Genomic DNA, 285037 nt, shown 5'->3' on the forward strand with positions numbered 1-285037 from the left:
CCAGAGTGTCTGCCTGCATGATCCGCCGCTTGCGGCAGCCAGAATGTATGGGAAAATGGCGGACCTTTTCCTCTAGAGTTAGTATGTATGATCTCTATGGTCGGCGAGGACGGCGAGTAGCAACTTGAAGCAACCTAATGGCTGCCGCGTCACGTGATTTCAAGATGGCAGCGCCCATGCTGCCATCTTGAAATCACGTGACGCGGCAGCCATTAGGTTGCTTCAAGTTGCTACTCCGCTCTCTCCTCTGCGCCTTGGAGGACGCGTTGTATTCGTGTTTTTCGTCGCGTTTCGCCGCTCTTTCTTGCCTTACCTCGGAAACTGTAGTCCGATACGTCTACTCGACGATTAAGACATCTCGAGGGCTCAGATGTCCTTGTGACAACTGATGTTTGTTTACTAATAGTGGCGGAACATTCTCAGTAAGAAGCGCGTATATTTATATCGCGCATTGAGGATCGTAAGGCGTCAAGAATAGTCAGCGCAAGGAGACTATCTGTATTTCCCGAAAGTATCCGCTTTGCAATCATAATATATTGAAAACACTTTTGTTTTATTATGTGAGGAAACTCGCGGAGAAGATGAACAACGAACGTTTAACTTGTATTTTATCTGAGGCTAGAAGTAATGGTACGTCAACATCAGGCGATTTATTTGTTCATAATATCGGACCTACATGTGTAGGAGGTTCTCAATAATTGTATACCGTGCTCGCTCCCATTTCAACTGTCATTTAAGTGATTTATTGATTATATTGAAATAACCAGTTCAGTCCACTTCATTTATATTAACACAAAGATTGGGACTTCCCGCGTAAGAAACTGACACAGGCACTTAACAGTAGCGAGTTTTAGAAAACAAGTGCACTAAGAAATAACGTCGTTTGTCTCTATTTGCAAATCCAAAACACGGTTTGTGTTCGACGCATAAACAAGAATGACGACGGTTTCTTTTTTTTTTTTTTTTTTGCGTACGTTGTTTTATTTTTTGCCAGTATCTGGAATCCGCAATGTTTGACGCCTAAAAAGAAAAAAAGAAGAAAAAAAAAAAACGTCTGCAAGACAATCACTTGAGTCCAGGATTGTCGATGGCGAATGGAGGTTTACTTTTGGTGGCTGGCGACGCCGAAATTTACAAAGCCAATCTGTTCACAAACAAATAAATATTTGTTCACACAGGCCCGTGAAGTGGTGCCTAGCGCTAGAATTCAGCAAAACGTTCCGAGGTATTTCTCCTCCTGCGCACTTTAATTTTATTTGGCCAGATTTTCGGAAGACAAATGCCAGATTTAATTTGACGGGCCTGTCACTTATATCTTGAGTAAGCAAATGTTCATATAACAATAATTTATTTCCTAGGGTCAATATCGCAAGATGCTGCTTATGAGTTTAAAAAGTTCCCTACTCGGCCTGTCAAAACATGCTCGAGTACTGAATTAAAAACAAAAAAGAGTTACAGACGATATTACTTGTTTATATTAATTATGCTTAGTAGAAGAGCGTGTTGGTTTAAGTCATGAATGAAGAAAGAATAAACAATTAAAACAGGGACAACACAACTACATCTTTCACAAGATGTAGTTGTATTGTCCCTGTTTTAATTGTTTATTCTTTCTTCATCCATGATATATTAATTATCTGCGTCATTACACAATACGTTTTTAGTCAGCGAAGTTCACTAAAGTTTGAGTGCCCTCGAAAACCAAACAGTGAGTAGTAAACTCGCGAGTCCATCTGTTCTGACCGATTCAGCACACTGCTAACCAAGCTGTCGATATGCTTATTTACACCCCGTGTTATTTTCGTCATCACTTTGTTTTTTTCTGAAAGCTGGTGCCATTGTATACGGCCGTAGACGATGGTAATCTTCCCTGTGCCTCAGTCAGGCGTTTTCCAACCGTCCATAATCAGGTACATCAAAGCAGTTGGTAAAAACAATTACGCAATTTAGGCTAAAATACACCTCGTAGTCCTCAAAGTGGCTCAATAACAAAGTTTTATTGGTTGTGTGGTACAAGAAAAATGAACGTATCACAAAAGTAAGTTAAAAACAACGTAAAACAGCAACATAGCCGCGTTCCCGTTGAAACCGAAACCAACCAAATTGAAGCAACCTAATGGCGCCGAGTGCGTCAGCGCCCTCTATCCGCCGGTGAGGCAACTACTAAAATGAAAAGGTCTGAGCAGAGGTGATGATGATGCGGCTATTTCCCTTTGAATCGGAAGGACTCAAACAAGGTTTGTGCCCAAGCCTGGGAGCGTAGGCGTAGGTGTCTTAATGCTCCCTGAGGTGGATCTTCTGCCACCAGTCCTCCAGTCTCCTTTTTGTGTCTGCAACGAGCCTTTTTGTGTCGTTGGAGGCTACCTTCAGCCCCGTAGCTGGGCAGACTTCTGTGAATTGTCCAATTTCTATGTCAGTGAAGCCCAACGCTTCAGCGAGCGCTAAAGCGCGATCCAAACCAACGCTTCTTTTTGCCTATGCTTTTTGCGCCTGTAGGTCGTGCGGCTGCGGATGTGACGTATTTTCGTGACGTCGCACCGCTTCTTCGCTCCTTCCGGGCGCGCACAAGAAAGTTGGTTGATTTCAACTTCTCAACGCGCATAAAAACGCGTGGTGACGTAGTAGGGCGCTCCTGTGTCCCGGCCAATCGGTGGAGGGCAAGCTAGTTCCGGCTCCGCGTTTCTCCCCGTCTGGCTGCCCTCTCCCCCCCCCCCCCCCCCCCCCTTTTTTTTTAATTCTCTTTCAACATGACAACGCGATCTCTCTCTCTCTCTCTTTCTCTCGCCGTCTGGCCGGTCAGTCTGTCGCAGTTGCACTTTGCTTGTGCGCTCGTGCCTGCGTGCGCACGTGCGCGCTCGCCCGAAGTTTCGCCCGTTCAAACCAAAGCGCACGGTTCTGACTCAGAAAGCGCGCCCGGAAACAGCAAAAACGCCACGAAATGCGTCACATCCGCAGCCGCACGACCTACAGGCGCAAAAAGGAGCGTTGGTTTGGATCGCGCTTTGCCTAGGGTGCCTTCTTGTGCGCTTTGCTTAGGGTGGAGACATCTGGCCATTTTGTCTCACACTTTTATTTTTATTTTTTGTTCAGAAGGGCGTGAAAGAACGTGTCCCTGCACGCGCTCGTGGCGCTGACTGTGCCACGGCGACATTTTGTTTTCGTCAATTTCTTTGTATTTTACCCGTGAGCGCGTGCTGTCGGCATCGGGTACTACAAAGGGTGGCATCACCCTTAACAGAAGGACATTGAGGCACCCTAGCTTTGCCTATAACACAGCGTCCGCAGTGCCACGGCACATGCCTCGAACAAGAAGCGGCTACCCAGGCTATTGTCATACAGCCGGACTTCCGAGGCGATGGTTATTTTGTTGGCGAGGTACACCTCCAGCGTCGATTTCGTTCGGGCTTCTTGGACCTTGGGCCATTGTCCTGTGACCGGGACGGCTTGAGTCTCGCGCAGTCTAGCACAATATGCTCCACCGTTTCGTCATTTACCCCACACACCCTACACATTGTTGACGTGACAGTGGTGTCGAAACGACGCCTATAACACAGCGTCCGCAGTGCCACGGCACGTGCCTCGAACAAGAAGCGGCTACCCAGGCTATTGTCATACAGCCGGACTTCCGAGGCGATGGTTATTTTGTTGGCGAGGTACACCTCCAGCGTCGATTTCGTTCGGGCTTCTTGGAGCCATTGTTGGGCCTCGCAGTCTCGGACTCTCTGCCTAACTTCCGACGTCCACTCAGTCTCTGTCGACGCATCAACAGGCTCCGAGAAGAAGCCGTACTTGTGTTGAAGCTGATAGAGGCGCTTCTGCCAGCGGGTCCGCAGCCCAGTCAAGTTGGTGTATATAAACAGTCTCTTCGCCCAACGGCATCTATCCATAAGTCGAAGGCGTCCGTCATACGCAATCTTGCTTGAAGCCTCCCGAGCCTCAAAGGAGGACCAGCCCAGGTCACCCTGCACTGCCTCGTTGGCGACCGCTCCACGGCAGCCCAGTGCCTGGCGTCCCACGTCTCTCTGCCTCCGCTCCATATTGGCGCGGACATCTCCTGGGACACATACCACTGCATTTGCAAATGTTAGTCCGGGTACCATTACTGCTTTCCACAATTCCCGCGAAACGATGAACCTGTTGCAACTCCAGAGGCTTCGCTTACGGAGAATGCTGGCTCCTCGTAGGGCTGCTTGGCGGAGATGGGTGTGATGGCCTTGAAGGTAGTCTGTGTCGTTCGACATTGTGATGCCCAAGTACTTGTAAGAATTAAGAATTGGTACATCGGACCCTCCGAGACGAAGGCTATCGAGAGTTGTCTCGAGGGAGCCGGAAAACACTACCGCCGCTGACTTGCTGGTATTAAAATTTAAACGAAGTTTCATAGCCTCCTTGGAGCATATGTCAAGAAGTAGCGCAATCTAGAACGCCGTCTCTCGGCGACTAGCGGCGAATGCCCGGAGGTTCCAACTGCGGTCAGAAATGCATGGAGAACGCGAGAAAATCGTTGTTCCTTCAGTTTTGTGGGGATGTACGGAATGGAAATCATTTTTGACATAATAATGAAACATTTTAGAATAATTTGCGATAAGTTTTGTGCCATGCAAGGACGTAACTTTTTTAAAAAAATGGCCTGAGCGGCATCACGCAGCAGACGACACGGCGACGTCACACCATTCACGTGACCCGCTCCGGCCAACCCGAAAAGCCCATCTCCGCTGTGAGCAAACATCGTCTGCTTCAAACGCCATTGCCCTGGAAATTGCCTTCTCAAAATTTGCACACGCATCCGATATTATTCAAACTTTGATAAAGTGTTCAGCGCTTTACTAACTTCCCGACAGGCTAGTTTTTAAAAGTGTGAACTCGCCGTTATTTTTTTAATCAGCCGTGTTATGTCGATCTCCATGTATTCTCCCATAGGGCGGGCCGCCTCTTGGAACCCTGAGTACCACGTGACTCGCGCCGAGCTGCTCTGTCGGCCATGTTGTCGGCAAAACACGGGGTTCAAAGGATTGCGCTACTCTGCTCCGTAGGAGCTATATAGTGCTCTAGAAGCGGCAAGGCTCTTTAAATAGACCGCAAAATTCGGTTTCTTAACCTATCGCGCTACAATTTTCTGCAGCATTACCCACAGGTGGTGCATTTTTTTCTATAAAATTTGCAAAGAGGGAACTTACCTGAGGAAAAAGTAAAAAAAGAAAAAGGCTAAGCTCGTACAGAAATGCAGCAAAATTACCGGTCTTCAAAACGTAGATATTTAAGCCTTTTTCTTATTTCTCAGGGAAGTTCGCTCTTTTCAAATTTTACAGAAAAAAGCTCAAAGTACCCCAAGCACTTCTTATGACTTGTGAATGCAAAAACATGCACGCAGCTTTTTTTTTTTTTTCGTCTGGCGGTCGAGAGCACGCGCGCTGAGCTTGGGTACAGCAGAGCCGTATATTGGGAGAGTTTGCCCAGTGGGTGTGGCGACGAAGGCGACGGATAGCAGAAAAGTAAATGAAAGGGAGGAGAGCGCCGAAGGAGCGAGGAAGAAAGGGAGCAGAGAGGAGACGACCGCCATTTTTTAGAAACGCTGTCGGAAACTGGTCGGAGAAGAGGACTGCTGAGGCTACGCGTCGTCTGCTACGGGCCGACTTCTTTTTCGCCTGAATAAAAGTTTGTGGCCATACGCCAAAAAAAATTCATTTATGAGCTTTTTAACCTACCGAGGAATAACAGAATGTCATTTTCTTGCCAGAGCCAGCGATATAAAAGGCAATAATCGAGATTTAGATGCCGATCCCACGCATTCCGCCGGGAGAATGATCGAAGATGGCGGCCCTCCCCACTCAGCTGGGGTAAAGTGAACTAGAGGGGGTAGTGAGGTCAGAGAGCGCTGACGGCGGCCGCACTTCGTGTCGACGGCACGAGAGGGCGTCGCGAATGCATGGGCTGGATGAAGCGGATGGCCAGGGCGGCTCACATTGCATTTGCTGCGCAACTAAACACTCTTTGTTGGAGCGTTTCGGCTCGAAACGTTTTCCGTTTTAGGTCCGAACCCCATAAAAGAAATACGCGACACAAAATTGACGCAATTCGTCCGGCCGTGTTCGCTTTAATGCGCGGGGTACGAAGCAGAAATGCGAGACGTGGAAGGGAACACCGCCAGTTTAATTTCCCGGGCGGCGTTTCGAAACCAAAATGTTCGTGCGATTTTTTTTTTCTTTTTTTTTTTTTTTTTAATGGCGGGTGGGTTTTTACGAGTCTCTCATTAGAAATACGGTGAAGCCATTTAATGGTCAAGAAGTTCTTCACTCGAGCGCATAAATGGCTAGTTGTAATATTTACGAGACAGGATCATATTGATGTTTCCTAGACATTTAAACAATCGCGGCTCAAGCCTCAAAAATGGCATGCAATCGTTAACAGGGCATTCCTTTTATACCTAGTATTGAAACCGTGCATAGCTAGCCCCAAGGTTTAATCTCCTTTATTGATTCACCATCATGTGTCTCGTTAAGCCAATTTCAAAGAAACCTGTTGCGTAAATACTACTGGACAAAAGGAACTCGTGTGACAGCAAATCCTGTTATTTATACATGAATACACTTTTTATTGGTTAAACTCAGCAAAAACATAATACTGTAAACGACGTATTATTGTATTTTCGGAGGTGGCCGATGTTGGTAGTGAGGTGGTTGTCCGAGAGGTGCTGTCGGGTACCGGCGCAGGTCTGCATAAATGGCCTTGAATGCCGTTGGTGGCGATGTCTTGCCTTGTCAATGTCGGGAAAGGAGCGGCAGCCGCTGCTGCAACCGTCGTCGTGGCCGGGGAGTAGACGTCGGGCTCATCCCTCAAAGGGTGACCCGGTAGCGGCGGGGGCCCGCGTCCTCGCGGGCCCCGCCGAGGGCGAGGAAGGACACCGGTGACTGTCGACTTATTTATTCCAAATCCGAGGGTCAACTGTTCCAAAGCGACACTAGCATGAGCTGAGCACGCGACGCTGCGTGTGGGGCACGCGCTTCTCTGGTTCAGAATTCAAGCCGTACGACCGCTCAACTCAGAATACTACATTCTCCCTTTCTTAATAATTTTTTTTACACAAACATAATGGGAGAATAAAAAGCCAAACAAAGAACACAAAGCACTATGAAGCAAGCCCCCATTCTCCCTTTCTTAATTTTCAAGCATTTGCTAGAGGGAAGGATACGTACTACAAAAACACACTCTCGAGTTTCGAAATGAAGACCCAAAAATAAAAAAAAGAAGAATCAAGTCCGGTGACAAGTCAGTATCATTTCGATAGGTTCAGTCAAATTCGGAGAAAACGCCGACTCATGCATGTGTGTGAAAAGTTCGTTGAAAATCGTCAGGCGTTATTGTTCTCAAAACTTCGGTACTTTGACAGTCGAAATCAGAACTCCTTTCAAAAATTAAGCCTATTCCTGGCACCACTCGTCTTGAACGCAAAAGGTGCTAATTCGTGCGCATACGGCAGTGCCAAGGAACGTAGCTGCTCACCAGCAAAAGCGAAGCACACCGCAAGGTGATTTGTCCGAAATCTCTTGGCGCGTGCGGGCGTTCTCTTTCTCTAAGTTGTGTCGTGAAAGTCATATGCAGCAGAATACCCAGGCTTTGCAGGGAAACCAGGCGCTGCAGGAACATGAGATGCAGCAGAAAACCGGGCCTCACGTGAAAACCAGGCGCTGCACTCTTTCATCTCGGCGAAGTGTCAATAAAGACGGGTGGCCATCTTTCAAACAGTCATGTCGGGAGGCAGGAGCTTGCGGCCATCTTGGGCTCTGACTTGGATCGGCGTCGGAGCATCACGACAATAAAAAAAAAACAGCTTGAGCGTAACTACGCTACACTTCTGAATCCTCCGGACCTCAGCCTGAACGTAAAACACAAAAACAAACTCAATTTGAAGAAAGACCACGTCATCGCAGGGCGGACGGGATAAAAAAAAATTGCTGCCTCTGAAGGCCAGCTGCTCGGCCAGGGCTTATTTCTCGCCTGGAACAATGTTCACGTCATCGCAGGGCGGACGGAACCGAACACAAAATGCTGTCTCGCAAGACCAGCTAACTCTCTCAGGGCTTATTTCTTGCCTGGAACATTGATTCTGGAACGCGCTGCGTCCAAAAAAAACAAAAAAACAAAAAAAAGAACAGTAAAGCTACAAAAAAAATTAACTCGGCGTTCGAAACGTTAGGCGTACAGGAGTTCCGAGACGCTCTGGTTCGGAGAAACGAGTACTACCTGGCTCGAAGTAGGCCGCACGAAAAGAAACAGACAAAAGTAGAAAAACCTAACGCTAGCTCGACTGGCCCGAAATAGTGATAACGAAACGCCGCAAGGCTGCGAAGAAAAAAACGTCCAAGATGCGCCGGTTCATGCCAACTATGCGACCGGGACGCAGGGCTTGCCTTGAAATTGTCGTTGCCCTTTTCGAATCCCATCCTCGTCGCCATATTGTATTTTCGGAGGTGGCCGATGTTGGTAGTGAGGTGGTTGTCCGAGAGGTGCTGTCGGGTACCGGCGCAGGTCTGCATAAATGGCCTTGAATGCCGTTGGTGGCGATGTCTTGCCTTGTCAATGTCGGGAAAGGAGCGGCAGCCGCTGCTGCAACCGTCGTCGTGGCCGGGGAGTAGACGTCGGGCTCATCCCTCAAAGGGTGACCCGGTAGCGGCGGGGGCCCGCGTCCTCGCGGGCCCCGCCGAGGGCGAGGAAGGACACCGGTGACTGTCGACTTATTTATTCCAAATCCGAGGGTCAACTGTTCCAAAGCGACACTAGCATGAGCTGAGCACGCGACGCTGCGTGTGGGGCACGCGCTTCTCTGGTTCAGAATTCAAGCCGTACGACCGCTCAACTCAGAATACTACACGTATTTTTCGCAGGCTCAATATTTCGCGATTTAGGTCGAAGCTGAAGTTTCAAAATAATTCGCGGGTTCTAATTTTCGCGACGCGGGGGGATCTCGCTATAGGTTCCAATGTGTTTATATTTTACCGGAATTGTTCGCGGGACCTATTTTTCGTCGGCACGGCACCACCACAGAGACGATAGGAGACGACGTCTCGGAGAAGAACCTCCGGTTCCTCGAAGCTGACGACGCGTCCTCCTTCAGCCACAAAGATGAACAGTGTATACAACACCAGGCATGCTGTCTCGTGAACAAGTCACTACTCTCTCGGATAAAACTTCATTGTCACACATTTTAAGTTTACAATACACGAAACCACTGAGGCTCGGAGCTCGTTGACGGCTCCAGTACTCGGAGGGGACACGCAGCGTGGAGTATTCCTCGGGCATACAGGCTTCATAAAACGCCCCGGTATTGGCTGCAGCCGGTGTGGTGCTGGCAGTGCCGCTGCAGGCAGTTGGAGAGGCAGTGTGTGGCCTTTTTTATTACCGTCAACTGAGGAAGCATCGGCGTTTTTTCGCTTTCTCGTGGGCCTTGGCTGCGACGCTTTCTTTGATCAGTAGCTCGGAGCATTCAGAACCTTTGTCGGTACAACGCCCGGCAAGAGCTGCGTCTTTCCACGCGGAATGCGCACCTCTTCATCGTTTATAATGTGAACGAAGTCTCGCGTAATAAACGATCGGTCGAAATGAAGCTCACACACCGAACACGTTTCGTCCAGGAGCTTATCCTGGAGATGCAAGTTCCGTTCCCAAACTTTCCCTTGCTCTTCCTCCTAAGGCACTGAGAACAGCTACGGCTGCTCACCTTTCCGCCAGCTGATAGCCCCTCTGGCACCCCGGAGCGAAGCAGTGGCGTTGTCGACGTCGATTCGGCATGGCACTTCAATGACCATAAACGACAGCAAACACGGGTAACACGGGATAAAAAGCGGTTCAGAATGGGGGCCACTTCGAGCTGCCAAAAATGCAAGCCAACTCTTCTCACCCAGGGCCTTCGGAACGCTCGGAAGCGGTCGGATCCTACAGCCACTACGTCCGCAGCGCCACCGCGTACATCCGGGACCTTTCCACACGCGCCGTTTCACAGCAATGCATGGCGCGCCTCGGCGCCTGATCTCACTACCCCTCCTCTAGTTCACTTTAGCTGGGGCGACTCCAACTCAATGTATAAGAAGTGGAGAACAGCTAAATGTCTTTCTGCCCCAGCACTCATGCAATATCACCCTCAACTTATTTAGCTGGGGGAGCAGCCGGGAGTTCACGCGCATGCGCTCATGCCTCTCGCTCTACGCCGCGTGCTGATTGGCTCACTTGGGAGGAGAGCGTTACGGCGGCGAGATCATAGACTGACCAAACTCTCCCCATATGGGGTACAGTAGCTTGGGCTTGCAGCGGCTCCACCGCTCCAAGCCCAAGCGCAACATACAAATACCAAAAAGAAATAGGCAGGCGCGCACAAAGGAATTTTTTCCCTTGTATTTTTATGATTACAACTTGCGTTGTTTTAGACAACAAAACAAAATACAACGCTTGGGGTGTCAGTGTTCCTATAAGGTCTAGCCACCATCCTTCAATCAGAGCCCGGCGTTCTGATTATGGTGCCTGGACGCGCTCCAGGCACCATAGTTCTGATGTCACCACAACCCCTGCAAAAAAGCAGACGAATTTGCCCTGTTGATTTTCCCCAATGCTGGCAAACTACTACCTATCACTATTTTCGTCGACTGTTGAAACTTGATTTTTTCATGCCCACTTATGAACTCTTTTCACGGTGGTACTTTGGACTCCTAACTTAGAAATATACGACAGATGCCTTCACTTAAACTTTGAAGAAATTTTAGAATTGGGCTTTACCGCAGCTTTTATCCTTTCCTAAGGAATAAGTAGGGTGTTAGATATGCCAAGGCTCGATCAAAAAATATGATGCGTCTGCATTTTGACATTACCAATGGCAGACAGAGGTAGAACTCAAATCATGAAAAGCACTGCCGTTGCCTCCTGCACAGCATGTGTCGTAGCATGCGACTTGTACACAACGTCGGTCCGCCTTTTTGTCGCGCGATGTCAATGTGGTGACTTATAAGCTCATATGCATCATGCACTTGAGGGCATCATGGGAAGCATTGGAATACTCGCCTTCGGCACATGCCAGACAGCTCATGACAAAATGATGGATGAAATTATGTCACGAATACTTGGTGTACACGTCATTATCAAAGTTACTGGCACAAGCACGTGGCTTCACCTTTTCTCCCCTTTGTGCAAGAGCATGTGCCAATGAACTGCGAGATTAAGCCACAGGCTAGCGCCAGCAGTTGTGATGACAAACTGAGAACCTATGTGTTGAGCAAGGTCACGTTTTACACAATTTACACTGCATTCTCCACCTCCCTAATCTCCGATGGTATCGGCAGCGGTATACCCAATGAACACAAAATAAACTCTATTTTAAAATGGATATGATGCATGTTTATTGTTACGCAATGTAACGGTACAATGGTGGGTGACATACATTTTTTTTTCATGCCGGTGATACACATCGCTAATGCTAAGAGCAGACGCGTCTGAATACAAAATCCTCTTCTTTTTGGCCATGACAATGAGCACGCAACGAATGGAGGCGGTGGGCCTCCACCCACCGCTTACCCCACCAACCCCTTTTTATTAAGAAACATGATCACTGATATTTACAGTGAAAACGCGGCGTCACATTTAAAAACTTGCCAAAAGGGGGATACGTCCTTTGACATGCATGGAGTGATGATTGCCGCCTTGAGCCGTCGCGCAACATAAACATAAGCTGAGATATCGTAAAGCACTAAAATTGCAATGTGAATTTGAGCGAGCAATTCCCAGACGTCGTCCGTCGAAGAGAGCGTCGGGATGCAGACCATTTCCTCTTGTAAGGATTCCTCTGGGGTCAACGAACAAAAGGGTGATACTTTGCATGGAGGCTTTATACACACATAAAAACGCAAGATGTGAAAGTAAATAAGACTTAGCTATGTTAATGTCTCATCGTAGGGATAAAAAATGAAAAGAAAGATGACAGTGAGAGAATAAAATCGCTAAACTGATAATACAAAGAAACCATTTTGTGCAATCGATGTCGGATGATGGGATTCAAAACATTTGCACCATCGCTTAAAACGATTTCAGGTTTAACACACAATTCCAGACACCCGGATTATTTCATTCGCCGACCGCGTACGAACGTGACCGCGGGCCGATGTGGCAGGACGCTCGTCACTTTACGACGCTGCCACACTCCGCAGCGTTGCCTCAAACTGGACCCCAGCAATACGTCCGCGCGTCGACCGAGCACCGTCCGCTCTACAGAACCGATCCTTTGCCACGTCGTAATCGATGCCGACGACCAGCACCGATCCCGTCGTGGTGTCGGACGGGTGTCGGGGGTGCTCAGAAGACGTAGGGCAGCAACCGGTACTTGACCCGCTGGGTGTAGCGCAGCCACAGGTCTCCGTAGCGTTGCCGGCACTTGCCCTCCACCTCGAACACGCGCACAACCAGGAACAGTGCTTGGAGCAGAACGGCAGTGTACGGGAGGGCGTGGCTCACACCTGCACAAACCGCGCAATGTTGTGGCGAGTCGGCGAGTGCTTATCCGCAGCCTCTGCGGTCTCATCGACCCTCGAGGCCTCGATAAACGCCAAGCAGCAGATTACCACCTGCCAGGTTGGTATTTAGCCTTGTTTAAATGCAGAATCGCGTCGCTATAGAAGCAAACTCAAATTTTGCAGTGCACGTCCGTGCCACGGAGGGAGTTGGCCATTTGCTAAGAGCGTTCTAAACAACAAATAAAAAAAGATAAGTGAACAGAACAGGCAGGATCAAGGATGGCGAGGCACTTTGAAAAGACTTCACCAGCTGCAAAATACTCCACAAATGACGACCAGAAAACAAAAGAAACGGTACAAAAAGAGGATGTGGCAACGCCAAAAACGCACAGCTCCGCGTGCCAGTAAAACTGGACATCGACATTTGCTGCGCTACTCATAAAACATAACTCTGCGCGACGGTTTGATCGATAGATTCAAATACCAACTGCAAATTATAGCTTTAGCTTTGTATTACAGGGGTGGAAGCAAGCTTCAGCCTTCTGTAGCAGGCCTGGGAGCAGCAAAGACGCTCATTCAGAGCAGCTTTGGAGCAGTGAAAGCTCTGCTTTCTAGCAGCTCGGGTTTTGTAGCAGCATCACTAAATCTTGGAGCTGGTCACCCAGGTCAAACTTAGGGCAATAGGTGCAAGGGTGTTTTGCTAAACACAAAAATATCACAACAAAAGAGCATCTCCATGTAACCTTCCAGAACCATTTCCAAACAGACCCTTTCCTAAAATATAACCCAGCCCATTGCATAAAAAAGCAAACAGCGCAATTGGAATCTATCTGAATGGCAGCTATTGAGAACTGTCCTCGTAGTGGGTTGGTCCCTCTTATGGATTGCCAATGGAAGGCATAGTCAACAAGAGAAGCACAACTTAAGCCTCATGAAAACAAAACTTTGTGCCTATTTAGCGACCCAAATCACAAATTCCGTAAGTTGAAAACAAGACCATTCCGAGATGCAATAAAGCCCAATACCTACGATTACAGTTTTCTTCATTAGGGAAATACAAATGTTCACAGCCTCCGTTTAGCAACACATAAATGTATTCCAATACTCGTGTTAACAAAGTACAAATCTACTCTATCTGATAAAAGTACAAAAGCAAAACATTAAAAACTTCATGATATCGTTCTTACTACAACAAGCATGACTGAATGGAATAAAAAAAAGCTTGTTTAGGAATTTGTTAAGAAGAAAAGTTACTGACAAAACTAGCAAGTAAGACCTTAAAATGGAAGGTTCTCCACAGACAAGTAAATTGCATGGATGTGTTCTAGCACGACAGTGTAGAGAGTTTGTGTCGTTTGTCCTCACGCCGGATTGCTGTTTGTGTGCCGGTGCGTGTATGAGCCACGGTATAAATGTTTGAAGGTGTTCACAGATTTGTTTAGGGAAAGTTTACAGATGAGGCACTCAATCGTCGCTTTTATTGTTACGTTTACGACACGAATGAGGAGCGCGGAAGCGGTTTCAGCAAAAGCAAACACCCTAAACAAGCAAACCACAACAGAAAAAAATTAAGCCAAATGGTTTTCTCTTTTTTTGTAAAGTAGTTATTGCTTTTCCCAGAGATTAGATGATAGGTGAGCACATGCCAGAAGGCCTCCTAGGTACGTTTATATACCGTTAAGTTTTAAAAGATTGAAAGGAAGAGATATGGGGTAATGTTTGGGGATGCCACAGCAAAATTCGATTTAAAAATTGTTGATGAGCACCGGTGCGGTAAGTAGGGGAATTCACTATGAGGTCCCCCGTCATGGATGTGGCAGCAGAATGTGCGCAGTACACGCAAGAACTCGCTACAAACTCGGGTATCATGGTAAGTAATATCGCACGCACGAATTGCCAAAAAAAACCAACAAGAATTGCGGGAACGAGTTAGGAATTTGCACGTCAGGGGAACGGATACCGCAGGTCGCAAACGCTGCAGATTCGCATGTCACGGTGCGATGAGCACGAGAGAACCCGCGGTGAACACGCTTATCATACAGATACTGCAAATCGTGCGGTTTTTGCGATTCCTGTCGGATATCGTGATCGATATCTGGCGGGAATCAAGGGGACATTGACACCCCCCCCCAGGTGTCAATGTTCCGGAATTTATATGTTATGGATTTTCAGCCCAAAAAACAAGACGGGTCTCGGGGACGGGCGTTCGTACGAGACTTCACGGTATACGCGATGTGATGTGCGCGGTATTTCGAATATACGCCGCCATGCTCAAAACCTCTGTGCCAAAAAAAAAACAAAAAAACAGCGAGTCGATGCTTTAGCAAACTTCTGACAAAGTCACCTACGTATATCCCATTTTCGGAGATCAAACACCTACACACCATTCTTGGCCGAGCTGTAGGGGCACAAAGCAACGCGCCCCAAAAAGTGCTCCGAAGGCACTGGTTTGGGGAACAGAAATAAACGCGCGACTTTTATTGCGCGTTGTTCATATTCGTCCAAATGTGATATGCTTTTCCTCGCATTCCAAACAAACAACCACAACTCGTGCGGTTCTCCCTCGTGCTGCTGGCACTCGACAGCTCATCGACACGAGACCATGAAACTAAACGGAACGCTGCGCCTATTTACCTGGTCAGGAATAAATCATGATCACTCTTATAAAATGACAATAAGCACTTGCCGTGTGTTTCTATCAAACGAAAATCAACTGCATTGATAACCTTAAAAAAAAAGAAAAAACTTTTTTGGTTTGTTTTGACACAACATTTGTGCATAGGAGCAGGATGGCAGAGCGTAAGCGGATTGGCGCACAATGGTGGAATAGGCGCAGCGCTTCCACCCCTGGTATTCGCAACAAAACACCAGCCTTGCACATAAAGAATATACTGGCTCTGTTCAGGCAAGATCATGCACGCAAGTGCAGATATATTCTTTGTTTTGTGCTACTCCTCAACATCTCGTCCGTGGCATTGGGCAAAAATGCCGGCATGGGAAGTGCACTTTACAGCGCTGTAACTTTGAAGGAAACAAAACGATGCAACATGTTTTCTTTGTGAATAAACACAAGAGTATGGTAGACAACTATCACTATAAATTTTAAAATCAGAATTTTTTTTCTTCTTTAATTGCCCCTTGAAATTTCTTAACTTTGTACTTTAAAACAAATTTGGAGCGACATAAAAATTTAATTTTTTAGATAAAGCAATGATTTTTACATCATTCGAAATAATGTTCTAATAAGAATATGACATATACAGTTAAACCTGGATGTAACGAACCTGTATACAACGAAATCCTCTATTTAAAAAACTTTTTCAATTCCCCGACGCAATCTTCATAGAAGCACTTGTATTTGTGAACTCCATGTAACGAAGCGCTCGCACTGAATAACCTTGATCTTTTCCTGTGTCAGCTTTCCTCTCCCACCAAGTGACTCGCCTTGTGCCTTCTTCTTCTCGACAACGTTGCGCAAGGCAGCTCCCATCCGCTTGTGGACGTGGTTCACGCAGTCCTTCTTCTCTATCTTGATGAAGCCGTAAACCTTCGCTTCAGACAAAGCATGGAATGTCCGGCTGTCCCCATCCGAAAGGACGGTGGTGTAGCGGAGACCATGCTTGGTCAGAGACCTCTGGAACATTGTGAGCGCAGCCTCCACCTCCATACGGCCAGCATTGCAGTCAATGTTCCTGTGGCAGTCGTGGGTTGCGTACCAGTCGCTGTAGCCATCGTCCTCGGGCTCCGGTCCCAAGGCACATCCAAGGCAGAAGTTGGAGTACACAACATGGTCGATGACGAGGCCAGAGTACAACTCCACAATGCAGCCTACACCAATGTGGGAGCTGCGTCCTCGGGTCATCCATGATCCGTCGAAGATGACATCGATGTTGCCAATGGGGTTCATAAAGCCTGTGTAGAGCCCCTTGACGACAGCAACACTGGCGGCTTCACTGTCGGTTGCTGCATTCTCACATGCCCGCACAAGCGTTTTCAGGTGTCCCTGGTACGTCTTGTGGTGCAGGCCCCGATGAGAAATGTTCATGGAGGCACAGAAGTCTGCCAAGGCTGTCACTCCTTTGCCAATGGATTGGATCCCCTTCATGGCCCTCATGTTCACTTCAAAGGGAGTGATCTTTGCTGTTCCAGCAACCCTGGGAGAGGAGAACTGCTTCTTCTGGAAGTCGCAAGTGCTGCAGACGAGCACAAGCTTGACGGCCAAGCCGTACTCCTTGTCCGCGGCCTTGCTGAGCGTGAGAGATCCCACACCGCAGCTTCCACACCTCGCGTGCGCGAAGAGGTCGTTGAGGACTTTCATGTCGACGATGACAAACTGGGTCCCGGCATCGCTTGTTTGGCATGATCCGTTGACTTCAAGCAGATCGAACTTCCGCTGGGTCGCCGACTTCTCCGATAAAACGCGCTTGCTGAGCTCCGATCGCTCGGCGCGCTGCGCTTGCTCGGCCGTAGAGTAGTAGGTAGAGTCGACGCGAGTGGTGCCGGCAAAACTTGAGCCATCCGGACCAGAGCTTGAGGCCGCAGCATCGTCAACGGGAAGGCTAGCCGATGGTCCCGGCAGATCCAATGCGTTCGGCAGTGGCGCAGATCGTAGCGGCGCACTTGCAGGTGATGTCTTCCGCTTGTTCCACGCACGTCGCGTCTTCCTCCCGAACGTCCGCCGCGTACTCTCTTTCAATCGAGAGTCCCCCGGCATCTCGATCGCTCGAAATAAAACTCCCGCAACTTCGTAGCGAGAAACCAACGATGTCCGACGCGAACGCGCGAACGTAAACGATTTCGAAACAACGTGCACTCAGCCGCGGAACGAACAAAGCGACAGGCCAAAACGAAGCAGACGACGCTTCTCCACGCTCTCCTTGCGCTGCTGGAGGCGCGCGCGCGCCAAGAGGAGGAAAGGAGCAAAAGTGGAAAGGGGCGCGTCTTGGCCTATGACAGGCGTGCGCGGCACGACGTACCCGTGACGTACGCGCGCGGGCCAATGAGCAATCGTTATTCCGGTCGTGAAAACCCGCGGAATGCGGACGCTCTCCAAGGTTGTCGCGATAGTGAGTGGGATGAGGACGTAGGGAAGAGAACCAGCTCCCCAACAAGACCAAGATGGCCGCGATCCGACGATCGGTCGTGAAGCGACGCGGGCGCGCAGTTTGACTATTTTTTTGCGTTGGATTCGCGATTTGAGCGTCGCGGAGGCATCGTATTTATCGTTTTTTTTATACTTAGACGTCGAATAGGACATTGAAACTTCGCAGGCAGGTACTTCAGACTATATTCTATCCAAACATGTGATTTTTGAAAAACCCCAAATTTCGCGATTCTTTTACCATTTTAAGACCCGCGTCTCGCCTTAAACGAATTCGTCCCGCCGCAATCTCCATCTTTTTTTTTTTTTTCGGACTCCAATAATTTGGACTTGTTTGATATTTCGGACCTAAAGGCGGAACCGTGACTTATCCCATAGAAATAGTGTATAATCACGACCAATGTTTCGGACAGCTTGAAGTCCGAAAGTTTGATTATTCGGACAAAATCCTCGCGAGCGATCAGCGGAAAACACCATCGAGGAGCGGCCATTTTGAATGGAATCATAGAATTCATTATAGAAAGAATTATAGAACATAGAATTCAAAATTCAAAAGAAGGACACAAAATGCTTTGTGTCCTTCGCTCGTGCGGAGGACACAAAGCAAGCTTGCAGACTTCTTTTCCACTAAATAAATGACGTGGTGAGTTTGCCCACGTGATTTTTTAATTTTCGCTTTCTTTCCACGTGTCCTTTTACGAGTTTTTCAGCAAAAACTGCATGTAACGAAATCCTCCATATAACGAATTATTGCAAACTTTTATCAATTTCGTTATATCCAGGTTTAACTGTATTTCACTGTTGTAGCTGTTCAATTTTTTTTTAGAAAACGGCTCCGAAACCTAGCGACAAATCATCAAAGCAGCCACGTTTGCACATTTTCGACACAAACAGTATAGCCTCCACAATGCTGTACAGAAAGAAATCTAGTTCCCATGATCCATTATAAGTGCAAAATATTTGAGATTTCTGCTATTCAGTTTGCATACTAGGCATCACCAAACATGACATAAACGAAAACTTAAAAGTCAAATATGCCATTCTGGTGCACTAAACATTTCCTTTTCTCTTCAAATGTTGTTTTTTCGCAAAATCACTTTTTTATTGTTTCCTACGCATGTTGAGAAGTAACAAAAAATATGTCTGGACTCATGTGCATGATCTTATTGAACAGAGCCTACAAACGTTGAGAGGCACTCAAACAACTTCATTGTGTCACGGCAAAACAAGCCACGACTATCGCCGCATTCTTTTCCACTCTTCCGTCAGTTTTTTTCCTCGGTACCACAAGTGTCGGCGCTTCATACTTGGCCCACTCCGCCCTTGCCTTTCTTTCCCCGACGTGGCGAAACGACACCAGCAGAACTAAAGAGGGCCCAAGACTTTCTGCAGCGACGTCGAAGGAAAACGAAGAAAGAAAAATGCACCCACCGCAGGGCAGGGCGAAGGCAAGCGTGCAGAGGAAGCTGCCCAGATAGTTTGGGTGGCGCACCAGGCCCCAAAGCCCAGAGACCAGCAGCCGGTTGCCGGACTTGTCCAGCAGGTAGTCCAGACCTGCACCCAAAAGACCGTCGTCGCAACGCGTCCAAAAAGGATGCCTGCCGTTAGCTCTCGCTACGGACATGCGATTGCTAATGCCAGCTAAAGGGAGTGGGACACCATCTGGGAGGGAGCACTGCTGCGGCGGCAACGCCACAGATCGTTCTCTCTGCCGTAACTTTTTGCGTCCCGCTTTCGCATCTCGTGTTTTACTCTCGCTGAAATTGTGTTCTACGTCACAAACTGCGCTAAAACTAAAGCTGCTCGTAACACTGCCGAGGAAAACGCATCTCCTACTCATATCGACGGCAGTTACGCAATACGTGCCGAGCCTCGTGCCCCCATCCGAGTTTTCCGTCTCAAACTAAACACGACTCGGGCACCATAAAGGCATTCATGACCAGAACCGTAAAGAAACGCGTTAGAAGTATGGTACAACTTCGTCAATATGTTCTCGGTTATGCCGCACTTCCTAACCTACCACGAAATTTCGGTGACTCCTACTTAAACTACATTTCTGCAGTAACTCGTAATGCATTTCAATCAGGATTAATTCTCAAAATTATTTTGATAAACGCACAACTTCGCGTCCATTTAGCACCATAACTTCGGCGCTTCGTATCGCCTTAGACCCTGCAGCAATTGCGGTGCTCAACCAAAACAAAACTACACAAAATCGGAACAAGGCCGTATACTTTCTTGGTTTAACCGAAAAACACCAATAAACATCCGCCGGTGCATAAAATAAAAAATCCGTTAAAACAGAAAAATACCGGGTTTTAAAATTGTTTTTGTACAAGTAGCAGTTGTTTTTTTTTTTTCTTCTTTTTTTTTTTTTAGAGGAAATGGGACCAACCAAGCAGCGCCAAAAATGCAAGTCACTGGCCTTTTCTGTTTGATTGGTTTAGCAATGAAAGAATACATACAAACGCGATGCACACCATGACGGTGCACTTTTCACGCAGTCAAATTGGTCTCATCAGATGAATTCTCAATTCCCCTCTTGATTGTTTGTTTCTATTCAATAAAAGCCATTTTGCCAAAATGCGCCAGTATTTTGGAAAAAAATAAACGCGAAAAAACATTCTCCATGTTTTTACATAAAGAGACGCCGGAAAGTACAAGGCCCAATCGTGAATCAACTTTGCTAGCATAAAAAAAGAAAAAAAAGTGCCTCGATTACTCTTCTCGAGTCGCAGTAACGTCCATTACTTTTCGAGGGCCACTTTTAGGGTGCCCATTTGCGACCCGCATCGAGGGGCCCACCGAGCACATGCAGACGGGTGGCCCCCACAAAGTTGTGGCAGGTTGCGGCAACGCACCTTGTCCCCTGGAGGACGGGTCGGGCCAGTTGCGACGAAACGAGTACTTGCGCTTGTGGGACAGGTGGAGCAACGTCTGGCCCAGCACTGCGGGGAAGGCCACGCGCACGAGCATCATGCACAGCGCAAAACCCGTGAGCACGCCGCATGACGCATTTCTTTATACCGTAAGCGAGCGCCGGAGAAAAAGGAAGCTCACGGTACAAGCGTGTTTTTCTGATGCGAAGCTCGCTTAATTGGAAACGTTTCCTCCTCTCCGTGAGCTTCGAGTCGTCGAGAGTCGACCGTTTTATAGACCTTGTTTGCTGGTATGTATTCTACGGGCTAGGCAATATGCGGTAAACATAGAATTCAAACGGCGCAAAAAAACAGGCTGGCAAGTATAAGAGGCACAGACACTGCACTGACTCGCAACTTACTCTCGTTATGTACATCAACACAAGAAGACAAAGAAAGCAAAGAGCAGAATCTCACATGTAAGACATCTTCACTGCCATGTGCCATCCGAAAAATTTCTAACAAAAAGTATCAATATAAAAAAAAAAAATTAAGGTGGGACACTACCCAGAAAAATAAAATTTCTGAAAAAAAAAAAAACAAAAAAAAACATTCATTTTGAAAAATGACACATTTACATCCACCAACATCTAGAGAGTATTCCCAGAAAGTTTAATTAGTTTACAATACATAGTTAATGTTTTCTAAATTATTTTCTGTCCATTCATGCTAAAGAAAAGGTAGGGTTTGGAGCACTTTGAACACATTTTTCTCCGTTCCACATTTTGGTATAAAATCCATTTTAGTCAATCTATCGTTTGATAATGGCAATACAGGGAAGGCTCGTTCTTCACTTTTCCTGACTGAAATTTAATAAGGACGCCACGCAGCAACACTTGTCGATAGCACGCCATGCACGGAAGCACCCATATATGCACCAAACAAGAAAGTTGACCAGGAGCTTGCGATTAACAAGGCAGCCGACTTGGCCCGACGCTGAGGTATTTGCAAATACGATTACCAACTTTCCCGCTCCCCCAGCATTGCTCTTCGTCAAACCTTTCGTCCGCTCGTTCGTTGCGCCTTTCACGGAACAATCAGTAGCACTGCATGCCGATCGGCGGTGTTCATCGCGCGTATGCAAGCAACGGACTTTGCGATAGTAAAACATTCTTTCGTGAGCATTTTTTGAATAAAACAATGAAACTAATTCGAGTTGAAAGTATCTCTCGTGAAGCCGTGCTACGTACGCACAGGGGGGTGGGCAATGATTCGGGATATTACGGTTCATGTTTACTATGCACCGCCAACTCTGACAATACATGATTTAGTTGCAAGTCAGAGCCGTGTTTGTTCTCCTTCCTTCCGCGTTCGTCCCTCCCTAAACTCCCCAATTTAGTAAAGACAGGGTTCAGTCTCACACCACCGGACCTGAAAAAATAACCCCCCAAGTTGGTTCGAGGAAGTAGCCGAAAAACCCCGAACATGTAGAGGAAATAAAATAAAGCCCCCGAGACATCTCCCAACTCAAAGAAACCCGAGCAGGTAGGAGGTAGCCCCTGGAAGGCGTGCTCACCGAAGATGGCCCCTATGGAGGCGAGGCAGTAGAGGGGCATGGTGGGGCGCCACTCGTGCAGGTAGCGGGCGGGCAGGCTGGACAGGAGGGGCAGCAGGGCCAGGTTGGCCACCAAGGACACGTAGCCCAGGGCGTCCTCGGTCACAAACACCGAGGCCAGGTAGTACTCCTGGAACGGGACCATGGCCACGTCACAACCCAGCCACCAAGGCCCATCTTAGGCATTAGAATACTGTCGAGACCGGTCGTAACGAAAACGGATGTAACGAAATAGCGGCTACAGCGAAGCGATCACAATTTCCCATTCCTTTTTTGCACTTTGTTAACCGAAGTCGCTTATAACGAAATAGCGGATATAGCGAAGGGATTTCCGATTCCCTTTGACTTCGTTAAACCGGTCTCGACAGTAAATCGAGACTTTCTCATTTCAACCATTAGACTTTTAAGGCCCATTCACACACTACCGTTTGCTTAGAATTGAGTTCTAGCAATCTCTTACAACAGGGCCCATCCTATACCACGGGAAGCGTTTGTATTTTAATGGAGAGCACGCCGGAAGGCAGAGACGTTTGCAAATGATACACGCTTTCTGCACCTCCTTGCAGCTCGTATTGCATAGCCCATAAACCACGTGACCCCTATTGAAGGGTTGGAAATTCACCGTAATATAGGCTCTCTAGAGAACGTTGGCACCACCTATTGAGGTCATCCTGAAACTGCATTTCACTCGAGCGAAGGATTTGAGGTATACGCGAGGTCAAATGCATCTATTATCTATGAGACATGGTGCTTTATAACATTGTGAAAAAGTTTTCCAAACCAAAAAAGAATAATGCGAGAAAATAAAAAAGGAAATACCATAAAATTCCAAGCAAGCGCACCCCCGCATGCAAGTCAAAATTACCTGCAAAGTGTGTGTGTGTGTGTGTGTGTGTGGGGGGGGGGGGGGGGGCGCTATCCCGGAACGGCACCAAAATTCAAGATGGCGACGACAAAACTTTTTAGCCAGAGAAAGAAAAAGAGCACATTGCACATGGATTTAATATTTTATTTATCTCTGAGAACATAGACTTTATTAGGCCAAAAATTTGTCACTGCTGTATTAATCACTTTCAAAATCACCAAATGACTCCTCACAGTCGGTGTCGCAAAAAAAAGTGTGGCATTCCGCGATGTTTCCCAACTGCATGCTGCTGGCTATTTTGACAGCCTCTTCAGAAAGAAGCCGGTTGCTAATGGCTCTTCTGCACTTCATTCGCGCTCCAGGTATTCAAAGAGAACATCGTCCACGTTTCCACTGAACACCGGCGCGCCGTTACTTAGCTTTCGTCGAAGTTTGGCTTTCCCGTAGTTTGGCGGTAGAAAATTGTCAAAATTCTTGTCCCACTTCCGTATCCGGTCCAGCTTGATGCGTCGAGACGTCTGGTGTACGTTTTTTCCGTTTTCACGGCCATTGTGTCAGAATGCATAGCCGAACTAACACCGCCAAAACAAAGCAACAATGGCGCGTGGCGACCGAGCTGATCGGGCAGCAAAGTAGGATTGGATTGGATTGTTGAACTGGATTTTGCAGGCCAGGGTTGCCTGGGCGCGGTCAGCACGGTGCATGATACAAGTGTGGAGCGGGGAGGGGGCGCTTTCCCGGAACGGCGCGGAAATGTGAAATTAGCAGTGAAATTGGGGGGGGGGGCTCTCGCACGGGTGGGGGCGCTTGCTCGGAATTTTTACAAGGTAGTCGGATCGAAAGCGATCCCAAGAGGCATTGCTCGGTCGTAAGCAAGACGACGACGGCGTACGGACACTCACCTCGGCGTAGAAGGCCATGCAGATGTAGATGAGCTGGCAGGTCGCACTCGTTGCAAAGTTGTAGCCCAGGCACTTGTTTGCTGCAAACTCCTGCCAGGCCGTGAAGCCCACCAGCACGGCCTGCCCGAGGAGAGGGAGCGTCAACACAAAGCTCAGACGGCTCTATTCTGCGTTCGGAGTGGACGCAGCGGAATGCTAAAGGGAGCGTTCGAGGCTGGTTCGCACGCTGGCCCTCGACAGCAATCGAGCCCGCTGCATTCCCTCGTTAGGACGGGAGAACACACTGGCGCCGTCTGTCGGGCAGCGACTTGCAATCTGCACACATCTTTCTGTCGCAAATCTTTACGCACCCTTCGTCGTAGAGAGTGCATAAATTTCGTCCTGTAAAAACCGCCATCTAGTCTATTTCCTACCGAGGCAAAACACGGGGACAAAAAGGGAGAGGCAACGCGGGGCAAGGCGTCCCTCGCACACGTGCAGTTTGAATTGTCTACGTGCGTCGTCTAATTAAATAACAGTCGGAAGTATGCCTCGTCCCGTGTTGCCCCTTGCTTTCTGTCCTCGTGCTTTTTGGCGTAAAACCTAAGAGCGAATTGGAACCAATTAGCCCAACTTTCAGTCTCGATCCTAGTTTACCTATTCGTGTATTTACGCTCGAGGTCGTACGACAATTTACGTTATCTGCAGATTGGCTTGCGTATAGACAGATGGTACCAGGGTGTCTTCTGTCGTCACGAGCGGTTACAATGAAACACGACGACCTCAAGAACAGTCAAACGCAAATACGGAGGGAAGAAAGGTCAAACGCGAGAAGCGGAAAGGTGCCGTGCACATGCATTCTTCGCTGTGGCTCTTGCATAACGTCTCGGTCAAGGAAAAATAATGCAACACATCCGTTGGCATACTTAATACAAGATTTCCTAAATAAACATCCAATCAAGTCACCAATTACGTGGCTTAAAGGGATGCTGAACCGAAAATCAAATTTCAGAAAACAATGCAGAATCGATAGGCAGGAATATACAAATCCCAAAACGTCGCTCGGAAAGCGGTATCTCCAACGGATCGTCGTATTTTCGGAAAAGAAGAGCACGCTCGCACAAGGCCGAAAAGACGCATGACCTCACGATCCTCATCTCCTCCTCTTTTTCGCTTTGACTCAGCAAAGGCACGGAGAGGAAAAAGAGCGAGGCCATTTCTCCTCCTTCTCAACACTTTTGCGATAAGATGACGTCAACATTCTCTCTCATTCGCTCCTTTATTTTCCAGAAATACGGCCACCCGCTGGAGATATGGCTCTATAAGTGATGTTTCGTGGTTTATGGCGCACTGTTGAACACTTCTGCAAGGATTGTTTTTGTGAAATCGGAATTTCGCTTCAGCGTCCCTTTAAGGCACAGCTCTAAAAACAACATAAAAGTGTGCCTTTTCTCGTGCACCGCGTAATAAATATTTTAAGGAGTCATTTACTCTGCCCTTTCGATTGCAGGGGTGTACCCCATGCTTCATTTGTTTTTGTATAGTTCCATTTGTTTTTAAGGACACGTGCAAAGAAAAAAAAAAACTTTTTTTTTTAAAAATCAGTTTGCATGGAAAAACAAAATCATAAAACAAATTTACAACGAAAAGAAAATCATTTTTAGAGCTATACTTACGGCGCAAAACGAATTTGTAGTTGGTGCCCGCGGGAACCGCCACTGCTCACACGTTAGACCTGTGAGCCGCTCCCGCACGCTGAGCGTAACGCGCCTCCGGTTCAACGCGTTTCTTCACGCTGCTGTCACCGAAAGGGAAACACTCGGGCGCGCCAACCCCGTCAGTTTCTGACCGGTGCACCGTTCTATCGCGTGATGCTTGCGCTCTTTCAGGAGCTTCCTTTGGGCTCTAACAGTTACTTATTAATGTTCATTTCTTTGTTACACTTCCAACGAACATTAATAAGCAACTTTTAGAGCCCATATGAAGCTCCCGAAAGAGTGTAAGCACCATGCAACCATAGCAGCCACTTTTCTGCAGGCTCCCACGGGCTCCAACTACAAATTTGTTTCGTGTCATAAATATGGCTCTAATTTTTTTTTTTTTTTCCTTTTAAGTTTGTTTTACGACTTTTTTTCCATCTAGGCTGCTTAAAAAAAACTTTTTTTTCCTTCGCACGTGTTCTTTAAACTGTTGTACGTACCGTATTTGCACAAATATAACACGACCACAAATATAATGAGAGGACAGGTTTTCATACCCTCAAAAAGAAAAGAAAAATATCATTACTATTATAACGCGAGCCTAGGCCGGGTAAAGTTATCGCAGGGGCATGGCAGAATTGAATAGGGAATGGAAATCAAAGAAATATCATTTTAGGTTTTTGACTGCACTCATCCTCGCTGCTCAGGTTCTTTTAACTGTCCAGTCTGCAACCCACTTGGCGACTTTGCAGATACCCAGCAGCAAGGCACCATTTGTCTACCATAAAACACAGATAAGTGCCCAGTCAAAATTTAGAGATAGTCACGAAAAAATGGGGGACGAGTGCTTGTCCGGTGATCAATTTTACATATAAATGTACCGTGCATACTTTCTCAGATCTTACAAATTTGGAAATGGGCGCTTAGTGTGGAATGGGCTGAAGCGCAGTATTCTACGGTAGTAGTTTCTTCACTCCTTCTTGCTTCCCGTGACAAACACCAGACCACTCTGGAGTAGAAACAAAAAAATGCACAGGCAGAAAGAAGATTTCTTTGCATTTTGGAATATGTAATTATGAAAAAGAACTCGCGTTATATTCGTGCAAATATGCTAATATGTTGCAGAGTTTGTGCTACAAATTGTTGTTTTCCTTTTATTTTCCTCTGGCCATTTCTCGTTGAGTTTTTCCTTCTCCAACATTGCTGTTGACCGCCGAGCAGCGAGAATGGGAAGCAGGGTCTCCGTTGGGCAGAGCAAGTCTGCCTTTCGCCTCGCTACCCTAGACAGAAAAAAGGCGGACAATGTGGTCTCCTCACCCAGCTGAGCAGACCACAGCGGAAGCAGAGGGCAGACAGGTCGTACACCTCGCCGATGCGCGGCGAAAGTTCCCTGCCCACCACGAAGTCGTTCAGGACGTTCCCTGAAAGAGGCACCGTCGTCCCGTCGGTCACACCTTTGACGGGCACCGCCGCAGGATGGAGCCACTTACCACCCCCTAAAGCCACAGTAACACTACTCGTACGTCATACAAAAGACACAGGTGTTCGCTGCAGAGATGACGGAATCATCTGCGGTTATGCCTCGAGCACCTCTGAAGTAACATACGTACACTTTAAATATGCACTCCGACAGTATCTTCACACGAGGAACACCTCTTGCAGTGCCTGTACTCTTTTCATTCTTCAGCTACTTCCCCGGCTTTTGCGATGCGCTAACCTGCCTCGAATGCACTCTGCATATGAGCTGCGCATGTGCAGCGCCTCCGCATGCGCAGGACATCCACATATCCACGACACCATTGTCGATGTCGTTCTTGAAGTCATCCTTAAGACCGTCCTAGAGGTCGTTCTAGACGTCGTCCTCTAGGATGTCATCCTAGACGTCGTCCTAGAGATCGCCCTAGAGGTCACTCTAGACGTCGTCCTAGAGGTCTCAATGCTAACGCAATTCATAGGCAACCAACAATAGTGGTTTCTGCAGCCAATTTTTGTACGATGTATTGGCAGTGTGAACGCAGCTTAATGCTACTCTTAATGGTGCGGAAGTATGTTGCGATTACCAACAAGCTCTTATTTTGTAGCACGGTGTGGATCACACGTGCACAGCGTGGCACAGTTAACACAAACGTAAAATTGACCCTTTTTTTAACTTCCTGTCATATTCCAATTATAATGCTGTGGTGGGAAGTGCTCACTTGTGGCACTAACCAGGCAAGATTATTCTATGCTCGCCAAAAACGTACCGCTCTTGCGGAGTGCTTTCGCTAAGCAAAATTGCGATGCTTACTTTGTGGTTGTCGCTTCACTGCAGTACACAAGATTACGGTGGAAGTGCACTCAACAAAGCAAACTTACCCGCCAGAGCAGACTATGACCATAAGAGATATTGCACAAATTCTGAATAATGTCAGTGTTTGACACTGACAGGGTGATCAAATAGGATAGTATGTTATTTGTAGCTATAACTGAAAGGTCTGAGAATTCCCACGAGCCTACCATAATGATCCGGACATGTAGCGGGGCCTGAGCCATTATATTTTCAGTATGAATAATGTGAAATAAAGTTTTGGCGCAATCTCGGCACAAATTCCCCACATTTGGGCTAACTTCAGCAGGATGTAGCGGGGCAAGTCCTATGGCGCAGTTAGGCGCAAACAGTGCAGCAATCGCATCACCGAGCGAGGATAAAAACACAGCTTCGTCCGCTAATCATAGATAAAAGCTGCCTTGCTTTTCCTTCATCATATAATTACAAAACAAATAAATTTATGTATCACACACAAATTATCATTACCATACTCTGTTATTTGCAATATTATTGAATGTTTTCAAACCCGCCGTGACTGACGCAGCTACCTATGGCAATGTTCTTCTCGAAGGCAACATTCACCTGCTTCTAAGAGGAATAGGTGTCGCAAGGGGCGTTAACGGAACTACAGGATAGACGCACTTCGGTCCTCATGATGAACTTTCAACAGGAGACACAGCATCTCACAAAAGGTGCCATTGTAGTTCACGTCAAGGAGCTTTGCAAAACCGCCGAGGTCACCGCGATTTCTGAAGAAACCTCACCATCTCGCCAGGACGCTACACCGCTACCGCAACTCGACATTACCCCGAGAATCCTCGTCTTGGACTGATGACGGTCGATAGACCTCCTAACCGAATTCAGCGACTGCTTTGCGACGTCGTCGAAGGTGCACCTAACAATGGTTGCGAAGCATCGCATCGTTATTAACGACGATGCACTCCCTGCGCATCGGTCGCCGTACCTCTTTAGAGGAAAGAGAGGCCATACAGGAGCAAGTTCAGGAAATGCTCAATAACGACATCCTCCATCCTTCAAGCAGCCCGTGGGCCTCCTCAGTAGTACCGGAGGATGGAAAATAACGCCTAGGTTCTGCGTGGACTAGAAGTAGCTCAATGCAATGACGAAGAAGGACGTCTACCCACTCCCCGGTATCAATGGCAAGCTCGACCACCTGCGCCACTCCCGATACTTTTCGTCGATGGACCCGAAGAGTGGCTACTGGCAGATCAAAGTCGGCGAACGGAACCAAGGAAAGACTGCCTTTGTCACGCCCGATGGACTGTACGAGTTCAAGGACTTTGTACAGCACCGACAACATCCTGGCGTGTCATGGATAACGTGTTGGCAGTCCTCAAATGGCACAACTGTCTCGTTTACATCGACGACGTCGTGGTACTCTTGAGACTTCGACGAGCACTTGAGACGCCTTTGAGCGTGCTTCGCGCAATCAGGACCACCGGGCTTGCCCCCCTCAAACCGAACAAGTGTCAGTTCACGCATGGAGAACTGAAGTTCCTAGGTCATGCTTTGAGCAACGAAGGTGTTCGTCCTGACCCTGAAAAGACTCGCAGTGTAGCGGCGCTCTGGTCAAGTAGTCGAAAGGAGTATAGTTCCCAGTATCTTCTCAAGAAAAGCGCTAACCTTCGCCATTCAACAGGGCGTCCTCTACGAAAAAGAATTTTGGGGATAACAACTCAGCGTGGCTCTTAGTGATCCCTTCGTCTGCAAGAGATCTTCCAAGCCTGCCACGACGACCCGACGTCCAGACACCCCAGTCACAGCAGGATTCTGGCCGATACCAAAGACAGTTCACCAGTGTTGCGCAAGACTGTTTCATCAGTTCCAATGCCGAAACTTCCAACTAAGCCAGCAGGACTCCTGCAACCGATTGCGCCGCCTACTGCTTAATTTTAGCATATCAGAATGAATCTACTAGGACCCTTCCTAGCGTCACCGTCGGGGAACCGCCAGATAATCGTTGCAATAGATTACTTAACCCGGTACACCGAGACAAAGGTGTTGCCGCAGAGGTCGCCAAGTTTTTCATAGAATCCCTCCTTCTCCGGCACGGCGCCCCCGAGGTCCTGATAACCGACGAAGGGTCAGCGTTCATGAATTAGCTAACTTGGGAGATTCTTCGGCTAAGCCACACTAGCCATTACCGAACAACCGCGTACCATCCGCGGACCAACGAACTGACAGAATGCTCAAAAAGACATAAACGTAGAACACAAGATGTGGGACGAGGTGTTACCCTACCTCACTTTTACCTACAACATGGCGGTTGAAGAGACCACCAGAGTGACACCATTTCGGCTGGTGCACGAAACAAAGGTGACGACGATGCTCGACTCAATGCTGCCCCATAAACCTGCCGACGACAAGAGCGAGGACGCCCAGATGGTCATTCAATGGGCAGAAGAGGTCCGTCAGCTCGCCCGACTTCGGATCAGAGACCAACAACGTGTCGACGCTTCGGAAGGCTACGACGCCGTGGGTTGGCCCACAAACTCGAACCACCGGAGGACACGTGATTACACCTGCCGGAAGGTGCACTGCACCAGTCAAGAACCATGGTACGATCTGCCCCGTGACATTCGTCGTACTGCAAAACTGTGCGAGACTTTGTTCTTGGAATTGACTTTCCGCGTAAATATGTGATGTACTTTCTTTTTTTTTCAGGGGGGAGTAATACCGCATGTGTGGCCGAGGACACGCCACGGCTCCCACGTAGGCGTTCGGGATTTGAATCCAGGCATTTGAGATGCGTTTATCGATTGACTCCACTCCATTTTTCTACAAGATTCATATTTACTCTTACCCCAGGTGTAACGGACAAGGCCAACATGACCTTGCCAAGTCAGTCTGCGGAGTGTTTGACGGTCAAACGTTCTAGACAGAATGTTCGAGATACTGAGGGTGATAGATAAGGGGCCGGAGGGCGATGGATAAGGGGCCGGAGGGTGATGGATAAGGGGCCGGAGGGTGATGGGTAAGGAGCCCCTGTGGTCTTGCTGACTCATCCTCGCACCCTCGCTCTAGCCAGCTCTCACGCCAACGCCTTCGACGCTCGCTGCTGTATTCTTGACGCTCATTCTTTCTTCTGTTTCTGGCACAAGTTTGCCCATTAAACCTTTATTTCCAGTTTTAAACTCGTCAATCCGTTTCCACCTGCAACAATATCCGTCATGTCTCGTCACAACGAACAATCTAGAAAAAACAAGCCCTCATATAGTCTGCATCTACACAGTGCGCAACTTAAAAAAAGATTATAGTGTCTTTTTAACGGTAAAAATAAACGATGCCTCGCCAAACGCGCAGTCTCTGTTCAAATGTAGCGCCAGCGGCCCGGACCACATGCCAAAGTTTCAGAGCTAACCGTTATAAGTTCTGAAACTTTCAATGGGAAACTGGGGCTTGTTCCCGGTAACTTGCGCCATTCATCATCGCGTATTCGTGGGCTTCGTCGGCTACCCTTTTCCCATTGAAAATTTCCGCAGATCGCTTATTTGGAAAGAGATTACGGTTAGGTTTGAAACTTCGGCATCTGGTCCGAAACCGCTACACTTGGGCGGAAACTGAGCATTCAGCGATGGTTTAGTTCCTTCTTGCAATTAAGAAAACACTCAACCTTTGTCAGGGACACCCTGCAGATGGACCGCACCGCATAAAATTTAAAAGAGTATAGTCCGCAGAATGCGTCCAGAAATTAATGGTATGCAGAAAACAAGTTGTCTGCTTTTTGCGCAGGAGTTGCGGTGAAGTCAGAACGACGCCAATCTCCGATTGGCTTTGATTGAAAGGAGAGTGGGTAGACCTCAATGCTAATGCCTTGACGTCTAACCACTAAATTTTTCTAATCGACCAATAAGAGCTCGACGCTCTTACATCGTCGCAACCCCTGCAATAAAAAAAAGCAGGCCCAAAAACAAAACAAGAGCCAGAAAGACGAACCAGTGTTGCCGGCGGGAAAGCGGTGGTTGCGGGACGCGAAGCGCCCCTTGATGTAGAGCAGGACGGAGAGCACGGTGGCCGTGACCAGCACCGTCACCAGCAGCTGCAGGCTGTGGAGGTGCAGTGCGGACGCTGATAACCCGTAGTACACCAGGCATCCGAAGGCCGCAGCCGTGGCCAGCAAGTTCACCCAGCCTGTTCGGAAGAGACACACACGGGCTTGCCTTCAAAGAGAAGTTGAAGAGGTCCTCGAGTAGTAAAAAACAGTGAAAGTTTTGATATAGGCAACTCAAACATCATGCGTTTAATGTTTTCTTTAAATCTTATTAGTAGGAATATAGTAACAGCCAACTAAAATTTCGCCGTAGCCCTGCCCGTTACGGTGCGCCGAGCGCAGGAAAGCGGAGAGAAACATTTGAGCAATCCTACGTTAATTCACGGTACAGCCGCAGGGATAGCTGCAACAAGTTACGACCAATTCTTTGGGCATCGGCGTTGCGTTTACATACCAAATGGGCATCTGACCATTTTATTCCGAAACGCAGGAGAGTGTGTCTCCCAGAAGGAGTTCTTGGCACTGACAGTGCTACAACAACATTTTATTATCGGCCACTTTTTTTTTTCCAGAGAGCGCGTGCGGTGGGCATCGGTTACTACAAAAACGCAAAGCATGGAGCAGGTTGTTAACGCTGCGGCAGAGCTCAGTGGCAACGCCTCCACTTCGCACGCGGCGGATCCAGGTTGATCTTTTTTAAGGATTTGGCAACACCGAAGACAGGCGCCCTACAATGCCAAGTGCAACATCAACAACTACTATAACTACAGCATTAGCTACTACAACTCCATCAACAATGCACACAATTCCCGGGGGTGAGGAGAGCCCACAACAGCTGTCGCTGTAAAACTAGCAAAAGTGGCGTGCATAGCTCGCCGCATGCTATGCAACAACCGTTGTACATATTTTACGAAGTGCGGTTTACATTTACTTTTGTGCAAGTTAAATGCGATAACTGAATTTAAGGAACAGAAATCTGTAGAAGTCCACTCCTTACTAAGATTATTTTTAAAAGCGCTTCAGCTCCCATTCACATACGGTTAAAACTCGATCCAACGAAGCTGAAGAGGGGCACGAATTACTTGGTTAGATCGGGAACATCGTTGTCTTGTGTACGCCCTTCTACTTTGTCTTTGTTTTTTGTGCACTGTGTCGATTTTACAAAACTTTGTTAAACCGAAAATGGCATTTTTCAGGCATTAAATTTGATTTTCTAAGCTCGGGCGGGTCGCTCATCTGAACGTGAACGGGCCGCTCATCTGATTGAGAACACTAATATTACTTCTTATCTTTCGGTTGCAGAAACAAGTTCCATTTTTCTTTCACCGATTGCTGAGGGGGAAATTATCACTTTATTACAAGCCTTAAACAATAATTTGTCGGCAGGTCATGATGACCTAAAACCGGCGCCGATTAAAGCTGTGTCTCGACTGATTAGTGCGCCTCTGACTCATATTTGCAACATTTCTTTATCTCGAGGAATCTTTCCTGATAAAATGAAGGTCGCTAGAGTGTGTGTTTTGCATAAAGGTGGGTCACTGCATGATATGAATAACTGTAGGCCCATATCGGTACTACCATTGTTTTCGAAAATCCTAGAACAAGACATCAATGACAAATTGGTATGTTATCTAGCTAAGAAGAACTTAATTCCGCAACAGCAATATGGGTTTCAGAAGAAAAGGTCTACAGAAATGGCGTTATTAAACATAAAAAATAAATTAATCGATAATTTTGAAAACCAGTTATATACAATCGGTATCTTTCTAGACTTTCGAAAAGCTTTCGACTCCATCAAACATGATGTGCTTCTTCAAAAACTACCATTCTACAGAATAAGAGGTATCCCATTAGACTTAATTCGAAACTACTCATCGCATCGCTTACAATACACTGTCATCAACGGCTTTCAATCTGACCTAAAGCAGATTAAGTATGGTGTTCCCCAGGGGTCAATTTTAGATCCGTTGCTTTTTCTTTTATACATAAATGACCTAGTTAACATAGCACAAACTCCAGATATTATATTATATGCCGACAACAATAATGTTTTTTTTACAGATAAAAATCCTAATAGGATTGAGAACATGGTAAACACTTGGCTCGAACGATTATCACACTGACTACAGCTAAATCAACTAGAATTGAACATCAGTAAAACAAAATACATTATCTTCAAGTCGAGAAATAAAGCATATGATCATGATATTTCAATAAAATTCCAAACCGATATAATTGAGCGAGTGCCCTCTTACAAATTTTTAGGTGTGTGGTTTGAGGAAACGCTAAACTGGTCATGTCACATAAACCATGTTTGTGGTAAAATATCTAGATCAGTTGGTATTCTGAATAGAATTAAGTATCTCCTCCCCAGCTGGCTCAAGCGTCAATTGTATTACAGTCTTGTTCACTCACATCTTCATTATTGTCTGTTAGTTTGGGGGTCCACTACAAAAAGCAATCTTAATAAACTCGTTATTCTTCAAAAGAAAGCAGTTCGCTGTATCGAAAACTTACCTTCTAGAGAGCATACCGCCCCTTATTTTTCAAAGTATTCCTTATTGCGTGTTGAACAACTTTTTAATGTTAGATTTGCAATAGAAATATATAAAAATATCAAAAATGACCAAGCCGCATTTCATGAGCAGTATCCTCGTAAAAAAAACAAATACAATTTCAGAGAAGAAAAATATGTCAAATCAAAGACGAGAATGAATTACGGAATACAAAGCTTGGAATATCAGGTACCTAAATTTTTAAAAAGATATCGGGAGATTGAAGCAATGATTATAAGTGCTTTGTCGTTTTATAGCTTTAAAAAGAGTGCAAAAAAGTACTTCTTATCAGACTCTCCTTAGTGATAATTTGTGCCTGTCATTTTAACTTTGTTGTGTATTTAGTATTGTATAAAGTGATCATTTCTGTATAGGCAGTTATAAATGTTTTGCATGGACAATTACGTGACCGCTTTTGATATGTCCGTCGTTGATTAGTTACTTTATGCATTTTCTTTATTATTTTTTTTCTTCTTCTGCTGAGTGATGTGTAGGGCTGGGGGAGCCTCGTCAGGCGGCGTTAGATTGCCTTTTGCTTCCTCAGCCCAGACGCAAAGTCTGAATAAAGATATTATTATAAATCTAGTTTTAATGTAACAACATCCAGAGATCTACCGTAAGATCCCGAGAGATGCTCGACCCTCAAAGATAGCCAACCCAAGCTTTTGACATAATTTGCTATTTTTTTTAAAAATCACAGAAAGGTAGCCTGTTTCTAGTAATTGCAGGGGCATGGCCAATGGTACCCTCGGCAGAAATGGTGTAAATTAGTCGCGGCAGGAGGCAATCGAACATTTCTCCCTAGGAACGACAGTCGAATCTGGTTCATTGCTCCTCCCTGCAATCACAAGTGTCGCAGTTCACAAAAACTAAAACTAGCACTTTTCAACTTTTCTTTTTTTATCGCACCCCAAAAGTTAGCTTACTCCTTATTTTGATTCAATCTGCTTTTGATTTTAGGCAAGCTATCAAGAATGTACAGTACCACAAAGGCGAATTTTTTAAATGCCCCTGCGGCGAAATTGTGCTTCATGCATGCATGAATTTTGTGCATAAAGATTACCCGCACAGCTATCACACGAAGAGAACCTTAGAACATTTAAGAGAACAAAAAATATAGTTGTCATACCCTCGACAATTTCGAGTCGATACTTTTCCTGGCACCGCCATCCGTGCCTTTTTGTCAGCAAACTGCGGGAGCCAGCCGGGCTCACGCCGAAGTTCACATATCCCACCAGGGATGCAACAACAGTGCCCTTTGTGATCCAAGCACTTATGATTTCCACGATTTCTCAGAAGGTGAACGTTTGCGTTTTCTTGGGGAACTTCATTTCCCGGCGACGCAGATGTCACTGGCAGGGCACGGTGTCGGCGTCTTTTTCCAATGCCCAGCATCCAGTGCACACTCATGATTTGTTGCGCGTTAGTTGTGCAGGCACGCTCCAAGATAACGAGAGGTGGAAGTAACAAGTACAAAGCACGTGCTGGAGATGGGACGGCTGAAACAGCCCCGTGCCGTTCTTTCCCTGGCCATGTCCTGCCGTTCCAGCGCACCCGTTATTCGCCCTAACCGGAGGGACAAGTGAATCACCACTGAACGCAGCCAAGCGGAACGACCGAACCCCTCGACCAGCTCAGTGTCAAACTCCATCGGTGCCGTCTGTCGCATATGACGGGAAATGCCATAAAACTAGTGCCATCCGTTACAACTGAGTAAAAGCTCAGATTGCTGCATTTGTTTTTCCGTAAGAGCAAAACCAGGGTCACACTGCGTTATTGCTAGCACTCCAGCAATGAACTTTGAGGCATTCTAAACAAAAAAACATTCAAAATTGCCTCTTTTTGAAACTTTTTTTTTTCTTCCAGGAATGATTCACTAAATCGGGTTGATGGCCATATTTATTTCATTATTTCGAGTTCACAAGAACATTGAGCTGTACGAGTTTGGCGGGGGTATCAGAATCTGTTAAAACAAGAATTTTGTAAAATAGAGTTTTAACTGTAGGCAGTTCTAGGGCCACCCGATTAATGGCACCAGTATACCAGTATGTTCCCCAGAGCCTAGATTGAGGGTTCAACTCAAGCCATGGGGAGTGTTTTCAGTTTAATGACGAGCAGGAAAGCGGGCGAAGGGCTGATGCCTGCAGACGAACAACACGTCCATCACCTCCTTGCAGCTCGCATTCTAAACTGTAGGAATTCGCGTACCGCAACCAAGTCGCCGTTTCCCACGTGGTCCGTCAACAACCCGAGTCCAGCCCGGTTCTTGCACGGGAGCGGGATTCCGCTCCCAGTTTATTGGTACAATAAGACACTTAATCGAAACCACAAATACCCGCGACATTACACAAATATTTACAAACGCCCGTCGAGTCCGAGTTAAACACAAAGAGGGCCCCCAGGCCTCGTGTCCCGTGATTACCCTAGATCCGGTCGCACACACTTGCCCGTTTTCGGTGCCTGCCAGAGTACTAAAAGGCCCTTCGCCCCCTTGTCCACCGAGTATATCTCCAATTCTCGATCGATGGGCGAGGAGGTTTCTCCTCGCCCGCCATGGGGCACCTGCAGCGCCATCCAGTGGCTAAGAGAGAAAGCGGCACGTCGGGAGCCGAACTCGAGATCCCGATCGACCCCGCTGCGACGCGACCATGTGATCATGTCTGAGGTGAGGCAACTACCTAGCTGCCTCGCAGCAACTATGCCAGAGTGATTTGATGGGCGCCCTCGTGAATGCACGGGGCACCATAAAACGCAGCCCAAGAACCACGCGACCTCAATCGAGCAGTTGGAAACTCTAGTCCACGAGTCGTCTACCTGTTTTTCTCTCGCGTTCGTATCTTTTCGTGTGCAACTTAAACCGGGTCGTCTGAAGTACTCTCAGGGAAAGGAATTACGAGACCTCGGCCCTCAGCAAACGCAAGTATGGGAACGGGCCTTCAGACACGAAATGGCAAGGTCCCAACTGAGGTGCACTCACCGTTAAGGCGGTACTTGAAGGCCACGTGATGCTTGAACACCTTGGAGGGGAAGCCGTACACGGTGCGTCCCACAGGCAGGGCCTGCAGCAGGGCCTGTGCCAGCAGGAAGCCGGCGTAGCCCGCGAACAGCTGCCAGCGCAGGTAGGCCTCAAGGGACTTGGGCACCGAAGGCAGCGGCAACAGGGCCCAGCTGCCAGAGAGCAGCTGCACGGCCAGGGCCAGCAGGGGCAGCGACAGCAGCCAGCACAGGGAGGCCAGGCTGGGCCCCCAGCCGAAGGACTTGAGGCTTTCCCACACGGCAAAGCGCTTCTCGCTCTTCCCCTTCTCCGGGAGCTTCCCAGAGTCCGGCCGGTCGTCCGCCTGGGATTGGACGGAGGAGCGATGCGGGCCATGTCGTAGGGCGGCTATTTCCTAACTTTGCGTCCCCTCCCCAATTATCTCGGAGCTGGTTCGCGGACCCCCAGTAAATGTGCTTATACAACTACCACACGTAGACTGACCCGAACAAGTAAGGGCCCGTTCACACATTGCATTCACTTATGACCGAGTTCTTACAATCTTTTACGATGAGAAAACAAGCTCGTGCCATCCATGAGGTGGAACTGCATCTCATTAGAGCGTACGCGATATTCGTGAGATCAAATCTACCTACAATCTACGAGACAGTTATCGCATTGTAATTCCGAGCCAATAGGAAAAGAATGATACGCAACAAAAATAGGAAATATAGACACTTTCAGGCAACGTTTCATGGGCGCCGCCATCTTGATGTCACGTGACCCTCCCACCACCGGAGCTTTCTTTTCATGTTCTTTTACGTTCCGCGTTTTCTTTAGGTCTTTCCAATTTTTTCGGGCTTTCATTTATTCATTTGACATCTATATTTCAACAAAGCTCTTGTATTTTCTCTTTTATGAAATGGAATCGGACAGCGAATGGATCGACGATACAGGATTATGGCCTAGGCTTCAGAGACTATGTAGGTTCATCACATTCTTTCGTTTTTCTCGCTAATAAAGGGCAGTCAACACCATTGCGATATATGCGCGCTTTAGACATTGTTTCCGTAAGTAAAAGCCGAACCGCATGTAAGCACTTTAGCGAGCGACGAGATGAGCGACGGCGACAAGGACGAGAGTCGGCAACGAGCAACGGAGATTTTTTACTGTCGCCCATCGCGTTGCTCAATTTTTGGATTTCTAGAAAACGTCACTCACCGTCTTGGTCGCTTGCCTCGTCGCGCGATTGACCGAGCGACATCGAAGCGGGTCGCCGTCGCTTGTCTCGTTGCTCGCCAAATCGCTTGCATGCGGTTTATACTTCATATCGAGGCACCAATGGTTCAGTGCTGTGTGCGTCAAAATTAGTTAAGTATAAACCGCATGTAACCAATTTGGCGAGCGACGATACAAGGGACAGCGACCCGCTTCGATGTCGCTCGGTCAATCGCGCGGCGAGGCAAACCGCATGGAAGCGAAGGGAGCAAGATACCAAGGAGGTAAGCGACGTTTTTTAAAAATCCAAAAACCGAGCGACAGTGAGAAATCTTCGTCGCTGACTCTCGTCATTGTCGCCGTCACTCGCTAAAGAGCTTACATGCGATTTGGCTTTTACTTAAAAAATGATGTCTAAAGCGTGCACATGCAGTGAGAAGCACAACTGCGATAGCCTTACTGCGGCAGTTGAAATTTCCATAGGTCGCAATGGTGTTGACTGCTCTTTATTAGCGACGAAAACGAAAGAATGTGATGAATTTACATGGTCTCTGAAGCCTAGGCCATAATCCTGTATAGTTGATCCACTCGCTGTCTGATTCCATTCCATAAAAAAGAAACTACAAGAGCTTTGTTGAAATATAGATATCAAATGATTAAATGAAAGCCCGAAATATCAGAAAGACCAAAAGAAAACACACAATTTCAACGCGGAACGTAAAAGAGCACAAGAACAAAGCTCCAGTGGTGGCCGGTGCAGCACGCAATCCGGAGCAACGGCGAGAAACTGGAGGTCGGCTATGGCGGCCTGAGAGCGCACGGAGGGCGCGCCGACTGGTGGCAGCTCGAGTCACTGACTCCCTGAAAGCGTTTATACGGAGATGCCGAGCATTCAACGGCTACCCAATAGATGGCGCCAGTGTCGTCAAAAGAGATATTAATAAAGGCACACGGTTGTAACCAGTCCAAGGTATGAGAACCAGCCTTTATAGTACCACATTTCCACTACGCGGATGGCCAAAGTGCAACGCCGTATTAAAACCTCGTCCGTTCGAAAATTCACACGGTAATTTAAATCTTTATTGTGGTCCCAGCAAATAGCAAACGGGGTTTCCCACTACAGGTGAACCTGCTTACTACTTTTAACCCCGTCGGTGAAAAGAAATTTGAGAGTGCACTGGCTGGTTAGAACTAACTCTCAAAAACCCGCACGACTTCGCAGAAACGAAAGTGAAGCGAAACGCTCCGAAAAAGGCCTCGCGGAGATGCGCGCGGATGTTAATGTCGGGCACGAGATGCAAATGCAATTTTTAAGATAAACAAAGCACAGTGCACGGCGAGCGCACGACTTCGCAAAAACGAAAGTGAAGCGAAATGCTCCGGAAAAGGCCTCGCGGAGATGCGCGCGGATGTTAATGTGGGGCACGAGATGCAAATGCAATTTTTAAGATAAACAAAGCGCAGTGCACGGCGAGCGCGATGTCGACGACGACAACGACGGCAAATCACGAAGGTAGGGTGAACCTGACGTAAGGCCGGCACTAGTGCCACCAAAACTAACTGCCAAACCCCGACTAATCAAAATGCCCCAGCGTGCATCGCCAGCGCCGTCGGCTGCCACGAGGCATGGTGCCGGGAACCCCTTCTTCAACCGTTTAGTGTCATATATCGTCCGTTCGTCGAGAGCGGTGCCAAAATCCAACTGGTGCATTTACTGCATCCCAAAAAGTGGTCCCTCGGCTTTTGCAGTCGTCATTTTGGGACCGCTTTTTGCGCGGGAGTAGAACGAAACGCCGAGCATGCCGGTCCGATGCGCGTTCCAGGCGCCGTGGTGGCACGGACAACGAAGGGCGACCCACTCACCCCGGTGGTCTGCATGGTGGCAATGCGGGCCGAGGTCCTCAGCGCGCCCCGCCCCCTATCTGGGGTGTAGAGCACCTGCGACTTGTCCAGCTGGATGCGGGGCTCCGCCAGGACCGAGTTCCCCTTGGGCTCTGGTCGCTCCGCGCCGGCCCACGGAGTTGGCACCGACCGGCGGCGCAGCGGAGAACGCGGAGTCACCGTCTGGCCCGGCGTGCCGACCGGGAGGCGCGGCGGCGTGGCCGCACCCTTGCGGTTAATCTCTGCGCGGGGCGTCGAGTTTGAGTAATAGACCCGGAGGAAAAGGTCTCAACCGACGGGGATCAACGGCTCGGTAAACGCGGACGAGGAAAAGACAACCACGACGGGACACTGGCTCTAATAAGGTGTCGCACTGGCTGGATGGAGATTTAACTTCTGAGGCACTCAGATGATCGGAATGAAATTTGCAGGGGAGATTTAACATGGGGTGTATTGTGCAAACTTTTTCAGCTCTCTAGGACAATTTTACGTACCTGCATAAGATGATTTTCTTCGTTAAATGTGAAATTTAGGTTTGTGCTTCTCCCCATAAACACGACATGAGCAGTCAACTACCACTTACAAGACTGACATAGTCACTGATGGGCACGGTTTTCCCAAAAAATATTTGAGAGGTGAACATCGAAAAGAAGAGGGGGGGGACACTGGGAGGAAGGGGTTCTACTGAAGCACGGATATACTGTGCGCCGAATTTATACACTTTATTGAGCGCACTTCACCCGCAAAGGAATGATGCCAAATGCAGGCATCAGTCTGATAAGCATGGTGCTGCGAGATTCGCTGGACCTGAATGTTCCAAAGCATCATACGTTTCAAAGGCTGCATCTTTTAGTTTATCGTTGACAAAATGTAGAGGTGTCTAGCACATCACAAAGGCAGGCGATCGGTACGGCTAGTGGGTGGCAGAGCCACCACAGCCTGCCATGGGGAAGACTCTGGTGACAGGTTAATATACCAGTAGAGTCTGCTTTCAATGTGACCTTTCTGCTTTTGATAACACTTAATGGCAAACACAGCCAAAGCTTAGCACGAAGCTATGAGTGCATGTTTGCATATGCAAAGAAACAAAATTTTTTTTTAAAGAGTCTAGATGGAAAAAGAATGTCATAAAATGAATTTACAACTAAAGAAATAATTTTGTAGTGCTTTATTTACGTCACAAAACGAATTTGCAGTTGGCGCTTGCAGGAGCCCACAGAAAATGTGGCCGCTATGGTGATGTGATGCTTGCGCTCTTTTGGGTGCTTCTTATGGTCTCTAAAAGTTACTTAATCATCTTTATTTGAAGTGCAACAAAAGAACAAAGCTTATTAAGTAACACTAAGAGCCCAAAGGAATCTTTGAAAGAGTGCAAGCACCCCGTGATAGACCTGTGCGCCGGTCAGAAATTGACGGCAATAGTGTGCTGAAGTGTTTCCTTCCGGTGGCGGCGGCGTGAAGAAACGCATTCAACCGGCGGCGCGCCACGCTGAGTGTGCGGTGGCGGTGTGGGGGTTCTGGGGACCTCAGGGGCAACGCCAAACAACTCCGGCGAAACTTGCGGTGGCGGTGCACGGGTCCACCATGTGATCAGTGGCGACTACCGCGGGCGCCAACTACAAATTCGTTTTGCGCCGTAAATATAGCTCTAAACTTTTTGTTGGTCGTTGTAAGTTAATTTTATGGCATCTTTTTCTTGTCCAAAAAGTCACCTCCTTTTCGCCGGAAAGGAGGCGACTTCCTCTCCACCGTTCGCTCTGCTAATGTGGAAAGAGGTGGGAGGAGTTTCCACTTCGTTCTTGACCTGTCACCGACTATAAGTGAAAATTTGGGAACCGAAGCAATGATTCAGTAAACACTCGGCCGAGAGACGTATTCTAAGTACCACAACAACATGCGTGACAGAGATGAAAAAAGAAAAGAAGTCCTCCAACGCCAACAGACAATTCAGTGAACGCTTGACGTGCCGCCACTCACCATGCTGTTTCGCAGCCGGACTGACGCTCCGCCTCCCTCCTGCCATCGACGGACGTGACGGCGACTTGGACTGCGCGCGGGGGGTGTCCGCCCTCTTTGCGGGGCTCTTGGGCGCTGCGCTCTTAACTGGACCCCGGTCCGAGCTGCTGGCCCTGGCACCGCTTCGGGCCGGCGACTTCTTGACCGGGCTCGGCTTCCTCTTCGGCGACTTTTTGGCCGGGCTCGGCTTGCGGCCGGGCGACTTGGCGGACTTCTTGGGGCGGCCCACTTTGCCCGGGCTCGACTTGCGGCCGGGCGATTTGCTGGACCCCTTGGGGCGACCCCCACGGCCCTGGCTGCGGCTACGGCTGCGGCTCGCTTGCCGCTTGCCGGGTGGAGACGGCTTGGGCGACCGGCCACGGCTCGGGGAGCTCGACTTGTCCCGCACCACGGTGGAGGCGAGTCGGCTGCCGGAGTTGGATCTGGTCGTCCGCCTTCCTTCTGAAGGCTGCGAGGCAAGAGCGGGACAACGCTTTCTACTTTGTTCAACACATTAATAGAGACATCTAAACGACTAACTCAAACTACGAGTCATAATAAAAGAATTTGTATGCAAAGCTGTTAAAATTTTAAGTTTGGTCCGAGAGGCTGAGTAGACTGGCAAGACTAGAAACGCGACATCAGATGTGGGGGCATCACAGCTTGTCCCCGACGGATTACAAGAAGCTTGATGACAGGAAATAAATGCTGGCTAAGCTTACGCCACGTGCCTTGGTATTCCAATACAATGTTTTGATTGAGGTAGCTAAAAAAACGTGGTGCAACGAGGGCTGCCAAAAAACATTGTCACAGATGCTCCGATATGGCTCAACAGATGGCCACTTTAGCGAGGCCTGTCTGCTCACCTGCGTCTTGGTCTTTTTGTCAGGGGCCATGTCAGCTGTGCTCTCTGCGAGGGGAACGAGTCGCCAGTTAGAATCATGGAGGCCGACCGACAGGTGCTGCACCCATGCCGTGCAGCCATTTTGCCAATCACGCTTCGCATCCGACATTGATAACACACTCGGACGCAGCGACAAGGCTCGAAACAATGCGCGGCTATACTTGATGCGACAACGACAGTGGTGGCACTTGTGGGTGCGAGACAGGGGAAGAGATAGCGTGAAAGAGGCTGCAAGAAATGCAACATTCCCCTGACATTCAGTACTGCTTGCCAGCAGCAGGTGGCTCTGCTTTTGAACAAAGACACAACACTTGTCATGTTCGTTATGCAAAGTGCAATCGTAGATGGACGGATGTCAACGGCTTTACCCTTTAAAAAAGGCAATAGGTTTCACCGCCTAGTCTAAAAACCCCACACTCTATTCCTTCGCCCCATTAAGCCAACTTGTACATAGGAGGATTGCCCATATACCGTAATAATATGTGATAATCCCGAAGTTGGTCAAGTTCTAGTGGCATTGTAGCAGCACACTAACAAAAGTCGGTCCAACCCAATAACATATCCAGGATTTTTTTTTATTTCTTTGGGGAGAAGCTAAAAGTTGCTCCCTCTGGCTACGCCACTTGTCCAACCACTGTACAAAAATCTAAATACAGGATGTGTAAAAAAAATTTTTTGACAAGGTATTTTTTATTGCAGAAATAAACTGCATCATCGACCACCCATTCTTCACTCAAATGTAGCACTAGAGGTCACAACCAGATGCCATATTTTCAGCATTTACCGTAATCGTATTCAAAAGTAATAAGTGATTTTCTGAAATTTTAAATGGTAAAATAAAGCTTTATGGCGCCAGTTAAAAAACGGGCGAAAATGGGCCTCATTTTTTCACTAAAAATTTTCGAAAAAAAAAAAAAACAAACATAACTTTTTAATAGGGTAATGTTTAGTGTTTAAACCTTGCTGGTTCGGACCTCAACCACTAAATTTGGGAGGAGAATGAACAATTCAAGCAATTTACTTTTGCGAGTTTTTTTTTTTTTTTTTTTTTTGGGGGGGGGGGGGGGGGGGGGCCGTTTTGTGTTTCATTTATTTATTTATTTATTGATACTGCAATCCCTGAAAGGAATTTTAGCAGGTGGGTATACACTTGATTCACAACATATGCAGGCATACAAAATAGCAAACAAGTCGCAGAAACAGAAGAACGAATATTTTTCAGAGGGACAAAACTAATTTAGAAGGGATTCAAATAAAGACAATGGTGGCTGGTGTACGATAAAAGGGGAGAGGTTTTATATTCATAAGTTTTCGTCAATGATAGTCTCGACAACTCAATTTATATAATTGTACACCTCGTTCGCAAAATACTACGTAAAACTGAAAACAAAACGTCCCAAAACCAGTGGGCATATTGTTGCGCCTCTGAGCGTGAAAACCGTTGGCGGGAATCGGCGCCCCAGACGCCACCATTCCGCTAACGAACGAACAGAATCAAAACAAAGCAAGCGACTAATTTGAAATTCGTCACCGCGCTTTTGTTTACCGGACGATCGGGAGAGCGCAACGCTGGCAGCCCCATCTGACGTTCGCCGACGTTCGCCTGCTCGAATGCGGGGATTAGGCTTAACGGTCTGCGCCGCGTCTGCTCAAAGAAGCCGAACGCGCTTGTGTGGCCCGCACGAGAGTACACCGCTTCCGAAGTAAGCTAAAACATTCGTTTTTGTAAGAACTGTGAAGCAATGCCGAGCTAAGCGTCCGTAAACGTGTCTATAAATACAACGCCATTGTGCTACCAAAACCGAATCGAAGATAAAAAAAAAAAAAAAACGAAGCACGCCGGAAAAAGCGGTATTTTGCCCGGTCACTGAACCACGGGGGGTTACGTTCCTATCTGACCGGAATGCTATCAACGTTGCATTTCACGCATTTAAGCATTGAGAATAGACAAGGCCTTATAAAAAAAAAAACTCGGCTGCAAGCATTTTTTTCAAAAAATGCGCGATAAGGAAGCCAACCCCCCTTCAAGCGCGGGACGCGTAAGAACAAGCGTTCTTCGCCGGACCTTCCGTTAATGCCGCCTTGGATTATATCGGCAGGCAGAAGGATTAGTAACATCCAACTACGGGTGAAGTGCGGGTGAAGTTGTAGCGATAAGAACGAAGTCGAAGCGATGGATGCATCTGTCGGTACCCTCCATGACGCACAGCTCCCGAGTCTCCTCAAAACCGCGCGCAATGTTCTTAAAGTTCTCACTAAGACTTTGTCGCTGACAACGCCCAAACATATTGAGGATGTTTACGCACATTTCGAGTTCACAATCATGGCGTAAATCATTTGGAAAAAAGGGTATAAACATTGGAGCGTGGACATACCCGTTTCAAACGAATGGTCCCAACCGACGCCTTGTCAACGCTGAAGATGGTACCGCACGCCATTGGCTGCTGGAACGCAAGATGACGTTTGATTGGGTCAGACCCGTGAGTTGTTTAAAACAGCCTATTCTATTGGATGGAAATTAGTGACGTCAGATTATTTTTTAGCGGCTGTTTTATATTTCTTTTGTTTTGGCACCCGCCATTCCGCCGCTCTAAACATTGTGAGAGAAAACATCCATCCACATATTGTATTCGAGTGAAAATAAAAAGATTACCAAAACTTTTACTCTCACTTTCTCTTGTGCTAGAAAAAAAAAAAAGAAAAATGAGGACCAGACGACTTGAACATAGAGCAACGGAAGTATCCAAGTCAATCCAATGTCTGGCGCGCGCTGACATTTGTTCGGTAAAAAAGGTAGAGGTCTGTAGTGGTCCGGTATTCCGTCTATTTGCTCAAGAAATTGTTGAAGACTTGAGCTTGTTAACGTAATTTTACTTGCCAAGAGCATGGCCGACGAGAGCGGCGTCTTCAAACTACCCGAAACCCCCGGAGCATATTCCGTGTCCGACGTCAACAGAACTATTCTTCTGGCCAGTCTGGAGGTGCTGGGTTTTCCGGAGCGACCAAGCCTCAAGGGTAAAGAAGCTGCGAGTGAGGCCAGAAACGTACTGCACTACCTCTTCACGAGATTCGACAAGGCGAAAGCGCTGTCGAGTTTTCGTTCGTGCTGGCCTGTGGACGTCGGCACATCCGACAAGCTGTTCCGGGACGTTGCGACCGCCTGGATTCAAACGCTCAAGGCGAGTTCGAACGCCGGCTCCTACTTTGACAACTTCGCGCCTCAGATCCTTCTGTACCCGAGACACGCGCAGCACATGGCATTCCTCGCCGACTTCTCCACCTTTGTGCTCTACCGCTGGCTGAGTGAGCGAGCTGTCATCGAACTGCCTCCCTCGGCAGACACGGCCACCCTCTCAGCCGCTTCCGCAAAGATTGCCGCCGCCAACGCCACACTGCAGTCGAAGCTTGCGGCAGTGAGGAAAGACGAAGAGGTTTTCCTCGGGGAACAAGAAAAGCTCGCATCGGCCCTCACGAGGAAAAACGAGCTGCTCCGTCAACAGGCCCGCTCCTTCGGCAACCTCGAAGAAGCCGAAGCGTTGCACGCGAAGCTGGCAGGCCACGTCTCAGCTCTGCAACGCCTCCCTACTGTGATAGGCCAGCTGACGACGGCGATAGTTTTGGCTTCGGCCCAGGAGTTCGACGGCTCGAGGTACACCGCCGGTGACGATTGTGCGATGCCATTGAACATCACGAGCCTTCTGGAGGACCTCAAGCAGAAAGCCGAGACGCTAAGTAACAGGCTGGGGCAAGTCGATTGGAACAAGGTGCGGCACAACATTGCAGCGGCCACGAAGCGTCTGGAAGGGCTGAGGGAACGCTTGGACAGCGCCCGGTCCTGCAGGGAGCGTCTGGAGCTGCTACAGGCACAGTATGGAGAGCGGGCTGCCGCGGCGACTGCGCTGATACTCGAGGGGCAGCCACCGTTTCGAGTGCGGCTTCCCGACGGCGCGGTACTTCACCCTCCCGACGATGATCTGGGGCAGGCGTCGGGAGTTCACCCGTTGACGGAGCAGGAGGTGGAAGAAACCCTCGCCTTGATACTCCAAGACATCCTCAGGGACCAAGAGAAATGAGGCCTGCTCTTGGCCTGGTGCTTTTCCTGTTTCCTTTTTAGCGAGTAGTGTTTCTACAGCGTTTCCCCCCCGGGTAAATGTTTTATTTTTGTTTATCTAAAAATAAATTATGCATCGCCTTTGTCAAGGTAATGGTTAGTTCCGAAACTTTAATGGCATGTGGTTGGGACCGTTAGCGCTACATTTGGGTGGAGAATGAGCATTCGGCGCAATACGCAGTTCAGTTTTGCGGTAAAACCCTTTCATATATACATATATACTTTCTGAACTCTCTGTACTTCTCTTGTTTCTTCCCGTCGTTAACATTTGTATCATTTGTTGTTTCTTCTGCCAATTAAAAGCAATCTTAAACCAGCTCGCCTCCACCCTCGTTTTAGTTTATTTTTTCCTTGCTTTTTTTATGCCTTCGGTTTCGAAGCTCAGAGAAAGTGCCTAGACAGACACAAAGCTGGGTGAAAAATACAAGGCACAGTCGCACAGGGGCGTAATGAAAAAGACAAAAACATGACAGAAGCCATCTAATCGGAGCGCCAAGCCATATTTCCATAAACCCTGTTTGCCATATTCAAACTTTTTCTTTTTTTGATAAGGCTACGTGCTGCGTTACGCAATCTGCATTTCTTCCTAATCTCAAATGCCTCGTGTACTTCTCCGGACCTTGGCAAAATGTTTATGTGAAAGTTGAAACGCTCAAGCACATGGGGGCATCTATTACAATGAATAGCAAGGTGGCCGTACCGGCTCGCTCACGTGGTCGCCGCATCCGTTTACACACCTTGGCTTTAGTCAACGAGATGAATTCGAACAAGAATCCCCTGGCGCATGCAGCGCATTTCTTCTGGACCACCTGAGGCCACGCGAGCGAGCCCGTCTGGGCATCTTGCTATTCATTGAAGGCATCGAGATTGTGGCAAGGCACAAAGACAAATTCCAGGGAAGCAGACGAGGACAATTTTCTGTAGCTTTGCAATCAAAGCTTATGGGCACACGGGCGCTTGTTCATCTGAGCAATGGCTTCAGCATGACAGTTTGTTCAACGCACTTCCATAAGACAGACTATACGTATCTGCTGTCAGTTCGAAGGCAAATAAAGAAACGCTTACAGCATTTTTAGGCGCATCTGTGTGCCGATCGTGAGGTGTGGTTAGAATGGACAGTTTTGGTGGGACGGGTCGCGACAATGTGAATAACCGGTATACAGGTGTAGTAAACTGTATATTTGAATATTTGTTTTGGCAAAGCAATAAATAAAAACCCTTAAAACTGCCGATGGCGTCCTCTCCTCATCCTCATCTTCCCCCTCCTCCTCCTCTTCTCCTGCCGCTGAATTTGTTCACGGGTGACGTGACACGAAGTCGAGGCTCTAAATTTAGCGGGGAGGTCACGTGACGTCAATTTCCCCGCTAAATTTAGCAGGGAAACTTAAAGTTAGCAGAAAAATTTTTGCGCTAAATTTAGCAGGAAAATTTCCCCGCTAACTTTATAATAGAAACATCCCATAATGCAGCGCGCAGTTATGCCTACGCCGCTTAACTCGGAAGCGGGCTCCTAAGAGCTGTGCTATAAAAAGTACACCGGGTGCAAGTTACTTAAAGTGAAGTACTATGTTTTTTTTTGTTTTTTTTTTTTAAAAGTAAAGTACACATGTTTTTAAACATAATCTTTCATGATGCCCTTTCATTCGCCTATAGAGTTTTTTTGTTTTTTTTAACTGGTATGCATTGTTTGCTTTCGTGTTTGGTGAGGTAGAACATACTTGGAAGTCGGAAGTTGTACTTTCATCTGAAAGTACCAGCAAAAATACTTCGAGTAAAGTACAGATACATACATACCCAGAGAATGTGCTTCAAGTAAAGAATAATTTTTCTAAATCCACTCAACACTGGTTAGTCAGGAGGAGCACTTGTGGAATTTCAGTCCCCCACCCCCTCCCCTCCCTCCACACCCCAATCGTCATGGACATCACACCTACCACCACAGCTCAGTTGCTCCCAGTAATGCAGCAGGGTTGAAAGCTTGGCTAGTTGATGGTGATTCATGATGAAATAAAAAGCACACAAAAAACCAGGACAAAAAATGAAAGCCGTTTACAACTCCCTGTAACGCCGAATTAGAGCGCAGCTCTTGAGGAGGAGGAGGGAAGGGTACTAAGGGGAGGGTAAACCCCTCCTCCCTCCTCATTCTCCCTGCTACTTCTCCCTACTCTTCCTTCTTCTCCTCCCTTCCTTCTCCTCCACCGGCTCCCCTCATTCATTAACCTCCGCCCCTCCTCCTTGCCGCTCCTCCTCCTCCCTCTTTCTCCCCCTCCTCCATTCTTCACCCCCTTCTCCATCCCGACGGCGACGCGTTCAAGCAGGCCCGTAACAAACCGTGAAGACTTGGATCCGCAACGGGGTCCGGAAGTGATTACGTCAGTACGGGTTCCGGCTCCCGGATTCTGTGTTTCGAGTTTGTTTGAACCGCGCTTTACACCGATGCGTCACGCCGCTCAAGCCGTAAACGGCAGTGCTGAGAAATACTTTAAGTACATTGTGCTTAAAGTACTACTTCAAGTAGGTTTAGGAAACTTGTACTTTACTTGAAGTACATTCTCTGAGTCTTGTACATTTTTTTCTGGTACTTTTGAAGGAAAGTACAATTCCCAACTTCAAAGTACACTACCCAAGTTTTATTTTTGTTAAATTTGTATCACGAAATGATGCTTTGTCAACTTCGAAGAAATACCGGGAGGGATATTCTACTCTCACGAGAAACGTGAGCAGACGACGCATTGCTCTGTTTGTTCTGGGGGTAGCTAAATTTCCCGTAGCTTTTTTTAACTCTGGCTACTTCTCAGTCGGTCAGAGAAAGCAAGGAGGTTTAAAATATTAGGAGAGAAAAAATTAATCAAAATGTAGCACCCGAGACTGTGGTGCGGAAAAATTAAACGTTCAAGTCGAAGAAAAAGACAACAGAGGAGAACGTCCCAATGTTTTGAGACATTCTCTTTTGCCTTTTCCTTCGACTTGAAAGTTCCTTCATTTTTTCGCACCCCAATTTTACGTGTCACATTATGATTAATTATCACCAGCCCGCTTGCACACTCACTGGACACTCCTCTATGAGAGGATTGCTTGCGGAAGCTACGGGGCTGACGCCATGCCTTCTCATAGGTACATTTAACCGCATTGGGTGCAACAACCCAGCGCAAGGGGCGCCAGACTCAGAAGAGGAACTTCTGAATTTGGCTCCATTCCTGAAAATAACTACTCTGTGGCCACTTGATTTTATCAAATATTCACTGCTGTTTTTTTGAAAATAGGTCATGCACCCCTGATTACCGCTGGACAATGCATACCAGTTAAAAAAATCACTGTATAGGGGAATGAAAGGACATCGTAAAAAGTTGTGTTAAAATACTTGTACTTTACTTTGAAAGTACATTGCATTTATAATACTTTAGTTCAAGTACGTTGTACCTGCAGTGTACTTACTACTTTACTTGAAGTACATCATGTCTCATTTACTTAGTACTTTACTTGAAGTACCTTTAAGATGTACTTTACCCAACACTGGTAAACGGGCGCCAGAGCTGCGCTCTAAAAAGGGGACATGTACGACAGACAAGCGCTTGCCTGTCGTACGTGTCCTCTTTCTGTCCCGGTTTATTGTGTGTGTATTTTATTAAGGCAAAAGCCTTGCCAGCCTCATTACGCGAAAAGGCGTCGGCGTTGTGCCAGAAAAATTCGTTATAAAAAATGATGGCCGTTTACAACTCCCTGTAACGCCGAATTAGAGCGCAGCTCTTGAGGAGGAGGGTGGAAGGGTACTGAGGGGAGGGTATACCCCTTTTCACGGGGTGACTTCCCGTGACCTCCGTGACGTCACGGGGGTCACGTTATTTCGGAGGGTGTGGGGTCACGTGACCTCATGGTTACGCCAGGTTACGCCGACGGCAACGGAGACGGCGACGCCGCTCAAGCCGGAATGGCCCTTCGTTGAACACCGCATTGCCTGCATTATTTCGGAAACTTCAGAAATGCACCAAGCTTTCGGTGCACTCGCTCGCCTTCTTTTTTCTTCCAAGAACTTTTCATTCCTAGACTAAGCGGTAAACAAAAATCACGGAAGTAGACATTTTGCGCCTTTTGTGACACCAAGAGAGCGCAAGAAAGCTCAGAACGAGCTGCCACCCGCTAGTGGCGCAAGCTGCCGCCCAATTCCAGAGACTCAGCTGGACTTATTTATCCGTTCAGTAACGTTGGCTTTCCGTCCAAGGCAGTCTCCATTGGTCTCCATTTGACTGTATATCCATTCATTAATTATCGCCAAGATCGCCAACGTCGGCCGACCCTTTTCCCTCGATACGGCCTGGCAGGCATAAAATTGTGCGGCATGTGTAGCTGTATCTCGGTTCCGACTTTCGCTGATTTAAAACTTGGAGTTAATTTACGAAGCGAGGAATATTTACGAAACGCGTTCGCGCCCTTACGTGTGTTCTGTGTCATTCAACGAAACGAACAGCCTCACGTGGATATCGTTTTCTCGTTGTAGCAAAACAAGAGAGGCATACGAGAGTTCGTGACGTTGACACGGCCACTTTGACCATATACCACGATTTCGTACAACTCGGACGTCCATAAAGAGAAGAGAAGATCCTATCAAGAACCTATCATACCAAAGGTAAGCTCCAACTCCTCATCTATCCAAGCAAAAGGCATCTCAAAAGTAACCAGATTCCAAGTTGCGTGGTTTGCTCATCTTTTTGGACGCCAGACACTTCGACGAGCTTTGAAACCGTGGATCTGAGCTGGACCATTAGTCTGGGTTCGAATTTCGGTAGAGCTACTTTTATTTTTAGTGTCAAACAATGAATCTAAACTGCTCTTTTATGTAATCAGATTCTTCGATCGGTTGCGGGCTGTTGGATTTAGGTTAATCGGAGGGAAAAGATTCGTAACAGCTGCCAAAAAAAACCCGCCCACTCTCCAGCGCGCTTGTTCCGTATTTGGGGTATTTGGGGAGTGTTCGCTCAGAATTTTTTCGCTCGCGTGGATAAGTTTGAAAGTGTTGAGTGTGATCCTCCCGAGTCATGCAAGCTTAGTTCGACATTTGGGAAGAACAACAAATAATAAAATAAAAAGGAGTCTGAAGGAAAAGCGTACCTTTTTGCTTCGCACGTGGCTGGCGCCTTCGACTAAAATCTCAGTTGAGGGCTCCGTTGCTCTTTACGTATAGTTAAATTGGTTTCGGTGTGCCATGCTGCTAGCAATTTTGTTGTTGTTAATCAAAATAAGACGCTTTGTTGTAATTTCATGTTTTTTGCCGTGTCCGTTTTGAGGCGATAAGAAAGGGTAAGAAAAATGAAAACATTGGCGGCTACGACAGTCCTGTCTGTGTTAAAGCAAGGAAAGTATTTGTTTATTTTATTTTGTTCGCCAGTCTCGGGTTTTACGAAAGTTGAAAGTTTGCCAGTGCCTCTGTCTTTTGAAATAATTCTACCCTCATGTGTGGATATATGGTATGTTCTGTTTATTCATATTGCATTAGGCAAGTGTTTCATCAGACATTTAAAACTTGAAATTTGCTTTGTGATCGTCGCCTATGTAAGTGGGCAGAGTGCAGCAAAGAAAGGCGTGAGACAACAAAAGTTTTATTCTTTCGTAGATGACTACAGGAACATATGAAGCGACATCATGGTTCTTGTGGTTTTGTTGTTTGCGTTTATCTTTTCTTCCGGTAATAGGATATTATGAATGTCGAGTTGGCTCAACCTATCGTACCAGTACGGTCGAGTGAGAGTGTCAGTGTTGTTCACCCCATCGAAGATACGTCAGTGTTCCGGCCCCCTCCGCAAAGGACCATATTCATCTGCAGAGTCGTTAAAATCTGCAAAAATTTGTGCATCCTTTTTAATTCAGCTTTAGTTCAGCATGTTGCGAGCACCATCCATCTGAGAGAAACCAAAGAGAAATGAGTGGTGGCTCAAGGCATAGATCCAGACGTGCCTGCTGGTATAGACCCGCTGCTCTGAGGCAGGGGGCGCGAGCGCTTCCGGAATACTTACCCAAGACACGACCCTGTTATGCTGGCTGCACCATCCAGGTGGCTCTGTAACGTTCAATTTTGCACGTGCCACGTTCGAATACATGCATCTGTCAGCATTTGTAGGTGCGCGATTTGTAGATGCGCGGTCAGCATTTGTAGATGCGTTTTAGACAACACATCTAAAAAAGCCCAAAAAAAAAAAATATATATATATATATGCAGCTTGCAGCCGTAGCGTTCCATTAAACATTTCTTTCATCTTTGCATTCTTTCATAGCTTCTGCGAGCACGTATATTTCACTTTACGTGATAGCGAAACCGAAGCTACTCACAAACGCACATACTCCTGAATGATGCTCGCACTGCACGAGCGCGCGTGCTTGACAGGGACGCTGAAAGCTTGCAGCTCGCTTCTGTAGCCTCTGCTACGCTGGCACTTAGAGTGGAACGGAGCGTAAATAACTGTAGTGGGGAAGCGTATTGACCCATGTTCCAAACGCGGTCCAAATATTCTATTTCGCTCGCCTGGAGCGTGTAGTGATTAAAGCTCGTCGCCAAGATGTTATGGTCGCGTGGGGCCATTACGGGTGGGTGGTAAGAGACAGGGAAAGCTAGGATAAAGACAGCGCCCCGAAAGGCCTGTAAAGATGCTGGACAGGCTTACATTGCCGTGGCGCGTGGGACGCGAGATGGTCGGTGGCCGGGGACCAAGCGGGCACACCGGTAAAGGAAGACACGACACGCCAGCTCGGAGTTTCGATCAAGACTGCTTGTATTTACAATATCTACATCAATCAGCGTGTGCCGCTGTCAAGCACGCGGCACGCGGCACCATTTCAAATGCAGCTGAAAACGCCATCTGGATTATTTACAGCACACTACAGAGCGCTGCTCAAAACTTGAGTGCTACGGGCCTATAGGTTACTTTCTGGACAGTTTTCATATTCCTCTATTTTACGGGATCAGTTAGGCCAGAACGGGAAAAGCCTGAGTCATGCCAACAATCCCTTCGTTGGAGCCATTCCAATGCCGCAAGTGTCACATGATCTTTCAAGAGGGGTGCAGTGACGTGAAGTGCGCATAGTCACGTGATACGTTTACAGTGCGGTTGGCTGCGTGATACATCGGTGTTCTGGTTGGCTGGCGTCCGTAACGTCCGCTACGGTTCATTGTAAGGTAAAATTGAGTATAAAAAAAAAAATGAGAGAAAAAAGCCTTTGTTTTTTTTCTAGGTCCAGGTCACATTTGCTATTTGCAACTTTCACTGCCCACATAGGGAGTGCACTTGGTAGTTTCTATCGAAACAACTGTCATCTGGATGATTGTCGTAGAACAGCAGGACGAGGTTGGGTCTGCAACGCGTAAGAAGTTATAATTTTGTGAAATATGAGCGATACAAGAGCCTGCCTCATGCTTGCACATCCGAAAGGTGTATGGAAGCACCTTCATTTTGCAGCCAATCATCCATGAGCTAGGGATTGCAATTCTCACACCAACGTTCCACCATTGCTATTGCAAATGAAGACCCGTACACAGTGGGAAGGCTTCCCCTCTGTGGCATCTTACATCTCCGCCCTAGAGGAGAAATTTGGCGAGTGCGGTACGACTGCAAAATTGGGCTCCTTGACGCATATCTCGCAGTAGCTATTACACAAATACGTGCCATTACAGTACAGGGCCTGGAACGTGTCTCTGACTGGTCACAGGTGCGCTTAGTATCCTACTCCGCCCATGCGTCAAAGTGTTTCTAAAGTGGCAAGAAACGACTTCGCAAAAGCCGAAGTGTTGTGTCGTTGAATATCGCACTCCTGGTGGTTGAGTGTGGAAGTTCTGGGAAAAAGTATGAAAGAATGCGAGCGCCGCCGTTGTTGCGGGGTCCCAACTCTTGGCTGCCGAAGCTTTCGTGGACTTGAAGCTGGAGAGCAGCGGCAGTGACCTGCTGCAGAACGGGCGTCCGGCACATCCACCACTGCTGCTGGGAAATCGCCAGGACCGCGGCTGGCAATGGCACAACACCTCTATGACGTCGTAAGGCAGAAACCGTGGGACCACTTCTTTGGATGCGATAAACACGCCAGTCGTAAACTCGTTCCGGGCACGTAGTGCCTAACAATACTGAAACCGGCAGTGTCCGCAGCACATGGACCAAGTTGGCTGTCGAACTGCCGTAAATGACGCTTCCCCGCGCCATCTTACGCAGGGGGCACGGCGGTGCCATGTCGTCGACCAAGGCATGCCAGCACTGCGGGTGCAGCGAGATCGACACCGACCCGGCCAGGGGCGATGCCGTCTGCACCAACTGCGGCTCGGTGCTCGAGGACAGCATCATTGTCTCGGAGATACAGTTCGAGGAGAATGCCCACGGCGGGTCCCGGGCCATCGGACAGCTCATCAGCGCAGACGGTGAGGCCCTGCGCCACTGTTGCCGACCCACAACTTGACGCGGAACGTTTCTTGAATGAACCTTTCTCAGAAGTGTGCGCCACCCAGTAGCTGCTGCACCAATTATCCGAGTGCGTCATTGCTCGGGCACATACGGCGTGTCTTCCCCAAAAAATTTACAGCGTTTTTTTGTACCGCAGAAACAAACTATGCGTCGCCAAGCGCTGGTGGTCTGAACCAGATGCCAAAGTTTTGGAACTAACCATTATCTTGTTCAAAAGTTATAAGTGATTTTATAAAAGTCTAAATGGGAAAATGGGGCTTATTCTTGGTAACTAACATCATTCAGCTTCACATATTTGAGGACTAGATCGGCTGCAATTTTCCCATAGGAAATTTCGGATAATCTCGCGCTGCTTTTGAACCTCAGCACCAGCTGAGGTTCTGAAACCTCAGCAGTTGGATCGGACTGCTAGTGACACGTTTTGGCAGAGGCTGGGCGTTAGGCCATGCATAGTTAATTTTTGTGGTAATGATGAAACCCTGTAAATTATTTGGGGGGGGGGGGGGGGGGGGGGGGGGCACACCCTGTACTTTGAGCATACGTAATTGGACAAGAAGGCTACATTGGCGTTCAGCTTGTATCGAAAACGAGTGCTGTGTGGACGTTTGGCAAAGACTCGGATCCGATCCTGCGCTTCGCACCCGATAATGGTGACCGCCAATGCTGCTTGATGGGGTTTCGAAAAGTGTCTAATTTGCACAACTGTACTCAATTCACCACTTGGGTGACTGCGCAGTGGAAGCTATGGCCTTGCCAGACCAATCAAAATACCTCCCTTTTAACCGCACCGTCAGCTTAAGGGTCAACGGGGTATCATATTTTCCTAACTATGCATATTTAGGAGTTAAAATGTTTTGCGGTGACACTATACATGCGCAGACCACCGCAGAAGCGCCAACTATTAACATTTTACAAACTTGGGAGTTCTGCAAATTATACGTTATTGACCCGATTTTACCGGACAAGCGCTCATGTCTACATTACCCCAGTTTCCGATGAAAATGGGGTGGGCACTCCCCCGGTATTTTACCGTACAAGGATTTGTTTTTTCTAGATTGCTCATTATAATGAGACTCGACAGATATTGCAAACGAGAGTATGTTGACTACGATTTTTGTGCGCTACGAGCATTCTTTGTGAGCTAATAAAGTGGACGTTTGTTGAGCTGTGCTTTGTGTGAGAAGTTTTTATGTGCGAGCTAGCTAGGCATCGGGCATGGACTAGCACCGGGCGGGACCCTCCAAGAAAAAACTTTTCTTTTCGACCGAAATTTGCCTCTCCGAACTTTTTACATATGCAAATGTCCTTTTTCTTGAGTGTTCCACTGATTTTTACTATATGTATCGCATTATGTGCATCAAGCGCTTCCTTGCCCACTTTTCTTTCTTCTCGCAATAATTAATATTGACGCATCTCCCCGTACAATGCCCGGGCACTTTGAGGTGTATTAAATACATAAATAATAATAATAAAAAAAAAAAAAAAAAAAAACTAAGTATGGACTGCGGTTCGGAAAATACGGCGCAGTGCGTGCAGGCACCGGTAGCGGCCACCGACGACAGAAAAGCACGGTCGCGGGGACCACGATTTGCACCCTCGTAACGCACATGCCGGCCATCCCGAAGCGGGCCGTCCGAACGGGTGTCGGAGTCTGCCCTAAAACTTGGCTGCACATCTTCTTCCAGGAACATCTGGCAGGAGCTTGGGAGGCTTCCAGCACGGGTCCGGAAAGGAGTCCCGGGCGCTGACCCTGCAGAAAGGTACGGCTAGCTTTCCTTCCTTTCTGCGGCGCCCGAGGCACCGTGAGGCGCCAGCTCCGTCGGGCCAAAGGCACACAGGAAGTAACGGCTCCCGTTTAGCCGCAGTCGCGTTGCATCGTACAGGAGACAGTCTGAAGACGCTGTCCGAGGCCTTCCTTGTACGACGGTCCTGTCAAATCGGCCGTACAAAAACTCTCTGCAGACGTGGGTATGAAGCAAGCAGTAGGCATGCCCACTGATAGTTCACGTCCGTGGCAAACACCGTGACTTTTGTAGGATGTATAAGTATCGTGCGACTGCGGCTTTAGGGCTTCTACGATGAGTGCACGTTTTTTCTCGGTGAAAAGAGTGGACAGTCTCGGAAGAGGGGGAGTTGGATGCGTGACTTTGAACTTCGAGTCTCGGGACGAATTAAGCTTGGCGTGCTTCTCTATTGTCGCTTGGCTCGAAGTTGTTGTCCGGTACTGTGCCAGCCTGTTGAGACGTTTCTCCTCTTTGAGCGGGGAGTGGCATTTTTTGTTTTGCCGCACATTGTCGGAGAGGATGACCCTTCTCTAAATGATTGAAAGCCCGTTGAACCCATTTAAAAACTTCAACGACGTCTTAGGCAATAGTGCGACGGAAAGGGTTCGACATGGTGGAGCACTGACTAGGGACAGCCACTCTCTTCCCCTTCCTTTGTTTTCCACTCTCGGGTTCAAGTTTGTCAAACGGCTTCTGACATTCCCAGGAAGTCAAGTTGTTTTCTTGGCTTTTGTAAAGCGAAACAGTGAGGTGTCGAGATACCACCACAGTCGCACATTTTTTTAGAATATGACTGAAGTTATGGTGAAACGACTACTTGTTTGAGCTGAGCTTTCCTTTAAAGGGAAGCTACGGAGCTTCTTGGAAAAAATGAGTTAGAAGTGAATTCTAGTGTATTTTTACCCCGTGAACCCGAATACCCAAACCATTTGCTGCGTAAGTATTGTTAAAAGCGAGAAAAACGCGAAAGACAGTCGCTGTCCGTGACGTCATCGACGGCTCTTTTGGCTGCCCAAGGCTAGGGGGGCGGGGCTTCAGCCCTATTTTGAAATTGCTCTTGTGGCTCTCCGGCGCGTCGCATTGAAATATAATTTTGATATCTGTTATTATAAAAGCCAAATGAACGCAATTCAAGCGTTTTTTCTCAAATGTAGAAGTGCCCCATCTTCCCTTTAAATCGGTATATTTTTGGTGATCCTAAGAGTAAATGTCTAATGGATTTCAATATTTTTATTAATGTAGATTTGCCTCAGATAAATTACTTCTTGTGAGTCGTAGCGAGTTCTATAAGCTGCTCGTGCGTGACTCGGAAAATAAGTGGGAACCCCGAACAGCCAGAGTTTGACGTGCAAAATAAATCTCTATTTCGAACAAGAATTTGTTTTTTATAGGTGCATCAAAGAGCATTTCTAAAATTTTAGCATGCATAAGTTCAGGCATAAAAGAGATTTAGATAAATAAATCATTGGGAACTGAGAGCAGTCAAACTTTCAGAAAGGTGCCTGTAAGCGGTGCATTAATCATACTAAAATTTTTTGAGTGGAAGTTTCAGAAAAAAATATTTAAGACTAAAAAAAATTTTGTTTTGTTTACATGTTCAGGGAGGAAAACAGCAAAAACCGTCCGATTGATGCTGCTACTTTCAGGTGGCACAACATAGAGCGAAAACACAAAAGCTTCTTTGAGATGAATACCTGAAAGCAGATCCAGAAGATCCTAGCGTGTGCTGTACAATCTTGGAGTAGCAGCGTCGACACCTCTGTGAAACGCTTAGTCTGTCCGCATGCCCAACAAGTCTGTCTGCGTGCCCGACATTGCGGACAAGTTGCAAACGTGTGCGGACGCCGTTGCAGCACGGCGCAAGATCGTGCAGGTGGCAGAGCGGCTGAGGCTGAACCAGCACTGCATCGACACGGCGTTCAACTTCTACAAGATGGCGCTGACGCGGCACCTGACCAGGGGCCGGCGCCACTCGCACGTCGTCGCCGCCTGCATCTACATGGTGTGCCGCATCGAGGGCACTCCGCGTATCCTTTCCCACGCGCGGCGCCCGTCGCCGCTGCGGCAATTCGCCGGTGCGGCAATTCGCCGCCTACGCCCACACGCGTTCCCGGTGCGCACCAGATAGTCTTGGCTGGAACTAGATCCACTCGGTAAGCCACGCCTATAGTGTCGGCGTTCCCCGTTTGTCTCGTCGGTGCTGCCATTTTGTTGCCTTGTGTGGAGTGGGTGCAACCTACCAGTTTAGTATTCCGAGAATGAAACAGCGTGTGGAATCGGGAAGGAGAGAGAGGAAGCGTTTTAGAACGAACTTGGAAGTAAAAGGATGAGTCACAATATGAACAAGAAAGACTTTGGGGGAGCCCAACATAGGTCGCTGCAGCTCTGTAGAGCCAGCAGGGTGGTGCTTCCTCAATCGAGGGAGTGTCCACACTCGCTCAAGCACGTGCTCGTGTATTCTCTTACCAGAACCTCCTAAACCAGTAATTTGCTAAAATGGTTCCTTGGTGGAAGTTAGATTGAAAAATATGACTCCCCAACCTTCAGATGGGATGTCGGGGAGTTTGGCGATATTGTTTTGCTCTGTTGCAGACTGTTTAGATGTTTCTAGAGGGTGGAAAATTGTTTCCTGTAACATCAGGGAAAGTCTCTGAAAACTGGCAACGATGCTTCTAAGCTACAAGGTGGCTGAAGTGCCCTTACCTTGAAGCATAGGTTATGCAGTGGCTCTAGCTGGGACTGTGCCCAATGCTCTCCCAGTTCCGAGTTTGGGCTGGTGACGATAAGATTTCATTGTCTGCAGGCAAACGTGCTTGTGCCACCCATAAGCTCGAACCACAGGCCCTCCTTGCACTATGGAAGCTTGGCACCATACCTTTGTCTTTCGATGGGAATTGGAAGTGCCCAAAGGAGCTGTGCAACAATTTTAACGTTGAAAAAATTGGCATATTCTATTTTTGACATTGTTCATCTTGTCACAAAGGACAGAAAACACACTTCCTTCCGCCGAAACTTTGCGATTCCGCCGCATAATTGCGAGGCAAAAATGAAAATATTCCTTTTGCAGCCGCGAGCGGCGGCCATGAGAAACACGCGACATGACGTCAATGGGGGTCTTGTAGAAAGATAGAAAGTTGTGCGAATACCTGCTCGATAAAAGGTAACCTTTCTATAAATCTTGTCGTTCCAACATAAATATAAATGCGTCAGAAACCTGGTATCATCGGCAAAACTTGTATTATACGGAGTTTTAGTGGAGCCATCTATCCTAGGTCCAGAAAACTGTCAGCTCTATCTGCTACCGCGAACAGCCGACAGAATTTGGAGGGGGACGGGGGCAGAGCCAGACGGGGATGGCCGAACCCCGGATAAGACTTTCCTCCTTTCACCATATTGTTTGCACTGCGCCAGAACGTAGTCAAACAGTCGCGAGCAGATGAGTTCCTGCTGCTCACTGATGGCTCTAAAGAGAGAACTTCACCGGAACCCCGCGCGACCCCCATTGACGTCGCAGCGCACGTGACTCGGAAGATGGTGAAGGAGTTGAGAGCTGCCGAAAACCTCAATTTAAAATAAAAACTAGGACATGCAGGCAAAAGCAGTTTTTTGTTCTTTACTTCTGAAAGTTCGAGGCACCAACTCCCAAATTATTTTAGCAAAGCACTAAAATTGTTGCGCAGCTCCTTTAAGGGTACGGAAAAAAAATGTTTGCACTTATTTCTTTGTTTAGATGTGGTCTATGTTGTGTCGACAGCCAGAAACACTATCCTAGGCTAGCGTTTCTGGGCTACTGGCAGAGAAGTCAAGAAAACATGCTTTAAAACGAATGAACATATTTCAAAATTGCGTCTGGTGGCAGTCTGGGAAGCTCGGCTGAAATGTTGCCACGTCATGAGTTTCTGAGAAGCAGCGCGGGTTCGCTGCAGTATGGCTCGCGCATGGAGTTACTTTGTCCTGAATGGTGATTTGGCGGAGAATGCTAACGCATTTATTAGGTTATACATGTTAAAGCTTCCTCAGTGCTTCAGCAACGTGCATTCCACGCCATCATCTTTGCAAATGTTAGGTAGGAGCTTGATTTGAGGATGCAGGCACCTCTTCCAAGCCAACCATACCACTACCCCCCCCCCCCTGCCCAAGATGCAGCGTACTCCAATATGACACCCAGTGAATACTTGATGTACACTGCTTGCAGGTGTCGCCATTGCTGGGTACCGACGGTTCCTTCTAGTTACTGGATTGCTCGAGCGGCGGTGTGAAACTAAACACAGTGGACCGAACGCTCGTGGCACATAAAATACCGGCATGGCCGTGAATGACGTTATGGGCAAGCTATGTGTAGGCCATAGGACTTTGGCCGTGCAGGAGCCATTGATGTCACGAGCACGATACGCATTGCGTTGCTCGCCGGCAGACTTTGAAGCGAGGAGTAAAGAGCTTGCGCTCGCATCATGTCGTTTCCCGTCCCCCTTTAAGTCTCCTACCAGTTGAGGGGGTTTTCTCTTGAAGTTACTTCGAGGAAAGGGGGGGGGGGGGGGGGGGGGGTTAGTTAGTTGTACCATGGCCTCCTGTATACTCTGTGTTTTTCAAAGTGCACCCAACGGGTGTTCATCTACCTCCCTTCCTTCCTTTGCTGTCCTCCTCTCCCGTCAGCTCTGGGGATAATTGATTGCTGGTACACTGGCTCTCACCTTTTGGATTTAAGGCATTGGTGTGCTTGCAGTGTCGTGCGTCTGCACATTGCTCGTCCTTCTGTCAGTTTGCCTAGCGTTGCCATGTTGCTGTTGTCTTCGTGACTCTTCGATGGTCGCCAACAACCTCTGCAAACGCTAATATGTTTGCCTGGATGTGCATGGTGCAAAATTATTTCTAAAACATAATCACTTGTATATCGCCTCTACGATTGTAGAGAGCCTGTAAATGTATTAAAACATATAGGTCTAGGTCTTGTCATTTGAAGAGACCTGCCTTATAGGCTGTCCTCTGACCATATTTTTTTTTGTTAAAGTATATTGCAGTTTAAACTTACAACATTGCAATTTGTGCACTAGGATACACGCAATCGCAAGAACTTCCAACCCGCTACGCCCGATTGCCGATTTTTGCAACACGTTTCCGAGATATTGTTGGCGCCGAAATAGAACAAAATTGTATTCGCGACTCCAGCAAAACGGACGCCGCCAAGCGGGAAAACAGGGAACCAGTCGGTCCAGGTCGCTCCGCGCCCCGCCGCGTCTCTGGTGGCTTTCGCGGACACGTGCGGTCGCCCTGTCGGCGCGGGGACGAGCAAAGTAATTTGACGAAGGTCCGAAAATTTCTTAAGTTTGCCTCAGTGTTCATTAGTGTGGTGAAGCCTCAGTAGATTGTTGCTTTCCATCACGTGTTTGAAAGCCCGTTTACTCAACGCACGGTTGCGTGCTTTCAATCTTTTGGATGGGGAGGAATCACGGAAAACCTTTTTAATTTCTTGTCTGTCTCTAATCACATTCAAATAGACGACTGCTTGGTAACTGATAAGTGGTTTCTTTATAAGGTTGTAGAACAGTGGACTGAGGTCGGCAGACGAAGTGTTTCACTGAAGGGCACACCAATGTTGCAGTCAAGTGAATGGGAAGGTTCGATAGCTGCTTCCCTTAAGTTTGGTTGTGCTCAATCAGCTTCAAGTTAATTTGACCACTAACGCCGGCCGGTGCGTTGGCTATTCACCTTGGCTGCTTTTTGCCGAAAAAGACCACACTGAATTAGTTGGGCAAATTTCGCAATTACTTGATTCAGAAATCCTGCTCGCTGCATATGATTAATGAGGGAAGTTATCTGCTTTCAAAAGTTGGGGGACGCGTCTCGCAAAGTTAGAAGCTGTCACGTCATTAGGATGTATCACGCCTCCAATATTTATATTATAACCCCTGTCGAAGCCAGCAGCAATATACGTCTACATTGCTCAGGTTGACCGACCAAAAAAAATAAAAAAAATACTCATTTTATCCGTTCAGGATTCAAAGTCAAGTTCAATGCAGAGAGGTCTGAGTGAATCTTCGATGAAGACTCTCCTCAGTTTGTCCGCATTCGTCTCCGTTCTACTGGCTAGAACCATTTGGCTAAGTTTAACTAGTATCTCTCTGTCTGTCAAATATACTTTTACTCAGCCGTTCACCTAATAGTTAGTCAACTAGGTTCATATTTCAACCCGAAGAATATATTAATATCGCTTTAGTGGGACATAGTAAGTAATATAATACATAATCCACAAATTCGTCAAAATGACCGATTGCTACTAAACCCTGAATAGAAATACGAGTATCAGCTGCTTAGTGAAGCGCTAGCGGGTTAACATGCTCCTTGGCTCAAGAAGCGCTTGCTTAATTTTCGTAATTTTCCTGCAACCTGTGTTCTTGACCGAGCACATGACTGGAGCTGTTTCTTGAAACGCGGACACGCACAAAATCTCAAAATCGCGGACAGATAAGTCGCATGGTCGAGGCATGCGAGTTAGCTAAAAATTACTTTCGGTGGAACAATTTTGTAGCCCTCGCCGCTTTCCTTAGATGATCAAAACTAAATAGAGTCTATTACCGTTTCTCTGGAGTCCATAGTTTCGGTTTTGAACGAAGTCTCCGAAACGAAAGTTTGACATGAAAAGAACAAAAAACACCGGCAAAACAAAACTATGCTCGGCAAGTTTATGCGCACCGGCTACACTTAACCGTCTCAGTTCAAATACCCATAAAATTTGGCATTAAACAAAAGAAAATCTGTTAAACTGAATGCGCCACCCATTCAGGCGGCCCGGCCGAGCCGATGCGACCTGGACCCAGCCTCCATGTTTGTTTGGGGGTGGCGCCCCCTATAGGTCGCTGGAGTCGCGAATATTACAGACGGGCCACCTTAATATTTTTCAGCAGATTACGTTACATTAAAAACACCTAAGTTGTTAAAACTTACACGCAGTCCAGAGCTTCACGTTGCAGTGTTCCATGTAACAACGCTAAAAGAGTGACATAGCACGAGGAATAACTGAATTTAAGGCAATCAAGTTCGCCTCTTAAGAAGATTCTAGCACATAAAACATCCAAGGCTTTACCATGCTTAACATTTAAAAGGAAACTACATTAAATTTGGCCAGGCAATCTTGTATTGACCGTACAAGCACGCCTCATATATATCGTCAATGTCGTGTTGTCTGCTTCCAATATCTCCCCCAGTGGCGCCCCCACAATGCCTTGCGGCGACGGAGCGCAACTCCTTCGACGACCTGTCCCCATTGTATTCGGCGCCGTCTGACAGGTGCAGAGTATGCAGGAGGCTGTGATAGTGCGTGCTTTGACAAGCAACTTGCCGTTGAAGTAATAACATGTTTATGCATCCAATTGCCAACACAGCGTTCGGCTGTGTCAGAAACGCACCCAAATAATTCTTGTACCCATACGTTTAGTTCTCAAGGTTGGATCTACTCTCCGTGGCGTGTCTGCAATTCGTGGGAGATCTCAGACTCCCCACGGATTTTGACGGGAAGTCCGTGACCCCTCCGACTATGCACTTGGAATCGGTTATGAAGTCTATGCGGAAGGCAAGTTCGTCTGCTTCTTTTTGCAGGGGTTGTGGCGACTTCAGAATGCCGAGCTCTGATCGAAGGATAGTGGGTAGACCTGAAGGCAGCTTGCTTTGAGGTCTATTAACTATCCTTCAAGCAGAGACAATAAGAGCTCGGTGTTCTGACGTCACCTGCAAAAGAAGCAGACAAACTTGCGCTCTGAATTGTGAATAGGTCTGGCTAGCATTGCGGGGGTCCACTACTACTGCAGCGTGTCAATCTTGTTCGTTGGCACAAGCTAAGGGATGTCGGGGAAGGACATGTACTCATTATAAGGATATGGGAGCAGTGTTTAACCCATCTATGGTTCGACTGCTTTCACCAAAGATATCAACAAGCTGCCCAATAGAGCGAGGAATGCTCGATGGCATATTCACGGCCAATTTGAGTAAGTAGGTGACTTCATAATCATATCTAGGATATGATTATAAAGTTGCCCTTTATATTTGGCTAAACTATATAAAAGATTGGTAGGTGTATTTAACAGGATGTATAGACGATTGCAAGCAAGGCAACTGACCGCCGCCATGTCTGCTCGTGTGGGAAAGTCCGTGCAATTTCAAGTTTGCACGCATGGTGCACCAGTCCGATAGCAACTGCGTAAAAGTCCCCAAACTCTGTCCACGACTGTCGAAATAACTGCTGCGCCTGTCGACATAGTGCTTCGAGTATTGGTTCTGGTTCTCCTCTTGGCACTAGTAGAGTAGAGGGTTTTGGCGGCTCAAGGTAACCCACCAGTGGCATAGCCAGGGGGGAAACTTTCAAAGTTTCTGCTTCACCCCCCCCCCCCCCCCCCCCCTCCCTCCCTCCCTCCCTCCCTCCCCTCAGCCCTGGGAAACAGACGCGAACTGCAGGTGTTTTGAAACCTAGAGCCATCAAGGTGTCTTCGAGACGCGACCGGCTTTTAATTTTTCCGCCGCGCGTTTTCGACGTGCGCTTCCAGACTTGGAGGTCTTCTTGGAGTGGGCAATTCCCACCGCGTCGTAGACGCTGTCCAGTTCCCTCTGCCACTTCTTGAGCTTGACCCGCGCCAAATCATTGAGGACGTTCACCTCGAAAGCCCTGCTCTTTGCCGGTCCATCCACCCGGGGGGAACTCCACTGAGTCGCCAGGTCCTCGCAGATTTCGCAGTAGAGCGTCAGCTTGGCTACAAGACCGTACATGCGGTCGCCTTTCACTATTTTCACGTCGCCACCACCGCACGACGCGCACTTGACGTGTCCTAGAAGGCTGTTGATGGCTTCTAGGCTCGCTATGATGTAACTTTCGTCGGCTGGAGCGTTAGTTTCTTGTAGGTCGTCGTCGTTGCTTGCACGGGCCGCGTTGTCGGAAGTTTCAGACCCTGGCGTGTCACCGCCGTTGAATGGGGGTTCGACGGCCACGACCGCGCTGTCGTTGGATTCCGGCGGTACTTGAGTCGCTTGAGTGGTTACGTTGGGCTTGGAACGCTTTCGCTTGCGTCTGCCTCGATACTGGTGCAAAGTGCTGTATTTCCTTCCCATGGCTCTGACAGAACTCGCAGCGTCTTTTCTACCGTCTGGGATGTCCAGGGATGTCCGATTCTGATCGTAAGAACAAAATGGCGGAATGCGGTGCAACGTCCGATTGGTTGGTGTCGGGGCCAACCGAAACTTGCCGATGGTGCACGTGTCCGTTCAAAACCAATTGACTTCGAACAAAAAAAAAGCGATGTTTTAGATTTTATTTTTAATTTTTGTTGTTTGACCGACCGCGCGCAATTTCGGTAAAGTGCCCAGTTCCGTTTTTTAAAAATGTTTTTATCGATATTACGACATCGATACGCCGGCCGTAGGAGTAGGAACCCAACGTTCTGGATCTCATTAGGCTTTTATAAAGTTTCTTCTCTCAATATTTAAATGTGTGGCTTTGGCAGGACCGACTTTGTGTGTTTCTGTGCACACAGTTACTATTATTATTTTTTATGGGTTTACTCTGTGTGTAAATGGAAATAATGAGTTATGTGTTTCTGTTTTTATATAATTTCACTGTCGTGTATACATCACTAGTTATTGAAGAGGCTGTTTGCACTTATCTCATTTAGTTATGTTTTTAAGCAGTTTACAAGGGTGCTAGGGCAAGAAGCCCGGGAAAATTTGTATTACAAATTTTGCCCACCTGCTACTCAAACTCTGCAAGTTCTGCTTCTAAACAAAAATGCAATTGCTCTAAAAAAAAAAAAAAAAAAAAAAAAAAAGTTTGATTGCAGTGGTTACCATATTATTTTCGTTCCCCCTTTCAAGATACCAGTGTTGCCAGGTCTACTGATTTATCAGTAGATCTACTGATTTTGTTCCGGGTCTACTGATTCACTGAAAAACAAGAAAATCTACTGACTTTTTTTAGTAAACATATTAAAAATTTATTATATGGCCCCTTCAGTTCCCAGTGTCGTCCATCAAAGGAAACTCATAATGTCCCAGAATTAAAAACGAAGCACTGGCTAGATGGCCCAGAAGCCCGTCCTATTCGAGTGAGACCAGGTTTGGCAGGTTGTGCAGGTTCGACGGTGACATCCGGGCCAGAGCCATATATGGAGAGAGTTTGGCTAGCCTATGATCTCGCCGTAACGTCCTTCTCTTGAGTGAGCCAATCAGCCCGCGGCGCGGAGCGAGAGGTGTTTGCGTATGCGCCTGAACTTAGGGTCATAACAGAGAGGGTAAAAGAGAAAAAAAATGCACTCCCCCTCTCCCCTGCATGCCGTCCGCTCCGCCGAGTGAGCTGTAGCTATACTCCGTTTCACCTTCCGTCCGAGCACAGCGGACGCTAGGAGCCCTCCCAGCCAATGCGACGTTGAGGGAGTGTCATGCGACCTTGAGCTCCCTGTGTCGCCCCGCCCCACCGGCAGGTCACGCGACATTCTCCCGGCGCAGGATCGGCTGGGATGGCTCGTGGCGTCCACTGCGCTCGGACTGAAGGTGAAACGGAGTATAGCGTCCGGCTGGCGTGCAAACTCTGTTTAAAATCACGTCATTTTGGAACTTTCAAGCGCAGATGCGCAGATTTCGGTATGCCAGTTATCGTGTAATAGACCCTTTCCGAAATTCAGTCTGGCCACTTTGATCACTATCATCATCATCTGAAAAATGGCATATGTGCCATACCAATGGCGGCTTTCGATTTACTGATGAAGGAACATGTTGAAGATACTCCTAAGCTGAGGATTCGAGGCCTATACATTCTAGATGTTAGCGCGTTGCGAAACCGGAATTGAATGCAAGCGCTGCGTAAGTGTTCATTTCTCTAATTCGAGCCCAGTGAACCTGTTAGTGGCACAAAATCGACTTCGAAACCCCTTGACTTATAGAACTTTATCAAGGCGTCTGCCTGGGTTGGCGCTTTGTTCTGACTGGTTGCATCGTTGTGGGAATCGACACTGGAAGAGATGATCCAGAAAAACCTGGATAGCGAAAAGTTTATTCTCGTCTGCCGTTGACATGCAAAAGTGACGGTGCCCGATAAAATACTGCAGGCTATGGTTTCATTGCCGCCATTCGTATGGCAAAAGTTAAACCGCCATTTCAGCCACCAGATGGCACTGAATTTCGGAAAGGGTCTATACTATGCTAGATAAAAAGACTCACAGGGTCCAATTGCACTGTTACCTGCATGCAAATAAAAAACAAAAATAGGGAAAACTGTGTCAGATTGGCCGGTTTCTTTGGCGAAAAGAAAATCCGGTTGCTGTACCTTTTTTACTATACAAAAGTTCGTACTGGTGTAGGCCTTTAGCGACCATAAGTGGAAGTCTAAAATAATAAATAAAAACGTGCTCTCCTGACGCAATACACGCAGTAGTTGGGGGTAGTATTGCCGGCTGACTCAACTGCTATTTAAGTAACGGAAAAAAATATGCTAGTTTATCATTTAGCAAAATAGAACAACAGAGAGCTATAGGCTGATTTTGGAGTAGCCACAACTAATCTAAGAACGCGAACCACTTCACAACGGCAGCCACGAGCGAGAGTTCGGTGTTCGGTAGAGCCCGCCGATACAGCCCAAAGATGGAGAACGGCAACCTCCCGGTTTGTCGTCTGCTAGCGGAGTCGGCGGCGTGCCCTCTCTCTCTCGTTTTATCCCGCCAAACCCGCTGAACTTCCCGGATGTGTGGAGAGGGCGCTGCGGTCGAACAAAATGGTGCCGCCCAGAGAGCGCTAAATGGAATGGTCTATACAATCTACTAGAATAGCTTCGAGTTGAGCGGAGAGAGCCGCAATTTTCATGCATTCGTTCGGCGGATTGCATGGGATCGACATCCAAATTTCAGTTATTTTCTTTTATTTGGCATACTGTGGCAAGAAAATGATATAATCCTCGGTGGCTTAAAAAGCTAACAAATGAGGTTTCTCCACGTTTGAACACAAACTTTGAGTCAGGCGAAAAAGAAATAAGCCCGTAGCAGACGCGTAGCCTCAACAGTGCTCCGGACCAACAGCGTTGCTTCAAAAACCTTCCACAGCCCAGTAAGGAAAGATGGCAGCATGCAGAGGACTTCCATTGGACATGTTCGCGCGCACTTGCCGGAGCGTCTTGTTTTGGTTTCGTTTCAATAATAGCGACAGGTGAACGTCGTACTGTCGCCTTCATCTGTGATCCCAAAAGTGCCGCAGTCTCGATTTCAAAGAATAATCCTCGAAACAGTCAATAATGACTAAAACAAAAACATTTATGGAGCCATTTTAATTTGTCCTTCATATAAAGTTACTCGAGAACTGGTCTTGTTTTTTTCTTTCATTTTTATTTGTGTTTATTACCATGTTACTCTATACTATTTCTTCGAAGTGTTTATTAATGGAGATAGCAAAACATGGCAAAACACATATTTCGTGGAATCTACTGATTTTTGTGCAAATCTACTGACTTTTTGGGGATCAATCTGCTGACTTTTTTTTTCTCCATCTGGCAACACTGCAAGATACCTTGTGCGTGCCTCTGCGACATTGAAAGTGTTTGTATCCATTAATACGAGCAAGGTTCTGCTGTGAGCTTTCCTTGACTCGTTTGGCAGACATGTTACTGGACCTGAGTGATGTTGTCCAGGTAAACGTCTACGAGCTGGGAAAGACATTCCTCAAGCTGTCCAGTGCCCTCTGCATCAACATTCCAGCCATTGGTGAGTGGGGCCGGCGAGACCACCGCTTTTGAACGGCGGACGACACGAAAAGGCCATCCACCAAAGTCTTCTCGAATCCGTAGTTTTGACACCTGCAGCATTTATATGGCCAGACATAAATTCATTACACAATCTCTAGAGAATAACGGCTCAAACCTGAAAACATGCTTGGAGTATGGAAGTGGCAATCGGTGGTGGAGCCGCACCACAGCTTAGTTTGTGAAGCGAAAGCTTGCGCTGCAGAACCTGGAAATCTTCCCCGTTTTGATACGGATGAGCATTGTACACACCCTGTAAAAAAAGGGACAGGTACTCGCGGTGCTACATGCAGAAATCTGTTTAGTGCGCACAAATCGTTACCACAGAATAAAAGAACAACAAAGTGAAGACAAAGTCGTAGACATTCTGTACAAGCTTTATTGCATTGTCTCGGAATCGGCTTCAGTCCTCGCCTATTATAGCCACATCGTCAAATCGTCGGTGCATAGGTAAATGGGACCGCGGGGACATCCACCGCTTCAGCACGTCGAGCAGACGCGCAGCGTCGGGTCAAAGGGACGGCAAGTTTCGCAGAATCTAGGGCGGCCATCTTACGACACCCACGTGGGAGCGGTTACGACTTGTCTGGTTACTTTGTGCCGTCATATTTCATTCTTTCAACACTGGCCGAATGCAGCAGAACTTGACATGCAGTTGCGGTTGTTTTTGGTTAAGATTAGAGATATATTCTAAATAAATGAAATGGTTATGCCGCCCTCAAATGCCCGCTCTAGCAGAGTTGCGAAGTGTCTTGCCGTGCCGTCGATCCAGCTGTCGCACACCCTGCCGTGTTTCAACCAGAGCCACAGAGTATTCACAGTGCACTACTGCCTAGGCGGCGGAAACAAAAAGTCGGAACATCAGTGAGAATCCTGGGCTTCCCAGCAGTGCTACGTACACTGCTGACCAAGCTTTTCCCTAAAAACAGAGACTGCAATAAACGTGCAAAGTTGGCATTAAGAGCAAATCGTGTTCGACTCAATAGCAACAAGGTTTTCTCCATTTCGAGATAAATTAGCACGTGACAGATTCAAGCTATGCGATCGTGTACCTTGTTTTGTCGGCTCTGCTGACTCGCAAAACCGGCACCGACCTAAATTAGCATAAATAATTTGACGGACGATGCCGCGTGCTACGCACCAATGCTCCCTCTGCCGACCGATTGGCCGGCTGCATTTTCTTCCGCGGTATTCTGGTAATGTTCCGTGGCTCTCGTCTTAGTTGTTCTCTTTACTTTTATAGCCTAGGGACAGCGGACAGAGTGCTACGCTAAGGACAAGCACGTGATTGCCACTTTGAATGGGGGGCCGTAGCAAGCAGGCTTCGAATATGAAAAAGAAAGGACGGGGGAAGCTACGTGACGCCGCCAGAAGGCGCTCCGCCTTCTACCGGTTAGAAGATTAGAAAGAGTGAGCAACGGCTTCGTATTACGCTCGCGGTGGAGCGCATACGGGCGTAGCCAAAACGTGTAGCTGCGAAGTTCTGCGCACAGCCGGCGACTTGAACACAGCGGTGTGAGAGATTAGCTGCACCCGGAAATGTCGGGAATGGTCTTGCGGGGGAGGGCCATAACCGTCCGCGATTTGATGCGCAAATCTAGGCGGCACCCAATCGTGGCAAGTGGCCAGCCTCGGAACAGACGTGGCAAATGCACCCCTCCCTTTTTTTTTCTACGGACTGTGTTAACTCGTTTCTCCAAGCTTGCAGTGAACTCGACGCTCGTCGATATCAAGAAAGCAGGCGAAAGCTGCTTCTTACTTATGGACGTAGATGGTCGTTTAGAAAGAGAATGAATGCGACGCATCGTGCCGAGAACGGTTTCCTCGAGCATTCTTTCCTCTAAATGTTTGACGACACGGTTCGGTTAACCGTGTCACCTTTCTAATATTGTTTTTAACATGGTCCGCCTTTAGAAAGATTGTTTGCAGAAATAATTAACGATCCTAACATTGTTTCTCACTTCTCTCGAATATTGGTAACGAAATGACTGCAACGTACGGTGCAGAGTCAAAAATCTCTCAAACGTTCATGACAGACGCACAGTTTACATTTTGAGTCGTGTCTTTCCGTTTATTACGTAGCGGCAGCGAAAATCTAGGCCGCATTTGCATAGGAAGGAGCTGAAGGAAAAAGAAACCGTTTCTCAGAAAGAGCCAAGTCACCGTCGCGGGTAACACGCGCGATCCCGAGTTCTAACCGAAAAATGCAAGGTTGAACCATACCTTAAGAAGAGTCAAAAAGCCTGGAGCCGGCAACCATACTTTGAAAGCACGCACCAGTTCATTTGCGTCGACGGCGGAAGCGACGCAGACTCGTTCGCCAACCAGAAACACCAGACCGTCGGGCGACGAGCACTTCACTGCCGGGAGGAGAGAAAAGTCCGGTCGTAGGCTCGGAGGGCATCCTCACGACCTCTCCCCCACGGCGGGGGGAGAAGGGGAGGAGCGCCGCGACCTCGCGACTGCCCAGAGCCAGGCGCGCGCCACCCCCGAGAGAAAGTCCACCACCCTTCGCGCAACCTCGGGGGCCGCCCACGCGGACTAGGCCGGCTCGGCAGACTCGGCCGATCCGTAGAAGACGAGTTCGGGTATCTGGCCCCCCTGCACGCCCGTGCCGTTGGTGCTGTCCGACGAGCTCTGGAACTGGAAGGTGACGCAGCCGACGGTCACTTCGCTCATGCCCTCCTGCCCGAAGTAGCTGAGCTCGGAGCCCTCGAGCACGGCCGAGGCGGTGTAGTAGGTGTCCGCCTCGATCTGCACGGGGTGCTCGAAGTACACCCGGAAGGTGGAGCTGGACCCATCCGAGTGGAAACGGGTGTCGCAGTGCGCGAGCGCCTTTCCGCCCCTCTTGAGCTCGATGCGGCTGCGGTACTCGCAGGCCCCGCTGCTCGAGCCGTAGAGACCGAAGCCCGCGAGGAACACGCGGCGGTCGGCGCAGAACTGGACGCTGTCGCAGCGTCCCCGGTAGCGCCACTGGTTGCTGCGGTAGGCGCACGACTGGAAGCGGCGGCAGGAGCGGGCAGGCAGTCCCGCACGCGGCTGCGAGGGGAACGGCACCGCGGGCTTGCGGCTCGCCGCAAAGTGGAGGAAGAGGTCGGCCGTCTCGCGGAGCGTGAGCACGCCGGACTGCGCAGCCCCATCGGCGAACTCCTGCAGGGACATGGCAGGCAGGCGGAGCAAGTGCAGCGCGGGGCCGAGGCACTCGCGGCGGTTCTCGGGCGAGGGGTCGAGGCCGCGCCGGGTGCACTCGGCGGCGGCCCAGGCGAGGGCAGCCCGGAAGACTGCCGACTCACGGGCGTTGAGGGACTCGCGGGAGAGCACAGCCTCGAGGGTGGGGCGGTCGACATCGGGGAAGCCGTCGGAGGAGAGGGCCAGCTCGGCCTGGGCGTCGATGATCTCCCAGCAGCGGCGCGCCAGAGCGGGCTCCTCGAACAAGCGGCTCTGGGAGAGCAGCACGCAGGCGTTGCGGGCGGTCAGGCTCGTCTCCAGGTAGGCCACGCAGGCGCGGGCCAGGTGCGGTACCAGGTACTTCTTGGCCGCATACAGGGTGGCCAGCACCGTGTCAGCCTCCAGGGCAATGTCGTCGCAGTACAGGTACCTGGGGGCAGGAAGCGTCGGGCTGTCTTGGCAGCTTTCCAATGTCTAACCCGTACGCTCGACAACCGAGACCTAACGCACATAAGTGGACTTCTGTGATACAGTTTCTTCTACTCTGACTCTCTTACTTCGGCACCACGCTTCGAGATACCTTTTAAGATGTCCGTCCTTCGCTTTCTCTTGGCTCTGTGTGAAAACTGGTCATATTCGTGGGAGTTGCACATAGCGCTGCAGGCATCAGTGTTCGAAGCCTTCAAAGTTTGTCTCTAATTCCTTCCTTTCTTTATTTGATCATAAATGTGCCTCTTGCATTGGCAAAAACTACTACATATGAAAGAAGGAAAATGAAGGGGGGGGGGGGGGGCCAAATAAATCTAGAGAAAAAAATTTTGATGTTGGGATGATATATAAGGATAAAAAAAAGAGGTCCAGTTGTCTTAGGAAAAACACGGATCGAGACAGGCTGACATTTCACCGAGGGTGTTTGACTAAGAAACGACCACAGTACGGGACGGCACTGTCTACTTAAAGTGTCCAAAGGAGGGTGGAGGATGATACGAGACAACACAAAAAATACATGGCTCGGCTGCAAGGCCACTCTGTGGCCTTGCTGCTGAGCAGCCATCTTCTGCAAACTACTTTTCGCACTGCCATATTTGTTTCTCTTGGCAAAAACAAGCAAAAGTGCATGATGCGACCTCACTTGCACACAACCAAAATGGCTCGGCCACCGTAAAAATGAGCTGTCAGTGTCGTCGTCTGCGGAGGACGCAGCAGACGCGCCTCCTCACCGTAAGAGGACGAGGAAGGCCGCCGGCTCCACGTCCGGGATCTCGATGTCCTGGCCCGGGGGTGCGGCGAGTCCCCCGTAGAACATGGCGTAGAAGACGGAGCTGCTTGTGGCCAGCACATACTTGTGAGCGGGCACGCTCTGGGCGGCCCCCTTAGGCCCCACCAGGAAGCGCACGTCGCTCATGAGCTCGTTGCGCAACATGGCCGCGTTGCGCTCCCGCACGCTGCCTTTGGTCGCCTGCCAGTTGGGGTCCCGGGTCTGGCCCGGCCCCAGGCGCAGGGGCTCCGCCCCCTGGGGGGACGGGCGGGAGGGCAGCGGGGGCGGGCTGGGGCACTGCAGGTAGGCGGGGGGCGGGGACGCCGAGTACGGGGGCGGGGAGGACGACTGCTGCTGCTGCTGCGGGGGCGTGGGGCTAGTGGGGGACGGGGTAGAGCCGGCCGAGCTCGTCTGCTGGCCTGCGGGGGACAGAGATCGATTAAAATAGCGCCGTAAATATTGGTTACCCACGAAAGAACCCGCTACAACCAAGTCGACTCCGACAAATCCTGAACTCTGCCGACTGAACTGTGAATGCGGCGTTTGTTTAAGCACAAGCGTTCGGTGACTCACCAAAGTGATTGGCTCGGGTGTGAAGGAAGAGAAGCATTGTACGGCACCATTACTTGTGCGGGGAGCTGGGAGAGATCAGCTGAGCAGATTGTAGGAGGTGCATTTTCTCTCTTCATGTTCCTCTCTAGCCCAATGCAATTTACGGGTAGTTTCCCACTTGTTTATAGGTGTTACAGGGCGCCTTTGGCGAACACTGCTGCAACAATAATGCAGAAAAAGCGAGCCGATCGTTGCCGCTTCGTGTCATAGTTGGAGATTACGCATATTTACTTGTTTATGCTGTGGGTCGAAAGATAATTGCACGGTGAATGCCCTCTAAGGGCGAGCGAAACGGAAGTGGCTTGTTTTCGGGGCCCTTATTTGTCATATAGTCCAAGTTCCAAGCTCGGGACCATAGGTTGATAGCAGTGGTCCTATTGATACGTCCCGAAACTTCCGCGACAGTCAGTTAATTCGATCTGCAAGCCGAAGTGCCAAAAAATGCTTATCACGTCATTATCGCACGTTTGTTTTTCGTCAGGGTAGCGCGCACTTCCGCCTCGGTAAATCTCGCAGCCGCCTAAGGTCTAGGGAAATTTACATTCTCAGTGGAGCGGAGGAGAGTTCACGCGGCCGTTTTTAGGCTGATCGCAGGTTACGTCGATATTTCAGTCACCGGTGCAATTACGCTCGACTGGCGAAGCCAGCTAGCATACAGTACCTTGCCGCTGCTCCCTGGAGGGAAAGATGTAGTTCATTTCGAAGCGCCCTGTCGCCCATCGGCAGGACCCGCGAGCACTCCTTGTAGGAACAGTTCAGCGACGCGGCGTAGCTGTAGCGTACCGATCTCGTTATTCAACCTCTCCCCCCCACGACGCACGGCCTTGAAAACGGCGTCTAGCCCGTGGTGGTTCAGACGCACACTACAGCACAGCGACGCAGCGATTGTCTTTCAAAACGTCGTGGCCTTCGCACCGTCATGAATAAGAAAGCGTCACCAATTATTCCTTTTTGTTTGTTTCGTTCGCGTCGCCTCGTCGCGTCTCAAATTTTCCTCTAGTGAACGCCATTGGGAGGGTTGGTCATTTTTTTTCGGTCGGGGGTTCGCGAAGGGAACGGAGCCCGTCGCGGAAGGTTTGGCGATTGCGTGATCGAGCGGTTTATTTCGTGTCCGGGGGCAGCGGCCGGGGGGAGGCGAGTGTTAGCGCGACGACGGTGTTCCTCACCGAGAAAAATCCATTGCTTGGCCGTGGTGATGCTGTTGTTGGAGTCTTCGCGGCGTCTCGTCGCCTTCGCCGACATCCTAACGTACTCCGGGACTGATCGAAACGGCTCGGTTATCCGCGGTAATCCATAAATGAAGAAAATGGGTTGATGGTACCCTGACGTTTGACGCCAAAGAGGACGAGACCCTTTTCCTTTTTTTTTTTTTTTTTTCTTCCTCGCTGAAGCTGGTTTTGTGTAGTGCTTTGCTTTCTCGTCTGCTGTTTCTGTTGTGTTTGAAAGCTTCCCAGAGTGCACCGCTGGCTCCTCGCGTTGTGTGGAGGTTGGAGAACGGAGGAAATTAAATGACGTCATCGGTGTCGTTTTGCTGTCGTGGGGCATAGTTCTCGCTCTAATGTTTTTTTTTCTTTCGGAATTGTGCGGTTCACGGGTTGGTTTGCGAACTTTTAAGAGTTTGGAACAGCTGTACATAAACAGGGTAACCTACATTGTTTGGATTCTTGCCTTATGAATCGGTGACGTCAGCGTATCGCTGCCGTCTCGTCACAAATTTGGCCTCCGCGGCCCCTTGGCGACGCGCGCGCCCCCACGCTTTTTTTGCGGTTGTTTTCGACAAACGCCATCGACGATTGTGTTCGCCATCTTTTGCTCGTGTTTGCGGATTAAATTCGGTGCGTGGATAGAGCCGAAAGATGGGTCCGACCGTTGAGGAGCCCCCTCCTCAGCTGGCGGAACCGCCCAAAGAAGATGTCCCCATGGACGAGGCTGCCCCCGAGGCCCCCAAGGAGCCGGCCCCTCCGCCCGAGCAGACGCCGACCAAGCCGACGATCGGCATCATCTACCCGCCGCCCGAGCTGCGCAACATCGTCGACAAGACCGCCAGCTTCGTCGCCCGCAATGGACCCGAATTCGAGGCGAGGATCCGCCAGAACGAGATCAACAACTCAAAGTTCAACTTCCTCAACCAGGGAGACCCGTACAATGCGTACTACCAGCACCGCGTCAAAGAAGCCCGCGAGGGCAAGGTGGTGCCGGAGATCGCGGTCGCGCCGACCCCCGTCAAGCCGACGGCCGCGACGACCAAGGCGCAGGAGCTCGCCAAGCTAGTCGAGCAGCCCATCGTGCCCAAAGAGCCGCCGCCCGAGTTCGAGTTCGTCGCCGACCCGCCGTCCATCTCGGCGCTGGACCTGGACATCGTGAAGCTGACGGCGCAGTTCGTGGCCCGCAACGGCCGCCAGTTCCTGACGAACCTGATGAACCGAGAGCAGCGCAACTACCAGTTCGACTTTTTGCGGCCGCAGCACAGCCTGTTCAACTACTTCATGAAGCTGCTCGAGCAGTACACCAAGATCCTGGTGCCCAACAAGAACCTGATGGCAAAGTTGAAGAAAGAGGCCGAGGACCCCAAGGTCATCCTGGACCAGGTGCGCTACCGCGTCGAGTGGACTAAGATGCAGGAGGCGCAGCGGCGCCGCGAAGAGGAGGAGGCCGAGCGAGAGAGGGTGCAGTACGCCCAGATTGACTGGCACGACTTCGTTGTCGTCGAGACGGTGGACTACCAGCCCAACGAGCAGGGGCTGTTCCCGCCACCGACGTGCCCCGACGAGGTGGGCACGCGGGTGCTGGCGCAGCAGCGGATGGAGGAGGAGGGGGAGGAGGTGGAGATGGAGGTAGAGTCGGACGAGGAGGCCAGCGACAAGGAGGAGGAGGCGCCGCCACGCGCCAAGGAGCAGGCACCGTCGCACCGCCCCCCGAGTCCCCCCCCACAACCCCCGAAAGAGGCACCCCCCCAGCTTCCCCCGCTGCCCCCAAACCCGGAGCAAGTGGTGGTCCGCAAGGACTACAACCCGAAAGGCACCAAGGTCCAGCGGCCGACCTCGGAACAGTACCTCATCTCGCCCATCACGGGAGAGAAGATCCCCGCGGATAAGATGCAGGAGCACATGCGGATTGGGCTGCTGGACCCCCGCTGGGTGGAGCAGCGGGACCGGGCGCTCCAAGAAAAGATGCAGCAGGACGAGGTGTTCGCCCCGGGCGCGGCCATTGAAAGCAGCCTTAAGCAGTTTGCCGAGCGCCGTACGGACATCTTCGGCTTCGGTGACGAAGAGACGGCCATTGGCAAGAAGATTGGCGAGGAGGACCACCGGCCCCAGGAGAAGGTGACCTGGGATGGCCACACGGCCAGCATGGAGGCGGCGACGCGGGCTGCGCGTGCCAACATCACCATTGAAGAGCAGATCCAGCAGATCCACAAGATCAAGGGCTTGCTGCCGGATGAGGAGAAGGAACGAATCGGGCCGGCCAAGCCACACGGCTCCGTCCCAATGCCGCCGCTGCCGCCGTCGAACCCACCACCTCCGCCGCTGCCGCCGACGCCGGTCTCATCGTCGGCGCCGGCACCGCCGGGAACTATGAAGACCTCCATGTCACGCCCGCCGCAGCCTCCAATGCCACCGAAGATGGCGCAGCCACCAATGCTGCCGCCAGCCGCGCTTCGGACGGTCATCGCACATGCCCCAGTGCCGGCACCGCGCACCATGCTGGCGCCGCAGGGTATTTTGATGGCGCCGCACATGGGCCACCCAGCGGGAATGATCGCCGTCGCGACGCAGGGCGGGCCACCCCAGATGGCGTTCGCTTCGATGCCACCACTGCCGCCGGAGCGCCCACCACCTGCGGAAGAAGAGCCGCCGAGCAAGAAGAGCAAGACGGAAGAGGCGCTGATCCCAGAGGCAGAGTTCCTCCAGCGTAACCGTGGCCCAGTGACGGTGCGAGTGCAGGTTCCGGGGGCGGCGGAGAAGGCGGAGTGGAAGCTGAACGGGCAGACGCTGACACTGACGCTGCCCCTAACGGACACCATCTCGGTGCTGAAGGCGAAACTGCACGAGGAGCTGGGCATGCCGCCGGGCAAGCAGAAGCTGCAGTACGAGGGCATGTTCGTCAAGGACTCCAACAGCCTGGCCTTCTACAACCTGGGGCAGAACGCCACCATCGTGCTCCAAGTAAAAGAGAGGGGAGGCCGCAAGAAGTAGGCCATGGAGGGAGTCGAACGGTGGCCCTCGTGACTCTGTACCGTGCGTTGCTGGCATTAAAGCTTGGCTACACGAGGAATCGTGCTCTGTACTTGGTCCTTTGGGTTGTAACTGTCTGCAGTTAGGGCTGGTTTACTCATTAGCACGTTGCATTGATTCTGCTACGACACATTGTATGACCTTGTGTTGCAGAATGGGCACCCCCATTCTAATTCCATTTCAGGGAATTAGGGTTACATTCCTTTCAACTCCTCGGAATGGAGACGCTGGGCCCTTTCACTGTCCCGGAATGGCTAACTCCACCATTCCATTCCTCTAATTCCTAAATGTGAAAAAGTGGTCATTTACAGCACGAAAACAGCATAAAGCTGCTGACTGCAAAAGTATGCAAGAGTTTCCTCAAAATACTCATTCTACTAAGCATTAGTGTGGTCGCACAAAGAGCTTCGTGGCACTTGGTGCCACTGCAGACATCGATCGCGCAATCAAGCGTAAAAGGCTTGAGTGTCTCAACAGACACCAAAAATTAAATCCACTCATTTCTGTCGCAAACAAACCGTATATCTTCCTCACATACATGGTTAGCGTGTTGTTTGTTTGATAACACTTGCATATATTGTAATTCATTTTACGAACAAGGAAATTGCTAGCATTCCGTGCGGAGCCAGACTTTTTTTTTTTCTACTATTGTTTGAGTATGGGCAACGAACGAAGAGTCTGCTTCGTTGTGCTTGCTAGAGGTTGAATGCAAGACCCCAGAAGTAGTACGACAGGAAGAGATCATGACTGCAGCCAATAGTTGCTGCAGAGCACAGCAGTCAGCTGGCTTCCCTCTGCCAGCTTTCATTTTGTGATCCCTTCAAGTGGAAATGCAAGTCCTAAAATGGCAACATTGCGGGCAAAAGAAAAAAAAAAAACAAGTTTCGAGAAAATTACTTTTCCGGTGTCTGAATACTTAACACTACCTTTTTGCAAATTATCATTATGTAAAAGACTACTTCCAAAAATACCTGCATGCAACACTGCGTGCATTGCATTATGGTACCTATTTGGACATAGAGAGGTCTGGCACGGTTTTGGTTTCTATCGCCCCATTGACGAAGTAGTGCATGTTGGCACTGCATAAAAATAGAGTCTGCACTCGCTTGCATTGCACCCATTTATCTTTGCTAGAGCCCCCATTGAAACAGGGACCTCCAGCGGCTGTAAGAACTTGCCTAGACTTGGCGAGGAGTAGGAGCATGGCGGGCCACGTCCCACATCTTTCTGGCGGTGTGGTTACCACTCCAGAGTGCAGCATAAACCCCCCCCCGCCTCACAGATCATTTGAGAAGCCTAGGGCATTGAGACAATGGAACAGGGTGACTGGCCCAGTACAATTCTTTAATAGGCTATCAAAGTCCCATATTTATCTGTGCACCATCTCTGGCATGTTGGGGGCCCAAAAAACATTCCCCAGCATTCTATCGCATTCTATCCGTATTGGTAGGCAACACCTACAGCAGGGATGGGCAGTATTTTAAATACTTTGTGTATTTTGCATTTGTATTTAATTACAAATTGGGTAATGTATTTGACCTGTGTATTTAAATACTAAAACGTGGGTATTTCAAATACAATTGTAATTAAATACAATTTTGTGGGCGAAAATACATCCCTCAAATTTATTGTCTGTCCAGAGCAGTAAGAAAACTACGCTCTGCACCGAATGCAGTGTCTCTCAATCAAGCACAGCGTATAGTGACTTTGTGATGACGGTGCTAGTCCAGGGCAAGAATAGTGACGAAATCGACGTTCACAGGCAGACTGGCTAAATAAGTGCCTGTGACAACTTTGTAAGCTTTCCAGCCTGATTTCCATCCATATTTTTGCCTGGAACATTCTAAATGCGCGGGTCGTCCAGATTTTCGTAACTGATGCAAGTTGCAACAATGAAGAATTCTCTAGCTAGTGCTGTGCGCCTTGGTCGTCTCGGTTCTTTGTTGGTCTGTACCAAAATGTAATCAACAAAAAAAAAAAGCTACTTGAAGCTCCTTACTTTTTTCACCTATTACGTCCAAGCTGATTACATTTGTTTGTGATTATATTTTTATTACGTTACTAGAGCCTCGCACACTAACTCCCGAGTGTGCGATGCAAAATTAAAATGAGACGCCCAGAAACCCGTTGCAGGTGCCTTGAAGTCGCTGACGCAAATTTTGAGGAATGTATTTGGAAAGGTATTTGGAGGAGACCAAATACATTTGGTTGTATTTGTATCTTGTATTTAAATGCTTTTCTGGAAATGTAATTATATTTGTAATTAAATACATTTTTGACAAAGTATTTTGTATTTGTATTTCGATACATATTTGCGTGTTGTTTGCCCATCCCTGACCTACAGTATTATAAATTTGAGGAAAGTCGCATATTCGAAAATGCAAGCACTGTGTATGGTTACAACGGGATGTCTGGAAGTGAGGTTGGCAAAATGAAACCAAAACTGTGCTTTGCACAACACTACGCCACTAGGATTGGTTTGATTTTGCAAGAGGTCAATTGGCAACAAGATATTTCGGTGGAGCCACCTTGTGGGCGCTCTCCTGTGACAAAGCAGGTGGGATGTTAGCAGACGATGTGCTGTGTGATAACACAGAGGGTCTATATTAGTCCCCAGTATATTGATTAAAAACAACTTATTCATTAAAGATACAGGCACTGTTATTCATTAGATATTTCTAATGAATAACAGTGCCTTGAAGTTGCTTTTTGTATCAAAAAACTTTAAAATGTTTAAAAACAAGCCTGGAGCTTCACATTGAAGCTTGCATGGCGTGCATCAGGGCTCTTCACAGCCTCTAGCTGTGATTCTTGTGTTTTTGGATCTGTGGAGGCTTTTGTAGAAAAAGGTTTTTTCATTCACCAGAGTAATTGACGTGCTGTCATCTTAACTGTGCACGTGCTTACAGCTGTGTTGCAAAGCACCACACCCTTGTTTTAGCTACATTGAGCTTGCCGATAGCAACGCTTCTATCTAAGTGTGTCTCGACAGTTGCTGACTTGCAATTGCTTGTCAGCAACTGAAGCTTGGCTCGTACTGTATTGAGTATGTGCCAGAGAAGTCTGTAACATCGCGACTTCTTCTCGAAAGAAAAGCAGGAATTTTCATAACTTCTTAAATTGTCGGCCATGGCCCGACAAATTCAGGCAATTTGTTCATTTGTTCTATCCAATTTTTACTAAGAATTGCTAACAGATCTGAAATCGCTTGCCGAGTAGCGCATCACGCATTATGCGCAATTCTGTGGTTCGCGAAATTAAATATACAAACGGTAGTAATTCATAGCAGGTGTATGCCATATTTTTGGGGATGCTGAAGTGTCAGCGACTTACGAGATTTAACTGACTTCGATCGCGAGGGGGCTTCGCACGTTTCGCGTCGACCGGGTGAATAACCAGGGATTTAGTTGAAACGACTTGGAAAGCCACCAGTTCTTTCCGCCAGTTATTTTGAGTTATTGGTTTACAAAATTCAAAAGGGATCAACTTGGAACTAGTAAGAGACTAGCACTCGGAACACTTTGGAACCAAAAAGATACACAGAGTTGCTTCACTGAAGTGTTAGTACACAGGTGAGAGGCTCTAAAGTTTCACTTTCTTATTTTCATTTCGATGATACATTCCTTTCCGAGTTCTATTTTGTCCAAGTGATAATAAAAAAAAATACACCTTATTTGCCATGGTAGATGTAGGGGGGGGGGGGGGGGGGGGGGGGGGGTAAAGTTAATGTCGAGGCTCGGGCAAGTTGGTACATACTTCGGAATTAAAAACAGCGCGAAAAAACGAGGACCAGACAAAGAAGTGAGATGGACGTAGCACTACGTCCGTGTCACTTCTTTGTCTGGTCCTCGTTTTTTTGCGCTGTTTTTAATTCTGAAGGGGGGTAAAGCGCTTGATATTCTATTCTCATTATCCAGGTTTTTGTACTGTGATAGAGAACAGCACACCACCATCCCAGCGCTTCGACACCTCAGTGCCAAAATGTTTTGTTAGCAAAACTATGAGTGCCACGTTTTCAAGCTTTGGTAAAATGTCCTTGTAGGAATACCGCTTTACCAAATAAACCAAACGTGTGAAACAGGCTTTGCCGCACGTTACCCGAACAGCACATGATGCAAGCTCGTGTCAGCTCGGGTCGACGCGAGCTGACAAGCCGAGGGATCCAAGATCTGCGCAGTCTGCCCCACCGACGTCACAATCGATGATGATAGCTAGAGAAGCGCCTTCTGTGGTTTACGCACGCCACCAATTGGCAGTGGCGTAGGAGGAGGGGTGGGGGTTGGTACACCCCCTTTAAAATAGTTCAGGCCCCTCTGTTGAACCACCAATCTTTCGCCAGATAATCACGCTCTCACCCATAAAAAAAAAAAAAAAATTGTGTTTGTGTGTATGTTTAAACAGCCTGAAGTTAGCCTGCCTCAACTGGCAACTTGTTTCTCAGCTGTAGATGAGCAATTTAGCCAGTGCAGTGCAGCCGCTAGCCTGGGGTCTTTAACGTGCATCACGCAGTATTGATACACGGCCGCACGCCGGTACGATGCTCATCCAGATCGAAACGGGCAGGGGTGGGGATTGAGCCCAGGATCTCTAGGTTTTGCAGCGCGAGCTTTCACTCCACGTGCTTCGAGCTGGTGTGCACTAACCCACTCGGCCTTCGATCCCCCTCCCATACCCAACAGTCAGAGAGTGGTGTCAAGTGATGAAAATGAGGCGGTTGATTGGTCTGGCAAGTGCAATGTTCCCACCACACTATCAGCTATATGGTGCCTAGAGTGCGTCTTCGACTGGTGTGTTTAGCGTCCTATCCCCCCATACATCAAAAGTGGTCCCGAAGTGGCAACGAATGACGTCGCAGAAGCCAAAATGTCATGCTGTTATGTTGAGATCCTGGCAGTTGGTCGTAGAAATGCTAACAAGAAGCTGCGAGCAGCACAACCGAACGCAAGTGTCGGTGTCGTCACGTCTGGCTACCGAAGCTTCGGTGTACTGCCACAGCTGTTGGGACGCCACCAGGATCCTTCTGTGACGTCACCAGGCGGAAAGTGAGGGACCACTTTTTTGGACAAGGTGAACACACCAGTCGGAGACACTCTCAAGGCACCATAGCTATGAGGAGAATTGGGGCTGTTGCACGTGATCTAGCTCGAAATCTTGCCTGATGCCACGTTGATGAACTTTCGCTGTCTTTCTATTCGAATTTACAGCTTGCTCGAGCTCTCTCGCGCTGGGATTGACTGTGGCAGCCAGAGTAGTTGGGAACATAAAAAAAGTATTGACTGGTACTCGATTTCTATTTATGCTGGTCTTTATTCGGACGTAAGATGAAACTGCAGTCTAGCCGTTGACCTGTTGGCGGCCAAAGTGGCCCCTCTACGTGCCACCGGGGCAACTCCTCAGGGAGAAAATGCAGAATAAGCATGGGTTTACACGTCAAAAATACGCCCCTTACCATATTACCAACTTCTGTCATTGACAGAGCGACTCCCCATACTTGAGCATATCACCAACAGCAGAAATGACGCTAATACCTAGCCGTCATGCTCACTCATGGAGAGCGTAGCAGACGCTGTTCATCTACTTGGCAGAATGTGGCTTACTGGAGTGAAAGAGCATTTTGTGAAACCGCCGCTTCACACCTGCGCTCTAAAATGGCTCTGGCCCCCCCCCCCCCCCCCCCCACCTCTTGATGAGATTCGACGCTTCTGACTTTTCAGGAAGTGCATGCTTTTGTTTCCTCTTGCGTGGGATCTGCCGCGTCCTGTCTGGGCAGCCCTTGAGGTGGCCTTTCTGCCGTCTGTTCCCCTTAGACCCGTGCCTGTACATTGTGCGCTTTGCACACCATCTGGAGTTTGCGGACAAGACGCACGAGGTGTCGATGACGGCCCTGCGGCTGGTGCAGCGCATGAAGCGGGACTGGATGCACACGGGGCGGCGGCCCTCGGGGCTCTGCGGGGCCGCCCTGCTGGTGGCCTCCCGGCTGCACGACTTCAGCCGCACCATCAAGGACCTGGTGCGCGTCGTCAAGGTCTGCGAGACCACCATCCGCAAGAGGTCACGCCCCTTTCCCTTTGCCCTCTCTCGGCCATTGGCCGAGCGATGCTTGGAGCGAGCCTTTGTTTCCCTTTAATCGAGCGTCTGTTCCTTCGAAAGGGTCTCTTTTATTAACGGGAATTTGTTTCTGGAATGAGTATTTGTGAATCAGTTTGTTTTTATATGAATATTTGTTTTTTTATTGTTTTCTTTTATACATGGGTCATTTCAACAAGTGGTTGAAGGTGGGTTTGTTGCTTAACGAGTGTCTGTTTTTGAATGAGTGTAATGAACGGAGGACCCACGAGGCTTGTGAGCCTCTACAGCAGGGGTGGCCAAGCTGCGGCTCGCGAGCCGCATGCAGGTCTTTGCGTGCTAAGGCGCGGCTCGCGGCTTCCTCTCTACCCCCCCCCCCCCTGCCCCCCCCACAAAAAAAACACTACTGCGCCTCCCTCCCAGTCACATGAGCACTTCCCCAAAAAGAGAAATGGAACCCGTTTTAAATCGAAAGACAGGCTGCGGTATGGTAGTCCTGTGCTACTACTTCCTTATGTACAGTTGAACTGCTTTTGATTGAAAGATTGAAAGTAGTTCGAGTTTTTACATGAAAGTTGAACTGTTTATGAACAGTTGAACTGCTTTTGATTGATAGATTGAAAGTAGTTTGAGTTTTTATTGCTCTAAACATACATTTGCCTTGCATACCCCCCCTTCCCCACCCCGCCCCGTGGGTCTTGGAAGTTTAATGGTTTTGTTTGCGGCTCTAAGGACGGGTCAGCCTGGCCACCCCTGCTCTACAGTTACTGACAGCGTGAGAACGGCAAGGAGGTCCTTCAGTTGGCTCCAGCGTTAGCTTCCCACCCGTGCACCGTACCAGTGCAGCCAAGGCACGGCGAAAGGTACAGAGCGCGTGCTGGAGGTCGGGCGTCAGAAGGACGTGCCCTGTCTGTTTCAGTCTGTCGGTTACCGCGGTGTCTCGTTGGGCGTCTTATTGCGCGAGTTTCCCGCTGTTTTTACAGCTTGGTTTCATCATTCCACCGAAACAAACGTCGTTTCTGCAGGCTGACAGAGTTTGGGGACACTCCGTCGAGCCGGCTGACATTGGAGGAGTTCATGACGATTGATCTCGAAGAGGAGCAGGACCCGCCTTGCTTCAAGGCAGCCCGCCGCAAGCAGAAGGGGGCCCTGGACGATCCCGGGAAGGTGGACCGGGCCACCCAGGAGGTCTCGGAGCTCCAGAAGAAGATCGAGGGCGAGCTGGAGGACCGCCGCCGCAAGGTGCGCGGCCGCTTCGCACGCTTCGCAAAGGGTGAGTGCGTCGCGACGACGACGCTCGACGCGAATGCACTCTCTGGCAGCACTCGTTGCCCGGCCGTGTTGCCCCCGAACTTGTATCCGACCGGCGCGTTTGCCGCGTCCTGGGATCTGGTCCCTCGATTTCTGCACCACCGAGTCACACTCGTGCGGTGCTGTTGCCTGCCTGCAGTCCTGGCAGCTCTGTGGAATGTGTCTTTAATTGGTCTATTTGTGGTCCCTTGAGTTCCAGACAATGACGTCGCGGAAGTGTCACGCCCCGCCACGATTATGGTAGGGGTACGGCAGTGGAGTTGTGCGCAGCAGACGCCTGTTCTGCCGAAGTTCGTTCTGCAGCTTGATACTCAGCAGAAATTTCGGCAGCCGGGAGTTAGGATGCTGCGATGAGAGCGACCCTCGCATATGCTCACGTTTTTTGCCAAAACTTTTACGACCAAGTGCCAGGATTGCGACGTCTGACAGCGTGGCTTACAATCTCTTGCGGTGTAACCTTTTGCCACTTCGGCCCACTTTGGGTTAAGAGGCTAAACACACCTCTCGAGGTGCATTCTGGACGCTGTACCGGAACGCTTCTTCAACAGATCTGTTTACCACCTCCTCGTTTTCGTACCACCTCTTAGTTTTCGGTTTCTCCATTTCAGCCTCTTGACGTCTGCTGCTCCCCGTCATTCCGCTTTTCTGCAGCGAGAATGATTAGAGGGAAAAGTGCACTTCCAGAGGCATTAACATGCGCGTGTTTCGGCTATTGTGAAGGCTAGTCCGGACATTTGCATGTGAGCGAGTTAAACTTCTTGCGCTCCAGTGTAACTCATCGCATGGACATCGGTTGCCATAGTGACCATGTCGACAAAAAGATTTGTAGGCGGTCGCATTGCAGTGTGTTACTGCAGTGACCTTAATGAAGAGAAATACAGCTTTGTTGCAGCTTCTGTGCCAAAAACTTACAAAAATAGGACAGTACATATTTTGCGGCTACTTCGAGCTGCGAGAAAAAAACATCAGGATTTTATTTGCAAGTCCTTAATTACATTTATCCGATTCCTGTTGACTTTGTTATAACTGGGCTTGACTGGACTGTAATCCGTACATATATTTCTTGTCCCACAATGGACCTTTTCCGAGAAGCGTTCTGCGCACGCGCGAGCACCCGATGCCAAGCGGCTGAAGTGGGAGCGAACAATCGAGGAAATTCGGAAGAAGGCTGTATATCAGCGAGTAGAACCTGTAACTGCAGCATATATATAATTGTGTTACACAAAAAAAGAACGTCGACGGAAAGGAGAACACGACGTTTGGGTGGACGCCACGGATGCCCCTCTTTAAAGTCGCGTTGGGCAGGCGCCGCCGCTGCTCAGAGAGCGAAGAAACTGGTAGCGTAGCTCCCATTATCGATTGGTAGTGCAGGTAGGTCACTTCCTCGATTTTTAGTTCGTGCAGCCACCGCCTGATGCCGTCGGTATGTGGAAAAGGTCCATTCTGTAAAGAGAATACCTATGACAGCCACACCTGCAGTTGATGTAAAGTTTTCTCTTTTTTTTTCTATGCTTTCGTGTGCGCGAGAAAAACGGCGAAGTTATTTGGGGCATGCAACGAAAATGTGAGGTGCTCAAACTCGCTTCATTGGGGACGGGTAGGCTCACACTGATGATTGTATGCTACAGTACCACCATGCTTACATGCACAGTTAGAGACGTAGCATTTCCGTTTAATATTTTTCTACGCATCGATTTCACAGAGTTACTTTCATGTCATGGTCGATGAGGTTTACGTGTCAATATTGATAATTGTAATTTTATTAAGCCATCTGAGAAGAATGCAGCGTGGTAGAGGAAGGAACAGAATGACAGAAGGCAGTGACTCAAAACTTGGCTGACTTGTTTACTTGGTGACATCTATATATTTATATATAAAAGATGCCACAGAATAGTCAGCAGAAGTTAAAATGGTACCCTCTGTCATTCTCTCCCTTTGTCTTCCACTTTGGATTCTTCTTGTTCTCCACCCAGTCTCGGGTGGTTTAAAAAAAACGGTGTATTACACCAGCTTGCCTGCGCCATCACTGTTTTTTTTTAATTTAATTTATTTATTTATCAATGCTGTCAGCCTTCTCTCGAATATTTTAAAAAGCAGCATCGGTTTCAAACTGTTAATGACATGTTTTTTTTGTATTTTTCGTTGGGAAAACAGATGTTTCAATAAAGATTAAAATGACAAACATTGGAGGAATTAACGTCTTTTGGAAGCCCATTGCACTCTTTAGTTACTTTAACAAACAATTAATTTTTGAAAATATCTCTCCAACTGTTCTAGGGCTTCGCAATTTTTTATTGTGATTTAGTTTGTGTGATTGCTCATGCACTTTTTTTTTAGATATATAGGGTGTCTGAAATGTTGAGGCTGAATCTAAGGTGGGCTGTAAAAATCGGCGCCTGCACGTAGCAATATAAACTTTTTGTCAAAGGTGTATTTCACAGGTGGGTTTTACCTTGTAAAATTACAATGCGTAGCTCCCTTTCTGTAAAAAAGTAGAACCAAAAATCTAGCTAGGGTCAATGGAAGACGGTGATGCAGACGACTGAGTCGAGTGACAGGGGGCGCATTTGGCGCATGTAATAATAAATGGTGTTGGGAGCAGTGTCGGAAGATGTAGCCACCCATCGAAAGAAAGCCGACGACACGCAGACGAAATCCGTCGGCAGCAAGAGTGCAGTCGTTATGCAACCGTATTTTCTTTTAATTTTGTTACTTCAAGGTTTGCTCTCATTGTCCACATATATTTTTAAACCAAAGGTACATTACAAAGAGATTATGTTCATTTTAACAGACCATGGTTGTCGCGAACAGTCTCTATAAGGAGGACCAAACGGTCTCTATAAGGGCCAAACGCGCCGTGCCGCTCGACTCGGTTGTTTGCGTCGCCGTCTTCCATTGACCCTAGCAAGGTTTTAGCCCTGTTTTTTTTTTTTTTACAGGAAGGGGCTACACTTTGTATTTTTACGAAGTAAAATCCACCTGTGAAATCCACCTTTGACAAAAAGTTTAGATTGCTACGTGCAGGTGCCGATTTTCACGGTCCATTTTAGAGCGAGCCTCAGTATTTCAGACACCTTGTAGTTCCGGATCGATTTTTAATTTTCTACTATATATGGAGTAAAAGAGTTTTAACCAGGCAAGTTTTCTTTTAGTGTCCAACAATAACCAAAGACCACACTGATTTAGATTTCGATTATAATATTGACGACGCTTCCTTCCAGAGGACACACTGACGCAGGAAGAGGAGATGGAGATCTCGCACGGGTTCATCATCGAGAACACAATGGCGACCATCAACGACTGCCTGGACGATACTCAAAGCAGCAGGGGCTCCGACAACGGCGCTACCTCTGCGGCGCCGCCTCCGTTACGGGTGACGTCCGAGCCTCGGGATAACGACGAGGATGCTTCTTCGGACGACGCGGCGACGGAGGCGGAAGCGCCTCTGACGGAGCGCAACCGGAATCTTGTGACATCGTTGCGTCCCACCGCGGCCACTCTGGGGCTCAAGGAGAGCATCGAGGAGTGCATGAGGGTGCGGGACTGCATCGGTGAGTTGCAGGCGTGTCTGTCGGCGGACCCAGAGCCACTGTACATGGCACCTTTAGCTGCCAGAGTCGCACTACTCTTTTCCTCGTGCCGCCTCTCGCCACGATTGGCCTAGCGCGGTACCCTAGCAACAGGCCGAGCTGGGTCAATTTCCATAGCAATGGATTAAGTCGAAGAAGGCCGACAATTGCGGAAGTAGCGCTCGGATGTTTCAGAATGCCGCCTGTGTACCTGTCGTCTGCTTCTTTCGCTTCTCAAGTAGTGCAAAGTTCAAATTGTCAGTGTGCGTCTCTGCGTGCGTTGAATATACGTTGAGTGAGGCACTCATAAGTTCATATACGTCCGTACCGGTATGCCGACCGGGCTTTTGCGTGACTTTTACTAACTTTTACCGTCTTTTTTTTTTTACGTTTACTGAACGGATGGAGAGATTAAATGGGACATACTAATAAGGAAGCCGCCAGGTGCCACTAACACCTCTGTTACCATGGTAGCCTCCAGGCCCAGAACAGATATCACTATTGGCTCTTTTAGTGTTGTCCATCAGTCTTTTTGCATTGTGTTGATGGCATCTAAAGCTATTATATACAGTGGCTCTAGGCAGCTTCTTGAATCGCTTCTAGGGCTGCTTCTAGAGTTGGGCCGAGACTGATCTTTAGAAACATAACGTAACAGACAAGAAAAATAAGTTCCCGCAAACTTCACACTTCTAGGGGAGTTGTTGGCAGATTCGTTTTAGAAGCACAAAATAAAAAGTTTAGTTGCTAGGATTGGTGTGAATATTCCAATTTGCGAATAGTAGTTTAGAATAATATGCAATTTGGTATTGACGTCGAAAAATTCAGTGTCTTTTATGTTATCCCTAAGACACCTTGAGGGCAAAAGCCCAAGCGCCGATGTAAACATGATAGCAAACCTCCGAAGACAGCTGTGTAAAAACTTCCACGGCGGTCTAGAAGACGACAAAACAGCGGACTGAACGAGCCAAGGCTCGAGCACGACCAGATGAGCACGAGCAGCGGGGGAACGAGCCGGCTACAACCGTTTCTGCCTAGCTTCGATGTCCCTTTTCTGACTGTAAATAGTGTACATAAAGTTGCTATCGATTTAAACACCATAACGTCCAGAAGTTCTTCTATATGGTGCCGAAACCCAGGAACGAGACGCAACGAGAGGAACCTGGACGAGGGAACTACCGAATCTTCAACAACTAACGCAGGACTACTGATACGTTCCATTCAAGCCACGGCTGACGACTACTCATGAATCGTCTGAAACTGAAACGGAAGGCCCTACGAAGCCAACTGACAAGGCTGATACCAGACATCGACGCCGCTCTTCAACGTGATCCGATCATCGAACGGGACATCGAAATCCTCAGGCAACGATTGGGTAGTCTGCATACCCAAATGACCGAAACAGATGTCGCCATCGAGCCTTTCCTGGGGGACGACGCGGAACAAGAATACACCCGGGCATTCGAGTACAACGACCGCGCCGTCACCTACCTGGCTCAGTTGGACTACTCAATCCGAACTCTACAACAACGAACCCCAACCGAAACAACAAGCCCTGGAAACAGTGCAAGAATTGGAGAACCGACGAGTACCTTAAAGGTAAAGCTTCCCAAACTGGAGCTTCTCAAGTTTAACGGCCAACAACGACAATGGCAACCGTTTTGGGAGCAATTTCAGCAAGCGGTTCATCACAACGAGGCACTAACAGCTTGCGACAAGTTCAATTACTTGAGAACTTCGCTAACGGGAGAAGCCGCTGCAGCCATCGTCGGACTCCCATCAACGTCCATCTGCTACAAGGATGCAGTAGACATCCTTATTAGCCGATTCAGTAACGAGAAACGGCTCATACAAGATCATATGGAAAAGCTACTTGACCTTAACCCGGTACCTTCTGCACAAGACGTACGTGGACTTCGAGGTCTTTACGATAATGTGCAGGCCCATGTACGTGGACTCAAGTTTCTCGGGGTGAGTGAAGAATCTTGCTCTTCGATGCTACATCATCTCCTCGTGAGACTCCTTCCTTCAGAGATAATGCTTCACTATAACAGAGAGGCGATTCGACAGGAAGGGAACGCCCAAGAACAAAATGAGGAAGGAGCGCGAGCGCGAGTTCCTAGAGAACAGCCTGCAGCGCTAACATCGTTACTCCAAGCCTTGAAGGTAGAAATCGAAAGTCGAGAACAAACGTATACTCCTGCGAGATTAGAGCACCCTCTGACAAAAAAGACGAATTCACTGGCAGGAGGTAAAAGGTATCCTGATAAGCAGAACAATTTTAAACCATCATCGTCTGCACTACTTCAACAAACGGATCTCAGAACACCGTGCTTCATTTGCAAATCTAAAGAACACAAGACGGAAGAGTGCACCTCGACAGTTTCACTGGAACAAAAGAAGACGATGCTACAGAAACACGGCAGATGTTTCCACTGCACCCTTGTGAACCACATGTCTAAGAACTGCCGAAGAAGAATCACATGTAGGCACTGCCGAGGCCGACACGCTTCCACGATGTGCGACCCCAAATTTAAGAACGGCGGACAAAAGAATGTCGCTGGCACAGCTCCGTTACAGCTAAAATCAACGACTGAGATTTCGGACCAAAGGATAGTGCTGTTACAAACGGCCGAAGCGTGGGCTTCTGGAACCAAAAGCAAAGCGATGGCTAGAGTATTGTTTGACGGCGGTAGCCAGAGATCCTTTATAACCGAAGACTTATCTCGGAGACTGGGCTGCAAGGTTGTGGGAAGTGAACGACTTGCAGTAGGGTATTTCGGTGGACATAACCAGGAGAAGAACTTTCGAAGGGTCTTCATTACTCTGCAAAGCAAACACGATGGACATACCACCTTGAGGCTCTTGAAACCAGCATAATTTGCGATCAACGACTGCCACAACCGGATAACAACGTCATACAGGAGCTACGTCAGCTGAATTATGCGATCGCGGTTATCGCTAACGACGACAATTCCAACCATATTGACATTTTAATCGGCGCTGAACATTATTGGGATTTTGTAACTGGACAAGTCACGAAACTCAACGGCAATATCAAGGCCATCGAGACGTCGCTCGGATGGACTGTGCACGGTCCCATGAGCCTAAGCTCCACAGTGTTACAACACTCCCAAACAGTCGCACTCAGAACGTCAGCGGTAACGCGGAACACCGAAAACATTGTACGAAAATTCTGGGATCTGGAGGCTATAGGAGTCAAGCAAGACGAAAGCGATAGTTCGAACAACTCTGTACTAACGTCCTTCGGAGAAACGATAACGAGCAACGGAGAGCGTTACGAGGTATCCCTTCCTTGGAAGCCTTTGGTACACCTACAAAACAATAAGGAAGGTGTTGAAAAACGACTGATGCAGCTCACCAGAAGGCTCAGACGTAATGAAAAGATCCTGTCTGCGTATGACTCAGCCATAAGAAAATATGGAAAAGAGAGTATGGCGGAGAAAGTAGAAAACGAAGACAGTGACGGTGTCACCTACTACATGCCACATCAAGCAGCAGTCAAGGAAAGTCGAACAACCAAGCTCCGCGTAGTTTTTGATGCTTCGTCGCACGGCCATCGATCAAAGTCCTTAAATGAAAACCTAGAGAGCGGCCCAAATCTGAATGCTGACTTAGTGGGGCTACTTCTGAACTTCAGGACACATAAAATTTCTCTCGTCGCGGATATCGAGAAGGCATTCCTAAAGATTTCTATCAACTGCAAGGACAGAGATGCCTTGCGTTTCCTGTGGTTTGAAAGCAAGCCAGAGGCAGACCATCCACTTCCAAAAATCGAAATCTGGAGAATGACGAGAGTCCCGTTTGGCACGACGTCGAGTCCCTTTCTCGTAGCAGCAACAGTCCAACATCACCTGAGACTCATCAACCCACAGTACCCTGAAACTACTGAGAAACTTCTGAAATCGATCTACGTTGATGACATATTAACGGGTGCGGACAACGAAGAACAAGCTCTACAGATCTACTCCGAGACGAATGAAATTTTTAACCTCGCCTCCATGAAACTACACAAATGGTCGTCCAACTCTCCAGAAGTTTTAAAGAAAATCAACGAAGACCAGGGTCAACAGGTATCGCTAGGAGAGTTGCCAGGTATCGTAAAAGTACTTGGACTCACGTGGACACCAAGCACCGACGTATTGTCATTTACGTCGGACAACGTCGTCAACTTTTCCCAAAACCGAACAGACACCAAGCGAGCCGTATTACAGACAACGGCAAGAATTTACGACCCGCTTGGGATGCTGGTACCCTTCACTATACTTGCAAAACTTTGTTTCCAACGACTCTGGCGTATGAACATCGATTGGGACAGCCCGTTGACCGACGATATACTGGAAGAGTGGAATCGATGGTGTGAAGGACTTCCCCTTCTGGGTCAAGTGGCTGTACCACGGTTCTACAGAAATCAAATGACTGAAACAGCACAAGGAACGGTACTACACATTTTTGCGGATGCCAGCACTGTGGCGTATGGTGCTGTAGCATACCTGTGCACAACGGGCATATCAGGTGAAACATGTTCAACCTTTATGTTCTGCAAATCACGAGTGGCTCCACTGAAAAGGGTAACCTTGGCAAGACTAGAGCTCTTGGCTTGCCTCGTGGCTGCGAGAATCTATGATCACATCAGAACTCACTTTCAAGAGAAATTGAAGGAGACACATTTTTGGACGGATTCCATGATTGCGGTGTGCTGGATCCTTGGAGGCGCCAACAGATGGAAGCAGTTTGTTCAGAATCGAGTGCGCGAGATCCAAGCTATAACAAACCAAAACTGGAGACACTGTCCTGGAAAGGGCAATCCAGCGGATCTCATCACACGGGGAATATCTGCCGAGCAACTAATTACCAATCAGTTATGGTGGAAAGGACCGACCTGGATTACAATGAATGAAGCAACGTGGCCCCCGAGGACGATACCAAAGGAAGAATTCCCTTGTGAGTTGGAAGAGAAAAAAGCTGCGAACGTCTTGCAAACTGTAACACCAATTGAACCGGCCATACTAGATGAAAACCACTACAGTTCAATTCAGCGACTTCACCGAACTACAGCCTGGATCCTCAGGTTCATTCACAAGCTGAGACACAAGAGTGACCAAAAAGGACCGCTGACTACGGATGAAATTCACGAAGCAGAGCTGTATTGGATTCGAAGAGTACAACGGGCATCATTCCAACAAGAAATTAAGTGCACGCAGCGAGCTCAAAAACTACCTATGGAATCAAAACTGAAGGACCTGCCTTTGTTCGTCGATCAGGAGGGCCTGCTACGCGCTACTGGTCGACTACAACACAGCAACGCATCCTATAGCGAGCGACATCCAATTGTTCTACCAAAAGAACACCGATACTGCCGGCTTATCGTGCTTCAAGAACACCAAAGACTCCTCCACGCCGGAGTGCACGATACTCTTGTACAACTGAGAGAACGCTACTGGATTATCTCTGGTTGACAGTTGGTAGGACGGGTGATCAAGGAATGCGTTATCTGCCAACGTTACAATTCAAGACCAGCTTCTGAAGTCACCGCACCGTTACCTCTCGATCGCGTAACAAAGGCCGATCCATTTGAGGTGACTGGCATTGACTCCGCAGCCCCCTCTTCGTCAAAAGCAAGCCAAACTCACAGAAAGCTTATATAACCTTATTCACTTGCGCCGTGACCAGAGCAGTACACCTGGAACTCGTAGAAGACATGACCGCAACATCCTTCCTACACGCCTTTCGACGATTTATATCAAGGAGAGGCATCCCACAAATAATTTATACGGACAATGCCTTAACATTCAAAAGAAGTAAGAAGGAACTGCACAAACTGTGGAACATTATTAGAGACGAAGAAGTCACGAATCAAGTGAGTTCCTTCAAGATTCACTGGAAATTCATCGTCGAACGGGCTCCATGGTGGGGAGGGTTTTACGAACGACTCGTCCGCTCGGTCAAGCTGTCGCTGAAAAAAGCCCTTGGCTGCAGGAGTCTAACCTCCGATGAACTCTACACAGCACTGACAGAAGTAGAGGCTGTTATAAATTCACGACCCTTCACCTACGTCTACAACGACATAGGAGAACCAGAGGCATTGTCGCCAGCCAATTTCCTCACGGGAAAACGACCGACATCTTTTCCCACACTTGGGCTTACAGAGGTTACCCACACTTCTGCAGATCAACTTCTTCAAATGTGGAAACGCCGCGAAGAGGTCCTGGACAGATTCTGGAAAAGGTGGTCAACAGAATACTTACTGGAAACTAGAAATATGCAAAGAATCATCACCTCGAAGACGCACAACATAAAAGTCGGAGACCTTGTCCTAATCAAAGACAACTTACTACCGAGACAGCGATGGCAGATGGGAACGGTTGAAGACGTTTCTATCGGAAGAGACGGAAAAATACGATCTGGTACCATCAGATTACCCGGCAGAGTATTTGTAAAAAGACCCATTCAACTGCTTTTTCCTTTAGAAGTTTCTACCAAGTAAGAGTAAAATGAACAAAGTTCATTTCGGGGGCAGTGTGTAAAAACTTCCACGGCGGTCTAGAAGACGACAAAACAGCGGACTGAACGAGCCAAGGCTCGAGCACGACCAGATGAGCACGAGCAGCGGGGGAACGAGCCGGCTACAACCGTTTCTGCCTAGCTTCGATGTCCCTTTTCTGACTGTAAATAGTGTACATAAAGTTGCTATCGATTTAAACACCATAACGTCCAGAAGTTCTTCTATAACAGCGTTCTCTCTGATGACACACTTTTGGCGCCGTTTCAATGGTACCTTTCGTGTCTTCGACGTGTTTTCGCTCAAGGACTTTGAAGGTCGACTAAACGATAAGACATATAAGGCTTTCGTCCTAATAAACTGCAATATTTATATTTTTCTGAGTGTTGATGTGCGGCGAGCTAGCCCGATTCGGCACGCTTCTTACCGGTGACCGGCGCACTGTGGAGAAGCAATACCCATAAAGCTCGCTTCCGCAAGTGTTGCTTCTCTGCAATTCAGCGGTGCTCAATAAGAAGCGCACTCAACGGGGCTTGCCCGCCGAACATCAACACAAAACTCTCGAGTACACAAAAGCCTACGCAGGTTTTTGTCCTACACAGGCTTTTGTGTACTCCTGAGTCAAATGGAAATGGATCACTGATTCTTTTGAGGGACCGCATGAATTGGTTCCTTAATAATTGTAGCGTTAAAAAATCGTGCCTTTCGCTCGCAGAGGACACGGAAGAAACGGGTGAGCTAGACCTGGATGGTTTGGACGACGACGAACTGGACTCGGTAAGCATTACCTACTTGCGTCTTCTTACACACGTTTGCAACTCCGGTCTTAAGGCGCCGCCATCTTGTCCTGTGGGGTGCGCTTGGACGCAGCCATAATCCGATTGCGACGCCTTAGAAAGGCTTCGTAATCGGATTATTACGCGTCCAAGCGCACCCCAGCGAGCAAGATGGCAGCGCCCTGAAGCCGGACTTGCAAACGTGTATAGATATTTTGTGAATTAATAGGCTTTTTACAAAACCCCATCCACAGGGCCTTTCCAAGCGCTATTCTGGTGTAAAAAGAACGACAGAAATAAGTGAATAAACAAAGTGCATGATACTTTTCACACAGATGTCTTTATGCGGTGAAGATGTCTTTATGCGGTGAACTTATCATACTCAAATTTCGTGAGTGTAACTGTTAAAAAAGAAAAAAAAAAGCAAGAAAAGAAAACTTTAATATTTCTCTGCAACGGCTGAAAAAGAAAACGAACGGTCTGGTTGTTGCTGCTACTCGGATATTGTCCCACAAGCGCTCTTATCAGCTATATCTGCTTTTGGGTGTTCATCTCAAAGAAACTGTGGTGCCACATGCATGGAGCAGTGTCAACCCGACGGTTCGCTTCCGTTTTCCTCTTGTGCACAGAAAATAACGAGTTTTTCTTTTCTTGCCTTTTTTCTTCAGAAACCTACACCCACGAAATTTGAGCCGCCGCAGTGATACACGTGCAACGTTGCCACGAAGTGGCGTGAACGGGGTGGGGGAGGAGGGGTAGGTTAAAATGCGCCTCAGTGATGCACGCGCAACGTTGCCGGGCGTTGGTATCTGTGGCGACACAGTGTCCTCTTCTAGGAGCAGCCAATCCGGCACAAGCGGCATTGCCATGTCGCGTGTCGCCCACTGTTCACATGTACGTCACCTTTTGTACCCAATACGTGGTCAAAGCGCATGCCTGAAATATGAAGACCCGGAATAACCGCCGCAGCGGCTACTAGATGGTGCTCATTTTTAAAGAAGTGTCTATTACGAAGAGGAACGGACGAGGAACAAGTTTGTTCACTACTCTTTGTATTTTGAGAGAGGGTAAACTGAGATCTGCACGGCTGAAAGGGGAGGTTGGAGGTCGGCTTTGACGACAAATCTCGGTATAGATTCATTGCTCGCCTTCGTCCCTTCTTTTTTTGTCTCGTCAGTACATTATGACAGATGCCGAGGTGAAGCTCAAGACCAGGTTCTGGACGATGCACCACGCCGAGTACCTGAAGGAGCAGGAAGGTGAGATGCGAGGTGTCCATTTGTCGAGACGTCTTGCTGACTGCCTTGTTTTTTGTGTGTTTTTTTTTTCTGTAGAGAAGGAGGCCAGGAGAGCTCAGGAAATGGAAGAAAATGCCAACAAGCCAGAACCCAAGAAGGTCAGTGTCATCTCTGTTTTGGCAGGGGTGTAGCAATACCAATTGGAAGATGGTGCCTGCGCACCACGTCGTCTTTAGGGGATCTTCGATCTGTCCCAAGAGGCAAACACGCTGAAACTCGATGAGAGACGCCGCAAAGTGGATGCATTCTTCTTGGCGTTGCCTCGTGCTTGCGTCACACTTGTTGCGAGACGCGTCAAGACGCACTGGTGGCGATGCTGACACGTTCGGTGGTGCTGATCCACTTTTGATGATGCCTGGGGGAAAGGTGCAGACCTCGTCTTCTAGCAGGTACTGGGTGGCCAGCAGGAAGGAGGTTAATTTAGGAAACGCACTTGACAAAAAAAATTCTAGAGAAGCGAGAGATTTCTTTTTGGAGATGCCCTATTGAACTTCGAAGTATAATTGTTGTTTGAACCTTGTGTAATGTTACTGGCCAGGTTAAATCCATATGGGTGACGAACAACACGGATATGACCCCTTGACTCGACTGAGCGGTCCAAACCAGTTGTGTCATAGTGGTGGCACACGCGACACGGGCGTGACACATTTCTGTAGCTTTGTCACTTACCGTATTTACTCGCATAATGAACACACTTTTTTCCCCGAAAAATTTTTACATATTAGGGAGGGGAGGTGTTCATTATGCGGGGTAAAATTTTTGCATTGACACACTTAGTGCAAATGTCATATTAGGTGCCAATGTGACACGGCAAGGTACTCTGGCACGTCTCCATTGATGGAGGTGCATTCACAGCTGGTCAAAAGCGCGCCACAGTAACCATGCTTAATAAATTGCGAACCTTTTTAGGGCGCTTTTGGTGCGCCTTTTGCCGAAGGAAAAGCGCCCTACGAAGCTCAATCAGCATGGAGAGCAATGCGACCGTTTTTAGGCCTAACCTCTTTCACGATTTCACTGTCCGAAAGCGGACCACAGACGACGGCGTGTTTGTTGACATCAATGCATCCGATAGGCGAAGAATGTCCGGGACTGGGCAATTCCTCGACCCATGCTTCTCTAAGTGTGTGCGCCAATCGCGGTTGATCGCTTCCGCAACTGTGCACTTGCATTCATTACGAGAGCGGCTTGGCTTCGCCTGACCGCTTGGCGGCAAAAAAAAAATTGGCTTGGTGGGCTCGGTGGCTAGCTAAGTTGCATGCAATTCAAGACTTGTGGAGCTGAAAATTAAAGCTGCGTTCATTACGCGAGGGAAAAAAAGTAAAAATATTGGTACCCTTTGTGGGGGGTGCGTTTATTATGCGAGTACATACGGTACAGTTATCGGAGGACTCTGGTAGCATATTTGATGTCCTGTAAAGCAAAAAACATGCTTTTTAGACAAATTTCAGAATTATCCTTTAAACTATAGTCGTTGGATCTGATGTGTTTTCTAAACGACCGCTGTGCCGCTCGTTGCCGCCTTGTAAACACATCGGCCATGTTTGCCGTCTTTCTATCGCAGAGGAAGCGGCGCAAGCGCACCAACGTGCAGGCGAACACGGCTGGAGAGGCGATAGAGAAGATGCTCCAAGAGAAAAAGATCTCCAACAAGATCAACTACGACGTGCTGAAGAGCCTCAACAGCACGGACGTGGGATTCCCGCTGGAACCGCAGCCGCCACAGGTCGGGAGTGCCTCTGCTCTTTGGGACGACGGCGTGCATGGTGCCTTTATAGGGATACTGAACCGAAATTTGGAGCTCACAAAACGGGGCTGGAGCGATAGGCGGGAAGCTGCAAAACCCAATAACATCACTCGTACAGCAATATCTCTAATGGATGGCCGTATTTTTGAAAAAGAAGTGCGCGATTGAACAGGGCCGACGAGACATGTGACGTCGCGATTCTCATTCCCTCTCCTCTTCGCTTCGTCCTCTCGAGCAAGTAAACTGATGCGAGGAAGAGAGAAGCAAGGCCGCTTCCCCTGATTCTCAACTGTTCCAGGAGGATCGTGACGTCGCAGTCCTCACTTGATCGCGCCCTTCTTTTCCAAAAATACAGCCATTTGTTTTAGATTTATTAGCATCCCGTTCATCGCTTCTTTAGCCTTATTTTGCGAAATTCAAATTTCGGTTCAGTATCCCTTTAAGCGAGCTGCAGAGGTGCTGCCATAGCCGACCTTCACTAGTTTCTTCCCATTTGCTTCGCTTGATCATTTTGATAACAAGACAGGTTTATTGCCTTTTTTGACACCATGGGTTCCTTTGTGCCCAGACTTTTGTGTAGGCTTGGCAGTGCTTACTCCATGGATGAGAAGAGGTCAGCAATGGCGGCTTTAGCCTGGCACGTGCTGAAGGCGTCTATTAACGTCTCGTAGAGCCTTTCCGTGTGTGCACATGGAAAATCTGTCCCTGTGATCTAGGAAGACGAGAGTACCACTTTGAAGACATGGGAAGCCAAACAGACGTTTTGAGAAGTCCTGCTTAGACTTAGATCTACCTGCTGTAGTGTAGGTAGATTCTACGCTACGGTACCATAGTGTAGATATAGCAAAGATATGAATTAGTGAAGCATAGTTCAAATGTGCTTGTAATACAGGTAGAGGTGTCTGTGGTACTGGAATTGTGGTGATACTGATAACAGTAGAGATTTTGTTTTTTGAGAGACTGACTAGTATATGGAGATGTCCTACTGTACTTCTAACTTCTATGTTTGGAGGGCATTACGGAGGGACTGGAAGCAAAAGTTCAACCAATGGGAAAGATCATGAGAAGCCTAAAAGATCGTGGGTCATCCATCTCATTCTTTGCACAGGGCAAATATTTTTCTTTGCATATGGAGACATTAAAGTTGGTGGTACGCGCCTTACCGTTAACTTAGCGTTCGATGTATGTGCGCCCGTGCAAATGAGATGCTAGATGAAGCCATGTGCCAGTAGCTTGACAATGTTGTACACCATCTACGAAACGGAGCATTTTGAGTTCTGTGCGAATACATATTTAAAACCTTTGGACGTCGGTTCGATTTGAGCACAGCAAAACATTTGTAGCTTGAAGTAATTTTATAATTTGTTGGCACAAATTATTTTATCCCTATCAAGTTGGCTTCCCCCATAGGAGGGGTGCACTGTGGCAAAGCAACACTCACGGTGAGAGTTGCACTTTTGTTTATACAAGTTGCGACTTAAAACATTTAATGCTCTCGCTCGCGCATCCGAGACACATACCGAAGCGAGACATTCATGTCGTTGCCTTGGCTCTGCTGAAACTGAACTCTAAAATGCGTACGGTACAGGAGGCTATATGTGACCTCATGCCGGTGCCTTTCTCAGAATAGTTTTAGTGTATGTCATCTGACGAGGCAACGACTTAAAAGAGCCGCAGCTTGGATCATCAGTTGCTTCCCCGACTTCTCGCCTGGCAACAGGGCAGCAGCGAGGTGGACCTGGTGGAGACTGCATCGGTGGTTTCCGAAACGACCAAGAAGAAGAGGAAGGAGAAGCCGCCGCCAAAGCTGACTTCGCTCATGTCCACCATGAAGTCCATAGCCATGTGTGTACCACCCTGTAACGTCGGGCAACCTGAGGGAAATGCTGTGGACCTCTGGGGAAGCTCTTTGCCGTCTTTTACCTGGCATCTGGGGAAAAAATATAAAATCTTTATCGGAATGGAAGATTGGCTTCGTACGAAGCAATGCCGTAATTTATCGCAAAGGTGCCCGATTAGGGGGTATGTTTGTCTTACGTGAAAATATCCCAGAAATTTTAGGGGAAGAAGCTAGTTACTTTGTTCTTAGCGTTGCGTTTTATTTTACGTTGTAGGGAGAACATGTTTTGCTACTGGTCATAGGGGTGTTTGGTTTGACGAAGCGACAGAAAACCGGGGACGATTTGGTTGTTGTTGCGAAGCCAACTAGATATCCAGAGCGATCCACAGAAACAGCTTTTTTTCTCACTTTGTAGACAAAAAAACTGACAATGCACTATGGATTTTTTCTAGGGGTGTGCGAATACTCGAATATACGAATTCGAATCGAATAGAAAGTTCTCGAATAATTCGATTCGCGAATCGAATTCCTAGTATTCGGTCACTCGAATATTCAATATATTCGGCCAAAGACGCGCGGTCGGCGCGGAGCTGACAAAAAAAGCCGTTTTCCCCCCGATGTAAGCGCCGTGATGTTAGACAAACCATGCGAAAAACAGCTCTTGATCCTACCATTCCACAAAAATCTAACGCACAGGTTAGAAAAAAGAAAAGTAACGAACGCCACAAACTTTATATTACGCAGATTTACTCACGATCGTGATACAACCTACCCTTAAATCACAACCGAAACATCCCGTTTGCGCCGCTTCCAGAGAGGAATTGTTGGGAGGCCGAAGTCCCGCGCCATGCCTAATTCTTTTCACGAGTAAAGCCCCTCGTTTCAAATTGAAGCACCGATGTAAAACACACTTGCCGCACTCACAGAAATCGGCGACTGCAAGATCACAGAAAGAAAACCACGTTAAACACGCCGATAAAACCAGCCGAGTTATCGTCGTCGTTCTTTTGGAACCTCAAGCACCTCCAGCCGCAAATTCTGATTCGGACCGAAACGGAACGGAAAAATAGTGTGCCTAGATTTGAGAGGGTTTCCAACCGTTCGATAGCCGCGTTTGAATTACGATTTGCGAGAAGGTGACGAAAAAACGAAAGCGTCGATCGGGATCGGGCAGGCAGGGCAGGCGTCGTCGCCCTTCTGTTTGCTCGCCTTTTTCCTCGCGACAACACAACACATGCGCACTTACGACCAATCTGCACTGGAGCCATCTCCGTGGTTTCAGTTTCGCTTGCTCCCTCTTTTTAAATCAAGGCTCTTTAGAACAGGATAGATAGACGGAAAAGTGGATGCATAGCGGCAGTTGGACGGTGTCTTGCGACACCTAGCAACGCTTTTTTTTCTTACTTCAGATTATATTGTTTAAGCCTGTTTACTAAGATTTAACACCTATCTGGTTATTTACGTGAAATAAAATCTCGGGTGCCCTTTTTCTTCCTTAAAATGGAAACCAAATATCGCAAAATGCCCCTTTTCTGAGATATGCAAACATTTATAAAAAAAAAAAGTCGCGGTGTGAGGTTGGGCTTAAAAAAGGCATGCGTGGCTGTAACTTTGGTTTTTTGTGACGTTTAGGGAAGATAGATTATATTTGTGCCATAAAATTGGATCTTAGTGCCCAACACCCAACAGCAACTGCTTTTATTTTTTAAATTTTTTTTCACCAGAATTTTTTTACATTTTAGCATTTGTTCTGCACAAGATGCATATTCTGCAACAGGTGCATACTCCACACATATAATAATCTCATTCGCAGCACGCTTTGAAAAATTCCTACAAATAAAATCGCTATTCGATATTCGATTCGATATTCGGCTTTTTTTTCTTGATTCGATTCGGTATTCGATTCGAAAACTACTATTCGGTATTCGCACACCCCTAATTTTTTCACCTTATGCGCAAGCGAAGCCGAAGCGGCAAGCACGACCATGCTGCTGCGAACGATGCTTGCGCTGCACGAACGTGCTAACTCGGCAGGGATGCTGAAAGTTCTGCTACAATCGCATTTTAAAGTGACATGGAGCATCCAGTTGTGCCCATGTGGATTTAGATGACCGTAGGCACGGACTTTGTCTCGGAATGAAGCGTACGCTTCCTCTTTACGTGCTTGGTGCTGGAATGGAGCTGATCTTGCTGCATTTTTACACGTTTTCCTCAGGAGCCAGCCCAAGGAAGTTCGCTTGGACAGCGACGACGAGGTGAGTGGGGCTCACCACCTAAAGGAAGAATTTGGGATTGACTAAGTACAGTCAGCGGCAATATGAGCGGGCCCAGTTTAGCACCAGCCGAGAAGGGGAAATGCCATGTTGGCTGCTTCGGGCATGCTCAGTTATGACGAAACCGACTGCCCCACTGCCACAATAGGAAATGTGGCAGGCCATTCCAACCCCGTTTTTCGAACGGCGTTATTCAACCTGCACCTTTTTCAACCCTGTATTTTCTTGAACACGTTTGTGGCACGAACCCGATGGTATGTTGGCCTTTTGAATGGGTCTCATAAAATGTTTTCTTGACGTGTCATGCTATGATTTACAGCGGAGGTGCCCATAGGTAATGCGTTTATTATTTGAAAGTATGAAAATATGAGCTCACCTAAAAAAAAAAAAAACACCCAAAACTTTTTTTTTTTATGAGCAAACATTTAAGTTTTTTTATGAAAACATCATTGTGGACATTCCTTTGTTTCGGCAGGAAAGCAGATGGGGGGGGGGGGGGGGGGGAAATATAAGAAGCTCACATTTTAACAGCGAAGCTGTTGAGGGCTAGTTTCCCCAGGGTATTGTCCGCCAGCAAATAAACGTCGACGCAACACTCCGGACAGCTGCCGCGATGGCGGCAACCAGACAACCGGCTTGCCAGTTTGGTTGTCACCATTGCTCATAGATGTACAATGGTGGGAATGAAGTAATGGTAATGGAAGTAAAGGCACGTCGGCAAGCCAGAGTGGAAAGGCTGGAAAGGTTGCCGCCATTGCTCATAGATGGCGGCAACCTTTCCAGCCTTTCCACTCTGACTTGCCGACGTGCGGCTGGCCATTACTTCATTCCCACCATTGTACAGCTTCGCTGGTCCTCCTCCTTCACCAGTGTGGAAAGGCTGAAAGTATTATTTCGTTCGTCTTGCCAAAATAAAGGCCACAATGGCCCACCACGTCATTAATTTGACGGTAGCTAAACTAGCTAGCTAGCTAGGTTCAGTCCATAAGAAGGCATTTTTTGTTGTCATTTTTTAGTTAGGTAAACTGATCCTACAATACATTTACTAAAGAAATACTCAGTCTAATTACACCTCTGCTAAATTTCATCAAGCTAGTGATCATTCAAACTCGGGTATAAACTTCTGGCTAGTTCAAACTAATTTCAACATTTTTGTTGTCCCGTTATGTTTTCAATGTGTTTTTAAGCCGCTTAATTTTAACTGCATTTTCGTTTAATTCATTCTTTTTGTTCTCGTGTCCTTGTTGAGTGCTCTTCTTTCCGAGCACCACTGCACTGCGGAGAAGCAACACCCGTGGAGCCAACGAGGTAGAGGGGCTTAGAGCGATAAACCGGGGTTCCGGTCTGCACTCGAAAGTGACCCCCCTAAGGCGGCTGCCATTGTACGCAAAGTTGACCACTCGTCACATGACCAAACCAAATACGTGACGTCACAGGAAAGATGGCAGCGCCCATGCAGCGGCTGGCCCCAGCTGGGCCGGAGCTTATCGGATGCTTTGTTGGTTGTCGTTCGTCTCGGCGAGTTGATTTCAGGCGCAGAAGCCGTCATATAAGGCCGGTCGACAACGACTTCAGAGTTCAGCGTGGTGTCTGACGTAGGTACAAGGTGAAAATACGGAGGAACGGTGTGCATTTCGCTGGTGACCGACGGCGATATTGCCACGGAAGAGACAATCTGCCCTACGTTGCTCGCACCTCGGATTGATTCGGATACCGCTAGGATAAAATTTAAGGCGACGTTTCTGTGCTCTTGTTGACCGTCGGAACCTTCGAGATCTGCAGTAAAACGTGTGCAATATATTTGTATACACAGTTTAGCGACGGAATTTGCGTGAGTCGTGCTTGGCAGTGTGCAATCGTGGTGTCACTTCGTCCAAATGCCCGAAGGCTCACTTTGGTTGTAAGGTGCACCGGAGAGCCGCCTTGCCGCTTTTAGTTCCCGTGCCGTGCTAAGTGATACTGTGCTGCTTCCAAAATTGTTTCGGCGTAGACGTGCTCTTTTACGGAGCACAGGTGTGCGGCGCGCCGAAGAGCTGCCTTCCAGCTGGTAGTTCCTGTGCCGTGCTTTAGGTGATGCTGTGCTGCCTACTAAATTGTTCTGGCGTAGACGGGCACCTTCACTGAGCACAGGTGTTGCAGTTGGTATTGAGTCCGCTGGTCTGTCGCACGTTTCGTCGACACCTAAGTTTCAACACTCGTTACGCGAATTGCAAGCTGTGTGGACATTTCATCGCGCGCATTACCTACCCACTCCACCCATTCACGCCGCTTTGCGACGGAAGTCTGCAGCGGCTCATTACCAGAAAAGTGGTCTCACATCGATTTCAGTTCAGCTCGTCCACGGCAGTCGCCAGACCCCGAAGGAGAGGATATATTCAGACAGAATGCCACTAAAGCAGTGCAGCTTCTTTAGTGGTCAGGATAGACTCTTTTCTGTCTGTTTTGTTATATTGTCTCCGATGCTTGCTCCAGTCCTATTTTCTATCAATATTTACTATTCTGGACAGTTCCAGGCCATGCTCAGCTGTCATTGTATGTTCTGGTGGAGGTGCTGCACACTTTACCCATAGCCCTTCACTCTGTGTCTACCCTGGCGGCTCCTCAGCCGAGTTGCCCGATAACAAGACACGGGTGGCACATTATCCCGAGTCTTAAACCCCCGGCGAGCCGTGAACCAAGTCCTATCCCGAGCCCGGCAGCAAAATTGCAAGACGAGCGAGTACTACAAGGGCAAAACTCGGAAATACACCACGAAGAACTTGAAATCCAAGCCAGGTGCTGCTACCAGCAAGAACCAACGGAATTAGGTCTTTTGCCAGAAAAACCGAAGCTGACTAAGCCAACAATGACAACCCTGTCGCAGCAAACCACGTTCGCTCCCACCATCGTTTGCATGCCCGTCGCACCTCGCACTCCGATGCCCTTTCATGCAAGGTGCACAAGACGTCGAGGGCTGGATTGAACAATATGACCGTGTCGCCAGCCACAGTGGGTAGATGGACAACCAGCTCCTGCAGAACCTATACACGTTTGCAAGTCCGGCTTCAGGGCGCTGCCATCTTGCCTGTCTGGGGTGCGCTTGGACCAGTCATAATCCGATTACGAAGCCTTGCTAAGGCGTCGTAATCGGATTATGGCCGCTCCCGAGAGCGCACCCCACTGAGGAAGATGGCGGCGCCCTGAGACCGGACTTGCAAACGTGTATACTTCTCGTGGAAGAAACTGTGAGGCACTGGTTTGAGAACCACGAATCCTCCTTAACGTCGTGGGAAGTTTGCAAGACTGAGCTGAAGTGCATGTTCATCAGCCAACATCGACAAGAGAGAGCCGAATTCCCGATTCTGTCCAGGACACGGCCCCAACGAGAGCGTCCACCTTCGTGGAGGATGTTTTGCTTCTGATCGAGCATCCACGCCAACCCTGATGCTACAGAAGACAAGAAGCTAAAAATCCCATGTTCCTCATGTGAGGGACAACACCTTCAGCAGCCTTTTCCGCAACCCCACGACAACAGTCGAAGGGTTCATATCAGTGCAGCTTTCAACATTGAATGCACACTGCAGGCCCGAGCACGTCACTATTAAAAACTCCCCAGCGTCGCGACACTCAAGTCGTCCAGCTGCAACTTCGACGCCAGCCCCCCAGGCATCCGTGACATCATTCACAACGGTGTCCGGGAGGAGATAAGGAAGCTAGTTCCTGCCATCAGTTGCCCGGCTTTAATTTTGATCGCCGAGATTTTTTCAGAAGTTTGACAGGCATTTCAACTAGAGACTTCTTCGAGCGAAGCGGCATCTGACAAAACAAGGGCGACTTATGCCACAAAGTCACAATGACCACCACCGGCTACTTGTTACTATTCAATGCCAATCCAACGAAACGCCCCAATGCTGAAGCATTCCCGATATCGAGAAGAACCAGTGTAGGTCCGCGCTGAACAAAGTACACCGAGGAAGACGGAGGTACTGCGAATGGCCGACCGAAAACCACTCTGCTACCATTGCATGAGGCCGACTTTGTCTACTGGAGGTGCCCGTACCAATGAATTGGCTTGCAAGGGTTCGTCCCGAACGACCCTCGACCACGTCTTGACGAGCATCCGGGGAAGATTGAGGATTATCTTCGGCGGTCTTTGTCCCTGGTGCCGACGTTACCTCGAAGCTTGTGATCTACTTCATCTGGACGGGAGGTAAGCATGACAAGGCAGGTGAGCGGCAATGCAAGGAGAGTTGACCTGGTGTCGGTTGTCGTCCAAGGACAATACCTAATAATTTGCTGACACTAATTATCTGTGTCCACGCCATGAAGCACACAGTTTCCAACTTTGAGGGAGAATGCCGCTCAGTGACCTTAAGAAATAGAATGGTTGGTTTCTCTCAAAAATGGACTGCAAGCGTCACGAGACTTCACTTTGCCACGCAAGACTTGCACAAGTTGCAGTGGTCGTGGGATGCACAATAAATCTCCATTATGAAATGGAAGTGAAATGGCTTGGATAGCAAACATTGTTGCCAGCTATCAAGTCAACGGTACAGCAAAAGGCACAGCCACATAACCAATGCATGCCTGAGCTTGCTGCATTGATGCAGAAAACTACCAGGAAAATTTTGCGGATTAGAAGCCAGCCCTGCAGCTTCAGTGCATCAGATGTCAGTAGGCGCACATGACGTATGATTACAAGACGGCATCAGTCGGTTAAAGTTGCTACTCGACCAAACTGAACACCGACGTGCCAGGAGCGTCATCCCACAACAAGGTCCACAGGTATTACGATTGAGACTGTCGCAGAAAGAACTCGTTCTAGAACCATTAACTAAGAATCAATAATTATGTAATGCAGTGGAAATAAACATTTGATACACTAACCAGATAAACCTATTTCCGCTTGCCTTTATGCCTTGAGAGTTTATACACCAAGAATAGTGTTCACCACACGCGCAGGTCCTTTTGAGGACACTCGCATCTGTGACCCTTCAATATTAATTGATGGGACATACCAGACTGGCAGACTTGTTGCATTGGGCTGCACTCATTCCACTTTTCCTGAACACACCTCTGAGCATATACTTTATTCGTATGTGTTGATGCATTGTTATATAGCAGGACACTTCCTATACGTAGACCCTTTGCATAAACCCATCAAGCAACACAACTGTTGCCATTTTTTTTTTTTCGGCGCAAAGCACAAAAATGGGCCCCAGTTCACGTCAAATGCTAATGAAGCATTCGAGTCCAATAGGCGCTGATCCGAGTTCACAGTGATGGCGGATGTAACATTCTTGTCGAACAAATGACCAAAGTATGAAAGCCTGGGGTAATTACAGTAGTAGCTACTGTAATTTGTTTCATCACAATTTGGCAAACAGCAAAGGCTACAGTCTCGGTGAGCCAATATGCACGTTGGAAAGAGGCACATGACAACATGTCATTCAGAGTGCTCGTCTGCACAGATTTGTCACACACCTTCGCTCTGTGTCTCTGATTGGCTCGAGGGGGCTGTGGTGGTTGTCCTTTTCCAGGTAACAATGATACGAAGTATAGGCAACCCACACCTTTCAAAAAAAGGTTATTGAAGAGACCGAAAGGAATGGTCAACATTTTTCAACAAGACTGCTCTTCAGGCAAGGGATGAACACAAATATGAATCATCTTATCCAGGTAATTAGACCAAGTAAATAATTGACTGACTAATACAATGCAGTTTTGATGAAAAAAAGTATTGCTGCAATAAATCCTACGAAAGAGAAAAAGGTGCAGTTAATCGATGCATACACCAAAACAGTTGTTATTGCAAGTCGAATAGCTTTGAAGCAGGTGCCTGCAACGATTTATTCATCCCCACACTCAATAAAACGTCATCCTCGTAGCTGAAAATAAGTGCGCACTTCGCACTCACCAAAAAAAGGAAGAAAGGCGATCGAATGTAGAATCGTCGATTAGCACAAAGGGTTAAAGATCGCAGGAGCTTCCTCGCTAAAAGTTGCTATGGTTATTCGGTGACGCAGGCCTGAAACAACTTCTCCTAGGCCCTAACGCGACGTATACCTTTCGCGTCGATTCATAGACATTTCAATGTTCAAACAAAGCTAAGAGAACGCGAAAATTTCATGCTAAAAGCACTCAAAGTTCTATCGATCCTTGAACACATCCCGGAATCCGAGCACCGGTACGGCGATACGGCTGATGCTGTCTCACAGGTGTTAATATCCAGATGATCCGATCTTGTGCAAAAAGGGTATAAAGTCTCATTCCTTCATATTTTCACAATATACCTGCGTCAGCAAGCACGAAAAAGCCCGAAATCGTCGGAAAGCCGCTGCACATCACGGCTGCCGCGCACCGAACAAACTCGCATACGCCAGCTCTGGGCGCTGCCATCTTACCTGCGACGTCACGGCTCTTGTGAGGTCACGTGACGAGTGGTCACATTTGCGTAAAACATGGCGGCAACCGGGGGGGTGCCACTTCGGAACTTCCGGTTTATCAATCTAAGCCCCTCTACCTCGTTGCGTGGAGCTCACTTTTGCAGGTGTTACTTCTCTGCAGTGCACCGGTGCTCAACAAGAAGTGCACTCAATGGTCCAAATCGGAGAACTTTTTGTTTGAATGAACTGTCTTAATTTTGTTTTGAAGTGTCATCTGCTGTCTAAACAGTCCACGATAGACAACATTTTTGAGTGATGAATACACTTATCTCATACATTTCATCAATGTTTCATATGTAGCATATACGTTATTGTGGTTAGTAGGCCTTCAAGGAGGAAATCGTCAAATATCTGCTTTGTATGTGTAGCCATCCATAGAGCAAATCATAATTTTATCTTCCATCATATTTAGATAAATTTCTGATCACCCAAACAAAACTTGTGGCTTCCTGGAGTTTGAATTAATGAGAGTCTACTACCTCGCAATCTGTTGACAAAGCAATTTGAAATGGTTCCTTGGAGGGTCAACAAGAAGTTGGGTCCACACTTTTGTATTCGGCAGACGCACAGATCTGGGGCTCGTCCGTAGTGCCCTCGATGCTTCAGAACTCGTGCGAGTATCCGTGCAAATTTGAATTTATTAGAGCTCTTTTGAGGGAGATGCTTGCAAGTTCAATGCAACATCACTGTCGTTGTCGTTCATCCTCATTTAACCAAAGCTTAAAATTAGTCGCGGTGAAAATTTGGCAGAGTTATGGGATTCTGGAATCTATTTACGGTAGGTTTGTAATCGGCGTCCCGCTACGGTCTTTGTGACGTTTTGTAATTTGCCCACCAGCAGGACGAACCAGCCGCCAAGGTGGTCAAGGAAGTGCCTTCGAAGGACCTTGCTGCCATGCAGGAGTTGGAAGACGAAATGCTCGAGCATGGTAGGTGCCCCCCTGCCCTTTTAACGCAGAATATGTTTACCTAACCAACATCCGGTTAGATGCCAGCAATGGAAGTCGACAGGTCGACTGCCAGCCAAATGCCGACGCAGTGCTCGTCTCCTCTTTGATTGAACACCGGTGCCAGCCAAACTTTTTTCTCAAGTGCCTCCGTGGTACCAACGCGAAGGGAAAACATCACGTGTTCAGACGTGCAGCGGCACTCAGCTCCAAGAAATGTGCACATACCGCAATTCCTCAGAGAAAGAGCTGGAGAGTCGCAGAAAAGCAGAGAAGAAAACAAAGCTTACCCCTTTGCCGCAACAGGTTCAAGGACATGTATAAAGGAAAAAATTATTTTTTTAGACAGCCTAGATGGAAAAAGAATGTCACAAAACAAACTTACAACGAAAAAAATTTTTTTTAGAGCTATAGTTAGGCACGAAACGAATTTGCACTTGGCGCTTTCCGGAGCCTGCGGAAAAGTGGCTGCTATGGTCATGTGACTGGCCGCTATGGTTACGTGGTGCTTGCGCTGTTTTGGGAGCTTCCTGTGGTTTCTAAAAGCTACTTATGAATCTTCGTTTGAAGCGCAACAAAAAGAAGATTAATAAGTGACTTTTAGAGTCCAAAGGAAGCTCCCAAAAGGGCGCAAGCACCATGTGATAGACCTGTGCACTGGTCAGAAATTGACGGCGGCATGGAGAAACACGTTCAACCGGCGGCACGGCACGCTCAGCGTGGCGTGGCGTGGCGTGGCGTGGCGTGGGGCGCGTGGCGTGGCGTGGCGTGGTGCGCGTGGCGTGGGGCACGTGGCGTGGCGTGGCGTGGGAACGCTCGTGCGGTTAGCTTGCGCAAGACAGGGCCACTTTGCGCCATCCAGTCTCCACATGTGTACACAGTTTCTCCACACTAGCACTACTCGAATACGGGGTAGTGTTGGGACCTTCGCGTGGGGCTCGTGGTGTAGATCACGACGACTGTCAACACTGGCGCATCCTTAGTAGGGTGAAAAAGTAGTGCCGTGTGCCGCGATAGGCGCGTTGCGAACGGTTGCGAAAACCTGATGCAATATTCGCCAAACTTGGTGAGCTGCAGCGACTTTCCACCATCGTGACTACTGCAGCGCTACGATTGCTGCCTACACACGCAGCTTAATGAGCTTCCATTTCCGAGCCGTGCCGGTTCCAACACTTCCCGGTATTCTAGTACACTGTACTAACACATCACATTCTGTGCTACCACTGCGTTTGCCACACTATACGGGGAAGGGCCGACTATATTCTTTTTACTAACCGTTGGTTTTGAGAATATACAGTGCAACCCACTTACAACGATACCACATATAACAATGTACCGCTTAAAACAATCAGTTTCTAGAGATTCTAGACTGCAAAATGTTTGTTTCTAGTCCAGATACAACGATAATCGGTTATAACTAGGGTGTGTACTTTCCGGTGTTTATTTGTGAGAAAAATCGGCGGATGTTTTTCGGTGTTTATTTATTTTCAAAACACCGACGTCTTTCGGTGGAACATCTCACGATGAGGCTAAAAACGGTGATTATCGGTGAAAAAAAAGCGATTGATCACAGACAGAGAGTTCCAATTTTATTCACATAGTTCATACACTTCTTCTCTAGGAAGCAACTATTTCTCACACTTGGTTATTATAGTAGATGCAAGCATACTTTCATGCTTGCATCTACACGCAAGGAACGTGCTGCCGTCATGGCAGCACGTTCCTTGCGGTTCGCAACCCGCAATTATGAAAACGCACGCTCCTGTACGACACGGACATCGGCAGTGTCTTCCAGGAACCACAGCAACCTCTGAATACATGGCTTGCACCGACATCATTTGGCCAGACACAATGTGGAAAAGGCACGTGAGAGCCTACCCTCCACTGTGTTAATTTTTCCACAAAAAAGGGACATGGGAGACACAATAGGGGAAAGGCGTATGAGAGCTTAGCTTCCACTGCGTTCACCAGACGCTTTTGACCCCCAGAAAGGAGGGCGGACTGGCGCCACCTGCAAGCCATGTATAAACACTTGAAGAATGCAGGATCCACGAGATAACACGTTTGACGAACCTCTACGGGGAAAGGGCTTCGCTAGGTCGGAAAATAGCAACGACCGATGTTTTTCGGTTTTAACCAGGGCGAAAATATCCAACCACCGGTGTTTTTCGGTTTTAACCGATTTTATATTTTCGTCACCGACGGATGTTTATCGGTGTTTTTCGGTTAAAACCGGAAAATGCACACCCTAGTTATAACGATGGAAATTTCGGGTTTTCTCATTATGGTTATAAGTGGCTTGCACTGTGGTCCAGGTTTGGTGCTATGCACTGCTAGACATTCTATGCATACGTGGCTTTGTCGTTACTCTCATGGTTTCCTTTCATCATCTGAAGTGTCAAAGATTGTCACTGTCACACTACTGCTATCCACCGCTATAGTTCGCTTGGAGGCAAAAGTTTCTCCTACGTGCTAAAATAAAAATATTGGATAAATTAGTCTTATACCTGCACGCACATACTTATTCATATAGAATAATACTTTTATTACTTACAAACTCTTATACTTGTTAAAGCAGTATAATAATGCTGTTTTAAATTATTGCCAATCATATTACCTTTTTTTGTCGAAGTTTTTTCTTCTTTTTTTTACTTTTACGTTTTTCTTGAACAGGCAGCAAAAATCTGTTTTTATTTTTGTTCTTAGAAATGGAAAAAAAAAAAACTGAACCTCACATCAATTAATTAACTTCTTTGCCCGTAAATGCCGATGAATGCCCGAGATATTTAGCTCTGCTTTTTTGTTGGCTATGGCCTCTGATTTGAATCTACTGCAGGTAATGTTGTGTTCTTGGCTCTGTGTTGGTAACCCGCACTACTTCATCATCATCGTCAGCAGATTGTTCCTCACCACCAAACACTTGGGCTTGGAACGTCGACTGGAGTGGTAGTAATTCTTTCCGCGACGTTACTGAGATGTTTAAATGGAGTTTTACCATGCACTCATATCAGAACTTTCGAATCCCCTTTCTGCCACTGCAAGACTTGCTGGTTGCCCTGAGTGAACCTGGTGCACATTTTTATCATTATTGCAGAAGACGAGGACTTGGATGAGGACTATGAAGAGAAGGAGCAGCACTTGAGTGTGGCACAGCTATTAGGTCAACACAGAGGTGAGTGCGCAACCTGGAACCAATAGCTACTTTGTAAGATGTAATCCTTCAAATTTTATTGCAACACATACGTTGAGGTCTGTGGACGACCTTTGGGAACATCGTAAAAGCCCGATCACAGACTTGCTTTCGACTATGATAGACTCGGATAAGGCCGAGTTTTAAGCCTTTTGCGACGGCTTGCGCAGCAATGCAGGCGGTCATAAGCTTTCGCAAAGGGCTTAAGAACTGGTTCTGTCTCGGTCGTAGTCAGACGGAAGTGTGTGAACGGGCCTTAAGGGAAGACACTGCCCGAAACCAGGCACGTAGCGAGGTGGGGGGGGGGGGGGGGGGGCATGGGGCCCGGGCCCCCCCCCCCCCCTTTCCCGAAATCTTCCATTTTGCTGGGCCCTCCTCTTCCCCCTTCCTCTCATACAGCATTTTGTCATTGGTGCCCCCCCCCCCTCCCCTCCCCTCCCCTCCCTCCCTCCCTCCCTCCCTCCCTCCCCGAAACAAAATCCTGGCTACGTGCCTGCCCGAAAGGTTGAACTTTTGAAACTTTGGCTTAATATGAATTAAATTTACGGTATATACTGGCAGTTGCGATGACAAATGCAGTGCAAAGTTTCATCTTTGTGCGTGAATTGTGAAAGAAATTATAGTTGTTTTTCTCTGGAACACACTGACACTGTTTAGGGAAACCATAGTTAGAAAACTAACATTATACCAAACATTTTTCTTTGCGCTCTCCAGAATGCCTGGAGAGTGCAATTGTGAAAACAAAATTTCCAAAAAATAATTAATTTTATGATAACATCTCGCCGAAAAATCAAATACATTTTTTGCTTTTTATGTTGTCGACAAAATCTTAACATCTTCTGTAAAAGACGTCCACAAACTAAAAAAGCAATGCCACAGTTGCATTGCCCATTAAATCCCAGTCAGGAAAAGCTGTGAGTAAGCCTTTTCCTTTGGCCCATTACCAAACGATAGCTTTCCTAAAGTGAAATTCGTGCCGAAAAGTGGGACGGAGAAAAATGTGTTCAGAGTGCTTGAACCGCTACCATTTGTTTAGCATCGGCGGACCCAGAATAATTTAAAAAAAAATAACTATGCAGTCTAAACAAATGAACATTTCTGGGAATACCCTCTAGATCAGGGGTCTCAAACTCATTCGAATGTGGGGGCCAGAGGCAGCCCACCCTGAAAGGTCGAGGGCCAATGCAGAAGGGGGGAGGGCATTATGTTTTATCATGTTTTCAAGCAACAAACCTAAAAAAAACGAAAGAAACAGCTCCTTTTTATGTTGCGAAGTAGCTGAGTCTCAGTGGCACATTTGAGCTTTCCTGGAGATGGAACTTCGTGCTGTCTGCTCTCCGCAAACTTGCCGTTTTAGCGGTGACATGTTTAACTTTGATTTCATTATGTGATTACTTTGGGCCCTTGCCTGATGTGATAACAAGATTTTAAATAACGCCGCTCCGCTAACGTGCTGGCACTTTTCAGTAGAACAAGAGAGAAAGCACACTGTCGCTGTCGTGTTGGTCAGTTCACTTGGGAAGTATTAAAATTAAACATATGCCTAAAGAAAAAAAAACTACAGAAACCTTCATACGAGAGTTTGAGTTTGCCTGAAAATTTTTATAGCTCAATTATAAAACAATTCTTGTGCGTTTCATGGTCCTTCTTGAGTGGTAGAAAGCAGAGTTCTAAGCTTTATCTTTAGAAGTTGGTCCTGCTGAGCAGGAGTTTGTGCAGCCGAGGTGCGGCCTGAAGAGTTTGTGCTTGTAGCATTGGTGTGGGATTTTTGTATAACCATGTTGAATAAACCTGAGACTGGGGCAGAAGTGAACATAAAAATCGAAGGAACAGAAAGGTATAGCTGAGAAAAGGAAATAGACAAAAATAGGTGAGCACGTGTTACGTTTAGAGCTTAAAGGAACCGACGAGATTAAACAATTATTTATGAGGCATATAGAGCTTAAGGCTCGGGAACGGGGCAAAGCACCCGTTGATGCTCGAGGGCCGCGTCTCAGCGAGTCGCGGGCTGCACGTTTGAGGCCCCTTCTCTTGATGTCTAGATGTTGATGGATGTAAATATGGCATTTTTCAAAATGGACTTTCTTTGCGGAAGTTTCTTTTTCTGGGTAGTGTCCCCCCTTGCTTGCGGGAAGTCGGGAAAATCTTCTCCGGCTACACCTCTGGTGGCGTCATGTTGCCTTGAGAAGCTTCCTATTTCTATGGTTTTCAACAACAAGCTGTTGTTATATTATAAATTGAAAGAGAAAGCGGGGAACCTTCCAAATTTAAGTTAGGTGCCACGTGCAAATGCGATATGCACAGCAAACGTATAAGCGATGAAAAAATGTGCCTGTTCTATGCTTTATGAAGGCACTTAGTATTCTGAGCTGTTACTAGTGCGGGGGTTGTTGCTTACCACGCTGCCTCTCTGCGTTTGCAGGGGAGGAGCAGGACGAATACTACATGGAAGAAGCGGACGACTACATAGACTAACGTTCGAAGCTCCCCTAGGATTTTCAAGACATCATTGCCAGAACTGTTTCGACGCGTTGCGGGCTTTGGCCCAATTCCAATTTTTCGTTTGAGCCACAAGCTCGCCGGTTTCTCAGGACACTAACCACGGAGAAAAGGGACGTAAAGTATCTCCGGGCAACGGGGAAACGCCCGTTTGGCACTAGGCACTATATATGTATATTGTTATTTATTGATAGCCATTTTTCTGTTTTCCGGTATCTGTCGGCACAACTGCTTATGTTTTCGCCGGAATTTTGCGTGGCCACTGTCTCCTAGTACCGTTAAAACAGAGTTTTGCAGAATTCTGTTTGGCGTACAAGATTCATGCCGCCACATAGTATTCTTTCGAGGCGTCAAACGCGGCGTTGTTTTTACGGAAACGTTCGCCGTTATTCTTACGGGAGCGTGTTTCTTCGTTCTTACAGGAACCGTTTGCTGTTGTACGAATGCTAGCCGTGCGGCATAACAGTGTGTGGATATAATGTACATATTGCCTTTTTTTATATGTATGCAATATTTAGGTTTACAGAGCAAATTTACTAGAGAACACTTTGATTTACCATTTTCTTTTTTCTTTTTACGTAACATATGTTTGCATAGGGGTTGTGGTATTTAAATTGCTCGTTCAAGCTTGTAGCGTTTGTGTTTTTTTACACCCTGCAAATTCAGCTTCCCCCATGTTGCTCATGACTTTATATTTGTCCAGGATTGTGCAAGTGCCACTAGTGCAAGCAAATGTTTTTTGAAAGAACTAACTACGAATTAGCTGGTCTAACCACTGTGTTCGAGCATGACCGGACTTTAATTATTGTACTATTATGAACTGTACATAATCAGCTGTTAAAAACAAGTGTGTTAACAAAGGGTTTTTGGAGGATGCACGCCGTTGGAAGTGATCCCAAACATGCTGCTGCATATCGGTCCGGAGAATAATTTTCCACACTTTTAAGGAAGTGGCACAAGTAATACCAAATACAATGCTCTTTTCGGTGTGGTTTGCTCATTCATAACTTGATAGTTCTGCGAATCATCAGACAGCATTTTTGTACAGCGTAATCTGTGTCGAATAAATGCACATAAAGACACTGGAAATGTGGTTTCGGTGGTTTTCTCACAAGGTTCATATTATTTTGCTTACAATGGCTACCAAGGATGCTTGGGGCCAAAAACAAAACTTTGTTGCCTCCTTTGAAGATAGAGCTTTTTTAGAGCGCAGCTCTTAAGCGCCCGTTTCCGGCTTGAGCGGCGTCGCCGTCGGCGTAACCAAGGTCACGCGACCCCTCCTAAGATCACCCCAAGGTCACGTGACCCCCTAGGTCACCCCAAGGTCACGTGACCCCCCCCCCCCCAAGGTCACGCGACCCCTCCCAAGGCCACGTGACCCCCGAGATCACGTGGCCCCCCCTTCCCGAGGTCACGTGACCCCCCCTCCCCCCCCCCCCCGAACTCGTGCGATACCCCCCTCTCCCCGAGGTCAGATGACCCCTTCCCCCTGAGGTCAGGTGACCCCCCCGGAGCATATTAAAGGGGCACTGACACCCCAAAGGTCGTATTTATGTTTATTGTCTAAAACGATGCAAGTTGCAGTCATAGACACGCAAAAAAACCCGCATTGCAAAAAAAAATTTTCCCGCGCGCGCGCGCCCCTTTTTATTTTTGGCGTTTGATTTTCCCGCCTCTCGCCTCCTCGCTTCTTTTGATCGGTGACGTCAAGATTCATGAAATTTAGAAGCTTTGTAGGCGACATCTCTATAACATTTAATTACGGCAATCCTAAAACATGTTTTTTAACGCAATTGCGAACGCACTACGGCCCTTCTTTTTGAAATACCAAAAATCAGGAGTTCGTTGTGGTGCCGTCTCCTGGATTTGTATCCTCCAACGGAAAACAGGCGACACCGCTCAAAACCGGTCCGCCGGAACGCCGCCGCTCGCTCCTTTCCCCCTCGCTTTGGGTTGCCATGGCAACAGCAGGGAGTGGTGAAAGAAAGGGGACTTTCAGGTCTCCGCAATTTTTGACGTCAAGGCACCGGCGCCGATCGCGCGGGAACTTCGAATTCGGCATTTGGAAATTGTTTTTTTACTTCACGAATACTGAATTCCCAAATTTCAAATTTTGAGGGTAATGTCCCGGCATCGTTTTCAATCGTTTCGGATAATAAAAAAAAATATGATTTTCATGTGTCAGTGCCCCTTTAAAGAATGAGGGGAGGAGGAGAAGGGAGGAGGGGTCTACCTTCCCCTCAGTACCCTTCCCTCCTCCTCCTCAAGAGCTGCGCTCCAATTCGGTGTTACAGGGAGTTGTAAACGGCTTTCACTTTTTTTTTTGTTCTTAAAAGTTGTATTCTTTTTCCCCCAATGGGGGAAAAAAAACACAAAAACATCAGTTTATTGCTGCGCAAGAATGTTTAAAATTTAAATGACACACACGTTTTTACAGGTGTTTGTTTTAGTACTTCTTTGGTGTGTGTTAGTCTTCGAAGCATATGGCACTGCACGCAGTGCCTTTTCCAAATCTGAGCACATGTACCTTGTGTCCTTCCTATTGCTTTTGTTGCCGAGGTATGTGTGCACACGTGTCACTTTCGTTGTGTACCTTGGGCCAAGGTTTTTGGCGCCCTTTCGAGGAAACTTTGTTCCTTCAGCCTCATTGGATTGTCTCCCCTCGGCCTCCAGCCCCGTTTCCTCACTGCACTGTTCTTCCATGATCTGGTATGTTATGTCTCTTGTGAGATGTGAGAGCGAGGTTTTGTGGGTCCCCTTCTCATGGTGAGGGATGTGTGGATTCAGGAGTGACATGTAGGGTAGGTGAAAGAAAACTTAAACTACTCGAGGCTTCCCGCTTCTGCTTGCTAGGGGCATGGTAGAAAGCGAAGCTTCAGGTGGTAGGTAAAAGGTCGAGAAAAGCCAAAAGTCTGACTAGTGGTAATACCATATGTACATAACATAAGCCAAAGCATAAAAAAGGTAGGAAAAAAACATGGAATTCCAGTTCTGCTCTCAGGTCCACAAATACTTAGTAAATTATGCGGGCAGGTAAAACGTGAACATCAGCGAGTAGTTATACGTCAGATAAAGTATACGATGAAGTATGTAGGCTGCAAGGTAGGGGTGGTATACAGAATCCCCTGGTCTCGTGGGAAGGTACACTTTGGGCAATCGGAGCGATGCGTGAATGAAAGGCTTGAGGGAATACGCCCCGTCGATGCGTTCAGCCCCCTCATGTGATCTTGCAGTGCACTGTAGTAGTTGCGAAAGTGTACCCTATTTTGACAGCACCGTTATCTTAGTACAAAAACCGAAACAAGAAGACGAGAGACAGTGGAAGCGTTTTTTTTATATCCGAGTGTGACGAAGTATGTGGTGGTGCCCCCTCGATAAACTTGTTTAATTTCAAGTTGTCACGTTTGCAATTCTTCAGGGCTTAAGAAAGAAAAAAAGTGATGAGCAATTGGATGGTAAAGATTGGGTGATGTGACTTGTTATTGCGGTATGTGTCTTTTTCGAAATTAAACCAGTTGAAAAGCACTCTGTGGTGTACGTCCTTCTACTCATCCTTCGTGTTTTTAGCACTTTTATTTCTATACGATGTACCACCAACTTGCCCAAGTTCGTACCGTTATGCCACTTGACGGTCTTTCTGATTCTTTCGGTAAAGCTCAGCTGCATGTCAGCCTTGTCAACAAGTTCCATCTTTTGATTGTACTCGAGTACATGCAGGCGGGCTTTCTGGTTGTGCTTCCGTTCACTCTGTCCACCTTGCCGGTGTCGTTGCAATAGCCGCCATGCAGCGATGTCAGCATGTGGGCTTGTCTCTTTTTGCACCACTTCAATGCTAAAAGAGTCCCGGTGTGAAAAGACTCCACTTTTCCTTTTCTCATCTTTTTTGTGAAGTTGGCGAGTCCCTTTCTGTTTGCCCACACTGTCCTGCAAGCGTCAGTTTGTTTCCCTTAAACTGGAACAGTGACGACTGATGTACCAGCTGATAACGAAAAGGAGTGCCCCTTTCTGATGTACTGAGCCAGCATTTCCAAAACGGTGGAGCCCGAAAATGCCAATTTCTTCAGCACCATTATGTTCGTAGTGCCCCAGGTATGCACAGTGAACTTCAGTGTGTATCCGGTCTTCAAGTCATAGAAAACATATTTTTACTCCAAGGTGATTTTTCTTTGATGGAAGTCGTTGACAAAAGAAAATCCGTCTTCTCATCAGTGCGCAGGTCTTGGTATGAGAATAGCAGGCTCGAAAACTTTGCCTGAATCGCCAACATAGATATTTTACGATCCAAAAACCCTCGAGACTGCAGGTAACGAAAGTCGAAAGTCTCAAACACAGCTGAAATTTTATTTTCCAAAACCTGGTTAAACGTTTGATAAAAGAATCACTCACAATACTAAGCCACGGAAAGGCTGTTAATAAGCCTTCGTTTGGTTTGGACGACGAACTTCGGCAATTTCTTAGGCTTTGAAATGTGCTGTCCTTGAAATGTCTACAAGTTTCCAGTAAGAAAAGTTTTGTTCGTTTTGGGTCAGGGTGACAGGGTTTAAAAATAAGAGAGGAGGAAGATGTCTCGGGTGGTCGTCATTGTCCTGCTAACTGTTAGGGATGTACATTTGTGGAAAGAGGTGTTCTTGGGGTTTTTCCCTTCCCCTTTTCATTCATTCTTTTTTTGTATTTATCCAGATTTTGGCAAATAAAATTTCAGCTGTGTTTGAGACTTCTGAGTGCGTGTGTCGTTAACCTGCAGTCTCTAGGTTTTTGAATCATGTTTAATGTACACCAGCTCGTTTGTGCCCTTACATTTATTTCATGGATGTTTTTATTTTTCTCAGGCTATCGGCTGCATATCGGTGCTGGCACTGAAATGCAGAACTCTATATCAATTCACTGAGAAGAGCGTAAAAAAAAAAAAAACTTTCAGCCTCTCCACTATGGTAAAGAAGGAAGACCGGCGAAGCTTTACTACGGTGGGAATGAAGTAATGGCCGGCCACAAGTCGGCTAGCCAGAGTGGAAAGGCTCGAAAGGTTGCCACCATCTATGAGTGACGGCGGCAACCAGACAACCGGCAAGCAAGTTGTCTGGTTGCCGGCAAGCAAGCTGTCTGATTGCCTATGAGCGATGGCGTCAACCAGACAACCTGCTTGCCAGTTGTCTGGTTGCCACCATCGCTCATAGATGGCGGTAGCTCTCCAGAGTTTTGTGTCATCAGGTCATTTGAGGATGGACATGATCTTGGGGAAACTAGCCCTTAACAGCTCCACTGTACAGAAAAATTGTAGAGCCCTTCTACTTCACGTGAAGATGGAAGATCAACGAAGCTGTTATTTTTACAACAGCTAGGACGATGCCTGGAGGACGACGTCTAGGATGACCAAGGACGATTTCCAGGACGACCTTGAGAACGGCACCTAGAGGACAACCTCAAGGATGACTTCTAGGACGCCGCCTAGAGGACGACTTCTAGGACGACTTCTCGGATGACCACGAGGACGACACCCAGGATGACCTAAAGGACGACTTCTAGGATGACGTCTAGGACAACTTGTAGAATGACTTTGAGGACAACTTCTAGGACGACCTTGAGGACAATGCCTTGAGATGATAACAAGGGATCAGGACCTCACTCAAATTGTGCCAAGGAAGGCTGACTCACGCTGTTGCTCCTGCTTTTTATTTTGATTTATTCATACTTGCCACGACCAATAAGGAGTTTTCTGTCAACATCTGCAGGCACATTTTTTCCCAGATCCTAGCGAATAACAGCTTTGCTGTAAAAAAATGTGTCTCAGTCATTGGGTCAGTCGTGCAGAAGTCTTTGACCAAGTCTTTTATAACAAGTTTGCCCAATCTTTCAATCGGGCTGTGCGCTCGGCTGATCTGCATAGTCGTTTGTTTCCGTTAGAATCCAATTCATAACGGTGTGTTCAAAGAAGAGTTTGAAAGCATCAAGTGGGTGCAGTGCTTGCAGAGTGTCCAAAGTTTGAATTGTGGAAAGAAAAAAAAATGTAAGACATTTACTAATCTGTAATGTGAAACTAGAGCACAGCTAGTGAGGAGAGGATGGAGGGGGGGGGGGGGAGTATGCCCCTCCTACTCTCCTTCCTCCTCCTCCTTTCCTCCAATCTCCTCCTTCCGCTGAATTTGTTCATGAGTGACGTGACACAAACACACGAAGTTGTGGCGTCATTTTCCCCACTAAAGGTAGCGGGGAAACTGAATTGGTGTTGAGGTCATGTGATGCCAATTTCCCCGCTAAACTTAGCGGGAAAACTTAACTCGCTAAGGTTAGCGGGGAAATTTTTCTGTTAAATTCAGCGGGGAAATGTTTCCACTAAATTTAGCAGGGAAATTTCCCCACTAAAAGTAGCAGGGAAATTTCCCCGCTAAATTTAGTGGAAATATTTCCCTGTTCAGAAATGCCCCATAATGCAACATGCGGTTACGCCGACGCCGACGCCGCTCAACCCGGAAACGGGCGCCTAACAGCTGCAGTCTAATAGCGAGTTCGTTTCACACGCACTGGCACCGTTCGAGTTCTCTCCCAGAATGCATCGCACTCACAAAGTGTTGCACGGAAAACTGGACTCAAACGAACTCGCCAAATGCACCGAGTGCAGAAGACTGATGCTGCCGCCATCTATGTTGTTATAGGAAAGGTACCGATTTCAAACCGAAACTGGCGCCTTTCTGTTCGGAGTGATGCGTGGGAATGCGAGAATGCAGTCGCTACCAACGTTTATCGACAAACGTTAATCGCTGCAACCTGTAGTTTATAGTTGCGATGACTTCAAGCAGCTAGGCTGCCGTAGAGATAATCACAGACGGCGTAAATTTCCGCAACCAGCTGTCTACAAAGCAGCTGGTTGCGATCTTTCAATTCTTATAACCGTTTACGCTGAAGAAAACTGATGATGCTCTCCGAGCAGAAGCTTGATCCGTTTGAGCATGGTATTATGCGTGAACCACTGAAAGGGTATGGCTTAAAACTAGCCTGTCGGAACATCCAGCAAAACTGGGACTTTCGATTTGGATCGGCATTATAGGTGGATTAGATATTAGCCTTGGTGAGGGCGTCGAGAACGAGAGCGTTCTCGACCAAAATACGACGGGACAAGTTAGCTGACATAGGTAAATGTTAAACATGATGATGTTGCCCCATCCTCGGGTAAAGTCTCCATCTTTAGCTTTCTCTGGTGCTTATTTGGCAGTCAGAGGTTTCTGCTGGGGGAGTTTTGTCGACAAATGTTAAATTTTTCACCCGCACACGGATGGTGATAGACATCTCGGGGGCCGTTGTTGCGTTTGTTCTGAGCATTTCTTTACACACTGGTATATTTCAGCGTTTGTACGGCAACAGAGCTATTTAAAACCTGCAAATAAATCACGGGTTGTCAATTGCTTCCTTCGTGAAATAGCAGACGCTCACAATTCAAGCTCGCGTTTGATTTCGTTGCCCGCGGGACGCGATTTCTATCAGAAAATCTACTTTTTTTTTTTTTTTTTTTTTTTTTTTCTTGTTTGGTTTCGCGACACATCGTAGCAGACGAACCCTCGTCGTCTGCTCCCGCTCCTCGCCGGCCCCACCGGAGCGAGGCATGACGGGATTGCATTTTGGCGCACTCCCGATTTTCTCGGTGCAGCGAGCGCATGCACGCGTGGGGTGTCAGCGTTGAAACGAACTCGGAGAGTGCAACCGCTCGTGGAGTGCCGGCCGAAACGAACCCGTTCCACGCTGCGAGTGGGCACGCGTGGGCACGAGTGCCGTGAAACGAACTCGCTATAAAACTGCAGGCGTAAAGGTTTCACCGAGCCGATTTCACCCAGTGTCACTTTTCGTCCAGTCATTTTTGCTTTGAGGCCTCTTGCTCTTCTAAGACGTTCCTGTAGCATTAGACTCCAAACCCGAGGTACTTTTGACAGCTAAGTTATAATAATCAATCCAGTGCCGCGTAAATGTCACTTGACCTTTAAAAAAAAAAAAAATAAATCAACGTGCGAAAGACGCGTAGTCACGTGACAAGTTGACAGCGCCGGATTGGCTGGGGAGGCTCATACAACGTTGGGCTCATAGCATCCGCTGCGGTCCATCGTAAGACGAAACGGAAGCCCAGTTTGTCAGGTTTATGTGCCCCGGGAAATGCGTTGTTCGCCATAATTTAGGTTCAATAAAATTAATAAATTATATTTACAGGTTTAATATTTTATATTTTCGCGTATCTGCTGACGTTTTGTTTTTAACCTTTGCTGATGTGAGCCAATAAACGGCACGAGTCGTCTGTAAACTTAACCGCCAGGCGTATGAGAAACATGGCGGCCCGCTTGTGATCGTTGCGTCGAAGCGGGACTCGGTATTTTCAAAGCTTATTTTCATCTTTCAGTCAAGTTTTCGGACAAGTTTAGACTTTGAGGTAACCGCGGAACCCACAGGGACTTTCAAGATGGCAAGTACAAGCGGCGCCAAGCCACAGAAGATACCGAAAGTTGCGAAAGTAAGTACGACTTTCTGCTCTTTGTCGTTTTCAGTGTCGTTTGGGGGAATTTCAAACCATACGTTGGAATTTATGGTGTAAAATTAATCACTACTTTCTAGACAACCTGGGCATTACATTTCTAGTGCCGATCGCTTTCTCATAAACTTTGGAATCAGTACAGACTCGAGTGGTTTTCGTGCGAGGTGAGGTGTTGTCATGAGGTGTGTAATACGTTCTAATGTCGCGTGCTGTTTTTGTGTTCTAGGTAAAAAACAAAACACCGGCGGAGATTCAGATCACCGCCGAACAACTTCTGCGGGAAGCCAAGGAGCGCGATCTTGAAATCCTTCCACCGGTAAGTGTGCGACAGCCTAAGCAGCCGACCGCCCCTGCCACTGTGCGTGACACTTAGCAGAACTTTGACCGAGCGCCTCTTTTTCAACGCACCCCACAGCCGCCCAAGCAAAAAATCTCGGATCCCGAAGAGTTGGCAGAATATCAGATCCGAAAGAGAAAAGTAAGTATTCTTACGAGTTCTTGCTCTCGAGCGTGTGCCTGAATTTCCCGAACCTTAATTGACACGTTTCATCGAATCGTTTGTCAGGGTTTCGAGGACAACATCCGCAAGAACCGTTCTGTCATCAGCAACTGGATCAAGTACGCGCAATGGGAAGAGAGTCAGAAGGAAATTCAGAGGTGAGTTCATGAATTCACGAGAAGCCACGGTTAATGTACAATTCGTCTCGAAGGAAGCGACTCACATTTACCCAGACCATGAGGGTGAGAGACTTTCCACATCAAGCTGCACTTTCGATGGAGGGCGATTTTTAGCGGTCGCTGTCTGGAATACCTCGGGCCTTCATCACCAACCGTGGCCGCTTCATCCTTGACATATTGGCCTAATGGCGTCAATGAAAATATTCTTTTAATTCAGGTTTTGATTCAGCTTATAAGCTAGAACGGGTTAACAAAATAGTTACATCTCGAGAAACTATTTGTGAGTCCCACTCAGGACATTTTTAGCACTTGGAGCCGATAAACTTGCAGACTTTATTGACATTAGCATTAGGGAAAGAGTTAAAGAAGTATTTAACGCATAGCTATGCAGCAGTCCATGGTTTAGCTATACTAGTTTTTTTGCTTATGAACATGTAACACGCTTTGGTCTCGGGACAACTGAGGGAGTTTGTTTGTGTTTGAGGAGCACCTTGGGTGTACTCTGGTAAAAACCCTAGGGACTACTAGGGAAATTAGCCCATTTCCTAGGGATACAGTAAGGTCCTTCGCCATAGAGCTCCTCCGATAAAGAAATCAAGTTTGTTGTCATTGTTTTGTCCTACGATGTTCTGGTCCTGTTCCCATGTCTATTGCACAATATTTACTCTTCTGAGCTGGCACTGACGGTTTACTGTTTCACACGCAGGGCCCGGTCAGTGTACGAGCGCGGGTTGGACGTGGACCACCGCAACGTGACGTTCTGGCTCAAGTATGCCGAGATGGAGATGAAGTAAGTCGTTCTGGTCTCTTTTACTGTTTTCCGGAGTTGGATGGAGCGATCGAGTCCTTTACAGCACAAAGCATAAAGACCTCGGTTAACCTTTTGAGAGTTTTGGTTTGCAGCTCGAAGAATGCTCACGAGTGTCCTTTACTAGCCACATAAATCTCTTACTGCAGCAGCGACCAGTTTGGCAAATTTGCTACTTCACTACTTGGAGTGCTCGCGCCCGATTTGCCTGCATTAATGGATCATGGTCAAAGGGATACTGGAAATATTGAAAGAAAATTAAAGCCTATAAATATCATTAAAAAAAACAAAAAAAACATGAGGGATAAGTAGAAGAAATGAACAAACCAGGTGCTGTAAGTTGTAAGTCAGAGCTTGATTTGGTCTTTTCTACCACTTGTCCTTTGTCTGTTCTTTCGCGGTTTTCATTTTGCCATGCGTCATCAGCTTTCCGCGACTACCTCGGGAGTTTATTGATTTTAAAGTATCGACACTTATTCAAGCAACACTCGTTTGCAACTTTTGTCGGAAGCAACTTAATATTGTCAGTGGCAAATGGTGCTGATGCCAAGTCAAGCTGAAGTAATATTAATTAATACAATTGTGCTAGTTTGAATTTAGCACACATTTATGTGCAGATACTACTTATTTTTAGCTTTAAAGAATAGGAAACTTTCACTGCAAACTTGAGCACCGAATTTAGAAGACTTGGGAATCAAACAAAACTAAACTCCGAAACACGCCCTCAAAATTTGACAAAAAATAAACTTTGGAAACATGGAATCCTAGTTATGAGCAATCATTTTTCATAGGTAGTGCATAGACTTGATCTAGCAAAAATGCTAAAACCTTCTGTCTAGTAGTTATGTGCAGGTGGGTTCCAGGGCTACCTGATAGTTTGTGCCAGTGTTTTGTCATAAGCGGTCACAAGTGGTTCCAGTGCAGTCGGTCACCCGTCGTCCCTCTCCCCTCGGCCAGAAACCGGCAGGTGAATCACGCGCGGAACATCTGGGACCGAGCGGTGTCGATCCTGCCACGGGTGAAGCAGCTCTGGTACAAGTACACCTACATGGAGGAGATGCTGGGCAACCTGGGTGGGGCGAGGCAGGTCTTCGAGCGCTGGATGGAGTGGGAGCCCCACGAGCAGGCCTGGCAGACCTACATCAACTTCGAGCTGCGCTACAAGGAGATCGACCGGGCACGGAGCATCTACGAGCGATATATCCTTTTCCTCGGGGCTGACCAAGCGTTTGTACGGGACACTCGTTTACAGACCTTTTCCGTTTACCCTCGTCCCCAGCCACATAGTTTGTACGTTTGGTACGGGCGGCGAAAAAAAAGGGAGCCGTTACAAATTGGAACGAGTAAATAAATATGGAAGAGATGAAACAAGCAGGATTTACAGTCCTCTCCATACTGGAAGTTCTGCCATTCAGAATGGCGGCGACTGCATGGAAAGTGTCTGTACTCTTGCATGACCTGTGCAGGTGACACAGCGAGGTCGTGCCATCGACATCGACGGCGTTTGGTGCACGCCGACCATGCCGGCACAGATTGGGCCACCAAACTAGAATGCATTGCACGCTCGCTAGTGCGGGCACGGCTTCCCGAGGTCGACTACGGTCGGCACGCTTGTCGGAGAATATTACGAGCTTCTCGGAAGCCGCTCGGTGGCGCGTAGTGTCGAACAAGTTTGATTACAAAGGGGACGGATTTTCAACAGGCAAGGCATGGCTGGCGTAACGTGCCTGACGTAGACCACTGTGTGCCGGTCCAACGAAAATGTCGGACAGCCGTAATGGCAAGTAAAAAAATGGGAAGTTTTGTCACTCTGCAAATAGCGAGCAAAGTTTGGTCGTCTGCAACGGCAGGGTGTCTTCCCTAACTCGGACACACTTGTGATGGTGCACCCCGACGTGAAGCACTGGATCAAGTATGCGAGGTTCGAGGAGCAGAACGGGTACATCTCCAATGCACGGCGAGTCTACGAGCGGGCCGTGGAGTTCTTTGGGGAGGAGTACATGGACGAGAAGCTCTTCGTAGCCTTCGCCAAGTTCGAGGAGAATCAGCGGGAGGTGAGTGGCCGTCCCCGTTTCCTCGTGTGCCATGCGCACGAGCCGTTCTGTTTTGTCGTGGCGGTCGACAGAACTGCTGCTATGCCATTTGCTCTGTTTGGGTCATATGCGGTGAAGCAAATGTGTGGATGTAACTGAAAGCATCGCTGCTTACACTTGGTGAGCCAATCTTTGCAAGGAGTACTTCACGAGTGTTTTCCGTGTCAAAATGTTTTTCAATATCACTTACTTTTTTTCACTTGCGTCTTTTATATTACCCGTAAATATGGCGCTTGTTGCTAATCAACCATACTGTTATTTGGCAACCTTCACCTTTCATTTGTTTGTGCTAGATCCCCCCCCCCCCCCCCTCATGTAGTGCACTTTGTTGAAGTGCTCTTGGAGTCTATAATAAACCGAACTAGACCCAACTAAAACTTTTTTTTGTCGGAGGTTTATTTTGGGGATTGGGTCTACCTTCTGAAATTTGAGAAGATGGCTACACTTATTTCGAGAAATAACGAGGAAATGTTTCAAATTTGAATGCCGTTTGCTGGGTGCAGGTTGACACGTGTTGAGTAACGCTAGCACTTCATTGCGAATCGACGAATGCGCATTGCGAAGTGGCAACTTTGTTGCACGGTTTTGTGGATTTGTGCGTTAGGAATACCCGAATGCAGCTTTGCGGAGTATTGGAGGTTCCGTTAACGTTACATTAACATTAATAATTACAAAATCATGCAGTTTCGACGGATGCTCCAAGTATGTTTGTCCCTTTGAAACTTGAGGAAAGGTAATGGCACGTCATCGCCTTCAAAATTGAATGGTTGGGATCTTTTTTTTTTCTTGCTCCGAATCAAAGGAAACACTTCGACGAGATGGTCTCGAGAATAACCCAGAAAAGTCGGGAGAAGTTCGCGAGGATGGCGAAGCGGGATGGTGCAGGCTTCGAAGAGTTGCTTGTCTCGTTGGCAGCACGACCGTGTGCGTGTGATCTACAAGTACGCCCTGGACCACATCCCCAAGGACAAGGCCCAGGAGCTGTTCAAGAACTACACCATCCACGAGAAGAAGTACGGTGACCGGGCGGGCATTGAGGACGTCATCGTGAGCAAGCGCAAGTACCAGTATGAGGAGGTGAGCCGTCAGTCCCTTCTCATTTTAACACAGAATGTGATCGAAGGATCCTTAAGGAAAGTGTAACGGTATGCCATGGAGACCGTTTCTAAATGTGCAGCACGTGCTTCAGAGGACAATCTGTACAAGAAAGTGGCAAACTGAGATAACAGAAACAAAATTCTAAATGCACCTTAATGGGAATCAGAACTATGACCCCATGTTTGTGGGCTCCACGTTCTTCCACTGCTCTAGTTGGTGAGTGAACGCAAACGCTAGCTGGCTTTGTCTCTGCCACGGTGGTCATTGCTAACTGTTCAGGCCTGTGGATTTGCAACCAGTGTGAAGGTGTATGGGTAAACACGCGCTATCGATCATAAAGATTTACCGAGTCCCCCCCCCCCCCCCCCCTGATTTCTCTGCTTTCCTAATTTAGCAATTCTTGCTCAATCTGCGCCGTGCTAAATAGAATCTGTGCATTAACGTCTCTGTACATTTTTAGTTAATCCTCCACTAATTGTGGCCCGATTTCCGAGCAGCAAATCAAGGAGAACCCCCTCAACTACGACGCCTGGTTCGACTACCTGCGGCTGATGGAGAGCGAGGGGAACGTGGATGCGACCCGGGAGACCTACGAACGCGCCATTGCCAACGTGCCCCTCTCTAAGGTACGTCGTACCGCTGCTACGGCCCCTAAAACGCGCTTTCCAGCCGATGCTCTTGGCATCCCCTGTGCCACCCTTGCTTCATAACCTCCCCCAAATGGCAATGCACAAGTCACATGATCCACCGCAGCCACGTCAATGGCTCCGAGGCAAAGCTCTGGATTACAGATTCCTGGGGGGCAGGTTCGAATCCCGGTTGAGGTTCCCGCAATCTGATGGAGGCTTGTTGCGGAAAAGGCGCCGTGTAATAGAGATTTCGGTTGCACGTCTAAAGAGCCATTAGTTTGGCACGTAAAACCCCCAAATTTGACAGGATCTGCTCCGCGATTCTACGGGTTCTCGCAATCTCGGTGGATGGTTATGGAGGCACTGTCCAAGATGAGTGGACGCAGGCGTCGCTGCCGTTGTCGCAAACGTCTGAGCCAGTCTTTCTGCATTTAAACGAGGATGCGGCGAATGCCCCAGTTTGACGGCTTCTTGCGGGCAGCACGCATTGACGTGGCGTTTGCGGCACCGGCCGTGCGTTGCAGGAGAAGCGGTACTGGCGCCGTTACATCTACCTGTGGGTGAACTACGCCCTGTTTGAGGAGCTGGAGACAGGGGACGCTGGCCGCACCCGGGAGGTGTACAGGGCCTGCCTGCGCCTGCTGCCCCACAAGAGCTTCACGTTCGCCAAGCTCTGGCTCTGGGCCGCATACTTCGAGGTGCGCCAGAAGGACCTGGCCGCCGCTCGAAAGCTCCTGGTGGGTGGATACGCTCGCAGCACGACTCGCTGGCGCCCGCGTTCGGTACTGCCTCGTCTGCGTCCTGTGGAACTTGGCACTGGACTGTGGTGCGGATAGCGTAAAGCTTGCTGCTTACCATAAAATACTAAATAACCAGCGCCGATTCCGCATCTAGCTTTGCTACCTTTTTGGACCGGTGCATGCGCGGCCCGTTCACACACTTGTGTCATTTAGGACCGAGTCGTCGTGATCTCTTATGAGGAGAGAACGCACTCCTATGGGGTGACCCTAAAACTGCGTTTCCCTAGGTTCTTTGCTAATAAAAAGATCAATTGTACCTTTTTTCTATGAGAAAAAGTCTATAAAATTATCTATAACTGCCAAAAGTTTTGCCTACCAAAAAGAATGAAATAAAAAAAAAAAAGGGAAATGTCGGGAAATGTTTTACAGCTACCCGATACATGGCGCTAGTGCGTCGTAAGATAAGTAGTTTTAAGGCCGACAATCGTAACAGTTGTAAGTGTGTGAACCAGCCTTTAAGCTTCACTGCGCTGGTTTTTCAGAGAAGCGGCTGGAGTGGTGGAGCATCTCAGTGAGCTCGGTGGGCTCAGAATTTGGTAGCAGTGGGTGCTTGATGCGTTGACGACGTGCGAATGGCATGTAGAAAAATTTTGATCCGGTCTGGACGTGCCATTCACATATACTTTGCGTAACAAATTTAAATTACCGTTTCTTGAAGAGTTTGTGTGTTCAGACTTCGATCGGGTAATGTATTTCTGGGCACTTGGAAGACATAATCCCGCACCACTGTTAGATTTCAGTTGAGAATGCATTTGCATATGTGCTTATTAATTCTCCAAGCTTTTTAGGGATAGATTAGTAGAATGTTCTTTAAGTGGAACTCTGAACTTTACAAAATATATTTGCTTGTCTTCGTATGTTCAGAAGCGTCTCGCCTTCTGCCAAGTTCAGTATGACTTTGACTAGGTGGCACCTTTTCTAAGTAGGACAGTTTCGACCGGTTCCTCAGGGTTCCACATAAAGACGCGATGCTGTAACCTGGCCTTCCACGACGCGAACTAATCCCAACACGGTTTTACGAAGTGTGGGCGTGCCGTGATGACGACGCGGGCACAATGCGCAGGGTACAGCGATCGGGCTCTGCCCCAAGGACAAGCTGTTCCGCGGCTACATTGACCTGGAGATTCAGCTGAGGGAGTTCGACCGTTGCCGCATCCTCTACCAGAAGTTCCTCGAGTTCGCCCCCGAGAACTGCACCACCTGGATGAAGGTGGGTGGCGAGTCTCTGCGTTCCGCCTCCAGCAGGTGTAACTCCTTTCGCTGAGAGCAGAGTCGGGGGTCACACGAGATAGCGACATTCTCGCATCACATTGGGGTGTCACATACTTTCACACGAGCTAAATTTAGCGGTGCATTTTTCTCTAAATTTAGCGGGAAATCTTACCGGATTTCTAAACGTACAAAAGCTCCCGTCAAGTTTTTTTACCGAGCACAAATCAGGTCACTCGACCGTGTCATCACGTTTTCTTAACGCCTTTTCGCAACGCTTCGGAGACAAAAATTGTCCCTAAAATGCGTTCCGCATTAGAAGGTTCTTTCGCGACCCTTTGGACAACGCCCTCTGTTCTCAGTTTGCGGAGCTGGAGACGATCCTGGGCGACGTGGAGCGTGCCCGGGCAGTGTACGAGATCGCCATTGGACAGCCCCGGCTGGACATGCCCGAGGTCATCTGGAAGAGCTACATTGACTTCGAGATCGAGCAAGAGGAGCCCCAGAGGGCCGCGCACCTGTACGAGCGCCTGCTTGAGCGCACGCAGCATGTCAAGGTGAGGGGGCCTTCCGCCACACTCCGTTTCGCCTCATGTTTGACCCGACGCTACGTTTCGACGAAGCCAATCAGACGGCACCAAAAGTACATTGTTGTGGCACCTTTTTTTTAGTTTCCTATTGTTGGTTAAACCAATTGCGCTCAGAAAAAAAATGCAAGGTTGTGGCACATTCACTGTGCTTGAATGGTTCAGTCGGTGATGGCAAAGGCACAACGGCGAAGCGCGCCATGATTTAGCACATTTGGCGCTGCTCCATTGGCTCCGTCGGATTGTAGTCTTGGCTGCGGTCGTACTTAAAGTGAGACGGTGTATGGTACCGGAGCACGGAGCCGACCCTCGGTAAGATGCAATAGTAACCGGCAAGGTGAGTATGGTGGGGAGGGGCTTTAGTTGGCTCCGGCGTGAGCGTCTTACTTCGGACAACGCCTGGGCGTCTCTCGAGTGCACGGCCAAAGTGGAGCGGAAGGCAAGGAGCGCGGGCTGGAAGCCGGGTGGTTCAAACACGCCCTGCTGTTCTCGCTCTTGGAGTTCCGGAGAATCCAGCCTACCCTAAATGCGGTGCACTAAAAGTATCTTAGTTTTTACTTTTATGAAACGAGGAAGTATACCTAAAGTATGTTTTCAGTATCTAAAGTATACTTTTGTTGTACTTCAGGTTTTAGCTGAGCGGTCCGCACATCAACCCATTCTGGTAACTAAGGAGTGCGTACCAAAAGCGTGCATTTAATATACTGAACTAAAACTAGGGGGGGATCGGTGGCCGAGTGGTCTAGCGCACACCAGCTCGGAGCACGTGGAGCGAAAGCTCGCGCTGCAGAACTCAGGGATCCTGGGTTCGAGCCCCACCCCTGCCCGTTTCGATCTGGATGAGCATCGTACCGGCGTGCGGTCGTGTATCACTACTGCGTGACGCACGTTAAAGACCCCAGGCTAGCGGCTGTACCGCACTGGCTAAATTTCTCATCTACAGCTGGGAGACTCGTCGCCCCTGTGAGGCAGACCAAGTTCTAGGCTGTATAAACACACACACAACCCAATTTTTTTTTTTTTTGAACTAAAACTATACTTTAATTAACCATATTTTCAGGTCTACACTTACACCCCCCTATTAACAGCCGTTTCCACAAAAATGTTGTTACATATGTCGCACCTACGTGTACTTGCGCGGTCGGTGTGGCAAGACCGCGTCAACAAGCCCGCATATGCGCATCGTGATCGCGATGTATGCGCAAGCGGGAACCAGTTTTAATATTCTCACCAACGAATTGAGTAAGAAACATAGCCCCTGTGGCAAATTTGTCCATTTATCATCCCTACTTGTAGTAAAAAAATTCATGCAAGCCACGTCGTTGTACGAGACGCACCGACGGAAATTTTGGAAAAAGAAAAGCGACTTAAACATTGGCAAGTACGGTAACTTAGTATATTTTCAGTGTATGACTTTTTACCAAGAGTGCATCAAGGGAAAACAATAACCCATTTGCCCGTTCACGAACGGGTCTGCTAAGTTTCGTTCGATCATTTGCACGGGGCTGCCATTTTGCAGCCATAGATTGCAGCGATGTTGGTCCTCCAGGCACATTCGGTGGCCCCGGTCCAGTTATGGGTAGGCGTGCCTTTGCGGATCAACGTTTGTCTTCGGCAGGTTTGGATCAGCTTTGCCCACTTCCAACTGAACTACGGTGGGGAAGACCCCGTGCCCCTGGCGCGGACCGTGTACGAGCGTGCCAACAAGCAGCTGCGGACCTCCGAGGAGAAGGAGGAGAGGCTCATGCTGCTCGAGTCCTGGTCCGAGTTCGAGGTGAGCGTGGCTCCGTCCTCCGTGCCAACCTCGGTGTTGCGGAATGTTTCTAGTATGGCACGTGCGACGTGTCTCCAGCTGGTGCGTGTACCTACCTGTCTTGCCCATGCATCGAAAGTGGTCCCCTAGCGGCAATGGATTGCCTACCTTTTAAGTGCACCGTCCAGTTGCACCTCCGCAAAATCACATTGCAATCTGTTCAGCAACTGATTTATAAGGTCCACGCATTATAGTAGTAGCCTGTGCAGTAGTGATGCTAACAGGCACCCTGTTGAGGACCAGCTTTTGCAAACAGCTTGTCAGCAGTTTAGTACTAGTACCAAATAAATTGTTTTTGTTCTTGTAATACATGTGAGTTGGCTCCACATCATAATACAATAGACCCGCATTCATTCAAGCTCCAGGAAGCCACAAATTTCGTTTGAGTGATCAGAAATTTATCTAAATATGTTGCGAGATAAAATTATGATGTGCACTTGGGATGGCCACACACGCAAAGCATATATTTGCTGATTTCCTCTACACAGACCTACTAATCATAAACAGATATATGCCACACATGAAACCTTGGTGAAATGTACGAGGTAAGTTTATTCATCCCACAAAAATGTTGTCTGTTGCAGAATGTTTAGACAGCACATGACACCTGAAAACAAAATTGGGTTTGTTGATCCAACGAAAAAGTTGACTATTGTGAACTATTAGCCCTGTTGTGCAGACTTCTTGGCGAGCTCCGGTTCACTGCGGAGAAGCAACACTCGCAGAAGCGAGCTCTCTGGGTGTTGGTAAGAAGTGCGCTTAATAGGGCTAGAGGCAACCAAAATTTCAAAATTTTGGTTGTTCCGATATGTTTTTGATGTATTTATAAAAATGCTTAATTCAAACGGCGTTTTCGTGTAATTCATACTTTTTGTTTTCCCTGCCCCGTTGAGCGCGCTTCTTACCGAGCATCGGTGCGCCGTGGAGAAGCAACAACCGCAGAAGCAAGGTCCGCATCCGTTGCTTCTCCGCAGTCACCAGTGCTCAGCAAGAAGTATGTTACAGTGTAGACCGCATATAACGTATGTCGCGGGAGTCACGAAAATCTGCACTATAAGCGGTACCGCGCTATAACCAAAACATCAATTTTTCAGGCCAAAATGCAAGCCATGAGACAACTTACCTTTGTGAAAGAATTTATTTTATGTTAGATGAAAAATAAAGCTTAGTTTGAGGAAAGTGTTTATTTCACCAGACTAGTGCAGTTCTGTCTCAAGTGTGTTACACATTTTGAAAGAAATGAGCGGCTTTTGCCTGGCGCAGCCTTTTAACGGCGTCGCAGGTTGCGGATGGACGTTGTGAGCGTTCAGGATTGCTAACTCTAATCACTTTTCTCCGGAGATGAAAACGCGTGAAAATTCGCATCCTTCGTACGGTCCGCGCCAGTAATACCTTGAACTTGAGCACACGCATGAAATGCGCCAAATAAGAAATCCGGGCGATGTTCAAGGACACAAATGCTTAGAAAGCACCACTGTAGTCAAAGTAAACAAACACGACGACACGGGCGTTTCTGCCGTCTTGAGAGCGCCGCCACGACATCGCCGCACGAGTAGGTGGATCTTCCCTTCTAGTGCGTGCTGGGTTATCATAGCGACACACAACGAAAATTCACAGTCAAGGATAGCGCTTTTACGCGGAACGATGAGATGAACGCCACCTACGACGACGATCACAACCGACGCCATGTTTGCGGATAGAAGCAGCCGGCCCGCGACCGGCATGCAACGCGCGCGAACACTTCTCGACCTGCGATTGGTCTGTCGTTGCGGTTGTTTGTTTCGTTTGTTTCCAACGCAGCGGAGGGACGCACGCACGTGGACGACACGTGCGTGCGTCCCTCCGTCGCTATGGCAACTGAAGCCTTTCGCTTCTCCCCGCTTCTTCGAGCAACTGCCCCGCGAGTGCCGCTCGCGGCTCGCGCCGTCAGCGCCGTTATCTAGAGTCGCACAGGGAAGCGTGCTCGCAGCTCCGGTCGTCGGCGCGGCCGGCGGGCTGTGCCAGAAACCGCACTATAACCGGTATTTCCCTTCGCGCGCCTGCATTTTAAGCGGTATGTAATTACATGGAGTTCTATGGGAGGCGAACTGGTGGTTTAAAAAAGCCGCGTTATACCCAGTCCTGCACTATAAGCGGCTACGTTGTAAGTGGTCTATACTGTAAATGGGGAAACAAGAACTAAAAGTAGGAATCACACGAAAACGCCGTTCGAATTAAGCATTTTTATAAATACATCAAAAACGTAGCGGGACAATTAAGCTTTTGAAATTTGTTTGAATTAACCTAAGGTATGAAATATCAGAGTTTTAATTACCGCGAGCCTACTGTAATGAGACATCGGCCGCTCAGTGTTTTTACTTTTTTTCCTCGGTGCCAGGCCCACCACGGGGACGAGCAGAGCCAGGAAGCGGTGGCGAAGCAAATGCCCAAGAAGGTCAAAAAGCGCAGGAAGATTGTCGGGGAAGACGGGGTAAGACCGGCTTGTCGACAATACCGTTTTTGGAACTCGCTCCGGCAGTTGCCACGGGCCTTACAGGGCCAGTGCCTGCTGTGGAGCGTCTGCAAGTGTGCAGCTTTCCCGGGGAATTTCGTTGGCCACTATGGGGTGCTCTCCCCCGAGGCATCTTTTCTCTCCACTTTTTTTCTATTGCACGCACAGCCTGTGACAAGGATCTACTCAATTCTGTTACGTGTGCAAATCTTGATGATGGGACTTGGAACTAAGCGCAGCAAATACTCCACTGCTTATCGCTCCAACGCAGATTCATTTATAAACTTTTCCATTCTGTAAATATATTGCCGAATGGAACTTCCGGCTTTGTAGATCATTTTGTGTGTTTGGGAGTGTTTATGTATTCAACGAGCTTAACATCTTGCTCTGACCTTGTGACTTGCAGTGTTTTGAGTTAATAAATAAAATTAAAAAGCACATAGATACCATGACTGAGAAAAGTTGAGGTTAATAGCTCCAAATATTGATACAGCTGCTAAAGCTAGTAAGCTTTAGCAGCTGCTAAAGCAAAATGGCGCCATTTTGCGCCAGACACATCTGTCTGCGCCATCGTGCGCCATGTTGCAGAAGCTGGGCCACAGCCAGTACCTCGCGCCATTATGCGCCAAATCATAAAACGTGCGCCAAAAACATTTTTATTTTTTTGTCTTGGTTTCGGTTTTATTGACTCGATTGGCAACAATGAGCACGTTTAGCCTGGTCGGCCTTGCAATCCTTTGTTCTGTTTATTCTTCCTGTGTATCCCGAGTCAGAAGTGCGCGAAAAAACTCGGATTCTAAGCGCTACACCTCCTGCGACTCAATTGTTATTCTTCAACTATAAGCGGTTAAGCAAGTCGGCCGAGGTGAGGTCGAGTCGTTAAGCATCAGATTGCCTGAGGCTCTGTGGCCCGGAATCCGGACGTCAGCCAGTTGAAAACAAATGAGCAAAAAATTTCTTTTAGTACTTCATCGTTAGAAGTTGGAACCACACTCTCACAAGATAAATCGTGATTTGATAGAACTGAAACGCGGTCCAATCCGAAACCTTGCCAGCCAGCAGCTCTTACGCGAGTAGCAGATCTACTCTGCATACATTAACCTTGCTCCTGCTTATCACTTCAAATACGATAACTTTGTTAATCGTAGTCTGCTGCTTCGATATCGAGTTGCACAATAGGATAAACTTGAAATTTGTTGCCCTTTCCCTCCGTGCAACTGTACGTCCGTTGCTTACGCACGTCACGTGGTTCGCACATATAATTACTATGTCGAGCACGTGTGGGTTGTGCGATAAGCAGTGCTGGTTTGCATTTTGAGCAGCTGAAAGCCACTCAGAAAATATCAAGGACGCTATCTTCAGAAACATGGGGTACTTGCTTTTTGATTCTCATTAAGGCTCACAAAGTTTCAAGTTTTCGCATCTGTTAGACTGTTATCCCTTCTTCCTAGGTCCCTAACAACTCATGTTCATCTGTGCTGCTAAGCATGATTGCAATTTCAATCATGCTTAGCAGCACAGATGAACATGAGTTGTTAGGGACCTAGGTAGATGGGATAACAGCCTTGCTTGTCTAAGACACAAGCTGAAGTGCAATGAAAGCTGATCTGAGCTGCTCCTAGCCTGCTCCAGAACATAGTTTTAGCTGCTCCCAACCTGCTCCAAAACAGCTGTTTCAGCTGCTCCCGTGGCTGCTCCCAAGTACATTTCATGAGTTCCACCCCTGTGATGTGGTGAAAATAGTGATTTATAGCAAGGGTAGAGTGCTATGGGGTAAAAATATGAATATAGTGAAGGAACATTGTGGCTACAAGCTTGTAATGCTGGTGTTTAAGGTATTGCTGATGAAGTGAACATATTGATGTGGTAAAGTGCACCTTACCGTAGCAAAAATATAGATATTGCAAAGACAGTTTGCTCGCTAAACTTATAATGCTGGTACAGGATTTTGAGGTAGGTATCAGTATAGGTAAGATACTTTCGAGTTATAAAAGTAGGAGTGTAGCATTGAATAGTTGCAGAAAAGTCAATTGAGCGAGTGCAGGTGTTTTAGGTGTTAACAAAGTAAAAATGCTATTTTGAGCTGGTTTTACATCGGAGACACTCTACCATCTCTCAAATAAATAAAAAACTTTGGTAACCTTTATTGATTGACTACATCCATACCTACGAAACTATCGGCGCAGGAATTAAAGGAGTCATTTCAGAGCCCAAAGATGGCAAAAAGTTTTAAGAAGTTGTTTCACATGTTTCACAAAAAATTTTCGACCCCCCCCCCCCCCCCCCCCCCCCAAAAAAAAAAAAAAAATTTATGGAAAGTGCAAGTGTTTCATGGCTACCTGATGGATGGTGTGTTCTCTCGTAAGAGGTTTTAAGGCACACAGTCACGAGCGTAGTAACCAGCCCTTAACACTGGCGACGACAAATGGTGATGGACGCATTCCCTTTTAGACGGAGGCCGGCTGGGAGGAGTACTTTGACTACATCTTCCCGACGGACGAGGCGGCCAAGCCACACCTCAAGCTGCTCGAGATCGCCAAGAAGTGGAAGAAGCAGCAGCAGACCGAAGACGACCAGGGGGAGGAGGGCCAGGAATGAGAGCTCTCTCGGACCATGGTGTACATACGGGCGTGTACATACGATGCGGGCACTACATTTTTACGGACAATGAACGAAGGCCCCGGCCAGTGCCGACCAAGCGGCCAAAGCCGAGGCACGTTTCGTTGCGACGTGGCTTCCGGGTCGTTCGTTTCTTCGGCGAACGTAACTTCGCAGGGTGTGGCTGGGTCACTAGGCGTTCGGCGAGTGGCGTCACCACGAACCACGGGCCGCGTGACGGTGGAGATACACGACCGCAAGCCGGTACGACGGTCGTCCAGATCGGGCAGGGGTGGGGATTGAGCCTGGGATTCCCGTTTTCTGCTACACGAGCTCTAATTCTGAGCTGGGGTGTGTTAACGCACACGGCCACCGATACCCCCCCCCCCCCCTACCCCTGGGAACGCTGGACAAAGGCTGGCTCGCAGCTGGCATCTATTAGTGAAAGAAGAAACGAACAGCGAAATAAAGCGAGGAATAAACAAAGGAAATAAAGAAGTGTATTCTCACACTTTTTTTTTCACGGTGTTGTTTTTGTTTTTCTTTCCTTTATTTCACTGCCCGTTTCCTCTTTATCTATGTCGGCTGTGAGTTGGAGATTTTTTTGTCTCGTGTTCCTTTACCTTGCCCAGTCCTTTTGTGCCCCATTTTTTGTAGTGTTTGGTGGTCACCAACTTGCCCAACTTACTGTTTATGAATATACCTTTAAGGACCCTAATAGAAGTGTTGCATAAGGGAGGGCTGTACTGGGCAAACGACACGTGCGAACCATGAGCAAGGTGCAGAGCGAGAAAAAAATATCGTAGGGCATTCAAAAGAGACATTCTATGCTTCTCTTTCAGATGCTGGACAAACTTTTGAGAATGCGTAAAATACTAAGCCCACACATGCTACACCGTTCTTTCCAATAATGAATACAAAACGGGCTCGTAACGAAAGAAACCGCTACACACGGGCCCACATTTCGATCCCGGTCTAGCAACTGCACTTCTTTTTTAGGACCAAGTCTCGCAAATAAAACTTCTAAGTGGAGATTAAAACAGCCATGATGCATACCATGGTTTCTGCACAGTTCAAAGGCCACACTTGCGTTTGCTTAGGACCGAGTTCTTGCAATCTCTTACGATGAGAGAACCACTGATCTCTATTGTCATTGAGATCAGTGGAGAGAACACACAGGCACACTGGTGCCACCTATGAGGCAACAATATAACTTCCTTTCACTCTAGCCAAGGTTTTGTGGTAACTACAAGATCAAGTGTATCTATGTTAAATTGTTGTTTACAACATTGTCAAAAGTTTTCCGAACCAAAAAAGAATGATGCGCGAAAAACAAAACGGGAAATATACAGAAACTGAGTCTTCCACAGCTACTCAGTAGATGGCACCAGATCTGTTCTCGTAAGAAATTTTAAGTTTTAAGGCACAGTCATAAGCAGACGCAAGTCTGTGAACCAGCCTTAAAGGCTTATTCACACGATGCATCTTTTCAACGCGCAACAGTTTAGTGAAACTGAGATTTCGCAAAATTGGCCCGCTCACACGTGGAGTTTGATGCGCAAAACCTGCGACATATTGACTCGCAAGAAATTCGCCAAAACTTGTCATCTGCATCGGGAATATAAAGCGCTTCGCATCGAAATGATATGAAGTATGCACAGTGTGAAGAGGCAGTCTGGTTTATTGATACCAATCTATAAACTTCGTCAGTTTCGTCTCTCTGGGTTTACCAGACCTGCCAAACCCGGGAAAGACCGCGAACGTCAAAGAACAGGCTGATGATCTCAAAGTATTTCGGACATTTTTGCACCGCTAAAAGATAAGTTATCCCCAGTCATCATGTTTACGTGCAGTGCTTGCACTTGTCGCGACTGTTAATGAATCTGCACCGCGCCGCCAACCTGTACTGCTAACCCCTATCGCCCTTACACACTGCTCCTCCGCTTGTCGCTCGACGCTGTTTCGTCTCTCTTCTTGGCTTTGGCCAAACATCAGACTCCTCTAAAAGCTCGCTCTGCCTCGGTGGTCAGACGTCATAGCAATGTCAAGCGGTCATTGGCGGCGTCCATGTTTCTCCTTCAGTTGATTGATGGGCCTCGGCGAGGTTTCGGAAAATATAGCGCTTCAGAAGCGAGGAGCAAGCGCAGAGTTTTTCAGTGGCGAGCCACTTTTTTGGTCACGTTCACCCAGGGCGTCTGTTTCCTGAAACCTAGTTTTGTGATACAATGTTTGCCAACAAGCTGCACTGTGTGAATAGACCTTTAGAGGAACAAGCTTATTGAGCAGTTGCCATACTCTATCTTTCAGTGAGAGAAATCGTGCGTGAAAATGTTGCCTGGCAGCCACATGCAATACCAGAAAACGTCCTCGCGGAAGCACCACGCAGTTTCGCAAGCCCGCCGTTTATTATACAATGTCAGTCTACGTCTTCTGGACGTACAGGGTGGGCCAAGGGTATCACGGATTTCTTCTCGACGTCCCTCGAGAGTGCTTTCCGCATGTCTGGAAAAAAACATGGAGTGCATTCTTGCGGGCACTCTAATGGAGCTAGGGTAACTAACTATAAGCACTCTGGTTAGTGTAATAACTTACAATCTTGCTACCTAAGAATACTTATTGAGTTACAAGTAATAGAAGGCACTCTTATTCCTAAAGAATGGAATGCTTATTTACCATACACAACTTTATTTCCGCGGGCTCAGTATTTTGCGTGCAAGTGCAAGTTTTGGGAATATTCCGCAGATATAAATTTTGCGATTTGGAGCGATACGATATGTATTCATTACCGTGGAATGATATCCCCGTGAGGTAAATTTTTTTTCAATAACTTTCGAGCCACAAAATAGGCAAAAATCGAGTCGTCTACGATAATTCATTTCACCTCAAGGGCTTGCAGAGAAAGGGGCTGCTCCGTTTCCGAGATACCGCATTTCGTCTACGATGGACTGCAGCAGAGACTTCAAGCCGTCAAAGCCAACCGAATGCCGCGCGAGTGATTCGCGTGGCTTTTGGGAAGGGGTGGCGACGCCGGGCACATAATCGCGTAATACGTTACCACCGCCAGATTGGCTGCGATGGCTCGTAGCATCTGCTTCGGTTCGTCGTAACGCGGAAGAAACGGAGCTCGGTCAATACCACTTTGAAGACAAGGCCTGCGCTCAACGTTTCGTTAGTAAATCCCCTTCCCACCTCAAGGGGCAAACGGGCCGAAGCGTGATGAAAGTACAGGCCACGTGACAGCCACGTCGCATTTACTGGCGCGGCGACTGCTGCAACACCATCGAGATTGCCCATCTTAACAGCCTATTAATGGGAGCTTGTGCAACACCATCGAGATTGCCGTTCTTAGCGTCCTAGTAATGTGAGCTCGTTCTGAGCATGACCACTGAAGCAGACGATGGTGTCCATTAGGGCTACCATGGGGGCACCGAGGGGATCTACTAGTGACGGCGTTTAGAGAAGGAAATGCACAGCCCTTGTGTTCTAGATGGTATTGGTATGGTACACTGTGTTTCAAATAGGAGTTAGTGCCAACAGGGATTAGAACAGCACCAAAAGATTTGATTGGACACTTTTCTTTTTGATCTCGTACCACAAGAGTGGTTGAGCCACTGACAGTACGCACCACTAAGGCGCCCAAAAGCGTTCTCCGACCAGTGCATTTAGCGCCTCATTCCGGTTACGCATCGAAAGTGTTCTCCAAGTTCCAACAAAGGACGTCCCAGAAACCAGCGTCACGCCGTCGTTTGTCACAAACCTAATGGTTGCACATAAAAGCTTTGAAAAAAAAAAAGTGAGAGAGATGGCGTGCCATTGCCATCGTTGTGGCGTCCCAACTTCCGGCTGCCGAGGCTTCCGTGGACCATCGAGCTGGAGAACAACCTGTGGCAGAACTGGCGTCCGCCACGTCCACCCGTGATACTGCCAGCATTGCGACTGGTGACACTTCTACAACATTGTCTGGGTGGAAATCGAGGGAGCGCTTTCGTATACGCTGTAAATGCACCGGTCGGAGATGAATTCCGGGCGGTCTATGCACCGCGCAGCGAATCGGGAGGTGCACTCACCGAAGGCGTCCTCGTCGGGGTCTCCGAAGTAGTACTCGAGCACCCTCCTGTAGACACTATAGCCCAGCCGCTTGTACATGTCCACCGCCACCTTGTTGGACACCCGTACAAACAGGTCCACAAAGTAGGCCTGCTTCCTGGAGGGGAGGCGGGGGACAACGGGAGATTGTAGTGGGCCTTTGACAAACTCGCATCTGCTTAGGAACAAGTTCTTGCGATCTCTCACGACCCTGGCATGCTGGCGTCATCTACGAGATGGCCCTAGAAATGCATTTCCCTAGAGCAAAGGTTTTGCACTATCTGTGAGGTCAAATGTATGCACTACTCCTAGAAGAAACAACTGTTTATAACAATGTCTAATATTTTTCAAGCCCCCCCCCCCTTCTTCCTTTGCCCCAAAAAAGCGAAAAAAAATAACAAAAATATATAGATTTATATATACCATATTTTCCAATGTGTAAGACGCACATTTTTTTCAAAGTTTTCGGCGGTGCATCTTGTACACAGGTGCGTCTTATACTAATTTTTACTTAGAAACTTGCGAAAATGGGGGCTGCGTCTCATATATCGGAAAATACTGTATACGGAACTTGGGAAGTGTTCCACAGCTGCCCAATAAATGGTGCCAATGTGTTCTCTCGTCGCAAGAGATTTTAGACGGTCGTAAGCAGTGTGTGTGAACAAGTCATCAGGACCGTGGTACGATGTACCGTGATGCGAGCTTACTTTTCGGATATGTGCTCCAGTCCGGACATGAGTGTGGCGGCGACGCCCAGTTTCCGGTACTCCGGTGCCACAGTCAGGGCAGTCACGTGACCGTGCCAGTTGCCCTGGAGACCTTCCGCCTTTCCCATGACTGCAACCGAAACGGCATTAGTTGGGACGCCGTTTAGCTTCTATAAACACTAACTGTACTCAAGAAAGTTTTCCGTCAAGAAATTAAAGATGTTCGAAGAAATATGAGTCGCAATGGAGACTTTAGTATTAAATATGGCCGTTCCGGAAACAGCCTTTACTTCAAGTGCAGACTCTTTCCGAAATGTCTGTGTTATAAAAGCATCCGTTGTTATTCAAATTTTTTTGAACGCTATAAAAACATGAGCAAGGTCTCGTACGGAGTAAGACAGTTGGCACGAACGAGCGATCGGCAGATATTCAGGTTTCTCTCTTGTGACTGGTAGACTACCCTCAAAACTAGTAGCGTGGCTGAAGGTCCTGGGCCCTAACTTGGGTGGTATGAAGCTCTGCGTTGGTCAATACCACCTCTTGGCGAAATTTGAAAAAGCAGCAATGTTCGTCGCACATTGGGCGTCTTTGGCATTCATGTAGCATTGTTTAGCAAACAAATGCCCGAGCATTTCGAGAAGTAGAGACGGCACTCTTTTGTTTCCTTTTTGCTTTGGTTCTCTGTAGTGCTCACAATGAGCACTTCACATTGCTAAAGCATTTACATTGCATGTTATAAACAAAATATCTGCTTTTCAAACCCACACAAACCCAGTTAACGTCGAGAATGCTTTTTGATTGGGAAGTGTCGCAAAACGAGGCCGAGAGCCAAGTCGGCTAATTGAAAGGGTACAAAATGTGGCGTACTGTAACCCATGATGTCACCATTGGGAGATTCGGCGACCTGGAAGTACTCCGGCCAGTGAGCGAGGTACTGGAGGTAGAAGGAGAGTCCGTACTGGGGCTCTGTCAAGGACTGTCGGGCAGAGGCCTCTGCGGTGTGGAGGAATTTCCAGTGCCTCCCGTAATGGGAGCCTGCCTGCGGCCCCAGATCTTGCGACATTTCGGGGTATGAAAGATTCAGAACAGGTTTGCGTCGGGTGTCATAACAACACCGATCCTACATTGCGACTCTCATGTTGTAAGCTACGGAGCTGTAAAGCAACCGATTAAAAGTGCATAAGCCACTGTGATTAGTTTCGATTCCGGTAACTACAACGTAGGGTCCAAAAGTTTAGGGACTTTGTCTGTACGGCAACAGATGCATATAGCAGACCAATGGTAATTATTTGCTTGGAGTACAGCATAATCCTGCAAAACGTTAGTAGCGAAAGTGTGCGAATACTAGGCTCGTTCTAATTACCTGCACCTCTGGAGAAAAGTGTAGGGTTGTGTACTTCCAGTATGTGTATTTATTTATTATTTATTTTGAATACCCTCAAGGCCAGTTGGCATTACAGAGGGGAGTGGGGGTTAGTAAGGCAATTACATATAATGCTCCGAAACAAGATGCCGTCGCTGATGGTGACGATATTCTCCGGGAGGTTGTTCCAGCTCACAATGGAGTCTGGATACAACTGGAAGTACACAGCCCTATGCTTTCCTGCACCGGTGTGGGTGCAGGTAAATCGAACGAGCCTACTGTTTCAAATTGAATAACACGGTTTCATCCCTAGCTTCTACATTACAAATGGCTTAAGCTCAGCTACTTGATTCGAGCAGTGTTCGCACACCTTTAGTAATGGGATACATTAGTAGAAATACAACTGCATGTGTAGCTTGGCTGCATTTCAGCTCGAGCAACAGCGACTTTGTTACTTTTTAGAAAAAAGCTTCTACAGCTCTGCCACAAAGCCTGGGGGTTCCCAGAGGCCTAGCTGTCGCACGTTCTCCCTCTTTGGTGGTTGTCGTCGCTGGCCCGCAAAGGATACTGTTTCGGTGAGGGGGTCTAGGTTGCTGGAACCAAATAAAACAAAGAAATAGGAGTGAGGCACTTTCTTTGCAAAAGTATACAATTGAGCCAGTTTGCCATGTATGAGACTATTTGAAATCAGATCTCCTGCAAGCCTCGGAGAGGAAGCTGCAGTTTTGCTAGGCAACTTAGCTTCTTAACTAACTTGCTGAAATATTGGCTGCTCTGAGGCTTCCAGTTATTACGTTTCTCGTTCTGCGATGTGTTGGGGATTGCATCCGTCTGGTCCTGTTGAAATATACGTAGATTTGCAACAATTCATGAAAAAATCGGATGAAGCATGGCTACTTTTTTTTTTTTTTTTTTTTTTCTTGCACACGCACAAAAACATGTGAATGATTCTTTTCCTTACATTTCGCGCTAGGAAGACTAGCGCTGGAGGACAGGGTGATAAAGTGCCGTGAGCTGATGCAAGCTGGCCAACTGTAGAATAGGATCACTACAGAGTATTAATTTGACAAATCTCTAGCAGCGTAACTTCGAAACTACGCGACGTCTTCACCTATTTGCACCGTTCCGACGTTCAACGCGTGATGTGTTAATGGTTCGTCCCAAAAAGCGGGTGCCATAAATACTAACTGACGAAAATTTAATAACAATTAGCGTTGGATCTGGGTGTTGTAAAAAAAGGAATCCGCACAAACTGCTTCAGATGCCAAGACCCGAACACTGTGGAAATAACGTGGGCAAAACTTCCCCCGGAACTCACACGTTATTAAACAGGAACAGATCGTCGCACGTGAACTGGCGTATCGTTGTCATTTCTTTCGCGTTTGTAGATGCCCCGAACTTTGTAAAAACAAACTTTAAGTCGAATGCTCCAACCCCGAGCAACGCAACGATGTTCACGCTTCCATCGCTTCCATCACTTCCATGCCGCAAACCGGATGGATGGGTGAATGGACTTTAACGTCCTTACTGGATGTACATACACCCTTTATAATGGGCCGTAGCTTGCGCCATCTAGCCTGACCTTCGTCAGCATCGTCGCATATGGGACGATGTTGATGAAATACCCCGGAGAGTAGGGGTGTCGCGAACCGGCCGCGGTTCGAGTTCGACCAGGTTCGACTTTTTCGAACTTTTGGTAGAAATTCGACGAACCTTCTATCGAGGTTCGACTTGTGTGCGCATGCGCGACAGGCTGGCCAGTTGGCTTCGGATTGGATGATATTGGCTAAGAGATGAATTAAGTGCAGCGCTGATTGGTTATTTCGGTTATTTCAGTTAATACAGCACAAAACAATTAAGCTATTAACTTCTTCAGTGATTAGAATTGGTTTCTTTAATTGCAACTGTTCATAAATTTAAAAATAACCCTTCGCATAAAAAAAATTTCTCCAAACTTAGACATCCTTTTATAAAGGTCTGGCCACACTGTCCACAAAGTCGAACCGGTCGAATTTGGTTAAAACTTCGAAGGTTCGTCGAACCGGTTCGACCCAGTCGAACCCCGGAAGTTCGACCAAAATATCTGGTTGACAAAAGTTCGCGACACCCCTACCGGAGAGTCAAAGGAAATACTTTTTTTTTTCTTGTTTTTTTATGTGTCGTTATTTTTTATGCGTTTGGTCTGAGCGTCAAAGATGAAAAGAATAAAAGATTTCTCGACGTGACCACGCAACTCTATCAGTCTGCGGACGGCTTGCAAGCGATGCAAAGCCAAACATTTGGTGCGCAATCGCGAAACGTAGGAAGCCGTTCGAAATGCGTAGAAAACACGTCTGCGTATTCTCTGTGTCCGTCGGCGACCAGTATTTCCACCTTAAGAAAAAAAAAAAAAAAGTTTTGCGCATCGCTTTGGTTGTCCGAGGAAGGAGCGGTGCTTTTGGCGTTTGTTACGTGTACGTCTTGATAAGGTTTGAGTTCGACCAGGCTCGACTTTTTCGAACTTTTAGTGAAAAATTGACGAACCTTGTATTGAGGTTCGACTCGTGTGCGCATGCGCGACAGGCTGTCCAGTTGGCTTCGGATTGGATGGTGATGGCCGAGGAATGAATTAAGGGCAGCGCTGATTGGTTATTTCAGTTAATACAGTACAAAAATTTAGTTATTAATTTCTTAATAAATTCTTCTTAATTTCTTAAATAAATTCTCGAAACCTAGACATGCTTGTATTAAGGTGTGGCCGGTGTGGCCACACTGTCCACAAAGTCGAACCGGTCGAATTTGGTGAAACGTTCGAAGGTTCGTCGAACCGGTTTGACCCAGTCGAACCCCTAAAGTTCGACCTAAAAATCCGGTTCGACAAAAGTTCGCGACACCCCTAATTATACATATAATCTAAAATGAACCTACATAAAGAAGGAATTAGAAATACTCCGTGAGGAACCGGACTCTTTTTTTTTTTCTTTACAGTTCGTGTTGAGAAAATTATGCCGGAGAACCAAGCTCCAGGTTGAGCGGCGTCAGCGTCTTTGTCGGCGTCTCCGTCGGTGTCGGCGTAACCGCGCTAAATTTAGCGGAAAAATTGACGTCATGTGACCTGAACACCATTACAATTCCCCGCGAAATTTAGCGATGAAAATGACGTCACATGACTTGGTGTCACGTCACCTATGAAGAAATTCAGTTTCTCCTCTAGATTTAGCGGAAAAATTGAGTCACGTGTGGAGGACGAGGAAGAGGGGGAAGAGGGGAAGGTAGAGAGGAAACGGAGGAGGGGGAACTTCAGATAAAACGTTGAAAACGTTTTATTTCAGAATCCCGTGTCGACGAGTGTGTCTTTTGCCGAGAATTCAAAACAGACGACACGAAAGCTGTGTCGTCTGAAATCGATGCATGAGCATGTTTCAACTTTCAGCAGCAGAAATTGAAGGCTTCTTTCCAACTACATTAGATACTAATTTTGAAAATAAGAAGAATATAGTCGCGCTGTGACGGTCGACATAGATTCACGGCTCTCTGGTATCGCGCAGGAGATCGCGATTCAGGAAAACCGATAGAACTAACTTTTCGACAATTTCCAGCCACACCCGGCGGCAAAAATGAGCCTTCAACTAAGTGTTGTACAGGGTGAAACAAGGAGACAGTAGGCTCTTCGCGCAACGACTTTGTGCAGCGTTGCCCACAGATGGTGCATTTTTTTTTTTTTTTGTAAAATTTGCAAAGAGCGAACTTACCTGAGGAAAAAGTAAAGAAAGAAAAAGGCTTAGCTCCTATGGAAACACAGCGAAGCTACCGGTCTTCAAACAACACGGCGCCGTTTCGCACGGGACACAAGAGATGGCGCAACGAACGCCGCCAACGAACGAGCATACGGCGCCGAGAGCCAGCGTCTTTAGCAGACAATCTTTTCGACTCAAGCGACGCGCGTTCCGCAGCTGGCGACAGCCGCAGAAACAAAAACAGGCGCGGTAACAACGAGGAACTGCAGTTCCTTGTCTGCTAACTACGGCGGCTCTCGGCGTCGTCTGCTCGTTCGTTGGTGGCAGTTGGCGTCGCGACCGCTTGCGCCATCTCTTGTCTCCCGTGCGAAACGGCGCCGTGTTGTTTGAAGACCGGTAGCTTCGCTGTGTTTCCATAGGAGCTAAGCCTTTTTCTTTTTTTACTTTTTCCTCAGGTAAGTTCGCTCTTTGCAAATCTTACAAAAAAAAAAAAAAAATCACCATCTGTGGGCAACGCTGCACAAAGTCGTAGCGCGATAGGTTAAGAAACCGAATTTTCCGGTCGATTTAAAGAGCCTACCGTCTCCTTGTTTCACCCTGTAGATAATAAAATTGGGCCAGTGTCACCATTTCAAAATATAAATATTAATTCAGTTACAAAAATTTACAATCTGAAACAACAATTGTCACGAAAAAACTTACGCGCATCTTGCGAGTGTACGCCATATTCGTCGGCGGTGCAGCGTTCGGTGCGCACTCCATTCACAAAATGTTCCGAGCACAGTTGAGAGGGTGGCGTTAAGGAAGAGTCTATCTTTTCGTTTTACGGACGCAACCCGCTGCCGCCGGAGAGGGGGGTAATGACTCATGGGGAAAGCGAGGATGCTGAACCGAAATCTGGATTCCACAAAACACGGTGGCAGAAGCGTGCAACGGGATGATACGAACACCAAAAGATCACTCATACAGCGATATCTCGAATGGATGACCGTATGTTTTTAAAAAAGGAGGCGCATTTGACAGGTATGTTGATGTCGTTTCTCCGAGAAGAGTCGAGAAGGAGACGAAACGGCCTCCCGTTTTTTTCGCCTCGCTGCCTTGAAGGGGCGAAGCGAAGAGAGGAGGAAACGAAATATGTTGACGTCACGCGCCTCGTCGGCCTCGTTCAATCTCGACCTCTTTTTCAAAAATACGGCCGTCCATTCGAGATGTCGCCTTGCGAGTGATGTTGTAGGCAGGGACGGCGCCAGGCTTTTCTTAGTGAGGGGGCAGTAGGGAGGCGCACGGCATTTTTGTGGAGGCATGAGCTTTCGATCCGACTAAAAGAACAAACATCCAGGGACGATAACTTGGCACTTAGGGAGTTTTTAATAGAAATCCGCTCAGTTTATTTCATTATTTTACAGCCTATGTAAAACTCTGGTTAATGTAGCGTTTCACCTGCAAAATATTCAAGCATGTTTACATTCCGCAATACTAAATAAGCACGCTCACGCTTGTCGTGACTCATCATCTGCTCTTTAGGCAGTCCCCTAAAACCGGAGCACGTCAGCGATCATGTAGATGTAGTGACGATTCTCCCTTCTTTGCTGAATACGCCTGGCAAAGGTACACGGCGACTGTTTAGCCGCGCCACTTTTCTTCATCTCCTTGAAGGAAGCCGATATGTTTGGGACATCTTGCGTGCCGCACTGTTGGAGTGGCATCGTAGTCCTCCTTCCTTCTGAAGAGCTTTCTTCCAGTTTCGATAGCCCTCTGTCAAAATACAGCACTTCCACTGTTTTCCTCCCTCCCTCCCTACCTCCCTCTCTCCCCCCCTATCTCTCTTTCCCTCTCCTCCCCCCCTCCCCCCTCCCCCCCTCTCCCTCCCCTCCCCCCCCCCCCCCCCCCCCCCCCCCCCACACACACACACACACAATACAGAAACACTTTCAGCTTTCCTCCAACCTCGAGGGATAGACCCTCGAAGGGACTCCGTGCCTGCCCAAGGGTCACTAATGATGGGAGCATGGCAGTTCTCGAACCGCCAGGCTCACCAAAGTTGCTTCAAGGACCCCATAGAGACTTGAAATAAGCAGGATGACCTAGACACATCAAAGCCGCCCTTGGGAACCCGGATTCGGGCCGAGCGTGTCAGGACTTTGGGAGATTTCCTCGGTCAGAACATGAACAGTGCCCTTGAGTTCCTTTGTCTGGCAGGTACGAAGCGACGGTGCAGTGCAGATGGGATTTCAAGTCTCTCCGAGTAATCATTTGGGTGAAGCTACTTTCAGGAAGTATTTTATGGTTGGCGACAGAGAAATTGAGTTGTAGGCGACGCACCTTAGCTTCGGCAAGCCATACAAATATTCATGCATCGTTCTTCACGGGGTGCGTAAAGAAAATAAAGCGGACGGCACGAAAAAGTTCGAAACGTCCGGTATGAGACCTCTTCAGGCTGGCTATCCTTCAAGCCAGTGCCTTTTCTATGGGACGAGGAAATTAGCAAAATGACGAGCCATGTAGCGTATGCGGGTCTGCGCGCGAAAATTAGTGCGAGGGGGGGTGTAAAGGCTGGCATATTTTTGGGGTGGCAGGACAAATTTTAGGGGAGGCGTCCGCCACCCCTCGCCTCCCTTTGGCGCCGTCCCTGGTTGTAGGGATCGTAGCGTCCCGCCTACCGGTCCTACATTTTGCCGGATTCCGTGCAAGCTACGTAGGTTCTCGGACAGTATTCGACACTTTCTGTCGTTATTCGTGCACCCTATAACCGACCAATGGTGTCCCGATGGCCGGGGGACTGTCGGCATCCAAGCCCGTGGCTCTAATTAAGTTTGGGAGTTCAAAAAGGTTGGTTTAAAAATTATGTTTGGGGGTTAAAAAGTTTCTTATTAAGTTTGGAAGTTTAGACGAAAGCGCGATCAAAGTTCCGGCAATGCATACACCCAACACCGGCGAAGCCTCTCATACTTTCACTCTTTCTAACGCACCAGCAAGGGGGGAAGCGCCGGTAGCCCTTTCCCCTCTTCTCTCTCGCTCTCAAAATGGCGCTACCCACGATAATGCTTTAAAACAAGCGTGGCCGAACTTCCTGGAGGGCACGGTGCGAGAAATACATTCTTGGAGGACACGATGGAAGAAATATATTTTTTCCTCCGTGCTGGAGAAGCAGTGATATGACAGTCGGGATATATTTAGGCAAACATGGGGAAAAAAATCAAACAACGAAACATTCCGGTGCAAAAAAAAAAAAACATTTTTGATTTTTTTTTTTTTTTTAATTTCGTTACTTTGTCACACTTTATTTAGGCATTCATTACTATTAAAAACATGTTGCATTATTTTTTTGAGTAAGAAGACACAACTCCCCAAAGTAGGGTCCTTTTTCAAAGCCTGCGCTTTGCAGTGCCCTATACGAGAAATGACTCTGAGTTCCGGTCTCAGGAAACTAACAGACATCTTTCAATCCCGTTCATGTGTAAAAGCACAATGGGTGAAGGCAAGATCCAAGGTTGACAATGTTGAGCTTCGGAGAAGACAGCAAATTTTGGGATATCATGCTTTAGAAGTGCGATGTGCGATGAAAGCTCCGCATTCGGGCGCCTGAAATGTGCATTCGCAAGGCGATGTTGACGATGCTGAGCTTTATATTTCAGATACACGCGGAAAAATTTCCCGAATACGTATTATTTCAAGCGGAGTTGTCTGGCTTCGGCAAGTGTTGGTATCGTGGATGATTCTAATGGCAATTCGACACATAACAGTAAAGATTTATTCTGTTCAGCTTGGCGATTCTTCATGTTGCTCGCACATGTGTGAAATACGGGTAATGAATATCGCAGCAAGCTATTCACGATAGAATTTTGTAATCTGAGCATGGAATAAGATGATTTACCCCAAGATCTAGTAGTCAATCAGCGAAAAATATGACACGCTGGGTTTATTTTTTTCCTCGATTGCTTGATGTGGGCCGGGTGTCCATGTCAGGTTCCTGTCAAGAGTGAATCCCCCAAAAAATGTATGTTGAAAAGCATAAGAGATTAATTTTCCAACAAATACTAAACGAAACATTTTCATTGACGTGCGTGTGAAGGAAAATGCTATACTGTTTTCTCAGGTGAGAGGCTGAGCCCGCGTGAATGAAGGAAATCACTGATTATTCAAAGGGCCTGTAGAAGCATCCTCTGAGAGATAAAGCGATTCTGGTTTGTCGTTCATATGCAAACATCATTTGCATATATAGTAATATTCACTCCTTGCGGCAGATGTGGCACGAGTGATATGAGACTTAAATTGAATAGCGTCGGACCGAGGACGCCACCCTGTGGGACACCCATACTAACAGTATGATGGGAGGTGCAACCTTCCATTGTATCCATGATTATAGTTCCTTCAGAAAGGTAATCTTGGATCCATGCGTATATTTGGCCACCAATTCCGTGTTCAGATAAAGCCGTTAATATGGCAGCGTGCTGAATGCTATCTAACGCTTTGCTAATGTCGAGAAAGATTGCTATTATTGTTTGCATTTGTGATATGACGTCTTCTACACAAGTAGCTAGCTCTATTACATTATCTGCTGCTGACCGCCCAGGTATAAAACCAGCCATTACATCGGGGTAAATGTTATTAATTTCTAGGTACCAGTTTAGCCTTTTAAGTATAATTTTTCCATAACATTTCCTATACAACTTGTGGGAGGCTCTTATTCATTCAGTGAGGACAGATATATTTGTAAAGATTGTGTTGAAAACTTCAAGTAGTCTACGCCGTGAAGCGTTCTTCAGACGAGAAAGGGCAGCATAGGTCACTCCATCAGGACCAGTCGAAGACTTTTTCTTGGTATTTCGTAGTGCGCTGTCAAGTTCAATCCGTGTGAATGGCTGATCCAGTCTGGAGTCGCCTTGCATGGGAGTTGTGTGTGGTTTATTATTGTCTATAGCTGCGCTGTTCGATATTATAGTTTGCAGACTCAGCGATTTCGAGCTCAGTGCGGTGTTCTCTGAGAGCTCTGAAAGGATAGCTTTGGTGGTGCGTCTGGCGTCTGATTCCGCGAACTATTCGCCACATTTTCATAAGGCTGTTTTTGGCGTCTAATGACGCGCATAGCTGTCTCTCGCCTTGTCTGTCTATGCTAGATCGCAAACTCAACGATGAAGTTAACTCAATCGGTCGCTGATTGGCTGCCCTTTTGGTCACGTGATGTGACGTTGCGATTGAGTTTTTCCCTACGGATTCCGATGGAGTTCGAGCTATGCTGGTGAAATAATGAAGTTCGCGGTGACGTCAAAATGTCGTCACGATTGAGTTTGGCGATGGAGATAACTTTGTAGTAGTCGGGCAGCAAAAGTTGCCGAAGTCAATGAAGATGGCGACGTTCAAGCTCGCGGGTGGGGCGGACCAAAGCGGACTATCGCTACGTTTTTGTGTTCGCCGTTCAAGGTTCGTCAGGGACGTAATCGGGGAATACTGCCTGACACTGGCTGGTGCTGACATTTGCCGTGGAAGCTTTGGCGGCGTCGCGAGGGGCCCCATATGGTGACCGCCGAGCAGCAAGTGCTCTCTTTGAGCGTTGCTGGCGGCACATTTTGCTGCGACGAAGACGTCACCGTGCGTCGCTGTGCTGCGAGTCGCATTCTTTGAATGCTACAGAGGCGATAATCGATAACCCGGGGCTGAAGGTCGGTGGGCTTCGCGCGCCAAGTGAAGACGGAAAGACGACGACCAAGAAGTTCAGCGATGCGAATTCAGCGGTGTTGTCGGTAAGTGTTCAATACACATTTTCTCAATGCGCTTGCACGAGAGCTCTCGGTAGAAAACGGGTGCCTCGTTCACCGTGATGAGTGTCGTGTGAGATAGTCGCACGGATTCAAGCTTACTCGTGATTGCATGTGTATCATCCAAATGTCTCGGGCCTCAACATCTGGAAATTGTTCTGCTGCAGCACGTTGTGTACGTTTTCATTTTACGATTGCAGGTTCAAGCTGGTACAGTATCTTGTCCTTTGCTTGTGTTGTCTGAAACGTTTCTGCTGCTTTTCTGCCACACCGGGTAGGGCGCCTCGTCAAGCTGCAAGCCATGCAGCTTGAGGTTTGACATTATATGCCCCATCTCGCACCTTTGTATATAAAGGAAAATAAAGAGATTATAAACTCAATTGACACCTCTTTGCTCTGAAGGCATAATTTTGGGTATTGTGCAAAACAAGTGGAATATCTCCATTTTTTTTCAACTTTTTTGTTATTACATTTTTGGGATGCTATGCAACTACTATCTCCAAGTAGAGGCTGCATTAGCATATAGAATTTCTATCTAGTCTTGATGTGCTTTTGGACAACTGAAAAGGTTATGAAACATTCATGTCAGATACCGCCTCACTGTTGTGTGCAGGCGACAGCGACAAAACCCTGAAGCCATGCTTGCACACCAATTCCTCGCAACCCCAATGGATGCTCTGCTGTTCTGAGGCCAAGCTTAAAATGCTTAGGATTCTGTCGTAGAGCAGTGAATAGGATGCTGAAAAGCAGGTTCCGGTGGTTGCAAAGGTTCTAGGCACAGCAACATCATTTGACTTTCTGCGCAATGCGGGCTTGTGTAGCTCTATTTTGGGGCCTCTCCCTTGAGCCCCAAGAGTCCGACCCCGAGGACGGTGTAAGCTTTGACAGCAGAGGACACGCTGTGCAGTGCTGAAAATCTGAGAGGTGACCACCTCTGCAAGTATGTGCTGCCTACCAGGGTCTCCCTGCTCAAACTTGAAGCCTGGCAGCTGTTGAGGCTACTACGAGCTTTGTCTCTCGTCACATCTGCGAAATATACTTGTGTGTATCCGCTTGCAATGTTTTGTCATACTTTGTAACTTGCCAAATCAAGTAGACACGGTAAGTCCCTTTGGCTGCAGAGTGGTCTACCTAAAAGACAGTTCAAGCGGAGTTTTGGTATGGCACCTAAAAATGGAAGTTTATAATAAGTTGATGTTTCTGAAAAAGCTTTTTAACACAATGTTTTTGGCAGGGTAACCTTGCAAACATGCAAACCGCATAAGTGAAACGTCGAGACATTAGAATAGAGAATAAAAGAGGGCCTCCTCATGGGTGGCATCTTGTTTCCCCATTGACTGCATAAGCATTCTGGCTCTAACAGTATATTGTTCCAAGCATAGAGGAAGAAAAGGTAAAGAATTAACTGTGGTTGCTGGTATCTGGACGATTAAACTTGCACCGCCGTGTCACCGTTAATTGTGAAATTTCTGGTTCCCTGTATATGAAATATACATCGACATCTGAAGTCGAGATACGAGTCCCGGCACATAAACAATTGCACCGAGATTTTCTGACCCAGAATTTGTATTCGATGTATGACAATTTTGTCGGGTATGACCAAGGTAGTGCTGCAAACCTTTTTCCATGCTATACTGAAATCATGACAGACGCAAAATGGTGCCTAGGGAGCATGTTTTATTGTGCATGGAAATTCTGCACCCCCATGAGGGGCAGCACGAGTGTGGTCAGTGAAGATGACTGCTGGCTATCTGCAGCTGCTTGTCCCCCGACAGCCTGCAACAAAATACACGAAAAGGGTGAATGTTTATAAAAACAAGCATTTTTAAAGACTATGTTACAGAAATTGCATAGAACAAGAGAATCCCAGGGGTGTGGTGAGCAGTAGTGTGTGGCATACCACTGCTTTTGTCTTCTTTTAGAACTCTTATGTAGTGCTCGAAATATCAAGAATGCGAGACTCCTGAAAGACATTTTGTTTATGGGGGCATCTTCCTAACCAAGGAACTGCTCGGACCAGCAAGCTCATGTTGTGGGTCTTCCAGTACAACACGCAACCTATGAAGCAAGCAGCCTTGAGCAATGTGCACCTAGCATGATCCAATTACTTTGCAGCAGACAGGCCTGCTCTGTCCATCACATGAAAAATGGAAAGTGAAAAGTTGGAAATCACTCACTTCGAAACAGAACACAAGGTCCGAAAATGAAAAGGAGCGAAAACAGAAGAGTCCTGCATTCACTTTTCTTTATGCTATAACTGTCTGTCATAACTGATTCCCAATGACAAGTTAACTGTTGTTCCCGTCAATGTTTTTGGTGCTGTGGAAGTCCAGCTCTTCCGCATTGCATTGAGCAAACAACAAAGACTGTGAGCCCAAGCTGCTCTGGGTGTAACTCAATAAAGCAAGGACGAAGAAACTTGGCCTGGAATAATTCATTAGTGCCATATGACACAGGTTTTCTTTCGACGGTTCTCCAAACAATGCTTGCCAGCCAATTTTAGACCTTGACTTGATTTTAGACCTTAAGCAAGTGCGCCCGTGGCCATTCGGCCACGGGCGCGCTTGCTCGGAGATGTGCGGGGAAATATGTGCTAGTGCAGGCACTTGGGCTAAGCCTAGGCAGAAGTTTAAACCGTCAAGTGATGATGACAAAGTTTGTCCGTGTTTGTCCAGTTCAGTACGCAGAAAATATTGCTCTGTGTGGTGGCGAGAACCATCTGCTACTTACTCTCAACTGTGACAGATTGTGATATCTAGCCAAAGGTGGAGGATGTGAATACCTGGAGTGCAAAAAAATGAAGAGAAGTATACAAAACTGCACGCCGATGATTTTGCCGAGTTCGACAGGCAATGCCCAGCCAGGTGCGTCCTGCTTCCACAGCCCTTTGCAGCAAATATTTTTAGAAGTGGACCTTTTATATAAATAGCAGACACCGGTTTTGGAATTGGTGAGCCAGTTTTGCCTTAGTGTCATTCCCTTGTCAATTTCAGGGCAGTGGGTAGATGTGGTGCTGCCGGGAATGTTCGGTGGAAGCAGGTTGCTGTTGGGAAACAAGACCGGAGGCACCGTCTTTTTACTGACACAGTCTCATTAATTGGATCTGTGTCTTGTCCGACACAAAACTCAAGTAACCATGTGTGGATTGTCTCTGCACCATGGTCTTGCTGAGGTGTCACCTTGCTAGAAACATCAACACGGTTGGACCTACAGTCACCTTGGGAGCTACCGACCAGGCACAATAGGTTAATGACAGCATCTTCTACATAGTTATGCACAGTGCAGGTCATGTTCACATTTTTGTGCAATTGCTGAGATAGGTACAAAAGCTGTCACTTTGGGCCACTGGAGCCAGCACAGTTCACCATGATCACAGTGTAGCAAAGCTGCAACCCCACAACATCAATGGCCACCAGCATGAGGCTGCCGACGGCACTCATGCATAATATATGTCCTGACACAGGCGCAAACCACGTATTATGGAGATGAATCCAGACTGTTTTTTATACCTACCATTTGGTGACGGCACTCATGCATAATATATGTCCTGACACAGGCGCAAACCACGTATTATGGAGATGAATCCAGACTGTTTTTTATACCTACCATTTGGTGGTGGTGGAGCTGCCACCTGTGCTGGGTCCTCACTAGCACCTTTAGCCACAGCAGATGAGTCCTGCATCATCCAATCAAACACAAGTTAACGCACAACACATTGGCAGCCTTTCTGGTTCCGCGTTGATGTAATGCCCATTGCCTACACTTTAGAATTCAGGTATCGGAGTGCCTCATGCACAGCTCTAGAGAAATTAACTCGTCAGCTTGAGCGCTACGATCCGAGCTTTCAAAAAAACATCACGAGGCAGCACACTCGTGCAAAATCAATAAGACCAAAAACAACACAGTGTCTGTTTACTACAAGTAGCAAGTTTTAGGAGACCGTTACCGTGTTCTCCGGTGGCCACGGTACGGCTGGTAAGGCTTTAAGCGCGCTGAAAAGCATGCTTCTAAGTTACAGCGCGAGCTCCCAGTAGCAATTTCGCTGCGCACGGCAACGGTACGCTAAAATCGCCCATTGAGATGCGATGCACTTACTTACCGACACTGCAGCCGAGATGCCGTGTGGCGACGGACGAGGCGCGTCCGCCCTCGAAATCATGCGCCTTCTTCCGTGTCTTAGCGAGGAACCTTTCTCATATGGGCAAAGATTCTGTCCTACTCCTCGAGTTCAGCGAGGACACTTGGTTCACGTCCCCCACCAGACTGCCGAGTGGTAATCGCGACGTGAAAAAGCCCGACTTGACAGCAAAAATTCCAAAAGTGAGGCAAATCTTCGTACAGACACACGAGCACTTTACGTGCGACACCCACCGTCGGCCATGACGATTCATCACGATCGCGATGCAGCTCACGCATTGCGATCATCTAAATTGTTTCACTTACGTAAAAAGACATGATTCATGCGACCTAGACTTGACACCGGTAATTATATTTAGATTGTACCGCATTATACATTTTCAGAAGTTAAAAATGTTGCTTTAACAAGACCCTTCGATGCGGCGTTGCGCATTTCCCTCTAGGGACATATTTTGGGGACAAATCCCGATGAAGTTTCAACTCAATCGCCACTCTCCGTCTACGTCATCAACGCGCCGCGATGAAGTTCCCTGCCAGTTGAGTTCGCCGCCGATTGAGATTAGGCTCCTCCCACCGGCGACGTCACGATGAAGTTTCTTCATCGCTTTTTCCAGCATAGACAGATTGATTTCCGCACAAGGGAATCTAAATGGCGTCTGACCTTCTTTTGCGCTCCCCTTTCAGCTCGCCGATCATCAGGAGTCTTTGTTCTTTTTGCTTTTCTTTCTGCTCTTCGCCTGATAGCTCGTAGTTTATCGTACTTTGAATTATGGTGCCTGGAACGCGTCTCCGACTGGTGTGTTTACCGCGCCCAAAAAAGTGGTCCCTCGGTTTCCGCCTGATGACGTCATAGAAGTGTCATGCTGTCGCCGGTGGCGATCCTGGCGGCGTCCCAACAGTTGTGGTAATAATGGCAGACGCCTGTTCTGCTGTAGGTCGCTCTCCACTGTTACAGTCCACGGAACGTAGGGCAGCCGGAAGCTGGGACGCCTGGGACGACGTGACAACAGCGACACTCGCGTTGGCTCGTGCGTTTCGCCAGCATTCTACGCCCAACCGCCTGGATCGCGACAGGCAACCGCATGACACTCCGGTATCTGTGACGTCATTTGCTGCCACTCGGGGATCACTTTTGATGTATGGACGGGATAGGACGCTAAACACACCAGTTAGAGACGCGATCCAGGCACCATACTTTGAATCTATATAATTTCGGTTGATGGGCATTGTTGTTCGAAACGTAGATTTTTTAAGCATTCTTTTATTATAGGTCCGAGTTCTTCATCCAACATGGTAGTGGTAATAGATTCGTTCGCAAGTTCAGTAAAAGTTTCCCAGTTTGTGGCAGTCAAAGTATGAGTCTTGCGCCGAATAAATCCATTATAAGATATTAGAAGCGACATGTGGTCACTTCCTCTACTTTCAAGATCAGTAGTCCAGCGAACATTGTAGTACTGCTCCGCTGATACAAAAGTTAAGTCTAGTGCTCTGCTACTCTTCCCCTTGTGAAAAGTTGCGCTGCCGTTGTTTAAGAGGCATAGATTAAATCTTTCACTGACACCGATTAGTGCAGAACCTCGCTTGTCGCTACACCTGGCCCCCAAAGTTTATGGTGAGCGTTAAGATCGTCACACAATATATGAGGGGGGAGAGTCGCCTCTAAAAGGGCTTCCAGACGGCCAACGTCAAATGGTACTTGAGGCTGAATATATGCGGAAATTAGTGTAAATGTTTTTGGTTTGTTTCTTACAATCACACTCGCATATTCGTTCGTTTCATGTAGGGAGTCCTCATACTCGGTGGAGACAAGGTCAACCCAGATACCTATCAACGCCCGAATTACCCTGTTTATATTGGTTAAAAAGTGCAACAGGACAACGAACAAAAAGGAAGACAGAGACAGCGCTGTGTCTGTCTTCCTTTTTGTTCGTTGTCCAGCTGAGCTTTTTAACCATCATGAATCACCAACTCTCCCAACGCTCCACCCTCGTCACCCTGTTTGTCCCTTTTTATGTGCTAAACGAATATTCTGAGAGTCGAAGTTTTGAAATATCATCTATTCGAGCTTCTGATATTGCTAGCAGGGGAAATGAGTGTTTATGCACAAGTTGTTTGAAGTCTGACATTTTTCAGCGAATACCATTTCAATTTTATTGAAAGACAATAGTTTGATGGAGGATATTATGAAATGGTTCACTTAACTGAGCCAATCTAGAAGATTTGGTGAAATTAAATCTATCAGACTGAGTACTATCGGAGCCCAATTGAAGTTGCTTCGTCTAACAAAGCCTCTGACAAAAGCAAGAACCACAGTTAAGTCTGTGTTACATAGGGAGTCTGTTTTCTAATATATTTCTTCTGTAAGACACATGCTTGGAGAGAGAGACAGTGGCAAGATTACCACTATCAGGGGGTGTGATTCTGTGAGTTGCCGGTTTTTCCCTCTACCGCGCATGGTGAACATCCATCAATTTTGTAGGCGTATATACCCTGCACGTAGCTTTTTGGAGGGGGTTTAGATGGAGCGTTGCCAGTTAAAATATCTCTAAAAGATTTCTTAGGCGCAGAATTTGAAGAACGATGTGTTTCTTTATCCTCTTGATTTTTTCGCACGTTTTCAGAGCGTATTTTTGTCCTGGGATACTCTTGTTGCCTTTGCGCGATGGTGTCGCTTTGTGACACCATCGCAGACTTTTGGTCTGTCACTTGGTGACAATCCCAAAGTGTTTTTTTGCGAAGCTCAGTTTTTTTCGGCTGTTCAATTTGCACCGGACGAGTTGGTGTGAGTGCGTCATGCGGACTTCCACAATTGATGCATTTCGGATGATCAGCATGACATGTTGCTCTGCCTCTGATGTGCCCCTCCCCGCATCTGGAACAGGTTTCTTTCTTTTCACAAGTCACGCCTTTGTGACCATAGCGACCGCAATTTTTGCGTTGCAAAGGACGCTCCTCGAATTGCTACAGCTGATATCGGACTCGAGATAGGAGCACATATCTTGGCAGAATGGGTGAATCAAACGTTATTTTAACAAGTGTAGAGTCTCTCAGTCGCCTAATATGAAAGTTGGGTATATCTGAAGAGATATACTTCTGCCTATCTGAATCAGCGACGTCCTTCTCTACGCCCCGTATTCAAGGTATATGTACATGGGTAGCGAAGCTTCGGCCAAAAAGCGGTTCAAAACAAATCGCCAGCGACATCGACCTGGAGGGTCGGGAGGAGGGTCACGTGAAGGATGCGATTGAAGCGCGACTAGGAGAGGTGGGGACAAACATTATTAAAATTAATTAGTTTGTGACTAGAAGTATAATCATTGGTATTTTTAAACAAGCTAAATTATATTATTAGATAATATCAATCATATTTAACGTGCAACAAAATTCAAAACTGTTTTTGTTTTTGCTAATATTATGCATACTTCTTATTAGCGTCCTCTGTACGCCACTAGCAAAAAGGCCGACTAGCAATAGCGATATTTGCAGTTTTTTTGTAGACCTCGTGGCGCGCGGAAAGGCAGTCTGCTGACGTCCGTCTGCTTGCTTGTGTTTGGGCCTCCACGTGCTCTTCGCTTTTAATTGTTTTAGCGGCAGTTAACACCGTTTCGGGAGTTTTGTTGTTTGCTCGGGCGTGATTAGCCCAGTTACCTGCGCGGGAACTCGGCTGTCGTGCGCTTGGATCTTGGACGCTACTGCGCCCAAGGGGCTCAACGTCTTTTGCCATGATGAGCACAGCGCGATACGCAAAGAAACGGTGCTCCGTGGAAATGTGTGAAAGCAACACCCGCACGGCTGGCATCTCGCTGCACCGGTTTCCCCTCGACGCTCGAAGGTGAGACTTCGCTACTGTCAGTGACATGCCTGCTGTGTGATGTATGCCCCTTGTTCGGTATCCTCTTAACTCTTGTTAGTTTTACCTAAAACTATTAGGGTTGTCTGGATGTGCACAAGAAGGCGTAACATGTTATACTAGGAATGTTTTAAGTTCGAAATCACTGACTTCGCAGCGTTGTGTACCGTTATTATAAAAGTGCCCACGATATTAAAATTTACCTGTACCGGCCTGGCTCTGAGGAGCCTAGTGTCGTGATCATCGGCGTGGTTATCAGTGGTACAACACAGATATATAATAGCGCATCTGTGCGTAAGACTCGTGTTTTTACTCTTCATGATGTACAGAGAGCAGTGATGTCATGCATTTGTTAAGGTCCTTGCACTGATTTGCTTTGGTTTGTGGACATTTTGGCTACATTTTCTTTTCGTAAGTATTCATGGCACCCTCATAGCACCATGCCTTATCTGCAGTCGCGAAGCCTGGGTTCGGTTCTGCAACAACTGAAGTCTACAGGGGAAGACTCCATGGCAGCTACGAGACAGGGTAGTTTTCTCCTTACATTTCGAGGAGTCAGCTCTCATGCGCCCTGGACACCTCCGTCACAATGCGTTGCTAAGTGTGCTTCCCACAAAAAGTAAACAGACCAATAAACATTCCGTGCACTTTGTGACTAAGCATGGTTAACCCGCTCTTAGAAAAATGGTTACCACATGGGGTTGAAATATTGCTTTTGTGGGCTCATAACATTTTTATATTATTTGCAGGGACGACACATGGCGACATTTCCAGCAAAAGTTCTCCAGGTTCAGCAGTTTTGCATGGTGAGCTTTTTCACTGAAACTAACATAAAGTGGCAGCAACTGCCAGCACCACTGCATTAACTCATGGTCTTCATGACTTGAGCATTTTGCAAAAGAACTAGGTGAGATTAGCTGGGAAAAGCTGGTTGAACAAGGACAGAGGTACTGCTAGAAGTTCATTTCAGCCCCGTTTATAATGACATGTTTTACTTGAGGTGACATAATCAACGTCACAGAGCATATTTTGCCTTGCCGACACCCAGTCTTCCATAATAAAGCTGCCCATGAAAGAAAGTGATTTAAATTTTGTGTTAAAATAGGCGAATTCACCATAAATTTGCAGAGGTGAGTGTGACACCCTCATTGAGCTACACATGCTTCGGCAGTTCAGACTCACGGAGCTTCTGTAGTCACCCTGAAGACCAGTCTTCCGAAATGAAACTTTCGTGGGAACAAGGTGATTTTCTTTGTCGTGTGTTAGACTAGACACATAGGAAGGAACTCAACTACTATTCTATGGCCAACTTCACGCTAAATTTGCAAAGAGGATTTCGCCAGCCTCATCGAGCTGCACATACTCCGGCCACTCAGACTGGTGGAGTTCCTGTAGTCACCCTGTTGACCAGTCTTCTGAATTGAACCTGTCATAAAGGAAGGTGAATATAATTTTTATGGATTCCAATAGGGGAATAAGGGAGGACTTCCTCTTCTCCTTTGCTAAGTTCACATTAAATTTGCAGAGCGGATTTCTGTGGCTTCATTGGACCACACATACTCGTGCACCTTACTAGAGAACAGTCGACTAGGGGCCAATAATAAGTGGTGGCCGAATATTGCTTGTTCTATCTTTTTATTCCCCTTTCTTTGTGAGCTTGCTTTCTCAAGTGGTAGAAACAGCGCAACTTGACGTAAAACAGGAAACAAGGAGTATACAGACAGGCGCAGTAAAAGTACACAGAGAGGCACTGTTTCTGCCAGCTTAAATGAACGACCAACTCGTCCAACTTTCCACTCTGTTGAACTAGCTTTCTTACTTGCAGTTTTTACAAAAGCTTTTCTTTCTTTCTTTCTTTTTTTTTCTTGCAGTTGATCACAGCTGCGCTCTACGTCAAGATGCTGCTCCTGCTCAAGAGTCCAGCGGGGACGTGGTTGACATGGAGATTTTGGTTTCTAGACCGTCGCCTAGAGACTCTCTCTCTGGCTGTGCTGCTGGGCCTTCTCACAAATGTGAGTGCTTTCTATGATGCAAACTTTTTTCTTTTGCAGTTTTTTTGCGTGAAGTTATAAAAGATCAGGCCGCAAAAATAAAAAAGCCAAGGCTCGAAAAACACCAGGGGATACTAAGCTTTATCTTGAGAGCAGATGACGCAAGGGGCCAGATAACACCAGACCGACTAGCTGGTAGCTACAAATCGAAGTTTGTTCAAAGTTCACCACATTTTTGTTTCACGGTATTGTCATTGTCAAGCACAAAGAAAGACAAAAAAAAATGTTCCACACGCAGGTGTTAACACCGTCAAATCAAAACAACTGAACCGGTTTCACTGAATCACAAGTCTTCCCGCAAAACCTCACGTAAGACAGTGTTCTTTAAAGTTATCGAAAAGCTGCCGTGGTCATAGGTGTGGGATGCTGAGCCTGTCATGGTCCCTTGTCCTATCTGCCAAACTTTAGTTGCCTGTTTTTGTGCGAGCGCTTCACTGTTACAATGCCATGGGCATAAGTAAGGTATGGTCAAGCTTTAAGAAAATGCATTTCAAAGTTTGGATGCCTATTCTGACTTGCATGTTTCTGTGTGCGCCCTTGTCTTTTTGGACTATCAGGTCTCTGGCCAACATGAAGCGCCTAGTCGAACATAAAGATGTACTGTTGCTTTCCTAAACTTGAATTGCATGTGTAGTTTGTCAAACTTACAGTTCTTGTTTAAAGACACTTCAGATCATTGAGGAATGTTCTTGAGCGTGAATAGATTACACATTTAATAAATTGATGGCGAATGCAAGTTTTTCTTGGGGACCTAATCTGGGTCATTTGCCAAATTGCAGCACCCTGCAAAAGCTGCAGCATCGGCAACAAGAAGGTGAACGCCTGAGAGCCAAGGTGCGACAGCTTCAAGAGCGTAACAAGAGGCTGCAAAGAAGGCTGCAAAGAAGGCTGCAACGACAACGTCAGATGAGGACTGTTGCCGAAGTCGTTGAGAGTGTCCGCGTTCATGTGTCTCCTCGTGTCGCCGCACTCGTTGAAGCCCAGCTTAGAATGAGCAATGTGAGCCGGTTTGGCCAGAGATGGTGCAGCCACAACAAAGCCTTGGCTTTAGGCCTCTACTTTCATAGCCCTAAAGGCTATAAGTGTTGCAGGCGACTGCTCAGGCTGCCATCAGTAAGGTCACTGCAGCTATGGCTTCAGCGTGTGCCACTAAAGATTGGATTTTACCCTGGCATTTTAGAGCTGATAAAGAGGCGGGCAGCTGCTTTTCCTCGAGCCGATTGGGCCTGCAGCATAGTCTTTGATGAAATGCACATCAAAAAAGAGCTTTCATACAACCCCTCGTCTGACAGGTTTGAAAGACTTAAAGAACATAGTGGACAGCAAGGCAAAAAACTGGCAAATAAGGCTCTCATGTTTATGGCGAAAGGAGTCGGAACACCGTGGAAGCAGCCGCTTGGCTATTTTTTGCTCACAAAGGCACACCTTTAGATGTACTAAAAGATCTATTTTTCCAGTGCTACAGCGCCCTTGTGGACGCTGGCCTGAAGCCGGTAGCTGTTGTATGCGATGAACGGTGCCAGAACGTGTCTCTTTTTCAAGCATCGTAACTGCCGAAAAGCCTTACATAGAGATCAATGGCAAGCCACGTTTTTTTTCCCTTTTCAATGCTCCGCACCTTTTGAAGTGACTAAGAAACATGTTATTTAAATACGACTAAAAAGTTGGTGATTACATAGTGAAAAGTTCCTACATCAAGGAAGCTTATGAAAAGGACCGTAAACTTGAGATCGGTTCTATGCTAAAGCTGAAGGAGAAGCATTTTAATTTGACCTTCTCGTCAAAGATGTCGGTGAAACTAGCAGCTCAAGTGTTTAGCAATCACTGCGCAGATGCAATGTACGCCCTTGTTACTTCTTAGCAATTGCCAGCCAGAGCTGTTCACACAGCGAGATTCGTTGAAAGAATCGACCGTCTCTTTGACAGCGTAAATAGCTCGCAGAAATCTGCAAAGACGCCATATGCCTCTGCAATCTGTAACGGCTCTATCCATGAGGAGTTTCTGAAAGAGTGCATTCTGGTTTCTAAGAGCCTGCAAGTACTCGGATGTGGAAGGCAGCCACACTGGATTCGTGGCTTCTGCTTAACAGTTAGGTCTCTACTGCTGCTCAGATATCACCTCGCGGTTAATTGCGGTTTTTCCCACCTTTTAAACCGCTATCTGAACCAGGACACCCTTGAAAACACTTTTGCTGTTGTACATTCAAAATCAGATGCAAACACGAACTCCACTTTCCGTCAATTTCAGGCTGCGTTCAGGCACCTTTTGATTAGCAACCTATTCAAGCTGTCGGAAAAATCAAACTGTGCTGATGACATGTCTCTCCTTGCTACGTTCCCAGCAGGCCTTTTGGCACCTTCTCCTCGTCTTGCCTTAGGAAGCACAGTTTTTCTTGCCACGGCAGACGATTCGCCTTCAAACTACCCTTTGGCAATAGGAGAGAACAACATGGTTTATTTTGCTGGGTGGCTGGCATCGAAATTCCTCAAGGTTCATTCCTGTGTAGGAACATCCCAGAAATATGAGTTGAGGACAGAAAATGCGTGTTTTTCTGAGGGAAATCAAGTGCTCTTGTATTTGAGTGTGAAAGGAACTGCCGACTCCCACTTTGGAATCCTCTCAGTTCCTTCTGCTTCTTTCATATTATTTGTTGAAGCTTGTGAGGAAGTCTTCGAGACATGTATCAACAACCTAATTTCAAAGGAGAACGTAGGGCGGACTCTTTGTGTCCTTTTTAACCAGAAGCTTTGAAAGTCTCTGACTGTATGTGACGAAAGTGTTTATGATAATTTGTTTTCTCTGATTGCCAGAGCCATTCTGCACTGGTTCGCGCGGAAAAAAAATGCTGACTATTTGATACAGTAGCAAAGTGTAAAGCTAGGCAGCAAGTGCGCAGACTGCGTATGTGAGACCACCCAGAGTACTTTTTAAAGCAGTGCAGGCATGTTCTATTCGAGCCTTTCATTTTCTTCGGTTTCTTGAGGAGTAATGTGGTCCTCTAACTTATTCACATATACAGAGTTTAAAGCTGTGAAGCAAAACTGGCTTATGAAGTGCAGCATACCACAGGGCTCCAAGAGGGTTTACTCCACTTGGCTTCCTTGACCTCCACCAAACAATCGCTGCGTTGCCGTGTAGCAGCACCAGCAGATGCAAGTTAAGATATTTTCAGCATTATGGTACCTTGCCCAAGGAATGTGTAGAAAAGTGTAGCTTTTCTGTGTATTACAGTAGTGGCCTCAGTTGTCGTCGGAACACTGTGGAACCTCCGAGTTATTAGTGGCTGCCTATCAACTGTCAACGTCCTCACAACGTCCAGCCGATTGTACAATGTCTTATGTTATAACAGTGTGCCTTATGTATCGATCTACTCATTTTCTTCGACCATGACCTTTTGAAAATAGTTGATACCGATTGTATAATTCTAGTGAGTAATCTGAGTGAATGATTGTAAGTGAATAAAACAAATAAAACGCGACTGTTAAAGCGACGTTGGACTTGCATTAGAGTTACTGTTGTGTATTTCATACGCCCAACACACTCCAGCAATTTGATTCACTCTTTTTTGTGACATTACATAATTTGCTTTCAGGTTTCTCACATATTTCCCAGGGATCCTGAAGGAACAAAAAGCAAAACACTGCGGCTGGAGTTTGACCACAGTGCAAAGACACGATGGTTGTGACGAAATGAAACTACTCTCATAGCAGATCGGCTAACAAAGTCGGCTGCAGAAAAAAAACATTTCGAACAAAATATAAGAGCAAGGGCAAATAAGGGTGTAAACGATCCAGTATTCCAGTATAGAGTAAACACAAGGTGTAAACACCCCAGGAAAAACCCGAGACCGCAGGTAAAAATAACGACATATACACTAAAAAGTATCAAACAAAGCTCAAACACGGAGCTATGTTTGAGACTTTTTAGTGTATATGTCGTTCATTTACCTGTGATCTCTGGAATTTTGTTTAATTTTCGCGCCAAACCGCACGCACGCATGACGTCACGTTTTTTTCCGGAACTGTCGTCATTTCCTGTCGATTTTTTGTTCCGCCGGAAGTGTCCCCACGACTCATAGATGGCGCTAAAGCAGCTCCATGGGCCGCCATTTTTTCGACATGTGGGCTTCTATGGAAGCTTCGCTACCCATGTACATATACCTTGCCGTATTACCCCTACTGCAGCAGATCAAGGTCCTGGTTCGTTCGCCCTAATGTCCATTCCACAAAGCTTAGTGAGTTGCAGCAGTGCTTTGGTAGCGAGCGAGTTTCGTGTGTCTACTGCGATGAGATTAAGCCTTTTGTTTGGACGTACCACTAGGATGCACTCCGGGCAGTGGAGTTCGAAGGCGTCGGAAACTTTGTTCATGTTCAATTTCGTCAAAAATTGTTCAGCATTGATTGAAGATCACAGTGAGATGGATTTTGAGATGACACTGTCTCTGGAGTGGCGGCGCTTTTTGTTCGCGATATGAATCCAGCTTGGTCGTCAGTGATTTGGAGATCCATATCCATGGTGGTAAATTCAAGTTGGCTCTGCGTTGGATCGGCTTGCGTGAGGGCTATTGACAAAGACAACTTATGTGTCACTGTTGAGGGGTTTCCCCCTTGCTCCTGATTTGCCTAGAAAGGAGTAGGAGTGGTTTTCGGTGCATTTCAAATGTGTGACTTCAGCGTCAGGCATAGTTTTCTTCATCATACATGCCCGTCTCCTAAAAGTTATAATTTGTCGATGGAACAAGTTGGAGAGCCGGGAAGCATTTGCTTTTTAGATGAAAGGCAATTGGAAAGTCGAGTGAAAATTGCGACATTGTTTTCATGCGCGTCTTTTCTTCTACGGTGGGAATCTGGTCTTCTTCTTCTACGGCAGTACCTTTTCACCAAAGTGATGAAGCCCGTTCACATATGCGGATGGTAAAGCTCCGAGAGACAGATTGATTTCTGTGTCGTTGTTTGAATATGCCCGGATTCGAGAAACAGTCTCTTTCGGGTATTTGTCTCAACGTCAATGATGCATGTGTTGTCAAAGTAAATATGATGGTCCTTGACGTCGCAGTGCTCAACTACCGCGCTATGCTCATGATCAAACTTGCGAACGTCGTTTTTGTGCTAACGGATTCTCTGTGTAAAGTTTCCACTCAACCTCGCGCATAACCGTTCCCTACATAAACGAAACAAGCGAGGCACTGGCACGTGTCTTGGCTAAAGAGGGTATCCAAATAGCGCACAAACCTGTGTCTACTATTGGACGACTCATGCCCCGCCCAAAATATTGCCCTGTTAAGGACAAGGCCCAGGGCGTTATATATAAGATTCCTTGCGAGCTTTGCGCGGCCAGATACATCGGCGAAACAAAAACTTTACACAGAGAATCAAGTTTGTTACACAAGTTTGATCATGAGCGTAGCGTGGTCGCTAAGCACTGTGACATCAAGGACCATCGTATTGACTTTGGCAACAGATGCATCATTAACATTGAGACAAATCCCCGAAAGAGATTGTTTCTTGAATCCTTGCATATTCAAACAAGGCCACAGAACATCAATCGGTCTCTCGGAGCTTTACCTTACGTATATGTTTTTGGAAAAGGTACAGCCGTAGAAGAAGAAGAGCAAGACCAGGTACCCACCGTTGGAGGAAAGGAAAATGACACTACTCGTCAACGGCCAGTCGCCCCTGAAGAAACGGCCAAATTGGCTTCAAAATGTAGGGTCCCTATAGATGGGCTTGGTCGGTGTTTGAACTTTTTAATAAAGACTAATTTAGAGCGAAATCTGCGCTCTACTAACAAGGTGAGCGCTATTTCCAGAGCTGACTAATAACGCCGAGGTAGCGCTCTGGTGTATGTGTGAACAGGTCTTAATTGTTAAAATTCGAAACTGTACGAGTGTAGCACTAAAAAAAAACGTCAACGTTGCGTTTGTCCTCGCTGTGCCCTACTATTTACAAGATTCTTAACGAGACAGAGTGATTTTTTTTTCTATCCAGACTGAGGAGGGCTGTCATTGGGCTAAAGAAATCACCCTATACTCTGTTTCACCTTGTGTTGTACCCAGGCACGTAGCCAGGATTTTGTTTCGGGGGGGGGGGGGGGCCCGCCGATGACAAAATTTTGTATGAAGGGGAAGGGGGAGAGGAGGTCCCAGCAATATGGAAGATTTCAGGGGGGCCCGGGCCCCATGGCCCCCTCCCCCCCCCCCCCCCCCCCCCCCCCCCCCCCTGGCTACGTGCCTGGTTGTACCGCAGGAAATGCTACAAACGCGAGCTCCTTGCTCTAGGGCACATCTCGCGGCGGCACAATCTCTCGGGCACCAAGGGCAGCTGCCAACGCTATGAGCTCGCGCTCCTAACCTTCGCTGCGGTACAACATAAGCTGTGCGCGACCAAAAGCGTCGCTGTGGTCGGCCTTCCACGATTGGCCCAAAAGCTGGCTATGACGTCGGAAAAAGTATACCATCGACGGAAATAAGAGGAATGAAAGAACTTTAATTTTGACGGTGTTGGCAGTGTTTCTTTGAGAGCGCAATGATTTGAGGCTTCCCCCATGCTATTTACAAACACCATCGAACTTGTTGTTTGCAAGGTAATGACGTCACAAGGGGGAACCGTAGGAGGGCGCCACTAAAACATCTCGCCGCTAATAACAACCTCTCTTACTCGTCACCAGGTTGATGAAACAATATTGAGCATCAGAGTGAAACAATGTGTTACTAAAAAATGGGGTCTGAAATTCCTTCTCTCTTTCCCGTTTTTTATCAAGCAGATGCAGACATTTTTTTCATAAACGCCTTTATTTCACCCTTCAGTCTTTTGGACGCTGTTTCCATCGGAAGATTCAGAAGGTGGGACTTCAGCCTGAAAGGAGACAAAGAGGGAGAAAGACCTTTAGCACTCATTGCATCCCCTACGTGGGGTACCCCAATGTACCACGTACTGCCAACGCAGTGCTTGTGCCTATTCGGTACCTCGCGTTCGTATGACAGTTGGGCAAAGCGCGCCGCTGTTTTCCGGCGGGCGAGGAATACGAGGAGCGGGCCTTTACACTATCTATACTACATCTCACACTAAAAACTGTAGTTGGAAAGAGAAGAAAAAAAAAAAAAAAAACCATTCGTCCCAAAAGCACCTTACACACCATCATTATCGCCAGCAAGTATTTTTCTGTGCAATGCGCAAATAATCCGCTACCGTGGAGCACGTCGCGCCGACGTCTCTGGGGTTGGGTGCACTGTTCTCAGGAGCAAGAAAGATTCTTATCTCCTTACCTCCTCCCTTCCCATGTTCAGCTGGTTTCGCCAGAAATGAATAACCAACTAGCCCAACTCTCTTGTGCCCGTTCTTTATTGCGCCTTACACCATGATTTCTAACGTTCACCAACTAGCCCAACTACAAGTTCCCCTTGTAAGTTATCTTTCTGGTTACACGAGCACGTCTCACGTCAATTTCAAGCTCATTAATTAGCGGGCCTTAAGCCTATTAATCGCAACTTCCATTTGCCAAGCAAGGTTGCTCTCTATAGAAGCATACTAAAGGAGGTCATCCTGGACGAAGAAAGATAATACACGCTGGAGAAAAAGAAAAAAAAAACACACCGTTAATTAAACTTGCCCAGTAATCGAGCGCTCTAGTTGTTACGTGGCAGCGTTTATTTGTAGCATCCTTAAGTTGCATTTTAATATAGTTTTCACCTTTATGCGGCAAATTAAGACACTCGCTCGATCACTTAACGTCGCTCACGTATTTTTATATAAAAAAAAGTACACCTTTCCAAAAGCGATGCATCATTTTTGTGACCCTTTGTCCTTTGTATAATGTATCAGCAGTGTTACTGCGGCTCAGGGCGTGCCGCTTCAACCTCACCGACGTGAACAGTGAGGCTTGAGATGTTAGCGTCACGACTTCCGCTTTATCCCTTTCTTAGATTCGAAAAGCGCCAGAAAACAAGGACAACAGAAGGAATAGACGGAACGATGCGCTTTTTTGTTTCGTCTATTCCTTCTGTTGCCCTTGTTGTCTGGCGCTTTTCGGATCTAAGATGTACCAACTTGCCCCACTCCAGATTCTTCTACAATTTATCCCTTTTTTTTTTCCCGTGTCTGCACACGGAAAAGCAGTGGGCAACTATGGCGTCCAGTGAAAACTCCGTATAGACCCACCAGACTTTACAGTAGCTTGACGTTGCCATTCGTAAACGTTCAAAAACGATACATTAAAAAGTTGGACATAAAAAAAACAAGTCACGTTCACTTGTTTTGCTGTTTCAGGTTATAGCGTCAGACACTCAGCGTCTTCTTTGTTCACGTGCCCCTCAGAGACGTACCGCGGGCGCAGGTACTCTGGCACTGTTCGAGGGTCCAGTAGTTGTTGTCGTTGCCCTGGCAGCCTCCGTAGATGAACTGCTCGCACTCGCTGGTGTCCACGTTGAAGAACCAGCGTGGGAAGTAGCCGAAGCAGGGTCCCGGGTCCTTCGGAGACTCGCAGTCATGGTGGGAGTGACCATGATCTGTGGCACACGGACGCGCTCGGTTACCAGGGATTGCCGAGCGTGTGCCTCAAACTCTCAGCGCGACGGACTCCAAACACCAGTAGTAAAAAGGCGACCTGGTTGACGTTACAGGTCTTCGTGACTTAGCACATGGTGGGATGTTACAAAGACGTGTAAAAGCTCAGGGAGGCGTGGGTGTGGGAGGTGGTACATAAACGGTTGTGTCAATAAAGCTTTCTGTTTGTCCCTTTCTCGTCCGTCATTTTAGTTTCTTTTTTTTTTTTTTAAAAATGTATGTACCGATGGCTTCTTTTAATTAGCCTAGCAGCCAGCCGGGAGGGCGATCGGTATCATGTTCCAGAAGATAGGCAGAGACAAGGGGAATGGATGCTTTTCTGCGGCTGAGATGGCCGTGCATGGAGCTCACCCTTCCCGTTTCAATTAACTGATTCGAAGAACATGGATTGGTGTTTTCTTATGCGTCACAGGGCACCAAGGAATTTCTGAGAGTGCATATTATTTTATGATACGCGTAGGGTCTAACTTTAGGAAGGAAAAAGGTAGCCATTTAGAATCGAATTTATTCCTGATCATGTCATATAACACTTGAGACTGTGGTAGAAGAAATTGGAAACGTTTTATAAGGAACAAACACAGAACGGGACGTCTCAAACTCAGTCTCAGGTGTTATATGACATGATTAGTTATCACCAGCTCGCCTGCACACTACCTGTCTTTTCATTTATTTCTGAGTTGCAGTTGCATGTAAATGAGACGAAAATAGACACAAATCTCGAGAGTATGGTTAGAGCTTGTTGGAATCTAACTCAAAAAGAAAACTTCCTGTTGCCTAGGGATAAAGCCCGAAATGTCACTGTAATACCTGGCCTCTTAGGGGCTCCTAAAAATCTTGAAAGCTGCTGCTTCCACAATGCTCTTTTTAGAGTTCAAAAAAGTGCGCTGCACCGAGTTTATACCGTATTTAATCGAATAATAGCCGCACTATTTATGAACACGGCCCACACGTCTGCTTTCCCGCAGGGCACATGTACAGCCAATCATCGCGTTGCGCATAAATAACACTACACGTAACTAGATCGAGAACACGATTCTCCATACAAATGCAATCTTCGCAGATGGTATCTTCGCGCAAAGACGTCATCTCTGCCCTGTAAACCACTGGAATCATGCTGTCGATTGCGGTGATTGGCAATCCGTGTGCTCCGCGGAAAAGCAAACCCTCAGGATTTTTTCATAAACAGTGCGGTTATTACTCGAGTAAATACGGTACTCTTTAAGACACTTGCATGAAACGTGGAGTGCACATTTCCATCGGGATGCGAGATTTTTATATTTGCGAAAAACGCAAAATTGTGTAAAAGTAGGTAAAAAAACACAGAACTGTAAAAGCAGGGCTGAAAACATTGTACACGTTAGAGTGTATTAAAAAAAAAACGGACAAATACAAAACAACATTTCTGGAGTTCTGTGTTTGTCCGTTGCTTATTTCTGTCGCTAGCTAGCGAGCTAGTTTAATTTTATAACTTACACGTGCACCCCTAACTAACTCACCCTTGCCTTGTAACTGGGGTATAAAACCAGCTCGCGTGCACTCATGCCTTTGTTCCCAGAAACAAGTTAAAGGAGGCCGACGAGGGCGCATGACGTGAACATATCTCGTTTTCTCTCTTCGCTTCGCCACCTCAAGGCGGCGAGGCAGAGAAAACGCGAGGCCGTTTCCTCTCCTTCTCGACTCTCCTCGGAGAGACGACGGCAACATACCTGTCAAATGCGCCTCTTTTTTTAGAATATGCGGTCGTCCGTTCGAGATATCGCAGTACGTGTGATGTTTTAGTGTTCGTTCGTAGCATTTCGTTGCACGGTTCTGCCGCCGTGTTTTGTGAAATCCACATTTCGGTTCAGCATCCCTTCAATGTCACAACTTAGGCCGCGTTTTTTTGTCTGAAGATATGTGTTTCGGCATCGTCATTCGCTGAGCTGCCTCCGTACGTTGCGGTGATTGGCTCTCCGAGTGTTGTGCGGGAAAGTAGACGCACGATCATTTTTTAGAGTGGAAACAGTTGATAAGTAGGCACGCTTAGAACAACCTTGAGGTTTGTCCGCAGGAGAATCTGTTATGATGTTTGCGCGGAAAACCGCGTCCCAGTCACAGCACTGTGACTGGGACTTTACGGTTCTGTGTTTGTGTGTGTGTGTGGGGGGGGGGGGGGGTTGTTTGCCTACCTTTGCACGTCTTCTCGCAGGTCTTCAAGGTGTGGAAGTTGTTGGCATTGCCCTCGCATCCGCCGTAAATGAACCGCTCGCACTTGCCGGTGGTGACGTCGAAGTAGTAACGAGGCATAGCCGCCCTGCAGGGGCCCACCTTCTTAGGCAGGCTGCAGGTGGCGTTGCCGTGTCCCCCAGGAACTGCGCGGAACACAGGCTTCGTTATCAGTGCCGTCATTCGCCCTTCGAGAAAACACCAGTGCGGGGGAATCAGTCTCGGGCTCATTACCGAAAAAGTGAAGCGATGATTCCTTTTAGATGTACTAGCTGATTTACGAAATATTCGATTAATTTCTTTGACTACATCGCGACAGACTTGATGGTCTATTTTCACAGTCAGTCTTCTAGTCGCACTTACAGCAGTTCTAAACTTTCTTTTGCAGCGATTGAAGAGCAATGTCACTTATATGACGAGTTAAGTATTCAGTTACGACCAACGGCCTACCGTTAAGGATATATAATATAATAATAATAACTTTATTCATCACCACAGATACATGTGGTGCATGGGAGGCCATAGAGAAAGCTGCATGAACGCAGCTTGACGAAGCTCCGGACCCCCCATTCAGCAGCTGCGACACGACACATAATGTATTTACAATGAACATTTCATTTTTTGTGCATTTAGATATGATCATAAATAACATATGCATGATCAAGATTTAAAAAAAAAACAATTCGAGGATATCATCTATATTCCGAATAAAATAATCATTTAATAACATAGGTGGCGTGTAGCTTATTTTCTGCTTACCATAATTGGTTCTGCATTTCGGAATCTGCCAAGGCTGGCGATGTCTAGATGGGTAATAGTAACTTTTTTCTTTTAAATCAGCGAGTTCAAAGATTATATCGTTACGTCCATATGCCGCATACTTATACGAAACTGTCAGTCGATAATCACGCATTTGATGTATGTTAAGAATTTTGTAGATTTTGAACAATGGTTGTCTTGGATGTAAATAAGCAACGTTTGCCATTATTCTTACGACCTTTTTTGGAGCAAATGTATTGCATTTATATTTCACATGGATGTAATGCCCCAGACTAAGTTACAGTATCACAAATGGGAATAGAATAACGCTCTGTCTGTGTCCTTCTTTACCCTGTCCGTTGTCTTTTGCGCTGTTTAACCTTTTAAGTATGTCACAACAACTCGCCCAGGCTTCAACCTTAGTAGAATAACGAAATGTATAGCACCCATTTTACACTCGTGGGAACAACACGTCTATTTTTATTCATAATTCCTACTACTTTTCCTAGTTTAGCGCGAAGATATTTAATGTGATCATTCCATAGCAAGGTTTCAGAAAAAAATAATTCCAAGCGTTTTAATACTATGTACAAACTCAATATTTAAAAGATCCAAAGTTGAATGGTGTGGGAAGTCTCTCACCCGAACCAGGTGGTCGGAACACGACTGCTTTTGTTTTTGATACATTTATGTTTAAGCAATTTATTTCTGACCATGCTTTCAACTTTAAAAGAAATGCATTGGATTTATTTCTTAAGCTCTGCTCACAACTGTCTGAAAACAATATGCTAGTGTCATCCGCATAGATGATATATTTGCAACTTGAATCAATATTGTTTACTAAGTCATTAATATATACTAGAAAAAGAAGGGGCCCTAAGATACTTCCTTGTGGAACTCGTGACGATATGTGTGAAAGGGTCGATTTTCGGTCAGTAATTACCATAAACTGAGAGCGATATTTTAGATATAATTTTATAAGTGCAAGCGGAATATCTCGGATACCATAAGCAAAGAGTTTTCTAGCAAAATAGTGTAATTAATGCAATCCAAAGCTTTGCTGAAATTTATAAATATTCCAAGCGTCAATTTATTTTCTTCGAAGTTTCTAAGTATTCATTCTTTCTGGACTAATAACGCTGCTTCTGTAGACCGATTTCTCCTGAAGCCAAATTGATAGTCAGTTATAAGAAAATGTTTGTCACAAAAATTTGCAATCCGCGAGTGAATTATTTTTTCTAAACCTTTCAAAAATACTGGAAGTATAGATATAGGACGATAATTCCCTAATTCGTATTTGTTTCCAGTTTTGAACAAAGCTATATAACTTTCGCAACTTGCATGTTTTGCGGAAAAGTACCAGATGATAGGGCGAGGTTGTATATAAATGTTAGGCATGGGGCAATGATATTAATTACGTATTTTACTGGTCTAATTTGTAGATCGTCTGCATCACGACTCCGACTATTATTTATACACATGATAAAGGTACGAATCTCACTTTCATCCGTTGGGAATATAAAGAATGATTCTGGAGTTGATAATATATTTTTTGACGCTTCTGGGTTATAGTTAGGGTTCCGCGTTTTCGGTTTTTATTTTTTCAAAAATCGGCGTAATTTTTTCGGTGTTTATTTTAAAAGTCAATTTTCGGCTTTTTTCGGTGTATATTTATTCCCAAAAAAGTTTACCGTTTTTTTTCGATGAATATGAAAGAAACATCATCGGACACCGGATCAGATGATTCTTGTAGCTGTGATATTTGTGATCACTCAAAGAATAACGGCACATATCCATACGTGGTCTTCGCTACAACTTTCGTCAGGACACAAATCAAAATCGCGGAATTCGCGGGCATAATCTTCAGCGCGCTTCTTTTTCCTTCCCATTCTAACGACGAGACCGTCCGAGGTGATGACCGTACAAGCCCCAAAGGAATAACAAAAAAAAAAAAAAAAGAAAAAGGAAACATTGTATTTATGATTTCAACCACAGGGAAGTTTGAGGGAGGGTGTTAAGAAAGGTATTAGCGGCTATCCTCGATGTACTCTGAGGTGCATGAAACAAAAAAATTTTATACTAGCCCACATCCGAAATTTTTTTTAGGACCCCGCGAAAGCCAATACAAGACCTTGAACCTTGGAAGAGGGCAATCCCGAAGACGTCACACAATGTCGAACCTTGCAAAGCCCTCTCTTTCTCCCCTCCCTCCCCCACCCACGTCGACGCGGTCCTAAAAAACTGTCATTTTTCGGTTAAAATCAAATTTTAGAAAACGGCTAAGATGTAATTTTAGCGGTTTTTATCGGTTTTAAACCGAAAACACGGAACCTACAAACTGACCTTTTTCGGTTAAAACCGAATTTCCGAAAATGGATTCGGCGTAGTTTTATCGGTTTTTATCGGTTTAAACCGAAAACTCCGAACCCTAGTTATAGTAAATGGTACCTATATTAACAAAACAATTGTTGAATATATTTGCCAGATTCAATGCATTCAGAACTTCACCCATTATGTTCTATATTTTCAATCGGATTTAATCTGCATGAGGTATTAAAAACACTCTTTATGCGTTTCCGTAGTATATCGGCCTTTTTTAGGCAGTCGGCATCAAAAAGACTAGAATAATAGTTCTTTTTAGTTCCTTTAATTTCCGTCGTTAATTTATTTCTGTAGTCTCTAAATTGGGCTAGCACTATTTCATCTCGAGTCGCAAGAAATAAATGATAAAGTTTGTATTTCCAACGTATTCTTTTTAACGTATTCAAATTAAACCGTAAAACTTGCCCTTTCGAGCAAGTTTTACGGTTTTATTTGGAAAACAGTCAATATATATATGTTTAAACTTTTCTATGGATTTGTTATAGGCGCTATTTGCGTCACCAGTATGGAATACATCTTCCCAATTTGTGTTAATTAACTTATTTCGAAACGTACCTAGTGTAGGTGGTGTAATGTTTTGGAATGTTATTGTAGTTGTGTCTTGCTTACGTGGTTCACGTGTTGTGTTGACTACCATAAATATGGGCAAATGGTCACTTATATCGCTTTATGAGTGATGTTTTGGGGTTTCGCAGCGACCCGTCTAGGGCTCCAGCCTTTTGTGAGCTCCAAGTTCCGGTTCAGTATCCCTTCAAGGCTGAACGGAGGACACATTGTCACGGATGGTGACCAAATAAACAATAAATAAACAGAAAGAAATAAACGTTTAATGTGGCGAACTTGTGCCAAAAATAAAAGTGTACAAAAGAAAACAGCAGAGCGTCGCGGGCGTCGATGTCGGCGAAACCGCAGGATCGAGCGCAGGGGCGAGACTGACTCGACAAGGTCGCAGGCGGCCTCTTATCTAAGGTGAGTCACTATCTCGAAGATTCGGCGGAGAAGGTTCGAGCGTAGCGCGCTCGGGACGAGAATGAACACGCACTTTCTGGAACAACAAAAGCAGGGATAAACGATAGAAGTTACGTCTGGAACAAGAATAAACGAGAACTTTCTAGAGGTTCGTGATCGAGCGTTGCTTTCTCAGCCCTGCGCGCGGCAATATTCCGTTCAGCCAATGCTACATGCACGAGAGCACAAGATCACGGCTTCGAAACGTTCTTCGGCAGAACGAGCGAGTGCACTACTGCACGTCTCAAAGTCAGGAGCGCGGGCTAGCTCACGTTTGTACTATAGGGTGCCTTCACGTGCGCCATGCTTAGGGTGATGACATCTGGCCATCTCGTTCCGAACATTTATTTTATTTATCTTTGTTCTGAAGCGCATGAAAGAGCGTGTCCGACGATTTCTTTGTATTTTCCCTGTGCGCGCCTGCTGTCGGCATCGGGTACCCCAAAGGGTGGCATCACCCTAAACAGAAGGACATTGAGGCACCCTAGTTTGTACAACTGGTGTCCCGTTCAGTCATACGCACCCGTCAACGTGGTGTTGGGGCACGTGTACTCGCACTGCTCGCGGGTGACGAAGTTGTTGCCGTTGCTCTGGCAGCCGCCGTAGACGAACTCCTCGCACTTGCCGGTCTCCGTGTTGAAGAACCAGCGTGGGAAGTAGCCGGCGCACATTCCGGTCTTGGCCGGCCGCTTGCACACATCGTCGTCGGAGGTGCGGCCCTCGATCGGGTTCTGGATCTCCACGCCGCGTTCTGCGTTGTTTACCAGACACGTTCGTGGGTGCGCTTTTTATGTTTAAAAAATGACGTGGAACCATGGTTCCGCTTCAGCAATATCCAGAAAATCGACAGAAGCAAGAAGACAAGGCTCGCGCTTTTCCCACAAAAACGTCATCAGTAGTGGGTTCGCGTAGCGCCGCCCGTCTTGCGTCAGCGTCGCCGCCAACGCGTAATGCAGCGTCTCACAACGAGTGTGACGTTGTAAAGTATACGCGGCGACGTCAAGACACCTGGTGCTATACAGTGAGCTTCAGCGTCTTTGCCTCTTGGTGCGGGTTGGGGCTCTACTAAGGATGATGTAGGCCGTGTTTCAAAAGTTACTCGATCTTACTCCAGGGTAAGGGTTTTGTACCCTTGGCGTTTTAAAACCTACCCGCGTCCAGCGTTTTTCAATCTGTGCTGTCACGTGATACGATCCGCCGGAGTTACTCGGATCCATTTGGGTAAGATTTGGAACACAGCCGTAATGAGCAAGCCTTGCCTTCTAGACGGTAAAGAGGAAGTCAGAACGCGACAAATGGAGAAGGAACTAGAAACAGAGGGAACAGAAAAGCAGAAAGCAGACGAGGCGGGTTCGTCTTACCCCGCGGCGAGTTTAAGTTCGGGCGCACGTCAACTGTATTTATTTTTACGCAGTGAGTGACGCTGGTGCTTTTTGCAAAGTAAGCTAGAAAATAATTAGGTACGAACCTTAATGCTGATGTCTCGCGAATATTAAGGCTTCGCTATCGATATGGGCCCATCGGGTGGTTATCATTTCCCCCGTTCTCGGGCCGAAATGAGTCCGTATCGAGCTGGGCACCACGCGGAATGAATCACGGCATTTTACATTACTCACGCGACGTTTTGAGGTGTAAGGAGCCTCGTTAATTTCGCCGAGGCCGATAAAGTAGTCAGACATTGCCAGGAAGGCGTAGAACCGACAATTACAACGCGAAAAAGAGCACGGAGACTCACACCGACGACGACAACATCGCGTTCCAATGGTTCGTTTATGGGCGACGGCTGACTTCTTGCCCACACTCCATCGCGCATGCGCGGCGCTGGTGGCGTCCGCTAGGGGTACTCCGGTTGCTTGTAAACATGAGTTGGTCGATGCAGTAAAGTATTTGCACCAGGTTTGCTCGGTTGACTTTGAGCTAACGCAGGCGCAGGTCGGCGTGGGCGTGTATCTATATGTTGCGTGTGGAAGAGGGGAGAGCACACCTACCCACGCAGGAACGCAAGCACTCCTTGACGGTCTTGAAGTTGTTGGCGTTGCCCTGGCAGCCGCCGTAAAGGAAGGGCTCGCACTTGCCGGTGTTGGGGTCGAAGTAGTAGCGGGGGATACCAGCCTTGCAGGGGCCCACCTTCTTGGGGAGGAAGCAGGGCTGGTTGTGGTGCGCTGCGATTGAAAGAGCAAAACCATGCGCGCTTCGAAAAAGAAATATAATGAAAAGATTAAGGTGCTCCTTTGATTTAACAAGTAAGCGTTCTGTATGCACACTGCATTCCCGATATACGCTCACATCTGGGCGTGACCACCAATGAAAGACGAGGGAGGCGTTTGAACAACCCCGCGTTTCTCCATGGGGCAAGTGTGGCGAAGGTTCACTCGCATTTCTGACAAACGCCGGGAGATGGTGCAGCGTCTAAGAGGCCGATAAGAGCAAATCTAGGAGTTGTTCTTATTTGAGCACACGTCTAAAAAGCCGCTAGGCGCGCGACCATGGATGTGCGAATGCCCCTAAACCGACTTGCTCCTGGCGGGAGATGCGCGAAGCCCGAACATACATTTTACACCTTGGCCGGCCTCGTTCGGATACCTCTCTTTTCTTCAACTGCGCCGCTTCGGTGGCGCCGAGGCAAAGCGCCGGCCTACGAATCTTCAGGTTGCGGGTTCGAATCCCGGAGGCTTATGGCCCGCAATGTGCCGGAGGCTTATTGCGGAGAAGGCGTCGTATAACCAAGATTTCGTTTGATCGTCAAAAGATCCCCAGGGGGTCGAAATGAATCCTCAGTCTTCCACTGGGGCCTGCCAGATTCCCTTAGTTAGTTTGGCGCGTTAAATCCCTAAATTTTACTTGGAATTTCTTTTACCGTGGGCGCGACTCAAAAGCAGAGAGTTTGTATCCTTCACCCTGCCGTCGGTCATTAGCGCCCGGCTGGGGTATACTCTAAACAATCTTCCTGTTTATACTAAAGGCCGGTTTATACTAATGGACTTGCGTTTGAGTGCGTTTGACAGCGTTGCGTCGAGAACCGGAAGCGAGTCACCGGCACATCTGAGCTTCGTATGAAGCTTGGACTCCAATTCAAGGAATCATCCTGGCACGCAATATAAGCAACATGGATGTCTTGGTTTCTCGCTGCCACGACGCAGTCAAACGCAGTCAAACGCCACTGTCTGAACCAGGCTTAAGAGGCAATTTGTTAATCAACTCATGACATCATTGCGAAGGAGGACGGCACGTGTGTTATCTCCGACTGAAGAGGCACATGGGGTATGGCGGGCATGTCTTGGTGTGGCACACAGATAGTGGGGTAATCGTAAAACAAAAAAGCGTAAAAAAAAAACGTTTTGTACAGATTTTTTAATGAATTTCTTTCGGCGCCGCCATGTTGCCGTGTATTTGGCTAACTATTGGTGAGCTACAAGCGCGTTCTTATTATCTATTGACTTTGATTGACCGCGATTCAACGTGACTGTGTACAGTAGACTGCCGCAACTGAACGTATCGCGCTCAAAAGCAAATGCGTGTATGGGCCTTAAAGACCAATAAGAAAGGAGAAAACTCCTCCTTAATTCTACCTTTCCATTCGGAAAAAGGAACACCTTCGTCCTTTGTGCTATTAGCAGCTCAGAGACCCGCCCCTCTTAAGGAGAGGAGCAGAGAAGAGTGCGAAAGGTAATGAAGAGAAAGGAACTGGAGATAGGTTTTCTGCCCGGCAGAAGAGGATTCTACAGCCTAGTCCTTAAGCGTCATCGTGCGCAGGGCTTGCCGCGCTATTTTAACTCGATTTTTTAAATAAAAAAAAAAAACGGATACAAAACATTAGTTTTTTTTTGCAATTAAAACAAAGTTATGTTTTTAATAGTAATTGATGTCAAAAATTCATTTGCAACACTACGCAAAACTAATCATTAAAATTTAATTAGTTAACTTACCCTGATGGTTATCCTTCTAATGTCTGCTGAACATAAATATATGGTAAGGACCGGCACTCGCCTTACTCCCACCCGCTTTTTTTCTTCTATTTTTGATCTGTTTCAAATTAAAATCAGACTCCCTGTAGATTGTTATGAAGACGCTGCAATAGCATTATTTAGAAAACGTGACGGGCGATTCTTAGAGTTATCTTCGTTCAATTTGTTTCGTTTGTTGCTGGATATGCCTGTATATGTCCGTTTTTCCTCGTTTGTCCCAATTAGGAGGTCAGAAAAAGTGTGGGAGGAGTCGCCTGTAGAACAAACCAAGCGAGTACGGCAGAGGACCGGGACATTTGACTGGAGAGTCTGATGTCAGTGATAAGAAAGTGACCGAGCGCTGGTCCTTGGGGCACGCGAGGGGAGCGGTGGCCGAGTGGGATTACGCGTCTCAGCTCGGAGCGTGGAGCGAACGTTCGCGCTGCAGAACCTCCTGGGTTCGATATCCTCCACCCCAGCCCGTTTCGATCTGGATGAGTTTCGTACCGGCACGCGTTCGTGTAATCACTACTTCGCGATGCACGTTAAAGACCTCAGGTTAGCGGTTGTACCGCAGTGGCTAAATCTCTCATCTACACCTGAGAGCAACACTTTTTTTTTCGTCTATTTTCTTGTACGTTTTCCTCAGCAACGCGTCCATAAAGAGTTACCATTCCTTGTGCTATTTCTTTATTTTTATGATCTTTGTTCCCTCTCTCTCTTTCTCTCGTCCCTTTCTATTTGCGCCATACCACCTATAGAACACAAGGCCTGCGCGTGACGTCATCTCTTGTGGCTCCCGACCCCAAGCGGCGAACACACTGAAGCTCGATAAGCGCCACCACAAGCCGCAGATGTCTTGGCGTCGCGCTCGTTCTGAGACACTGCAAGACGCGTTGCCGGCGATGCTGACGCGTGTTAGGCGGAGCTGCGTGGATAGACGTTTAGAAGGGAAAGGCCTGAGGTGGGTATTGGTGCGCGTGACGACACAGGTGTGAGCCGGGAACTCACAGTTCTCGCAGGTCTTCACGCAGTCAGCGTGGACGTAGTAGTTGTTGTTGTTGCCCTTGCAGCCGCCGTAGGTGAAGCTCTCGCACTTGCCGGTCTCCACGTTGAAGTACCAGCTCGGGAAGTAGCCGAAGCAGGGTCCGGAGTCGGCCTCAGGCAGGCAGTCCCTCTCGAAGTCGGTCTCTTGGTGCCGGGACCGGCCGAGGACTCCGGCAGCTGCATCGTCGCGCGACAGAGGAACACAGGGTGGAACGGAAGTACCCTTGACAGAGATCTGTCTGGTTGAGTGGATCTATACAGTAATGGAAAGAAAATGCTCCAACCAAACCCCTAAGAAAGTGGTCCAACGTTTCGAAACCTGCTTGGGTTCTGCTTTAGAGGTGGCAGAAAAAGAAACCAAGCAGGCCTTGACACGTCGGCTCACTTTATTGGAGCTTTAACTGGAGTTTTTCCTTTGAGTTACTACAAAAACGTGTATACGCTAAACACAGTGGCGTCACGAGGGGAGGGGGTGGACGGACCGCCCTGGGTGCAGCGCTCAGGTGGGTGCCTCGGCGGGCGACGAGAGCGGGGGGCGGGGGAGGGGGTGCAGCTGACCCTAATGACGCCACTGGCTAAACATATCACAAATGCATAACAGCATAACAGAAGCGGGTGTAAGAAGAACTCGCGAAGCTTTTCCTACACTTGTTTCGCAGGCGCTAATTTTTTTTTTTTTTTTTTACTTTGTTTTGGTAGCAGTTTTTTTTGAAGGCGTGGAGCAATTATTATGAAATAGTTAGTGCTTAACCCGGCCCTACCATGCCGTAGCCTCCATAGTTCGCCGTCGTCCTTTTAATCGGGTGGTGACTTACGCCACCTAGCCAATGTTTTTAATTTCAACGGTTCGTATATACCTGATATACAAAACATTAGGGATAAGCCTCTTAAAAGTAACTTAAAGATGTTGCGACTAGAAAGTTTCTTCACAACCTGGTGAGATCACCTTCCGGAAGCGACACGACAGTGAAGGTCAAACATACAGCACAATGACGCACTGTAAGTTTTTACCGGCCTTAATAATAGAACATTCTTCATTCTCTCGACAGATGCCACCAGTCAGGTAGCTTCTGCTCGGTTATCTCCACCTTTCCAGGTCTATTTTTAGCTCGCTGTTCTTAACTTGAAGCAGCGCGACTGTGGCACGTACAGTTATGGGTACGAGGCGCGCAGGTGCTCTCGCACTGCTCTTTGCTGTGGTAGTTGTTGGGGTTGCCCTGGCAGCCGCCGTAGATGAACTGTTCGCACTTGCTGGTCTCCACGTCGAAGAACCAGCGCGGGAAGTAGCCCCTGCAAGGTCCTGGGTCCGCGGGGGCCTCGCAGTTTCTAGGCGGCGACGACGTCAGCGTCTGGTCAAGTTCCGACTCTGCGTTGTGACGCGCGCGCAGGTATTACGAAACAAACCGGCGATGTGGGTTAGTTGGTTCATACTGACGAAAAGGCAACCAGCGCACAGTAAACGGGGACTAAAGGAGTGCAAACAGGACAAGCGCTGTCCTGTTTGCACTTCCTTTAGTCCCCATTTACTGTGCGCTGTTTGCCTTTTCGTCAAAAAGCTACTCTGCGGTGGTAAATGAAAAGCTTGGAAAAGAAGCTCATGGAAGGCTCAGTGTGAAATTTTATTCCGTGGAGAATTATAGCCTCCTTGTGGCGCAACTTTCTTGGCAGAGCGTTGGCTGCCCCTTTCTAACAAGAAATTTTCTCGGGGCCCCAGAGTACCACCATGAAAGCAAACCATTAGGATGCTATACTGAGACCGATTTCGATTCATCAGCGGGACGAATCCATCGTCGTTCAACGATCGTCGCCTTTGGCCACTCTGAGTATCTCCTTCTCCCCATTTGCCCCGACGTTAGTGTTTCAATCTACGTCCAGTGTCACCCTTCAAGGAGTCTCTAAGGTAAGGCGTGACCGGGCAAATATACCTTTCCGGAAAGTTGCACAAGGCCTCACGTTGACCCCACATTGCACCACCCGGAGTGGGGATGAGGTCGTTCCCACGTATGCTCTCTTCTATCTTATAACCTCGAGTTTAGAACAGAGCGAACACATCCCAAAGCCGACCTTGTTACGTTATATCCCGCTTTCTCTCCGTTCTCAAATCGCAAAATGATAATCCAAGTGCATCGAAAAGATGATGGAAGGCCGAAGGTATTTCCGGAAGTGAACGAATAAAGGATGTTTCACACACTTGCGACTGCTTCCCGTAGCGTGTGCATTAAAACCTGTAAAAATCTCTTACGACGAGAGAACGCACTGCTGCAATATATTGGAGAGCCGTAAAACACGTGTTTCTGCTCTTTTTTTTTTCGCGCATCATTAAAAAAACAATAAAAAAATTTATCGACAATGTTTTACACAACAATTTCTCATAGACGGTACGTACATTTCATCTAGCAGATGGCGCAAAGCCTTCGCTTTAGTGAAATGCAGTTCCAGGGCCAGCTCATGGATGAATTAGGGTGGCGATCTGGGCTAGTTGGTTTATGATAACAAATGGGTGAACAGCGTGCAAACAACAACAAAGGTGCCCCCGAGAACTGCACTCCCTCTCTCATCGTAAGGCTAGATGATATCTATCAATCAGCCATGATTTTACCTGCTAATAAAACATTTACTGACTGACTCGTCGTAAGATATCACCAGGGCTTGTCCCTAAGCAAACGCAAGTGTTCGAATGGCCTTAAAAATGAGCATGTCTCAGCGCTCGCGGCAAGCCTGTCATTCGGTCGGTCGTATACCTGGTGCGCAGGTCAGCAGGCACAACTGGCGGGTCAGGAAGTTGTTGGTGTTGCCTAGGCAACCACCGTAAATGAAGGTCTCGCACTCCTGGGTCTCGCTGTTGAAGAACCAGCGCGGCATCCTCGCACGGCAAGGGCCCCTTTCCGCCGGAAGGTTGCACACCTCCGGATCGGGCTGGCCCAGGACAGGAGCCAAGCCTACGTTTGTGGCACGTTAGTGACACAAATACTCGCGCATCGATCTAAAGCGACAGCGGGCCAGTACATCTAACCTACGTTGAAGTTTTCACCCCTGAGTCTTTATTATTAATTCTTCCGCACCAGAGGTCAAGCCGAAGGGGTCCCACTGCTCGTACGTCATACAAAAAACCGTCTACAAACACGAGTTACCGCAACGTGCATGGTTCGAGAGCCGCGTGCCAAGTTTCTTCTTGAACTCATTGCCATGCGGCATTCGAAGCAGGGATCTTGCGGTAACTCGCGTTCGAATCTGTATGCAGACTGTTTTTTGTACGATGTATAAGCAGTGTGACCCCGGCTTGGCACTACAAAGCGACAAAGAAAACCAAATGCTGCTTTGTAGAGCGGGCCTATATCTGTGTTCAACACAAGCCTTCAGTGACGACATTGGTCTTGAGCGCCGGATAATGACAACATAGAATTGTAGAGGTAGGATTGGCTGAATACGGTGCACGCGACCCCTTCTGGTCTTTTCGAGCGCGTGATTCTCACTCAAATTTTTGCATTAAACATCCATAAATTGGTATGGTGTTCGCATCTTCATAACTGCATGTTAATATACCGATCTCACCAAGCGTTCGGCGCAAGCGTGAAGCCAGCATAACTTTAGTTCAGAGCACCGTGGTTCAGAGACAGCTCCCGAGACAGCTCGTGCCACCTGGTTCAGACAGTTGCGTTTGACTGCGTTTGGCTGCGAGAAACCAGGACATCCCTGCTGCTTATATCGCGTGCCAAGATGATTCCTTGAATTGGATTCTACGCTTCGTACCAAGCACTGATGTGCCAGTGACTCGCTTTTGGTTCTCGACGCAACGCAGTCAAACCCACTCGAACACAAGTGTCTGAACCGGTCTTTAGGTTGTGAGATCGATCTATTCCAACAATTAGCAAGATTGCGAATGGCTGTTGCACGCTCTTGTCGTTTCGGTTCTCTATTGGTTCAGTTCAATGACGTCATCAACAAGAAAATCTGCTTAAAATTCTGACCTTCTTCCACGCATTTTGTTCAAGATACATACGATTGCTTCTTTATTATATTTTTTTTATGTATTGCTATAGTCCCGCAGAATAGCTCGAGCGAACGTGATGCAAATTCAACAAATTGCCAGAAACGTTTTGCAGGGCCCCTTTAAGTTGCGGTCACACTGCTTCATACAAAAGACACTGTAAGCTCTGAGGCGTGTTTCTTCCGACGCTCCTGAAACATTTGTCCGCAAAAGAGCAGTCTGCAGAGATGTTATGCATATGTACGAAGCAAACATTCTTCGAACTTCACTGAGGCCTGTTCCCAGATTATCCTCTCATCGTGTCTGTAGGGAATACCCTGTCATTTGTATGAGCCGTGTGACTGTCGCTTTGCAGATCACGTGACCCTTGTTCATATCGTCACAACGACCCATGCAGTAGCCTGCACCTCAGGCCTTAAATTTTCTATTGCACTGATCTGTCGTAGCCTTTGCTCTTGACGCACCAGAAAGCGCTAACTTAACTAAAGAACTCGATAATCTTGTTTCTCACCACCAGATTTTATCTTATAAACTCTTCAAGGTAAATCCTGCAGTATAAACTCTAGGACGTTGCTGAGTGAATGCATGCTCATGATTCAAATAGGGCACCAATAATCGGTGTTTTATTTTTGAAATATTTTAGGCCAATCGGAAGGGTGAACGGTACCGCGATGCAGTGGTCTTGTGCTCTTCATAGCCAAAAAAGAAAGCCTTTTTTTTCTTTTTTTTCGCAATCGCGTGGACATGAACTGCACTACTGTACGGATCGGCGAAAACGAACTACTAAAACTTCCTATTAGCTGTACTGAAAGACATCTCGAAAAATAATCAAATGCACATTTTAAAAGAGTCCCACGGGGCCATGCCGCCTGTGTTAAGGAATGTTAGATATTTAACTTACAATAAGAACCTTATCGTCTGTTGATCTTCTGGAGAGTCTAGCTTTATATTCTAACTTTCTTTGCAGGTAACCCCAGTGTAAATGTCAATCCTTTCCGCTCGTGTTCTTCCCGTTCGCATCTTGTTCTTCCTGGTTTTCGCCTTATTCGACACATTTCTGCCAAGTGCACTAGCTGCGACTGCGTTCGTTGCTACCCCTGCAACTGTTGCGATAACCCTGCAGCCGCACGTATGTTCTCGCGCGACATGCGAGCTACAGCCGCTTTCTCGGCAGTCGTCGACTGTCTCAGGCTTCAACTTGCAGGCTCGCGTTGTACGGCACTTGGAGGACTGTCTAGAAGTGCCGTTGGAAGATGACACTCACCGATGGCCAGGCAGACTAGGAACTTGAACACCATGGCTGCTGTTCTCTCGGTGTGCGCTGCGCTCACTGAGATCTGGCCGCAGGTCAGACGGTCGGCCGTCTCTTATGCTCGAGCAGCGGACCCCTTATCCGGAGCCCCGGAGTCAGCGCCTGGAGCCTCTCTCCATCGCGCTGCAAGGTCCACATTTCTTCGGTGGCCGCAAAACGCGTAAACATGCGATCACCAGTCGCGCCGCAGTTTTTTGTGTGGTCCGACCTGAGGGTGCTTTCGCTTGCCACAGCACACTCTCCGTCACAAAGTAATGGCATTCGAAAACCAGGATTCACTTTTTTTTTTTTTTTTTTTTTTTTACATCACCATCGTCGCCACTTTATTTCTGCGCCCATACATAGTCAAGAAGTGTATTTGCATCTATACATTTAAAGATTCCAGGGGGCAGAAAAAAGCCAAGAGTATTGTTGGCTTGACAAGGTCTGGTGCGCAACATGTGGTCTCCTATCACGTATACGAATCTGACGGTATACACAACACACCAAATATGGAGATATTTAAAATAGTTCCGCGAAACAAAAACGGTAAACTGTTCCGTTGGAAAACATAAATAAATGGGGTTCTCGTCCAGTAAATAAAACTATATAATGCGGCACAATCGTTACGCCCACAAACAGTACACAAAAAAGGGCACATTCCTTATAGACGCCTCGCAGCAGCTGTGCATGGGTGCCGCCATAACCAACCTTCCGTTTTCATTTCCTCTAATTCCGTTTACATCACTTCATCATTACCACAGAAAGACAGGTTATCATCGACATTTTAGATTCCACTGTGTCTTTCTCCCCAGCATTGGCCCTTCTGGAGGCTGGTCAACGCCCGCTTCAATGACTCGCGTCTCGGTAAGACAAAAGAAGGTCCTCAATGGCGCGTGCGGAAAGCGTCTACACAGGTCTATTAGTTTCTTAAGTGAGAGTGTTCAGGCACCAATGTTATCGGATTATCTTTCCCAACTTCAATTGCGACGGTGCCTATAGGTTGTGATGTCACCGTCACAATGAACTCCAAGAGGAGGAGTGGCCTCTCAACTGATCGGCCATGGAACTGCTCATGCGCAGATGTACCGTAACTCGACGGGTTGCCCCGCAAGCGCGGGGGCTCTCATAGCACAACATTAATAAAAACTAAGGTGCCTTATTCACGTACTGAATACAAATACGCTGGCGTTTCGCCCCCACCTAGGCCCGACCATGTGCGTGTGCAAAACCAGCTTTGCGAAAAACGGGGCGTCTGCGCATGTGCGCTGTGCCACAGGCGTGACTTTCGGAGGCTGACGTCAGTCTGAAGATACTCGAGGACATCGCTGGACCGGAGCAGGTTTTCGTACTCTAGGAGTGGCTTCTCAGAGGCCTTAGGACTGGCCTAGAGTCTCACTCCAAGTTGAACGTTGCGTGTTAAGCATTTTCATAGATGCTTCCCGGCAGGGGTTCACCGCCCCCCCCCCCCCCCCCCCCCCCCTTCCTTCCTTCTTCCCCAATGGTCGTCACCGGTTGATTGGAGGGCCATCTTTCTTACACGCTGCGGCTACTCTGGGAACTGTTTTTTGGGAGACGGGTCGTGGAGGGCAAGAAAAGAAAGGTGGCGCTTCAGTCAACTGGAAACTACTGGAGACAAACGTCAGGGAAGAGATGAGAGGGTCTGCGTCTTGCTGGTAGTTTGCCAACTGCGCTTGCTGTAGTAACGTCGACTCAGTCCTTGCGGCAGCCCAGCTGAGCAGAAAGGTTAGGTAAGTCAAGAGGTACTTGAGCGGATAAGAGCTCAGACTTGGTTTTTGTTTTCATTTTTTATGTTTTCGTCAAATTCCTGTTGTAAGTTTTAAATGAAAGTTACGAAGACTACGCAAACGCTCGAAATATTCAATCTGTGATGTATTTTATGTATAATCTGCTTCGATACTTCTAGTGATGACATGACACAACGCTTGCCTTTATTTTGACAACAGGGATCAAGATACTCGTGTTGGGTAGAGTTGGGTCTAACCGTGATTAGTGGCCGCAAACTACGGTGACCTTAACTGAGATTAAAGCTGACCGTGTAACTCGGGCATTACTCTTGCGCAGGGAGCGAAGCTGATTTTATTTTTCATTTCATTTCAGTGGCGAGCCCGATACCGGCGCTTCCCAAGTGGGAGCGGCTTTTTATGGTATATCAGAAGAAATGAAGAGGGCGCGCGTATAGATTTGATCAGTGCCCAGAGTGCGCGAGCTCAACTACGCTCATAGCTTTGACTGCATTGCCAAGAAACGCTGTCCCTGAGTATCGGGAACCGGTTTATGTCGATCCTTTGTTTTCTCGTTATTCCACTTTATTGCGCCACCGTTTTTATGAATTTATTTATTTTCGTCAACTTTTGTCACGAGGGTACGCTCCAGTGGAGCTCCGGTACCACGGTACGAGTACCCGTTACACTAAAATCAAAGTTTGTGGGATTTGAACGGTACGCGGTCGCACATGCGCAGTCGGGCCCACGGTAACGGTTGTACGGTTTGCTGAAAGTCCCTGATGTATCCCAGGAACGGGGTGCAGTAACCAAAATGTCCGGGCAATGCAGAATGTCTCTGAACCGTATTCATCCTTAATATTTACCAAGTTGTCAGTTGCCCTATTTACTCGGCTTAACGAGGCATTAAAGTAAATCACAGACACATAAAACACGTCCACGCGACGTGTTTGTGCTTGTGTTTTGTAAACGGGATGTGCATGGTTTGTGTTTTGTAAATAAGGCGTACGCGTTTTTTTTTTTTTTTTTCACTTCTATTTTGGGGTTTTGTATCTATTTGACCTCCACGGGTCTTCTAATAAATTGGGGGACGTCAGTGCTTGCTAGTCCTTCTGTACTCGCTGTCGAGTAAATTGAAAGGTAACATTAGATGTTCGTGTTGAGGCAGCGTACGCGACACGGTTTAGAATGTAGATAAAAAACGTATCCAATGCAGTACGATACAAGAAAAAAAAAGATGTTTCTTTAGTTTTTTATAAGGTGCCCGAAGTAGTTCTAACGAGTTTTTTTTCGACACAGACGCTGCCTTTCGCGTTTTAAACGTGTGTCCTTAAAAGGACAAAGAAGTGACTTTGAAAACCCATACGCGTAGCGCCAGGGATTTCCCCAGGGATTGAAATCAGGGGGGGGGTGTCTAAATTTCTTTTGGGGGTTAAAGGGGGGGGGGGGGGGGGCATTGCGAATATAGGAGTCGTTGGGAATCAAGGGGGTGCCTTCGGAAAAACGAGGGGGGGGGGGTCCTAACCACCCCCTAGGGGGGGTCTAGGGAAATCCCAGCGTAGCGCTATTGATCGGGACAAGTTCGTTTCAGAGAAAGAGCGACCGCAGCCCCGATCCGACGTAACCAATGAAGCAGCGACAAAAGTGCGTCGTCATGCGCGCTCGCCGTACTTTCTCCGTACGCTATCAGCCGCTTAACCGATCACGCGCACTGAATGCCCCATGAACCGGCGCTTTTTCACTCGATCGGCTCTATTAAAGTCCCCTGATACTTCTTTTACAGGTAACGACAACCAATAGAAAAGACAAAGCACATTCCGCTGGAACAAAATGGCGTCATTCAGTTCAAACCTCTGCTGTGCGCCGCCATTTGCTTCCTAAAACCTGTACCGCCACGCATTCGGCGCTTCAAAGAATGTCGCGACTTGTGGGAAGCTCTTATCTTAAGACTTTAGGCTCTATCGGATCGGGACGTTGCCCGCGGTCGGTCTTCGTACCAAATCAAGTATAAAAACCTTCGGGGAACCTTTAGTTTACCAAGGTATTTTTGACTTCAAAACGAATGTAACGATTCCTCCCAGGTATGGATCGCAATAGCCGAACATTTTCTTTAAAACATTCTTTTTTTTATAGAACTAAGCGATGTGTCGCACTCTTAACTCATACGTCGGCATTTCTTTTTTTAAACCTATTTTTGTTCGTTGGTTGCGCTTCTCGTTGTCTGACTGACCGCTGACTTCTTATCTCTGCCGGTCGATAACTTGGTCGCTCGTTTTGTTCGCGCGGTGCGGTTTTTCCAATGGCGCCGCTGACGCCGCTGCTCAAAAGATCGGAAGCATTTGATCCTTCGCGCCTGGAAGCGGGCGAGCCGTCGGAAGAGCGATCCTCGGTATCTCCCTTTATTCCCTTTAGCCAATGAGAATGAAGTCTCAGTCCCAGGAAGGTGCCCATCTGTGCGTGTCTGTATGTGCTAAGAACCTAAAACAAAACTAACAAACGTACGCGAATTCGCACAAACGAATACAGAATGAGCAAAAACGGATTTTGTTAAATCTGACTTTAGAAAGGTTCACAATTTTTGCTGAGTCATTGATGCTTAAGAAGCGCGGGGCGTAATGTCTTTGTGATTGGCCCTTCGGCGTTGTTGTCGGACAATCCCTCAATCTCATCGGCTTCGGTGTGATAATTATAATATTTACCTCCATAAGAATGCAGGGACATGGAGAAAAAGTCTCCATTGAAGCCTTGACAGAGTCCTTAGCCCCGTAAATAGACAGCCGCAGTATCGCGAAAGAAAAAACAATAAATAAATAAATAAATACTCGGACATTATAACAACAAAACGTTGAAATTAAACAGAATTACGACAAACACTAGAAAAGTAGTTTTCACATTGCATTCGTCTAACGATCTGAGCACGAAGGAAACAAAACATAATTCTACGGTAGAAAGCGTATAAAGTAGAACAAAATAGAAAGTAGAAAATCGCATAACATATCAATCACAGTGGAAATAAAATAAGCGTAAATCCTTAGCGACAATTGAATCTATACGAAATCCTTAATAGATAAGGTAATGTAGCAATTTGGGAAGAGTATAGTCAACACATGTTTAGCGTAGCATTCGTGAATCGTAGTATACAACATATGTCGACTTAAACGTTCGGTATCAACTGACGTCGTGAGTGTGAAGTCACCGCTCCAAGCAAACCGTTTCCAGGGGCTTTGTTATGGACGAGTACGTGGAACTGGATTTCGCTCCGAAAGAACGATTGGTCAAAAATCGGACGTGGAATTTAAACATATAAAAATAATAGATAAAGGAAACCTAGATTTCAGACTTACCACGAAAGGAGTTTGCCGAGAGTCGGCTGTTCCTGAAATATTTGCGACGGCAACTTCCGGTCCTTGAAACGTCCCGAGATGCCTGTTGCAGACGACGAACTCCACGACAAACGCACACGGAATAACTGAAGTATTCCGTCGGCAACAGTTTGAGTCGTTTGCGCAATGGTGCAATTTTATTATTGTATTTATTTGGAAAATAGCAGGCATAAAAAGAAAAAAAAAAACTAATCAGACTTTAATAAAACGAATTGTATTTGCGCGCGATACAGGTTATTGTCTGACGAAAATCATCACACGCATGAAGATCTGCTAAAAATAGAGAGTAAAGCATCCAATTAGAGCATTATACCACAGCAGCGTCGGACCATCTTTCTGATTTTGCGGTTGAGGTGCATTGTAAAGAAAAGAGCAATTATTTAGATTCTAACATCAGCAGCTCACGACCCCAAACTTTGTTTTTCAGGCTGGCATTACAGGTGCGAGTTTCGTACCTGCCTAATCATAGTCAAACTGAAAAAAAAAAAAAAAATCTTACTGATTCTTTAGTTTGCAGGCGCCAGGCGTGCATGACCGAGAAGAAATGTTTCTCCGTGCCTCTAGACGATTCGAGTTTAATGAGTTTACTCTTACCTTAAGTGTAAAAGATAAGACAGCCAGAAAGATCTTGCCTGTAGTCCGTTGCAACTCAAGAGGCTAGGGCGAGGGGAAGGAAGGCCGGGGAGGAGGAAGCAGACGGAACGCTGAAGAGAGCCTCCTCTCTCCAGCGTTTCGTATGCTTCCTCCTCTCCGGCCTTTCTTTCTCTCGCCCTATAGGCTGTCTCGCCTTAGCTTACTAACGATCATTTTAGGTCGAGTGAACGAGTTGCTGAGTATAGAAGTAGATAAAAAGTCGAGCGCGCCTTTGGCGACTCACAGCCAGCTGTCTCGCCGACGCATCGTCGCTTGCTGCTGTGGCCGTCGACGCTCATCCTTTCTTTTGTTTCTAGCACAACTTCGCGGATTAAATCGTTATTTTCTGTTTTACGCTTGTCTATCCGTTTGCTTCTGCGACAATATGTATCCGTTACGCATAGCTCGTTTGATCACACTGATGTGCACTAAAGCAACTGTGCTTTCAGAAATCCTTCAAACGTGTAATGGCCTGCGCTTCGACCTTGATGCTCTTCACGTTGTCGTCGTTCATGATTAGGCTTCACAGTGTTTTAATTTTTCACCTTTTCAAATATTGCGAACGCGAGCTCCACGGAAAGGTGTTCGCGCGCATGCGCACCTGGAGCGTCGATCAAAGCTGTGCAAGGGCTCTCTTCCGTTCCGAAATGCCACAGACTGTTGAACCCGAGAAAAGAAGTTTCGTCGATCGCCACCAACCTCATTCAACGCGGCCATGTACTTTCTCAGAAAGAACCACTCAATCCGGGAAGCCTTTATTTCGTCTGCTAGCAAGGTAAAAGCGGCTGTGAAACTTTATTACGGGCTTTTTTTCATCGCTTACGGTACTGAGACGACAGAAAAAAGTTTTCATGATTAGATATTGAGAAGACACAATGCTTACCAAACATGATTTACCTTTTATCGGACTATGTCTAAGCTCACGTCGAGCCCTTATGCATATATTTGTCCATAACAACGGTCCTAGCAACGGTTTGTTTGGATGGTCCTCACTTACGGGGTCAATTCAGAGGAGATGCTGACCCCGCCTCTTGTTTCTTAAGCTGTCAGTGAGCGCTTTTCACCACGGGTTTTTGAACCTGCTTTCACGGCTTTGTGTTTTTACCGTCAGGCGCTGTGAATATCTGATGCGCTCGAGAAGGCTGCAGAGCGAACCTGCTGAAACAACTTCCTGGTCTAGCCACCAGGTTCCATCGATTTCGCTGGAGTCACCAATAGGTGCGCGATCTTCCCAACGCAGACCCCCTCAGGGCAAATCGAGATGGCAATCTTCAAGGTGCATGGTAGATTGCACCATGACAGCCTACCATTTGGGTCGGATAAATGAAGCCCCGACCTTCTTTTTTTTTTGTATATATTCACGTTTTGATTTGTTTTTATTAGAGTTTCTAAAAGTTCCCGCGCCAGCCCCATATCATGGGACAATGGGAATCATTATCAGGCTGAGGGATTAATGACACTACTGCTCGAGATTACATGGAACGTGTAGACATCTCGATACGGAGATTGCAACAAACCTTTCTTAGGCAGCGTGCAAGCACCCTTTGTTCATTCAGAGATAAATATCGAAGGGGATCGATAGGCCGTATAAACAAATTTTTTTTTTACCAACCCTTGAGACGACTATAGGCAGCAATGAAAACACGAAGAAATACAACCTTGATTGATGTATTCAGTCTATTCCTTTGAAACTTCGAATATATTTAAATTTTGACCATCACGGGTTCCGGCCGATGCTATTGACAGCTGGCAACTAAGGGAAATGACGCGCGATTCGACGTCTTCGCTAGGTGACTCCACACAAACACAATTTGTTTAGTCCCTTATGCGGATATCCTTAAAAACAACGATACGCTGTAAATTATTCTAAAACGTTGAAATTCGTCGGCACCTACCTTTCCAACCATACTCAATTTGACAAAGCCAACCGCGTTAGGTCAGTAATAAGGTTGAAAGCTGGGCTAGTTGGTAGTTGTCAAACATGATGAGATAAAACAGCGCAAAAAGGTACAGAAGGAAGAGGAAAACCGGACAGGACAGCGCTCTGCCCTGTCCGGCTTGTCTCAATTCCTTTTGTACCTTTTTGCGCTGTTTTATTTCATGGTGTTAGGTGAGACACACCGAGAGTCACGTCGGGAGTTCATCAGCAGTCCATGATGGGCTGCTTATGTCTCGATGTCTCGAAATGCTATCGAATCTCGAGATATCTGAGCAGCGATTTCGACAAGAATTGTTTTTTGCTACCTATTTCGGAGGTTTCCGTCTTTTGCATTTGGCGAACCGGATGCAGATCGTTTCACGCGCTTACGGCAAGTTCAGTGTTACATCGTAAACATAATTATTGGGTGGCAAAGAAAAGCTCACCGAAAAACTGTCGGACGTGGAGACAATCTCCTTTTCGGCGGATGGGGAGAAAGCTGTTCTACGAATTCGTCAATCGACCGTTCACTCGACAGAAAAGCATTCCCTGAGCTCAACTATGTTTGGATGCCATATGTGCTTGTTGCTATTCATCGCATCACTATCGGATTTTTTTTTCAATGTGTACCTCATTAGAGTGGCGATGTGGGCGAGTTGGTTCATGTTTAAGCAATACATGAAACAGCGCGCAAAACAACGAAGGCGGGAGAGAGGTACGAGCGCTGACAGCACGAGCTGCGGAATCTCGACTCGTGTATTTCTCTCCTGTCTTCGTTGTTTTGTGCGCTGTTCCATGTATTGCTTAAACATAAACCAACTTGCCCACATCGCCACTGTGAGTGCGCAGGTGAGCTGGTGGTAGTGAGCTGGTATCGAGCTTGTTGTAGGTGTGTCTTTTCCGAATTTGACTAAAACTTTTCCTTCTTCTCCACCACCTAAACGGCTCGTTCACACAAGTCTCAAGTGTTAAACGAAATTATTAGCTTTCCTCCGGGCCCGCCACAAAGTGGGTGAGCCTTTCTTCGGTTTGCTTTTCTCCGGTGAGCTTTTCTTTAGTGAGCTTTTCTCTAATTTCTATATTTCTATATTATGACTAACTAGTCGCACAGCACTGCTAATTCAGCACTGCGCGACTTTTGACAACAGTGAAGTGCTGAAGACAGATTCGTGTGGAGTGCATTTTATTTCTCCTCTTGGTATACTTCTGGTCCAAGAGTGATGGCTGGGGTGACGAAATGGGGACTTCATTCTGCAAAAATGAAAGAGAAAAACGGTTGTATTACGAGTCTGCTCAAATTGATACAATCTCAAATTGTGTCATCTTTTTTATTTTATTTTTGTTTTGTTTCAGGAGTTTTTTTTTCACACATGGATTATATATGCATATGCATATTATTTTGTTTACTATGCTATGACAGATACCTTAGGAACGCAGTCTAGTATTATTGCGATAGACTAGTTGGTGGTTGCGCTTGTTTGAGTCTGTCTTCCAGAAGGGTTTCGCGTACTTTTGTTCATTTTATTTTGGTATACTTGCATGGGGGCGATTTTCTGCATTCATTCTGTTTCGCCGGAGCCTTCAATAGTTTCTCTGTATCAAGCGACACTTGCTGGCGTCAGCTTCGGAACCCATATTTGCGAGGCACATAATACCTGAGTGCGACTTTTGAACGGAACCATTAAGAATAAACTGGGAATATAATGTTAATGAATTTAATGCAAAGGTGCAGCGAGCTGGATAAGATAACGATGAAAGAGTGGAACGCGATAGCGTCATCGGGCCCCGTTCGCATCGCCTTCTCATTCGCCGTGCAACCGTGCCTTGAGTGGCATACTCAGTAGCGTGTCTGGTTCGCAACCCGAAAGGTCGTGGGTTCGAGTCCCCCGGTGAATGACTTACTTTACAAAGTGAAATCATTTGAGACACGCGTCATGTTTTAATCACTTTCATTCCGCGCGTGTCGTCGCGTTTCACGTGAGCGTTGTGGGTTGTTCGAAATTCTGGCGCGAGGTCATGTGGCTGCGACGTCATGACCTTAACGACCAATCAGGATTTTTCCGTCACGCCTCCGACGCCGGTTTTTCTGCGACACGAGCTCCATTACACTATCGCGTTAATAATCTCTGGAGAAGGGGAGCAAGGAAACAAAGGACAAACACAAATCTCCAAACACAGCTACAGGTGACTGGTGCGTGACTGAAAAATTCCGCATGGTCCTGGAATCGAACCAGGGACCTCTCCATTTTCAGTGGAGCGCTCTACCGACTGAGCTAACCAGGAGTTGGACGTCATAAGAGCAAACGGGTTTTAACGGCTGCCGTGCCACCAGGTTAACACCAACAAGGGTGAATGGCGTGTGTTTTAAAGTTATTATTTTGTTATGTAACTCAAAAGTGCAGCGAGCTGGACAAGAAACGGTAATAATCAGTGAAGGAGGGGAAAAAGGGGACAAAGAACAAACAGGAATCTCCAAACACAATTAGGTGACTAGTGCGCGACTAAAAAAAAAAAAAAAAAAAAAAAAAAAAACTCCACCTGGTCTTTGCATCGAACCATGGGCTCTATCTAACCAGGAGCTCTACTGAAGTCTAACGCCTGGTTAGCTCAGTTGGTATAGCACTCTACCTAAAATGGAGAGGTCCCTGGTTCGATACCAAGCCTCCAACATGCCTGAAACGCGCCCGCAGGTAATTCTGTTGTCATGCATGCCGCGAAAACCGTAAATTGTTTTTTTATGATGTCTGAGCTACAGTGGTACTGTGGCTCTAGCATCTTCAGAGTTGCGAAGAAACCGTCTTTTAGCCAAACGCCGACCACTGCCACTCGAAGGCTTCTGTAGAGTTACGGATCAAACTGTATTATACTGTACTCTATCGCACTAAATTGAATCAACCGGTGCACGTACGGGGCTGGCAGACGAACTCGCACTCTTCCTGGCTCTCGTAGTTGTTGTCGTTGCCCCCGCAGCCGCTGTAGAGGAAGGTTTCGCAGGCGCCGGTGTTGGCGTTGAAGAACCAGCGCCGCATGCCCGCGGCGCAGGGTCCCACCTCGGCGGGCACCTTGCAGCTGGTCTCGAAATCGGCGTGCTCGTAGTCATTGCCCGTGCTCTCGGGAGCTGGATGGTGAACGACGCAAAAGCTTGGAACACGCTGGCGTCGGCTATCGATGAGTTCGCCGTACACCTTTGCAGCGTTTACCACCGGGAGAGTACACGTTACGAAAAAACAACACTAAATTCCGCTACTCGTTACTGAGATTATAAAAGGAACGGGGTACTTCAGCTCAAGATCAACGGGTAACCCTGTCGTTACTCTGAATGCATCGTTTTTCTTACGTAGTGGCAACCAATCAATTTTTTTTTCTTGACATTAATGGTGCTTCGCTTCTTATATAAATGTGGGCAAGCTTACATAGTTTGTGTACATTTTTTCTTATTGTCTTTCTGGTGCGGTGAAAGCCAAATGGTTATCCCGTTTGCTTTCACCCCAGCTCGTCCCTGTGACAGACACAAGCTAGGGTGAAAGCCAAATTAGACACGTTCTCCTTCAGAAGTAGCTAAATAGCGTTACTTGTTACTCGATCAAAAACAAAAAGACCTTACCCGTTTTCTTTTTATTTTTAAAAGACAAGCCATTACTTCGTAACCGAAGAAAGTAACTCGACACAACCAACGCGTTATTTCTAACTTGTTACATACAACAAATCTGCTTATCACCAGACGAAAAATATGCCGAGTCACCGTGCCTTGAACGCGTGCCAGCTGCGCCTGATATTCCGCAGAAAAGAGCTGATGCGCATGCTCAGAACGCGTCCCACAGGGTAGACGGTAGCTCGCAGATGACAAGATTGGTCTATTCATGGCATCAGATCAGATCTTATTGCCTTTGTCAGCAGTAAGAAAGTTGCAGTGCCGAGTTCGTGGCGTCTCCCGAAGAGGGCCAACGGGGTGCAGAGTTCGGACACGAGTGCTGTGTCAGCTTTGGACTGGGACTCGTATTCCCGCCGACTGAACATTGCTTGCTTCACTGTATGCGCACAGCAAGTCGTCTGCTTCGCTCAGGGGTTGCGGTGACGTCAAAACGACACCGAGCTCTGATAGGCTTTGATTGTAAGGATAGTGGGTAGAGCTCAATGCTAGATGCCTTGAGGTCTACCCACTGTTTTTTCCATCAGCCAGTGAGATCTTGGCTTTCTGACCTCATCACAGCCGTTGGGCAAGAAGCAGACGAACTTGCGCTCCGCAATGGCGAGAAACGAGCGTTCTTACTGCGCACATACCGTAACCACGGTCCCGTTAGAAGCAATCTCGCAGTTGTACCGCAGATACCCTCGTGTGGTTCGTGTCTCGACAAAAATTGCTTGGAACAACGTTTTCATGTTTCGATTTTTTCTTTTTTTGCCTTCTTAACTTTTTTTTTTCTCGCGCACGTGGTCCAGTTTATATATTCGTAAACAGACGGCGAAAAGGTTGCCAAATAACCTCTTTCTTTTATTCCAACGAATAAACATCGATATTGGTCGCTTAGTGAGGCACAGAACCCGAGGTTCTTGCAATCCCTAACAGTGATATCTGTTAGTGTGCCTAGATTGCAGAGTGTTTACAACTGCTAGATTGGAGTCACGTGGCTTATGCACTACGAGCTCCGAGGATAGGATGAGAGCGGTGACCGTCTGCAAACGCCTCTGCCTCTCCGCCCACTTTCTCCCTCGCCACGTAAAAACGCAGCGCATGCGCATTTTGCGACTGCGCGGGAGGCGTCCGCCATTCATTTGCAAAACGCTCTCCATGGTCTGGGTTACCCTCACTCTGAAATCCAGGCTTTCTGGTCTGTGGGGTCTCTGGTGCGGCGCAACTTACCTTCGCACGCTTTCTTGCAGTCCTCGATGAGCTGGAAGTTGTTCTCGTTGCCCTTGCAGCCGCCGTACCTGAAGTCCTCGCATCGGCCGGTGTCTAAGTTGAAGTAGAAGCGAGGGAGGGCAGCCTTACAGGGTCCCACCACCTTGGGGAGCCTGCAGATGGCATTCCTCTGGGCTGCCAAGACAGAACGAAGAATCGTGAGGACTTGGCAAGAATTTACGTTCGTCGTGTCCTTTAGAGGGACAGCGAAGTGAATCTCGCGATTGTGGTTTTGATGGGAAACAGCGTGCAGTTTTGTAACCCTGACTGCGTGGTGAGCACTGAGACAAATGTCAGATAGAAGACAAGGCCTGCGCATGACGTCATGGTTAGTGCATCCCCGACCCGCCCTGAGCGGAAAACATGCCGAAGCTTGAGGGGAGTACGGCGCAAGGCGTCAGAAGCGTGCATCTTGGCGTTGCCACCTGCTAGCGTCGCGCTCCTTGTGAGGCACTGAAGGACGCGCTGGTGGCGACACTGACGCTGGCTGCAGTTGGTCACAGGTCGAGAAGGGTTCGGGGGAAACTTCCCCCACCTGTTTCTACTTTTAACAGAGCAAACGCTGGAGGGAAGGCGACCTCCCCTCCAGCGTTCACTCTGCTTAACTAGAAAGAGGTTCGAGTAGTTTCCCCTGAACCTGAACTCTTAGCCTGTAACCGTACAACAGGCGGAGCTGTGTTAATCCACTAGAAATGACGTTTTCGCGGGGGGGGGGGGGGGGGGGGGGAGGGAGGGAGGGAGGGAGGGAGGGAGGGAGGGAGGGGAGGGAGAGAGGTGCAGGCCTCGTCTTTTAAGTTCTTCAAGAGCCCAGACGAGCACCCACCAGTGAAACTGGTGATCTGCAGCAGAAACGACAATTGCTTTGATTAACTTCCCGCTTTCCACATACAGTGTACTTAGCTGGCTTTTCCTACTGCGATTTTTGTTGACGGCAACCTTCCAGAGTCGTGCTGCCGTGTGAAGAGTTACACACCAGGGACGAGCAGTACTTCTATCACCGGCGGTGACGTCCTCTGAGAATGGAGTGTGAAGCCCCTTTGGACAACACGATCGACTAGTGAAGACGAAGCAAATGCATCGCTGAGGCGCAATTCTGTCAATTCTGTCCAACGCACAGGGAGCGCTACGCCCTGTCAATTCTGACATCTTAATAAACGCTAGGCAATCTCGAGGATTTTACTGTCGCTCCGCTCCCAATGAGAATGCGGCATGCAGCGAATGCTGAAGGACGCAAGACAAGAGGCGTGTCGTTTCTTGAGCTCTCAGTGAGCCACTTGAACGACAAACAACAACTGACACCGACCATTCTCAAGCACGTGCAGCATACACGGAAGGGTATCCTTGGCAATCTTGTGATCACTCGTGCTTACTTCACGAGCACCGAGAAATTGCAGTCCTGTCAAAACCATGGTCAAAACATAGCCTCCTTTGCGCAGAAAGCCTGTCAATGGGTTACTTCCATATATCCCCCCACAGCGCGAGCTGCGTTCCAAGAACCTGGTGGGCAGAAGCGGAACGCATATGGATTTTGCTTCTCACCGGTACCCGCCATGCATAACGCGGCTTGACTTATAAAAGAGGATAAGAAACAACCTAGCCAGCACGCTTTTATATGCGGCACCTAGCAGCGTCTTCATTTGTCTCGCATTGCAAATCTGAACGTCCTATAAAAATATCGTGTCCTCTTACATTCAGGAAAAGACATTTCGGTTAATTCGGGACAACCACATGTCTTGAACGATGTCAGGGCTGGAGTGCTTCAGCCTAGGGTAAGTTACCTTCAAAAAAGTGCTTGGTCACAATTAGTCACTTTCAGGTAAACGCAGTGAAGTTACCGTTACTTACTGTCAAAGAGTAATTCGGAACAGTTACAACATAGGTACTTGTTAAAAGTAACTTATTTTAAGTTATCTCTTTCATGAAAATAGAAATCGAGAAAAAAGTAAAAAAAAATGCATCCCTCCTCCTTTCCTCCAAGTTTAAAAGTTGACTCAAGTTCGTTTAATGACGTTTTTATGCTGAAAAGATTGTGAAAAGTAAGGGCAGAAGTAACGTTGTTTCCCTCGAAGGTACTCTAAGAAAAGTAATAGAACTAGAGTAGTAATAGAACAGAATTACATCTCGAAAAGGCAGCGCGTTACTTTTAAAAGTTACCGAAAAAGTAACGAAGTATATGCGTTACTGTAATGAGTTACGATTCAAGACTGCTGTTGGTAATGTGAATCACGCACTGATGAAGTCTGTCTTCTTCTGATTTAATATGCGAGCCGAATAGGCGCGTTTGCTCGTACAGGAAAGGTGCATTTTATTTTTTTTTTCGCTACGTACTGGTTCGAAGAGATCGGGAACATCACTTACCCACGACGACTCCGACGAGGCAAAGCAAGATGACAGCCTTCATGGTGGCAGTTCGTTTCTTGGCAGCCGTGAATCTACGACGACGCTGTGTTGCCGGCCGGATGGAAAGTCGGCTGTTTTATGTCCGAGCTCCGATCGTCTTATCGAGGTGTTGCGGATCTCTCACCTGCTCTATCTCACGCGATAAAAGGACCGCCGTCATGTGGCGAGCCGAGACATCTCGATGGGGACACCTTACATGTTCCATTTAGTTGCGCGCGAACATACCTTTCGTAACCGTCCGTTTGGACAAATATCAAACGGTGATCGATAAGCGATACTCCGTTATTTTCCGTGCTCTGGAAAGCCCCACGATGACGCAACCTTGATCACCCCCGATTCACGTGGCGAGTGCAACATGACATTTGTTCGAAGCTAACGAAGGAAAAAGAATTATGTTTGGGAGCTCGCACTGCAGCCTTGGGGGTTATTTAGGGCTCGATCCCCGGCCCTGCCTGTTTCAAGAGGGAGGATGGAGGGACCTAATGCCTTAGGTTTCCCCAGCAGCATGGGGCGTCGCACGGAGGATGCGCAGAACGTCTGCGCATGCCCAGCCCCAAGTTGCTTGGGGGACCGTTGGGAGCCCTTGAAGCTCTAATCTTAGCCATCCTATCCGTCTGGGGTTGTGTGATCACTACTGAGGAATACAAGTTCGAGGAACGATTAAAATAAATGTTTCTAACATATTTGTTACAGAAAGTAATCAATTACATTCATTTCGACTGGCGATCTGTCTGTTCGATTCTGCCAATTTACCGAAGGACGCACCTTACGCAAATGTCCTTTGGGAGTTCCCCTAAGATTGATACGTGTAGCGCAGTTTGTTTTACGTTTTCCGGATGGAGAAAGTTCCTTTGTTAAAGGGAAACTTCGGCGATTTCTTCATGACCCTCGATCCGCCTGAAAATTTGCTAAACACACCAACAAACATAAACATCGCTGAAATAGTATCTCAAATATTAGATCCAAATATTTTTTTCGCAGAGTTATTGAGTTTAAAATATTGGTCATCATCGCGTTTTTTTAACTGAAAGTCTCTACTGGCAACAACGAAAAAGTGATGCCAATGGAATGCAGGGATTAGCTCTTTGAACTGTAGAATTTGTCCCCAATTGATTCCAAAAAAATTTATGGTGCCAAATGAATACTTTGGAAGCTCGCTTCAGTTCCCGTGAACAAGTCCTTTGTCCCCCTTGTTCCCCTTCTCCACGAATTATTTTTGTCCTTCTCGTCCAGCTCGCTTGTACCTTTGCCTTTAGTTGCATTATTATCATAACCTTAAAAATGCAAGCCGTTCACTCTTGTTGGTGTTAGACTAGTGGCAGCTGGTAAAACCCGTTTGCTCTACTGACGTCTAACTCCTGGTTAGCTCAGTTGGTAGAGCGCTCCACTGGAAATGGAAAGGTCTCTGGTTCGATACCCGGACCAGGCGAAATTTTCTCGGTCGCGCACCAGTCACCCTGTGTTTGGAGATTTGTGTTTGTCCTCTGTGTCCCCCTTGTTCTCCTTTTCTAGGGATTATTATCGTCACAAATGCTCGGCATTGTATATTTCTTGGCTACTTGCAGAACTGGCAAGCCTGGCCGCCACTGACTTCACGCCACTGAAAAGTGCCGGTGTAATTGAATGCTGGTCTTTGAATCATTTTCATTTCCCGATTCTATAATAACTATTATGAATTTCGCGATCCTAAATAGCATACCGGGTAAAGGCAAAAAATTTAGAATATGTAGTTAGTTGGGGTAGGTTCTTAGAGCTTCTTGAAATTCTTAGACTGCATCACTTTATTTATAATTCCAAATTCGTTTTTGTTCGTTTTGAAAATGTTTTTTTTTTATGTATCTACTCTCATATATGTATTTCAGCATCAGTCTCCTAATCATCATGTTCGCTGTTTTTCATTACTTTGATTTTCGTATATTTACCCCAGAATTTCTCTCAATTTCTGTAAGTCAAATAACAAGATACTTATAAAAGCAGTTTAATGACTGCCAACCACGCGATTACTTCACTGCATATGCTAACACAAATACTACTCTGAATTGAGGATTGATGTGTTTTTCGACTAAAAACATGCAGTCTCTGAAAGTCCTTTAGATCTCCTTTTGATAGTTCAACAACGTTCATTCTTCTTTGCTGCTTACAAAACAAAATTGGCTTTTTTGATGAGCCGTCCACTACACATGCCTAATTGTGGCAGTCAGTGATGATTTAACGCGACGGAAATTTAAGAACTTGAAGGCGTACTTCGAGTGTCAAAGATAAGTTTTGTAATTTGTTCCTCAGGGGAACGGGACCATATCACGCAATTCTCAGCGCCAGCCGAGGAAAATTGTGCGCTCACTTTAATTTGAAACAAAAATAATTTCACGGTCCCTTCGATTACTTGACCGCGCAAGAGCGCAACGAATTGTCCTTGCGCGCTTTACACCGCGATGGACTTCAAGCAACAGTCATCGGGCATCTTTTAGCCGGTTCAACCAATGAGAAGAGAGATCGGTATCATCCAGAGGCCATGTTCTCTCAGCGTCGAAAAGGGTGGGACGACTTTGTCACGGAGCCTGCATAGCCATTGGAGGATGACAGAGTTCTTTCCTCTCATTGGTTGAAGTGGTTAAAGGAAGCACGATGATTGGCGTTCCAAGCGCGTCGCCGTGAGGTATATAGGCTCCGCTAGGATCCTTCTATTGTTTGCCGTGAGTGGCTGCCCTATAGTGTTCTGAGCGTGCACTCGCAGACAATTTGTATGGTTGGGCCGGTGGAAGCGAGTGGAGGGATTGGGTGTCCCTAGGAGATCTTCTTGACGACCCCGAGGAAGAGGAGCAGGGACAGGTCCCGGTGGAGCACGAAGAACACGAAGGGCCGGTTCACCATGAACGGGATGGTGGTGCGCACCACGCTAGCTCTGCGCCAAATACATCGGCAGGGTGAGTTCGAGGAGCTACACGTTTTAAACACGATTTCGTCTTAGACGTTATCGAATTTTGTTGCGCGTTCAGTCAAGAAATACCTCATAAATTACAATGAAAATTCAATACCTCAGTGTAACTACTTTTTTTTTTTTTACCGTGCAGTATGTAGTATTAGAGTGACCTATCCGAAGATCTAGTTTCTCAAGATGTGAAGTCATAAACCGGGTGTTCCATTTTAATTCGAACAGATTTATTACAAAACGTTCGTAAAAGATGCACTAATACGGTTTGTGCAGGTGAGTTATACGGCCAGAAGGACATTATGTGGGTGGCTAATCTTTGCATTAAGTCGGAGAATAGACAAAAGTTTCTTAATTAACTTTTTACTTAGTAAAAATAATTATATATACTTTTTTTTTCAATTAGAAACACACTGAGCATAATCTAAAACCACTACATCAGTCAATTTCAGAACGACTCGAAGCTCGTGGGAAACTTGGGGTGCACCGAAATTATCACTCGTGCAGCAGGCTCAAAGCTAGCAGTGGCAAAACGGGGATGATTAGATTATCATCGCGTAACGCCACTGCTAGCTTTGCGCCTGCTTCACGAGTGGTAACTTTGGTGCGCCCCCGAGTTTTCCACGAGCTTCGAGTCATTCTAAAAATGACTGATGTGGTGGCTTTCGATGATGCTCAGCATGTTTCTAATTGAAACAATATAATTATTTTTACTAAGTAAAAAGTTAATTAAGGAACTTTAGTCAGAACTTCAGCTTGGGCGAGTTGGTTATTTATGATAATGTTTCACAGCGCACAAGATCAGACACACTTAAAAAGTAAAATCACACATACACTCCTACGCTATAGCCTTAACGGAAAAAGAGTTGAAATATTTAGAAAAAGCACAGTAGCAACGTACAAATGATTTGTGCCACTCCTATTGTATTCCTCCCAAGAAATGATTGTATTGTTAAAAAAGTTTCAAATAAAGTAGTAGGTTCACCGTTTGCAATGTACTGGACGTAAAGTGCTATCGTTACAATGTACTTTCCAAGAAAATTACATGTACTTTGTAACACCATCTTTTACGATGTCCATTTATCCCGAAACAGTTTTATTTTTAAAACTGGTATGCATTGCTTTAAGGGTAATCGGAGGTGCATCAGTTTTTTTGGAAATGACGGCACTTATTGTATAAAGTCAAGCCGCCACAAAGTGCTTGTTTTACTCTAGCTGACGAACTATTCAACACTGTCAACTTAAAAGGCACTTATTTGTATCGGTCTTTTAGCCGCCATCACTTCACTCGAAGCATGACCAAATGACGTCCCGAAAGACGATAGCGCGTGTTCACATGGCGATACGACATTCTTTTGTTTTCAAATTTGGAAAATTTATTTTGAAGTCGGGAGTTCCACTTCCTCGGAAACTACCAGAAAAGAAAAATTGAGGGAAGTACAAGTACATGCTCAGAGAATGGACTTTAAGTAAAGTGCAATTTCTAAACCTACTTGAAGTAAAGTACTTCCCAACACTGCTTGTTTATTATATTTTTCTCGAACGATCTTCGAATCTTGAAAGACCTGCCTATTCTGAATTTTGGAAGGAACGGAAACGCAAAGAGATCACCTTTGCGTTGCCTTTAGCACGCGTTTATTCAAGTACAACACAAACTGCGGGAGTACCCGATGAGGAGGGTTCCGTGTTTTCAAATATATCCGAGAAACTCCGAAAACCACCCGCCGGTAAAATTTTTGTCAAATCGAATTTATCCGATAAATCTCTCTCTCTCTCTCTCTCTCTCTCTCCCCCCCCCCCCCCCCCCCCCCCAGATAAACAAAATAAAGACGGTATTTTACAATTAAGTTTGATCAGCGCACAGAGTCGATGGTCCCGGGAAAACGCTACCACAGTTATCGTTCAAATCTCGGATCATTGACAAAGGGCTCTTACCGCTTATCTCGTGAAGGTTCAGTACGACATGTCATTGTACTTTCGGGTCACGACAAAAACCTCTGCACTGGTGTCCAGTCTGGGCCATACTATTTGCGTTTTAAGAGGAAGGAGAGGTTGTGTTTTTGTAACACTTAAAGCTATGAACCATAGAGATTGCATGCGATTGGAAGAGGGGCAGTTGAAACTTACCTATCACATCCTTTACCACTCCACCTCGCACGGCTGCGGGGTAGCATGGAATAGGATGGGATGAATACGTGCTAACCAAGGACTACCTCCAGGAGTTTGCTTTTAAGGTATCGACGTTTATCGAAGCCACAGATGTGTGCGCAACTTTTGCCACGGGGCAAATTAGTATTGCCAATGGCAATGGCACCAACAGCAAACACAGCTGAAGAAATAGTGATTGATATAAGCGCGTTTTAGTTTTCTGTATCTAGTATACGTTTAGACCCAGTTATAATTTATTAATTTTTAATAGGAAACGCTGCAAAATTAAGCTTTGAATTTCGGAGATTTTAGAATCATCCAAAAATAAACTGCTATAAACTCCGAATTTCCAAAAAATAAAATAAACTCTGAAAACACCCTTCGAATTTGACGGAAAATAAGCTCCAAAAACACGGCATCCTACAGATGAGCTTCAGAGCGGGTGCTGCATTTTGTTGCCTCCTTTGAGTGAGGATGCAATGTGCACACCTCCTGTAGTGGGCGAGAGTTCCTACGTTGGGGAGAAGCGGGGACAAGCCCTGTCTTTAAATTCTTCAAGTCTCCCTACGCAAGTCTTCGGCGCTAATCCCGCAGGTACGTGGCCTCACTTGCGACATGTCTGCACTACCCGCGCCTCGTAGCAGGAAAGGGGGGCTCGTGAAAATTAGAAAATATTGCGGACCTTCCAAACACCCCCCCCCCCCCCCCCCTCCCCCTGCCTACGTCACATAAATCTCCCTCTGTGCAAATGAGATCCGAGCATTTCGGTGTAGGACGTTTCGGTGCAGGGCGTTTCGGTACGGTCTTTTCGGCGCACGGACTTTTCAGTGCACGGGCTTTTCGGTGCACAAACATTTCGGTGTACGGACTTTTCACTGCGCGGACTTTTCGGTGTAAGGCGGTTCGGTGTACGGACGTTTCGGTGCATTTACATTTCGTTGTAAATATGTGCCTTGAATTATTTTTAGGATTAGAATTAAATTTTTATTTTTGTAACTGTATTATATTTTTTTTAACAGCTTATTGGAACCTCTCCAATGAGAGCAACTCTCAATTTTAAAGCCATGTTCTCGGCTCACTGTTTTTTTCTTCTGGTTGTGGCAAGAGAACTTTAAGAACTACAAAGTAGGGCACCAAAACTTATATATTTTTTTATTATCATTAAAAGTGCGAACCTGAAACCATGGCTGAGTTGAGAAGAAGGCAGTGATCGAGCTTTTACGATGAAAAAACAGAGTTACTCGCCAAACATTTCGTGCCAGTAGTTCGATGAAACCATGTTGCAAATATGGTTCTCTAGATTTAATTCTCTAAAACGCAACGCCAGCCAAACTTACACCAACTCCTGTCACTATATAAGCCATTTATAAATCTGTTTTTGCAAGTCCTTGTGGGAGACCCGGTCAACTCGGCGAAAGTCAATCTATCGAAGAATACTCGAATGCCAACTTTTCAAACAAGCCGCATGACCACTGGGCAATTTGCAGAACGGGAAACTCGTCGCAAAGGGTAAGCTGCCCCAATGCAATTTGTTGGGCTGCCTGGGGTAGAGTTCGAAATGAAATTGCTCTTTTATCATTGGCCTTGATTTTCGTTTTCCCCGTCAAGTTCCTTTTGTTTTCAAACTTGTCTAGAGAGCCCGACAGGGTCGACACTGCATACAAATCTGTACAAAAAGATTTAAAATTGACATTTCTGAATATGGATATTGGCTCCTTTGACGGTTTGCAAATAAATCGCTACTCCGGCAGTATTAAAAAAAAAATGCAAGGCTAATTTTGTTTGCTGGCCATGAACTGTACGAGTACGGTAAGATGAGCAAGCATACCCTTCTCTTCGCCGTAAAACATCGGGACATATTACGAGCTTCATGGCCATCGCTGTGGAGCTCTATATGCAATCTAGAATAAGTGGTGGATCTTCTTCGCGCAAATTTAAAAGATGTCGCGAGCCTCGTGGCTCATTGCTTGGACTTTCTTTCGACCATCAAGGGACTGCCAGAAGGTTGAGTATCAACGGCGGCCAAGTTGGAAGAATCGATATAAAGGCCCGTTCACACACTTGCAACCGAGTACGACCGAGAGAGACGAGACCTGTTCAAACCTCTTAAAATTTCTTAGGACGAGAGAACACAACGGCACGCTGGCGCCATCTATGCGGTGACCCTGGAACTGCATTTCACAAGAGTGAAGGTTTTGCGGGATTTCCTAGGTCAAATGTGCGCATTACTTATGAGAAAGGCTTGTTTATAACGTTGACAAAAGTTTTTCGAGCCAAGAAAGAAAGGATAATGGCGCGAGAGAAATAGAAAATATTCCGGACCACCAAGTTTACACTGCAACCCAATAGATGGCGCCAGTGTGTCCTTTCGTAGTAAGATATATTAAGAGGTTTCAAGGCACTCTGTTCTAAGAGGTCTCAAGTGTGTGAACGGGCCTTTACACCTTTCCGCAAGCTATCTAGTGAAATAAGTTGAGTCCGATCAGAATACCTTGTAAACATCAACATGTGCTTACCGCGGTAAGGTGAAGGACGGGAAGGCATCCGCCGATCCCGGAGGTGTGGTCATGTTCAATGGGGGTCCGGAGCGATTCCGTTCAGATCGCGTGGTCCATCTCGGATCTTGTTACTGATCCCGGCGCGCTCCAAAACGACCAGTGGAATTCGCCATTAGTGAGTAGAAAACGGTATTTTTCTAAGTCACAAGCTTCGAACACAACTGCTGTTTAAACTCATCAAAATGTAAGTGACCGAACAACAACCACAAAAAAATCAATAAACGGTGAACTTTTCATTTGTTTAGGTGTATTTCTGCCACCCAAAGTTTGGAATAAAAGTAACATTGAAATAAATCGATTACTTCGGGATATTTGTTTTATCACTTTTGTGAGGTCACATTTTTTAGGGGTTCGCAAAACTTTAGAGAAAAAAAAAAATCGTATTTTGATTGTCTATGCACCGAAAAGTCCTCACCGAAACGCCCTACATAGAAAAGTCCTAGACCCTTTGCAAATATCAGCTGCTCTTCCAACATCTTATCTCTTTGTGCAAGAATGTTTGCTTATAAGCAAACTTGCCACTAAAAATCGGAAGTAATTTGTAATTTGAGAAGTTACTCAGAAAAATAATTAAACTACTAATTACCGAAGTAAAAATGTAATTGAAAGTTACTAAACTACAGTAACTTGAGTAGAACAGTTGAACTACGTACAAGTCTGCCCCAACACTGCGATTATTGATGCCGGGAATCTCCTATCTCCATGGCAGGTGCATGAGACCCCAATAACGCCCCGATACCGATAAAGAGACGAGATAAGGGTCGTGGTTCTCAAGAAAACAGCTGCCTCGCGGACAGTTTTTTTCTGGGTCGAGAGGAAATAAAATTATGATAAGATTATCTTTTCGTAAAGGTTTTTTCTCTCCAGGATAGCCACCGATTCGGAGTTTTTCTGTATTCTCCGATTTCGATCGCTGAGAAGGTTAATTTCCCAGATCTATCGGTATTTACCGAAATTACGGAAACCCTCGTTATAACGCTTTGTGACTAGAAAACAAAGCGGTACACATGGCGTTCTCATCGCGGATGTCATCGGCGGTGAACTGAACCAAGGCAGCGTACGCCTGCATGCCTGCCTGTGGAGTACCCTGAACATCCTTATTCGATTTTTTGTCCTTTGACGCCACGATATTTTCTAGCAATTGCGGACGCAGATAAAACTACTAAGCAAAGGGATCGGGTTACATTTTTAGTCCGCGTTATATGAGCGCGCTGGAAAAATGCGGTTTTGATGGCGTCGCAATTCCACTGCTGAGGCCCCGCCCTCGGTCCTCTTATGACCAAACTCTTTGAGCTATTGGGCTCGAGATCCGACAGTCACGCCCCTGGTGGCTCACTTTAGCTCTGGGGGCAATAAACCACTCGTTTGTTTCTGACGCAGGATTAGGCTGGCGAAGCTGAAAGCGGCATACAGCATTTAAATCGGCGAAGCATCAATGAAACAAGAGACCAAACCGAGCGCTTACGCAGTATACTCGCGTATAATTTTCGTCCCTCGCTACATCAAAGTAGAGGCTGCAATATTTTAGCGCGCACGTCTTGCGTTCTATAATCTATTTCACCACAAGTGCGAGCGAACGAGAAGGTATACAAGTTTGAGGGCAACGCTCTGAGCGGACCTGTTGTGCACGCCATTGTTAAGCGAAAGCGTCGCTAGAGGCAACTTGTAAGTGCTCATGCGGGAGCAATTGTCGTCTGCTTCTTTTGCAGGGATTGTGGTGACGTGAGAACGCCGAGCTGTGATTGGTTCTGAAGGAAGGATAGTGGGTAGACCACAAGGTAGCTAGCATTAAGGTCTACCCACTATCCCTTCATTAGAGCCACTCAGAGCTCGGCGTTCTGACGTCACCACAACCCCTGCAAAAGGAGCAGACGAACAATTGCCCCCCGCATAGCAACGGCTTCGTTCTAATTGTGAGAGTGGCTCGTACGGGCATCGGAACAAACACCATTGTGGTGTCCTTGCTACCGCGCGCAACATTTAATTATGTTGGCACCGCAATGGGGTTTGCAAGAATAAGCACCAACATGGCGCGATTATGTAACCTGCAAATCATGTGAAGTCATCCTTGTCCTGTCTCAGGCTTCTTCGTCCACGGATTTATACGGCGCTGTTTTCTCTAAATAGCCATTATTACGCCTGTTACGCAAACAAGCTGCAGACAACGCTGCCCGTATACAGTTCGATCTCCATGCGGCTTAAAGCCTATGATCGTAGTTCTACAAGCAAGTTCGAAAGCGCCAGTGCACGAGGTCTGTGCCGCGTGCTATCCTCGAATCAAATGGGGGCCCAGCACCGAAATGAGCGGCCATCGATATAAAAATGGCGGCGTAGAGGACTCGCTTCTTTCACGTATCTCGCACATTCGCGCGGCATTGGCTGTCGGTGTACGTGTAAGAAACGCGGAGCCTGTATTTCATCGAAGAGCTTCAGCTCCGCTAGAGCCGCTTACCTGCGGACCCTTTTGGTGCTCTTGCCGCCCTTCCTGAGGCAGCCTTTGGCCGGCGGCGGCATGGTGCTGATCGACTCCCTGGACGGAATGAAGTGGTAGCTGGGCACGATGTTGATGGACACCGAGCTCCTTCGGCCCGGGGAGCCACCGGGCTCGTCGGACGGCGTGTCCAGCGGCGTCCCGCACGAGGAGTCCGGCTCGCAGGCGGGGGACACGTCTCCGGGACTGCCGGCCGCGTCGTTGGTCATCTCGGCCACGGCGTGGTGCACCCATTCAGTGACGTGCATCTTCTGGCCCGTGCCGAACATGCCGCCTAAGTTGGCAGTCTGCGAGGCGGTCGCGCGGCTCTATTCGCCGTTCCTGCAACAATACAGTGCTCGGAGCTCGTGTCCGACTAGTGTTTCTAACGTCCTAGTCCGCCCACCCGTGGTCCCGCTGAAGGAAGTTACAAAAGCCGGAGTGTTATGCTGTCCAATGCCGTGCTACTAAAGGGTGGGCGTACAAGTTCGGAAAAGCACAAGGGAATGCCAGTATCGTTGTCATCGCGGCGTCCCAAAAGGCCTGGCTGCCACGGCCGTTCCAACTGAGGGGGGGGGGGGGGGGGGGGGGCAAGGCATGTGTTTTGTACCCCCCCCCCCCCTTCAACCTGAAACAGCCACCACTGGGCAGGGCGAACACTGACTGGCGGCGCCCAAGGGGTGAAGGGCACCTCCCAGCGGCCCTGTGGGGGAAGAGTCTGGTTTGCCCCCCCCCCCCCCCCCCCCCCCCCCACTCAAAAACAACTTGGTACGCCACTGCTGGCAACCGAAGCTTCCGTGGACTCTCATTTTGGAGAGCTAGGTGCAGCGGAACAGCCGTCTGCCAAATCCACCACCGCCGCTGTGACATAGCCAAGATGGCGTTTGGTGACAACATGACACTTTGATGAAGTCACTATAGGCGGAAACCGATGGGCGATCTTTTGGGACGCGTTGAGAACCGCAGTCGGAGACGCGTGTTCTCCAGTTCTCCGAAGCAGACTCAGTTGGGAACGGAGCCTGCTACGGAGAACTGTCTCCAACCTGTACTCAGCGAAGTACAGGTTTGAGACAACTGTACGCGATCGCAGCGCCGTCATTTCTACCCTAGCGGTCAGTCCATGAACTATGCATACCGAAATAGGGAAGAACAAAACGCAATTAAATCGCACTTGTGTCTGCAAAGGGAGCTTTTGCTGACCACCTTGTCTCAAAGCGAATTATGCCGCCAACAAACTAGCGAACTACCAAGAAACTAAATGAACGGACCGACCGCCAGTTGGCGGCGCTATAATCGGACCTTGGTTCCGGTGGCTCGATTCTAACGGATGCAAGGGGTCCTTGTCCGAAAGGCGAGTTTCCCAACTGAATTGCCCTAGAAACGTTCAGCAAACTGAGGAGTACCGTACAATTAGAGGAACTAAATATGGCGGAGCCAGAGTATCGCATTCCTTTTCCTTTCACCACCAACTCCTGATTAAGTGATTCGAGCTCTTTCGTTCGCGAGGCCTCCGAAATGAAATAGAGCGTTTGAGCTAATTTTTGTTTGTGTTAGATTACTATAAATGATTAAGAAGAAAGCAATAATAACTATGAACAAAAGAGGAACACTCAGCATTTCCGTATATTTCCTTTTTTCTTTTCACGCATCAGCATTTTTTGCTTGGCTCGAAAAACGTTTGACAACGTTATAAACGCCTGTCCCTCATAGATAGTACGTACGTTTGACCTCGCAAATACCTCAAAACCTTCACTCTAGTAAAATGAAGTTTCAGGGCGACCTCATAGGTAGCGCCAGCATGCTGCAGCGTGTTCTCTCGTCAAAAGAGAACGCAAGAACTCGGTCCTATAGTAAATGCTCATCTGGGAACGAGCCTTGAGAGTGTCCACGTTCGCTGTAGAGCAAAGGAAGAAAGGAGCGTACCTCGGTGAATAGGTCGCTGAGCCCCATGTAGTAGAGCATGGAGTCCATCTGTATGTTCATGTCCAGCTTGAGCCTGGGCAGGCAGAGCTCCACGTCGGGCGTTTTCACCATCCGTGCCGCGAGTCCCAGCAGCTTGTCCAGCTCCTCGCGCTTCTCCAGTTCCCGGAAGTCGTGGCGCTGGTGCGGCATCACGATCACCAGTGACGTCTTGCCGCCCTGCTCCCTCGAAGAAGAAAGAAATCTTGAAATAGGGAGTATCCACTGGACGCCATATTTGTGGGTGCTGTTTAGAGCGCCTGCTCAGGACGAGCTCACATCAATAGGCTGCTTAGACCGGCACTCTTGATGACGCGGAATGCACGTTGCAAAAGAACTGCGGCAGCTCGCCATCAGCACGCGCTCAGCGTTCGCGCACACAGCTATGGCCGCCACTGAGTACTCCATACAGGTGTAACAGTGTCGTAGTAAGTTGAGTGGAACTTCTCAAAGGGAAACTCAAGTGGTTCTGTATTTGAGAAAAAAACAAAACACTTGCATCTCTTTATATTGCCTTCAAGATCACGAATATTGAAATTATTTTTCCAATTCGGTGTACAGAAGCTGCAGGAAATCATTTACAAAGTACCTCTGAAGCACCTGCATACTGGAGCGTGACGCCATATTCAGAGTTTTCGGAACCTCCTCTCTCGCGCTTCTTCAGCGCCTATCAAAGCTATGCACGCGCACTCGCTATTTAAAACAAAGAAAAGAAAATGAACTAAAAGAAATACATTACGACTGGTGTAAGTGCGGGGAATTATACCTGGCAAGCTTGCAATTGTTCGCGCTGCCCACACGAGCGACACGCCCTTGGCAATCGAGAGATATGGGTATGATGTAATGGTTGATTCGATGTTTTTCGTGTTTTCTCGCGTTTAGTTGCATCTTCGGGGAAAATGAACGTGGTATTCAAAATCACGGGATAAAAATACTTTTAAAATTCACCTCTAACTCGTTTTTCTTTCAAAATCCTCTTTAGTTTTTTTTTTTTTTTTTTTTTTTTTTTTTTAAGAGTGGTAGATGTGCAAACGGAGTAGAAGACCAAATGCAACACTGAGTCGAAGAAGAAAGAAATCTTGAAATAGGGAGTATTCACTGGACGCCATATTTGTGGGCGCTGTTTAGAGCGCATGCTCAGGACGAGCTCACATCAATAGGCTGCTAAGACCGGCAATCTTGAGGGTGCGAAATGCACGTTGCAAAAGAACTGCGGCAGCTCGCCATCAGCACGCGCTCAGCGTTCGCGCACACAGCTATGGCCGCCACTGAGTACTCCATACAGGTGTAACAGTGTCGTTGTAGTAAGTTGAGTGGAACTTACTACAACGAGCAAAAACGGCTATAAAACACGTCATGGGTTCTGCCGTGTAATGAAATGATGGACTGCCACGATTACCAGGATTCGCTTCTGCCGCTGTGCAAACCGCCAGGGTTGTGTTGACCTCCATAATTTCACTGTTTCGAAGTCACTAAGCAAGAATCTAAGTGACAAAACAAAGACGCCGCAAAGACACCCGCATTCCAGACACAATACCAAAACACAAACAACTCAAGTCGACTGTCTTGACTCGAGCGCACGGACATTGTGGGGCATCGGCTCGACGTCGAGTGCGCATACAACTGTGCCTCTCTCAGCACATTAAAAAACGTCCGATATCTCTTTTCCTCAGAATACGAAGACAACAAATGCCGGCCAAGAAGAGACGAGTCCCAGGGAATGGCAACTTTAAGAATGCGATCTGAAACGTTGAATTTTCGTGTGCAAGGACCATGAGCTCGACGTACCCACTCATTCGTTGTTCCTGCGCACATTGCTTAATATTATGGTCGAGTCGTATTCCTCGCTTTGCCATTCGTCGGGATCCTCGCATCAATTGTTCGCCGTGATTGGTTCTTTCCGCGGTCTGCAGGAAAGTGAACTCAAAGGTTGGGCGTGGGCCCATGGTGCTAGCACCTTATTGGCGTGCATCGCACCTTGTGGGGCACCTCTACGGCGGTGAAGGACATGTCACGGTCAACGAGGTAGGCGTACTCCCCGATATGCGACATCATCTCCACGTCCACGTCGGCCGGTTCGTCCTCGCTGCTGAGAAACTCGTGACGCCGAATCTCGGTTGGGAAGAACGGGTCCGTCCACACGGCGCGGAACCGGATGCCGTTCACCATGCACAGCCGGGTCGCCGACGTCACCGAGCCGGGGCTCAGCATCTGCACCCAAGGTTCGCCCGGCTTGCACGTGTCGCCGTCGCACCATGCTGATAGTCGTTCCTACTTCTTCTCGAAAAAAAAATTGTGGTCCGAAGTACGTGCTGCGGAATGTGCCCGCTCAGTAGCAAGGCCTTCATAAAGACTACTGATCTGAGGTCAGGACCACATTTTTTTTCCTTCGCGAGAACAAGTAGGAGCGGCTACTAACAAAGTGCAATGATGTCACGTGCGAGCCATGCATAGCGCGGCCCATGGCCGCAAATAAGTTAGCTCCTGCGTCATGAAAAGACCGCAGTGCACAGATTGGAGGTTCGGCTAGAACTTGTGTTCAAAGAGTGAAATCTGTGCCCTACGTCTTTTGGTGGCGCAGGAAAATTCAGAGGCTTTCTTATCCAGGCGCTCTGCTTGCTCACGCATCAAAAAACGCTTAATTTTGTTCGGGCTTTATTTATTTATTTATTACATGTTACCCCGCAGCGCCAAGAGGCATTATTGCAGGGGGGGGGGGGGGGGGGGGGGGTGAGGATACATTTGCACAAGAATTACAGTTCTGACATGCAGAAACACACAGGAAAAGAAAAAAAACAAGTTCGCAAAAAAAAAAATGACTAAAAGCAACAACAATTGTGTTGCAAAATTATAACACCTGAACAAATGGATCCACAATGGTATAAAACTTTAGCCAACAGTGTAATTTTCCGTACGAATAAAGATATGAAGACAGATAGCACAGTGTTACAGACCGAGCGTTCTGAATGCACATTCTCAAAGAGAAAATTCACTTTCCTTACTCCCAGCTATCACGTGCCAGTTTATTAAAAAAATTATCAGACGATGGAATTGAAATAGTTTCCTCTGGCAATTCGTTCCATTGTTTAACGGTGTTGGGGAAAAATGAGAATTTGAATATATTAGTCCTAGCTGAAAATTCTCTAATTTTTTTGGAATGATCTAATCTACGTGACACGAAGTGTGGCAGTTCAATGAATTTAGTTTTATCCAGTCCTGTTTGATCATGATAGATTCTATGTAAAAATTTTAAACGGAGGCGGCGTCTTCTAGAGTTCAGAGGTTCCCAGTCTAATTGACATTTTAGGGCAGTAACACTTTGTTTGAAATTGTAATTTTTTGTAACAAACCTAGCAGCTTTGCTCTGGATTTGTTCTATTTTCTGTTCTAGATAGCGTTCTTTAGGGTCCCAAAGCACGCAAGCGTATTCTAAAATAGGCCTGACATTAGAAAGAAAAAGGGTATTTTTTAAATTGGGAGGACAATCGTGAAAATTCCTCCTCAAGAAATTTAGCACACGGTTAGCTTTGACCGCCATGTAGTCTACATGCGCGCTCCACGAGAGGTTTTCCGAAAACTGAACGCCTAAATATTTTACTTTGTCCACCTTTTGCTTTGAGATTGGTTCATAGCGTTATAATAGGCTTATTCACTGCGGAGCAATACTGTGATGGCAGAACTCGCCCTCCACTCTTCTAAGCTGGATTCTGGTACACCAATCGTCGGCCTTTCTTTCATCTGGATAAGCTCCAATTGTCAGGCAGTGGCGAGGAGATACGTCCACTTTTTTCAGCAATGACTACTCGCGCTCATTTTATTGGTCTAACTCGTCGAGGGAATACCACCGACCCGTGTTCCCAGTTCATCGCGGTAGGGCCCTCCAAGATCTCCGATTTCCTTCCCGTCCTGAGGAAGAACGTCCGCAACCGAACAACATAGAAAGAGCACTATAGCGTACTTTTTTACGTCGAAGGCCTAGTTGGCTAGACATTACAAGAGCAGTTTGCGCGAAAGACAAGCTGATAACTGCACACGCCTTTGTCCCGCCTTTTACTTGTCCTTTGTCTTGCGCGCCAACTGTCGTTGTGAGTGGTGTACCTCCTTGATCTGGTTGTTGGTCTGGTCCCTGACCCAGGTGTTGATGTTGCGGCGCACCACCTCCGAGTTCTCGACGAAATCCACCTCGTGCACGGCGCCGCCGTACACGCGCCTCACGGTGGCCCAGTAGTCGTCGGTGGGACGGAAGCCCAGCCGCACGAAGGCACCCGTGGCCACGGACATGTCCACCTGGGGCGGGTTTGATTCCACGAGATTAGATTAGATTTGTTTATTTGCATCGGGTACTAAACAGTGTTGTATGGAAAGGCGTTCCTGGAACGCGTTCTTTTTAGCAAGAACGAGGGAACACCGTCGTTCCATCTTGCATCCGTGTGACTGAAATGGGAAGTCGTCACGTTTTCGAAAAAAAGTGCAAAAAGAATGGCATTCTTACTGTGGAGCTGTTAAGGGCTAGTTTCCCCAGGATCGTGTCCCCCGCAAAGAAATGAAGACACCGAAATCTGGACACCTACCGCCATCTATCAGCGACTAGGGATAGCCAGATATCTGGTTGCCGCCGTCGCTCATAGATGGCGGCAGCCTTTCCACTCTGGCTTGCCGACGTGCGGCCGGCCATTGCTTTCCATTGTACAGCTCCGCTCCCAAAATGAAAAAGGCTGCAAGTTTTTTTGCAATTTTATTTGAATTTAGTTGGCATTTAGGCTTTTTATTGTTGACTATTTCAACCTCCAAATTCAACGGGTGGGAAGGTGTCCGAGAGATAGTTGAAGACAAAGAACTGGAACATATGTTATCGTTCAACGCGACACGCAGCTGAGTGGATATTTTCAATTGCTCGCTTTATTTTTTTATTTACGGATTATCCCGCACACTATGTTATCAAAATACGCAAACAGAACGTTAATATAGCGACACGTTTTCATTTTAGAAATAAAAGGGGAGAGCGTTCTAATTGAGCCAATGGAACTTGTAACGGGAACACCTTTCAAGATTGAGATGGAACGAGAAACGAGCTTTCATTCCTGTTTTGGAGGAACGTAGGCAACGCTGGTGCTAAGTACATGACACTGGAGGCGTGTGAAAAAAGCTGTCAAGAGGACAGCTTGACGAAGCCACAGGCCCCCGCATTGACATTTGTGCAGCACAAGCAAAATAACAAGAACTATATGCAGTTCAGTTTCTAGTGTTAAAAACATAACTTAGAAATAACATTCGCAAGAAAATAACAAAAACATACCTACAGTTTATCTTCCAGCATTAAGAAAAAAAAAAGAAAAAAAGAAGATTGTGATGACTATTCTTTGTGTAATCGGCAAATAGAGTCTATTCTCTGCTCCAGCCAAAGCAACCCATAAAAGGTAAATCCCAAACAATGTTTTATATATATATATATATATAAATTAGGCTGCACAGTACTGAACGCGCAAATGCAGCGTTAGCAGTCCGAACCAGATGGCAAAGTTTCAGAACGAACGGTTATCCTATTCAAAAGTTATAACCGATTTACGAAAATTTTCAATGGAACAAATTCTAGAGCCCTTCCACTTAGCGTGCAGATGGAGGACCAACATATCTGTTATTTTTATGACGACTAGGGTAGCTAAACTCGTCGAGCACACCTTTGTGTCCGAAAGTTACGGAACGCGCTAGTATGACTCTCGCGACGCTGACGTCAAGCCGAGCGAGGTGTCAATCATCCAAGCTCTCTCGGTGCTCAAATTCCAGCGAGAATATAAAACACAAAGTCGTAGCGATCTCCATCGAAGCGCGTGCGAGCATCACCGTGGTGCCAGGCGATTGAACGGCTGCACTGATGACGTCTCGCCCGAGTGTCCCTACATCCCTACGCCGCGTTAGAGTCAATGATGCGTAAATTGTACCTAGGCGGCCGGTAAATACTCTGAACTTTCTCGTCGCAAGATCGTCGTTTGCGGAAGTTATTGGTGACGACAAAGTGACGTTTCACAACTTTGGGAAGGAGTTATTTGAGGCCAAAATCTTCGCTTCGGAATCGAGGCGAAGATTGAACTTTGTGATGTTGTGGAGCCGTGCGCGGTGTACGCGGGCGGCTTTATAGAGCTCATCTTCCGCCACTGTCAACAACGCCACCGGGGTCACCCACAGGCGGTTTGTGTAGAGACGTCGGTAATGTCTGAGAGATAAGGAAAAACAAGGGATAAAAAAATAAAGGAAGCCAAAGAAAGGGAAATAAAAAAAATTAAAGACGTTTACAAATCTTTGTAATGCGAACTTAGAGCTCAACTCTTGAGGAGGAATAAGGAAGGGTACGGAGAGGAGGGTATGCCCCTCCTCCTCCCCTCCTCCTCCAATTCAGTTTCTCCGCTAAATTTAGCAGGGAAAAAGACATCACACGACAATCTAGCGGAGAAATGGATTGGCGTTGAAGTCACGTAGCTGGGAATTGAATTGGTGTTGAGGTCATGTGACGTCAATTTTGCGCTAAATTTAGCGGGCCGGTTACGCCGACGGCGACGCCCACGCCGCGAAACCCGGAAACGGGCGCCGAAGAGCTGCGCTCTAAAGAAAGAATTAAGGTACGACACACACGCACGCACACGCACACGCACACGCGCACACACACACACACACACGCATACAACAAATAGGAGTCTCAAGAAGGGCCGTAGAAATTGTTCGGGAGAGAGAGAGAGAGAGGAGGTGATGGTGGTGAAGAAGGGGGATATTCCTTTCCCCTAATATTTTATTATAACTCTCTGAAATGCTATGGTGGTTCGGGGATGGGGCGAACCCCCCCCCCCCCCCCCCCCTTCCACCCTTATGCCCCTTGCCCCCTCTTTAAAAGCAGCTGGGGGAGGGGGGGGGGGGCTAAATCCCCTCTCCTCCCCATCCTCCTGTTTCGACGACCCTGCTTAGAGGTGTTCCAATGAGCAATGACGAGGGACAACACAGCCTGCAATTTTCGAAATAACGGTTCAAGAGATTCTGGAATTAAAACGGCTCGCGTTCCATGAACTCAAGAGTGGCCATGACAGACTTTCAAGCGAAAGACTCGTGCCAGGGCACGTATATAGTGTGCGGGCGCGTTCAGTGACGTCATTTTATACTTGATACCTTTGACGATGGAGTCAGGATTATCAGTTGTGAACGACTAATTTGATGGTGCGTGTTCAAATCGACGATGTAAAGTTTAGTGTCCTTGCGTTCTTGAAGCATCACCGCCAGTATTGACAACCTGAAATTACTTTTATTTCCTTATTTCCGTTGATAAACATACTTGATCCCAAACTGACTGATCTTGGAATGTCTACCATAAAATGATTTTATCCCGCCGATGAAGGGACAACTGCCCGGAGGCGAAATTCGCCCGAAAGTGGACAACGATAGTCGACTGGTTATGACCTAGGCTACACTTTGGCCCGAGATAAATCAAAGGAACGGCAGGGACCCTTTTCAGTAAATTATGCTTTATCGGCGGAAATAACAACGATATCAGACTGTCAACTTCGACGGTGTTGATTTTAAAATGCAATTCCCAAGCATCCATCGTGCTTTTTAGAGAGCATCAAACATGACGGTCGCAGCTGATAATCTTTGTTGTGACGTCACACGTATGAGCCACGGTCGTCTCCGCGCGCTCTCTAATAGTGCTGCTCTTGTTCGGTGCCTAGGGAGGCGTAGGGATCTTTCGTCCCCTCAACGAAAAACGTCACGAAGACAGACGGATCTGCGGGTTTGTGAGAAAAGAAAACTTCGCAGCAATCTTTCGGCTCCTCCCCCCACTGTGTCATAACACAAGTGGAGTGGGTAAACTTTATTTTAGCCTGCATTAAAACGCGCGCTTGCGCGCGCGCTCCGGACGGGGCCTACATCGTCTTCTGGGCGCTGGGTCCCTGCCGGGCCAGCGCCCCGATGACCTGCTGGACGGCCCAGAGTTGTTGTTCTTGATTATCGCTCCCTGCGGCTGCTTCAAGTCGCAGCGGGATGCTCCCAGACTTTGATTCTTCCGGGTACTTGATACAATCCCACAGCATATGTGCGAAGCCGGCCCTTCGGCAGACTCTGCACTTGTCTGTCGGGTGCGGGATCCATTCTATGCATCAGCAACGGGGAGTGAGCCCGTCTGCAGCTGTCTAAATAAAACGGCTTGTTCTCGACTGAGCCCCGAGCAAGGTGGTGGGAGAGTTCTGCGAGCTAGGCGGAAAGCCTTGGTTATCTCGTCGGTCATTCGGTCCTTGGTGCTGAACCACAGCGGCCAGTCGGTCGAGGCGCGGTCCGTTAGCGCCTCGGCATGTGCTGTCTCGTTGTGGTTGGCGTTTCGATCCTCGCCCGCGTGCGCGGGGAACCATTTGATTCTCACTTGTTTGCTGCCGCCGTCGTTCTTGGTTGACTGCAGTATGCGCACCGCTTCCTTCGATATCATGCTTTTGGCATAATTCCTCACCGCCTGCCTCGAGTCACACAGCACCGTGTGGCAGTCGCGGTCGGCGATGGCCAGGGCGATGGCTACCTCCTCCGCTTGTTCTGCCTTGGTGCATCTCGTGCTGGCGGTCGTGCGAACGGTGCCGGTCGCGTCGACGACAACTGTCGTGAAACCGTGTAGCTTGGCGTATTCAGCCGCGTCCACGTAGCGTGCGTGTCCGTCGGCCGCGTGCTGATCTATCAGGGCCCTGGCTCTCGCCGCTCTCCTCCCTTTGTTATACTCCGGGTGCATGTTCCTCGGTATAGAGTCCACTCTGATGTTGTTCCTGATCTCATCGGGGATGGGGAGCTGCGTCCGCTCCCTGCCTTGGTAGCCAACTCCCAGGTTGTCCAGGATTTTCCGGCCGGCCTTGGTCGTAGATAGTCTTTCGAGTTGAGCGTTGCGTTGGGCTTCCGCTATCTCCTCTAGCGTATTGTGCACCCCCAGCTGCAGGAGGCGGTTGGTGCTCGTTGTTTCGAACAGTCCCATTGCCGTCTTGAAGGCCCTACGGATGAGTATATTTATCTTGTTTCTCTCGCTCTTCTTCCACTTGTGGTAGGCCGCCACGTACGCTACGTGGCATATGACAAACGAGTGGATGAGTCTGATCAGGCTCTCTTCCCTCATTCCACTTTTCTTGGTCGTGACTCGCTTGAGTAGTCTCGTGGCGTTTGCCGCTTTCGCTATGAGCCGGGTGACAGTGTCACCGTTTCTGCCGTGCGTCTCGATCGTCATTCCTAAGATTCTGATCTTGGTGACTCTTGGGATCTCGTTTCCTTCTCTGCTCTTCACTTTGATTGCCTCGTAGTTTCTCGGGCTGCTCTTGGGTTTGCGGTGCTTGACGGGCGGGTATACAAGGAGCTCCGACTTGCTCGGCGAGCACCTGAGCCCCGTTCCGTCAAGGTGGTCTTCGATCGCGTCGACAGCCGCCTGTAGAGTGGATTCGATGTGGGCATCGCTGCCCCCTTCCACCCACAGCGTTATGTCGTCCGCGTATATCGTGTGTCGAACTTCCTTGATGTTTCCGAGCCTTTCGGCCACTCCTATCATCACCAGGTTGAAAAGCATCGGCGAGATGACTGATCCTTGAGGTGTGCCTGTGCTTCCCAGCTTCTTCTCTTGCGCTTGGAGATCCCCCGCTCTGAGCTCGGCAGTTCTGTCCGTGAGAAAATCTTTGATGTATTTGTATGATCTCTCTCCCATGTTGAGTTTCGAGACTTGGCATAGGATCGCCGAGTGCTTCACCTTGTCGAAGGCGCTCTGCAGATCGAGTCCCAATATCGCTTTGTTGTCGCTGGTGTTGCCGTCGATGATCTGGTGCTTGAGTTGAATCATTGCGTCTTGGGTACTGAGGTGCTGCCTGAAGCCGATGATCGTTTCCGGGTAGAGGTCCTCTTTCTCGAGGTATTCCTGCCACCTCTTGAGCAGGACGTGCTCCAGCACCTTGCCCATGCAAGACGTGAGCGATATGGGTCGGAGGTTGTCGGTGTCTGGTGGCTTGCCCGGCTTGGGGATCAGGATAGTCTTGGCCTTCTTCCACTGCGTCGGCAGCGTTCCCGTTTTCCAGCATTTGTTGTAGTAGCTCGTGAGACTTTCGATGGATTTGTCGTCGAGGTTCTTGAGTGCTTTGTTGGTGATGCGGTCCGGTCCGGCCGCCGACTTGCTGTTGAGGTCTTGCAGCGCCGTGCGAACCTCCTCTACGTCTATGTCTCTGTCAAGACGCTCGTTGCGTAGCCCCCCGTACGGCCCGTGGCACTCCGTTGGAGTAGTCGGCAGGTATCTGTCGCTGATGCGCTTCGTCACATGCTCGGCTCCGTGTTTAGTGACCTCTCGATGGATGAGTTTCGCCAGTCGGTCTCTTTGGTGTGACTTAGTCTTAGTTTTGTCGAGCAGATGCCTAAGCAAGTTCCACGTTTTCCCGTTATGCATCTGTCCGTCGGCGGCGTTGCATATCTCGTCCCATTGTTGGGCGCATAGCGTGCGACAGTATTCCTCGATTGTCCTGTTAAGTTCTGCGACTTTTTTCCGTAGCCTACGATTGAGGCGTAGCTTTTTCCATCTGTTGAGTATGGACTGCTTGGCCTCGATGAGGTGTGCCAGTCGGCTGTCCATTGTGTTCGTTTCGAGGTCTGTTTCTATGTTCTTGGTTGAGTTTTGAACGTCTTGAATGATCTTGTTGGTCCATGTTTCGATGTCATCAATTTCGGTCTCTTCTTCCGCCTCCTGATTTCTGTTATCTCTGAATGCGGTCCAATCGATCCACGTATGTTTCCTGACATTAGCACTGCTCTGCTCCGGTATGACGATTTCCGCTATCATGTGGTCGCTGCCGAGGTCCATCCCCGTGTTCCTCCACGTGATCGTGATCGGTTCATTGTTCTTGACGAACGTGAGGTCAGGGGTGGTATCTCGGGACACGGAGTTGCCCATTCTCGTTGGGAGAGCCGGGTCGGTTATGAGTGTGTAGTCGAGCTCCGCCGCATCGTGGGATAGGTTTCTGCCTTTCGCATTACTCTTGACGTAGCCCCACGCCGGATCCATAGCATTAAAGTCGCCGCACGCGACCAGCGTGCTCTGGCCGGCCGTCGTGCTTGCCTTGTGAAGAATGGCTTTGAACCTCTGCAGTCTCTGCGATGGGTTACTGTAGATATTCAAAATGAAGATGCTGTTTTTTCTTTGCTTGGTCGGTATGAGTTCGGTGAGCGTGTGTTCGATCCTGACGTTGCTTAGTCGATGTTCGACGAAGGTGAGACCCTTCCTGACCAGGGTGCACAGACCTCTGCCGTCGGACGGGCCCGCGTGCACCCTGTAGCCGGGGAGGGACGGCTTTTCCGTTAGCGTTTCTTGGAGTAGGAGCACGTCGGGCTTGCGCGCAGCGTGCTCAATGTGTTGCTGGACAACTGCCCTTTTCTTGACTAAGCCGCGGCAGTTCCACTGCCACATCGTTATGCCTGTGGAGCTGGAGGCCATGATGGTCCTATTCGAAGTTCTCCGGGTTGCTGCGCTTGGTTGACTTGCTGCTGTAGGGGCCCGAACGTTGGGTTGCTTAGGGTTAGTTGCAAGCTCCTTTCCAGGTTATTGAGTCTGTTGACGTTCTCCGTTTGGAAGGCTTGGATGGCTTCTTTCATCGATTTGATCATATCCTCGAGGCTGCTGAGTTTCGCCTCGACATTGTTGTTGCTGCTGCCGGAGCTGCTGCTGCCGGAGCTGCAGCTGCTTACGTTTTTCGTGGTCTTACGCAATTCGAAGGCCCTTTTCTTCAGTGCCGGTGCTTTATCTCCGTCTGTCGTAGCTTCTTCGACCTTGTTGTTGTCGCTCGGGCAGGATCTTGGCTGTTCGATGGTGCATAAGACGTTGCGAATCTCCGCTATTTCCTTGGTGAGGTTGTTGATGGTGGCTCGCAGGGACGCGTTCTCCTGTTTCAGGGCCTCGTTGATTTCTCGTTCCTTGGTTGAAGCTTTGTCTTCTTTCTTGGCATTGTCGTTCGAATTGGTCTTCTTGATACCTCGTGCGGCGTCGGCCCAACTGACTCTCTCGCGCGACTTTGATCTTTGGCTTTTTGTTTGTCGCGCGTCTCTGCTCTGGCTCCTGCTGCTGCTATTTCTCGACGGCGCGCGGTTTCTCGATGGCGTCCTTGACTTGCGGGCAGCTGGCTCGTCGAGTAGCGGGAAGTTGCTCTCCAACGGCAGCCAGTCGCTGACGTTTTGCTTTCGGCGCTCCCACTGCCGCTTGCGGACGACGTAGGGAACCTTGTATTTGGCTTTACATTCTCTATCGGCGGTCAAGTGAGCGCCTCCGCAAAGTTTGCATTTGGGCGTACATTTGTGGTCTTCCTTTGGGTTTGTTTGGCCGCAGCCCCTGCAGATGCGGTTGGTTGGAGTTGGGCACACGTCCTTGCGATGCCCGACCCGGCCACACTGGTGGCAGACGTCTATTTGCTTTCTATACAGGTTGCACGGTATGAGCGTGACACCGTATCGGACAAAGTTCGGTACCTTGGGTCCTCCGAAGGCTACAATGATCGTGGTCGTGTTGCCGATTCTTTTGGCTCCTACGGCGAGTGGGTTTCTGTCGTTTACAATGTTGCTGTCGAGTTCTTCGGCACTCGCGTTGACAGGGATGCCGCGGATGATGCCCTTCACGGTGTCGTGCGGCGCCGTGCGGTACGCGCTGACTTCGAAGGTCTTGTCTTGAATGGATATCGTTTGAATTCTCGCGTAGCGGACGGCGTTTTCCTCCTTAGGCGTGCTGAATACCATGATGTTTTGTAGCGCGTTTGGGCAAATGGTGTCTGATGCGTTCTCTTCAGTCGTAATCTTGGCCGCGGCGAGAATGGCCGTGGCGACGGTCGTGGTGCCAATCTTGGTAATGTCCAATCCCCCACGGGGTCTGATGACGATCTTGTTTTCCTCCAGCGGCATGGCTGGCATTCTCGCTGCCTTGATGGCCGAGGCTCTAACGTTCTTGTTACCCTTCGCATTCTTGCTTACTTGGTTGTCGGTGCCGGCGAGCTTCGCGACAAGGTCTCGTTGACGTAGTCTGGACATGCGTTCCCCCACTTGCGTCCATCCAGTGCCGCTGTGGAATTCCTCTGGTGAAAGATCTTCGCCTTGAACTTGCACGCACATTTGGGAGTCGAAGATCGTTGCCCGAGCGGACGTCCCCTCCATCTCGGGGCTTAGTGGCCGCCGCCGAAACGGCGAGCCGCGGCAGGAGCGACAGCGACTAGGCCTATCGCTCGTGGAGCACACCTAGGCCTAGCGGCCCCGCGCACGACGGTGGTGGAAAATGTCTGTTATTTCGGCAAAAAAGGCGTACCTTTGGGAACTTTGTTATCCGTTGGCGTCTCTCGACTTCACAAACTCACTGGGATACACAAGACCTTGAATCGCGCAAATTAATACTGCGAAATTAACCATAAATGACGGAGCCGATAGGAACTAGTCCGTTCGCTTCGGCGTCCTCTTCTTCCTCCCATAACACAAAGAATATTTTTGTTGACGAGTTTAGCGACCCTGGACGATCATTAGAGTACGACGTCTAGGACGACCTCAAGGACGACTCCTAGCACGACCTCCAGGACGACCTCGAGGACTACGCCTAGAGGACAACGTCTAGGACGACCTCAAGAACGACTTCTAGGACGACCTCGAGGACGACGCCAAGAGTACGACGTCTAGGACGACCTCAAGGACAACTTTTAGGACGACCTCAACGACGACGTCTAGGACGACCTCAATAAAATCTTCTAGGATGACCTTGAAGACGACGCCTAAAGTACGAGCTTTTGGACGACCTCGAGGACGATGTCTAGGACGTCAAGGACGACTTCTAGGACAATTCCGAGGACGACGCCTAGAGGACGACCTCTCGGATGACCTCAAGGACGACTTCTAGGACGACGTCAAGGACAACTTCTAGGACGACCTTAAGGACGCCGTATTTTTTTCCCAGATCCTAGCGCATAACAGCTTCGCTGTAAAATGGTGCTCTACGAGGCTCACGAATACATGGGGCTGGATGGCGTAAACTACAGGGAATTGGTTTTTCATTTTCCCATAGAAAGGTTCACAAAATCACTCATACCTTTTGAACAAGATAGGGGTTAAAACAATAAATTTTATTGAGGACACGATGCGCGCAGCGTCAACCAAGTCCTCACTAGCTTCTGCCACTACCCCAGAGCCAAATGCCTCCGGGAGCAAGTTCGTTTATGGCTCTAGCCTCCCAGGATCACCAGTGTCGTAAAATCACCCAGGATTTTAGGTGATCCCAGGATCCAATAAGTTAAGGATCACCAATATCGACAACAGCTCATGGTATACTTTGGAAGAAGCATTGACTAACGAGATCTAAAGGGTTGTTCACACCAGGGAGACTTCTTACGACCGTGTTCCTTAAATCTTTTAGTTCTAAGAATCTTTTAGCACGAGAAAACAAACACTGGAGCCTTCTATCAAGTAACCGTAAAAGACAGTCCGGAGTTGCCGCGAGCGCGGCTAAGTAAACAGCGCCCTCGTGGCCTAACGGTTATCGCGCGTGCATTCCACGCGGAAAGCCAGGGTTCGATTCCTGGCCGCGGGTACGCATTTTTGTTGACTCTAATGTACTGTTCTGGTGAATTCGAGAACCGTGTTGTTGATTCGAAGGCTAGAATGTTCTACCTGCCGAACTTTCCACGCCGATTGTTCCAGAAGCCCACGCGTGTACAAAAGGGGCTCCGCGTAACCAGCCGGGGTCACTCGCCCCAGCGTTCGATCCTGCTGTTTCGCCGCCATCGACGCCTGCGACGCAATCCTTTTTCTATTCTGTTTTAGGCAAAAGTTCGCCCCATTAAACGTTTATTTTTTCCTGTTTGCTCTTTTGGTCACCACCCGTGACAATATTCGTATTTTTTCCGCGCTTCATCAGTTTCTTCTTGGCTCGAAAATCTTTTGATAATGTTATAAACGACAGTTTCCCTTAAATAGCATTTCATCTCGCAAATACCGCAAAAATTTCGCTCTAGTGAAGTACAGTTCCAGGGTCACCCCATGAATGGCTCCAGCGTGCCGGTGTGTTCTCTCGTCGAGAGATCACAAGAACTCGGTCCTAAGCAAAGGCAAGTGTGTGATCGGGTCTTTAACCTTACCTCGTCCGTGCGCAGGAACTGAACGAGGTCGACGATCTCTTTCTGGGTCTCGAAGAGCCCCCTGTTCATATGCATCAGGTCCATGATCTCCTCAGCGGTCGAGTCGCGGGCACCCGCCAGGGTCATGGACAGTCCAACCGTCAGGGCGAAGGGCGAGAAGAAGAGGTTCTCCAGAGGCCGGGAATGCGTGAACCGCGCATACACGTCTAGCCCCAGGGCGTTGCAACACGTCACCGCCTTGCTGAAGTGGTCCATGGTTTGGTCTACCATGGTCTTCCTTTGTCTTTCTCGTCTACAGCTATGCTTAATGGCTGCGTATGTTTAGGTCACTGTGGTTTAGGCGCTTGAAAGCGGGACGAATCGCTCACTTGAATCACCTATTCACGGCTGACCTTCACGCCGTTCTGCAAGAGCGCTTCTGGCAGCCGCTATTCTGTTTGGCGCGTGCTTGTTTAGTCTGACTGGCAGATCGTCACGTGACGTGGCCGCCGAAAGTGAAAAGGTAGAGCTAGTGCCACTAAATAAGCTACGCTTATTTAGTGGCACTAAAGTCAATTAGTGCCACTTTAGTGTCACTTTAGTGGCACTAAAGAGTCACTAAATGAGCGCAGCTCATTTAGTGACTCTAGGTAGAGCAACAGGCAAGAGTCTAGGGTGCCTACATGTCTGTATGTCTCAGGGTGAAGACATATTGTTGCCCTGAACGTGCCAGCGCGTGACGCTCTCGCGCTTGGTGCCTGACTTGGGCGGTAAAATGGCGCCTATACATTAGCCAAAGCTACGCGCTGGAGCTGAGTGACACCGGGTTGTGCGCACTTCAAAATACAAAAAAAAAAAAAAGAGAGAGCGAGTGGGCGGAAAATTGGCTAAGATATCACCACTCAAGCGAAAGCGCGCGTGTGTATGTAGGCACTCTACAAGAGTCCAAAGCAAGGGTCTAGAGTGCCTTCATACACACGCGCGCTTTTGCTTGAGTGGTGACATCTCAGCCATTTTTCCGCCCAATCGTTTTTTTATGCATTTTGAAGTGCGCGCAATCCGGTGTCACTCAGCTCGAGCGCGTAGCTTTGGCTAATGCATAGACGCCATTTTACCACCCAAGTCACGCACCGAGTGCGCGAGAGCGTCACGCGCTGGCACATTCAGGGCAACAATGGATGTCTTCACCCTGAGACAGACAGACATCTAGGCACCCTACAAGGGTCATGTAACGGGCGCCCCACTGCGGCGAGACACCGAAACACACTTGTCTCCAGCGATGGAATGTCCCCTCGTGCTTCTCGCGCTGCTCGGGCTGCCGCTTCTTTTTTTTTGTCAGGTTTGAAAACCATGTTTCGGGTTCTCGCCGCTGCAAAAGCTGTGCGCTGAATACCAGACTCCCCGAGAAATGCTCTGTGCTACCAAATCCTCGCGCTCCAAACTGTGACCCAAAACTCTACGGCTCCGTCATCGAACTGCCAAGCTTTGCGTGTATAGAGGAGGCTATGGTCTGACAAAGTAGCAGACGTGCGAATGCAATTGCCTGTTAGTGCCTGCCTATCGTTCTGGCCGCTGCCTCCCCTCTACCTCGTTGCCATACTTAAGCTCGTGAATAAAGCACGTGAATTGCGGGCTTGAAAAGGTACCTTCGCCCCATGCAGGCTGCACGTTCTTGCACCTATAGGCGCTTTCAGGCAGCTGTGCATGGGCGCCGCCATAACCAACCTTCAGTTTTTGTTTCCTCTTATTCCGTTCGCTTTAATAATAATTGGGGTTGTGTGGATATTTATACAGCGTGTAGTTGGTCAGCCATTCCAAAGTTGCGACGAGTCACTCGGTGTAGATGAGCAATTTAGCCAGTGCACTTTAACTTCTGGGGTCTCGTGCACCACGCAGTAGTGGTACACGACCGTCCGCCGGTACGATGCTCATCCAGATCGAAACGGCCAGGGGTGGGGATTGAACCCAGGGGTGCTATGTTACGCTTTTTGGACTCCCAGGAGACTAGGGAGAGGGAAGTGACGTCAACGACACAGCAAACGCAGATTGGGTGTTGATTTCGTTTTCTTCTGTCAACACCCAATCTGCGTTTGCTGTGGCGTTGACGTCACTTCCCTCTTCCTAGTCTCCTGGGAGTCCAAAAAGCGCACTGCAGCATAGCACCCCAGGATCCCTGGGTTCTGCAGCGGGAGTTTTCGCTCCACGTGCTCCGAGTTGGTGTGCGATAGCCCACTCGGCCACCGATCCTCCTCCCGCTCGCTTCACTTCATCATCGCCACACCATGACAGGTTATTGCTACTTAAAGGGATACGGAATCGAAACTTGAAATATAGAGAAAACATCAAGAAATGAGTTCAATATGATCAGCTAAGCCTGCAATGAATAATCGCACGGTCGTATTTTGAGCAGATGGCTATATTTTATGCTCTAAATGCCGCGATTTTGGCGAGCGCTTCAAAATCAGCCATGGAGGAGCGCGATGCATCTCGGGAGATCCGGCAGACGTCTTGACGTCATCATGCCTCGGACGACCAAGCGTACCGTAGTGACGAGTTTTGCCACTTGGAGGCGTCAACGCGTTACAATCTCGCTTTGTCGAAGTACCCAAGGGCTGTAGAGATCGCGGGGCCAGCACGCGCACCAAACCTGAGAACAACCGAAGCACGCGTTTGCACGTCGCGCGAGAGCTGAAACCAAGGTGGCTCACTTCGTTTTGGCTCTTTCCACCAAGACGCCTCGGTATTGCGTTCAGGCCTAGGCAATCTATACCAGTGAGCGGACATACCGCTGCGGCGCTGCTTTCAGAGGCATGTTGTCGTCACGACATTCCATTGAAGCTTCATAACCAACTACCAGGTGGTTTTTGATTATCGTTTAATTCACTTTAAAATATGTTTTCTTGCGTTTTCTAGCGCAATATTTATGTTTATGTGGTTGTGCTGCTACCTGCGTCGTGTTGAAACAAAGAAATGAGCTCCAGAATTTGGTTTCCGTACCCCTTTAAGGTGCTACTGTGTCCTCCTCAGCATAGGCCTTTGTGGACGCTCGTCAACGCCCGCTTCAGTGGCTCGGTATTTCGGTAAGTCAACAGAAGGTCAGCAATGGCGGCTCAATCTGGCGCGTATTCAAAGCGCCTTGCTTTAAACACACACAAGATTGAGCCGCAATTGCCGATCCCCCCCCCCCCCCCTTCTCCCGGCTACGTGCCTGGGTGGAAGAACGCGACTGGCGGAACGATCGACATAATCCGTACTCCAGGTGCCGAGTTGCGGGAGTCTGCCGTCCGGGCGGTGTAGCGAACCCAGGGTAGTCCTTGTTGTCGGGCTCCGCCGGAGCCAGGTGCCGATCAGGACATCAGGAAGATGGGCCTCGGAAGCCGGGTTACTTTTCGATAGCCGTTTAATTTACATTTGTACAGTTGGTTCAAGTCCAGAGAAGAGAAGGCATTTGCTTGTCAAAGTTCGCTCATTTTAAACACTTGGTTCTCCCTAGGTCCCTAGGTAGGGACCCCCACATCGGTGGAAAGTCGACCAATCACAGAAAGGGGTCCCGTTGAAACACCGCCCCACATTCCATGATTACGCACACTCAGCCGCCGTAAACACTTCACCGTCGGTCTAGACGGTGCCGAGAGTCTCACCAAAAACACCGGCTCGTTGGAATTCACGCAACTGGTCAAAACACCGTCCGGGGTCGAGACGTGACGTGCCGACTTTCGACCCTTCGTGTCTACGCGTTGAATGAATGCGTCTGGATGATCTCATCGCCCCGGATCGTGCCCTGGTGTTTCGGTCGTGAAACCTGAGACGTTGTTTTCCCTCTTCGGAGGCTGTATCCAGACTTGTACACGTTAAAATCTGGCCGGCGCCCGTCTCGTGCGTTCGCTGGGCAGGCGTGCCTCCGAAGCGATGATGGTCAGGCTCGCTGAGTCAGATGACCTTGAACCCGCGGGAGGCGTTCGGCGAAAACAAACGGCCCGATGCAGACATTAGGAAATGGTCCGGGGCCCATTCATAACACCGTTCATTACAGCGGTCACACTCTATAAAAGACAGAGTTCGAGCGGCACATTCGTTTCTTACACCTTTCTCCATGATCCTATATAATCAATACATCACGTGCGCCCCATTTTCAACCATGAAGGGTTACTACATTTAACTCTTGCGCGCTTATTAAACCCATATACGTATGATTAAAACTGTCTCTCGCTACCACCGCTAGGGGATTCTTTTCGGCTTCTGGGTGGTCAAGAGAGCATGTCAAGCACTCTTTCTGAGTCTGGTGCACGCCCTGGCTCTCCCTGCGAGTACCATTGACCAAACTCTCCATGTATGTAAATAGGTATTCACACGGGGGAGAAATCTCTCCCTTTTCCCCCCGGTATGCGCATCACGTGGTAACAAGTTCGTCACGCTTTTGCGCAGAGCCACGTTGACGTAGGCATCCCAGGGGGATGGGAAAGCTTTTGCTCGGCCTGCACTCAAGCCTGCACAAACGCTCCCCGACTTGACGTGGGACCTCTTTACAATTGGTGGTATTTTGTTCGCGTGTCTGGCAACAACAAAGGTTGCTCAGCGAGATGCCGGTGGTAACATCGGTATCGCCTAACTTGTTGCGGCTCGCGCTGTTGCGCATGTCGTCCGAGACACCCAGGCCAACGTTGACCCTGACGCACCCGGAGGGTGGCATGACGTCATGAGGCCTCCGAAAGGCAACCTTTCTCCGGACTACCTCCTCCAAATTTCTCGTGCACCGCTATGATTCTTTGGATTTGTCGGAGTGACGTCACGACCGACACGTGGCCTTCTGGTGGTTTCATTCTGGGGGTTTTACGTATACAAATAAAACAGCTGACAGCCAAGGATTCCAATTAAAAATTTCTGGGCCTCAAATGTAATGGATTACCGTTACAAATTACTTTTGCTGAAAACTAACGGATTACTTTACTCGTTAGGCTACAAATTAATATCATATTACTTTTCCCGTGCAGTTATCATAAAAACAGTTGAAATAATTTTGCGTTTTCAAAGATGTTCTGCAACACTACTTTCCCATTTTCATACCCTCGCATTCTAGTAATCCTCGTAAAAATACAATATTGTATTTAAGACCGAGTGTAGGTGGACTCCGTTCCCCTGTAAGCTGACAAGGCACCGGAAGCTCCAACCGCACCCCCCTTCCCGCTAGCTTACGGTGACCGGAAATGATCCCTGGAATTCTGCAGATGAAGCTGGCGTGGCCGGAGGGTAGAAAGGGAGGGGAGCGTGAAATTCCCTCTCCTTCTCCCCGTGCACTGCTGTATCACGTGTTTTACGCTCTGCCTTCAGCCATGTCGCGCCGCCCGGCCGGCCTTTGCGGAGGACAACAGGGAGCGTTGCTTGTAAGAATACACTGCGCGTAGGAATGCTTTTCGCATTCCTACAAGTAAGCAGTCTTAAGTATCCTCCGGTAATTTTTTTGTTGTTGCTTTGTTTGAGATAGTGCCGGAAGAACACACGATGCCAGACCTCCCCAGAAAGCAAAATTTCATTATTTTACTTATACGTAACTAGGGCGCAAGAAGTTCAACGGCCGTCATTTTCACTTCTCGAACAAGCTGTCTATACCGACAACAATTATGTGATCGTGTACATAAAATAAAATACGGCGCGCCCGCCTTTTGTGGGCGTTTTTACGAGCTGCCGCGGCGAGGCCGACGCGCGCACGACGGAACGTCAAATGACGGAGGTGTCCGGGCTCTCGGGCCTCCACTCGAGCGGCTGACGGACGCAGCCCGTGAGCAAGATGGCGCCCGTGGCGGTACTGCGCACGAAGAAGAGGAAGGGCCGGTCCACCAGGAAGACGGTAGCCGAGGCCACCTTGGCCACCACCTCGCTCACCAGGGCCACCGTGCGAGGCGTCTCGTTCCCGTCCTCGGACACCTGCACCCCGGAACACAGCGCCTAGAGCCCACCTAGAGGACGAAGCATGCTCCCTTCAACCTCAAACACTAATGGAGCCACGCAGCCACGCAGCGTCAGCATCACTGCCAGCACGTCGTTCAGCGTCTCGCAACGAGACTGATACAACAGGCTGTCTCAAATAGCGGCCATGCTCTTTAAATCGACCGCAAAAATTGGTTTATTAACCTATCGTGCTACAATTTCGTGCAGCGTTGCCCACAGGTGGTGAAATTTTTTCTATAAAATTTGCAAAGAGCGAACATACCTGAGAAACAAGTAAAAAAGAAAAAGGTTTGCCTCCCATGGCGAAGCCACCGGTCTTCAAACAATAGGGCATAGGCGGGGCGAGGGGGTTCCCTCTTGTGGGAACTCCCTCGCCCCGCGAAAGAGTTCCCACAAGAGACAGCACACCGGTGCGACACGTAGACATTTAATGACCGTATATCGCACTCAGTGTCCTCCGTCACAGTATATTGTATATTATCAGCGTTAGTTTTATCGTAATACTATAGTAGGTTACAAGTCAAGAAGGGAGCGGCAAATGAACCTCAAACGGAATCATAAATTCCTCCGCCACCTCGCATCCAATAGCGTCCCATCATTTCTGTGAAGTCGCGGCCAACGCGCGAGGAGTGTCTTGCCTTTCTGTACATATTTGCTTTATCTTTCGAGTTTGACTTAGTACTGTGGAAGCCACGGGAGGGAGATTAGAGTTTCCCCCTCCAATGGAAACAAATACGACTTTCGGAGATTAGGTTCCCCCTCCGATGAATACAAAGGCTGCTTTCAGGGGCTCGGTTTCCCCCTCCGATGAATACAAAGGTCGCTTTCTTAAAAAGTGGGATCGGAGACAAGTTGGCATCACTCTGTAGGCAATATCTATCCATTGAAGCGGAACAAGGAGCGTTTGCAGTGAACTTTTCTGTCGATTGCGGAGGGATTGGAAACCGGCGCATCACGCTTGTGGGAGGAGCTTCTCCTACCTTCTTGACTTGTAAGCGACTATTATCCTGCCCTGGTTGGAATATGCCGAAATTCCCATGCGCTTGTGGTTATGCTCGGTGAGTTTTGATCACAAGAGTTGCCTAATGTCATAATTATCTAAATAATAAATCTTATTTTGAAGTATTTACTCACCTTAGGTTTTTATTACTTACTCTAACATTAATTTATGGTTTAATATTTTATCTAGTTTTATTTACTTGGTTTTTCTTTGTCCCCCCCCCCCCCCCCCCCCTGCCCTTCAGACTGCGACTGATTAATCCGGCCCCTTAGCCCAAGAATTTGAAGACCCCTATTTAAACCTGGAGACTGACCGAGCGGAGAGGCTTCGCGTGCCGGCAATTTCCGAGGCTCTTGCGGCACACATCTGATTGTCGAAACAGACGACAGATGGCAGCAGGTGTCCTCTTGCCGAAAGCGGACGATCTATTTTGCTCTGAAAGTGAGCGGACTTTTTCAAGGATTGTACTCAATGCATCACTTTCTTGTTCTTTTTATTAAGACGCATTGAACAAACACAAAACGAATAAAAAAAAGATGGTTTGTGGGGTTATTTTTACTTGTTTCTGGCTACATAGTAAGCGCCATGAAGACGCTCTATCTAAACCACCGCCACCATCTGTCGGCTGCACGAATGAAATGTGCGCCATTTGCAAACAGGCGCCGTACCCTTTACGCGCAAAAAAAAAAAAAAAAAAAAAACGTGATTGTTTTTTTACGAAAAGATTATCTTTTTAAAGATTGATCGCAATGTTGAATCCTGGCGTCGGCAGGACGAAAAAAAAAAAAAACACCTTGTGGTTTTTTTTTTTTTTGCTGAATGAAAGATCCAGTTTGCTTAATCGTAAATGAGAACGCACTCGCCCAATGTCGGCACCCTGATCTTGCGCCTGTAGCCTAAGGGCCCGTGTTCGGGTGTTTTCTAACCTTCGACTGCTATCTGATTTAGAGGCCTGCGAGCATCCGGAAAAGGAAGAAAAAAAAAATAACTCCCTCGATCCCTTCTTTCCGTTCGAGAAAGAGGTAGACCAGGTGTTGCCAGGTAGACCGTCTTCTTTCTGCTGGAAGTAACTCAGAGACCCGCTCCTGTGGGGCGAGGAGGAGACATGAGTGCAAGAGGAAATGGAAAGAAGGGAACTGGGAACCGGTTTTCTGCCCACTAGAAGACGGTTCTGTAGCTCTGCCTTTGCGATGAAACGAACTATGGACTGTTCTTATCATTGCATTCTTCGCGCTGCCATCTTTGTCTACTGGGCTGTTCAACGCATTCTCAGCATAGTTCTCTTCAGCGGAGTATTAGACGCCAGGCACGCGTCCACAGCCTAGGCCCTTTTTGCCAGAGTGACAAGCGCTGGAGAACATTATAGGAGGCGTTACTCTCGGCCAGTATTGTACACATGACTCAACAAAGTGATTGACTACAATTACTATTACTCTTAGTGAAAAAGTACTCAATTAGATTATTCGATTACTTCAGAAGAAAAGTAATTGCCCGTTACTTGGAAAAGTAACCCTTCTTTTTACAATTACTTCTGATTTTGAAGGCGGCTTAGCTTTCTGTTGATTCGAAAACGGGCCTTTCGAACTGCCCCTTATTGAATTAGAATCACTAGATTACAAATTACTCATCTTCTCAAAGCATCACTTTTGGTTGACCATTCCCCGAAGGAAACTTGGTTCGAGGATTCCTTGGAAAGAAGGTTGTGAAACTGAAGTGAACCATTAGGAAGGAGCAGGGAAAATCAGTAACCGGTACGAGTAATTTTATTATTATCAGGGTAATAAGTATACTCTCATTATTAATACCTAAAAATAATCATTTACTTTTTGAAAAAAAAATACTACAAAAAGTAGTCCATACCAAGTAATTTGAATATTTGTAACAGGTACCATACAAGTCTGGTCCTACGCGGAGAGCTCCTGAAGATGCCATGAGGGTGCGCCACCCACCTCGAGCACGGCGACGTGGAGGAGGTCGGTGGCCTTGAGCCCCTGGTAGCCCGAGATGGCCGTGAAGCGGGCGCTCTCTTGGCCGAAGGTGGACCTGACGCCAAGCTTTTCCAGCAGGCTGCGCAGCTTGCTGCGCACAGTCACCACGAACTTGGGCAGGCCGAGGCGCACGTTGCTCCGGGGCCGAAGCTGCCGCGTAACGTTGTGCAGGAGGTCGCCCTGGAGCAGGGTATGCTGGTTCATCCGAAGGCCGTCTAAGTCTGTCGGCAGAACCTGCAAGTGTCAAGGGCCGGCCCTAGATGAAAGGCACATTTTGTAATTCTCACGGCTCACACGTTTGCTTTTTAGCCTGACCGACTGCGTTTCACCACTTGTGGCTACTTACAACGAGAAATGGTCACCGCTTGTGGCTACCTAAAATGGAGTGCCTTCATACACTCGCGCGCTTTTGCTTGAGTGGTGACATCTCAGCCTTTTTCCGCCCAATCGTTTTTTTAATGCATTTTGAGGTGAGCGCAATCCGCTGTTACTCAGCTCGACTGTGTAGCTTTGGCTAATGCACAGACGCCATTTTACAGCCCAAGACAAGCATCGAGTGCGCCAGAGCGTCACGCGCTGGCACATTCAGGGCAACAATGGATGTCTTCACCCTGAGACAGACAGACATGTAGGCACCCAGACACGTAGGCACCCTAACTTAAAACGAGAAATGGCGCCATCTATCGAGTAGCTCTGGAGATTGCTAACAAAGTCGCCAGTACGTATAGTCTTTTGGCCCTACCAAAGCGTAACCGTCAGAGAATTTCAATAAACGTTCGTTGCACCGTCGAATCCTCCTCTCCAATACCGCTGGTCAATCTCTGCTGGACCATAATTACTCCGTCGTATCCAACCATTGGAATGACCCAACCGCCGTCATGGCCAAGGATAAGAGACGCCTCAAGATAGAGATGCGAAGCAGGCTCCCCGAAGAACCCAACTTTGCTCCTACCGAACTCAGAACACGCACAATGGAGCTCCTGAGGAGGGTAAGAACGAGCAGTGCACTAACCCCGCATATTCAAAAATAAAAAAAAGTTAAATCAGGAGGAGCCCAACCTCGTCCCCAACCCACCAGAACTTTCCCAGTCCAAGGGAAAAAAGCCACCCAACAAAAGCACCTCCCTTGGGACTGTGCCCACTTTAGAGAAGAAATAAAGCGACTGAAAAAATAACCCCAAAAACTGAAGACTGTATTAAGCCGAAGTGGGATCTATTTAACATCCGTATATGTGACCCACCAGCATTTATGAAATGTTTTGGCGTACACATAAAAAAATGTTTGAGGGGCTTGAGATGTCCGTCAAAGTTTTCTACTGGGCCTTATGTACCCTTTATGAATTTCTAAAGGGTTCACAAAACTACGACCCGTCATAGTTTTGTTAGCGGCCTGTGTGGTCTGTCCCAATTCTTTCCGTGAAACCACAGCACCCATCAAAATTGTTTTAAGGGGTCTGTGGGAGAGGTCAACTAACCCTTCAGGCTATATGCGTCGGGGAAGCCGCACTGCCATTTGTATCGGGTGGCCGCGAGGAGTTCTGGAAATTGAGGAGACGTTCCTACGCTCTTTCCCGTCGTCTCCCTGGTTTGATGCGGCCCCAGCGAAGGGGGAAAAGGCCCGCTAGAGAAAAGCCATTGTGAAAAGGAGGTCGCTCCTCTGCATTTAAGCTTTACTGGTTTCTGCCCTTTTCCCCTTGCGCTGTTTTTTTTTTTTTTTTTTTTTCTCGCCAAGTCTTTACTTACGAGGAACAGAGGGTGCATGGGGAAAATGAGAAAGGGAGGTTTTGCTGTTTCTTTGTAGGTAACCTGTTTTTAGTTAGTCGAAATAGAGCCTTCTGTCAGAAGCTGCAGGTCGCCGTTTTTTCTTCGCCAACAAGCGCAAACTAAGTGCACAACGAAGGAACGTACGCACGCTTATGGCGCAAATTCACTGGTGGTTGAGATACGTTTGCGAAGCGGTTGCGAATGCAATTCACGAGCGACCCCGTTCAGACACACCGAGACGCGGTTGGCGGTTTCTCGGCGATCACGCGTGATCTTTAGAGACTTTTCTCGGCGATCACGCGTGACCTTTGGAGACTTGCGTTTGGCAACCCTGTTTTATAATCCAAAATCCAGTTTAATCCACGATCCAAAGCCAACATTTAGCGGCACTAGTGGACCGTGGTGAGGGGAATTGTTCAGTGCTAGACGGTCGTGGCTTCGTTGGTGGCGGACCCTCCTCGGCGTCACTCGCACGTCGCTCAAGCCTACTGTTTGTTCGATATTAAGATCAAATAAACTCGGTATGGCTTACCTCCGCATTGTGTTGTACGTTAAATTTTATTTCTTGAGTAGGTTTCCTCTATTCCTTTTGGTAGTAGTAAACGTTACAAGTCAAGCTAGCGTAGGTATTCAATCAGGCTCACGACGTCTCTATCGGCCTTCGTGGTGGTCAGGCACGTTGCCAAAAGCTTTCAGTAGTTCAAGCGACTGTTTTAGTGAGTACAAACACCGTCATTTCGGGCGATCAAGGGCGGGTTCCGACGTTCTATGGGCAAAGACTAACAAAGCATCGAGCGATGTGATTTTTGGCAAGCCGAATAATGAGCAAACGCTTACGCGAACCAAATCACCGGAGCGAAGCCCCCTTAAAATTACGATTCAACTTTTTTCGCGGCGGATCCAAGTGACGGACGAGGACATCGCATTTCCTCGTTGATTTGTCTGCTGCAATGCTAGGACTACAGCGCCTTGAACGCTTCATCAGCGACAGATCCCATCTTGTTTCGATAGCCACCGACGTCACGTCAGCGTCGCTTTCCGATTGGTTGCCCCTTCGCGGTTCGCGAAAGCAGTTAGGGCAAATCGGTCCCGAAGCGGTTAGCAAAAACGCGCTCCAACCGCTCGATCCCAGCCGCTTTGAGGTTGAGAACGCACGGATCCGCTTCGCGTTTGCGGATGCACTTCCAGTGTGAACGCGCCATTAGCGTCGGCTTCCCTTTCCATAGAGCAGCTGGGTGTGCGGATCAAGAGGATCTCTCCGTGTCTTGCTTCTTGCGCCTCTTCGTCCGTCCGGCTTCCGAAGGATCCAGCGAGCGAAAAAGAAGCCGGAGACTATACACCGCGATTATGCCCAGTATCTCTCAACGGCGGCGGATGCTGGTTGCGCGTTCGTGGTTTCTGCTAAACGTACTACTGACAGTGTGTATGTCTCCCTGCGGTGTTCCTGCTAAGTTTTATTAGGTAATATACGATGGGCACCTCAGGAATTCACCGAACAGCATTGTAAGTACCTTGAAATATATTTTTTGCGACAGAGCACTCTGTTGTCCCTGTTTGCTCGAATCGCTTTCGTGTACAGCAGCTTGCACCCGGGTTTGAGCATACGTTGGAACTTATCGTTTTTTTAGTTACAACATGCATGTAAAACTCAGTGTCTCAAATAAATTTTCAATGACGTTTTAAGCTGTATTTTTGGTCTTTGGTTCACACTCACATGGGCATCTAAAGGTTTGAAGCGATGAGGGGGTCTAAAAGGCTGAAGGGTCTGACGTGCTTGAAGGGCTGAAGGGGCTTGTAGGGCTGAGGGGTTTCAAGCGCTGAGAAGGTTCCATAACACATCAAGGCGGAAGTGTTATTCTCAATAGTACATACGAAGGGGGTGGGGTGGCTAAGCCAAGTTCCTTTTAGAGCGCAGCTTTTAGGCGCCCGTTTCCGTGCTTCGCGGCGTCGCCGTCGCCGTCGGCGTAATCACGCTAAATTTAGCGCGAAAATTCAATTCTTTGCTAATTTTAACGGGGAATCGACGTCACGTGACCTTAACAGCAATTCAATTCTCTGCTAAATTTATGTGGGGAATTGAATTGCTATTGATGTCACGTGACGTCAATTTCCCCGCTATATCTAGCGGAGGACCTGAATTTGTTCATAGGTGACGTGACACGAAGTTATGTGACGTCATTTTCCCCGCTAAATATAGTAGAGAAACTGAACTGCTGTTGAGGTCATGTGGCGTCAATTTTTCAGCTAAATTTAGTGGGGAAAGTGTGGGAGAAGGGGAGGGTATAAAGGAGGAGGAAAGGAGAAGGGGAGAGGAGGCGAGGAGGAGGACGGAAGGAGGAAAATAAGAGGAGGAGAAGGGGAGGGGATGAAGTCGAGGAGAGGTAAGGAAAGTCAAAAGCCTGTCTTTTCTGTTTGTCTTCAATGACCCTCTTTCCTTATGGGAAATTAGAAACCAACACGCTGAACCATCTAAACCAAATTGAGCTTTTACACTATGTTTCAATGCTGTCTTAAAGACTTTATGAACTTGATTGTAAAACAAAATTGGTATATAAAAATCCATTAACGATTTTTATTGCTCATTACACGTATGTTTCTGAAAATAACCTGAAAAACCCGAATTTTAAAATGATTTCTTGAAAACCCCGATTTCACCGCGATTACCAGTGTGGAACAAAGTACCCAAATTCCTACCTCCCGAATTTCGAAAACAAATTTGAAAAATCCCTGAAACGAATGACCCATGCAGGCCAACACACACGGCTCTGACGCAACGTCGCTGGGGTGGCGCTGCTGTCGTCACGGCGCACGCGCAGACGCTTCACTTGATGCTAGTCTGCTTTGTGCGCAAGCGCGGTGGCCAAACCTGGTCTTGGCAAACGCTGACTTCTAGGTAATTCAATCTCCAAGTTCGATTAAGCGAGAAAATCCACGTTAATTCAGTTTCCCCGTTACATCTGGCGCCGGCGTGGAAATTGATGTCACGTGACCCATGCATTAAGTGAGTTTTCCCACTAAATCTAGCGGGGAAATTGATAAAAAATATAGGTTCTTTTTCACCGCCCCAAATCATTTGTTCAATGTCTGTCTTAACTCATTTAAACAATCTCTCCTTAAATACTACGTTTGATGCATTCTAGAAGTTTGGATATCAAGGTGCCTGTCATTTTTTTTTAATTTGATTGGCGCAGTGTACACTAGGGTCTGGCAACTCCTTGTGTCCGCTCGTACCACGACCAGGGCGACGTTCCCGGATCGGTAGGGCATCTCCAGGGCCCGGACACGCAGGCTGGGCAGCTCGGCGTACATGTACTTGCCCGTGCGCATCATCATGCGCACATTGAGCGTCTCCAGCCGATTCCTGCAGGCGGAAGAAACGGGAGCACCACCTCGTGCAATCGTGTCAAATCAAATCAAATCGAAGTTTATTTCACATCACCAAGTAAAAAGTACAAATTGATGTCTGGGGCACAGGCTAAACGCCGCAGGGGTGCGGATTGACTGGGTCTGAGCCCCTTCTACATATACATCGTCACATTACAAGGTAAAAAAAAAAAAAACAAGCAAAAAAAGGCTTAGCAACAGCACTGGTAATAATATACAATAAACAAATAACGCTACATCAGCATTACTTACTACAGCATAAACAATTATTCTACGCAAAGATATACGAGGCGAAAACTACACAAGCTTTTCATCCTCCACCGCATGGGCGCTGCCATCGACTCCCTCCCCCTCCCCCCCTTTTTTTTTTATCGAGAAAGACGCGTCAAGCATACAGTCACATTATTACATGAAAATAAAATATACAAAAAAGTTAGTTTATTTTATTTGTTCGCAGTGTGGAGTTTGCTATAATAAATTGTTTCACCAGGTTGCATGCATTTGTTTTTACTTTTTAGTGAATATTTTTGTTATGTTCAGTGTTGAGCTGCAAGGGGTCTTCTCCAAGCTGCAAGGGGCCTTCTTACTTTTCGTTCAGCGTTTCACGTTTTGTCATAATTTTTATGCGGACTTCAACTCTTACAATAAAACTTTGGTTGGGGCTGGTTGGTACATATCGATTAAAAGGTTAAAAGGCGCGAACAAAACAGGACGAAAAAAAAGACAAACGTACGACACGGACCAGCGCCAACTTCCAACTAAATTAATGAAACACGAAACATCGTCAAACTGTCAATCGTCATCGCCTAAACACATGCAATTGATAAAGGTTCCTATCGCTCATTACACCCAGCCCTCAAGAAACACCATTTCTTTCTTTAGTAGATAAAGGGATGGCATGCTTAAGCGTCTGTAAGCCGTTTTGTGTATACAAAAAGCATCGATTGATTCCCTTTCCATCTTCTCATTCCCGTTCTTGATAAACCTTGTGTGCTCTAACAAAGGTTCGCACCCATTTAATAGAAGAGTGCGGGGACACAAGCTATAGCCGTACGCAATAATTCGGGTGGGCATCCTGCGGAACACTGCAAACGATGTGGGTGCGAACCTTTGTTAGTGCACACAAGGTTTATTAAGAGAGGGAATGAGACGATGGAAAGGAAATTAATCGAAGCTTTCTGTATGCTCAAAGCGGATGACAGATGCGTAAGAAGGCCATCTCTTTATCTACTAAACAAAGAAATTGTGTTTCTTGAGGGCTGGGTGTAATGAGCGATAGGAACCTTTATCAGTTGCATATGTTTAGGCGATGGCGATCCACAGTTTGACGATGTTTCGTGTTTCATTAAATCAGTTGGAAGTTGGCGCCTGTCCGTGTCGTAATGTGTCGTTTTTCGTCCTGTTTTGTTCGCGGCTTTTAACCTTTTATTTCAATTCTTATCTTTCGTACCTTTTATACATGTATGTTCCGTACTGAATCAATTGGTGAAAATATTTTATATACCGCGGGTTCTTCATAGACACAAAAGTTAAAAACGTGGCAATGATGACGTTTCAACTTTCTGTTTAGCAAAATCGTTACAAGCTCGGAGCTGCTGAGTTTTCCCAGACGACAATGACCCACGTTATGTTCCCCGACGGATGATTGCTGGTCCGAGTTGCAGCCAACCTTTTGTTGATAATTCGCTTTTTGAAGGTCCTGAAGAATCAACGTGTACGTCTTAGCGAAATTCGGTTGTCACTCCTCCAGGAGGCCACTTTATAAACCCAAAATAATAAAACAAAATTTCAAATAAATTACACATTTTTGAACGCTTATTCTCCGCTTAAATGTAGCGTTAGCCTTTATGCCAAAGTCTAAGAACTAGCCGTTATCTTATTAACAAGTTGTAAGTAATTTTCTAATTAGAAAATTGTGGCCGACGGTGCTCTCGACCACATGGAGCTGAATGACGTCAGTTACCGAGAATAGATCTTATGTTTTAATTGAAGTTTCAGAAAATCACTCTTAGCGCTATACATTAGGGGGAGAAAAAGCGTTTGGCTAACCGTAGTTTATTTTTGTATTAAGCAAAAAAAAAGTATTTTAGGCACAATCATTGCAAATTGTACTTTCTTAGGGTATACTGAACCGCGATGATGCACTTAAGCACGATTCGGTAGACTTCTTTTCGTTTAAACAAATAACAAATCCGATCAGTATCTTGCTCCACCGGCGTTGCAGTCTTGTTGACAAAAGGGGTGAACGCCTCTCGCCACAAGGGTGCTTTGCGCAATGGTACACGTTAAAACTCTCCTTTGTAATTGACTAAATTAATGAAAAGAAGGGAAACTGGCGTTCCCAGTGCCTCGGCGGTTATTATACATAATAGAAGCAAGAGTGTGGGCCGCGAAAGACCATTGGGTGATGGCGGACACGCACACGTGGAACTGCATCTGCTGGGTGCTGTTGGAGGAGAACCTGTCCCTCCAGAGGCCCTTGAAGAAGATGGCGCTCACCAGCACCATGGAGGTGTCGGGCGGTAAGGTGGTGGGCGACACCACCGCGGACACCTTGCCGTTGGTGGCGATGCCGCACCACTCGTTGATCACCCGCACGAACTCGTTGTGCGGACTCTGTGCACGGGAACCACCGCTCCTCGTGAATCACTTGGCGATGATTCATGTTTCACAAAATATACCATAGTACCCCGTACTTACGCCACCGATGATTCACTCCGACATATTATGTTTCACCACGCATTGACCAGCAGTTTAAAGTAGACGCCCCATTGTAAAAGCATGGCCTCCGAGATCCCGAAGCACTGTCTTCGGGATCTTGGAAGTCATGGTAAAAATAACCCAGTTTATCCTTCATTCGTCCCTAAAACCTCTTTAGAATGGAACCACCTTCAGGGTTCGATTGTGTTCCTTGTTAATGATCGATTGTTAAAATAATTATTAACACCCTTCACTGTTTGAGCCTCCATGAAATAACTGTGGAATTACAGTATTTTGATTATTGTTTTTTCTTGTTGTTTCCCACCCTCTTCTATAATGCCGATGGCCCTAAGGGTTTGTAAATAAATAACTAGGCAACGCATGAGATGAACAGCATATATAAGATGTATACTGTTCTAGGAAATCACGAAGGAAGTTCAATTCAAAAGAAAAGTCTTGAACAGGAACCTCTTGGAAGGGTTATAGCCAATCGTTTCGCTAAGAGATCTTTGAAGAAGCAAAAGGGAGTTTTCGTAGACCGTTTTCACACCTCCGCTACGCTCTCCGGAAAGAAGACGCCACTACCTAGTGCACATGCTCGGGGTTAGTCTTGCCTGCAGAGTCCCGGATCTCGAAGCAGGTTGCGGAGGACGCTGCGGGACAGGGAAACGATCTACGAAAACTCCGTAAAGATGCCTAGTGGTTTCTTCTCAAGGTGTGTCGCAAGCGCAAAGTTCATTCCTTCACTTTCACGTAATATTGTCCCAGGTACCCTGCCTTAAACCTTTTTTGCAGTACTCTTTCCGCATATTAATTTGTATTGATGAAGTGAATGATCGAAGCCCAATGAACCTTCAGACCACGTATTGAGGAAACATGCTGGCTGTTGGTATCTTGTCCCTTTAATTGTATAAATTCTAATAATGCTTACAAGCAGAGTGAAAAAATGTGTCAAGTGACAATGGGTTATGACGACAAGTGATTCGTTTTATATTTCGCAAAAGGTAATAACTATTTTGGGTTAAGAAGGAAGTTTGTGGGACTTGGTGATTTATGTAGCAGCCACAGCGCAGAAACACATTAACAGTTATTGCGCACGCTCGAAAGTTTATCCAGAGCCATAATCATAGCAACAGGCACACGGCTAGATGTTGTTAGAATAATCAATTTGCGACTCTGTGTTCAACGTGAAGTGTGGACGCCTTCAACGTGGTGGCAGACCCGGGCGCCTGCAGGTTACCTTAAAGTCCACGTTCTGCGCGGTGGTCATGTACTTGGCCTCGATCTGGTGGCGAAAGGTCTCGAGGAGCGGGCAGTCTGCCTCCAGAAACAGCTTGTGCGCCACGTAGAACAGGTGCTCCGTCGTCTCGGCCTGTGACGGCGAGGCACAGCAAGCGCTGCAGCGGACGACGTTTACGCAGTGTGCAAGGGACACAAATCGTGGCCTTCCCTTAATTCGACTGGTCAATAAGGACGATATGTTTCATGCTTCAATGGCCACGCGGTCTGAATCGCACTGTGACTGCATGGCCCTTGGGATGCGACACCCCTCACCTCTTCTCATTGGCTGAAGCAAATGGTTGTTTCGAATGCTTCGCTGTGGACCACTCATTCTCGGCCCAAATGTAGCGTTAGTGGACTCCAAACCAGACACCAAAGTTTCAAAACTAGCCGTTGATTTATTCAAAAGCTGTAATATTTTAATGGGAAAACGGAGGTCCACGCAGTCCTCGAATACATGCAGCTGAATGGCTCCAAGTACCGAGTTGCCCCATTAAAGAAATTTTCAGGAAATTCCTTGTAACTTTTCAATAAAATAACGATTATAGTTCTTAATCTTGTAGGGATTCCCTTGCTGCTACGCGTCTCGGAGAATGACAGACGCACTGGTTCAAGAACACGTAGCCATTTATTTGACTGTTATCACCGGCGCCGCGATCTTAAGAGCCTCCGCGCATACAATGCGACGGCCTTTTATCAGAGGCGGAGCGCCGCTCGCGTGGCCAACATCCGGCGTCCCGACGTTGTATTTGTTCCCTCTTGTTTTGAATGTGTGACACGGAGCTTCTTAATACCTATGCTTCGACGGCGTTAGAATGCTTTTGCTTCTTTGCCTTTTCCTCGTCATTGCGTTCCGCACCAGAGAAGGCACGCTGTGACAGATTGAGATGCTCAAGTTCGTATACCCAAAACAACTCCTAACAAGTCCCTTTTCACAGTACCTCCTGGGCAACGCAGGAGGCCTATAAAGGCCCCGTCGCGTCCCCTTTTGCGGTGGATCTCGGGAGGCCCGCTGAGTACGGCCTCGGTCATGAGGTGCTCGGGGCGTACGCTGTTGAGGAGGACGGCGGGAAGTCCTTTGCGGCCTCAGAATCTAACGGTTATGAGAAACCTGGTGGATCCCTCGTGGTTACCTCCCGTAGGCCGGGCTAGCTCAGTCGGTAGACTGAGCTAGCCAGCTTGAGACTCTTAATCTCAGGGTCGTGAGTACGGGCTCCACGTTGGGGGGTAGTGAATAGGATTCCCTTGCTGCTACCCGTCTCGGAGAATGACAGAGTGCATGCACTGCTTCAAGAACACGTAGCCATTTATTTGACCGCGATCCTAAGAGCCCCTGCGCACAGGAAACCTGCAATGCTGTTTGATCTGGCGCTATTTAGCGTCTGAAGCAAGAAACATTGGGTATGTCTTGAAGTGGCGGCTGCATCCTTCACACGTGAGCTATTACTTTGGTGGCGTCACTTAGCCTATTGTCCGAAGCAAGAAATCCTGGGTATACGTAGGCCAGGAAGCCGTGGACGTATGACACGCCAGTGCTGCGAAAGCTACGTCCCCTGCGGGCCAGTCGGAACAACGGAGTGAGGAACGTGACTATGCGTATCGCCGGAGTGCGCTTTTACTGCGAAGAAGTGTCAGGCTTTTTACTGCGTCATGCTCCACGAAGCCATCGGAGCACAATGTAGGACGTAGCGTTCACCCTCTGCCGAGTTCCAACGAGACAGGGTTTAACCGTGGATTGCAACAAAATGTTCAGTTGGGCTAGTTGGTTCATGACTGCATGGTTAGAAGCGCCGAAGGACAGGAAAAATGTGAAGTAGGTAACGACAAAACGGAGCGTTCCGTTGTCGTTACCTTCTTCACTTTGTCCCTGTTCTTCGGTACTTCTAACCAGTTATAATCGTTGGTTCTTTCTGCCGACGCCGCCTGGCTGTTGCCTGCTGGCTGTATACACTGCGACGGCCTTTTATCAGCGGCGGAGCGCCGCTCGCGTGGCCACTTGCACTTGGCGCCTTCGCGGTGGAAAGGACTATGGACGATTTGGCATGCGGGGCTCCTGGTCCAACGCTTAAGATCCCCAGGTTGCCCACAAACTTTAAATTTTAAATTTTATTTAGGGGACACTCTTGCAGGAGCTCCTAAGAGTGCCTGGTCAAAACTCGGGTTCACGTCCTTTTCTGGTATTTTTCGTATATCCTCGAACCCCTGCTTTGTGATCACGACGGCAGCCGGCGGCGTCACAACGTAAAACAAAATGCGCCGACGGTCGACAGACGTCGCCGTCTACCTTGAACGTGTCGATGAGCTGCTCGAGTTGCGGCAGCTGCATCTGGAGCAGTTGGCACAGCTCCCGGCGGGCCTCGCCGTCTGAGCCGGCCGCCAGGACGGTGAGGGACACCGCCAAGGCCATGGGCGAGAACAGCACGTTCCACTGGCTACGGGTGGGCGCGTCCAGCATCAGCGACAGCACCGACTGGGCCAGCCGGTTCAGCAGCTGCGCGCTATCCGCAGGCGCTGAAACGAGTCAACGCGAACAGGCAGGCGGACACATGATGACCGACTTATTGCAGCGATTAACGTCTGAAATGTATACACGAGAGGTGTCTCCACAACTTTGAATTTATCGGGGTGTCTGGATTTACGTGTCTGCATATATAGATTGTATTCACCAGGGTGACTCGATGTTATTTTTAGGGTGGTGCAACCCTCTGCCGCGTGACGTCGACGACAAGGTATCTGATGTTTGTTTGTTTGTTTTTTCTCCACCCGGCTGGCAATCGCAGAAACAAAATGAGAAAAACGAGCAGCGTTCATTCCTTCAGATCGCAGCCACCGTGCTCGCAGCGAACAAGCGGCTACGTAATCAGTGAGCCGATTAGATCTTTCCAAAAAAGGGCTCTGGACCGGCTCTATTTGTTCGTGCGTGAGGTGCGTAATTTGCTCGCTTTCCGAAGGAACGAACATGCGCCAGTTGTAGCGCGGAGGAGATCGCACGCTGGGCTGAGGACTTGTAAATGTTGGAATGGTATATACGCGTCTCCAAGAAAGGCTCCTGTGCGCTGCCATTGTGAGCGGTGCTCGCGCCGCGTGTAGCGACCAACATTGAACAAGCCTGAGTACCGCACACAAGCGCGCGCACCTGGCAACGAGCCAAGCAGGAACAACATTGAACAAACCAGAGTACCGCGCGCTTGTGCGCGGTACTCTGGCTTGTTCAATGTTGGTCGCTACACGCGTAACGTTTCCGCCATGTTGATGTGGGCTAGGGGCACGTCATTGAGGTGGGCGAGGGCAAGATGGCGGCGTCTGCTGGATGGCCGACGGCCAGTGTTAGCGACGCACTTAGTGTTTCGGAATTCAGGACGAGGTATCCACACAGAATCGTAGCGTCATATATTTTAGGTCTAAAAAACAACTGAACAGAAAAACCATTTTTTCTAAAGTCTAATTGAATCAGGCGTGAAAAAAAAAAAAAAATTTATGCGAAAAAAAAAAAAACTTTTTTTTTAAGAGCATACTAGCTGCTCGAGATTTAATTTAAATTCTGGGCGCAAAGTCCATGACGTCACGGAATGGTCATAGAGTCTTTCCAACTTAACGAGATGGTCACACACTGTCTCCACCTCAACGTGATGGCCAAGCCGATCCACCTCTGCTCCACGCGCCCGAAATGCCGCGAGAGAAAACAAGTGGAGAGGAGGTGATACCGACCAAATCGCGTCTCGCGCCATAAATATTGCTCTAAACTTTTTTTTTTTTTTCGCATAAACTTTTTCTTGACACGCGTGTCCCAGGCAAGCAGTTACATTTTTTTTTAGTGGCTTTTAAAGGGTTAGAGTTGACTTTATAACGGTTGCAGCCTCTGTTCCAGCACGTCATGGAAGCCAGAGCTGCCGCGAGCGCAGCCATCATTGACGCGATAGCCAAGCGGCTTCTGCTGCGTTCTGATAAGCGCCTTGAGACTTGATATTTTTTATAACTCTGATCAGCAACTGGCTTAGATATTTTATTTAATTGCTTGCGCTCTTGCGCGGTCTAAAACAACACCTGTACGTTTTAAAACTCATTTTTAGTTTCTTTCTACGCTCAATGGTGTGTGCTTAATCAAGAAACGCTTAGCAACATTGTACGGGAAGCAGCAAACGTCCTGGCTGAAGAGTCCGCCTCACCTCGGCTTGCGGCTAGGTTAAGCCGGGGTCCCACTTGCAACGGTGTATAGGCAGCCAATGTTTATCACAACCACGCGCTGGGGTTGGCAAAGCACAGGGCACACGCTGAGGTTTTCTGCTGTGTGCATGGTTATACAGTCTGAAGTTACTCTACCTCAACGGGGGACTTGTCTCTCAGCAATAAATGACCAATTTGCCTCAACGAGGGACTTGTCTCTCAGCAGTAAATGACCAATTTGCCTCAACGGGGGACTTGTCTCTCAGCGGTAGATGACCAATTTAGCCAGTACGGTACGACCACTAGCCTTTTTTACATACACCGTGCAGTAGTGATACACGACCGCATGCCGGTACGATGCTCATCCAGATCGAAACGGGCAGGGGTGGGGATTGAACCCAGGATTCCTAGGCTACGCAGTCAAAGTTGCGGGTACACATGCTTGAGCGCCAATTCAATCTGGCCACGCGCAATCCTCTTTCCGGAAACTTCACAGACGTTGTACCAAAGTACCACAAAACCATAAACGCAGTGCGTTTCTTTCGGAATCCATGACCTCAAGCACGCGCGCTAGTTGCCCTCCGTCCTGCTTTGACTGCTCGCGCACGCTCAAAGCTCGCAAGGCGGCGAAGCGCTATCGGAGGGAAGCCCGCGAGAGAGGTGTAACAATTCTCAAAGACCTCCCTGCTGCTGAGGGCATGCCGAAAACAAGATTCAACAACGGTTACGCACGCGGAGTCTAAGGGTGACTTCCAGACCCTTAATAAGTTGTCGTTCTTATCAGGTGATAAACAAGATATTGTTCTAAGCACTACCGTGTTTGGATTTCGCAGAAGTGTTTTCTGGCTCGCGCAGTTGCAAGCGCGCGCTAGGCTGGATTGTGATCTTGCAGATGTAGACTATAAGCTATAATTTTTGTAAACAAAAAGATTTAGTGCGTCAAACATGTGTAAAACCCGAGACGGTGGCTACAAAGAGGGAACAAACACAATCCGTCTTGTGTTTGTCCCATCCTTGTAGCCTCCGTCTTGGGTTTTAGAAATGTTTAACTTTAACCAGCTCACCTGCCTTAGTACGTTATCTTTAGTACGTCGTCCAAGGCGCATGTGTTCACAATGAGCCTCCCCTTTCAACCGAGAACGATAAGCATAATCTTAAATAGGGTGGCCGTCAGCATGTGCTCAGCGGCAAGCTTATGACCGCTAGCGAATTCACACGTCCTACTTTTCTAGGTCGTTCGCGAATTCACGCTGTCTCACGCACCTCTCATCGGAGGCGAGAACGCCTCCGGAACGGGCGACTTGGGAGCGACGGTGAACCGTACCCCCTCGGTCGTCTTCTCCGTATCAAGGTATTTATCCTGGCCAGGAGGCTTGTCACGATAGAGCTCTTTGTCCGTGAGAGCTCGCTTGTCCGGAGAGACGCCATTGCTAGTACCGGGATGGTTGTCCTTAGCAGAAGGCTTTTCGGGTTGAAGTTCCGTGCCGCCGAGGATTTGCTTGTCTCGAAAGACGTCTTTGCTCGTACTAAGATGCTTGTCCGCACCAGGATGCTTGTCCTGAGCAGGTTTTCCTAGTTGAAGCGCTGTGACGCCGAGGATTTGCTTGTCCGGAGAGACGTCTTTAGGATGCTTGTCCGCACTAGCATGCTTGTCCTCAGCAGACTTCTCTGATTGGAGTTCTGTGCTGCTGAGGATTTGCATGTCTGTAGCGACGCTACTGCTTGTACCAAGGAACTTGTCTGCACAAGGACGTTTGTCCTGAGCAGAACGCTTCTCGGGCCTGAGATTTTTGCCGCTGGGGACAGGCTTGTCCTGAGAACCGTCCCTGCTAGTACCAGGACTCTTGATTGCACCAGGATGTTTGTCCTGAGTGGAAGGCTTCTCGGGATTAATTTCTGTGTCGCTGAGAACTCGCTTGTCAGAAGAGACATCCTTGCATCTAATAGAATGTTGGTCCGCACGAGGATGCTTGTCCTGAGTGTAACGTTTCTCGGGTTCGATTCCCGTGTCGCTAAGAACTTGATTGTCCGGAAAGACATATTTGCTCCAACTAGAACGCCCGTCCGAACCACGATTCTCGTCCTGAGCGGAAGGCTTGTAATGTCGGAGTTTTGTGTCGTCGAGGACTCGCTTGTTCGGGGAGACGTTTTGGACAAAAGCGGCATTGCCTGGTATGACTTGAGGGGCCGACAGCGCGCGCTGGCCGATTACTGTGCCAGGTTCGGTCTGATTGTCCTGACCGAAGCGGACGTCGGGATTGACCAGTTTGGAGAAGACGTCCAGCGAGTTCGAAGAAGGTGGTGTTCTTGGCAGGCTGGACGTGCCTAAAATTAGGCCTTTTCCCGATTTCTCCTGGATTGCGCGTCCCTTTTTGAGGGCCGCAGGATCGGTAGGAGGCACCGTTGGCGGTCCTCCAGAGAGGGCAGAACCGTCGGCGGTCAGAGACTCGTTCGGCGGAGGGCCCGATTTGTCAGGGCTTGCAGATTTGGGCTGCGCCGAAGCCATGGGGAAACAGCTATGCACGGCGAGTGTCTAAGTCGAGGATTGTGCGTTCTATTTCTTCCGGTTTGGTCCCAAATGGCCCTGGAGCTCCGATCGTTCGGTCGGCTTCCTCTTGTGCCTCGAGAAATATGGCTCGCGCTCGTAAGGCTCGCTCGACAATAAGCTGCCATCTTCTTTCTCTTTTTTGACAAGTCAGTATCGCTGCTTCGAAAAATGCGAACGGATCAATGTTCTCATTTCAGAGGGCTTTTGGCACGTAACCAAAGAGGGAATGGACCAATGGACGGCAGCGAAGGCTATTGCCAGTCTGCCTTTGTTGCAGAAGAGCCCGTTCTGCGAGAGAGAGTACATACATCGGTCGCTTCAGAGCCACGATCTTGTGGCTCTGAAGAAGGCACGTTTTCGTGCCAGTTCCACAGGCACGATCTCGTGCCTGCGAAACCCCAGTGGCTACAAGGCGTAGCCACTGGGGGTCCAGTGGCTACGGCTTGCGTAAAACATTTCATTGTACTCAGGCCTACTGTTGCTGTAGACCTATAGACCGTTTTATCGTGGGTAGCGCCATTTTGAGAGCGAGAGAGAAAAGGGGAAAGGGTGACCGGCGCTTTCCCCCTTTTTGATTGTGTAGAAAGAGTGAAAGTCCCGGATGAGAGGCTTGGCCGGTGTTGAGCTTCTGCAGTGCCCCAACTTCGTTCGCGCTTTCTTCTACGTTTCAAACTCCCAAACTTAATTAGAGCCATGGTCTTCGATGGCGACAGTCCCCCGGTCATCGGGATACCATTGCTGGGTGATAGGGTGCACGAATAACGACAGAAAGCGTCGAATACTGTCCGAGGACCTATGTAGCTTGCATGGAATCCGGCAAGGCAAGTACGGCTGGAATGTTTTTAAGCTCCATTGCTTTCCGCATGACTGGAAATGATGAACCATTTATACACTCCGCTTGCAATGGGCCTATTTTAACGTAGCCGCTTTTAGTTGTAATCAACAAGCGATACGCGAAACGGGAACCTCAGTTAACTTTGTAAACGCCCGAAGCTGCTACATATCGTCTTGCTGTGCTGTTTTTATCTTCGTGTCCCTGTTCTTGTATCTCCTTGTGAATGAACGACGAAGACGCTCTAGATGCACTTTTATCGAACCGCAGAAAGCCTCGAATTAGCCATGAATTATTTTAGTATTTGATGCAATATTTTGAGTACTCACCCCCAATTTCTATCGCTGGCACGTTCGCTGCCGATGTTCCCCCCGTCGCCACACTGGCGGATGCCATGACTCAAACAAAGAAACGTGCACACTGGGCTCGAAAACGCAGATCGCAACACACGGGACGTTCCTGCAGCGACTATCGAGCGCCTCAAAGCGCCTTAGTCAACGGAAACAACCCACCAGCGGCACTCCAAGGAGCGCATTTGCCGGCTCTCTAGTATCGTGCAGGAGATCGCGATTAAAAAACAAACAAAAGAACTACGTTTTCAACAATTTCCAGCCTCTCCCGACGGCGGAAATGAGCCTTCAACTAAGTGTTGTAGATGATGAAACCGAGTCAGTCAGCACTGCAAATTATCACTATTAAGATAGATTCAGTTACGAAATTTTACAAGCTGAAACAGCAGTTATCATTGGAAAATTCGCATGCACATTGCGAGCGTACCCCATGTTCATCGGCGGTACAGCGTTCGGTGCGCGCTCTATTCACGAAATGTTCCGAGCGAAGTCCAGAGGATGGCGTTGAGGAAACGCCTTTTCGGTTTACGGACGCAATCCACTGCCGCCGGAGACAGGGGTCATCTGGAAAACGATGGAGCTCAAAGACATTGCAGCCGCTCTCGCCTGCCGGGTCCCTTGCAAGCTGCATATGTCCTCGGACAGTATTCTATGCTTTCTGTCGTTATTCCTGCACCCTATGACCCAGCAATGGTGTCCCGATGACCGGGGTACTGTTGCCATCGAAGCCACTGGCTCTAATTAAGTTTGCGAGTTTAAAACAGAAAAGAAAGCGCGAACGAAGTTCGGGCACAGCAGACACCCAACACCGGCGAAGCCTCTCATCCGGGACTTTCACTCTTTCTACACAATCAGAAAGGGGGAAAGCGCCGGTAGCCCTTTCCCCTTTTCTCTCTCGCCCTCTTTCAGTAAAACGGTCTATAGGGCCACTAAATAAGCTACGCTTAAAGTATCGACACTACTATCTTCTCCGATATTGTTGTGGGTGCCGCCATTTTGGTGCTTGTGGAGAGCAGACGCAACAGCCGATCGTCGTGATTCCAAGGTGCGACTCCCTCAGCATTAGATTCGGTGTTAGGAAGTTCATGTAATTTTTGTTTTTCTCTGTCGCGAACTGTTTATAAGGCCTCTGACACGCCAAAAAAAAAAAAAGAAATTCAAAGTGCCCGCCAGTGCACCCGAGATTTTGTTTGTTTGTTTGTTTGTGTGTGTGTATGCGTGTGTGTGTGTGTGTGTGTGGTGTGGTGTGGTGTGGTGTGGTGTGGTGTGTGTGGTGTGTGTGTGGTGTGTGTGGTGTGGTGTGGTGTGGTGTGGTGTGGTGTGGTGTGGTGTGGTGTGGTGTGTGTGTGTGTGTGTGTGTGTGTGTGTGTGTGTGTGTGTGTGTGTAACGCTACACTTTCTTAATTGACCGGAGTGGAGTGGCTTGGCTTGGCTCTTTCCCTGGGCAACGAGAGGCCGCAGAACTCTGGATTTGGGTCTGGTGCCAATGTACAGTGTTCATCAAACTTATTTGGAACACAAGCTAAGCCTACTGTTTTATTGTTCTATTTTTTTTGTTTTCTGTGTGCGTGCACAGCTAGCGCTAGCCCTAATCTATTTATCTTTGTGCCCCACTATGTCCGTAGAATACCTTCAGTTCACATAAATATGCGCAGTTCTCTCATATTGTATCGTTTTTCTGTATTCAATATTCCACAAGTGTTCCGTATAAGTTTGACGAGCAAGGTACATTTTTTTTCCTCCAAGGGGCTTTGGATACATAAATAAAGCCACTTCTCCCCTCGCTAAATTTATGGAAATTATAATATAAACAGATGGTGATTTCCTTCGCTTCCACGAAGTTCCAAAAACTGTGTGACAAATAAGATGCTCGAATGGAGTTCGTATACTGAGTGCGCGAGAGAGAAAATGTTTAATTTATGGGAAAACAATTAAAAAAAAAAGAGGCGCAATGAAACCTGTAAGCCTTTGTGCAGTACCGATTTGAGGATACGCAACTTATGAGAACAAAATGGTGGATGAAATTACGTGAGCGAAACAAGGAGGTTAGAAGTACTAGGAGGGGGCACGTTGCAATACTGGTGAAGCCTAGTCATACAAAGTGTAAACGATGTTGTGGCCATCGTGACCGTAGATCTCTCTGGCGATTGGTGCGCGTGACATGTCACGTGTGATATGGATGGTTGATTGTAGGAGGATTCCTTGCAGGCTTGCGCGCGCTCCGTCCGGTAGGTTTTATCAGATCGAACGCTAGCTACGGTCTCGTGATGTGGTCATGTTGGGCGGCTGACGTCATGCCCTCTCCTACCCTTCTATCCTCCTTGAGTGGAACACCATTTCCCTCATCAAAGACGCCGACGGACTCCTGAAGTTTGGTCGTATCTCAGCAGTATTACTTGAAATCCTGTCAATACCACACAGCAACGCTGAATGCGAAAGGCAGTTCAGCGTAATAAAGAAAAATCGCACCCAGTTCCGCGCATTCATGTCTTACACAACCCTCGGTAACGTTCTTTTGGCGAAGTGTCACAGGGGCGAACATTGTTATGGTCGACAGTATTCCGAGGACTTCGTGTAAAAGGAGGCGTTAGCAACGTCGAACATTTAGCAAATCACCAGTGGTGTAGCTTGTTGGTAGTTTGGACGAAACAGTTCATTTCCTGCTCTGTTGTAAGTAAATAAAAAAAATGTGTGTAAAGTTATCCATTCTGTTGTTGCTACTACTTTTTCTCTCCCTCACTCCCCCCCCCCCCCCCTCCCCCCCCCCCCCCCCCCCCGCTCAGATCTCCCTAACGCCATCCCGGCGAGCCTGGCAGGTGTGCATTTCTATTAAAAAAAAACAAAAAAACTACGCAACTCTAAAGTGAAACAATTTCTCGGAAATGTCCTGATACACCATTTTAACGCCTAACATAACAACATATATTGTGTGTGTGTATGCGGGTTTCAGAGCCTTTTTAAACAGTTGTGGAGCACGGAAGAGCGTTTCCGGTGATTTCAGATAAAAGTTGAGATGACCATGATTTTAAGTCACAAGATGGGTAAGTTTTGTTACTCTGAAGCGCTGCTTATTTAGTGCCACTTTGTAGGCCATTCTAATAAAGAGCGTCTGGCAGGCACCACCTTCAGAGCCTTTAGCGTATAGCGCGATCTTCACTCTCTGTCATGTTTTGATGACAATGATAACGCCACTAAGAGACGAGGAAGATGCGCGAGGAACACGAGCACGGGAAAGTGAGGACAACCACGAGCGACTCTCAGATAAAAAAACAATTTAACTATGCTTTTTTTTTTTTTTTAAAGCGCAGTTTTTACCGCTTATTCACACTGGAAGCAGATCCGCGTTCGCAAAGCGGTTGTGAACGCGGGTGTATAAAAACCCAGTACAATGCCACGCGCACTTGATGTCATCGAGTGCGCGTGCAATTGCACGGGATCTTTATACAACCGCGTTCGCAACACCACCTGTAATGCAGAGGTCCCGGGTTCGATACCCGGACCAGGCGGATTATTTCGGTCGCGCACCAGTCACTTAGCTGCGTTCGGAGATTTGTGTTTGTCTCTTGTTCCCCTGCTTTGCGAACGCGGATCCGCTTGCGACGAATAACTGACGAGCGTCGCCCGACGGCAGGATCGCTTTGCACGCGACGAAAAGGTCAACCTGCTTAAAAGCTGATTTGCTACTTCGCAAAAAAGAAAGAAGTAGGGTTGGGGACAAGAAAGGAGAGAAAAAAAAAAAGAAGAAAATAATTATATAAAATAATACATACTTACAGTATATACAACAACCTTCTATAACAGCTTGAACAATCGAGTATGAGAAAGAAAATGAATCCGTGCTTTCGTGTCCTTCCATGCGTCCCCAGACGCTGACCAAGGCCCAAGAAGGTGGTGCAGTTGCCAAGATGTTCATTTGGTCCTAGTCCTAGATGTATTTTTAACGTTTTTCTTTCAGAATGTATTTCTTGCATATACATAACAGATGGTCACTATGCCACTCATTCTCAGAGTTCCACTCATTGTCGCTAAACGCCTACACCAGTATAAATTTTGTATCGTAAAAAAAGCTACAACAACCCGATTTAGATTCGAAAAGCGCCAGAAAACAAGGACAACAGAAGGAATAGACGAAACGATGCGCTACTGTCAACTGAATTTTTATTCGCAAAAACAAATATATATATACACACCCAACCAACCATTTGGTTGTAATCAAACTTCTCGTGAGATGAATTCAAATTCCTTATCTGATAGAAGTACTGCGGAAGTGCTGATACATGCATCGCCCTTCACCCTGATTTTAAAAGCTTGGAAGATTTCTCTTTTTGTATGATATGCCGTTCATAAAACTTGAACCAATCTTAGAGAAAATCGTAGCCCGACTTCCCCCCCTCCCCATCACTAAAAAAGATCCCACGCGGTAGTTAAATCAGACATTGAGGTTTTTTAATCGCAGTCACGTTGGCCTCGATGTTGTTTTTGTAAACATCTTTATTAAAGAAAAAGGAGAAAAGGGAGGGGGGAGGGTGATAAGGGTAGAAAGAATGAGAGGAGTTGAGTGGGTACCTCTTGTCCGAGGCTTCAGTTGCCTTGAGTGCTGTCATGGCGCTCTTGACGAACGTCTTCTGCGTTGAGAATAACTCGCTCTGCACAAACGTTGTGTTCTCTCTTTCAGCGTGTTCTTGTCGGATCCATTGGTCTTTACACAGTTATTATCTGTGACCATCTCGTCTGCTCGTTGACTCTTATTTCAAGGCAGAACTCACCGACTCGACGTTGACTGCAACGCTCATATTTATTGAAACATCCTGGAGGCCTTTTGATACGAAGAGAGTCCCACTCGACTAAAACACGACCAACTGCGCTCCCACATGAAAAAAAAAAAAAAAAAAGAGCATATTGCCCAAGATGCGATCACGTTTCAACGATGCCGGTTGGTGTAGAACACGCTATGGCTCTTCACCCCTTGATTGCATCGAAAAAAAAGCCATAAAACCTGGTTCAGACATTTGCGTCGCGGTTCCGTCCAGAGTGCCCGGAACGACAGCAACGACAACGTCTTCGGGACAGGAGGTCACAGTACACAACTTGACAAACAATGGAAGATATAGCTTCGTGAAGCGATCATGAGTCACGGTTGTCTCGGTGTTCCGGTCGTTACTGTCATTTTGGTTGTCATGAACGCAACCAACGGTAATGCGTGAACCAACCTTATAGGTTACAAACAACGCGTTCTCATTAAACTTGGGGACACTGAAAGTACGATCTTGGTCTAGCTGGGCTGAGCTTAAAGACCTTGTTCACACCATATGCTCAGCGTGTTCACGCACTCTTCAGAAGGTCATCGGGCCTCCTGTATCCTACGCACGCAACCCAGCAGTACGAGTATGTCGAGTTTCCGGACGCAGATGACGAATGGACGGTTCACGAGGAACTCGAGCTCGTGCGGCGCCGCCGCGTCCCTCTCGCTGTTGCTGCGCGGGGTCGAGGTGATCGTCGAGACGCCCTCGTTCACGGACAGCTCAAGCTTGTGCACGACCCAGGTGAGGCTGACGGGAGTGGCCGTGGTCACGGTACTGAAGTTAGCCTCGTCCGTGAAGGCCTCGCGGATGCCGAGGTCCCTCAGCACGTCGCCCAACTCCGTCTCGAAGGCGGCCGTGAACTTGGGAAGCTCGAGTCGCATGCGACGACGCGTTCTGCTCACGGCCTCGAAGACCTGCTGCAGGACCTGCGTCGAGAGCGGGACGATCGCTCGGGGTGTTACCCGATGCCAGACACGTACGCGTTACTGAAATCATGCAACGAAATACCCTTACTCGTTGCTCATTTATAAAGTAACTAAGTACGTTGCTCGTTACTGTGCTTTGAAAAGAAGGAGTTTCTCAGCTTGAAAGTAACATGTTATTGTCTCGTTACCTTGAATGTGTTGCTTCCAATATTTGTCGTCGTTAATTACTCCTCGCTTTTTCCCGAGTTTATTTAGGAATAATGGCTATACTGGCGTAACTTGATCGCCTCTTTTTATGGTCTATCCAGCGTTGTCTTGATGTGCAAATTATAGGCACAAGCTGGGCTGACAACTAGGTTGGGCGCTCGTGGTGTTCTCCAGGGCCCGTTTGCTCGAAGCTGGTTAACTAACCGCGGTTAACCGGATTTCCCTACGAGGGGGAATTTTGGGTCACGTGACCGGCAGAGCAAGGACGGCGGGGAAACATGGCGGTGCCCCGGTGAGTGAGCGCCGCTCGCTTTGGAACTAATACGTCGTAGTAGCTGCAGTAGCGGGCGCGTTAGTCAGCAATGAATGGTGCAGGAGGTTTTCGCGTTGCCTTACCTCACTTAAAACGCCAAACATGAGCAACGACCTCGCCGCATTTTTTAGATAGACTTTCGACTCTGGCCATTCCTAAGCCTAAATGAACGCGATAGTTGTCGGCATGGCAACGTCTTTGGAAAGTGGATTGCCTTGACTCAATCGACCGGGTATTGATAGCACACAAAGGCATGCTACGAGTGTAGTTACACGCGCTGGACCTGCTGGCGTCTGCAGTAATAACTGTTCTGAAGCAAAAAGCCTAAAACGGGGGCATGAGGCATCGGGGACCCAGGACTGGCCGGAGGACTTCAAGGATGGTGTGATGTGTGTGGACTTGGAGGGACAAAGGGGTTTCGTCCAGCGAACCCGGCGCTTGCTTCACCGGCAGACTGTGCGTAGGTGTGTTGGTGCAGGGGTGACGGAGGGGTAGGGGTTTTCGCAGGGCCAATAAAGAGGTTTTCCACCACCACCACCAAATTTTACCGTGCACGCGCGTTCGTCGAAGATTTATTATGATTGTTTACTTCAATTCCTCTATAAGTGGAACGCCAGCGCGCGCGGATTGTAGAATTACACTTCCAGCGTTCTTCTCGATGTTCGGGTAATTTACTAAAAGGTAAATTTTCAGTGGAGCCGAGTTACAGGTTTTTTCAATTTATGACGGTGTTATATACACTTCTTACATGTTGGCCAACCATGCTGCCGATGTACCGCCCGCCTTTCACTGCTCACTTTTTTCTCATCGTTTCTAGGACTCAACTTCGTCGTCCTCTTTCGAACTCGGAAGGAAATTTCAACGAGGCTTTTCTTCACTTCATACAGCCAAATATTTAGAAAATTTCGAAACAAGGGTTAATTTAGTTTTACCTTGCCGATTATTTGTACCACGAGCAATAAAAATTGCTTCTTAAGCTCAAATGTATGCCGCGCTCCGTCGCGAAAACCAGGCAGCGGGCATTTTTGGGTCCCCCCATTTCGGGAAACTTTCCACGGAAGCCACGTATATTCGCTACAGCCAGTAGGGGACACCAGCTACCACCCCATAATAAAACACGGAGCTATCGCTCATCCAGCCCTCGTCAAACTTGGCTAGGTACTTGTAGGTACCTAGTAGGGAAGGGCGGTTAACTTTTAACCGCGGTTAAAGTTAACCGGCTTCGAGCAAACGGGCCCAGAAGTAATTAAATACCGTTACGCGTTACTTCATCATAAAGGAACGAGATACTTCTCTTAAAAAAAGTGATAATTACTTCATTACAAAAAAAAAGGAAAGAGCTACAAGCAACCTGTTACTCGTAACGCGTGAAGTACAAGACTACCCAATAGCAACTAGAAGACAAGGCCTGCGCACAACGTCATCATCCGTGGATCCCCAAGCGGCAAACACGCTGAAGCTCAACTAGACACCGCAAATCGGAAGACCCGTCCGTCTTGCTAGCGTCGCGCTTCCTGTGAGACTTTGCGAGACCCGCTGGCGGTGATGGTGATGCAAGCTAGGCGGCGCTGCGACGACCTACTACTTATGACGTGGGTGACGTGGGAACACACCCAGTGAGCGAGCACATCCAACGGGCCCTACATCTATCAGTGAATGTGTTTATGGTCGGATATGATGCCACATATGTACGTACGTGTTGACGCAATGCATATTCTGGTCGGCTACCAGGCACGCTATAATATTAGGCTACAATGTATCACCCATCGCTGTAACTGCAACTATTTCACTATCGAAGCACTTTCTCTCCAGACGCAAGAACGACGTACGTATTCGAACCATTATAAATAAATATTAAAATTGGTCTGACAATCGAAGGCTTTCTCCGTTCGAAAACCAAATACCCCTGTAGCAGAGAGCAGTTGCTATGGCGGAAATTAGCAGCTTCCACAACGCTTTAGAAACGCCGAATCACGATTGTTGTTCGTGGGAGACCCCTGTTTTTGTCGGGGTGGACATATTCTCTGTTGAGTCGAACGTGCACAGTGGTCGAAAGCACGGTGTTCAAAGCCACCTGGCGCGTGTCCCCAAGTAACTTGGGGCATATAGTCTCCGAGAATCTTCCACCAACCAAAGCATACGCGACAAAAGCCGCAAGATGGTGTGCGGAAACATCAAATATACTCGGGAAGTAAAATGGCCGAAGCATCATCGGTATAAAAGCCGGTTCACACATTTATGTCGGTTGCGTGCGCAGCAAACAAAACGACAGCAACAACAAAGTCACCGGGACAAGTGTTCGCCGCACACAAAGCGGCAAGCGATGCAAGAGGTCGCTTAGCGAATAAATCAGAAGTCACGGTTATCTCGGTGTGCTGGTCGTTTCCGTCGTTTTGATTGTGAATGCAACGATCGCAAGTTTGTGAACCAACCTTAACCGTCGGTATATGAATTCGCTCGATTGAATAAATACCAAATGGAAACCCTGCAGGAATTATTCCCCTCTGAGAACTCACTCACCTCTGAAGTTATGCTGTCACAGAGCTCGTTGAGCGACGTCTGCGGCAGGAGGATTGTGACGGAGAAACCGTCGCACATGAGCGGCAAGTCCACGGCACTCAGGGCGGGCTCCTGCAGGCAGGCGTAGCCGTAGGTGGCCGTGTTGCACATGGTCGTCACCCAGGCCGTGCTTCCGTCGAAGGGCCTCCGCGTGGCTGTGGGCCTCTGGAAGCCGTGCTTCCACAGCGTGTTCAGCCAGACCACGCTGAGCAGCACCATGCGCGTGGATGCGTCCAGCGAGCAGCTTGCTGGAAGAGCGCCCCTCACTCCCGTGTTACACTCGGCCCACATTTCGATAAGCCTGCGCTCCTCGCCGGGCCTCTGGGAGAAGTTGGCCTGGGACACCAGGGTGTGGTACACGCGCTCCCCGATCTTGCGGAAGGAGTCCGTGAGCGGCAGGGCGCTGGTCAGCAGGATTCGGTTGGCCATCCGGAAGACGTGGTGCTCTTCCTCCGGCGGCGGGCTGCCCGGCGACGGCAAGACCAGCAGTCGCCGCATGGACTTGTGGAACTGCGGAACCTTGGTGAGGAGCGCGCTGGCCATCTCGCGCTCGGTGGATCGCTGGGCGCCGGCCATGGCCAAGGACAGGACGGCCACGACGCCGAACGGGCAGACGAGCACGTTGTCGTCGGCGGGCCGATTGACGCTCAGGCGGCGGAGGAGGTGGCACCCCAGGACACGCACCACCTCGGGCGCATCCTCCATTCAGCCGGTCTGCGGGGCGCTGGCTGACGCCTCTGAGGAAGGGACCGCCATCTTGGGTTGCAGATAGGTTGGATTCGATTGGATTGTATTGGCCATTGAATTTGTAAATGGTGAACTAGAGTCACTGAATGTTCCCAGGGTACCGAAACTCCCAAGCTTCCTTTTCGAACTGAGTCGCCACGCAGCAGTCGCGCTCCAGACCATCCCCAATATGGCGCTGCCCATGTACGGTCGAAGCTAGTCGAATCGAAGCGCGTACAGTTAGTTCACTTTACTGCAGTGCAGCGCTCGTTCTCGTGCGAGCCACTGGTCTGGTGCGAGCTCTTCAATCCACTTTCCTAGTCTGTGGCGACGCTGGTTTCCTTTTTATTGCAGTTATTTTCTTCATTACGAATGGTGCGTGACTTGCCCCTTTCTGTCTCGTCTCTCTTTCTCGCCTCGAAACACATCGAAGTCGAATGTCAGGGGCTGTGTTCCAAAATTTACTCGATCCGACTCCGGAGTAAAAGTTTCGTATACCGTGGCGTTCCAAAACTTACTCGAGCTTACTCGATGACGTCAGAACTCGCGTTCCAGAAGCGGGTTGTTTACTCCGGAGTAATTACTCGCGCTACCCTCCTCGATCGGGGGGTAAAGTCGGATCAAATCGAGTAAATACGTCACGTGATCTGTTCGTCGTCTGCTTTCTGCGCCGACAGCCGTCAAAGCTCGCTTGCTCCGTTGGTTTTGGTGGCGGACGTTCGAAATGACAAAGAATTAGGTGCAGCATGTGTGGTTATTGTGATTTGCTGTTGTCAACGCAGGAATTGACTGCATTACATCCAGACCGTCCACCTTCCCCGGGAACGTGTACTTGTTATTATCTGAGTGCGAGCGTAAACAGGAGCTTCTCCGCATCCTCGTCCTCGGCGTTGGGGGAATGCCGTAATCTCACGTTCAAAGCCGAAAATGTTTGAACTCGGTATATGATAATGTAGTATTTTTGTTTCCTCCAGAGTGTGTGTAATGAGAGCATAACGTTTGTAAAACAGTGAAGGCTTTGAAAATTTTACTGTAATCACATTCGCGTCAAAGCGAACGCGAGTTTCATATCATTCTGGAGAAAGCACCCTCGCGCTGTACCGCTTGTGGGATTTCCCTTGCTGCTACCCGTCTCGGAGAATGACACAGCACACCGGTTCAACAACACGTAAACATTTAATGACCGCTATCGCCTGCGCCGCGATCCCAACAGCCCCCGCGCATCCGCTGCGACGGCCTTTTATCAGCGGCGGAGCGCCGCTCGCGTGGCCAGTTGCCCTTGGCCCCCTCGTGGCCAAGATGACCACTTATGATTGTCGGAGGGGCAGCCTGGGCCAACCGCTTGGAATCGCCAGGTTGCCCACACATCTCCCCCCTTCCAAAAACGAAAACAGAGGACGTCTTTGATGGTCTTCGGGGGGGCCTTCCTTCTTGGTCAGCAAGGGTCTTCTCAGATGAGCGAGCACGGGTCCGACATCAGTACTTCCGGACAGTACCGATGCAGCCATGGGGGTGGTCTGATGATGGGAGCTGCGTCGCCGCTGTCTGGCACGAGGAACTAGAAATTAAAAACAACATGAGGCCATGGCGCGGTAGGAAAAAGTAGCCGCGCACACGAAAGATGCCTGTCCCACTGTGCATGCGGGAGCGCGGACCATTTCTCTCCTCCCCCCCCAAAACACCGAAGAGGGCATGAAGATAATACGCTTAGAACTCGTGCTACTCCCGGTCGTCTTCACCGCCGTCTCAAGTTGTACCGCGGTAGAGACGGTGTGGAATCTTCCGAGAGGTGGTCCGGATAGTCGTCATCTGGAACCTGCGACACATCTACCTCCTCGGGTTCATAGAAAGCTTTTAGGTCGGCGACATGAATAGACCCGCACACTTCACCAGATTCACAATGCACCAGCTCATAAGACAGGTTGGAGAGCTTGCTACTAACACGGTAGGGGCCATCCCACCTCTTTGCTAAAGAGGCCGTGAAGCCTCTAGCAGCATCACTCAGCGGATGAGTTCGCCTCAGTACCAGATCTCCTACCTTGAACTGCAGATTTCGCCTCCCCTTGTTGTACTGGTTTGCCTGCTGCAGTCTCGAGACGTCGAGGCTCTCTCGAGCTTCACGCAGGTTCTCCGTGAAACGCTTCCGGAGATCTTCTGCGAACTGCGTGGTTGTGCGCTGCGTGCTTGCAGGATCTGTGCAAAGGAGGCCGTTTCCCAGGGGAAACACGAGCTCTTTTCCAAAGTTAAGTTGGGCCGGAGTAAAACCCGTGGACCGGTTGATTGTTGTGCGGGTAGCGAATGCCATTTCTGCTAATTTCGCGTCCCAGTCTTTGTGTCGCTCTGTATGCGATACAAGCATCTGCTTCAGGTTACGGTTCACTCTTTCCGTGATATTCGCCTGTGGATGGTATGGCGAAGTCCGTTTGTGCCGTATGCCTAGCGCCTTACACGCATCCACGAACACCTTGCTAACAAAATAAGAAGCGTTGTCTGTAATAAGCGTTGCGGCAAAGCCAAAGCGCGCGAACGTCTCGAGAAGACAGCCCCAGATTTTCTTAGAGTCTAGTTTGCGCAAAGGAAACATTTCGACCCATTTTGTGAAATGGTCGGTCACTACTAGCAAATACTGATTGCCGCGTGGACTACGGGGAAAGGGACCGACAACGTCGCAGGCAACACACTCCCAGGGGTACTTGCTTTCGACCGACTGCATTAAACCTGGTGGTTGGCCACCTCGGGGTTTTGCCTTCTGACAAACCGGGCAGCTACGAGCGTACCTCATCACATCCTGCCTCATACCTGGCCACGTTGCAATTTGGGACAACTTTGCGTAAGTTTTGCTCCCACTGCTGTGGCCTGCCAAGGCGGGATCATGCATATATCTTATAAATGACTTACGCAGTTTACGTGGTATTACAGACCGGAATGGCGGGCCGCTGGACCCATCGTCCGCCTGGGGGATGTATCGCAGCAGGATGCCGTCGCTGCTGAGCAGGTATGAGTCCAAGTCTCTGGGATTCCCAGCGTCGGCTGAGTTTTCTTCTGCCAGCTGGTGCATCACCTTCTGACAAAGTCCATCGGACAGCTGGGCCGCTCGGAGCTCCTCTCTGCTCACCAGGGTACCCCACCGCGACTCTGGTGTGATGGGCGCCGCATTGGCCAGTGCCACCAAGTCGGGATCCACCTGCATTTCCTGCCCGAGAAGTGGAGCACGGGACAACGCATCTGCAACGTGGTTAGCCACTCCACGCTTGTACTCGATTGTGTATTTGTAGCGCTGGAGCGAAAGGGCCCATCGAGCGAGTCGTCCTGCAGGGTTTTGAAGCCCTTTGAGCCACGAGAGAGCCATGTGGTCAGTTTGAATGCTAAATGAAGCGCCGTCAAGGTACATGTCAAACTTCTTAAGCGCAAAAATAATTGCCAGGCACTCTTTTTCGGTCGTTGAGTAGTTTCGCTCCGCTCCGGTTAACGTATGACTGGCGAAAGCTACGGGACGAAGAACGCTGTCATGTTCCTGCAGAAGGACTGCTCCTAATCCGTAATCGCTTGCGTCGGTCTGCAAGACGAACGGACGATTCAAGTCGGGCAGGTTTAAACACGCGTTTTCAGTCACAGCCCTTGAAAGACACGCGAATGCGGTTTGCTGCTCTTGCCCCCAGCACCATTTCATTTTTTTGCGGAGCAATCGGTTCAGGGGTTCAGTTATCTCAGCGCATTGCGGAATAAAATCTCTATAAAACGCAATCATCCCGAGATATCTCTGTAGGCTTTTGACGTCATAAGGGGGTGGGTACTCCGTTATTGCGCGCAGCTTATCTTCATTCGGCCGCAGCGTTCCGTTATCCACAACAAATCCGAGAAGGTTGATTACAGGCGATGCCAACTGGACTTTATCTGGATGAATCGTAAGGCCGGCTTGACGCATTCGTTCGAGTATGGTCTGAAGGTGCACGAGATGCTCCTCGAATGTTCGTGAAAAGACCACTACGTCATCCATGTATGCCATCGCAAACTCGTACTTCGCGTCACCGAGGACAACGTCCATTAGGCGTTGAAAGCTGGCGGGAGAGTTGGACAAACCAAAGGGAAGGCGAGTGAATTCGAACAACCCCCTATGGCAAATGAATGCGGTCTTCTTTACATCAGCCGGATGAACTTCGATTTGAAGAAATCCGCGGCTGCAATCGAGGGTTGTGAAAACAGTCGCGTTTCCAAGGGCATACATTACTGAGGAAATACTAGGAAACGGGTAACTGTCTCTGACTGACACTTCATTTAGGCGCCTGTAATCAACACAAAGCCTTGCTGTGCCGTCCTTCTTTGGAGCAAGGACTACCGGGGAAGCCCACGGGCTTTTTGACTGACGTACTGCGCCTGTGTCGATCATTTCCAATAGCGCCGCATCAAGAAGTTCGCGCTTGTGAGCACTTATGGGTCTCGGATTGCACCTCCGGGGAGGTGCATCCTTGGTTTCGATGCGGTGCTGTAGGAGATCGGTTTTCCCAGGTCTTTCCGTGAACATCGGCGAGAAGGGTTCCAGCAGTTGCTGGAGCTGCTTCTGTTTGTCTTCACCGGAACACTTTTGCATGGCTTTGAGCACGCTGTCTGGAAGTAAAGGCATCTGCCCGGCAAAGTTTAACGGGAACGCTTGGCCGCGAATACAATCCTGCCGTCTGGTAAACGGCGTTAATTTCGTTTCGCCACCCAACCAATATCCAGCCTGGGCAAAGTCGAGCAAAACCCGCTCCGCTGCAATAAAATCTCTACCAAGGATCATGGGCACCGGCAGTTCTGGGAGGTATACGAACCGTTGTCTTCGTTTTCTACCATGAAAGGAAATTCGTAACCTGACTGCGCCGGCAGCAGGCAGTACGGACCCCGATGCTACTTGCAATTTCACGTTTGCTGACCGAAGATGTATCTTTCTCTTGTTACATTCCGCAAATACTGCATCCCCAATAAGCGATATGTTTGCTCCAGTATCTAAAAGAGCGGCTACTGGCATACCTAGTACATTCACGGTCATACGAGGTTCAAGAGACTTGGGTGTAGATTCGATTCTACTCACAGCTGGGATGAGCAATGTCGGTTCCTCGTTTAGTGAGGTTGTTCCTACCCCCGTCGGCTGGTGCGAGTCCATTAGCGGCCGGCCATCCAGAGCGACCATCCTTGGTGTTGAGAACTTCAAAGCGGCTCTGACGCTGGGGATCGTGCCGGCCTTTGGCTGAAAGGGAATCGCATTAGGGTCCAACTCAAATGCAGTTGCTTCGGGTAGCGTAGGACCGGGAACAGTGGAAGCTGTACGCCCGGGGATCAGTGCAAAGGCAGACGCGCCGGGAGTCTCATGACCGAGAATTTTGTGAGCTGGCCGCCCGGGTGTCACTGCAACAGCAGGCACACCGGGAGTCTCAAGACCGCGAACGGTGTGAGCTGGGCGCCCGGGTGTCGGTGTGAAAGCCGACACGCCGGGAGTCTCACGGCGAAGAGTGTTATGAGCTAGCCGCCCGGATGTCTGTGCAAAAGGAGACACGCCGGGAGTCTCAAGACCGCGAACGGTGTGAGCTGGGCGCCCGGGTGTCGGTGTGAAAGCCGACACGCCGGGAGTCTCATGACGGAGAATGTTGTGAGCTGGCCGCCCGGGTGTCACTGCAACAGCAGGCACGCCGGGAGTCTCAAGACCGCGAACGGTGTGAGCTGGGCGCCCGGGTGTCGGTGTGAAAGCCGACACGCCGGGAGTCTCACGACGAAGAGTGGAAGTGTTATGAGCTGGCCGCCCGGTTGTCGATGCGAGAGCAGACACGCCGGGAGTCTCAAGACCGCGAACGGTGTGAGCTGGGCGCCCGGGTGTCGGTGTGAAAGCCGACACGCCGGGAGTCTCACGGCGAGAAGTGTTATGAGCTAGCCGCCCGGGTGTCTGTGCAAAAGTAGACACGCCGGGAGTCTCAAGACCGCGAACGGTGTGAGCTGGGCGCCCGGGTGTCGGTGTGAAAGCCGACACGCCGGGAGTCTCATGACGGAGAGTGTTGTGAGCTGGCCGCCCGGGTGTCACTGCAACAGCAGGCACGCCGGGAGTCTCAAGACCGCGAACGGTGTGAGCTGGGCGCCCGGGTGTCGGTGTGAAAGCCGACACGCCGGGAGTCTCACGACGAAGAGTGGAAGTGTTATGAGCTGGCCGCCCGGTTGTCGATGCGAGAGCAGACACGCCGGGAGTCTCAAGACCGCGAACGGTGTGAGCTGGGCGCCCGGGTGTCGGTGTGAAAGCCGACACGCCGGGAGTCTCATGACGGAGAGTGTTGTGAGCTGGCCGCCCGGGTGTCACTGCAACAGCAGGCACGCCGGGAGTCTCAAGACCGCGAACGGTGTGAGCTGGGCGCCCGGGTGTCGGTGTGAAAGCCGACACGCCGGGAGTCTCACGACGAAGAGTGAAAGTGTTATGAGCTGGCCGCCCGGTTGTCGATGCGAGAGCAGACACGCCGGGAGTCTCAAGACCGCGAACGGTGTGAGCTGGGCGCCCGGTTGTCGACGCGAACGCGGACACGCCGGGAGTCTCATGACGGAAAGTGTTGTGAGCTGGCCGCCCGGTTGTCGATGCACGAGCAGACACGCCGGGAGTCTCAACACCGCGAACGGTGTGAGCTGGGCGCCCGGGTGTCCATGGAAAATCGAACACGCCGGGAGTCTCACAACGAGGAGTGTTATGAGGAAGAAAAAGTGATGGAGGGCCACCGAGGGTCGATAGAAAAGCGTCAGTCCCCGGAGCCCGTGTGAGCCTCCGGGAGGCCCGGAGGCGGCTGCGGCGACTCGATCTCGTGGATTGTGTTTTTGACGCGGCCGGCGGAGAGTAGAAATTACTTACCACCGCCGGCCGTAGCCGTTTCCCTGTGTCTGAGGCGGCCGCTGCCGTTCGCTGCAGTCCCGGTGTATGTGTCCTGGCTGGTCGCATCGAAAACAACGGGGCGTGACCCGCCCGTCGGCTTCGTGCGGTGTCCCGCTCTCTTTTGCCTCTCCCGAGCTCCGCGTTACCGGTCCAGAGGACAAGAACTCATCTTGACCAATGGAGGGGCTGTAGCGTTGTGATTGCGTGCCTTCGTAACCGCTGCACCTCCGTGATTCGTATGCACGAGGATCTAGGGTTCGTGATTCGTATGCACCAGGATCTGGGGTTCGGGGGACGGGCGCCTGATTGGAATCGTCTTGTTCTCTCTCGACTCTATGTGCATGTGCGTTTCCAGACCACGCAAATGATGGTTCCAGAGTCATGTTCTGCGGTGGAGGGGGTCGGTATCTTAGTTCCGCGAGGATGTCGGCCTGGATGGTGATTGCCTCCCGTGCCATCTCGTCTAAATTCGTAAAGGTACGTCCCCTGAGATGGGGATGGAAACGCGGGTGGCTTTGGCGGATGGCGCGTTGTACTTTCTCCGCGTCCGGTGCCGCGGCGTCGGCGATATCGTACAGGCCCTGGAGAGCCCTTACAAACTCAATAAGTGACTCTTCCGGGTGCTGTGTGCGCGCGCGCAGCTCGTCCTTTATCCGCACGCTGTAATCCGGAGGCAGGAACTCCATCCTAAATCGTGCCTCAAAATCTGACATACTTGTGAATTTAGTTTGTCTTTGCCTCCACAGTGCTGCACTGTCTGTCAGTGCAACCGGCAAAAGGCGGGTGAGGATGGATTCGTCGTCAATTCCCGACGCAGCTTGGTAGTCCCGCAGTTCTGAGACGAACATCGCAACTGACTTTCTATCTGCGTACCCCGAAAAAACCGGAACGCTAAGCGAGAGCCTTAGGAAGTCCCTGGGGGGCGTACTTTCAGCAGGAGTGGGTCTTGAGCGCATCATCTGCTCTCGTTGTATGTTAAGAAGCATGGTCATGGCCACTCTTAGTTCTGCCAGACCACCCTCTAATGATGCGTCTACCGGGACTGAGACTGCAGGCTTAGCGTCTGGTTTTATGTCACTGGCGGCGTTATCCGCGAGTGCACCGAGCGTCAAAAGGTCGTCCTCACTCACGTTTCTGTCGGCGTCCTCTGTAGACGGCATCATCTTGTAGTGGAGACTTGCGCAGTTCGATGAACGTGGGCTTCCGAAGAAACGCCCCCTCAACTTTGGGCAAACTCAGGAACGCAAAATTGACTATGTAAAACGTAAGAACGAACCCAGTTTGCTGCCATCCTCCCAGACGAGCAGCATATCACGTCTGGGCGCCAGTGTGGGATTTCCCTTGCTGCTACCCGTCTCGGAGAATGACACAGCACACCGGTTCAACAACACGTAAACATTTAATGACCGCTATCGCCTGCGCCGCGATCCCAACAGCCCCCGCGCATCCGCTGCGACGGCCTTTTATCAGCGGCGGAGCGCCGCTCGCGTGGCCAGTTGCCCTTGGCCCCCTCGTGGCCAAGATGACCACTTATGATTGTCGGAGGGGCAGCCTGGGCCAACCGCTTGGAATCGCCAGGTTGCCCACACGCTACACCATGTGGAATATATTTCTGCAAAACATAATCGGTGCAAACTACAATGCGTGGAATATATGCGTTTAGGGCACCGTGACTAGAATTGCAGCGATCGCGCTGATTAATAAAAACACATTTTTTTATGTCTAGCTGTAAGGAGTACGTAATTTTGATCTCAATATACAGCTCAAAACGAAGGTGAGTAAAAGGAGCTGGTGGATCCACCTCAAAAAATACCGCGTAGTCATTAGCATTACCGTTCTTCGGGTGCTTTCTCCATGATCAAAAGGATCGTCTGCTATTTTCTACCATCGCTGCTGTGCTTTCTTTTTGCCGTTGCCCAAGACGAAGCCAATCCGCGTAGTATCCAGGTGATTATCCTGGCCGTTCCAAAATCGAGTCGCGGATCGTTTACTCGCGATGTCACGTGGTATTACCCGCTGACGTAGGAGGCAGGTTACTCGGGTAAGATTTGGAACATAGCCAGGCTTAGCGTCTGAGGCATACAGCTTGAAAGGCAGCACTAGCGCAAACCGGAGCAAGCAAACAAGCCGGCAATCTTATTTGGCGAATTAAATTAGTGGCTAATTGATATTTTTAAAAAAATCAACACGTACCTTCCGTTTGTTTTTAACTCATCTACAGGGTGTCACAAAAGAAAATTTACACGGTCTTTTTCACCGCAAAAATAAACTAGGCATCGCCGATCCGATAACCTAGTCAAAAGTTATAAGTGATTTTCTAAAAATTTCAATAGGAAAATGGAGCTCATTTTTGCCCGTTTTCGGTTTCTGGTGCCATAGAGCCCCATGTGTTTCAAAACTCCGTCGGCCGCCATTTTCCCATTGAAATTTTCAGAAAATCATTTTTTGGCATCTGGTTGTGACCTCTAGCGCTATACCTTCGGGCGGAGAATGAGCGTTAGGCGATGAATAGTTTATTTTTGCGGTAAAATAAGACCGTGTAAATTTTCTTTTGTGACACCCTGTATGTCCAGAACTCCCAAAACTTCCGCCACCGGCTAGAGCACCGCCAATAAGAATTTGATTCTGAGAGATTGACTTCCGGTAAGTGGATCCCTGAATGGAATTCGATACTCTGGGAACATTCAGTGACTCTAGGTGAACAGAATCCATGCTCTGTTCCAGCCAAAGTAGAGTGTCCAAAGTATCTTCATCTTCACGGATCTCCACTGCCATAGCCACTGTCTTCACTACTTTTTGCTATTGTTGTTGTTCTGGTTGAGTTGTTCGTGCATACCCAAAGATGGCATTCGCCAAGGATCAGTATCTTTAATCAGTATGAGGATAAAAAAAAAATTAGAGTCATTTATATACAAGATTTTGTTCATATAAAATGTTTTTTCTTGAGACTGAAAGGCCCTAGCAACGTAATCGTTTGGACGACTGCAACAATTTAATCTTTGATGGTTGATAGTCTGTGGTAGAACCTTTCTTTCCTTCTTGCTTGGCGGGAGAAAGAGATATCCATGGTGATGTGACTAATGCAAGGATTTGGGTGTCTGGTCACGGGATAGGATGGGGGAAATAAGAAATTGCTTCAACTCCGTTTGATTGTAAAACGCTCAAAAAATAATAGTATCCCCATTCGAGAGGGTAACTGAATGACATCTTGAGCCAACGAGATTGAACGTTATTATTTCTAAATATTCTTTAGACTCCGCGAGCGCATGCTCAATCACAGCCTAAATTATTTCCAGCACTTGGCACGTGTCGTATCTTGAGACCTGCCAAGACTGACTATTACTATGTGCGCTTCCAAAAGTTTCACTGCGGTCAGCTTTCCACGATTGGCCAAACCAGAGCCCTTTATTCACCGCATTCAGTGGGAGTTGGCACCACGAGGGCGATAGGGTATGTGGTTCCTCAGTAGACCTTCGGTCGTGTATTTATTTGTTCTTCAACAAATAAAGATTTAACTTCGGAGAAGTGCCTGTAATACGTTTGTAAAAACCTGCGAGCTTTGTAGAACGACAAAGCGCGCAGGTTTTTACAAACGTATTACAGGTACTTCTCCGAAGTTAAATCTTTATTTGTTGAAGAACAAATAAATACACTACCGGAAGTCTACTGGGGAACCACATACCTAGAGCCACTAAATGAGCGTAGCTTATTTAGTGGCACTAGTAGAACGTAGTACAAATAACAAAAGGATCTGAAACAAAAAGAAAAAAAGAGCTAAACCGGAAACGCGTATAGGGGTCCGCCGATAGCGGGCGGCAGCGAGCTTGTTTGCCAACAAACATCGGTGATGTTTTGTTGGCAAACAAGACAGTTTGACCTTACGAAGGTCAAAGAAGAGAGTTTGACCTTCGTAAGGAGATTTTGACAGTCGGGCAATTACAGCGGCGTAGTCTGACAACCAGGAAATGACTACTTCCGTTCGCCATTTTAAGGCTTTGACTTATAGACCTTTTCCACAGGGGCGCCGCCATCTTGAATTGTCGTCACTTCCAGTATGGGCGACGAGAAAATAATATAATGTTTCAACCTTTAACTAGCAAAAAAATAGAGGGGAGCCAAAACGAGAATGTGTGACGGTTAGGCTTATATTCCAAATGTCTTCTATTGGCGTGGCGACGGCAAAACAATGTTTTCGCCCATACTGGAAGTGACGACAAGTCAAGATGGTGGCGACCTTGTGGAAAAGGTCTATAGACGAACTCATCTCTGTTACGTCACGGCGCGGTGGTGGCGCGTCGGACGCACTTCCGGTCTGGGGCTGTGGGCGGAAGTGCCCATTTGAGACGTGTATTCCTCATAGAGTTATTACAGTAATCGCTAGAGGCTCAGCTGGCGCTAGTGTACTGTTGCAAATTGAAGCAGACAGCATGCAGTGAGAAATTGACTTCCGGTAATGCATTTCTATGGGAAAAAGCGAGTGTATTTTCTCTCTGCGCTCGATTATAAGAGCAAATATCACGAATAATTTGAGCGTACTAGGCACATTGGAACATTTCTCAGTCACGCAGACGAAATAATTGGTCAGTTACAGCATTTTTATTTGAAATTCGCGGCATTAAAAACGATGTTAAAACCGCTTTGTTACATGTATTTATGTGCACTGTCGGACACTGTTAGCGCGAACACGGCGTCGACGCTTTCCAGCATGGGGGATATACGTGCCAAACGAACGAACGACATCTGGAAAACCAAGAGAGACATCAAGAACTACGCAGTAACACTAAGTAAGTAACTCCTTGTGCTTGCAGACGATCAAAATAAGTTATATAGTCCGATTTGCAATAAACAAGTCTGCTTTATTCTTTCTGCTCATGGTGCGACGATGCTTGTTCTGTGTTCAAATCATCATCCGCACGCTCCAAATCTTTGCAAATAGGGGGAAGCAAGAGGACAGGTGCGCGATAAAAACTGCCCAACATAGGAAATAATAAGAAAACACACCTTTCGTAGCCCACGTACTTTATTCTTTACGTTTCGAACGTTTTTTTTTAACCGCTCCTAGAGATGCACGACGGGGTCATTTTCATATAGTGAGAGGACAGGCATATTAGCAATATATAAGCACCAACAGAATGCTGGCGAACTTTGAACACACTCTGCATTCCTTTCGATCGTTATTTTGCTTAGAATCGTCGCTTGTTTCTACATACCTGCCATGGAACAGAGGTTTTGGGCCTGAAATATAGCGAAGTTTAGCATCGTTCAGTGGTAAAGGGAAAATGCTGTAACTAAAGCAATTACACTTTCACAATATTAATAAAGGTACATACTATCCGGTACAACCGAAATAACAAAAGTTATTAATGTTATTTTCCGGCGACGAGACAAAATTCACGAGCGTTTTCCCATAGGAATACACAGGAAGACTGGAAAAGTAGACTGCATGCTGTCTGCTTCAATTTGCAACCGGAAGTCCCATAGACACTAGCGCCAGCTGAGCCTCTAGCGTTTATTGTAATAACTCTATGGTATTCCTGCGTTGTTTTGAAAGGAACCAGACAAAAACCTGCCTTGTCGTCAAAATGCTGCGACTGGGGCTGTACCAAGAGAGTCGAGAGAGGTTTGAAGGTCAGTTTTCATGCGCCCGGTTCGTCCGAGAACGCGGATATGTGCCGTGAAAAGGGAAAACCAGACGCCGTCGGACCACGATTGCTTGGGCGGGAAGCATTTTGGGTTAAATTCACGGATACTACTGGCCATCAAATTTATTTGTTTGATTCCAAAATGAACGCCGTAAAACCGTCAAGTTGTACGGACCACCCGGACTACGTTTAGTGCGTCTTCAAGTTCAAACGGTCGCCTGATCGTTCGAACTGTCGTCTGCTCTTTCTAACGTTTCTGCTTGTCGTCTGCTCTTTTAGAGGACACCGGCCCGTAGACCAAACGTGGGCCCGGTACTTCCGATAAGAATTAAGTGCAGGCCTTAAAAGACTTAAGTTTGAAGGTTGGTAAGCAGGCTTGACGTAAACAGTAGATACAAGGAGATGTTGATCATTGTTACCAGTGTCCATCACCGACTTGTTATGCCTGATTCACTTGGTTAGATTCTGCTTGCGATTTTCAGTATCGACATCGACCATCTCAGCTACGGTTCACGCTTTTGCAGTCCGAGCGACGTCGCTACTGAAAATTGCGAGCGAAATCTCATCACGTGAATCAGGCTTTAGCGTACGTTCTGCGGCGTCCACGCGGAATGAATCGCCGCATGTCAGATTATTCACGCGAAGTTTTGCGGTGTAACCAGACTTGTACACGTTACTGAAAAATAGTAACGAATTACATTTACAATTACTCGAGGCTAAATTGTAATTTATTACAATTACAATTACCCTCCCGTGAAAGTAACTGACCGTTACCCCAAAAAGTAATCCGTTACTTTCGTGGCGTTACTTTTAACATTATTGTCCTCAAGTAAGAAACAAAGGGAAGAGAGTTATTTAAGTTCTTATTGTTGCCACCTGTTCCATTTAATGACCTTGAGTATTTTGAGCAACAGCTGGCTCTCGAAAGTCTCGTCAGACATTTTGCGTTATTTCTTACTCAATATGTCGACTGCTACGCTGAACACCATTTGAGCTGAGGCACTGGATGGGAGTGCCATATTGTTCCTCACGAATGCTTCATGCTCTGCATTGAGCTTTTTCAGCGAAGCAAGGGAAGTACTATTTACCTCGAATGTAGAGCAAAGCTTCGTCGTTGCAGCCGTTGCCTGCTATTCGAAAGATTTAATAGATCCTTCCGATACCTCCGGTACCCGCGATAACGGTACCCGATAAAGATGCATACGCAAAGACGGCGGCGAAGTATCGGATATCGTCATCGGAGTCATCGGACCGATCTACTAAAATTCTCGACTGTCTAAATCGCAAAGCTATGCGGAGGGCAAGTTCGTCTGCTTCTTGCGCAGGGGGTAGCGGTGACGTCAGAACGCCGAGCCCTGATTGGCTGATCGCGACCCCCTATCTGAGCGTCGTCTGCTCCTTTGCAACGTCGTCTGCTCGCAACATCGTCTGCGTCTGTCTTACCTTTCCTGCGACTTTCGGAGCGAACTCGACTTGGCCTTTAAAGGGCAACTCCGCTTCTTTTCCAGTAGCGCAAAACTATACAGTTTTCTTTGTTATCATCTACAAAACCCCCATGGCAAATATTACGACGGAATTCCGCCTAGAAGTTTATTAAAATCGCTGTCAAAGTTTGACAAGCACGAATCCGCTGGTTTTGGATGAGACGTGCGGGCCAGACAACACTGCCCGGCTGCATTTCCGCTTCCTCCAAATTCCTTCTCCCGGCACGTCCGCGACGTCATCAAGCATGTACAGCTTCTTTCTTTTGTTTTTTTCTTTTTTTTTCAATTTTTTTTCTTTTTTTTCTGGGGAGGGCATGGGTGTAGCCAGCGCCGTGAAAGACGTGAGTGACGCGCTCAGCCGGCCCGGCGCTCGACTATTGATACTACTGATAAGCGGATCGCCTCGTTGAGCCCGGCTTGTGTCACATCCCATACTTTTGAACACCAAGTAAAATGAGGAGAGGGAACCTGCTTTTGTAAGAATTTTGAGTGACAGGGTAATCTTCTATAATCTTCTGGGAGGAGAATAGCGACGCATGTGCTAATCCAGGAGGCACAAAGGAGGATCCTGATAAGAGGGGAGCTCCTTCTCCCCCTTGTATATCACGTGGGTGTACATGCTTAGTGATGCCGAATATACAATGTTGTCCGGCTTTGACACCGTTTCGGTTTCGGTTTGTAATCATGGCTAGAGTAAAATTACACGAAAAATATTTTATTTTTCGCGAAACAAAGAATTGGGGATTGTTTTTGAGTGTTTCAAAAAGCATAATCGGCCACTATCTCAAAATTTTTGAAATTAAGCGGAGTTGCCCTTTAAGGGAGGGCAGACGAAATAACTCGAGCGGTACGTTGTTTTTGTCTAACAACTAGCAGACGCGCATCAAGGAGGGAAGTCAAAGGACCCACTGGCGAGGTGTCCCGGGGCGCCGAGGTTTGTTTGCTTAGTGTCCGCAAGTTCCCTCCCAAATACTTTTTACCTCCATTCGTGTGCGGCGAGGCCCCTCACTCTTTAACGGCGCCGGCGGGTTGGCGCAGTTAACGTCGTCT

The 285037-nt window shown here is 47.9% G+C and overlaps 12 protein-coding genes and 1 non-coding gene across 15 annotated transcripts; 4 read left to right on the top strand and 9 right to left on the bottom strand.

Moving 5' to 3' along the window:
* Positions 1–11356: 11356 nt before the first annotated feature.
* Positions 11357–52677, bottom strand: LOC8037293 (delta(14)-sterol reductase TM7SF2). Its single transcript, XM_042288717.1, has 13 exons — positions 52573–52677; positions 45731–45799; positions 43318–43361; positions 42434–42920; positions 40439–40698; positions 37361–37721; positions 31774–31968; positions 26826–26929; positions 23830–23949; positions 22024–22192; positions 20451–20537; positions 19021–19143; positions 11357–12491 (listed from the first exon to the last, which is right to left on the bottom strand). The coding sequence occupies exons 3-13, from the start codon at positions 43345–43347 to the stop codon at positions 12331–12333; spliced, it is 2097 nt and encodes a 698-aa protein (XP_042144651.1). The 5' UTR covers positions 43348–43361; positions 45731–45799; positions 52573–52677; the 3' UTR covers positions 11357–12330.
* Positions 46121–48695, top strand: LOC8037294. Its single transcript, XM_002412226.4, has one exon. It carries the CDS (start codon positions 46241–46243, stop codon positions 47426–47428), a length of 1188 nt encoding a protein of 395 aa, XP_002412271.3. The 5' UTR covers positions 46121–46240; the 3' UTR covers positions 47429–48695.
* LOC8037295 (transcription factor IIIB 90 kDa subunit) lies at positions 51705–119265 on the top strand. 3 transcript variants are annotated; one of them, XM_040220217.3, is made up of 17 exons: positions 51705–52090; positions 55656–55858; positions 57587–57661; positions 59539–59712; positions 70303–70407; positions 85526–85769; positions 86810–87057; positions 90317–90646; positions 97900–97961; positions 99138–99219; positions 99295–99356; positions 100820–100981; positions 102723–102847; positions 105058–105097; positions 112382–112469; positions 115582–115659; positions 118100–119265. In XM_040220217.3, exons 2-17 carry the CDS (start codon positions 55672–55674, stop codon positions 118150–118152), a joined length of 2115 nt encoding a protein of 704 aa, XP_040076151.1. In that variant the 5' UTR covers positions 51705–52090; positions 55656–55671; the 3' UTR covers positions 118153–119265. The 3 variants fall into 3 exon arrangements, with proteins under 3 accessions (XP_040076151.1, XP_029830037.2, XP_029830039.4); XM_029974177.3 differs by having other exon boundaries at positions 51706–52090; positions 112379–112469; XM_029974179.4 differs by lacking the exon at positions 51705–52090 and adding an exon at positions 52828–52928 and having other exon boundaries at positions 112379–112469.
* On the bottom strand, positions 70802–76959 carry LOC8037296 (BTB/POZ domain-containing protein 6-B). The gene is made up of 3 exons (XM_002412228.4): positions 76650–76959; positions 74834–75290; positions 70802–74043 (listed from the first exon to the last, which is right to left on the bottom strand). Exons 1-3 carry the CDS (start codon positions 76723–76725, stop codon positions 72987–72989), a joined length of 1590 nt encoding a protein of 529 aa, XP_002412273.3. The 5' UTR covers positions 76726–76959; the 3' UTR covers positions 70802–72986.
* On the top strand, positions 77192–79758 carry LOC115314993 (splicing factor 3A subunit 1). The gene has a single exon (XM_029974172.3). The coding sequence runs from the start codon at positions 77340–77342 to the stop codon at positions 79677–79679; it is 2340 nt and encodes a 779-aa protein (XP_029830032.1). The 5' UTR covers positions 77192–77339; the 3' UTR covers positions 79680–79758.
* A 7216-nt stretch (positions 119266–126481) lies between the features above and the next one.
* LOC8037298 (crooked neck-like protein 1) lies at positions 126482–141620 on the top strand. The gene is made up of 15 exons (XM_029979277.4): positions 126482–126664; positions 126912–127001; positions 127101–127163; positions 127251–127342; positions 128070–128153; positions 129129–129370; positions 130047–130225; positions 131180–131341; positions 131860–131988; positions 132516–132728; positions 133855–134001; positions 134363–134557; positions 136206–136361; positions 138778–138870; positions 141343–141620. Exons 1-15 carry the CDS (start codon positions 126614–126616, stop codon positions 141487–141489), a joined length of 2043 nt encoding a protein of 680 aa, XP_029835137.1. The 5' UTR covers positions 126482–126613; the 3' UTR covers positions 141490–141620.
* A 2252-nt stretch (positions 141621–143872) lies between these two features.
* Positions 143873–149156, bottom strand: LOC8037299 (N-alpha-acetyltransferase 20). Its single transcript, XM_002412231.4, has 6 exons — positions 148964–149156; positions 148214–148238; positions 147150–147240; positions 146283–146412; positions 145557–145693; positions 143873–143991 (listed from the first exon to the last, which is right to left on the bottom strand). The coding sequence occupies exons 1-6, from the start codon at positions 149014–149016 to the stop codon at positions 143906–143908; spliced, it is 522 nt and encodes a 173-aa protein (XP_002412276.1). The 5' UTR covers positions 149017–149156; the 3' UTR covers positions 143873–143905.
* A 24782-nt stretch (positions 149157–173938) lies between these two features.
* LOC8052824 (actinia tenebrosa protease inhibitors) lies at positions 173939–197526 on the bottom strand. The gene is made up of 10 exons (XM_040220224.1): positions 197431–197526; positions 192315–192485; positions 189804–190001; positions 188213–188428; positions 187027–187239; positions 184060–184233; positions 182595–182822; positions 177835–178068; positions 175477–175677; positions 173939–174010 (listed from the first exon to the last, which is right to left on the bottom strand). The coding sequence occupies exons 2-10, from the start codon at positions 192346–192348 to the stop codon at positions 174006–174008; spliced, it is 1503 nt and encodes a 500-aa protein (XP_040076158.1). The 5' UTR covers positions 192349–192485; positions 197431–197526; the 3' UTR covers positions 173939–174005.
* A 3660-nt stretch (positions 197527–201186) lies between these two features.
* Positions 201187–207546, bottom strand: LOC115319335 (boophilin-H2). The gene is made up of 4 exons (XM_029979275.2): positions 207279–207546; positions 204882–205055; positions 202929–203138; positions 201187–201271 (listed from the first exon to the last, which is right to left on the bottom strand). The coding sequence occupies exons 1-4, from the start codon at positions 207319–207321 to the stop codon at positions 201267–201269; spliced, it is 432 nt and encodes a 143-aa protein (XP_029835135.2). The 5' UTR covers positions 207322–207546; the 3' UTR covers positions 201187–201266.
* Positions 202228–202303, bottom strand: Trnaf-gaa. Its single transcript has one exon. It is a non-coding gene; the product is annotated as a tRNA-Phe (tRNA).
* A 9857-nt stretch (positions 207547–217403) lies between the features above and the next one.
* Positions 217404–234785, bottom strand: LOC115319357 (leukocyte elastase inhibitor A-like). Its single transcript, XM_029979298.2, has 5 exons — positions 234516–234785; positions 223483–223671; positions 221362–221595; positions 219349–219564; positions 217404–217733 (listed from the first exon to the last, which is right to left on the bottom strand). Exons 1-5 carry the CDS (start codon positions 234783–234785, stop codon positions 217404–217406), a joined length of 1239 nt encoding a protein of 412 aa, XP_029835158.1.
* On the bottom strand, positions 227264–229117 carry LOC120848258. Its single transcript, XM_040504464.2, is given in 3 exon segments — positions 227264–227505; positions 227507–227527; positions 227529–229117. Coding segments are annotated over 3 exon segments (1797 nt in total). The 5' UTR covers positions 229088–229117; the 3' UTR covers positions 227264–227288.
* Positions 234786–265792: 31007 nt separating the features above from the next.
* LOC8053985 (heterochromatin-associated protein MENT-like) lies at positions 265793–269963 on the bottom strand. Its single transcript, XM_029979297.2, has 2 exons — positions 269220–269963; positions 265793–266179 (listed from the first exon to the last, which is right to left on the bottom strand). The coding sequence occupies exons 1-2, from the start codon at positions 269961–269963 to the stop codon at positions 265793–265795; spliced, it is 1131 nt and encodes a 376-aa protein (XP_029835157.2).
* Between the last annotated feature and the right edge of the window lie 15074 nt (positions 269964–285037).

The sequence above is a fragment of the Ixodes scapularis genome, unplaced genomic scaffold (assembly GCF_016920785.2).
Source record: "Ixodes scapularis isolate PalLabHiFi unplaced genomic scaffold, ASM1692078v2 PGA_scaffold10__122_contigs__length_95168666, whole genome shotgun sequence".
NCBI classification, from domain to species: domain Eukaryota; kingdom Metazoa; phylum Arthropoda; class Arachnida; order Ixodida; family Ixodidae; genus Ixodes; species Ixodes scapularis.

Excerpts from the sequence above, each read along its gene's own strand:
- LOC8037293 (XM_042288717.1), bottom strand. The coding sequence starts at position 43,347 with ATGGCCCCTGACAAAAAGACCAAGACGCAG. Across the intron at positions 23,950-26,825 it reads GCTGTGGTCTGCTCAGCTGG|GCCGTGCTGGTGGGCTTCAC; the intron begins GTGAGGAGACCA and ends CTCCTCGGGCAG. Across the intron at positions 19,144-20,450 it reads CCCGTCCTCCAGGGGACAAG|GTCTGGACTACCTGCTGGAC; the intron begins GTGCGTTGCCGC and ends TTTTGGGTGCAG.
- LOC8037294 (XM_002412226.4), top strand. The coding sequence starts at position 46,241 with ATGGCCGACGAGAGCGGCGTCTTCAAACTACCCGAAACCCCCGGAGCA.
- LOC8037295 (XM_029974177.3), top strand. The coding sequence starts at position 55,672 with ATGTCGTCGACCAAGGCATGCCAGCACTGCGGGTGCAGCGAGATCGAC. Across the intron at positions 85,770-86,809 it reads GAGACCACCATCCGCAAGAG|GCTGACAGAGTTTGGGGACA; the intron begins GTCACGCCCCTT and ends TCGTTTCTGCAG. Across the intron at positions 87,058-90,316 it reads CTTCGCACGCTTCGCAAAGG|AGGACACACTGACGCAGGAA; the intron begins GTGAGTGCGTCG and ends GCTTCCTTCCAG.
- LOC8037296 (XM_002412228.4), bottom strand. The coding sequence starts at position 76,725 with ATGTCGGCGAAGGCGACGAGACGCCGCGAAGACTCCAACAACAGCATC. Across the intron at positions 75,291-76,649 it reads CAAGCAATGGATTTTTCTCG|GCCAGCAGACGAGCTCGGCC; the intron begins GTGAGGAACACC and ends TGTCCCCCGCAG. Across the intron at positions 74,044-74,833 it reads GCCTTCCTCGTCCTCTTACG|GTACCTGTACTGCGACGACA; the intron begins GTGAGGAGGCGC and ends TCCTGCCCCCAG.
- LOC115314993 (XM_029974172.3), top strand. The coding sequence starts at position 77,340 with ATGGGTCCGACCGTTGAGGAGCCCCCTCCTCAGCTGGCGGAACCGCCC.
- LOC8037298 (XM_029979277.4), top strand. The coding sequence starts at position 126,614 with ATGGCAAGTACAAGCGGCGCCAAGCCACAGAAGATACCGAAAGTTGCG. Across the intron at positions 127,343-128,069 it reads AGTCAGAAGGAAATTCAGAG|GGCCCGGTCAGTGTACGAGC; the intron begins GTGAGTTCATGA and ends TTTCACACGCAG. Across the intron at positions 134,002-134,362 it reads ACTGCACCACCTGGATGAAG|TTTGCGGAGCTGGAGACGAT; the intron begins GTGGGTGGCGAG and ends CTCTGTTCTCAG.
- LOC8037299 (XM_002412231.4), bottom strand. The coding sequence starts at position 149,016 with ATGACAACGATACGCCAGTTCACGTGCGACGATCTGTTCCTGTTTAAT. Across the intron at positions 147,241-148,213 it reads TAGACCCCCTCACCGAAACA|TACGGACTCTCCTTCTACCT; the intron begins GTATCCTTTGCG and ends ACAGAGCCCCAG. Across the intron at positions 143,992-145,556 it reads CCCCGACGAGGACGCCTTCG|ACATGCGGAAAGCACTCTCG; the intron begins GTGAGTGCACCT and ends GTTTTTTTCCAG.
- LOC8052824 (XM_040220224.1), bottom strand. The coding sequence starts at position 192,348 with ATGGTGTTCAAGTTCCTAGTCTGCCTGGCCATCG. Across the intron at positions 188,429-189,803 it reads CCTGCTGACCTGCGCACCAG|AGTCGGAACTTGACCAGACG; the intron begins GTATACGACCGA and ends GTCACAACGCAG. Across the intron at positions 187,240-188,212 it reads CGCGCCTCGTACCCATAACT|CTGCCGGAGTCCTCGGCCGG; the intron begins GTACGTGCCACA and ends GCGACGATGCAG.
- LOC115319335 (XM_029979275.2), bottom strand. The coding sequence starts at position 207,321 with ATGAAGGCTGTCATCTTGCTTTGCCTCGTCGGAGTCGTCGTGG. Across the intron at positions 205,056-207,278 it reads CCTCGTCGGAGTCGTCGTGG|CCCAGAGGAATGCCATCTGC; the intron begins GTAAGTGATGTT and ends CTGTCTTGGCAG. Across the intron at positions 203,139-204,881 it reads CTGCAAGAAAGCGTGCGAAG|CTCCCGAGAGCACGGGCAAT; the intron begins GTAAGTTGCGCC and ends TTCACCATCCAG.
- LOC115319357 (XM_029979298.2), bottom strand. The coding sequence starts at position 234,785 with ATGGTAGACCAAACCATGGACCACTTCAGCAAGGCGGTGACGTGTTGC. Across the intron at positions 223,672-234,515 it reads AGTTCCTGCGCACGGACGAG|GTGGACATGTCCGTGGCCAC; the intron begins GTAAGGTTAAAG and ends AACCCGCCCCAG. Across the intron at positions 221,596-223,482 it reads CCAACAACCAGATCAAGGAG|ATGCTGAGCCCCGGCTCGGT; the intron begins GTACACCACTCA and ends CCTTGGGTGCAG.
- LOC8053985 (XM_029979297.2), bottom strand. The coding sequence starts at position 269,963 with ATGGAGGATGCGCCCGAGGTGGTGCGTGTCCTGGGGTGCCACCTCCTC. Across the intron at positions 266,180-269,219 it reads GTGACAGCATAACTTCAGAG|GTCCTGCAGCAGGTCTTCGA; the intron begins GTGAGTGAGTTC and ends CTCTCGACGCAG.